General features: G+C 51.1%; 1 protein-coding gene across 3 annotated transcripts; it reads left to right on the top strand.

Annotated features, from left to right (window-relative positions):
* The first annotated feature begins 8413 nt into the window (after positions 1-8413).
* On the top strand, positions 8414-183566 carry SDC3 (syndecan 3). Of its 3 annotated transcripts, none has more exons than XM_054011694.1 (5): positions 8414-8741; positions 170256-170373; positions 171957-172513; positions 181259-181535; positions 181819-183566. In XM_054011694.1, exons 1-5 carry the CDS (start codon positions 8424-8426, stop codon positions 181983-181985), a joined length of 1437 nt encoding a protein of 478 aa, XP_053867669.1. In that variant the 5' UTR covers positions 8414-8423; the 3' UTR covers positions 181986-183566. The 3 variants fall into 3 exon arrangements, with proteins under 3 accessions (XP_053867669.1, XP_053867670.1, XP_053867671.1); XM_054011695.1 differs by lacking the exon at positions 8414-8741 and adding an exon at positions 70607-70698; XM_054011696.1 differs by lacking the exon at positions 8414-8741 and adding an exon at positions 161982-162084.
* Positions 183567-286199: the final 102633 nt, after the last annotated feature.

Here is a 286199-nt window from a genome sequence, read left to right on the forward strand (position 1 = left end):
CGCTACACCCTTTATTGTGGCTGACAGTGAAGCTACAACTCAGGATCTAAAAACACAGTCCCTAGGACTTGAGCGTCTGCTGGTGGTAGTCGTGGTAGTGCCGCTTTTTTCTCCTTAAGACCTCAGCCACCGCATGGCAACAGTTACACACCCGAGTCTGTCGTCTACCCCATAGAGGCCAGCAATGCATGAAACACACTGGGCCAGGTGCGGGGGTCAAAGGAACGTGCAGCACTTGCCTGCTCCCTCCGAAGACCAGCACTGATGCGGGATATGCACCTGCCAGGGCCGGCGGTGGAGTTGATGGAAACCTGGAATTCCCATTCTGTGGGACACGTTCACATTAAACACGACCAAAAAGTTCTGAATTGTAACAAGGCCACATTTCCCCGACAACGTTGTTTGGGGGGGAAAAAGGGTTTTGGGGCGATCAAAACGTTTTGTTTTGATTGTGACTTTTTGTACTTTATTTTTATATTCTATTTGAGAATATATTTTGGGTTTATATTTGATGTCTAATTTGTTATGGAATGAGTATCACAGCACGACGATTGACGATGAACCGAGTAGATTGCTAAACAAAAAGTGGTTTTAAAAGGAACGTTCAAAATGTTCCATTCCGATTATTTCCCCCCCAAAAGACACGTTGTCTATATCCCCAGGCGATGTTTCAGTTCCAACGAACCGACATCGTCCGAGGGACAGACATTCCACTAGACAATTTTTCACCCATCCCTGCGAGAAACACCTCGGGGTCCCGAGCCCCGGGCTCTCCAGGGGGCTGGTTCCTTTCACGGAGCACTAAGCAGAGCTGGGTGCCTTCCGCCAAGACAGGATCAGGGCTTCACCCCCCACCCCACTCGGCAGCATCTCCTATGGGCTAGCTGAGATGGCTCCTTGCCTTGTGACCTGGCTTTTCGACACCCCACTCTCGCCCCATTCATTGCTCAGAAGCCGGGCCCGCACTCAAGTTTTGTGGCTCGCCGTGTTGGGCCAGTGATTTTCTAGGCACCTGAAGGTCAGGAACTACCAGGCTCTGGCGCCAGGCTTGCAACGTCTAAGTGCCTCTGTGGATCCCACCCAAGAGTCTGTCCGTGCAAATATCCCTGATCTAGAATCAGCCAGGGGAAAACCATTGAGGAAACATCTCCAACCTCATTGCTTTCCATTGTGCACCACATCAACCTCTCTAGGGTCTGAAATGAAGATTATGAGCAGCTGCTTCTTCATCCACAAGATCTACCTAAACGAAGGGACCATTGGGCATAAGAAGAACGTGCTACAAAACCCACCCTGAGATTTGCAATACCTAGAATCACCAGGAGGGGGCGCCGAGCCACTTATTTTAGCCAATGGGGAAAAAAGCAAAAAGCCTGAAAGCATCGGTGGTGTGTGCGCATGTGGGGAGAGCGCAGTGTGTGCATCTCCTCTGTAGCAGGCTGCTGCTCTGAGAACAGCTCTGAGACCGCTGCATGCAGGGAGTGCTTAGAAAAATAAAGGTGCCGTATGCAGAAAACAAAGGTGTTGCGTTTTCAGAGCTCCTGGCATGCTGGGGCTAGGTCAGGCCCAGGGCCTTAAGCCCAGCCCCCCGGCTGTTTCCTCTTTAACTGGTCATTGGTATGTTTCACCCCTCTGCTGTTAAGGGACTTGATCCACACAGTGTGGATCCAGATCTGCCTGGACGCACAGCTTACGGACGTTGGAGCGGGGGTTCATGTCAGCCCCGGCTCCGGTTGGCCGCCCTCGGCGAGGTCTTTCTGAGAGCTGCCTCCTCCGCTCGAAGCGCTAACCCCCTTGGCCGATAAATTCACAGCGCGATCATTAGCCGTGCAGAGGTTTGCAAAATGAATGGGGGCGGGGGAGAGGGGAAATCATTTCCACAGCCCAGGGGAGAAGAGCAACACAACCTATTAAGGCTCCAGCTTTGAAAACTTCATTAATGCTTATTACCCAATGAGACACTTCAGTTCATACAAGCTTTGCAATACCTGGAACTCCTGTATTAAGCTCCCCACAGCCCCTGCAGCCCCTGCATCTACCTGAGCCCTTCGCCCGGGTTTTCTGAGCAGGAGACGGGCGACGCGACGTGTAGCTCGGTGAGGCTTTCCCTCGGTTAATTTATCTGGATTAACCACACACGCTCCTGTCTGTGCTAAAGGGTTTTAGGAAAAGCCCCTGCTGGAAATTGGATTGTTCAGCTTTATTTTATAAGAGGAAAAATCTTGGTCCTGCTTCCCCATTGCCCTGCACCTTGCCCGGGTCTATCCACCAGCCGCTCTGAGTGCAGTGTGATACAGCTCTTGTGATCTAGCAGTTTTCCACCCCACAATGGCCTGGGTGCAGATGACCAGCCACAGCTCAGGGCACTGGACCATTGCTCTCTTGGTCCATGGCCTTGACTGCAAAACTCTGTCCAGTGGAGCAATGACTTGAACATGACGTTGGTGCAAGTGCAGGATAAATGCACGCATCAGGCTGCTTCTCACGCCCGCGTGCGCTGCACGTTGGGATTTCTCGGCTCCTTCCCTTCCCTGGGAACTAGCGTTGTTTCAGGATTGTTCCATTACAACCAGAGGGCATGAGCAAGCCGTTACCTTCTCTCCAACAACGGGAGCCTGCAAAGGCTGTGAATATGGCAGGCCCGCTTGTGCTGCCGGACCTGGTAACACTGGCTAATGCCCAGAGATAGTCTAGTGACTCTGTACACACACTGCAGCACGGAGACGAGCCAGGACTGCTGGGTTCTAACTGCAGCACCGTTGCTGCTTGTACTGCGGTTGGGGGTAAATACACCTCTCTGGGGGGGGGGGGGGGGGTTGCATGGCTTAACCCTTGGATGGTTATAAAGTGCTTTGAGATCCTGCTCTCTTAGTGGGGCGGCTGGATGCCACAATGCCTAATTTTTAGCCTACTTGGGCCAACGGATGAGCTCTTGAGAAAATCTGGCCTCTTATTCTGTTGCCTTTGGAAAATTCCATCCCAAATGCTCTTATGTGAATGAAAAACCTTCTCCAGCTAAGATCTGCCTCATTCACACAGACTCCCTGAGAGGAAGAGAGAACCTTTTGCAGGGTAAAAGCAGCGAAGAGTCCTGTGGCATCTTATAGGCTAACAGACGTATTGGAGCATGAGCTTTCGTGGGTGAATACCCACTTCGGCTGCATGTCGGTGTGCATGTGGGGTCTATTCCAGCTCTGCCACTGAGTGGCTGTGTGACCTTGGACATGATACCTTGCCTCTCTGAGTCCCATTTTCCCCTTTAAAATGGGGCCAGTGCCCCCTGCTTTGAGATCCCCCAGCACTGCCAGCCCACAGGCTTCAACAATCAACAGCTATTACCAGAATTAAGCGTTTGGGATTCTCTTTCTTTGCCCTCTGCTGCCCGAGCCATCATGCTGGGTGGCTGTTCTCCCCACCCAGGGCTAGAATCTTCCTTGTAAAGAAGAAACGAAAGCAGGGAGTCCCATGCCAGGAGCTGGCGCTTTTCAGAAAGGACCCCAAAGATCCTAAGGCTAGAAATATAAGGGCAAGATATGGAGCCATGAGCTCCTGGAGGGGGAGCTTGGGATCGGAAACAAAGGCCAGGCGAGCCATCCTGCCCGCCCCCCAGAAGCAGTCGGATAGAAGAGGACAGAGCAAGATCAGCTTTTACACAGACCCGGAGAGAGGACACTGACCCGTGACCCCCAGGCCGAGCATGCTCAGTAATGTCCCGTCCAGAGCTCTTCTGGGGGCAATTCAACCCTTCCAAGTACATCCCTCCTGTCGCCCTCCTCCCCTGCACTGCTTCAGGGGTCAAAGAGCCCACATTTTATAGGGCTCCAGGCTCCGCCCCCTCCCTTCCCAGCATGCTTTGCTTAAAGGAGGTTGACATGCAGCCCTTTCTTTCCCCCGAGAACGTGAGCCTGTTCTGCACTTTGCCTTGGCCTATTTCTCCGTATCGGGAGCACAGAGCCAGGGGCTGCTTCCCGGAGTAGGGTGACCAGACAGACAGAATGAGTGTGGCGGGGGGTAATAGGTGCCCATATAAGAAAAAGCCCTGAATATCGGGACTGTCCCTATAAAATCGGGACATCTGGTCACGGAGAGAAGGGGAGCCCCAACTCCTCCCCGCTGGGCTTCAGCTCTGGGGCTCTCGTCCACAAACGGGGAGAACAAGCCGGGTTTGTTGAAAGCGCGGTCGCTCCTTCTGACTTCCTGGTGACTGCGCTCTGCCCCACGGCTAGGTAAGTGCGTGAGGGGGGGGGGGTAGAAGAGGGATCTGGGAGGCGTTGGAATGAATGAAACACTCTTGGGGTTTTGCTGCCCCCCAATGCCCCACTCCCTGGCTCAGTGTTCCCGGGGCTCCCTGCTCCCCATCTCTCCTGGGCTCTGCCCCCCAGCTCAGTGTTCTGGGAGGCCCCACCTCTTCTCTCCCCGCTTTGAGCACAGTTTGCCTCAGCATGGTGGAGGGCGTGTGGACTAGATGCCCTCCTGAGGTCCCGTCTGCCCGACATTCCCATCATTCTGTAACTCTCTCGTTCTCTAGGTTTCCGTTTTCATGGCGACGGTTCTCACACCTCAGTGCCCGACGCTCGGCTCCTACCTGGGACTGGCCAGATTTCCAGAGGTGCTGAGAACCTGCAGCTCCCATTGACTTCAGCAGGATCTGGGGGGTTTCAACACCTCCAGAAACCAAGCCAGTCTATCTCGATGCTCAGCTATAGAGTTAGGAGCCTAACTTCAAGCCTTAAGTTAATAGCTGGATAGACTTTTAGGGCCAGAAGGGCCCATTATAATGCTCTAGTCTGACCCCTGGCGTAGCATAGGCCGGAGCCTGCCTTGAGTCCATAGGTTCTCGCTGAGCTACAGCAGAGCTTCTAGAAAGACACCCTGGCTTGATTTAAAGATGTCACGTGATGGAGACTCCACCAAGTCCCGAGGGAAGCTGTTCCCGTGGTTTATTACTCTCACTGTTAAATTTGTGCCTTATCTCTAGTCGGAATTGTCTGGCATCCACTTACTAAGGTAAAGAGCCTTCAAGTTCTCACAGTCACATACCTGCTTCCCAGGTAGGTACTTATCAACGGATCCCCTCCCCATGTTTGGAGTTTATTTACCAAAGCTTTGCATTCAAATACCATTTTCTTTTTGATGGTAATGGAAGGATATTTTTAGGCTTTTCCCAGAAAGTGTGTGAAATCCATTAGAAGGAATTAGCTGTTTCTTTTACACATCTCATTTATATCCCTTGCTGCCAACTTACCACAGATTGTCACCTCCCTCCTGGACCCGTAGAAGGCAAATCAGTTTTTCTTCTCTTTAAACAGAGAACTATTGCAGGCCACCTGACAATGATAAGACTTGGCACTCATTATCCAAGGCGCTCCAACGGAGGAGTGAATGCGTTCTCACAGCTCTCACATCCATTTTAACAGAGGGGGAAAGAACGGGCCGAGACACCTTTGATCTTGTAGTTAAGACACTGAACTGCGACTTTGGAGAGTTGGGTTAAATTCCTAGCTCTTCCACGGCTGCCCTTCATGACCGGAGGCAAGTCATGTGATTGCTCTGTGCCTCAGTTTCCTCATCTATAAAACGGGGATAATAATACTTCTTTCCCCCCACTGTTTTTGTCTCTTGGGAATGGAGACTGTCACATACATGGAGTGAGTAATAACTTTCACACAGCGTTAATTTAGTATCCCACTGGAAACTTTTCTTTTAACTGGATTTAAAAAAGGAGGTGGAGGGAAATTCTGGTGGGAAGACTTCAGGCAGGAGGGAAAACGAACAGTTACAGCAGTTGAGCTTCTGTTGGTGGCAGATGTATGACTCCTGGTGGGTTTGTCTTATCTTTTAACTGAGAGCCCCTGGGTTTCCACTGCATCTGTTGTACCGCTGCCTTCCAGTCCAGGGACTGTCGGGACACACGTCTGAGACAAGGTGGGTGAGGTAATAGCTTTTATTGGCCCAACTTCTGTTGGTGAGAGAGACAAGCCTTTGGTCTCCACAGTGGGAAAAAGACCCGCTCTTAGCTGCAGTGTAGACGTACCTGTTGTGCGCAGAACCAATAGAGTCTGCATGGAAGCGAAGGGATCTGTAATGTAGGAAGAACCTTTCCCTGAACAGGGGTGTGAGCCCTTAGACACCACAGTGATGGGCCGTGGAGAAAGCCCTCAAGCCAATAGCCCGGGGCCAGAATTCCTTGGTTGTGCTGTTGGGGCAGAAGGCCCTACTGGTTAGCGCAGGGGCTTAGGAGCTGGGGTTTCTGGGTTCTAGTCCCAGTGGTGGCAGCGACTCAGTGCCTGACCTTGCAACACAGTCATGAGTGGTGAGCAGGGGCTTGAAGGCAGCAGCTGCATCTAGGGAGCTTGTATAAGGGAAACATCTGGCTAAGCGGGAGCCCCAGCCAAGCCCAGACAGCTGCTTGTAGAGGAAAACAGCTGAAGCACTTGCTGGACAGAGTGAGGAAGGTGCCTTGTGGGAAGCAGGATCTCCCCTGGCTACTGCCGAGTGTAGCAAGGAAAAAGACAGGGCCCCTTTTTCTTTTTATAGTGAATAAAAATGCCTGGAAACTTTTTTCTTTGTTTTTAAAGTTCTGGTGACCTGGTTTCTCCCAGAAGAGTCTCAGGAAGGCTGGAGAACCTGCAGGGGGCTCTGACCTTGCAGGTGTCGATGCGCGCTGCAGAGGGGAAGCTATTTTTATTTCGACCCATGAATGTTCTTTGCGTTCCCAGTTAACTCGGGAATACACTTGGGAGCAAGATCTTTGTTACAGATCACCTATTCAGGCGCACCCCGCCCAGTCTCTCCTCTTGCCAGACTGCCCACGAACCTCACTTGTGTGGCCTCCACTTACACGTGTGCTGGAGTCTGACGGCCACAAGCCCCCTGCTAACGAACACTCCCCTTTCCTCACCCGCACAATGACCCAGCCCTGCCCCCTGCTCTGCCGTTTGATTATCGGACAGAGTCCAGGCTCCAACACAACCCCGCCAGCCTAGTGGGCACTGCATACTGGGGCATGGCCTAATGATTCAAGGCCCAGACCCAGCTCTATGCCATTTACTGCGTGAAGCCCTGATCTTGCAGTGAGGTCTCTGTGGGTTGGACCCCTGCATCCATGTAGCTGGAGCAGGGCCCATGCGTCCTTCCTCCCAGGTAGGTACTTGCAGACCGTGTTCAGGTCACTGGTTGATAAGCCCTATTCATAGCATTAAAGGCCAGTCTATTCCAGACCAGAGAACTCCACGTCCTTCTCCTGCCCCATACTGAGGCTAGGTCTACACTACGGGGGGGTACGGGGGGTTGACCTAAGATACGCAACTTCAGCTACGTGAATAGCGTAGCTGAAGTTGTGTATTTTAGGTCGACTTACCTGGCTGTGAGGACGGCGGCGAGTCAACCGCTGCCGCACCACCGTCGACTCCGCTTCCACCTCTTGCCACGGTGGATTTCTGGAGTCGACAGCAGAGTCATCGGGGATCGATTTTATCGCGTCTAGTGAAGACGCGATAAGTCGATCCCCAATAGATCGATTGCTACCTGCCGATCCGGCGGGTAGTGAAGACGTGCCCTGAGCCCCGCGATTTGGGGTTGGCACAGCTTCCAGACAGGCAGCCTGGGCTTGACAATCGCAAGAGATAAAGAATCCAACACTTCCAGTGGGAATCGGTTCCGATGATTAATCACCCTCCCTCACTGTGTCTCCTTCTCATTGGAATTTGTCTGCCTTCAGCTCCCGGCCATTGGTTCTTCGCTAGATTAACGAGCCAAAGCGAGAGAGGGCCTTAAACCAGTGGTTCTCAACCAGGGGTCGGGGGCAGGTTTCAGGGGGTTTGCCAAGCAAGCCTGGCATTTGACTCGCTGGGGCCCAGGGCAGAAAGCCGAAGCCCCACTGCACGGGATGAAGCCCAGGGTCCTGAGTCCCACCACCTGGGCCTGAAGCAGAAGCCTGAGCAACTTAGCTTCACGGTGCCCCCTGTGGCGTGAGACCCGGGCCGGGCAATTGCCCTGTTTGCTACCCCCTAACGCCAGCCCCGGCTTCTATATGCAGGAAACCAGTTGTTGTGGCACAGGTGGGCGGTGGAGTTTTTATAGTGTGTGTGTGTGTGTGTGTGTGTGTGTGTGTGTGATGAATTGTGTGTTGCATTCTACACTTTATGCCCATTTTGTTTCCCCAGCCTGGACCCACGAGCTGTTCCCATCCGGCTCCAGGGGACTCAGGTTGCTGCTTCTCCTAACCCCCTAGAAACAACCCGGTGGCGGCGTGTAGACACAACCCCTGCCCCAGCCTGGCCGGGGAGAAGCCCGGGCCGAGGTGAAGCCTACGGTAGGGGGCATTGCAAGCCCTCCATCCGCCCCGGCTCTCCCCTCCCCTCCTGGCAGGGAGGGATGGAGGCGGATCAGGAGCGCACGCTTCCTGCCAAGGGACGGCTCTGATGCTCGCAGGCAAAGCCGGGGGCCGGCAGGCAGGAAGGAGACGCGCAGCCCGGCTGGACTCGGCGATCGCAGCCCCAGCCCCCGCCGGGAGCCAGTCCGGGCTTCGCCCCGCCGCTGCCGCATCGCTCCCGCCGCCGGCCCGGGCTCGGCAGCTGCCCCCCCCCCCGCCCCGGGGCTGCCTGGCTGCGCCGGGAACAAAGGGAAGTCGCCCCCCCGCCGCCCCTCCCAGCATGAAGCTGCCTTGGCTGGCGCCGGGGCCCCGGGCGCTCGGGCGGCTCCTGCCGCTGCTGCTGCTGCTGGCCGGCCAGGCTGCGCTGGTGAGTGACACCTGGTCCCGTGGGGGGGGGGCTTCCTATCCCCTCCCCCGGCCCCAGTGGGGGATCGACCCCCCCCCCCCCCCCCGCGCGAGAGGGGCCCCACCCACCCCGCCGGCACTGCCCTGCCCCCCCCGGCCCCCACCCCCTAGGGGATCATCACGGTCACACACACACCCCCCCCCGTCGCTGCTGCGGTTCCGATTGTTGCATGACAAGAAATGGGTCCTTCCCCCCCCGCCCCCCCCCCCGGGTCCCAGGGCCGCGCCGGGAAGTTGATGGTGAATGTTTGTGCCTTGGTTGGTCTCCCGCGGCAGTGCCCCCCCCCCCCGGCCCCCCAGGGGCTGCGGCCGTGCCGGGCGGGCTGCATTGTCAGGAACGAGTGGCTCCCCTGGTGCATCCCCCCCCCCCAGGGGAGCAGCACCGGCGTGTCTGCCAGGGAGCTGGGGGGGGGGGGGGCTGCCTTGGCTCGTCCCGCACGCGGGTTTGGGGGAGGCGGGGGGGGGCTGATGTATTCGGGGGCCATTGGAAGGTCACAGGGAAGCAGGGTTTAAAAATAGCCCTGTGGGGGAGGGGGGAGAGCCTGGTACTGCCCCCCCCCGGGGGGGGGGTGAAGAAAGTTGCTGGTTTTGCCCCACGCACCGGGTGGCTCCTCGCGGAGCTGCTGCGGGGATGAGGCGCCGGGCTCTGCTCTGTCCCGGGCACTGTCCCCGCCGCGCCGCGCCGCTCGGATTTCCACGCTGGGGGGTGAGACCGGTCCTAGCCGGGAGGAGACTCCGCATGTCACCGCCCCCGGGCGAGCTGCGGCGCAGCCCCCGCGAGAGCCGGTTCCCGTTCGCACCGCAGCCGGCTCCGGCGGGGATGCGTCCCGGGGCTCTCCCGCCGCCATCCCGCGGGAGGTGCCGGCGCTTGGGGCGGGCTCGGAGCAGCAGGTGGAGTCCGGGGGGAAGGGGGCAGCGGGGTGGGTTTTCCTGGCAGGAGTCGCTGCTTAGTGCCCGCTGTATAGCCCGACCTCCTGGCTCCCCCTTGGGGGGAAAGTCCAGTCCTCAGCCAGGCCTTGCTTTCCAGCCTGTGCCCAGTGTGAGGGAATGGGCCAACTCCCGAGCGCTAGGGTAGGGCTAGCACTGCCCTGGCATGGTGCTTTATTTGCCCCAAGGACACTCCTGTTGCAGGTTGAATTCTCCTCCCCCCATGGATCAAAGTGTTATTTCCACACCCTTTGCGTCCCGCTGCCTAAAAGCCACAGGCAAGGGGTGGGTGACAAACACAACCCAACAGCCTGGCACCCAACAAGCTCCAGGGAGACACACAGGCTGGCTTTGCCCTCTCCCTTTGGATGGAGACAAACCACAGGGACTGGCTTCTTGCTAGTAAATGACCCTGTCGGTCAAACAACAGCCACCTTTCACTACTTCTCCATGCAGAGTCTCTTGTGCATGAACAGATTCTTTTCATATATCTGAGGTTGGCAGGCAAAGATTCGTGCTCATTCGTTCCTCCGATCATTGCAAAGGCTGGCAAATAGGCGTACTTGGGGAGACGTTGGGAGTCACAGAACTAGTGCTACTTTGAATGAATGATCTGGACTAGCAGAGACGGCCACTCCTCATCTCCCCCCCGGCGGTTTTTAAATATGGCCCCTTTGTGTGGTATTTTCCTAGTGCCTGTGTGTATTTCGACAGAGTTTCTAGCAATGATTTTGTTTCTCAAAAGAGACGGATGCAAGTTTTCCCCCTAATGAGGCCAGTGCGCCTGATATTGAATATGCAATAGGGGGCATGATCTATTTGTATGAACCAACCTGGGCTATAAATACCACGCAACACTCCACCCTAAGAGCGGTAAAGATAGGCAGATTCTTATGCTGAGTATCAATAATCTATTAAGTTGACCAGCACATTTTGCTATTGATCTGTGGCAGACTTGGTTAAACGAACAGCTTTATTATTTCACTGTTTACACACTGGCTAAAATGTTAGTTTCGCTCCTGGAGCCCTGACTTCTTCTGTGTGTGGGTGATGGGAAGAGACAGCTCAGATGTGGGCTCAGCTCTCAGCGGAACCATGTTTGGGTGCTTGCATTTGACAGCAGGACCAAGCGGTAGATTATCCTTGGCCATCTCAGAGTGGATTTTGTCAGCACGATCCGAGCCTGGTTATAAAAGATCTCACAACCTTTCCCCTCATGCCCCCCTCCCTGGCTCAGCTCTGCCCCCCAGGATCGCAGGAGCTCCCCCGCACTCCCTCTCTGACTTTTGATGGTTAGTGATGTTTAGATCCAACTTCTTACATGTTGTTTAATCCACAGAAAGCTCATCACTAGCAGGAGACCGCAGACTCCAGGGGTTGTTTGCTCCATGTTTGATGCTGGTAGCTCTTAAACAAAACCTGTTTCACACCCCTCTGGTTACCCATCTTAAAGCGTGTCAGAATTCTGAACTCTTTGCAAGAGCTTGGAGCGTCTCTTGTGAAGAGACAGGGCTTGGCTGTTATGGGGGATTCTTTCTGGAGGCTGCTGGACACAGACAGACCCTGTGGTCCCCTCTGGCTCTCTAGCTCCCAGGCTGACTAGCACAGTCGAGTGGCACCATTCTGTGCTTGTAAGCCTGGCCCAAAGTGCCACTTGAGCACGTGTGTTGCCGCCATGGACCCAAGCACCCAAGTAGTGGGTGCTGTCTCCCTGCTGGATATGCCGACACTCCTCACCAGCTCTCTGCAGCCTCCCATGATACCTCTGCCATTCCTGCTGGGGCAGATCCCTGCTGCAGGGTGGATCCGTGCCAGAGGAGGTCAGGAACCAGCCAGTTGCTATGGAAGCAGCTCACCTGAGTGGGCATGCTGGGAAATTGGTAGATTTTTTTGGACGGTGAGGGAATTATGGGATAGCTCCCAGGGAATCATGGGACAGTGGGAGTCTGACCTCTCCTCTCACTCCGCCCTGCGGTCCCCCAGAGGGCTGGGTGTAGCTGTCCAGATTGTACCCTTACTTGGAGCAACGCTGGGAGCTGTGGGACATGTGCCCCCCAGGCCTGGCTGTTGACTCACAAGTGCAACCTGGGCACAACCACGTGTATGGGTGCACTGATTCCTGTTAGCTACAGTCTGCACCTTGTTAAGCACAGAAGTGGTGACAGAGGCTCCCTAAGTCCTGGCCTGGATTTCACAGTTATGGAAGAGAGTGCTGACTACACACCCGGTCTTCACCTTCCAGTGATATTTCCCTTTCCCCCCCTACCTGTACATTTCAGTGCCCGATTTCTCCTGTTTGGGCTTTGAGTGGAAGGACAAAATGGCCATTTGCTGACATCAACCAATTAAAATCGGAATCTTTCCGGCCTAATTACAGTAAATGCAAGAAAGGATGTTAATGCCAGTTAGTAAATGTGTTAATGGGCTATTAATAAACCCTCCAGGTTGATGGTGCTGGCAGGGAAATGGTTAATTGGGGATTGGGGGGAGTTTCTCTTCTTCCTTAAATTCCAGTTTTGTAAGAGACTATTTACTGTCTGCTGCCTGGAGCCAGTCAGTCCTCTTTGTCTGCCAGGAATGGTCTCTGGGCTCCCCCATCTCCGGCTCCCCGAGGGGACTGAGTCAGGGTTGCCGTTCTGGGGAGTCTGGTGAGCTTCGAAGCTCTCGTGTCACTGAGGAGGTTGAGGTGGGATGTGCTGTCTTGAATCAGCAGCGTTGCATTGAATCCAAATGTCGTCACCCTGTCGTGACACAGTGTTGGGAGGGGCCAGCGTCTCGCTGGCTCTGAGACAGATTTGGGGAGCTGACTGTGGCCCCGGAGCTCCGCTCTACGGGGTAATAGCAGGCCGGGTGCGTCCCCCATCCCAGCACAGCGTGTTCCCGCCGGATCCCCCAGCTAGCATGTGAGCGTCTGTTTGCATCTATTGTTTGCATGCGTTGGGAGCGTGGTAAGGAATGTCCGAGTGCAGCCACTCTGGGTTTGCTCCGTGGGGGGGCCGGTGGCAGTGGGGTCTGTCCAACAAAGCAGCAGTGTACTGGCTTCCAAACGCCTGCCACTCGTGGCTCCGGACTTTGGAACGACTCGTGTAGGCAGGGAGCAAAGATCGGGCCTGTCCGGGTGTTTGGGTGGGACGTCCCCCTTGGAGCCATCTCTGGGGGTTACAAACAGGTCCCCCTATAGCCCTCCCCAACCCAGCCCCTCCTTGGCACCGGAGCAGGGCTGGCTGGGAGAGGGCTGCTGTGAGTAGTGGCACCACGGGATGGGTTCTGTGTGGCGCCAGGGTGGGGCACAACAAAGGGGTCACTAATGCAAAGCTCCAGGCGAGGGAGCTCCCTCTCCAAATGGGAGGGGACCCGCAGCGCATGTGTCTATCATCAGGCTTAGCCTGCCAGAGCCTGGCACGCCCACCCCATAGGATCATAGAATCTCAGGGGTGGAAGGGACCTCAGGAGGTATCTAGTCCAACCCCCTGCTCAAAGCAGGACCAATGCCCAGGTCCCCTCCCCGGCCTAAACACTGACCCCTGAACTCCTGTGATCTCACCATGCTAGCCCGCAGGGGCTGGGGGCTGCAGCAAGAGGGCTGAGGCGAAACCCTGGCAGGGGTGGGAATGGGACCCAGAAGGGACAGGGTGTGAGGTGTCCGTTAATCTGTGTGTGAGGCGGGGCAAAGGATCCAGCAGTCTGGAGTGGGCAGGAGCTGGGGGATCATGGACACCTGTGACAGATGGGTGGGTTTATGATGCGTCCCTGGCTTTTTTTAGCCAATCCGGAGCTCTCTTACTTGTGCTGTGGCAGGTGCCGATGGGAATGACCGACGCTCCCTCCCCTGGGGACTGTGTAGTAAGGAGGGATGGTTCTCCCCTTCCCCCGCCGCCTGGCTGTGACTTGAACGCTCACGTTGGGCTTATCAGCATTTACTCCCCGTGTGAAAATATCTGCTGGCGGCTAATCCATCCCTGGCCGTGCTCGCTCTCCCCGGGCGTGCGGCTGGTGCCAAGCGGCGCTGGGAGCAGAGGGGGGCATGTCGGGTGAGATGCTCCTGTTCCCAGGCAGTTCGCCAGGCTCCCGTGGGCTGGGAATGTGGATGTTTCTGGGGTGTCAGATTTCTTGCACCACTGCATTGGGGTGATGAGAGGAGCCCCGGGATGTACCCATAGGCGTCCAAACGCCTCTCCCATGCCATCCAGGGCAGTGTGACGTTCCATAGGACGACCACCTGCACCCCTTGGGGGCTCTGATTTACCATCATTGCCCAGTGCCTCAGTTTCCCCCTTCTGTCCCCCAGGGCCGTGGCCTATTGCTGGATCTTGGTAGAGGGTTGCTGCTGCCCTGCTAGAGATCTAAAGGCGAATGGGCACCGCATTCTTGCCCAGGTGAGAAGATGCCAAATGCAGCATCTGGGCCGACAAGCCAAGACCTGGGCGGCGTGTGTGTCTGTCCATTTGTCTGGAGGGGACAAGGCTAGTGGCAACTGTGCTGGGGGGAGGCACGGGGTAGAGAGAAGACAGCGGACGAGATGAGGGCTGGGTGGTACTGGGGCAGCTGTGACTGTGAGGAATGGGGGGACGGGGATGCTCCCAGTACGTGGGTAGGGGAGTGTGCTGTAAGAAACTCTCCACTTTTCCTGCTGTGCTTTTAAATTACCTAAACCGAATCAATGAGGCTGGAAAGCCCCTTGCTGCTAGAGGGCCGTGCCGGGCGGGGAGTCCCTTGGCAGACTCAGACTCATGCCGAAATGGGGGAGAGCCTCTGCCAGGATTCTGTTAGCGATTCTCAGTCAAAGCCAGGGTCCATCCACCCAGGGTCTGTCTCCAGCATACTCCAGATACGGCAGGGGAAGGTGCAAGAACCCCACAGGAAGCAGATGTTCCTGCAGCGGGCACCTCCCGTATCAAATTAGTGGCCGCTTAGGTCTGAATTGTTGCTACATTGCAGGCCATGGGTACTTGGAACTTGAAGGCATTAGCTGGGGTGGAACTTGGATCCACCTCAAAAGCAGGTAAGGGCTCTGCTCTTGAGTTATAGGAGAATCACCACTAGCTGTTAGCAGTATGGGGCCTATGGTGCACAGTTGAGCAGTTCTGGTTTCAGCCAGTAGAGGGCAGTGGTACATGAACACACACATACAGAGTTTATTATATATGCACAGGAGGGTCTTGAATCCTACCTTGTTTCTTGGAATACCCCGCTTGGCACTGATGCCCACCCTGCACTTGCGCTTTGAATAGCAAAAGGGAAGCTGATTTGTGTCCTATTCTTCGCTACCTCTCAGGAGGCGGCAGCAGCCATCCTGACAGAGGGGCACCTGCAGGGCTGCGTGGCTCCAGGGGCTGTGTCTGCTACCTGCATTATATACACAGATGTGGCCAAGAGCATACCGAGTGATTGTTTCTGGGTGCCCAGCTTGAGACAGCTAAAAGGGGCCGGATAGTCAGAGAGACTGAGCACACGTCCTCGGAAAACAGGCTCATTTCAGAGGCTTCCGGTTGAACACCCAGAATCAGTCACTTATGAAAATCTTAGCGTCTAGGCCGGGCAACAATACAAACGGGTATTGAATCCGAGGGACGTATATTAGATCGAGTGATGAGCACTGCAGCAAGTGGTGTCTGGCTCACCCCAATGTCCGGTGCGACCCAAGGAGAGAGACGCGAGTCTGGTCCTGTGTTTGCTGCCGACCTGGCTCAGTTTCCCTGTCTGTGAAATGGGGCTGATAACGCGGGTTGAGGTTGCCGAGCGCGTTACTGCAGGGCGTGAGCGTTTCTCACCGCTGGGTGCTGCGGGCTGGTCCCTGATGTGGTGCTTTGTTTCCATTAACGGCACTGAACTCTGCAGTGAAAGCCCAGCCTGTAGCAGCAATGCCAAAATAATCATACCTGGCTCTTCTATAGTGCTTTTTGCCAGCATTTATCCTCACGGCACCCCGTGGGGGATGAAAACACTGTCATCCTCATTGCACAGATGGGAGCTAAGGCTTTTCAGTGGGAGTTAGGCGCCTAAATACCTTCGCGGGTCTGAGAGGCTAAGTGACTTGCCCAAGGTTCCAGAGGAAGTTTGTGGCACTGCAGGAAATTGAGCCCAGGTCCTTGGCTAGTGCCCTACCCACCAAGAGCCTGGGTGGCTTGTCTGGGGGAGGGGACTACGGCTGAGATACAGGTCTACAGTCCCCTCTAGGGCACCAGCTCAAACTCACCCGCCCAATGTCATGTTCTGTTGCCCCGGCAAATTGTATCTCCAGCCTGCGGCTGGGAATGCGGCCCCCTGCCCTGAGGGCTGTTGTTGCTTGCGGACAGGACAAGTGCCGAATGGGTTGTGGCGTCTGAGCCTTGTCCTGGCACAGAGGGGTGGGCAGGGACAGGGCCCGGTTGCTGGAAAGGATGAAACGTGCTGTGGTGCTGCCCGGGAACAGAGGGCTCCAGCGGGTGGCGTGGCTGCCTGGCCCCTCTCCCCACGGCTCCCAGGGTGGAAGGGCAGTCCTGGGACAGGGTGTGGCTAATCCGTGCGGAGAAGAGCTGATCGCTGGGGTTTAGAGGTGTGCCAACGACAGGGTTTAACAGGCGAGGAGGTTAGAATGGCTACGCCTGGTTGGGAGAGCTCGGGTGTCCTTAGCCAGGCGGGACTATCGCCCGGTCAGCGGCCACCGCGTGACTTGGGGCTGTGTGCGCAGCATGGATCTGGCTATGACAAATCAGGCAGGACATGGGCCGGCTCCTCCTGAGAGGCTGCGCTCACCGCAGGGGCTGGGAGACAGGTTGCCTCCTGGTCAGTGCTGCCGTCCGGCTCCGGTAGGGGTTGTTGCTGTCCAGCTGCGAGTGTCTGTTGGCATTTACTCTCGTCGCCCAGCCAGGGATCTCCACGCTCGTCTTGCTGCAGAGACCCTTCTCTAAGTGGCTTTCCCGGTGTTTCCTCCCCAAAATGGTCATTAAAGATCAAATGAAATAATAGCCGGGCTGCAGAGAACCGGAACCCCCCGGCAGATCCTTGTACGGCGCTCGGTCACTGGCTGGCAGGGTTATCGGGCCCTGTGGTCCGGCAGTGATGGAGAATGAATGCAGTAAGATTCTCCCAGCCCTGCCCCTCTTTAGCTTTTAAAAACCATTGATTTGTGTTTCATAGAGAGGTTTGCGGGTTAGCAGATGGGTAGAGGGAGGCATGCAGTGCCGAGGTGCGCTCTGCACGAGTCAGGATGCGGGCGCGCTGGGCAGCGCCGAGGTGCACTCTGCGCGGGTCGGATGCGGGCGCGCCGGGCAGCGCCGAGGTGCGCTCTGCACGAGTCAGGATGCGGGCGCGCCGGGCAGTGCCGAGGTGTGCTCTGCACGAGTCAGGATGTGGGCGCGCCGGGCAGTGCCGAGGTGCGCTCTGCACAAGTCAGGATGCGGGCGCGCCGGGCAGTGCCGAGGTGCGCTCTGCACGAGTCAGGATGCGGGCGCGCCGGGCAGCGCCGAGGTGCGCTCTGCGCGGGTCGGGATGCGGGCGTGCCGGGCAGCGCCGAGGTGCGCTCTGCACGAGTCAGGATGCGGGCGCGCTGGGCAATGCCGAGGTGCGCTCTGCACGAGTCAGGATGCGGGCGCGCCGGGCAGTGCCGAGGTGTGCTCTGCGCTGGTCGGGATGTGGGCGCGCCGGGCAGTGCCGAGGTGCGCTCTGCACGAGTCAGGATGTGGGCATGCCGGGCAGTGCTTGCTCTGGGTGGGGAGCCCTTGCCTGGATTGTTCCTTTCTCTCTAGTCTGTGACTCTTCATTCTCGTAAGCACTAAACTCATCCAGCTTAAACAGAGAATTTCGGAAGCTCGATATATGGTGGGGAGTGGCTGGGTTACAAAGTGCTTATTTATGTATTTTTAATGCCCTATGAACCATGGTAGCTAGACACCAGTGTCCCTGCCCCCACTTAGCAGAGGCAGCATGGGAGAAGCGGGGGAAATGTCCTTGCAATAAGAACGTTTGCAGCGGGGTTGGATTCCTGTAGCATTTATAAAGATTCAGGAATCTCCTAGGGGCTGGGTTGTTTTTTCTGATCTCTGTGGCATGCTGGCCAAGTTCTCTCTCTGGCCCCAATTCAGGGAAGGTGCTTAAATCTCATTGACTTTGTGCCGTGGGCAAATGACTTCCCTTCTCGGTTTTCCCTCCCCCGCTTTGTGTGCTGTATCTGTTGGGATTGTAAGCTCTTTGGGGGCAGGGACTCTTTCTCTCTATGGGTCAGTACAGCGCCTGGCACAACGGGGCCCTGATCCCACTTGGGGCCTCTGTGTGCTCCTGTGATGGAAATAATAATAAAGAAGACGTTAGACAGCCCTTATGAAATGAAAATCAGAATCTCTTTCCCCCTCTGGGCGGGTTCACTTGCCACCCTGAGTGCACTGGCCATTCCGGTAGAACAATGCCGTTCTCTCGAAATCATCCCCAGTGCTAAATCAATCATCCCAAGAAATGGATGTTCAGCAAAGGGCTGGATTGAGTTATTGGACTGCAGCCAGCTCCGTTCCCCCTAGACAGGGCTCTTCCTTTAGGGGCGGGGAGGGAAAGTGAATGCTCCCGAATCCACACGGGAGGTCTGTCCGCCTCTTCCCAGCCTTTGCCCCTAGCTCCGGAGTCCCAGTCTGCTGTAGCCTCCTTACTTCCGAGACTGGCTGTAACGATTACGTTCGTTGTCAGATGGGCCTTCGGTAAATTGAACTGGAAAGGTCACTGCTCGGCAGCGCGGCTCCCCCGGCTGGTGCTGCCACCCGTTTGCTCCCTCGGGCCATATCCAGTGAAAATGGTTATCTCCTTAATAGGTTTCAACTCCAGCATGTTGACTGTGCAGAAGCGAGTTTAATTAAGCCCTGCTCTGGGGCCATTACTGGTGGCCACAAGGCCTGGTGGGGGGAGTGTGTGGAACCAGTAGCCTCTTGTTTGAAAGGAGAGTCGGCTAGGATGCGTTGCCCAGCGGCTCAGCATCCCTGCCTCCATGGCTCCCTTCTCGCCGCACCCTCTGTCTTGTGCACGTTTCCAGGGAGAAGCCTCCGTCTAACACAAAGCAAATTCCTCCTTGCTGGGCTCCCCGCCTTCACCAGAGCTGAATGTGTTTCCCGGCTGTTTCCCATTCCGGCTAAGGGAGCTGTTGGTTTATTTCCATTTGGTTCTCCCAGCGGATTCGTTGTCCCTCCATGGTCCCTTGCGCTCCTTCGGAGAGGATGGTTTAATGTTGCCTGCTGGGTGTGTGTCTGTAGATGGAATCTGGTGTCCTTTCAAGCCTTCCTGGAGGATGCCCCGGTGAATAATCAAAAGCTTTGGCCCCTTGGCGAGGAACCGTATAGAATATCTTAACTGGCAGCATTTTCCCTTTAAACATGCAAAGCCAGGCTTTGACTCCAGGGACTCGAGAAGGTGTCTTGTCACAGAGGGTGTGAATTTGTGGGGGTTGCTGCGTGGATGGGTGAGCAGCATTTGGGGGTGACTCTGGAGAAGGACAAGAAAGGCTCAGCCTTAAACCTGGAGATGTCTCTGCCCATGTCTGGGTTTTAGTGCTGGGGAAAGGTGGAGACCGAAGTCCCTTCTTTATCCAGCAACCACCGTCAGGCTGGCTTCTCTTCCGGTGCGTGGAGGGGTCAGCTGTGGAAGGATGGGGGATGTTCAGCCACCGTGGTTTGTTCGCTACGCGGCCTCTCAGAGTCAATAAGGGGGCCAGTTAATGCCGACTGTGACGATGGATCTTGTGATGGAGGAGACCCCTGCATTAGGCATGAGGCTGAGAACAACCTGCCTCCTTTCATGTAGGCGATGATTTGAACTAGTGTCCTAGAGGCGAAAGTCTCCGCACCTCTCCCATCCCCCCATCCCCATAGCCATCCAGGGGCTGGTCTACGCCAGGTAAAAAACGGAGCTGCATCAAAGCGGGACACTTCTGTACTGACATAAGTACAGCGGGTCTACACCAGCACTTTTCACCAGGATGGACGGGAAAGTGTCTCTGCTCCGGGTTGGAATTTAGGAAGACGGAGAGACCCCAGAATAGCCAAGAGCCCAGTGGTTAAGGTACTTGCTTGGTGTGGGAGACCCAAGTTTAAGTTTCTTTTTTCCGAATCAGGTAGAGCAGGAACTAGAAGTTGGATCTCCCATATCCTAGGCAAGTGCCCAAATCGGTGTGCTATTTGGGGTGGGGAATTGTGTGTGTGTGTCTCTCTCTCTCGCTGCTTTATTTGTCACAAAAAATGTAGACAGTTCTCTGGTTTGTCCCCAGACGGACTGGGAAAAATGATTGAAATCACACAAATGTTCACAGGTCAGGAAAAGTGTTTCCCCCCCAGCTCTAGAAATGTGTCTCTCCATACAGTGTGAATTACACCCCCCGCAGTTATTTCAGTGGAAGTTTGCCTGTAGACCCGTCTGAAGCCCCCTGCTTCCAGCTGTAGACCTGCAGCATCGTCACCCCCTGTCGGATGCCGGGAGACAAAATGGGGTGTAACAAGCCCCCTGTTGCTCCTGCATTGAAAGCTATGATGAGTAATGCAGCATGAGACCCTTTGTAGGGATAGCACCAACACCGCAGTCCTTCCTGAAAAATGATGCTTTGGAGTTCGTTAATTTCCCTCCTCCACCACCTCTTTGCCTGGGTCCTGCATGGTGGGTAGATGAGATATCCTTTAACTACCTGAGTCCCTGCTCTGGCTCCGCTGATGATAAACCTCCGAGGGAATTTTAAATGATTATGTGAGATCTCAAACCAAGGTCCTGACCACTTTCAGGCATTAAATCTTCCCTGGCAGTCTTCCCAGCCGTGGGCCACATTCCAATATGAGTAATTACATTCTCTTTGCTGAAATTTCCCCTGCACTTTAAAATGGAAACATTTTATTCTTCACTTCCCTCTCCTGAAAATACCCATTACGTAATGTTGCTGTGTGCTGGTAAACAGCTGCCGTGTTCCATCCCAGAGAGGGCTGCATTCTTGTGATGCGCGAAGGGATTTATACACTTACAGCCGTGGTCTACAACCTTTTTACGCACAAGATCGCTTTTTGAATTTAAGTGCAACCCAGCATCTACCTCGTCCCATCCCCCAGGCCCCACCCCTCCTCTCTCTCCGTCGCTCGCTCTCCCCCACCCTCACTCACTTTCACTTGCCTGGGGTAGGGGGTTAGGGTGCAGGAGGGGGTGCAGGGTGCAAGCTCTGGGAGGGAGTTTGGGTGCAGTAGGGGGCTCTGGGCTGGGGCAGAGTATTGGGATGCAGGAGGGGGTATGGGGTGCTGGCTCTGGGAGGGGGGTCAGGGCTGGGGCAGGGGGTTCGGGGTGCAGGAGGGAGTATGGAGTGCTGGCTCTGGGAGGGGGCAGGGTTTGGGGTGCAGGCTCCCAGTCGGCGGTGCAGCGGGGCTAAGGCAGGCTCCCTGCCTGCCCCGGCCCCATGCGGCTCCCGGAAGGGGCCAACGTGCCCCTGTGGTTCCTGGTGGGGGGGCACGTGGCTCCACATGCTGCCCCTCTCTGCAGGCACCGCATCCTGCAGCTCCCATTGGCCACAGTTTCCTGTTCCCGGCCAATGGGACTGCGGGGGCGGTGCTTGCAGGCAGGAGCAGCGCAGGGAGACCCCTCCCCTGACTTCCTCCGGGGCTGCAGGAGTGTGTGTGTGTGTGTGTGTGTTGGCCGCTTCCAGGAGTGGCGTGGGGCCGGGGCAGGCAGGGAACCTGCCTTAGCCCCGCTGCGCCACCGGACTTTTAGCGGCCAGAGATCGCGATCGACTGGGAGAGTCTCCAGGATCGACCAGTCGATCGCGATCGATCAATTGGTGACCAGGGACCTACAGGATAAATTTCTGCTCTCACAAAGACCCGTGCCGTCTTCCTGACCGCAGAGGAGTTGCACTGGCATATTGGGGAACAGAAGTTTGGCCCCGGCCTGCAGAGTGCTGAACCAAAGGCACTGCAGTATGTCAAGTGCCATCACTACTCTTTATGACGTCTGTAAACGCCGCTAGTAATGAATAGTGGGAGACCCCGTTCGTGCCCTGGGCTTGGGAAGGAGCATTGCACAGGGCTGGGAGTCGGTAGTTCTGTGCGCCATGTGGTGCTCTGGCAGAGAGTGGAGTCTAATGGGTTGAGCGGGGGGGAATTAGGTGTTCGGGTTCCTGGGTTCTGTTCCTTACTCCCCCACTCACTTGCCATGTGGCCTTGTGTCCTCAGTTTCCCCATGTGTAACACGGGGATAACTCTTCCCTTGTAAAGGGCTGTGAGCTCCTGTGGTGGAAGGGGCTGTGTGAGGGACTGAGTGTCTGTCTAGTGATGACATTTCGTCTGGGGTACAATGAACGGCGCTTCTAGTCTTTCCTCTTTGTTTTCCCTGCCCAGAGCAGGGCTCAGAGTCGACACGATTCCCCTTCCAGATGCAGCCTCGGAGAGTCCCTTTGCCTTCCCCGAGTTCTCTCAGGACCGTACGCTCCGACTCTCCCTCCGGTGCAAATATCTACAGCCAAAACCAAATCAGTTGTGAATCTGGAAACTTGTCTGAGAAATCTGCCCTGAGGTTGTCTGTTGCTTCTAGCCAGTGGCCAGACACAGGCTGTCCCGGCTGTTCCTGAAGGAGCTGCAGTGAAATGGGGAGTTTCGCATTTTTGTCTTGGCCGGGGAGGTATTTGTCTAATGTTTCATGCCTTCCCGTTCTCGCCAAGCCCCGTCGGCGTCGCGTTGGACAGAGCTTGTTGATGGTGGGAACCCCATCGTCTCGGAGCCCGTGCAAAGGACTCGGCCCTTGGGTTGGGAGCAGGGGGCTGATTTCTGGTCTTGCAGCAGGTCAGTGCTGGAATGGAGCCCAGGAGTCCTCCCTCCCTGCTCTAACCTCTAGACTGGGGGGAGGGGGGGGACAAACGTTTTGGCCCGAGGGCCACATCGCGGTTGCAAAACTCTATGGAGGGCTGGGTAGGGAAGGTTGTGCTCTCCCAAAAAGCCTGGCCCCCTCCCCCATCTGCCCCTCCCACTTCCCGCCCCCTGACTGCCCCCCTCAGAACCCCGACCCATCCAACCCCCCTGCTCCCAGTCCCCTGACTGCTCTGACCCCTATCCACAACCCTGCCCCTTGACAGCCCCCCCAGGACTCCCACACTTATCCAACCCTCCCGTTCCCTGACCCCTGACTGCTCTGACCCCTATCCAATCCCTCCCCTTGACAGGTCCCCTGGGACCCCATGCCTATCCAACCCCCCCTGTTCCCCGTCCCCTGACCCCTATCCACACCCCTGCCCCCTGACAGGCCCTCCTGGGGACTCCCACACTTATCCAACCCCCCCCCATCCTCCATCCCCTGACTGCCCCCCAGAACCTCCACCCCATCCAACTGCCTCCTGTCCCCTGATTGCCCGCCGGGACCCCCTGCCCCTTATCCAACCCCCCTGGCCCCCTTACCAGGCCGCTCAGAGCAGCATGTCTGGCAGCCGCGCCGCCCGGCCAGAGCCAGACACGCTGCCATGCTGCTCGGCAGGAGCTCGCAGCCCCAATGCCCAGAGCGCGGCCCGCGCGGCTGCGGAGGAAGGGGGTCAGCGGGGGAGGGGCTGGGGGCTAGGCTCCCCGGCCGGGAGCTCAAGGGCTGGGCAGGACGGTCCCGCGGGCCGGATGTGGCTCACGGGCCGTAGTTTGCCCACCTCTGCTCTAAACCCCTCTCCCAGAACCAGGAACAGAACCTAGGAGGCCCGCTTCCCAGGCCGCCTCCTTTGTTCTTCGGGGCTTCCAAAACTGGAACCAGGAGCGGTGATTTGCCGACTCCAGTACAGAGCCGGAAGGGGCTGGGGATTCTGAGCCTTTCCTCCCCTCCCTGCCCACTCCTGACGTCCGACTTGTGCGGTGAGCGGGGACGGCGGTAAGGAGCAGCGTACCGGCCTAGAGCTTGCCGGGCCTTGCAAGAGACGGCAGTGCCGGGCGAGCCGTTCAGCATCACTGGGGAAACACTCTGGCTTCCATGAGCAGGGAGGTGATTTTGTGTGTGTGCGTGGGCTCGCCTGTGCCTCGGGTGCGTTGCATGGTGCTGGGTTTCTGCAAGGGAAATACAGCCCGTATTAAAGCCGACCTAGCGCTGCTGAGAGTTGCCATTCCAAGAACCGAAGCTCGCTGGTTAGCCGCAAAGCAGGTGCGGTAGGGGCAGCCTCAGGGCACGGTTCTGTCACCCCACCATGGTGCCCTGACTCGGTCCCAGGATGGGACTTTTCCCGTGAAAAGTTGGGAAACATCAAAAAAGTTTCCTGTGGGGACAAAAAGTCGAAAATCTGAAAAATGTTCACACATTGCGAATCTGGGAAAAAAATCATTTTTGGGGCAGGTCATCTGAAATCTTTGGTTTGGGTTTTGACCATTCTCCCTCCCCCTCCCTCCCAATTAGCTTCTATTTTGAAATGAAAAGTCATTTTGACCCAGAAAACTGGGATTTCTTCATTTCAACAATTTAAAAGCTTTTCCCCCCAAATCCAAAGCCTCTCTGAAAGCCCCCCCCCCCTTTGCCGGCCTTCCCCGTCCCCGTTCCAGTCTCAACAAATCGCCAGTTTCTGACTAAAACATTTCATCAGAAAATTCCCGACCAGCGCTGATGGGTCTCCGTGGGCTGGGCTGTCCCTCTGGGAAATGATGCCCCCACTTCCAGTGCTGCGAATGCCCTGAGCTCCTCGCCCCTGGGCTGGCGGAAGATGCGGCTGCACTTGCCTCTGGCTCGTGGGGTGGGAGATCCCGTCCCATGAGCAGGGGCTGACCCGCATGGTGCATCTCCAGCTCCCTGCTGCGGTAACTGGAACACCCGCTTGGCTGAGTGCTGGTCCCGTGGGAAAGGGGTGAGGTTTACCTTTCCAGCCGAGCCGGCTTCCATCTCCCCTTGTGCAGCCGCGCAGAGGGCCCCATTCCTGCCTGCGTGGGAAAGGGGGGTGCCAGGCCAAGGAAGGGGTGCGGAGCCCAGCTCACCCAGGGGATGGATCCTGCCATCCGAGTCTCTCGAGCCCTTTACAAACCCTAACAAAGCCTTGCAGGGTGCGTCGGTGAGGCAGTCAGCCAGTCCTGGGCCCCGCTGTGCGCTGTCCCCGAGGGCCTTGCGCCTCCCCATCTGCCCTCTGCACAGAACCCCCAGAGCAGGGGGAGTGCTAGGGGGATGGGGGGAGGCTCTGGTGCTGGGTCAGGGGCTGGGAAGGTGTGGGGCTGGGACAGTGCTGGGGGAGGGGCTGGGAAGGGGTGGAGCTGGGAAGGGGTGGGGCTGGGACAGTCCAGGGGGTGGGGCTGGGAAGGTGTGGGGCTGGGACAGTCCTGGGGGAGGAGCTGGGACAGTGCTGGAGGTGGGGCTGGGAAGCTGTGGGGTTAGGAGAGTCCTGGGGGTGGGGCTGGGAAAGTGTGGGGCTGGGACAGTCCTGGGGGAGGGGCTGGGAAGGTGTGGGGCTGGGACAGTGCTGGGGGGAGGGGCTGGGAAGGGGTGGGGCTGGGACAGTCCTGGGGGGTGGAGCTGGGAAGGGGTGGGGCTGGGACAGTCCTGGGGGGTGGAGCTGGGAAGGTGTGGGGCTGGGACAGTGCTGGGGGAGGGGCTGGGAAGCTGTGGGGCTAGGAGAGTCCTGGGGGTGGGGATGGGAAAGTGTGGGGCTGGGACAGTGCTGGGGGAGGGGCTGGGAAGCTGTGGGGCTAGGAGAGTCCTGGGGGTGGGGATGGGAAAGTGTGGGGCTGGGACAGTGCTGGGGGAGGGGCTGGGAAGCTGTGGGGCTAGGAGAGTCCTGGAGGTGGGGCTGGGAAGCTGTGGGGCTGGGACAGTGCTGGGGGAGGGGCTGGGAAGCTGTGGGGCTAGGAGAGTCCTGGAGGTGGGGCTGGGAAGGTGTGGGCCTGGGACAGTGCTGGGGGAGGGGCTGGGAAGCTGTGGGGCTAGGAGAGTCCTGGGGGTGGGGATGGGAAAGTGTGGGGCTGGGACAGTCCTGGGGGTGGGGCTGGGTAGGTGTGGGGCTAGGAGAGTCCTGGGGGTGGGGATGGGAAAGTGTGGGGCTGGGACAGTCCTGGGGGTGAAGCTGGGTAGGTGTGGGGCTAGGAGAGTCCTGGGGGTGGGGCTGGGAAAGTGTGGGGCTGGGACAGTCCTGGGGGTGGGGCTGGGTAGGTGTGGGGCTAGGAGAGTCCTGGAGATGGGACTGGGAAGCTGTGGGGCTGGGACACTTCTGCTCCTGAGTTATTTCCCAGCTGCCACAGGACTTCAGGGGCAAACCACCCCCTACAGCATCTGCTCCGGTGGCTCAGCTCAGATTAGAACCCAGGAGTCCCGAGTCCCAGCCTTCTGCTCTCACCATGAGGCCCCTTCCACACTCTTACCATCAGGCAGGCAAGGTAAATCCTCCTCCACCCCCTTGTTAGAATAACCCAGGCTAGGCCAGTCTGCCCAGGGGAGCTGCCTCCTTCCTTGCTTCCAGGGGAGACAAAGAGTTTCTGTTTAAGGCACAGATTCCCCAGTGCCTCTGCCCTGTTCTATCATGGGCTGAGGAGGGGGATGTCCCTGAGGTCCCCTGGCAAAGCTACTGGTGGTGGGGCCCTGGGGTGACCCACATGAGCCTGTCCAAACTCACGGAGCTGGGAGCTGCAGGGCTCAGCCTGGCTTGAGATCTGGGCTAGATGCTTTTTAAGGAGCCCTGAATTATACATGTCGTTCTGTGCATGGCTGCGAGGAAGCAGAAGGAGCAGGCTGGGGATGGCCCATGGGAAGATGTATTATTTAAGAGGCGGTAATATTTTTATATAGATCTCGGTAGACTTAGAGCCGAGACCCACCCCCTTCTCCTTCACACTTGGACAATTCCAGCATTTTAGCAAACCTCACCCCAAAGACAAATCTTTGCACTGAGAATGAGAAATTCTGGCCTCCCAAAGATCTCTGGCTTTTCCCAGAAAGTTATAAGCACCTGGGAAGAGGATCTTGGAATGAAAGAGTTACCCCAGCCCCATCCAAGGGTGTCCCTGTAATAGCCTAAGGACTGTGTGTGAGATTTAATAGACATTGGGCCTAGTTCTCCTCTTGGACTGGTTTTATACTGGTATAGATGCATTGCCTGCTATGGAGTCACTCCTGCTTGACAGGTCTCAGATCAGGATTGGGTTTGAAAGATGCCATCCAGATTGTAATCCAGATTGACTCTCATGGACCATACTACTTGTGTGGGCCAGTGGGTTGGAAACTGGATGAGTTGGGTTCTATTCCTGACTGTGACCTTGGGCCAATCACTTCCCCTCTCTTTGCCTCTGCCCTCCCCCACCCTTCATTTCATCTGTAAGCTTGGGGGGCAGGGACTCTTACTGGGTTTCTACAATGCTTAGCACCATCTTGGCTGGGGCCCTCTGGGCCCTACTGAAATGTAAAGAATTAGTCCCAACTCTGTGGGCAAGGCCACTGAGATGAAGCCCCTGCTCTTACGCTGAGTGCCTTCTCTAGACCTTAGCGTGCCTGGAGATCAGAGAAGGTCTTGGTTTGGTGGATCTTGTTCCAAAGACCCTTGCCACAGTAGCTTCTGAGGTAGACGAGTGCCCTGCACTCCTTTGGGATCCTGGTATGTATTTGAACCAAATCTGCCGACTACGCCTATCGCTGGTGGTGAGCCAAGTTGGCTGGTTGGGGGGTAGGGGTGGGGGGCGGCTGTGTGTGTGTTGGGGCAGAGGGATATGTTACTAAATTGGGATCTGCCCTGAAATGCCAGGAATCAACCCCCTGGGCCTGGCACTGCTCTTGCTGGGCGACAGTTCTCTTGATTCCGCTCTGGGTTCACCCTAGGGTAAGAGGTGATGGGAGGCAGGCTTGAGACCCTCACCAGGTCCCCTTCCCATGGCCCCCAGATGGGATTTCTCCCTCTGCACTGTCTGGCGCCCATTGCAGACTGGCCGAGACAGGGGCTTAAGTATCAACTTGTCACTTTAATTACTAAGAGCAGAGATTAGCTGTAACCTTTCCACAGGTCTCAGCTAGTTGCTTACATGTATCCGTTAGAGTTTGGCCTTAGGCTGAGGGAGAGAGACAAACCCAGAGAGAGCGAGAGTGCCGGCGTAATTCCCAGAGAGGCACTAGACCAGGGAAGGCCTGGGAGCGGAGGGGCAGTAGCTGCTGGCTGTACTCCCTCAAACTCCCCCAGCCCATCCTGCCCTGCCTCCTATAAGCTCTCCACAGTATCCATCTCAGTGCCGGCTTTGCCTGTGGGCCTACTTCAGCGCCTGCAAATAGTGACTCCTGAACACAACTGCCGGCTCCCGGCATCCTCTCCAGGACGGGCAGGTTCTCCCATGACAAGACCCGCAAGGCTGCTCAGCAACTTGTCTCTCGGCATGGAGTGCGCTGGTCACTGGGTCTTCTCATCCCAGAACCTGACCTCCCAGCTCAGCCCTCAGCTGGGTTGGCCTTGGCCATGCGTTGCTGACGATGGGTCTCTCCAAGTGGCTGGTGCTTGCTACAGGTTCTTTGGTGCCTCCAGGTGACGACAGGAATTAGGTGGCCCTCTGTGCATTGCCTCTTGACGCCCCAGGAGCCAGCTGGGAGCTGGAGCAGGACTGTCTGGCCAAAGCCGTGCACACGAAATCCACGGAGACGGGACTGTTACTGGGGCAGTGCTGGAGCGAGCAGCAGGCTTGCTGATGCGGCTGGAAAGCGCATTCATTGAGAGAGATGAAAGGAGACTCGGACCCCTCCTTTCTGGCGCTCCTGGCCAGTCTTGCTCAAGCTGACCTGGCTGTATTGTGCACTGCAGCTGCCTTTGCCCATCCTGGGGGGTCACCTTGACCTGCTTCGCACTTAACTTTTTGGGTACGTTGGAGCAATAACCGGTTCTAAACCCAGAGTCCACCACACGCCCACGAAACCAGGGCGGAGGGACAGGCTAGCAGAGACAGACTGGGGCTTGGCTCGGCAGTGAGGGGGAGAAAGGCAGCGGAAAATGGGTTTCCAGTCAGGTCTCCCTTTCAGTCGTTTCAAATTCATCTTGGACGCAGTCCAGATAGGGCTATTTGAAACGCTGCTGTAGGTGCGTGCGTGTGTGTGTGTGTGTGTGTGTGTGTGCATGTGCACGTGTGTGTGTGTGCTTGTGTGCACGTGTGTGTGTGTGCACAGGCTCCAGGAAGACAGAAACCCAGAGCACAGTCCTCCCCCCACATTGTGAGCTTTGTAGGATTGAGCTCGTCCCTTGCTGAGGTGGAGAGCTGCGGGAAGGTTCGTAGAGTTTCTCTTGGACCGGGGAGAGGGCCGTCCCTCGGCATCTGCATGGCTCCTTGCTGGGCAATAAGAGCAATCCATCTACTAAGAAGGAACTGGTGCTGCCGGCTGCCCTTTTGTGTAGCAAGTGTAGGGCCGTCCCTTGGGACAGTTCCCCAGAAGGGGTCACCCAACGCCAGCCAGCCAGGCGCGTTTTGGAGCATGGTTCCTTCGGTGCCCCGTGGCCAGTGTAGTACTAAGGGGATGGGCCTACTGGGGCTTTGGCAGAGGGGTTTCTCTGCTTCCCCTGCAGCTCTGGACTGCTCCAGGAAACACCCCTGGGGCTCTGGGAATTGCAATCAGGTTTCTCGTCTAGCAGGACGCCTGGGTTATTACGATGTCATTTGCTTGCTCAGGGAAGTGGAACTTGTTCAGCAGCCGGGGTTTGCTTTGTACGCCGAGCTCAGCGATTTGCCTCTTCCAAATGCCACATCAGTGCAGCTAGGATCCTCGGGCGCTGACCTTTCCGTGGGCGGTTACATTTCCTTCCGACACACGCAGAGAGCAGGGCGATGGGGCTCTCTTCCCCACACCTGCCGTGCGTGTCGGCAAGCACTGTAGGAGCCTCGGGCCCTGCAATCCACGGCACTCATCCAGTGGCCTGCACACAACATCAAGCGTATGCCCGAGATCTAAACCACACGATACCAAATGAGTCTGGTTGGCCTCAGCCCAAGTCCTAGTGGGATGAGATTCCACACCACAAACACACTGTCCTCACTGGCCCTCGCTGTTGGGTCAGAGCGACCAGCGACTGAATGGGCCATCGGGTCTGAACTCCCTTCTCGTCCCTTGGAGAGGGTCCCTGCAGGGTGGAGCTGAGCTGAGGTATGTGGAGGAGTCACCACTGGGAAGGCTGCACGGCTGCCGTCTATCCTGTGCCTATTATGCACGTAGGGGCGGGCAGTCCCCAGCGGGGTCAATCCAGCATGGCTCTGCCCTGGTGCTAAACTATTTGATCAGAAAACAGGGAGTAAAGGAAGACCGTGGTGGAAATAAGCACAATAGACTCATTGAGTCATTCACCAAGAGCGCCGGGGCCCTCTTAAATCCATCCGTGTCCACCCTCTCCCCTGCCCACGGCTCCTGGAGCATCTGCTCACAATGTGGATTAAGTGTAATTTAGTTTATCTGGCCGCTGATTCTTTCAAATCTACTCCATTTAGTTTAGGGCGTTAGACTTTTAATCTGGCTTTAAAATTTTAGCCAACGTCAATGTAAAAATGTGGTTTTTTGGGGGGCGGGGAATGGGTTGGAGTGGCAGCTGGCTCCTAATGTGATACTGAAAAACTTGTCTCTGTCTCCCTGGTGTCTGTATATTGGACTGTTCTAGCTACGGGGTGCGGGATATGGGAACGGATGGAAAGTCTGATCCTTCGCTTACCGCAGGCAAAGCTCAGATTGATTTCAGTGGGGCAGGATCAGAGCTAAGACCCTTGGACCAGGCTACACTGGTGCTCTGTGTGGTTTCGAAGTGTCACATGAGCTCCTGGTTTTCCCATATTAGAGATACTATTGTAATGTAATACAGTCCGGCAGCTTGGGAAACTACAGCTGTCCTGCCCGGTGGATCCCACTGAACAGGGGCGGCTCTATGTATTTTGCCGCCCCAAGCATGGCAGTCAGGCGGCTTTCGGCGGCGCGCCTGAGGGCGGGCCGCTGGTAACGCAGATTCGGCGGCACGCCTGAGGGAGGTCCGCCGGTCCCATGGTTTCAGCGTACCTGCCGCCGAATTGCCACCGAAGCCGTGATACCTGCGGATCTTCCGCAGGCATACCACCGAAGGCTCCCTGACTGCCGCCCCCACAGCGACCGGCAGGCCACCCCCCGCGGCTTACCGCCCCAGGCACGCGCTTGGTGCGCTGGTGCCTGGAACCGCCCCTGCAACTGAATAGCATTGACTCTTATTTAAAACAAATGAGTTCCCATTTACCCCCATTTACCCCCTATTTTCTGCAAGACTGGTGGGATTTTAAGGCCTCAGAACTCTGTTTGTTTGAGTTTACGAAATACAAAAGTGCATCCAAAAAACTATACTAAAAGAGTATCAAGTTTGCAAAGTGAAGCACTCACAGGCTAGGAAATGCCAGTATTAATGTTGCCTGTGCAACCCAACTTTGTGGGTATGGATGTCGTAAATTACACAACCACACAGTTGTTTTCTTGTAACCCCATCTTACGCAGTATCCTGGCTGGACGGGCAGCTGTTCAGTATTTCCTTATCCCATGCATTGTTCCCTGCACACTATCCAAAGCCTTCTCTGAAGACAGAATCATAGAATATCAAGGTTGGAAGGGACCTCAGGAGGTCATCTAGTCCAACCCCCTGCTTGAAGCAGGACCAATCCCCAGACAGATTTTTGCCCCAGATCCCTAAGTTGCCCCTCAAGGATTGAGCTCACAACCTGGGTTTAGCAGGCCAATGCTCAAACCACTGCGCTATCCCTCCCTCCACAGAATTATTAATTTCCTCCTGGGCTTTTCTACGGGGCTTTCATCGCAGTATCTCAGTGCTTTACAAACACGAAGGCATTTATCTTCCCACAACACCTCTGTGAGGAGGTTTTATTAAGCCCGTTCTGCACATGGGGAATTGAGACCCAGAGATTAAAGCAAAAAGTGTTAATTAGCCTTGCGTGCCCAATTTTGAGATGCGTCAGACCTGATTTTTCAGAGTATTTAGCATTTTATAGCACTTAATGTGTTCCGTGCAGAACTCCCAGTGGCAGTTGTGAGTACTCAGCGCTTCTGCAAATCGGACGTCACGTGGCTCCAGCTGGGTTCCCAGTAAATGAGGCACTGACAAGCCTCCTGGGAAGATGAGGGTTTAACTGACTTGCCGAACAGCAAATGGGAACTCTGTGGCAGAGGCAGGGATAGAATCCAATTCTCCGTGGCCGTATTCCGTTATCCAAACCATGAAACCCAAGGCAGGGGCCCTACAGACAACAACCTTCACTACCCAACCTTGAGTCATTCCTAGAGAACACTTTGTCCTGTTCACCGAACAAGCAGTGTTCTGTGGACAAATTTAGTGTGTGATCCTGTAGTTAGAGACCGTGTCCTAATACAGATGCATAAGATGGCTGCATGCAGGTGGTATTTTCCAACTTTTGGGTGCGTGACTTTGCAACTCTAATGTTCTTTTAATGGAATTTCCTAAATTAAAAAAAAAAACATTAAAATTGAAAAAACAAACAAACAAAAAATGTAATCAAGTGGAACTATGCTGACTCCTGACATGGGTCATCAGCGCGGTTGGGGTCTTTACAGACACAGCACAGTTCTCCGCTACGTGTAGCAGTAGAAGGCTGTTATCTCTTATACCATCCTTCCCCTAGAGTGACACCCTGTGCCAGTGGGTTTCACAGCTATCTGCTGGCAGCAGAGGAATGTAGGGGCTCGGAAATAAAGCGTTCTACACCTGCATCTGGAGGGGAGTGTTCTCTAGTTACAGACCTTCCTGCTCCGTCTGCCTGAACCCCACCCCCACGTTAGTTCAATTAGGGGCCTTAATTTCCTTGGTTTCCTTTGAAGATCTCAGCCTGGCACTCGAGTCCCTGACCCTTCTTTAGGGAAAGCTGGGGCGGGAGAGGCAGTGAAAACAGAGCGCTTTTGTGGAAACACATAGATCTTCCTCTGTTAATTAATTTGACATTTATATAGAGCCTCTCATGCAAAGATCCAGCGTGCTTTGGCAGCCCTCACAGGCAGGACAGCGTATGTAGGCAGGGTGCCCTTTGTATCAGCTAGTGATGCAGTGACGCTCCGCAGACGTCCAGGCTGGAAAGGAAGAACAGTTCTGTCCCCAGCTGCAAGTGCAAGAGAAAGAGCAACCGAACGGGAGCGGCCGAATGAAATCCTCGGGCTGACAGCTGGGCTCGCACCCGCCTCTAGCGCCGGGGGATCAGGGCGGCGATTGGGTTTTAATCTGAAATACAGCAGCATGACACCCCCCGCATGACAGCGCGGGATTGGGTCCGTGCTAAAGCAGAGGAAAATGCCCCTTTCACAGAGTCACTAACACCATGTCCTGTAGCAGGCAACTGCTTTCCTAGGGATCATTAGAACCATCGGGTGAGACGGGACCGCAAGAGTCACCTGGTCTAATCCCCCCCGCCACGAGGCAGGATTTGTTGTGTCTAAACCATCCAGCCTCCTTTTGAAAACCTCCCATGAAGGAGCAAGGTGCCTCCTCCCTGGTCTATCTAGCTGTGGTACTTAGATGACTCCATCACCATAGATCTGGGCACCTCACACACTATTTATCCTCACGCCCCCCTGTGAGATGGGGCAGGCTATTATCTCCACTTTACTGCAGGGGACACTGAGGCACAAGGTCACACAGGGAGTCTATAACAGAACAAGGACTTGAACCGAGGTCCCCTACATCCCAGGTTAGTGTCCCAGACCCTGGACCATCCTGTCTGTCTTGTGTTCATTAACTGGCCACACCTGCTCCGCCCCAGGCCCTGAAGTTGAGGGTCAGGAGCCCAGCAAGGTTCCCTCTCCAAGGCAGTGTTGTATGACGCAAGATCTTTCTCCCCGGCAGACTAGGCGGGATGCTACTTGATCTGTTTGTGCACGTGTATCGCCGCCATCCCCAGTGTCTGAGCGAAGCATTTAAAGCCAACAACAACAGCCACCATCTCTCTCTTTCCTCCTTCCCAGCCTGTCGGAGAAATAGCTCCGTTCGTTTACAGGGGCAGTTTTAGGGCCGCTGGGTCTTGTACGGTGCTGAAGCTATGTCAGGGCCCTAAAGCTTCCATCCTAGAGCGAATTGCAATGATCGAGCCCGGAGGTCGGGAATGTGTGGGTCGCTCGGGCCAGGTCTTTACCTAGTAGGGTGGGCAGGATCTGGGTAGGGGCCAGGTTTGGACACCAATAGCATGGAGGAACCTTAGGCTGCACCCAGCTTAATAATCAGAGAGCAGGTACCCTCGTTAGCATGTGTGTGTGGGGGGGTGTTTATACCGGAGGCTGGTTTTCACTTTTCACCAGCATCACCTGGCCCAGGTGCTGGTCTTAGCTCAGCATCGGGTCTCTAGATTCCTCTGCAGCGGCTGTGACCTCTGGCTCCCTTCCCCCTGCTGTACCCAGCCAGGAGTGGGGGGAGCCCATCCCGCCCCCACCTCCACCTCGCTTCAACTCCCCTCCAAAGTGCAGCTGGAAATAGCTTTACATTTTAAAGCCAGCCCATAAATATTTGACAGTCCCTGCATCCAGCTCATTAAAGGGATATTACCGTCTGATGGCTTTTTAGCTGGTGTCTGTCCTGCGGCTCTTAGCTCTATAACGAGATCTCGACAGGAAACCATCCCGGTTCCACGCCATAAAGATTAATCAAAACAAGCTGAACGGGGGCAGGGGGAGGGAGGCAGGGGCTTCTGCAACAATCATTTTTATTTTCCTGGTGTGCGGCTCCAAAGGCAGATAACTAGCAAGGAATGGCCAAGAGAGATGCGTGTCATGGGGAGAGCTAGCCCAAAGCTCCCGTTAGGGAGAGAGCCCAGGAGCATTGCCAACTCTGAGCGTTCAAGCATCATGATCGAGGCCCCAAGAAATCCTGAGGTTGGCTTAAAAATCATGAGGTCTTATTTATTCATTTGTCTTCTTCCTTCTGAGCCTTTGGCGGGGGGGTCACATTTTCCAGCTTTTCTCTGCTAGAGCCATTGTATTTAAATGGAAGCTGAGAGTCCCACATAATCACGTGGCTCCAGGAGCTGGGGCTTTAAGGAGAAACAACCAGGGAGCGGGAGTTCCGTGATACAATTGCAAATTCCGGCAACACTGGAGGAGGGGATGGTGTGCCGGCATGGCTGGACAGTTGCAAACCGAAAGGCTGGGAACAAGATCTCACTTTGCTCTGGAACTTGTTTCGTTACTTGTTTGCCCCGTAGTAGCATCCAGAGGCCCTAGGGGAGATCGGGGCCTCATGGCGCTAGAACAAAGGCATACGAAGCCCCTGCCTGAACAGTTCTTCGTGCATTAAGGCTGGCAGCACCTCGAGTGCTGGTTTGTGTGAAGTGATCCCCTGGCTGCGATGAAACTGGAGTGAGGATCCCCCAACTCCTGTCGCGTGGGAGCCCTCAGACAGGAAGGGCTACCAGCTCACTAGTCACGGCCAGTGGGGGCTGGAATTGAAGTGACGACCTAGAGGGGGAGGCCGCATTTCCCCTCTTAGCCTCCTGAGTCGTGGGAGTGGGACATAGGCAGAGTCCAGGTCGGGGAGTTGGTGAGTTGGGCAGGGCCGGCTGAGGCGTTAGCAGCGTGTGGATCCCCCTCTGTCTTCTGTCCGTCACTAGAGCAGCTCGCTCGTCGGAACGATGCTCCAATGAATCCAAGGCCTTGGCTCCAGCCCAGTGGAAAAACCCAGAGTTGCCAGGTATTTGTTGATGAAACAGGATTATTTTATACATCTCCAGCAAAGCTTTAATCTGCTGCTGGGAGTCTTATCAGAGCAAAAAGTTCCCTTTTTTGGAGTTTGGAGTGAGCTGCCCAAGACGGAGATGCTGAGCACGGGAAGGAGTGGGCAGCCTGGGCACTGGGGTCAGCGGCAAAGCCCACGCTAGGTTTGATCTGTACCTCTAGCCAATGATGAAGGCAGGTCTGGGGCTGAGGCCCTGGCCTGGGGACCAGGGCTCAATTCTTGGCTCTGCCACAGACTTCCCGGGTGGCCTTGCACAAGTCATTTAACTGCTCAGTGCCTCATCTGTAACATGGGGATAATGATGCTTCGTCCAGTGTCCCACCTCTTCATCTGCCTGGTCTGGTCACACTGGAAGCACTTGGGGGCAGGGATCCTCTCATTACGTACAGCACCTAGCCCAATGGGGGCCCTGGTCTGGGCAGAGGTCCGTAAGAGTGACTGTAATGCATGTACTAGGTCTACCTCTGCCTGAGGCCCAGTGAGTGGAAGGGGTCTGCCGCGCGGGGGCACAGTGCAGCCCCAGTGCTTATGGTATATTTGAGGGGGTCAGAGCAGGTTGGATAAAGTAAAACCGGACTGGGGTTTATTGCGCGGGGGACTGGCCGGCAGCTGCAGCAGACGGGGCCAAGGCCTGGGCTGGGCTCTGGTCTATCTGAACCGCAGTGACCCAGGCGAGGGAAGGGCTCGCTTGTGGCTCTGAGGTTTCGGTGACTCGCCCACCAGACCTCCCTGCGCACACGCACGGCTGAGTCATCGCTTCCCTGCCTGCCGGCCTGTCTGGCGGCCCGGGGAACAGGATTCCCCGCGCTCGTGACCCGGCCGTTGCGACACGAAAAGCGGCTGAGCAGCTGCTGGGCACGTTGCGCAGAGCAGAGGCCAGTGGTTCTCAGTCAGGGGCCCTGGGCTGCGAGCAGGTTTCAGGGGCCCACCAAAATAAACCAGAGAGCAGGGCTGGCGTTAGACTCCCTGGGGCTGATGCCAAAGCCTGAGCAACTTAGCTACGCAGGGCCCCGGGCAATTGTCTGCTTGCTACCTCCAAGCCTGGCCCTGGCTTTTATAGGCAGGAAAGCAGTTGCTGTGGCCCAGGCGGGCGGTGGAGTTTTTATAGCATGGGGGGGGGGGGGGGGGGCACTCAGAAAGACAAAGGTTGAGAACCCGTCTTAGGGGCTGGCTTCGCTGCAGGTAACGTGACTCCTCTCCGCTTGAGTCAAAGCAGCCAAAGGGAAAGGATACGTACGCTGCTGTGTCCCCATGGGCACCGCCCCACCCCGCGCAGGCGCTAGGACGTTGGGGGGCACATCCCCTGCGGCTTAGGCTGCAGTTAGCAGAGGAGCTCTTTGAATTCCTTCCCAGCGAGGGGGCGGAGAACGTGTCTGGCCTTCCTGGCACACGGGGGGATTGTGGGAAGGCTCTGGAGGCAAATGGCGCTAGCCAGCATCCACCGGCAGCATGATTGTGTCAGCAGCTGACTAGCTGGGCTCCCGAGCCAGTAGCCCCATGGGGCCAGAGAGAGAGGTAGGAGCCCAACCGCACTCAGGTGAAGGGGTTAGTTTGCAGATGGGACAGGTTAACTTTGCAATGACAGGCCCTGGGAGGGGTCCCCCTTGGTCCATGACATCTCCTGCCCTGCTTCTCTAGTCCTTCCCCACTGCCCCCAGGTAACGGCTTGCCAGTGACACAATTACCCTGCCTTCCATGCAGCTGCGTCCCTCTCCCCCTTTGGGCAGGGCCACTGAGACTAGGGGTCGCCGGTCACTGGAGTGGCTCGTTTGCTGGTTAGCGTCCCCTTCGTTTCTGTCTCTGCTGTGAAAGCTTCTGAGCCTCCAAGCCCAGCTCAAGCTACACTTTGGAATGCAAGGCCACCCCTGCCCTGGTCCTGGGGGTTTCAGGCTGGTCTGGCCCCTGTGCGCTGAGCCGTGGAATGGTGCATGGACCATTAGCTGTTCAGGACAGGCCTGGCGAGGGGCGTTCGCTTGGGCTGCCGTCAGCTAATTTGACCATGTTTATTTAAACATGCTCTGCAGCCCAGATCAGAGGAGTTTGTGGGCTTGTGGCTGGTGGAGGGGGGCGGAGGGGAGGCGAAGGAATTCTCTGGCATAATCAGGATTCTGTCTCTCCTTCCTTACACATCGTAAAAATAAACCCGCGGCGAGAGACGGTTTAGAACAATATTCCATTCAGAACGTGCGCCCGGGCCCCCATCCACCAGCCAGTTCCTGGGCATGGCTGGTGTTCTTGGAGGGGACTGGGCCCATTTTCATGCCGCAGGGAAAGGAGATGATTGAGGGTGGAAAGTATCAACCACGTTCCAGACGGAAAACGTGACGGGCTTTCTCCTCCATTTGCAGATCTCTTCCCTCCCGTCTCGCCTAGCAGGGCCCCCCAGCTTCAAAACCCAGGAGGGTGAGCTCTTGGGGCTTGGATCATCTTGTTCTGGGGCTGTGCAACGGGGCCCTGGCCCACGGCTGCGGCTCCTAGGTGCTACTGGAAACGATCCTCTGTGCGGGATGGGTTTGAAATCCAAGCGCTTGGCTCTCACAACGAGGGGCGCTGTGTAAATACTCCCATGCAGAGCAGCGGCCTCCTGTGCAGGGGACGTGTCTTGTTTGTCGCCCGCGGCTCCGGAGGTCCCTGGTTCATCCAAGCTCGTGGTTAGCTGGGCACCGGTATGTGCTGGTTGAAGGGACGTGAGGGGCAGGGTGGCTCAAGGAATTACTGTGCTCCGAGCAGAAATCAGCTGCTTCCTCTCCAGCTGTCTGGAGGTGTCCATCAAGAGGTGTGGTCAGAATGGGATGGGGGTGATTGTAGCTAAGCCAGGATCTTTGCGTGGCGGGGGGTGGCATGCCTATTGCAGATGTGGAGTCCCTGCAGTCCTGTCTGGCAGGTAAATGTTAGCCCCATTTTAGAGATGAGGCGACTGAGGCCTGGAGAGCGGCAGTGACTTGTCCAGAGGGAGCTGGTGTTAAGGCTGCAGCAGGAACTCACAGTTCCACTCTGCCATCCCTAACCTGGGGCTGCTAGAGCCTCTGGTGTCTTCACACATTCGCGGCGGTGGGGGCGGGCATGTGGTTCGAAGGGTTTCTTGCCAGCTCGGTTTCGGAGGCTGGTCCTGTGTCGGGTTTGTGCTGTTGGCTGATTGCCACCATCCAGGGGGCTGGAAGGTTTTGCTCCTGATAGGATGGGCAGTGAAGGCTTAGCCTGGCCTCGAGAACAGAATGCAGCCCACGGGCATCCCTGCTTCCTCCTGCCCCACTACACTGGCCTGAAAATGCTACTTCTAACCACCTAGAAACAGCACCTCCGGCTGGGAGACCATCCCACTGCCCTGTCCCCGACCCGAACCCTTGTGTTCCCGCTGGGGCCTTTCCCAGTACGCTGCCTCGCCACGATGGCAGAGCTCGCTTGGCCTCACCACTATCATCTCTTGGGGGACCCCTTCCCATCATGCACCTGTGACCTCCCCTACCTGCTCAGGCCGCCTACCACTGAAAGGGGACCTTGGGAGAGAGGCCCCAGCAGTGCCCTAAACCAGCCCCTATTCCCGTCTGCTTCTGGACCCCTCCCCGTTTCCTGTCCTAGCTCAGCAAACCCTCCCCCGTGCCCTTTATGGCCAGTTCCACCTGGGGAGCTCAAAGCCACCCAATCCCTTCAGGGCAATGGGCGTTTCACCACCAAATCGTTCCCCAGACGTGCTGAGTTCCTGGAGTTGGTTTACATATCTGATGACTCCTGGGATCTCCCCAACCCTGCAGCCCTGAGATCCTCTGCCCCCGACCTGGTCCATTTCATCAATTCCACAGAGTTTATGGCCAGAAGGTACCATTAGATCATAGTCTGCCTCCTGTCTAGCACAGGCCAGGCAGTGTCCCCCAGATACTCCTGTATTAAGCCTAGGAACTTGGATTAGATTAAACCCTTTCAGCCCTCGGGAGACACAGTGGCCGTGTGCCACAAGCAGAAAGCAGGAGAGACCAAGGTGCCAGCCGAGGCCCCTGCAGCTGCCGGGCATCGATTCAGTGAGATGTGTCCGGGTGAAGCCAGCAGGCGAGCCACCCCCCATGCTATAGAGGGAGGCAACTCCCTCCTCTCCCCCACGCAAGATTCCTCCCCATCTGATCTGGGGGGAAATTCCTTCTCGACCCCACATCTGGTGATCAGTGTGACCCCGAGCATGCGAGACAACTAAGAAAAAGGATTCTCAGGACCGCCTCAGAGCCCGGCCCACCCCATCTCAGCCCTTGATCTCCCTTGGATTCTTCGACCATGGGATGTTGTTCCAGGAAGAAGGATTGCTAGGAAGAGATGGAATCCACCTAATGAAGAGAGGGAGGCAGGCTGGCTAACCTAGTGAGGGGGGCTTTATACTAGGTTTGCCAGGGGATGGAGACCTAAGCGCAGAGGGAAGTGGAAGACCATAAGGAAACACAAGGAGGAGGGTGCAACAGGGGAGGCCTCCTGAGTCATACTGAGAAAGTAGGGCAATCGGCTAGTTATCTTAGGTGCCTGTACACAAACGCAAGAAGCCTGGGAAACAAGCAGGGAGAACTGGAAGTCCTGGCACAGTCAAGGAATTATGATGTGATTGGAATAACGGAGACTTGGTGGACTGGAGCACTGTCATGGATGATAAACTGTTCAGGAAGGACAGGCTGGGGAGAAAAGGTAGAGGAATTGCACTGTATGTAAGAGAGCGGTATGACTGCTCAGAGCTCCGGTATGAAACTGGAGAAAAGCCTGTTGAGAAACTTTTGGGTTAAGTTTAGAGGCGAGAGCAACAAGGATGGTGTCATGGTGGGCGTCTGCTATAGACCACCAGACCAGGAGGAGGAGGTAGACAAGGCTTTCTTTGGAAAACGAACAGAAGTTTCCAGATCACCGGCCCTGGTTCTCATGGGGGAGTTCAGTCACCCTGACATCTGCTGGGAGAGCAATACAGCAGTGCACAGACAATCCAGGAAGTTTTGGAGAGTGTTGGGGACAACTTCCTGGTACAAATGCTGGAGGAACCAACTAGGGGCCGTGTTCCTCTTGACCTGCTGCTCACAAACAGGAAAGATTTGTTAGGGGAAGTAGAAGTGGATGGCAACCTGGGCAGCAGTGACCATGAGATGGTCGAGTTCAGGATCCTGACAAAAGGAAGAAAGGAGAGCAGCAGAATATGGACCCTGGGCTTCAGAAAAGCAGACTTAGACTCCCTCCGGAAACTGATGGGCAGGATCCCCTGGGAGGCTAATATGAAGGGGAAAGGAGTCCAGGAGAGCTTACTGGGGGCGCAGGAACAAACCATCCCGATGTGCAGAAAGAATAGTAAATATGGCAGGCGACTAGCTTGGTTTAACAGTGAAATCTTCGGTGAGCTTAAACACAAAAAGGAAGCTTACAAGAAGTGGAAATTTGAACAGATGGCTAGGGAGGAATATAAAAATATTGCTCGAGCATGCAAGGGTGTAATCAGGAAGGCCAAGGCACAATTGGAATTGCTGTGAGCAAGGGATGTGATGGGTAACAAGAAGGTATGTTAGCAACTCGAAGGTGGTCAGGGAAAGTGTGGGACCCTTACTGAATGGGGGAGGTTGCCACTAGGTGACAGATGATGTGGAAAAAGCTGAAGTACTCAATGCTTTTTTTGCCTCAGTCTTCACAGACAAGCTGGACATGTACAAGTCAATGGGGCTGGATGTGCTGCGTCCAAGGGTGCTGAGGGAGTTGTCTGATATGATTGCAGAGCCATTGGCCATTATCTTTGAAAACTCATGGCGATCGGGGGAGGTCCTGGACGATTGGAAAAAGGCTAATGTAGTGCCCAGCTTTAAAAAAAGGGAAGAAGGAGAATCTGGGGAATACAGGCCAGACAGCCTCACCTCAGTCTCTGGAAAAATCATGGAACAGGTCCTCAAGGAATCAATTTTGAAGCACTTGGAGGAGAGGAAAGTGATTAGGAACAGTCAACATGGATTCACCAAGGGCAAGTCATGCCTGACCAACCTGATTGCCTTCTATGGTGAGATAACTGGCTCTGTGGATATTGGGAAAGTGTTGGACTTTAGCAAAGCTTTTGATTCGGTCTCTCACAGTATTCTTGCCAGCAAGTTAAAAAAGTATGGCTTGGATGAATGGACTATAAGGTGGATAGAAAGCTGGCTAGATTGTCGGGCTCAATGGGTAGTGATCAATGGCTCGATGTCTAGTTGGCAGCCAGTATCAAGCGGAGTACCCCAGGGGTCTGTTCTAGAGCCGGTTTTGTTCAACATGGGGCACATGACTTATGAGGAGAGGCTGAGGGAACTGGGCTTGTTTAGTCTGCAGAAGAGAAGAATGAGAGGGGATTTGATAGCAGCCTTCAACTACCTGAAGGGGGGTTCCAAAGAGGATGGAGCTCGGCTGTTCTCAGTGGTGGCAGATGACAGAACAAGGAGTAATGGTCTCAAGTTGCAGTGGGGGAGGTCTAGGTTGGATATTAGGAAAAAAAATTTCACTAGGAGGGCGGTGAAGCACTGGAATAGGTTACCTAGGGAGGTGGTGGAATCTCCATCCTTAGAGATTTTTAAGGTCTGGCTTGACAAAGTCCTGGCTGGGATGATTTACTTGGGAATTGGTCCTGCTTTGAGTAGGGGGTTGGACTAGATGACCTCCTGAGGTCCCTTCCAACCCTGAGATTCTATGATTCAAAGCACCGGGAGCCATTCACAGCGGGTGGTGTGGGCTCCTGGACGTCAGTCGGCACAGCACCGCCATTGAAGGCTTTCTTTGCTATGTCACCGGAGCTCCCTTTGAAGTTGCCCTCAGTTTTTTCCTTCCTGCCCTCAGTGTGGCTGAGGTCACGGGGCTCGGCCGGCAAGCGCAGGCCAGGCACACATGCAGGAAGGGCCGGGGAAGCGGAGGGAGGGACAGGAAGGGAAGGGGGGCAGGAGGTGTGGATGACATAGCCCAGGACTTTTACCGTCTCTGCTTCAAATACCAGCGAGCCGACAGGGCCCGGCCACGGCACTGTAAATTTCTTCCGTTGGGAGATGAAAGGCCCTCAGTTTTGCTAGGGGAGGGGTGAAGCAGTGCTGGGGGCTGTTTGCTGACCTCTGCGGCTGTTGTGCTCGGTTAGGGTGAACCCAGTCCGTGCGGGCTGTGGCCTGGGGCTCCATGTGCCACCAGTCCCACAATGTTGGGCTCGGGGGGAGGCTGGGGTGGAATGAGTTTGTCAGGCCTCAGGCCATTTTCTACTGGCCTGTGGGAAATCGTCCCCATCGTAGCTGGTGATGACTAACCCTCTCATGCACTGTCTCAGCTGGGAAACCAAGAACTGGCCAGACCCGGGAGACTGAGCTCCTCTCTCGGCCCACACTGCCACTGCCTATGCTGGAGCTGCTCTGAGTATGGAGAGGCAGTGTTGCCTAGTCAGTGAATAGAGCACTGGAGGGGACACTGGAGACCTGGGTTATGTTCCTAGCCCTGCCACTGGCCTGCTGGGTGACCTTGGACAAGTCACTTCACCGCTCTGTGCCTCAGTTTCCCCATCTGTAAAACGGGGATAATAATTATGACCCCCCCCCCCCCGTAAAGTGCTTTGTGATCCATTGATGGAAAAGTGCTACATCAAAGATTAATGAATAATTATTATAGGTCTCTGGGGTTGTCAGTCCAGCCCCTTTTAAAATCCCTCAGTGCAGCCTGTGCCATAGAGGATGCAGCATCGTGGAACTTGCTTGGGGCGCAGCTGGGCCCCTCCCTCTGGTGCTGGCTCCGAGGGGCCTGTCCATGGCTTGCCACTGACTCCTGGCACCAGGACACTCGAGTTGTTCCAGGGTATTTGCTAGAAGCGTTGCAGGGCCAGCAGGGAACCTTCCTGCCATAGGGAGGGTTGGGGCAGAGCTGGGCCCGGCCCTAACATCCGGATGCAGGAAACGCAGCCCCCAGGAGACACCAGCCTAAACGCTCCCTCCCATGTGCTCGCCCTGGGTTCTCTCTCTGTAATTACCTTGGCAGCACTCCAGCGAGCTCAAACTGCCCCCACCCTGTCTGCCATCTGGGCTGAGTCTTTCTGGCTATTCCCACCCCCTCCCCTTCCTCCCTCTGTGCAGCTCAAGGTGCAGAAGGGGTCCGTGGCCCCAGGACACTGCACCAGCAGGGCACTGCGCCCTCTGGAGTGAGGAGCCCCGTCTGGCCCTAGCTCTGTACCAGGGCTGCAGGAATCCCCGTCCCCGCCCCTGATTTCTGCTGCACCCAGGCGTCCCCTCTGATCCAGGGCAGGAAGTCACCTAAACTCTGCGCCCCGACCAGCCGGAAGCCTGGCGCAGCCATGCACCCACCCGCGGGGCTGCCTCGAGGAAAATCGATCCCTCAGCAGGACCATGGCTATCTTCCAATGGCGCTGGCGAGCGCTAATTGAGGCCTCATTACTGATGACTGGTCGCTGATAGCAGCCAACTGCCCCACTGAGTTCCCTGCTGCTGCGCTGTCCTGGGCGGCTGCTCGGAATCCGTCTGCAGCACCTGCTGACTGATTTCCCCAGGTGTTCCCGTTTCAAAGCAGGTGGCACTTCCATGGCACCCAGCCTTGGAGGAGTGCGCAGCTCTTCAGTAATAGCACGTAGCACTTGTGCAAAGCACTTTCCAGACATTAACCGGGCCACGCAGAGCCCACCCGCGCTGCTAGGTCGGTCGTTATCCCCATTTCCTGATCGGGAAACCGAGGCACAGAGAGGTTAAAATCAAATGGAGTCAGTGGCAGCGCTTGGAATAGAACCCAGGAGTCCTGACACCCAGTCCCGTGCTCGCCTGCCTCTGAGCATGGCATGCTGGGGGTTGTAGTTCATCGGTGGTCTTATCTGCAGGTGTTTCCTTTCTGGCCTGCTATTGAAACAAAATTGGAATTTCACTAAGGATCTTGGCTGCTTGAAACGAGATCGGGTGACCTTTGCTCTGGCTTTCGTTCCACCCCTTGAGCTCCTGCCACACAGAGATTGCTCTCAGGCTTCACTCCCATGGTATGCAGCGTGTACCATACGTCTAGCCCTGGCTGGCGAGATCGGGCTGTCATGGAGCATAGCAGCACCATGGCAATGCAATGAATATGGATGACCCTATACCTACCCACTAGATATTGCTCCCCATTGGGTGGAAAGAGTGAATTCTCTGCCAGGGGCAAGTGAGGGCAAGTGTGGGTCTGTTTGGGCCGGATATCAAACACCTAACACATCCCAGGCAGCTGAAGGTGTGAACAGAGCGTGGTTGGAGCAAGAGACAAAGGAAACAGACAGGTGTGACCAGATGGTACTTAAGGCAGGTGCTGGGAACAATGGAGAGGGACAGGGACAGAGAGGGAGCACGGATCTCCATTTAGAGAGGACGGTGCCCATGTTCCCCTAAGGACTCTTGGAGGCTAATCAATGGTACAGTGTTTTGAGAAGGCTACTGGGTGTCGCTGCAAATGCTGCCCTGCGCAGGGAAAGTCTCTCCCAGGAATCTGACTTCAGCTGGACTCGCTGCAGGAGCCACAGAGAGAAACAGCTGTTGGCGCTTGGAGGCCCAGTTTTGGAGCTGTTGAGGCTGTGGGCCTGCCCTTGTGAAACAGCCTGGATCTCTGGGGTCCGGGTTACTCCCAGAAGCCTGGGTAAAGCCGGGACATAGCCCAGGCTCTGTGGATTCATGACACGTGGTCAGAGGGAGATTTGGCTGGAGGGGTCCATCTTGCCTGGGGATACACGTGCTGGAGGAACAGGTGCTAAGATGTTTCGTTCATCCCCCTAGGAGCTCTGAGTCCACGAGAGGCCGGTGGGGTGAGCTCAATATCTCTGCTGCCCCGGGGAAATCCCAGCAGAGTGTGTGCGTTTGTGTGACCGAGAGCGAGACAGAACCCCTGTTACCGGCGTAATTTGGCACCCGGGCCCAGGGCTCCTGACAAGCACAATAACAGGCTGTTCTCGGCACCCGGCCTCCTTAATTGGTTGTTTCTGTTTGTGACGGAGCTGAAAGGAGCTGAGCCTGCCCGTTTATCTGAAGATAATTGGTTTGGGTGCTGCTCGGAAAGCAGCAATTAGGAGCCTGGGAGAGGGCTGCATGCGGGCTGGTGGCATAATCATTCCCCGTCTGGCTCGGTGAGCCTGGCTGCACACCAGCCATTCTTCCCGAAGAGTTCCCACCATTGCAAACGCCCGTGCAGGCGGGAGAGTCAGCGCAGACGGGCCGCAGGTGTTTCAGCCGCTGGGCTTTCCCCCTGCTCTGAGCAGGCCCAGTTGCTGTGGGGGAGCAAGTAGGGTTACCATACGTCCGGATTTTCCCGGACATGTCCGGCTTTTGGGGACTCAAATCCCCGTCCGGGGGGAAATCCCCAAAAGCCGGGCATGTCCGGGAAAATCGGGAGGGCTCGGTGGTGCTCGGCCGGGCCGGCGGTGCGGGGCCGGGGGCATGGTGCCGGGCCGGGAACCAGGGTCACAGTGCCGGGCCGGGCGCGGGGCCGGAGGGAGAGCCGGGGGCGCGGTGCCGGGCCGGGAGCCGGTCAGCCGGGCCGGCGGGGAGCCGGTCAGCCAGGCCGGCGGGGAGCCGGGCCGGCGGGGAGCCCGGTCAGCCGGGCCGGCGGGGAGCCGGGCTGGCGGGGAGCCGGGCCGGCGGGGAGCCCGGTCAGCCGGGCCGGCGGGGAGCCGGGCCGGCGGGGAGCCCGGTCAGCCGGGCCGGCGGGGAGCCGGGCCGGCGGGGAGCCGGTCAGCCGGGCCGGCGGGGAGCCGGGCCGGCGGGGAGCCGGTCAGCTGGGCCGGCGGGGAGCCCGGTCAGCCGGGCCGGCGGGGAGCCGGGCCGGCGGGGAGCCGGTCAGCCGGGCTGGCGGGGAGCCGGGCCGGCGGGGAGCCGGTCAGCCGGGCCGGCGGGGAGCCCGGTCAGCCGGGGAGCCGGGCCCGCAGGGAGCCGGGGAGCTGGGGGGTGCGCCGGGCCGCCGGGGGCCGGCAGTGCTGGGCGGGCCGGGGGTGGTCGGCCGGGGGCCGGGGCCGGCACCCCAGGGCCCGAGCCGACCCAGGCTGGAGCCGCTGGGGGGCCAGCCTGGGCCGCGCCTCCTCCCCCCCACATCCCCCTTACCTGCTTCAGGCTTCCCGCGAATTAAATGTTCGCGGGAAGCAGGGGAGGGGGCGGAGACTTTGGGGAGGGGGCGGGGTTGGGGCGGGGTGTGTGGGCGGGGCTGGGGGCGGGGCCGGGGGCCGTGGAGTGTCCTCCATTTGGAGGCACAGAATATGGTAACCCTAGGAGCAAGCAACCCAAGCTCTCCCACCAGTGGGGCTGCAGCGCCTGCATCCGGGCTGGGAGATTTTAGGGGGAAAAAGCTGGGGTGGTTACAGCCGGAGGGAGCTAGAAGATGGGAAAACAAATGTTCCCCACGGGTAGCTGTGATTTCTGCCTTACTGCTGGATGTGCAGGAGAGCTGGCTGTCTGCAATGGAAAACTCGGTCCCCCTTTGCCACAGCAAGGCAGCCGTGGGCAGGTTAGACGGCAACGTGGGAAATATATTCACACTTGCCTCAGATGGGGTTGGTCATTCCTATTATGTATATCATGGTAGTCCCGAAAGGCCCCAGCTGAGATCAGGGCCCCATTGCCACAGCACCTAATGAGAGGCAGCCCCTACCCCAAAGAGCTTCCAGGGTAAGTAGACAAAGGGTCGGAGAGAGGAAGTATCATTATCTCCACTGTCCAGCTGGGTAACTGAGGCACCGGGAGGTTAAGTGACTTGCCCAGTGTGGCAAAGGAAGTCTGTGGCAGAGCTGGGACTTGAACTTTGGCTAATGCCTGGGCTCACCGTGCAGTGCAGAGGAATATTTGCATTGCCGTATTAAGCTGTGGTACCGCGTCTTTGCCGCGCAGGTACAAGGGGAGGCTGCCCAGAGCAGGGCGCCATGTGAGACTTGAAGGGGTGAGGATGCTAGGTGTGTGTGCGTGAGGCACGGGGGGCTTTGAACGCAGGGCAGCTGTGTGGGAGACACACTGAAAAGGGGCTGGGTAAGGTTCTCCTTGCCAGCTGCTAGGAGAAAGAGCTGGCTCGGTGCACCCGACCCCCGTTCCCAGCCCCCTCCTCACGGTGCATTCTGTTTACCCTTCATTTCCACGCCTCTTGTCCTTCCCTTGGTCTCCCTCAGTCCCCCCTTTTGAATTACACTTGTTGCCATGGGAACGGTGTCATTGATGCAAGAGATGCTCGGTGACATTCCCAGGTGCCGTGCGGAGCCGGCATCTCTAATCGCTTGAATGCTGCACCCTGGGGTGTGAGACGGGGGAGCTTGTGCCACAGATGAGGTCATGTGTGGGTGGGGGTGGTTCTGTCCCTCCAGGCCGCAAACGACCCCCCCCCCCCGAGTCAGTGGGAGGGCACTTACGTGGGAATTGGGGTTGGGGAGGGTTGTCCCCCCCAGTGCACGGTTCAGTGCATTCATCATGCACTTCGTGAACTCCGCAGCCCCACGCCCCAGTTCCCCACCATTATCCTGCAGAGAGCACGGCCAGTGCCACACGGCCATGACAGCTCTAGGCCCCCTCTTGTTTCCTCCCCACCCCCCCACCGCCCTATTCCCATCCCTTTGCTGCTTTTCCTTTTTGGGAGGCAGCAGGCTCCATTCCTGTATTTGCAGCCCCCTGGCTCTCAGTGGACAAGCTGTCATGCCAAGTCACTGGAGGAATCCCTTCCTCGTATCCCGACTGAGCCACGGGGCCCATCAAAAAATGGACTTTGTGTCAGGGACTAAAAATAAAGTTGGGCTGTATTTTTCCTGGGAGGTGGGTGGGACTGAGTCTTGCCCATGTATACATTGTGTGTGTGGTTCTTGCGTGTGTGTATTGTACATTTTATGTGTGAGGCATGTGTGCATTTTTTGCATATCTTGCGCATGTGTGTATTGTGTATTTTGTGTGCCTTGGGTGTGTGGTTTATGGGTATCTAGCATGTGTGTCGCATGTGGGGCTCTCTCGCATGTGTGTATTGTGTATTTTGTGTGCCTTGGGTGTGTGGTTTCTGAGTATCTAGCATGTGGGTCTCTCTCGCATGTATGTGTTGTGTATTTTGTGTGCCTTGGGTGTGTGGTTTATGGGTATCTAGCATGTGTGTCGCATGTGGGTCTCTCTCGCGTGTTGTGTATTTTGCATTGTGTGTGTCTTGCGTGTGTGTGTTGTGTGGCTGTGTTTAACATCACGTCCCCCGCCCCAAACTCTTACAATGTTTCACGCTGCCTTGCGAGCCCTGTTCTTCGTTTGGGGACCCATCCCTGAACATCCTTGGCACTGCCCATGGGCCGGGAGCTCGCTTTGCCATCGCCTGTTTGCCTGGAGATGGCAGAGTGCCAGGCTAGAGTGTGCTTTGGAGAAATAATTATGAATCATTGCCTTCCGCGCTGTAATCTGGTTAATTCAATTTGTTCTCCACTACTTTCCCACTCGACTTCAATTTGGATCTGACTTGCCTTCCTCCAAGAACACGTTTTCCTTGAATGACTCTGGGCTTTTCTCTCTCCTTTCCCCGCATATTGGGTTATCTGTGAATTAGTGATGAAAGATGAGCTGCCCCTCGCCCTGCGCTGGTGTGGCACTCGTGTGCTAGGGCCGAGCCGGGAGATCGGCCAGCTCCAGGTTACACCACTTAACGAGATTAGGCCGAGGGTGCCTTTGAGCCCGGTTAGGGCACGTAGCCTTTAACCTCAGCATCGATTGCTTCCCAGGGACTGCGTGGAAGACAGTGGGCGAGACACTCCTCAGCATCTCCTTTAAATCGCTGGCCCGAAGCCCACGGAGATGCTATGTCTCCTACACCGGGCGTTCCCGCCTGGGCCACAACAACTTTATCTGCATACCAAGTGGATTAAAAGCCAGGGCCGGCATTAGGGGGTAGCAGGCAGGGCAATTGCCTGGGGCCCCACGGCACAGGGGCCCCGCAAAGCTCAGTTGCTCGAACTTCGGCTTCCACCCAGTGCAGTGGGGCTTGGGCTTCAGCTTCAACCCCAGACCCCTGTGAGTCCAACCCCGGCCCTGCTCTCTTCCTGGTTGAGAACCCTTCCCTACACCCTAAAGACTTCCAACCAGATGCCTCCAGCTCTTAAAGGTACAGCGCTTTATAAGCCCAGGGAATACTCAGTAGGGATAACACTGTCGCAGGAGATGGGCAAACAGCCTGTACCAAATCCCGCGTTCCTGATGGCTGGGCCGTTTCCTTGGGAGGGGGTGTTTCTAGTCCAATCAGTGCGCATGGAAGAGGGAGATTCTGGCTTTTCCCCCTGCTAGACTAATCACTGGCGGCTGTCGGAATCGACAATCGTGAAATCCACAAGCGAAGCCCAAGGTTGTCATGCCAACCGCTTTGCTCTGGATCCGAATGACAGTCATCGTTGCAGGCCTCGCCCTTTACACGCACGGATCCAGCTTCCCAGGTGGCGAGATGGGTGGTATCAGGTTAGCTCCGGGGGGAAATGAGGCACAGAGAGATGGAATGTTTACAGAAGTTAGGCTTGTGGCAAGGGCACTGGACTGGAACTCGGGAGAGCTGGACTCAGTTCGTGGCTCTGCCACAGACACCCTGGATGACCTTGGGCGCGTCACTTAATCTCCGTGCCTCAGTTTCCCCTCTGTACACTAGGGATCCTCCTTCCTTTCTCCTGCTCTTGACATGTCCATTTAGACTGGAAACTCTGTCGAGGCAGGGAGTGACTCTTCGGCCCCGGGTTTAGTCAGGGCTTCTAGATGCTATTGTCAAATAAATAAGGAAATAATTGATTTCTCCCAGCGTCCTGAGGGGCAACCGCTGTCCAAGATCAGGACTCAGAGCTCTTGGATCTCAGTCCACTGCCCCTTCCTCAACCTGCATTAACCCTTTCCTGGGGGCCTGTTTCGGGGCCCAGCTTCCACGTTAACCCACAAAGGAGAAGTTTGTCAGCCCTGCCCACCCCCGCCTTTGTTCCCCTGTGGGGTCACGGTGACCACCAGTCTTGATTTAAACGCGGTCAGCGATGGAGACTCTCCCACGAGCCTCGGTAACTTGTCACACAAGGGCCAATCGCCTGCACGGAATGGACATAACCAGGGGTAGCAGGCGCCCCGCTCTGCAAACCAGGCTCCGGGACCCTCGTCAGCCCCAATGCAGGCAGGTGCAGCTCTCGTTGAATCCAGCCTTGCGTGTGTCTGTCTGTCCGTCTTCGTGTCTGTCGCAGGATCTGCCCCTTCCCCGGGGAGCAGCTCTACCATTCGAAGCAGGAATCGAAGTGGTGCTGGGCTGGCCCGGCAGGACGTCCCCTCCCTCCGTGCCCGGCTTGTGCCAGCTGGGTCCCTCCCTCTGGCTGAGCTGGTCGGCGCTGGGCTGAGCCGCTCCCATCTGGACCTCTCCGAGTGCTGAGTTCAGCTGTTCCAGCTGCAAGTTGCCGGCTGCTGGCTGGGCTGGGCTGAGCTCCCGGCTGGGAGAAGAGTCAATCGGAGCGACACGCGGCTGGGAGCCGAGGTCCACCAGGGGATCCAGGACTGCTGGGTTCTATTCCTGGTGCAGTCTGACCTCGGGGAAGCCCCTTCTCTCAGCGCCCGGTGTGTAGAAAGGGGCTGATCCCCCATCCGGGCCGCTCTGTTAACTTCTCAGGAGGCGTGTGGAGACCTTTGGATGAAAGGTGCCATGGGCGTGCCCAGTAGCCAGCGTGCCTCATGACCGTGTCCCCGGGCATCCATCTGCTGCCGCGGCGGCTAGCCGGCCCAGGCCCAGGGGATGAGGCCAATCAAAGCGGTGCTTTTAGAAAAGGAGCCAGGCCTTCTTGCTCGCAAAGGCCTGTGTGTGGCAGGCCGGGCAGTGCAGATGTGCTCTGTGGGGAGGGGACACCCCTTTACTTCCTGCTCCAAGGTCTTTCCAAGTGAAAAGCAAAGGCCGGAGGAGGAGGAATAAATCTCTCTCCCCCCCCCCCAGCAATGTGGAGTTTAGGCACGTGGGGAGGGAGTCGCATTAACAGAATTCATGCTGCCCGGCATCAGCGGGAATGGGATTAAGCTGGCAGAGCTGGCATTTACAGCAGCTAATTGAATAAAAGGAATTTTTCCTCATTTGTTCCATATAGTGATGGGGTGAAGGGGCTGGCTGCTCGGTGCCCTCCGAATGCCCTTCCTGGGCGCTCGCCCGCCCTGGGGGAGTTTAGGTAGGTGTCTTCGTGACTGCTAGGTGGGCTAGCTCCCATGCGTTCTGGGCCACTGAATGAAATGGCCACCTGTACTCTCCCATTGGCTTGCACTGCTGCATGGGCCCTGGTTGGTGCAAGCTACATCAGGGCATTGTGACCGGGCGATCTGTGGGCAGGGGTGGCTGCGTGCGGTGGTCTGGGGGAGGTGCAGGGCTCTATGCAACCCCGCATTTGTGCCTCTTCCTGTGTGTCTGTGGGCTGGGCACCTGCGCCAGTTACAGCCCATCTCCTTAGCCGCTCGAACGCTTCACAGCAGCAATAACGTGGTCACAGGCATGATCCCCTCCAAGAGCCTGCCTGGTCCCTGATGCCCCTGGGGCGGAGACTGATTCCTGGGAAGGGCAGAGAAGTGCCAGACTCTGCTCTCGGCATCCATCCGGCTCCCTGGCTGCGTCTCACTCTGGTTATGGCTGTGTCTGCATTATTACTGGCCACACGCTGCCGCGCAGCCCCCTCCGCCCGTTAGCTGCCATCAGCCTGTCTGCGCTCTGGGGGGCGAGCTGTGGCTGAGAGGCGGAGGGAGCGTTGGCTGCCCTGGTGCAGCCTAACGCCAAGGGGATGGGATGCCCTTAAAGGGACAGTCAGGACACTTCGCCTGCGCCAGGAGCCATGTAATCTCCCATCTCTCCCGGCTTGGCCTCAGTTCCCTTTTGCGGCCAGCCACAAGGATGCCGGGAGTCAGAACTAGGTTCTAATCCTGGCCCTGTCACCGGTTCCTATGGGCCCTTTAGTGAGTGTCTCAGTGCTTCAGTCCCCTTCACAGGGGTAGTGCTACTGTAGAGAGCTGGTGTGTGTGTCTGCTCCTACTCCTACTATTTGATGGAATGAGGACTCTGTGTGTCTTAAGCCCTATACTGCTAACAGCCAATGGTGATTTCCCGTTAGATCAAATGGCAGGGGACTGTGCCCCAGGAAAAGTTAGCATCCTCACTGTCATTGTGAAGTTCCGAGTAGCCACCGCATGTAGCGCAGGAACAGCTGTGAATCCCTCCACTGGCCGCAGATGAATTACCACCCTGGCCCAAAAGGGGCTGTGGGGGCTGAATTCATTAACATCTTTTAAGGCCCAGGCATTCCGCAGGTCCCCGATGGAAGTTGCTAGGACAGGGCAGAATGTGGCTATGGTAGAGTTTGGGGATAGTTTGCAAATAAACAGCGTGTGTTTGTGCCAGCAACATCCCCAACCCCAAAATAGCCCTGTGAGAAATGGATCCGTTGCTCCTTAAAAATAACACGGATAAGAAAAACCCCACCTCCCTGAACTCTGTCTGCAGGAACCTCGCTTCAAACGCTCTCAAATTAGAGAGGAAATTGAAATGATAACTTCTGTGGAGGGAAAGCAGCAGGTGTGGAGCGGATGCGACCGAATCAAGCAATAATAGCCTCTCTGTTGTGCATGCCTCATTCGTCAGTGCCCCAGTCCTTCTCCGCTGAGTGCTTATTTAGCGCCTTTGGGTACACAAGGGCATGTGTGTGTGTTTGTTCTCACTCCGGGCTAGGAGTGCCTTCCTAACCAGAGAAGCCACTCTGCCAAATTGACATTGTGGGCTTCCTTATTTAGCTCTAACACAGATTTGGGGAAAAGTGTCTTTCTCCATTTACAAATCCCAAGGGAACTTTTCTAGCTGCCAGTGATTCCAACCCAGCCTGGGATCTGAAAACCCATCTGGGTCCATTCTGTCTGTACGAGGAGTGACAATGCCGGAGGAGAAAGTACGTTCTCAGTGTTAGAGCAGGGGACTGGGAGACAGGACTCCGGACTCCTGGGTTCCGTGTCTGACTACACCACTTGCTCACTGCATGACTTCTCCGTGGCTCAGTCTGTAAAACGGGGAAGTTGAAACCAAGCTCCCAGCGATGTAGAGAGGATTAATTTAGGGGTGTGTGTATAAAGTGCTTTGAGATCCTCAGGCAAAAGGATCGCTCTGTGTGTAAAATAATCTTCATTTTGTGGTTGGAATTTAACTGACCTGCCCGCTGGGACGTGAATCAGAATCGAATCCAGTTTCCATAGCTGTATGGACTCCACAGGGCTTACAGGGATAAATGTTTGTGCCAGTCAAATCAGCAGCTCCAGGATTCGAAGACACGGATGTGTTGAGTAAGGAGGAGCTGTTGTAACAGCTATTTTCCTGGCCATACCTGCACCGAAGCTCTCCTTTGGGGCAGGGCTGGCTCTGGCTTTTTTGCCGCCCCAGGCAAAAAAGCCTCCAGCCGCCCTCTCCCCCCCCACCAGCGCGGCAGGGGAGGGCGGCCGGGGCCCCGGGGGGAGGGCGGAGTGCCCAACCGGGGCTCTGCTCTCCCCAGCGGCCAGAGCCGGAGCGCCGCACCGCGCCGCCCCCCTCCAGGTGCTGCCCCAAGCACAAGCTTGGTGGGCTGGTGCCTGGAGCTGGCCCTGTTTGGGGGCACGGTGGGTTCCACACACCCCGCAGCCCAAGAACTCCCTGCGAGATGCAGGTAGAAGCCCCAGCAGAGCCGGGAGCAGCTCGGCGGCTGTACAATCAGTCGCTGAGGCCGGGGGAGGACATCTGGAGCACTGTCACAGGCAGCCCCACTAACTGGTCCTCGGGCCATACACCATTGGGCTCGAACCCCGCAGCTCAAAGGGGCTGCTGAATCCACGTACACTGTAAGTGCTGTGTGTTACTGTGGGTGAGGAGCCGGGAGCACAGGATCGGGGGGGAACCACTTGTTTTCATCAGGCAGGGGCTGAATGAGGGGTACCCGGGGGTGAGGCTGGGAGGTGGGCTCTGCCTTCTCCGTGGAACAGGCTGCTGGTGTGAAGCAGCAGGGGCTACAGGTGGCCACCCGCTGGAGATTTCAATGCCCCGCTCCCCCCACAAGTGACTCTCACACCGCATCTCGGAGCGTCCTTCCATGCCTCCCCCCCATACACCCTGAACCCCAAGGGCTGGGAAATGGCTGCATGCTGTGTCCACGCAACTAGCTTCCCAGGCAAATGGGCATTCCCCCCTCCCACCCCGATCCCTGCCTTCACTCCCATCTTTCGGAAGTATTTTGTTCTGAGAATCTGATGGATTATAATAAATGTGTGCTGTAAAGCGGACAGGCTGTCAGCTATTAGTCTAATGCCAAGCTCCCAGATCCTCCGCTCTCTGCTCCTCTGCTGGGGGAGGGGTACAGTTCGTCATTTGTAACAATGCAGGGGGGGGGGGGTGTCTCACATGGAGGCTGATGCGAGTTTTCTGCTGGTGGATCTGGAGACAAGGGGTTATTTATGCGCAGTGTATTTCCCCCGGAAAATCCTGTGGAGCCTGATTCAGAGTGGAGGTGCATGTGCGTGCGTGCGTGCGTGTGTGTGTTTGTGTGTGTAAGGTTGTCGTCTATTTCCCCCAGGGAAGTTCAGTTCAGATGCCTGTCTGCTTTTGGTGAGGTTTCTGCTTTTTCTGCAAGGTTTCCAGACAGAGAAATGAGGCAGGAGGTCAGGATATAGTCCCAGTGTCTGAGTGAATCATTGGGGTATTACCCAATTTCCTCCCGGCCCCTGACCTCTGAGATCCCTGATCTTTGCTCTGAATTCCTACAGCTCCTAATCTCAGCATTTTGCTCTCTGATAAGCCTTTCTCATTACCTCTCATTCCAGAGCAGAAGAACGTTGAAGGGGATTTCTGTAACGTTTCCTTGGTATGAATCTTATCCCTTTAAAAAATGCTCCTGGGGTTCAAATATTTGTAGCTACATAATGGGCCAAATTCCCCCTTTGTGTCACGCCGGTTACACCAGTGGCATCACCCCAGGAATGGCCGTTGTGTGTGAGGCCAAACTGCGGCGGGGTGCTACTGAGAACCCACTCACTAAAAGATGTCTCCATCCCATGTGCTAATTTCTCTGCTCTAAGCAAGTGGTGGTTGCTGGCTGTCTCTGTCCCAATATAGAGTCCCTCCACCCCACCCTTTGATTATCATGCATGGAGCGGCATCTGACCCTAATCCGGTTCCCCCTGCCTGGTGTGTCTGGCTAGGCAGGTACCACAGGCAACAGGAACGAGTTAGGTTTTCAGAAGCTGCCTGCAACTATAAATATCTTGGAGAGCAGCAAAATCTCCCAAGGGTTTGGCACTAAATATAGTTCTCTGCTGCATGAAGTCATTGCCATGGAGAACTGTTGGTTGGGGTCTCGCTGCTCCCTGCCTCCCTGTTAAAGACAGGGTGGAGGAGGAAAAGAGGGCAGAGCGGGAGAGGCGTGCAGGAAAACCGTCGCGCACAGCAGGATGTGCAAAGGAGAAGACTCTCAGGTAGCCAGTGGTACGGCTGTGCGAAGGGCCGGGGGTGTGGGGAGGGATCTAGCGCGATGAAGGTGGAGACTCTGTGCTAAGCCCAGAAGAGCAAAGGTGGTTTTACCTCTTCACCAATGGAATTCTGGGCTGCTCTCGGGGCAGAGACGTTCCCCAGAGTAAATTAGAGCAGCCCCTCCCACGGCGCCACCCAGAATCTCTGTAGCAGGAGGCATTATGGAGAACCCCTGCCCCGGGCCTGTCGCACCAGGACTTGTGATTGGCAGCTCTCTACTGTTCCCGCCCACTGCTCCTGCAACATCCCTTGCCATGCAAGTCCTGGCCTGCTCCAAATGGCTCTGTGAATGCACCGAGGTTCTGACATGCCGCCCCCTGCTATTCCGGTCCTGGGGAACACACACGCATGTGGATCTGACAGTGCACTTGAAACCTGACCCCCCCCGCCAGTGAAACTCCATTCCGACCTGCACCTTCCTCCCCAGCCATTCAAGTCTGTGACCCCACATGATACATCTTGATCCTGACCTGCAACGCCCCTTGCTATTCTGGGTTGGAACCCTCCTTGCTTAGCCCTGCTCAGTCATGACCTGTTATTCCGTCCAGGGCTTTTCCTTCTGGGTTTGCCACTATCAGTAAATTTACTGACTGTGAGTTTTTTTAAAAAGAGACATAAAAAATTTATAGCCATTGAAATTTGGCCGAGAAATTTATATCTCTGTAAAAATAGGAACGGTAAAAAAAGGAACAGTTAGAAAAATACGTTTTTTTTCCTTTTATTCTGGTGTAAATTCCCAGCCCCTCTGAGCACTCGCCATATTCTTTTTTTATTTTTTAATTCTAGAATGATTGAAAACAGTGGATTCTGTTTCTAAAAACAAACCCGCTGGGACCAGAAGCAGCAGCTATTACAAATCCCCCAAATTGCTTTCGAAACTTAATTTTGTGGATTGCGTGAGCACTTTCAAAATGTAATCTGGGTTTAAAATTACAGGGCACCGGAAAGGGTCATTGCAAAACCAAAAAAAGACTAGGATCAGCGAGCCAAAATGAAGCTGGCTAGTACCTGCTGAGTGGGAAGGGATTAGCATGTCTTGTCTGACTCTGAATAAGAAGTGCGTGCGTGTTTGACATTCATATAGTATCTCAGACAGGGAGAAAACACACACACACACACACACACACACACACACACACACACACACACACACACACACACACACACACACACACACACACACACACACACACACACACACACACACACACACACACACACACACACACACACACACACACACACACACAGAGTTTTCAGACTGCCCTAGCTGGATATTTGTGTTTTCGCTGCAGCGTTGGTGGTCCCTACTCCATGATTACTTTACTCCAAATTCTTTAAGGATCAGAGCTTGTTGCCTCGTTAAATGACTCCAATTTGCTGCCCCAGCTCAAATCGGCTTAGGGCTCTCTCTTATGATACAGGTCACTGCAACAGCACCAAGGCCTCGTTGCGTAACACAGAGCTGGCCGGGTATGCAGCAGCTTGACTGAGGGAGGATTGCATTGTGGGTAGTTATTTGTATTGCGGATGGCAGCTCCGAGGGACCCAGGACTGTGTTGTGCCAGGTGCTGTACAAAGAGAACAAAGAGATTGTCCCTGTCCCGATGATCTTACAATCTAAGTGTAAGACAGGAGATAGTGGATGGAGACAGACAGAGAGACGGATGGGGGAACCCAAGAAGACAATGAGACAGTACTAGTCAGCAGTGTTCCCTCTAATTTTTCCCACCCATGTGCGGAATGACTCATCACCATCGGATCGGTGCACATAACAAAATTCATGTGGTGGGGGTGGGGCCAAGGAGTTCAGAGTGTGGGAGGGGGCTCAGGGCTGGGGCAGAGGTTTGGGGTGGGGCTCTGGCTGGGGGTTTGGACTGTGGGGTGGAGCTGGGGATGAAGGGCTCAGGGCTGGGGCAGAGAGGTGGGTGCATGGGGTGAGGGCTCCGGCTGGGGGTTCAGGCTCTGGGGTGGGGCTGGGGATGAGGGGCTCAGGGCTGGGGCAGAGGTTTGGGTGCAGGGGGTGTGGGCTCCAGTTTGGGTTCTGGGATGGGGATGAGGGGTTTGGGGTGTAGGAGGGTGCTCTGGGGCTATGGCAGGGAGAGAGGGATCCCTGCAGCGCTCTCTCCCCGCAGCAGCACCTGGGATGGCGGGAGGGGGGAAGGGAGGCATCTCTCCCTGCCACTGGGGCTGGGGCTGCAGGATAGGTGCCCCTCCCCCAGCCGCGGCAGGTCTGGGCTGCAGGCTCACTTGGGGTCGGGGAGGGCGCCCCTCCCCTGGCAGGTTGGGGGCCAGGTTAGGTGGGGGCTGGAGGAGGGGTGCCCCTCCCATGGCAGGTTGGGGGCTGGGCTAGGAGGTGGTCAGGGGAGGGGTGCCCCTCCCCTGGCAGGTTGGGGGCTGGGCTAGGTGGGGGTTGGAGGAGGGGTACCCCTTCCATGGCAGGTTGGGGGCCGGGCTAGGTGGGGGTTGGAGGAGGGGTACCCCTCCCATGGCAGGTTGGGGGCTGGGCTAGGTGGGGGTTGGAGGAGGGGTACCCCTCCCATGGCAGGTTGGGGGCCGGGTTAGGTGGGGGTCAGGGGAGGGGCGCGCAGCTTACAGGGAACATATCTGGCCAGCACGATAGGCAGGTCTCAGAGCAGCAGCAGCGCAGCTGCGGTCACGTTTTGGGTGGGCATCGCAGCAAAGGAGAGTTTGCGGGAGGAGAAGGAGGTGGATTTGCAGATATTCACGGGCGAGAACACAAAGGTGTTTGTGGGAAGTTTTCAGAAGTGGGCCATGGACACAGGTCTGATTGGCAGAGGGGAGGCGGGTGTTGACAGCTGGATGGTGAATGAGAGATGGGTGGGGATAGCAACAGAGGCAGTGATTCCAGCCAGTGGTTTCTGAAGACTCCAGGAGGAGCGATGCACGCCAGTGGCGACGAAGTCTTTTGCAGATTGTCCATGCGGCTGCGTTCCTGCACTTTTGTTCAGCAGCCAGCGGGACAACAGACGTCCCCTTGATGCAAGGCTCAGGACCAGCTATGCTTAGCACCTTATGGTCCAGTAAGTCTAGATGTATAAAAGGTCACATAAGTCATGCATAGCGTGATCTTCTGACAGCACATAGGACGGAGAGCTTGGTTCACTGGCTGTTTGTTACTTAAACGTCACTTGGAGCCAAAAGAGGAACCTTAAAGGGAAGGAAACTGATGAGCAGAGTTGTGTGACACAGGGAAAACCTTTTCGTGATGTGTGCAGTTCTTGCTTTAGGGAGATTTTGCATCTGTAAAATTTTTCCTTATTGTGCAGTATTATGTCAAAGCAAAGGGGTGGTAGGGGACGTGTGGAATGCCGTGTTCAGGTTACGGTGAAAATTGATCTTGGTCTAAATGAAATGTAGAAAATGTCCCCTTGAAAAATAGGGCCATTTATGAAGGCAAAGTGGCCTGCTTTGACCTGAAGATGTGTGTGATTTAAACCCAATAAATGAAAACACTCTCAGCTTCTTGCAGCTGCTTTTGTCAAATTGGGCCATTTTCACAAAATCACAGTGAAAAGAAGCCAAAGGCTCTGAGGTTAATCCAGTGTTTGCTTGTGACTATTTCAGTCTTGCAAAGCCCAGGCATTTAAAAATCATCAGTCAGGCCTCCCCAAACCGTGAAACTTTAAGAAATGATAAAATTTGGGTTCCTTTTTGTTGGTTTCTGAGCTTTTTGGGGTCACATTTTCAAGCTTTTCCCTGTAACCTGGAGGACTAGAAACTTTTTTTTTTAACATGAAAGCCGAGATAATCGTGTAACACCCTTTATTCCGGCAGATGAGGCTTTAAGAAACCCCCCAGCATTGTGAGACTTGCCATAAAATCATAAAAATTGGCACCATCTGCTATTTTGCATGGAAACCCAGGACTCTTTTCAAAGGGGGAAGGGCTGGGTGTATGGTACATCAAACAGACCACTTTGGATTTCAGTGAGGAATTTGAAAATCAAGCTCCCAGAATCCAGCCCTTCCCTGAAATGGTTACAAGTGACATTATCTGTACTAGTTACCAAGAGACTTAATTTAAAAAAACCCCAGTCACTTCTATAGTCTTTCCAAGGAAAACTAGTCACTGCGCGACATCCTCCACTCCTCACTCAAGCGGGCCAGTAGCTGTTAGTGGAATGATCTGGGTGAGAAAGGGAGAGCGGGATGTTGTGCAGTTCGCCAGCTGCAGCAGCAAGCCAGATGTGGTGTTTATTAAGCTGTCGTAATTTGGTGCCACCCACGTGCTGTGGATTTTGCCCCCTATAGAAATCTGGCTCCTCCTCAAACTGCAAAACCATGTAGCAAAGGAAGAAAAGACTTGACTTTCTTTCTAATGGTGCTAACAGGGGGCTTTGAAATGCAGCCGTTCGGATGCAGTGGCAGGACTCCCTGACTCAGCCAGCCCCAAAGGACTGTGATTTAGGAGGGAGTTTGCAGGCAGACAAGACGCCCAAGAGCTTTGGAGTAAATCTAAACATCTGAATCGCTGTTTGTCTCGGTCAAATTATGGCTCTGGTGAAGCCGACCGGCCCAGGGGAGGATGGTCACTGCTGAGCAGTGCTGCCTGGTGACGTAATGCCTGCATGAGCCGCAGGAGAGGCAGGCCTTGCTCAGGGCTCTGCTCCTACCCCAGATCCTCCCCTCGCTCTGGGGCAGTTAGTGGTGCTGCTGGCAGAAGGAGCAGGCGCAGCCCCTTGTGCGCTGAAGTGCTAGGAGCCGAGTTCAGGATGCATGAGGGAGGCTTTGCCCTGTGTGAATGCACCCCCCCCCCCCGAATCTTAGCTCCCAGGTCGCCCTGGGATCTGCCACTGTCCTTACCCCAAAGCCTGGCCATGCCTCTGATTTAAAGCGGGGTTTCGGTAGCATCTCATCCCTTTGCAAAAGTTGTCGGGGGCGGGGGGAGTGTTATTTAAAGCTCCTTAGTGAGGGGCATAAATCAGCACCTGCCTTGAATACAAGGCACTGCCTGGGTATCCGCACAGCAGGGGCGAAACTTCCCACCATGCACCGGGGTCAGTGGGAGGATTCACTAGGTCTGGTCTCTCTAACAGCCGGGTCAGGCAGCAGGAAGGGATGCCCAGCAGGTCGCTATGGAAATATCCAGGGCCACATGAGGCCTTTGGCATCAGCCGGCTGGGGTGTGGGAAGGTCGGGGGGCGAGGGGTATCTTCCAGGGACTCGGATGGAGCTGGCGGGATGTGTGGGTGGGAGATAGGATCAGGGAGTGGCTGCACCGTTTAGTCTCTGCTCCGCAGTCACTGACAGAGCACCCGGCCGTCTCCTTTGATCACGGGCAGCATCTGGCAGTGTGGAGTCGCTGGGCCCGTCACCGCGTGCCGGGGAGATATGGCTCCCACGCGGCACCCATTAGGGCTGTGTTCTTTTGTGCCCGAATAATGCTGAGACCACTGCAGTCACTACAGCACGGGTCTGGCCCCGGGGGAGGCCCAGGCTGTGCGCTCGAGTGAGGCTGCAGGGAAAGGCTGCAGTCAGCCACTGCTCTGTACCGCAGCCTTGTTCCTCAAGGACGCGGGGACGGGAGTGTCTCCCAACTGCCCTCTCCATCCCCCATCCTCTCGCAGGCGCCACACGTCAGGCCTCGCTGCCTGCCAGGAGCAATCGGGCTCCACACGAGCTGCCTCCGTGCCAAGTTCTTCCTGCAGAGCTCGGTCCTTTTCCCTCCCCACTGCTCTCCGGGTCCAGATGTGCATGAACCACTCTCGCTTCTCCCTGCCCTCTCCTCCTTCCCTCCCCCTGTCACACACACACACACACACACACGCACACACACACACACACACACAGCTACTCCCGTACCTTTGCACTACGCTGTTCATTTCTTCTGTAAATATCATTTGTGCACCTCTTACTGATTTCCCATCCGATGGCTGGCGGCTGCCTGTGTGAAATGAGCTGTCTCAGTGTGGTTCCCAGCGGGGGAAGGGGCTCTCAGTGTAGGGCCAGGGGTTCTCTTGGCGGTGTAGTTAATCCACCACTGCGGGAGGCGGTAGCTGTGTCAATGGGAGTCAACGGAGCGCTGTCTACACCAGGGGTCAGGCCGATGTGACTGCATTGCTCACAGGGGCGGATGTAGTTACACCGATGTCAGTTTGTTGTGTAGACCTGGCCTAAGGTGAACTCACACCACTGGAGGCCACGTCTGCACTATAACCTTTCACCGGTAGAACTACGTCGCTCAGGGATGTGAAAAACCCACACCCTGAGCAATGCAGTTACACCGACCTTACAGCGCTATGGCAGCTGGAGGGCTTCTCCCGTCGCCATAGTGACCGCCTCTCGGGGAACTGGATTAACTGCACTGATGGGAGAAGCTCTCTTGTCGACGTAGGAGTGTCTTCACTGAATCGCTACCGTGGTGCAGCGTTTTAGGTGTAGACTTGCCTGGAGTGCCAGGCCAGCACCCTAACAACAAGCCAACCCTTCTCTCTCTGCTTCGACCAGTTGTCAAATTCATCATGTGCGATTTCGCTTTGGTCTTTTAAGGCTTCAAAGTAGCAAATCTAAACCAGCTGGGGAAGGGGGTGACTGTCGTGAAACTCCTTTCAGCTGAGGCAGGAGATGTGTGCTCACAAATCAGAGCGTGGAAGAGGACAGCTGTTTCACTATTGGCCGTGGAGTTTTTGCACTGGTTGGAAGGTCTGACAGCCCTGGAGACAGAAGGTCTCTAGCCACAGGACAGGGATGGCCTGGCAATTGGTCAGTGATCACACAGTACTGAAGGTGCTTGCAAGAGTTCTGCTTACTTCTGTATCTGGTTCCCTTCCCTTCTAAGCGGCTGGCTTCACACAAAAAAGAACTTCACAATACTGTACCCCACCCAGGCCTGCTTCCTGGGATGCTCAGCCCTTAAAGAAACAGTCCCCATTACCACATCAGTGAGCCCCATGTCTGTGTTGGAGAGACCACCTCTAGGATGGAGAGGGGAAAGCATTCTCTGTGACTAAGGCTAAGATTTTACCTTGGATATTTTTATTAAAAGTCATGGACAGGACACGGGCAATAAACAATAAATCATGGAAGCCGGAGCCCCACCATGTGGGGCTGAAGCCCACAGCCTCTGCCCCACTGTGGGGGACAGACTCCTGGAGTCCCACTGCCCGGGGCTGAATTCTTGGAGTTTTCAGGAAGTCGCGGAGGTCTCATAAAATCACAGAATCCGTGACCTCCTTGAGAGAGTCGTAGCCTTATCTGGGACCATTCAGTCCCGGGGCTCTCTGCTTAGGCTGCCAACAAGGCGGCCAGTAAGAGAAATTGCGTTGTCCTGTGTGAGCATGGGGGTGGTGTGGGATGTGGACATGACTGACCTGGCCTGGCGTCTTTGTGATGAGGACCAGGCTCTGCGAGGAACTGGATTGACACCTACTGATTCTTTGCGCGCAGGCCACCAGCCAGGGATTAGGATCTATAAGGGGATGGATTCAGACCAGTGCCCTAGAGACGGAGGCCCCCACGGCTCCAGCTTGAAGCCCCTGAGGCCTCAGGCTCCTCTAATAACTGCCCAGAACTGGAATAAAGTGACAGGGGAGCCGTGTGCTTGCGAAGGTGGATTTACTCCTTGTCCCCGGAGAGGTGAGGGCCAAGGGGGCTGGAGGTGTCATCCCTCCCCGGGGGGTAGGGAAGAAGGGCCCAGCTCCCTTGGAGCTCTGGGAAGGAGGCTGAGAACATGCACCAGCCAAGCCTGTTGCTGGCGCACGGTTTACCCAGCTGCATGGAAGCTGAGCTCCATTGACGAGGCAGCCGAGTTCTCCCTGCGCGGCCACTCCAGCCGCCATGAAAGGAGGCTTCTGCTGTGAGTGGCATTTAAGTTAAGTGATAAGGTGTCTCAGGAGAACAGGAAATTAAGCCTGTCTGTTTTCTACCTACTCTGGTGACTCCACACCTGACAATGGGGAGATGGTTGTCAATTGCAGATTGCAGCCCCCTGGCTGCATGGAATTCGGTTTCAAGAGGCAAGGAAAATGTCTTTGAGCTGGTTTGATTTGGTTTGGTTAAACGTCCTGATCTCGGTATGCTCTCTGCCCTGCCAAACCTGGGAGCTGCAAATGATTTCTCTCCCTCACCCTGCACAAGATTTTGTTCCCCTTTAAGCCAAGAGCTCCCACCACCCCCGGAGAAAGCATTCGGGGACGGTTGTGGGTGGTAGAGTATTTTCCAGACCGAGAGCCAAATTAATTTGGAACTAGATGCTTCGGGCTCGATTCCCAACAGAGCTCAGCACCCACCCTGCTGAGAAGCTCTGAAAACCCAGCGCCTTGTTTTAGTGCCTGAATTGGAGTCCAGCTCTTGACTTGGAGAATGCCTAGACTGCAGTCCCAGGGCGTGATCGCAGCCCCCTAGCATGGAGCAGTGACGCTGGGGCAACACGAACAATTCCCCAGGGGCAACACAGCAGTGACGCTGGGGCAACACGAACCATTCCAGCGCCCTCGCCAGCGAGATGAGAGCTAGCTCAGGTACATTGGCTGGCACTGTAGTCACACCCAGGGGTTGCAGGCTAGACATAGCCATAGAGTTGCAAGGAAATTGCAGCTCCCATGGAAGTCTGTGGCGCTCCAGTGCCTCTGAAAATCAGGCCCAACGTTTGTACATGTTCACAGTCTTGCTAACCTCCTTGCTCCTGTGGTGCCAGCCCCAGAGCAGCAGCTTAGCAGGGGCGGAAGGATGGCGTGGGACTCTGGAAACCTGGCCTCAGTTTCTGCCGTGCCACAGCCTCGCTTGGCAAAATCACTTAATGGTTTAGAGTTCTCTCTCTGTCCGATGGGGATAATAGCAGTGGCCTGGCTCCCCGGAGGGCTGTGAGGATAAATGCATTGGATTGTGAGGGGCTCAGATACCATAATGGAGGCTACGTATGTACAAAACAAATGTTGTGTTTACACTATTTGCCAGTCCTCTCCCTCCTATGTAGTGGAAACCATTGGACAGTCACTGGGGGCTTTCCAGTCACTGGTCCCTGGGCCAAAAGGGGGGTCAGGAAATCACTGCACACTCTGCCAACTCAAAGTTCCTCTGGAGTTTCAGCTGGAGAAGTTACTTGCCGCTGACAATTGCAAACTAGTATATAACGATCAACCTGTGAGACTCACTGCTGCAGGAGTCTTTTGGGACAACGTTTATAGCTGGGTTTTGAGAACAGCCTGGATAACGTTCATGACCATTAATAAATACACTCCTGCTAAGATGAGGGTAACAGGGAGTAAGCTCCTTGCTGAAGGGGTCAGGAAGACGTTTTTCCCCAGCTAGAACGGTACAGTTGGCCAGGTGCATTAATCCCCCCCCTTCTTTCTCTGAAGCTTTAGATGTTGGGACTGGAGCCCACATACTTGCTAGGCTATTTGTCCCTCTGGTATGGCAATACCTGTGTCCAGACCCAGAGGCAGCTACATTTCAATCCAGGTGAACCTGTTCATTATAAAAACTTTGCACGGTTCTAATCAGCCATCCTGATCTTTATTTCTAGCTCACTGTGTGGCTTACGGGGATAGGGTCAGATGGTCCAGTGAGTAGGGCACCAGACAGAGTCAGGAGATCTGGGATCTAGTTTCAGTTCTGCCACTGACCTGCTGTGTGACTGTGCGCAATTTGCTTCACCTCCTTGTGCCTCAGTTTCCTCATAGAGAGAGTGATGTGGCATCGATCCTTGAGGGGGCCACTTAGGGAGCTGGGGCAAAATCAGTACTTGGTCCTGCTAGTGAAGGCAGGGGGCTGGACTCGATGATCTTTCAAGGTCCCTTCCAGGTCTAGGAGATAGGATATCCTTTATAAATGTTTGTCCAGTTATTATCAACTGTAATATAAAATAAACAAATGAAATTAAAAAAAAATGTTTCCATCGACTTGAAACAATTTTGTTTATTTTGTTTTGGGGGAAATTTCAAACTTTTATGTTTGGCTCCAATTCCAAAGAAAACCAAATTTGGAAATTGGGGGCTTTCTGTGAAATGGTGAAATATTACAGTTATACAACAAGATCGATTCCGAGGCCAGAAGGAACCATTGTGACCACCTAGTCTGACCACAGGTCATAGGACTCCCCCAAAATCATTTCTAGACCAGAGTTTTTAGACAAAGGAGGAGAGTAGAAAAGAATAGTCCAGAGAAAAGAGCGGCCAGTCCCATCTGCAATATCCTCATCTTGTAGGGTGACCAGACAGCAAACGTGAAAAATCGGGACGGGGGTGGGGGGTAATAGGAGCCTATATAAGAAAAAGACCCAAAAATCAGGACTGTCCCTATAAAATCGGGACATCTGGTCACCCTATCATCTTGTCTCAATGGGGCAACGGATCCACCACCGTTTGTCTTTCCAGGACTTAAAATGCAGGGTGGAAATCTTAGACATTCCCCTGGAGGTGGAACTTCTTCCCCCAGGGGCTGCAGATACTTTAAATCCTTGCCAATGCAGGAACCCAGAGCTACCAAACTCCTCCCTGCTCAGGTGCCTGGTCAGAGCTGGCTAGTGCAATGCAAACAATAGCTTGTGAAATGAATATTGGCCTTTCTCCCTCACCGGGGTTTCCAGCGCCATTTCTAATACAGACAGTGGAGTGAATGCTGCACAAACGCCTGCAAGTGAGATGATGCTACTTGGCAATGATTACATTTTTTTTTAATGGAAAAAACTGTATGTGTACAGAAGCAAGTTGGCTCCTTTGGTTGTTAAAGGCAGTTGTTAAAGAATCACTGGGATGTTACATCACCCGTGCAAAAAAACTGCTATAAATGAGAAATAGCGTGCGTGTGCGCACACATTGATACGGTGCTGTTTACCTTCTGAATGGCTCCCAAACATTTATTGCCTCTAGAACATCCCCGTCCGTGTGGTAGTGAGCTAGCGTTCCCTTCTTACAGGTGGGGAAACTGAGGCACACCGTGGTTACGGGCCTGCTTTTCAGCCGTGCTGCTCAGCAGTTGCAGCTCCTATTGACTCTACTGAGAGTTCTTGGTCCTTTGCACTTCCAAGAAGCGGGTCCGGAGTTTGTCTGAGGCCACAGAGCAAGTCAGCGTCTGTCCCGGGAGCAGAACTCGGGTGGAGCAGGCTCTCTGTCCCGTGCTTGAATGAATCGATCGACAGAGACACAGTGTATAGACTCATCAACTCGCTGCAATGGCCGTGTCGCTGCTGTATGGAAAGTTTGGGGTGCCCAGGTTGCTGCTATGTGTGAACGCCCCGACTGTGCCGCTTTGAAAGCAGAGTGCTGGCTGCCGCTGGGCTCCCGGCTTCCCTTGATCTGAGAGGGGTGGCCCAGACTGGCTCTATGCTAGTCAGAGCTCTCTGGATTGCCTAGTCTGGGCCTGATCCTAGACTCATTGAAGCTGCTGGCCGTTTGGCCTTTTATTGGGGCAGGATCTGGCCCATTTTAAGCCTGTCACCCAGTGGAGGAACGCAGATCCTGGAAGTCGGCTGTCTTTCCCTGCTTTGTTTCGCTGTCTCCCCCATGCAGGTGGCTCCAAGGGTGCGTCTACGCAGGGAAATTAACCACAATAGCTATTTTCTGGCTTAGCTTAGTCAAGTTAAAGCTTAACTTCCAAATGAAATCCGAAAACGGCACTCTTACTCTGGATTAAATTTGTCTACACGGGGAGCTATTCTGGAGTAGCTACAGCACTGTAAGGCCACACTCTACATGACAATTTCCCCATGTAGATAAAATCACCTTCTCTGATCCTGGATCCCACACCAGTGATCACACGCAGCGTTCCAACAGAAGTCACCTACAGGGCAGCACGTGCTCATTCGTGAACTGCCTAGGCAGCCGTACAGACCCAGCCGGTCGGGTCCCTCCTCTCTACACTCCCCAAACGGTCAGCGAATGCGCCCCTTGCAGCTCCACAGTTAAGCAGGCTGGGGAAAGTAGGTCGTGTGGGCAGGCTTTGTCCTACATATGTAAATCACGTCTATTTATGGTCACTGGCGTGACAGCAGGATCTGGTCTCTCTCCCTCGTTCCGTCTTTGGGTGCAAGTGGTTTGTTCTGAGGCCATCTCAGGCTGGGTGTGCGCCATGCTTTGCAGTGCAGTGCCTTCGCTGTTCCTGTTTGCTAGCACTCAGTAATGAATGTCAGAGGATCAGCAATCCGCTGTGCTGTGTGGTGTGAAATAAACACGGCACTGGGGTTGTGTTACATCCGCATCACTTGTCAAGTAAAGCTAGAAGAGCCAAGGGAGTCACTAGTGACCAGCTACCAGGGAAGCATCATTTGTGCTAGGGCCTGGGAGTCAGGACTCCTGGGTTCTATTTATGGTTGTGCTATTTGCTCTCAGCATGATCTCGGGCAGCTCACTACAGAGTAGAGCCAGGCACATTTTTTTGACTGAAACTTTTTTGGGGGGGTGAAAAAATGCAAATTCAAGTGGAGCGAAACATTTTGCACATGTATGTCAATTGGGCAAATTGTGTCGGTCAAAAAAACCCCAAACCCAAACCGCCCTGAATAATGTCTGAAAAAGTCTCAACAGTTTGTTGTGACATTTTAGAAATGAAATATGCTGACTTTGGGTTTTGATATTTACCTTTTCATTTTATTGGTTTTTAAAAAGGGAAAATAAAAAGCTCAATGTTGAAACAAGAAATTTAGTTGGACCTGAAACTATTCTTTTCGAATTTGCAATTTGCTGATAATTTTGAAAAGTCTCATTTTCCTGTCGACCCCAAACCAAATCCTTTTTAGATTTTTTTTTCTTTTTCAAAATTGCCCCCAAACCAAAAAATACATTATTTGCACAGCTCTAATTACAGGGGAACGGAAGGGCTCTGGGCTCTTGATTCGCTATATAACCCAGGTGCCCTCTTATCTCACAACGGATGCCACCGTTGGAGTGGAATGCTGGGGAGAGGTTACAAGACCTGGGCTTCCACTTCCTGAGTTGAATGGGACCTTCTACCAACTTATTTAGATACTTACCATATATACTCGCTCATTAGCCCGTTCGTTTATAAGCCGACCCCCCAAGATGGTTAGGTAAAAATAGCAAAAAACTATATGACCCTTTCATAAGCCGACCCTATATTTCAGGGGTTGGCAAACTTTGGCTCCCGGCCGTCAGGGTAAGCCGCTGGTTCGTTGGGACATTTTGTTTACTTGGAGCGTCTGCAGGCATGGAGCCCCTCAGCTCCCTGTGGCCGCGGTTTGCCGTTCCCAGCCAATGGGAGCTGCGGGAAGTGGCGTACCACTTCCCGCAGCAGCCACAGGGAGCCGAGGGGCTCCGTGCCTGCAGACGTTCCAGGTAAACAAAACGACAATGTATTAGATATTCAATTCAATGATTCCATAGAGTTTAAAATCATCAAATTTTGGTGTAGACCCGTTTACAAGCCGACCCCCTGTGCTCTCTGATACGTCACTTTTTTACCAAAAATATTCGGCTTATGAACGAGTATATACGGTATATGGCCTCCATCGCCTCACATCCTAACAGAGCAGCGTCTTGGTATCTCAAATAGCAATTAGAATCGCAGTCTCTCTCCTGCCCAGTTAGCAGCTGAGAGCCCGTTCAGTGTATAGTCTCCAACTAAGAATGCAGGAAGCCTTAGAACAGACTTCCCTCTGCTTCTCATACTAGCAGTGTGGGGCAGGCTACCTTTATAGCCCGGTGGTAAATTTGTGACCACTTAGGACAGAGGGCTTCTCCACCGCAACACAGAGGAGCAATTCTGGTTCCACAGAGCTCTTAGCAGCCGCAGAGCCAGAGTCAGTTCCCCCATTTGTTGGTGTGGGTCTTTCTCCTGGCAACAGGGAAGAGAAAACCCTTAAAAAAAAATGGTTGTAAAAGCAAGAAACTTGGCAGGGGGACTCGGCGGCAGATGCGTTATCTGAATTCATTCTTGGAAATTGACTAGATTTTCAAGTTGACGGTGCCCCTTTAAATCAGAGCAGGATTACTCAACAGACCTAATTCATATTGGAGTCCCTCGGAAAATAACAGAAGGCTCCAGGCTGCTAACACGTTTGAATTTGGCAAGCGCAGCATCTTAATCAACATCCATTAAAATTTTCATGACAGCTTTGGGGGGGAGGAAAAAAACTTCTTCCAGCCAACGATACGTGAGCTTCAAACGGAGTGTCTGACTGTTAGGGACAGGGGTTTGCAGAGCTCCAGCCTTGGCTAATTACTTGTAATTAAGCCCCAACAGGAGCAGAGAAAGGCCCAGCCAGCAAGGGGCTCCCCCCTTCCACACCCTCCCCAGCACATTTGGGGAATCTGCGATGGTGAAGGGAAAATCTGTATTAATCTGCAGCAGCAGAGCAGTGCCCGGGAGCCACTAACATATTCCTGATTAATCATTATTAGGAGGTTTATTATCCATAGCTCAGTGCGAGAACAGATTGGGAGGGGCCTCAAATAATTGAACTGCAACAGTTTTAGGAGTAGATATTAGGAGTAGACCGTTACTGCAGCTTTCCTTGCCAAAGCAAGTGGAAGCTTTTCCCTTTTAATGCTTGTTAAATATGCTGCGAATTAAGCCTCCCTCTCTGTCTCACTCATTCTGATTAATTCCCATAATTGTGTACATTTCTTCCCCCTTTTTGTCACACAATATGGCAATGCACCATACATGGATTCTGTAGTGTGAGCACATTTTAATGAAACTCCCCATACACCTGTTGTGAAAGGGGTAAATTTGGGATGCTATAATGGTCACACCTGCACAGATTCACATGCACCTGGAACACCTGCCAAGTCTATGTTTGCACCCGCATGTAGGCGGGAAGTTGTGGCTGCAGTGGGCATGGTGTTGCAACCACAGCAGAAAACGTTGCTCTGTAATTCCACAGGAACAGCACTATTCATGGGAGAGCACGGGGCAGGCACTGGACTAGGAGACTGGGGTTCAGGTCCTGTGTCTGCCACGAAGTCATTATGGAATCTTGGGTGAGTCACTTTCTGTTTCCCGTCTGTAAAATGAGGAGATTGCTCCTTCCTTTGTCTTGTCTAGTTAAAAGCAGCGACTGACTGCTGCTCGCTACGCGTTTGTACAGCGCCTAGCGCAATAGGGCCCCGATATCAGCTTGGCTTTCTAGGTACGACCATAAAATGACTAATAATAATGCTCTCAAAAAGCTGCTGTGCGGGAGAGAGTGGTTGTGCTGTGGGGATCTGTAGGGGGAAATCAGGCAGTGGTGTTGGGCTTTGTGTATCATGCGGATGCCAGGGCCATGGAAATGGGCCTTTGGGTCGCTTTAGACACTTCAACTGACCCTGATGAGACTTCTTCATAATATTTTATGTTTCGTTGTTTATCATTTTAATTACAGTCTTGTTTTGTGGTGCTTTTTACTATACAGGGCTTAAGGGCACTTGGTGATGTACTGTATGAGTGAAAGCACCTTGTGGAAGCTAGACACTCAAAGCCATTTCGCATACGTGCACTGGCTTTTGTTATTGCAGGGTGGCTCAGGCGGGCGGGGGCTGCACAGACTGGTTTGCTCGGGAGCACTGACGGTGATTTCCTCCCCCGGTAAAGGATCACAAGGTCTTTTCCAGAAGAGCTTTTAAAATGAATTATGGAGTAATATGTTTGTAGGTTGGGAGTAGCCGCCTTGTCCCAAACTTTAAAGCTCTGTTGTTATCAAAGCACCGGTGTTTCTTGCAGATAAGAGGAATAATGGAGTGGGCAGAGGGTTTCCAGTAGGAAAAAGCCTTCTCAAAGGGCTGTGAGAGCACAGGCATCCTGAACTGGCTCTGCTCCTTCTCCTTGGAGTCAGACCCCTCTGAATTTAAAGGTTCCCAGCTAGATTCCTTTTAGAAACCCACTGAGACCAAACTGTTGCTCTCCAAACCGAGGGTATCTCTGCGCTGCCGGAAAAGGTGTGCTCTTAAAGCGGGTTAAGATAGCAGTGAAGATACGGCAACTCGATTTTTAACTCGGGTCCGCAGCTTGTGTCCACCCCAGGCTGCCCTACAGGCAAACCTGAGTTAAAAGCCTGGGTCTTCACTACTGTTTGAACCTGAGCTAAGAGCAGGTCTTTTTTTGCAGTGTCGACATACCGTTAGCGACCTTCCTAATTGCCACCACCTCAGTTAACCCAGCAGAAAAAAACGGATTTTCCGTTGAGAACTATCTCTAGTCTGAGTTAAAGGGGCAGAAAGTTCTCACCATCCTTTGGTGGCCCCAAGGTGGAATGACTTGGTTAGTGTGAGCCCAGTTTCCATCTCAAATGACCGCCGTAATGACCAGCACCGTTTGGAGACCGCCCCAGCAGAGAGGTTGGTGACTGAGCTCCATGGGCTTTAAATGCCCCTTTCCCTTTAATTTCCAAGGCTTCAGGAAGGCTCCGTGTGCTGGGTAATGCATTTCCTTCTCTCCTGACTCTCAGCAGGGACCTTCCTTCCAAATCCTTTCCTCCTAAGGTGTCTGAGATGTCCCAGGCTTCCTCTCCTCTCTCGCCAACTGTCACTCTTCACAGCTCACTGCTACAAGCCCATATGCCAAGTGCCACTACCCGGGGACCTTCCCAGAATGCCTTGTGTCCAGTCTCTTCGCACCTTCCGCGTTTGTTATGCTTTCCATCACTGAATTCTGGCTGGAGGCGGAGGGACGGCTGCAGCCTTTGTCCCTGCGAGGGCTGCGTGGCTGAGACTTCAGTCTGTCCAACTGAGGGGGATGGTGTGTGTCAGAACCGGATTGGAGCATTCAGATCCGGCACTGAAGGAACCAGTCCCAGGGCTGGGAGGAGAGGCACAAGGGCAGGTGTCTCTGCTGGTCTCTTTGCAGCTGTTTTATGTGCAGCTCCCGTCCCTGGGTTTTCTGTGGAATTTGTTGGGGGTGGTTGGAGGTATTAGAGAGACAAGAGGGAGATGCAGTTAGGGAGAAATGATGGGGCAGCGGGTGTCAGAGATGTGGTTTTGGGGAGCCCAGTTCTCCCTTCTAGTGCCTTGACCACGGAACAAGGGAGACTCGGCGCTCTGACATGTAGTGCCAGCCGTGTCCCAGTGCCGGCCCAGAGCAGGGTGGGCGGGAGATGGAGCATGGGGTACATGGCTCACTCAGTCTGCGTGTGTAATACAGAAAAGGTGGTGTGACAGGAGCAGATCCTGTCATGTCTGCTGTTGCCCTGCAGTGTTGTAAGAGATGAAGTGTGTGTGTGGGGGTGGGGGAGGAGGGCAGGCAAGGTAAAGCTGTCAAAGGCACCAGCTCACTTGTGGGAACACAGCAGCTGCCGGTGCTAATCAGAGGCCAAATGGGGGTGGGGGAAGGGCGCAAAAGGAGGAGGAGTGTCTCCCAAACTCCACCCACAAACCAGGCTCCACCAACCAAAAGCAGGCCTCCCAGTAGATTGTTCAGCTCTTCATAAGACAGCCTTTTCTCTCTTTTCTTCCACGCTTCGATCAGCAGTGATGTAGCTAACACTTGGGGCCTTGTTGTCATTAGGCTTCATAGTGAACACTCTATGAAAATGAGTGAGGGCAGGTCACGCCCCTCACAACCTTTGTTTCAGTCTGTCTGCAGACTCAGGGAGACATCAGTGGACCGGATAACCCTTGACTCAGGGTTTGAAGGTTTTCGTCACAACCGCAAGGGCTAAAAACCTTTGTTTTTAAATTGAAATTAAAGTTTAAATTCTGGAGCAAGAAGATGTAGCCACAATGGTGGAAAGCATTGGTTTGCCAAGCCAGCCTTGTTTGACCCTCGGTACCACTGTGGGACCCATGGTGTCTAAGGGCTAGATAAGTGCATAATGCAACTGCAAACGGTATATGTGGTATGAATAGGCATGCAGTAGATTGGAACTTGGGTCCTTTTGGTTGTTATTAATGACTTGTATTACACTAGTGCCCTGACCAAGATCGACGCCGATTGTGCTCGGCGCTGTACAAACACACAGTGAGAACCCGGCCCTGCCTCCCAGAGCATGCGTTTGACCCAGCGTGGAATCTATTCATGAGGCAAATCCCTGCAGTGGATGAGATCCTGGGACTGGCTGTGACCATGTGTACCCACGGCAGCGCTAGCCCAGAGGTGACAGGCAGGCCCAGCTGCAGCAGAGCGGACGCTGTGTGCTGCACTGTTAGACACAGCGGGGACGGCCGTACAATCTCCCATCCGAGTCTGGTGAGGCTTCCTCTGACCTCCCTCTGTGGCTAGAGGTTACATGTGTGACACTCTTTAGACCTGTCGCTGATGCCTTCAGCTGCCGGACGCTGATGCAGCAAGGATCTCTTGCGTAGTTTGAGCTGACAACTAGCGTGACGGGTGCTGTGTTCCCAGGAGCTGCAAGTGACTCACTGCCTCTTTCTTCGCACTTTCGCACTTGCAGGCTGCAGCCCAGTGGATTTGTGGGGGATTGATTTACACTTGCCTGGTTTGCAGTAATTTTCGGGGATGTCTGTTTTTCCCTGGAGTCCATAGAGGGGGGTGGGGAAAGGGGGAAGGATTACGGAGTGGGGCAGCTCTGTGCTACACTATGCCCACATTATACCCTCCATCTCACCCCCCTGCCAGCTGGGCAGTGAGCAAGCCCCGGCCGTCGCCTTCCTTTTGATAACCTCGCGCCCTGGGTGAGCCCCCTGGATGCTTTCTCACGCCAATCCTGCTGTTGGGAAGAGCTGGTTTAGGAGCCACAGGGCTCCTCTCCTTAGCATCCCCCCACTTCCTTCACTCCTCACCCCACTTCCCACCCCCATTCAGAAGCTGCCTTTCAGCAGCCGGTCGCCTCCTTGCCGAGATGGCAAGCAGCCAGCTTGTCCATTGTTGGAACAAATTCTTCGAGTGGGGGAGTCCAAGGCTCCAGACAACTGCATCCGGCCCTCCTTCGCTGGCCAGGCGGTTCCCTCTGACCATTCTCTCTGCTTCCCGGGATGCTCTGGAGTTTGGCAGTTTGGCAAAGCCCTTGGGATAGAAAGAGAGGCTTTACTGCTGCCAATGAAGCAGGGTTGTAGCCAGGATGCTGGGAGGGGATTAGGGGATTCAGTGCTGGTGAATGGTGCTGCAGACCCAATTCCTCTGTCTATGGAGTGGGCATTGACTCCCCTACAGTGGCCCCCACCATGTCTTTCAGAGACCCCCTTGAGGGGAGCCAGGGAATTCAGTCTGGGCTCCGCTTCCCTACCATGACTGCCAATAAAGGGGCCCACTGCAGCTGGACTGAGACCCACTAACTCATCTCCTGTAGAAAGCCACTGCCCAGCCCTCACTACCTACATCGTCTGTGCCGGGGGATGACAGCAGTAACCTGGATGAGGGGAAGGCCGAGAGCCAAACCTGGACCCGCCGTAAATGCATTCGCACCCTCCAGAGTTCAAAAGTCACGAGGCAGGCCCTGAAAATCATGAGATTTAAAAAATAATAATTTGGGCCCTTTTTCTTTCCTTTCTGGCTCCTGACTCTGTAGGTCACACTTGTCCCGCTTTTTTTCCCTCTGCAGCCAAGAGGGGTAGAAAGGTCTCCTGCAGTATCTTGAGTCTGGGAACTTGCAGAAAAACATCAACTATCGTTAGAGTTGCAATCAAATCACTAGAGTTGGCAACACTTGTGTAAACGGGTCCCACCCTATTCACTCCGCTGCAGCTGTGCCTGTTTACCGCAAACCTCAGTCTTCAGCTTTCAGGATTATTATTGAATGATTCCTAGATTCCAGGGCCAGAAGAGACCATTGTGATCATCTAACCCGCCTTCCTGTATAACACAGGCCAGAGAACTGCCCCCAAATAATTCCTGGAGCCGAGCTTTTAGAAAAACATCCCATCTTGATTTAAAAATTGTCAGTGATGGAGATTCCACCATGACCCTTTCGTAAATTGTTCCAGTGGTTCATTACTCAGTGTACAAAAATTAGGCCTTGTTTCCTGTCTGGATTTGTCTAGCTTCTGCTGCCAGCCACTGGGTAATGTTAGACCTTCCTCTGCTAGATTGAAGAGCCCATTATTACATATTTGTTCCCCATGTCGGTATTTACAGACTGTGGGCAAGTCACCCCTTAACCTTCTCTGTGTTAAGCTAAATAGATGGAGCTCCTTGAGTCTATCACCGAAAGGCAGGTTTTCTAATCCTTTAATCATTCTCATGGCTCTTCTCTGAACCCTCTCCAGTTTATCAACATCCTTCTTGAATTGTGGGCGCTAGAGCGGGACACGGTACTCCAGCAGTGGTTGTCCCAGTGCCGAATACAGCAGTAAAATCACCTCTCTGCTCCTAGCTGAGATTCCCCTGTTCATGCATCCCAGGATTGCATTAGCCTTTTTGGCCACAGTGTCACCCTGGGAGCTCACATTCAGCTAATTATCCAGAGTGACTCCCAAATCTTTTTCAGAGTCACTGCTTCCCAGGGTAGAGTCCATCGTCATGTAAGTGTGGCCTGCATTCTTTGTTCTTAGATGTACACATTTCATAGAATCTCAGGGTTGGAAGGGACCTCAGGAGGTCATCTAGTCCAACCCCCTGCTCAAAGCAGGACCAATCCCCAGAAAGATTTTTACCCCAGATCCCTAAGTGGCCCCCTCAAGGATTGAACTCACAACCCTGGGTTTAGCAGGCCAATGCTCAAACCACTGAGCTATCCCTCCCCATACATGGAGCTGTATGAAAATGCATATTGTTGACCTGCGCCCAGCTCACCAAGAGATCCAGATTGCTCTAAATCAGTGACCTGTCCTCTTCATTATTTACCACTTCCCCTCACTGCATGATGTAGCAGCTCCCATGTCAAGGTCTCCAAGCTCTTTATACCCATTCCCTCTCCCCCCTCGCCCCCCAGGAGTCAAGTTAACGATCATTACCCTGTTTCATAGATGGGGAAACTAAGCCCAAAGAGGTTTAGTGATGGAAAATCTGCATCACAGCGGGTAATCCCAGAGGGCCCGTCTCCCCGTCCTGTACAGCAGCGGCTCTCAACCTTTCCAGACGACTGCACCCCTTTCAGGAGTCTGATTTGTCTGGCCTACCCCCAAGTTTCACCTCCCTTAAAAACGACTTGCTTACAAAAATCAGACATAACTGAAAAATTGGTGACGTTCTCATTTTTATCATATAATAAATATCATAAAATAAATCAATTGGAATACAAATACTGTACTTCCATTGCAGCGTAGAGCACACAGAGCAGCATAAACAAGTCATTGTCTGTATGAACTTGTAGTTTGTACTGACTCCGCTAGTGCTTTCTACGTCGCCTGTTGTAAAACTAGGCCAATCTCTAGATGAGTTGATGGACCCCCTGGAAGAGCTCTGCACACCCCCGGGGGCACACGGATCCCCGGCTGAGAACCACTGCTGAACAGTATGTTAGCAGCAGAACCACCCGTTGGTTACCCATTTTGGCCTTCAACACCCTACTTCCTGTTTCTCCCACCCTGGCACCCTAAACTGATCAGAAAGCACCTCCTTTGCAGAATACCTGGAACACATCGAGGAGGCAGAATGACCCAAACCCTCCCTGTGGATGAAATAACAATTTGGTCAATAACTGGCTGAGAATTCAGCATCCCCGTTGAGTTAAGGCATGGTCAGGAAGCGCTCAACACAAGGCATATCTATGAAAGATCTCTCTCGAGCTAGCCGGAGGGGGTGGATGGGAAGGGGGGCTGCTTTAGCTGGGAAAGGGTTAAGAGCCCTGACACCCATGCATAACAGCCTCTGCTCAGGGGAGCCTGCCGACCTGTACTGAACCAAATTCACGCTCTGTCAGATTGCCAGGGGCCACTTAGCTGGGACTGATGGAGAGGTGACCGCTGGAGTGAAAGCCTATTAATAGTCACAATAAGAGGTTGTGGGGTTTTCATACCATTTCGTTCTCTGGGATCAGTTTAATTACAGTCATTTAAAAGCAATCAAAAGGTGGCAAGAGGAATATTGAAACTGTAATAGCTGGGAACTGATGGCTCGTGTGATTGGGGCGGGGGTGGAATTAGAAAGCCAATGTTATTTTCTTTTTTCACCCGTGTCACAGAAAGCTGGCTAACTAGCAAAGAGCTCCTTTTTTGTTTTTAATGAAGTGGATAGGGCCAGATCCTCCACTGCAGTAAACGAGCTTAGTTCTCGTCATTTCAATGGGAGCTGGCGTGGGTCACACCGACTGAGAATCTGTCCCGCTGAGGTAGGAGGCAGAACGTGCTTTCGATGCGCGGAGCCAACCGAAGGTGCATTCGGCTGCCTGGAGTCCTGGTCAGAAATGGCTGCAGGGTGGGGGGGCCTGCGGAACGAGATCTAAAAGCCAGGTGCCCTTGTTTTTGTATCAGGAGGGGAAAGGAAGTCGTTAAGGAAAGAACGGGGAGAGGTGGAGCCGCTCTTGTGTTAGAGGAGAACAATGCACCAGGGCTTTCCCCGAGTCACGGGCTGCCGGAGATTATTCTGTTCCCAGCCACTTCCTGAAGGAAAGGTACGAAAGGAACAGGGTGGAAAAGCGCTTTGCAAAACTCTCTCACCTCGTGTGATGCAGGCACCAGTTTAATTGGTTCCAGCTAATATAGTTGGTCCAATTTGCACCCAGGGCCGGCTCCAGGTACCAGCTTAACAAGCAGGTGCTTGAGGCGGCCAAGGGAGAGGGGCGGCACCTGCGGCAATTCGGGGGCGGCAGGCCCCTCACTCCCTCTAGGAGCGAAGGACCTGCCGCCGAACTGCCGCCGCCGATCGTGGCTTTTTTTTTTTTTGCTTGGGGCAGCAGAAATGCTGGAGCCAGCCCTGTTTGCAGCTACCCAGTAGCTTCTTCGATCTGCTTATGTACAGCCCACATCACCACACTACGTTGTTAATAGAGCCGATCCTCAAGCCTGCCCCTTGGTGGGAGATAACAGCCTCCTCCTTTTCCAGATGGTGAATTGAAGGAGGGTAGATTAAGTGACTTGTCCAAGGTCATACCGTGAGCCTGTAGCAGAGCTGGGAACTGAGCCCCACGCTCCTGAGTCTGCTTAGCCTCCGAACCATGAGATTATCCTGCCTCAGCACGGTGGGAAAAGGCCCATTCCTTGACTAAAGTTACGAACCAAGGGTGTAGTTACGCGGCAATCAGCTCTGTGATCTGCAGTCAGATCCAGGCTAGCTCAGGTATGTCTAGACGTGCTGAAGTCACACCTCTGACTGCAGCAGAGACACGCTCTGAGTTAGACCAGGCTGACTGTGGATACAAACTGTGTTTGGATCCAACTCCGTCCGTGACTGATGGTGGTGTAGTCCGGGCCTCAGGGGCTGGCCATGCTTGCCTGGAGCTGGGAAAGGGTTTCCCTTAGTGTTTGTGAGGCATCCCATAGCCGGTGTCGGCAGAAATGATGTTTTCCTCCTCTTGCCGTGGGGTGGCACGGGGGGAATTTTTAAGCCCTGAGTCAGTTTGCACATGATGGGGAAGACGAGGAGTCATGCAGGTGGAAGGCAGAACATTAAGCAAGTCCAGGTTTAAGATTGGCAGGCTCCAGCTTAGTGAAGACACGTTATCCCGGGGCAGAGAGCTCTCGAAGGGCTTGTCTTCACTGCAGAGTTAGCCTGGGCTCGTGCTAGGATGTTTCCTTAACCCTTGTCCCATCCGTAAACAAAACCGCCTCTCCCAAATGTGGTGCTTTACACCTGAACTCAGCTAGGCCAGACCCTGGGCTTTGCTGACTCTCAGGCTGGTCAGCCTCCACTTTGCAGTGAGGACACAAACGCTGATACTCCTTCAGTGCCTTCCCCCAGTTTCACCTACATGAAGGACAGACCATTCTCGCACCGGGAAAGAATCTTAGTTTATTGCAATGCTAAGAACCATGGGACTTGCCCCCAGAAACCCGAACGACACACACGGGGGAGTGCAGCATCAGTGAGGACACAGTCACTCGGGCAGGGCTTTGCCGTGTGGCTGCTCAGGCCTGGGCTAGGCTAACCCGGGCGTTCAGAGCTAGGTGCTGATCCCCCAGGCGCACTGACTGTACAGCAACAGAGCTGCTGATGGCTCTAATCTCACATTTTTATGAAAGCCTAAATGTCCATCACTCTCAGAAATCCAGCGTCCTGAGACACGAAAAGTTGAGGACCCTCTTTTTGGAGGAATATGGAAAAGCCATCGGCGCCCTCACCAGAATAAAGCAGCCTCGTGCCCAGGCTGTCTGTGAAGGCTGCGGGGGATATAAAGGTGACTCCCAGGCCTGAACCATGAAGAACTCTGATGATGTAGGATCCCAACCTGTATACATGAATCATTTCCCTCACCACTGCAATGCAGCCACTTCTGGGGTAGGATGTGGCAGCTGTTTAGGACACAGCAATGCCACTCACCGATGCAAGATAATCAGTGGAGAAGCCTCCTGCACCCATCTGAAGCTGCAGGAGGAGTTTTATGGACTCAGAAAAGAATATGTACAGCACCTAGGACAATGGTATCTTAGTCCATGACGGGGTGCCCATGCAGTCCAAATGATTAATATTCATGATGTGCTCCAGCTGTGAAGAGTGTGGGAAAACGTAGAGACGGCCTTCACTGGCACCTTTATTTTAATGTCATAGCACTTAGCTAGAGAAAGTCGGACACCTCACCTAGCCTGCAGCCGTCTGCAGGACTGATCGGTACAGTCCGTTCCCCGGCGCTTGCCCCAAGAAGTTTTAAATGCCCCGTGCGAAGGAGCGTCGCCCCTGCCCTGTTTTTCCTGGTTTATTGTTACCCAATGTAAATAATACCCGGCTGCAATGACCATCACGGCAAAGCCACCACTGGGGAGTTAAACTTGGCACATTGAGAACTAAAAGCTCGAGCCGCTCTACCTCGGAGAAGTAAATCCCATAGCTGGGAACTGTGGCAGAGCTGTATCTTCGGTGGGCCAGGCACAGATGGGGACATGTAACACAGTGAAAAGTGGGGGACATTTGTCTCTTGCGAATCCATCTGCTCCTTGTTCTAGGGCTAAATACAGAAAACATGGACCACATGAGCACAATTGGCACTAGCTATGGTTTGCGGTGCACGGCATGAGTCACCACTGGCTGTTTATAGGAGGGGAAGGGAGCCTGTCATTCCTTTAACACGGATCAGTCAATCCTTGGCTATGCAAGGTCTCCTTCCTTGGGGATCTCTGGCACCAGGGGAAAAAGCTTTTAGATGTCCTTGTTTTCGGTAATTTTACAGGACGCTGGCCAGGTGTTTAATCATAGCTAAGGTGGCCTGTATTTTTCCCCACTCTGCATACTGCATTGTAATTATTAGCTGGAGTACAGAGGCCTCTTGCTGGTGCAGGAACGTCACTGTGGTCGTAATTAGGGAAGGTAAAACTGGGGGTGGGGGGTTAATACATAAATGTGGAGAAATGTGCAAATGAATGGAATCAATGAGTGGGGGTCTGCTTTGCTCTCCACCTATGTTCTGGTCAATGGTCTCAAGTTGCAGTGGGGGAGGTCTAAGTTGGATATTAGGAAAAACTATTTCACTAGGAGGGTGGTGAAGCACTGGAATGGGTTACCTAGGGAGGTGGTGGAATCTCCGTCCTTAGAGGTTTTTAAGGCCCGGCTTGACAAAGCCCTGGCTGGGATGATTTAGTTGGGAATTGGTCCTGCTTTGAGCAGGGGGTTGGACTATATGACCTCCTGAGGTCCCTTCCAACCCTGATATTCTATGATTCTATGATGTCGTAAGCCACGGGTGTCTCTCAAGCTCTTCTGTGTCATGACTCCCTTTTCCAACCCTCCCATCAATGGCACCTCGTCCTGTTCGTTCTGCAGAGTGGCCACAGAACCCCTGTAATAAGCTAAGCAAGGTCAGGCTCAGATGACCTGCTAAGGATCACTCAGGGTATGTCTACGCTGCAATGAAAAACCTGCGGCTGGCTACAGGGGATACTGGAACAAGGACCGAGGGTAAAAATGTACAGGGGACATCGGTTCTTGTGCCTCAGGTATAAACCAACCCCCTGCTGGGTGGGCAAGGCAGAGACCTCTTCCGTCATTCTGTTGTTGGGTCATTGTCCGGCATGGGGATGGAGTTAACCCTTCCTATACTGGTGGGCTTTCTCCCCAGTCCGTGCATCAAAGAGCACACTCCAGCCACTGGATTTCAGTCCTTTTTTCTTCAGGGCACCTGTTGTATTTCTTTAAATTAAAGCTAGTTAACACAAGTTTAACATCTCTGCTGTGTCCTTTCCCCCTGACCCAGGGTCTTCTGCGGAACCTACCTATTCCCTGCAGTTCTTATGCTTCACGGGCCATCTGTCTGGGAGCTAGGGTGAGCCTTTCTGCTCCCTTCTCCTTCCTAGCCTCCTCCCTGCAGGAGCACCCTTCCCGGCCACCCGCCTGGGAGTCTGATGTCCACTGGGTTCTCTCCCCTGACTCGGGACCTTCCTGCTCCCTGCAGCTCTCACTAGCAGCTGAGTTACTCATTGGCTCCTGTGATAGCCTGGTGATCTTCAAGCTATCGCCTGATCCCTGGTCTCATGCCATCAGCTGGGAGGCAGATGATTTGTCCCACGTGGGGGTATCACAGCGTCTGCTGGTCCCCGCTCGGCGGCGCCTCCTCATGGCTCATCTGGGGAATTAGCTCGCCGCTGTCCGTGCCCCGTCTGGCCGCCGCTCCATTGCCCCCGGCACTCGCTCTGCAGCTGTCCTCTCACTCATCAGGCGCTGCAGGGCCTCTCCCTCGTGGCTCAGCCCTCCGGCCAAGTCACCGTCGTCCTCCCCTTCCTGGCTATTATCAGCGTCACCTTCCTCAAAGTCTCAGGCAGCCTCCAGCTCCGCTGTGCTGACTGCGCCTCCCCCACAGTGGCTGGGAGGGGAACCCGGGCCCGCCTTCCAATCCAGGGACCCTCGAGCCAGCAGCTCAGACCTTAATGCTCCTTCCCCGACAGCTTCCTACGCTGCCTTCTGCTCTCCCTCTCGACTGCAGGCTCAGCCCTGCTCTGGCCTCAGCTCCTAGGCTTTGCAGAAGTCCCACCCGTTCCTGCCTAGGTGAGCTTGGTTCTCCATCGGTCTTAGGTCCCCAGTGGGTGCAGCCTAAGGTTAATCGGTCTCTCTTGCCCCTTTAGCCCCATCCGTGCTGGTGTCGGCTGGACGCCCCATCACTGGGGGCTCACCCCAACTCCTGTAAAGGGCCCTCTCACCCTGCAGCACCCTCCCTTTGAAGGAGCTGGTGTCAGCGCTATCTGAGACCAGATACCGGGCTAGATGGGCCCCTTCTCACTGCAGTTCTGATGCTAAGTAACCACTCACTCCAACCTTGAGGGCCAGGGTACGGGTCTGATCCAAATCCCACTGAAGTCAGTGGAAAAAAGTCACTTGGATCTCCGTGACCTCTGGATCTGTTTGAGCCCATAGAGCTGCCCGGGCTAGCAGGAAACAGCTGGAAGAGGGGAAAGAAGGAGGCTGTCAGGCTGGGTGAGTCCTTTAGAGGACAAATCCTCTCGCGCACGGGCTAAACTTCTGCCTACCTGCTTGGCCCACTCTTCGCCGGCTCCCCTCTCCGGGAGCTGATGCTCCGGCTGTTTGTTGAAAGTGACAGTAAGCCGCAGCTTTAATTCCCTTTAATCCTTACAGGCAGGCTCGCGCTGCAAATTGGAAAACGCCGGCCCCTTCCACCTAGGTGCTGGCGAGCCGTCAGCCGGACAGGAGGTTAAATGCCTGCAGCACCTCTCCGGCAGGCCGGCGCTGGGATCAATAGCAATTGGATGGGGGATGGGACAGTGAATAAATGGGCCCTGGGAAGAATTGGCTTAAGCCAAGGAGGAAGGAGGAGGAGGGTGGGGATAGAAGGGGATAAATGCCCATTCAAGTGTCTTGGCAAATATAATTAAAGTCTGGGGCCTTCTCCGGACCCCGGGAGCTTTGATGCTTGAAAATGGCAACGGATGCCTCATCCCCCGCCATCGCTATTGAGCGTTAATAACTCCGAGCTCAGGATGTTTAGTGGGCTCCGTACTCACGGGGCCGTGTAGTGACAAGCTCTGGGTTCAGTTCCTGGCTCTGCCACATACTCCGCGTTTGACCCTTGCCAAGTCACTTAGGATGAGAGTCATGGTGTGGAGGCACAGCTCAGGGGGAGGCTCCTGGAGGTGCTCTGCGTTACGTCAGCCCCCTCAAGGCCGTCAGAGGCTTGTGGCACAAGCCACAATGGCCGTAGTGGGATGTTCTGTGTCCCCATCGCTTGTACAGCACAGGCCTGGGTCAGGAATTCGCCCCGGCCCCTATATACCAGCACAGTATTATAGGGGGCCAGAGCAAGGGACAGAATCGCAGGTACTGCCTCCTTGGGCCTCTCCCCTGCCTTGTGCTAGTTGCTCCTGGGAGAAACTCCCCATCCTGCGGTGAGCCCCAAAGGCTGGACGTAACCACAGGTGGGTTTGGATTGAATTCTGAGCCTGCAGCGCGCAGGGTGTAGGGGGACGAGGCAGGCCACAGAGGCCGTGCAATGGGTCCCTGATCTTGTCAGGGGTCTTCGGGTGCCCCAGTGTTAGCAGTGACTGATCATAAACCCCCAGAGGGGTGGTTGTGTCGGCCCCCGCTCCCTTCCAGAGCTGCTTTTCCATAGGAGCTTTTGACAAAAATGTAGAAAAAACCAATTCTTTTTTGTTGAACTTTTCCCTGGGAAAGTTTGAATTTTTGGTGAAAACTCAAAAAAATGGCATAAAGTGCTCCAACAGGCGAAGCAGGTACATCGGTCTCAAGGTGTTTTATACAGTAGAGCTGTTCCCATAAGGGAAGGGGAATAAGCGACGGCACCTTTAATATCAGTGTAACCGTGTCCACCCTCAGGGATGTGCTGGTGTAGCTACAGTGGTATAAAATCACCACCCTGACCACCAGGCCTGTACCAATGCAAACACTGTGTGCAGGCCAGAGCTTCGGGTTTTATGCTGCTGCCCATCACCATGGGATCTGAGCACCTTCCGTGTATCATCAGTAACAACAGCAAAGTCCCGAGTTGGCTTCATTGACTCTCTAGCACTTCTCCCTTTTCGAGTTTAAAAAAAAAAGATCAACTCTGCTTGGTGTGCAGTTTGGGGTTTTTGTTTCGATTTTATTAATATTTGGGTTTGGGGGTGGCAGTGTCATGGTGGACAGGCCTGTTCAAAGAGGGAGGTTTTGCAGCGTTTCCCAAAGACAGCCAGACTCTGGATTTGCCGGATCCCCTCGGGAAGTTGGTTCCACAGCTGCCCCCCCCAAACAGGCTGTGCCTTGGGCTACACCATAGGCGCCAACTTTCTCCGCCGCTGGTGGGTCCTTGCACCCCCCCGGCCATGCCCCAACTCCACCCCTTCCCCACCTCTGCCCCGCCTCCATTTGGCTTTGCACACTTTGCCAATCCCTTGCTGTCACTCTGGGATCAGTGTGTCACTTTTTTGCTTGCTGGTCACCCCCCTTGACGTGAGCTCAGGCTGACTTCCAGGGCCTGTCTCCCACTCGCTGCATGCAGATCTATTCCGATGGGTGGATCCAATCTCCAAGCTGCTCCCTGCCTCCAGCATCAGCCGCGCACAGCTCACCCAGGGCGGGGATTGTTCTAATCCCCAGGCGCTGATTCCCAAATGATTTCTGAGCCCGCTAGTGCTGATTACCATACAGCGTGCTGTGCAGTCGCTTGGCGCGCTCCAGCTGATGACCCTAAAATGCCTTGAGAAGGGCGGTCAGTATCATTCCTCCCAAACAGGGAGGTGAAGAGACTCGCTCAAGGTTACTTGGCGAGTTAGTGGCAGAGCTGAGAATAGACTTTAGGAGTCCTGCATCGCTGGTTCCTTCTCTGTCCACTACTAGACTGTACTTCCACCAGCTGGAACTCCAGGGGAACTCAGGTAGGCACCGATAGTTCCCCACACCGAAATAGGCCAAGGACATCCCGACTCTTGCCAGGAGATTTCAATGACCCCAAGCAGCTAGGACCTTAGGTTTATATTTGATCTGCAACGGCACGTTCAGCAACATAGTGCTTCCTGGCACTAGCTTGGGTTTCATTTATGGGGCTTTAGCATGTTGAAGCATTGGACTTTGGAGAAATCCACCCTGCAAATGTAAATGGGGAGGGAGCAATGGGGTAGATTAATGCTCATCCCTTCGGATAAAATACAAGCTCGGGAAGCAGCCAAGCTGTTGCCCCGGGAGCTCTCAGTGCTCCATAACCATGATTCACCACCTCACAGACATTTATGGCCTCTATCAGCATGTCTGACTAAATCTGCACCTGGGGAGAGCCGGGGAGGCGTGGTTGGGTGAGCCACAAGCACCAGCCGGGGCATTGGGCTGGAAAGGCCTGGGAAGGGCTGGCATGTTGGAAGAAGTGTTGAGTACATGAGCAGCACGGGGGATCTTTTCACTGCCCTAGCAAAAGGAAGGAAGAGACCCTGATATACTCAGATGTTCTCTCCCATTCTTTATCCATCTAGGAACACAGAAGCCTGTTGTTATTAGCATTATGGTAACACTTAGGGGACCACCAACCATGAGCAGGTCCCCATTGTGCTAGAGGCTACAGAATGAGAGAGAGTCCCTGCCCCAAACAGCTTACAATTAAAACAGACAGCACAGAGAATAAGTAATCTGCAGAATGGGGACGAGAATCTAGCTCTCCTCATTGCTAATGTAGTGCCCACTCCACTAGACCACACTGCTGTCCCAGGCTTGTTGGGGATGGCTTTGTGTCATAAGCGTCAGGTGTGAAATACAGACTTTCCAGAGCGGAGAGTCCCTGCTGTGTGAGTCTCCTGGCACAGAAGATATATAGAGTCTCCTACTAATAACTATGTGCAGATCTTTCTGCTCTTTGTGGACTGTAAAGAGACCAGATGGCATTTTTATGAGAGTCAAGGTTTTCCTTAGACCAAAATTTCCCTCTCTTTCCAAGTGTGCTTCTTAGCTGCTGACCTCCACCCCAGAGTTACTGCACTTTGGTGGTGCTGGGTGAAGCCTGTTAAAGTGGGATCCTTCGGCATTAAACTTCTACATAACTGCAATGTAGCAATTACATAGTTAAGACTACAGTAGGAGTTTTTTCCTTCTGACCTCTATTTTTGACCCCTTTCTAAACTTTTATTACAAACAAGAAGAAAAAAAAAGAAAAAAACAACCTTTGGCCTAAAATTTCTTCAGCTTGGTCAAAGGCCAGGAGTGAATCTTTTAGGAGTGTTTGAAGTCAGTCGTCCCAGCATTTTCAGAGTTGGAAAGTTCAGGAAAAATGAACCCACTTCTGACCTGCATTAGATCAGAGGCCTTTGGATAGTGTCTCGGAAGCCAGCCTGCTTCTAAGAGCACAGTTATATAAAATGTTACTGCATCTTATTAATTATCTGTTAATCAGACTATCTTTTTAGTCACCCACTTAGAGGACAGCTGTCCGGCTAACGTCAGTTTCATGGGCTAGAATTGTGTGTATGAAAGCAGAATCAGAAAAATAGCCACCCTTTACATTTTCAAAGTACTGCTGACATTAACTAGATAATCCTCAGTACTGCCTATGAGGTGGAGAATCAATATTAGCCCCATTTTACAGATGGGGAAATGGAGGCATAAAAATTGACAGCCACATTTCCAAAAGGGGTTTCTGTTTCTGGGTGGCTTGGTTTATTGAGCACCCACCTTGAGACACATGATTCCTGATTTCCAGAAGAGCTGAGCACCCATAACTCTTGTTGTTTTCAGCAGGAGTTGTGGGAGCAAGGCACCTCTGAGAACAGGGCTCTCGGTATCTCAAACTGTATGACCCACAGTTGAGTCCAGTTCAATCTACTGTGAATTCACTGGCATGACAAGTCATACATGCATTGCCAATGGAGTAAAAACTCCATCACTCACAATTAGAGGCCACTTGTGAAAATTTGGCCAAAGTGGCCAATGGCTACCCAGTGAATCACAGCTGGGCTCTAGCTTCGAGCTCAATCCTTTAGCTCTCTTTAATTTTCTCTCCCCTATAGATGCACAACATATATGAAAGTATATAGGTGTGAGTGCACATATCTACATATGTATGGAAAACAACTGGTTAAAAATAGGATGTCTTAATATGAGGCATGGACAGAAAGAATCTTCTCTGAGGTAAAACAACAGAAGCAAAAGCACCTGGAATCCAAATTCAGCATGGTCAACCCCAAGCAGTCAAAAATTCAGCCTGCAAAATCATGAGATCAGTTTAAAGATTATGAGATTTATAAAAATAACCAAAATTTGGGTTCTTTTTATTTGCCTTCTGGGTTCTGAGCCTTTAGAAGACACTCACGTCATGTTTTCAAGCTTTTTCCCTGCAATCATAAAGGCCATAAAGTTGTCATTTAAAAAAAAAATGAAAGCGGACATTCTCATATAATCACCTGACTCCAGGAGGTGGAGCTTCAGGAAAAAAACAAATAGTATCATGAGAGTTGACCACACGTCATGGTATTCTCCTTTGCGTTAGTGCTTTGTGAACCTCGGGAGGTTCAGAGACTGGTTTCAGGCCTGTGAAGTGAAGATTCTCCATCACTTGCGATTTTTAAATCAAGATTGGATGGTTTTCTAAAAGATCTGCCCTAGAAACTATTTAGGAAAGTTCCTTGGTCTGTGTTATGCAGAGGGTCAGCGTAGATGATCACAGTGATTCGTTCTGGCCTTAAAATCTATGAAAGCCTGGCAGCTTGGAACCTCGTCAGTCTGTCGTCAAACTAGGCTGGGGAATTGCTCAAGAACCAGCCAGCTCTCTGTTTTTTTGGTGTCCCCTGCACCTGAGCAAGCCAGAAAGATCAGAAGTGGCTGTGACGGGTTCCTGCCGGGGTGCCACCTTGAACTGGGGTACCACCGAGCCCTCTGACCCACCAGCCTGGGCTCACACTGTCCTGCTGTGACAAGCTACAAAGCCCCCCAGCCTGCACTTTCACCAGCATTCACACAGGTAGGGACACGCCCAGCTGCAGTTTCATGCAGGCTCCCTAACCACCAGCTTCCCAGCCTGGGACCCCAGAGCACCGCCGTCCTGCCCTGGTCAAATCTGGCCGGGTTTAACACCCGGTCCGCCGCTCCCTCAATGTGAAGAGAACAATACACACTTGTGGTAACCTAGCAGAGATTTTCCTCAAGCACTCCAGTCAAAGCTCACTGCTTTAGATAAAACAAAACAAGTGTATTAATCACAAAAGATAGATTTAAGTGATTATAAGTGATAGCAAACAGATCAAAGCAGATTACCTAGCAAATAAACAAAAACTCAAACTAAGCTTAATATACTAAATAGATACGGTGGGAATCTGCTATTCATAAGAATGGCCCTACTGGGTCAGACCAAGGATCCATCTAGCCCAGTATACTGTCTTCCGACAGTGGCCAGTGCCAGGTGCCCCAGAGGGAATGAACAGAACAGGTGATCATCAAGTGATCCAACCCGTGTCACTCATTCCCAGCTTCTGGCAAACAGAGGCTAGGGACACCATCCCTGCCCATCCTGGCTAATAGCCTTTGATGGACCTATCCTCCATGAATTTATCTGATTCTTTTTTGCACCCTGTTATAGTCTTGGCCTTCACAACATCCTCTGGCGAGGAGTTCCACAGGTTGACTGTGCCTTGTGTGAAGAAATACTTCCTTTTATTTGTTTAAAACCTGCTGCTTATTAATTTCATTTGGTGACCCCTAGTTCTTGTGTTCTGAGAATTAGAAAACAACACTTCCTTATCTACTTTCTCTACACCAGTCATGATTGTATAGACCTCAATCATATCTCCCCTTAGCCATCTCTTTTCCAAGCTGAAAAGTCCCAGTCTTATTAATCTCTCCTCATACGGCAGCCGTTCCATACCCCTAATCATTTTTGTTGCCCTTTTCGGAACCTTTTCCAATTCCAATATATCTTTTTTGAGATGGGGCGACCAGATCTGCACACAGTATTCAAGATGTGGGCGTACCATGGATTTATATAGAGGCATCATGATATTTTCTGTCCTATTATCTATCCCTTTCTTAATTATTCCCAGCATTCTGTTTGCTTTTTTGACAGCCCCTGCACATTGAGTGGATGTTTTCAGAGAACTATTCACAATGACTCCAAGATCTCTTTCTTGAGTGGTCACAGCTAATTTAGACCCCATCATCTTATATGTATAGTTGGGATTATGGTTTCCAATGTGCATTACCTCGCATTTATCAACATTCATTTAGTTTCTCTGCAATGGCCTTATCATCCTTGAGTGGCCCCACTGGTTGTTTAGCAGGCCTCCTGCTTCTGACGTACTTTAAAAAAAAATTGCTATTACTTTTTGAGTCTTTGGCTAACTGTTCCTCAAATTCTTTTTTGGCCTTCCTAATTGTATTTTTACACTTCATTTGCCAGTGTTTATGCTCCTTTCTATTTCCTCCTAGGATTTAACTTCCACTTTTGAAAGGACGTCTTTTTGCCTCTCACTGCTTCTTTTACTTTGTTGTTTAGTCACAGTGGCTCTTTTTTGGTTCTCTTACCATGTTTTTTAATTTGGGGTGTACATTTAAGAGATTTCACTTTTGGCGCTTTACCCTTTAATTTCTGTTTCACTAACCTCTTCATTTTTGTGTAGTTCCCCTCTCTGAAATTAAATGCTACATTGTTGGGCCACTGTGGTGTTTTTCCTGCCACAGGGATGTTAAATTTAATTATATTATGGTCACTGTTACCGAGCGGTTCAGCTCTATTCACCTCTTGGACCTGATCTTGTGCTCCACTTAGGACTAAATCAAGAATTGCCTCACCTCTCTTCCAGGACTAGCTGATCCAAGCAGCAGTCATTTAAGGTGTCAAGAAACTTTATCTCTGCATCCCGTCCTGAGGTGACATGTACCCAGTCAATATGGGGATAGTTGAAATCCCCCATTGTTATTGAGTTTTTTTATTTTAATAGCCTCTCTAATCTCCCTGAGCATTTCACAATCACTATCATCATCCTGGTCAGGTGGTTGGTAATATATCCCTACCCTATATTCTTCTTATTAGAGCATGGAATTTCTATCCATAGAGGTGGTACATTTATGGTTTTTACTTCATTTGATTCTTTGCCTTCTTTCACATATAATACCACTCCCGCGCCAGCAGGACCTGTTCTGTCCTTCCGATATATTTTGTACCCTGGTATTACTGTAAGCTTCTCCTACGGCCGATTGTTTTTCCTAATGACCCATTACCCTGAATAGGCCCTTCCCCACCAGCTATCTAGACTTAAAGTATCTTGTTTGGTGGGTGTTACGCAGGTGTAACTACATTTGTAATACAGATACATAGTTGATATTCATAACTTCAGATACAAAAATGATACATGCATACAAATAGACGAATCATATTCAGCAAATCATAACTTTTCCAATGACATCCTACATGACCCACCTTGCATCATATGCATCATAATTATGCCATAATCATATCATCATAATATCACTATGAAGAAGATGGGGGGCAGTGTGACAGTGGCATTCTCCATCTCCCCACCCCCTCGAATTTCAAGCAGGAAAAAAAAGAAGGGGAAAAAAAAATAAAGATGGACCTGAACTGCAGTACCCTGAATTGGAACCCCTGAACTTTATTTAGGGTAGAGGGACGGGGTGGTTTGAAATGTGGGGCAGAATTTTGCAGCTGGTGCCTTTGTAACTGGCCAACATCCCTCTCCACCCCCAGATCTAAATCTACCCCGGATTTTGGATCTGGGTGTTGATTTTATACATCTCCCCTCTGATACAAGGGGCTGCATGAAAACCATGGGTTGGAGCTTATGGTGCTCCGGATCTGGATTTTGTGGCTTGGGACCGTCTCATAATGTTAACTGAACTTTCCCCTACTTAAGGCTGAAGTGACAATGGCAGGAGGGTGAGGTCAGAGGTTCTGATTTTTATCCTAGTGGCTTTGCCGCGGCCTGTCTGGCAGGGGCTTTTCCATTGCTCAGGGTACCCTGGCAAAGTTACAGCTGAAAAATGAAGATACATCAAATATTACATTCCCGAGCAGGGATATTTACTGTTACCAGTCCCCAGAGATGCAGAATGCAACTTATTAAGACCTCTGTGAATAACAGAGTTTTTAAACAGCTCTCAAGGAGCATCTGTGCGTTACCCCAGTCTGCTTGGTGTATACACACAGCAAGCACACACTGACATTCCGAGCATTGGCAAAGTGCCTGGGAGCATTTTAAACTCCCAGGCAGCTGACCCACTTCCCTTCATGCTGAAAAACTCCCAAGGTTTTGTGTCTTACTCGTGTTTCTGCAGTGAAGGCTTGAGGGCAAACATGTCTATGACTCGTGTGAAGGGTTGCGACGGGGCAGCATGTGTTTTACATGTTGGACATACAGATAATGTAGAAAACACATGTGCTTTCCAGAGCATTAGGTCTGGGCCAGTTTGCAGCAATGCAGTATCTGGGGACCAAGTCATCCCCATTGACTTCCGTGGAGTGGTGGCGGGATGAATAATATGGCCTGTAATAGCAACACCTAGAGCTGTAGGTCTCAAAGCACTTTACAAAGGAGGTCAATATTATTATCCCCATTTTACAGATAGGAAAACCGAGGCACAGAGAGGGCTATGACTTGGCCAAGGTTACCCAGCACACCAGTGGCAGGGATAGAACCCCAGTTTCTCACCAGCACACTATATACTGGGCCCCATATTTATATTAGGTAGATAGCCCTAGCTAGATACTACATGGATCAATTCCTGCTAGCGTTGACAAAACTCCCTTTGACTTCACTGGGAGCATGATTTAAGCCTGGATAGGAACAAGAGTTGCCACACTGGATCAGGACCCTGATCCATCCAGCCCAGTATCCTGTCTTTGAGTGTAGCCAGCGCCACATGCTTCAGAGGAAGGTGCAAAAAAAAAAATCCCATGGTGGAAAATTATGGGATAACCTGCCCATAGGGGAAACTTCCTTCTACCCCCAAGCAGTTAGGGGTTGGCTTATGGTCCTGAAGTACGTGGCTTTATAGCCCTGTTTTTTTAGCCTCCCTGTTTTTTCACCTAGCTGTGCATTCTTATCAACATCTCCTCATTTTATGAATACTTCTAACCCCCTGGCCTCAGCAGTCCCTGGTGGCAATGAGTCCCACAGGTTAATTATTTGCTGTGTTTAAAAATTAATCCTTTGATCTACATACATCTGTCTCTGCATTTATAAAATGGGCAGGATAAAGGGAGGATTCAGATCAAAGAGGATCACAAACTCTGGGACTGTTCTGCATAACCAAGTGGGTCAGGAAAACGTGGTAACATGCCTCACCCGAGGATGTACAAAGGTGGCATTGTGCTTCCTGGTGATTAAAGAGGCCGGGGCTCATGACCCATGAGGCCTCTGCCAGGATGTGTCTGCACACCTTCACGTCACTGCATAGCTGAGTCTCTCTAGCCAGCGTAATGGCTGTTTTTCTTCCTGTGCGTACATTTGTGTGTGTGTGTGTGTGTGTGTGAGAGTGTGAGTGTGTGTATGCCAGGTGCCAAAATTACAGTGTGCTGCACACACAACCCAGGTGATAAGTCATGGTCTGAGCACAGGGAACTCCTGAACCGGAAGATGTGGCTCCGTGCCTCAGTTTCTCCACCGGTAAAATGGAGACAATGATCCTCACCCGCCTTGACAAGCTGCTTTCTGATCTACACATGTGAACGCTTGATCATTCATCCTCAAGCTCTGTAATCTCCTTGGAGGGAAGGAGCTCCGGGGGTGCAAAGTTTTTTCTTATTCTTGCAAGTTTTCAATCTAGCTGCTGCTGCTGCTAGTATTTATTTGCATTACAACGGTGCCGAGAGTGTCCCCAGCTGCAATTGGGGCCCTGTGGCGGTTGACAGACAATCCCTGCCCTGAAGATCTTACAATTGAAATAGACAAGATGGACAAAGGTGGGCGAAAGGGAAATTCTTATCCTCATTTTGCAGGGGGGATCTGAGGCACCGAGTAGAGGCATGGAACCGAACCTGGACCTGGCTACAAGCCCAGCACAGCAGGGGCACTCGCTGGCAGGTGCAGGGCACACCGCCGTCAGGGCATGCATCCGCCTCTGCCTTGACCCCTTGGGCAGGAGGCGGCGGCATTGACTCGGGTTCGGGGGCAAACGTCGGGGTTGGGTTTGGGTCAGGCCTGAAAATGAGTCGCAAGCAGACCTCTAGCGCAGAGGGAGCAGGGGCCGGTTTACCTCTCAGCCCCCAAGTGGTGCAGTGGGACTAGCTGGGTGCTGGACGCTTCTAAAAATCTGGCCCATCTTTCTGTGCCTAAAAGGCAGCAAAGCACGTTGAAAATTTCGCTCCTCCTGGGGTTCCCGAGCCCTTGAACAATGTGCCCCTAAAGTACTTGGTGGAATCATTCTCCCTATTTCACAGCAAGGAGCTAAGCATTGTTATCCCCATTTTACACACCGGGAAACTGAGGCACAGAGAGGCATGTGACTCGCCCAGCAGGCCAGTCTGAGCCACATCTTCTGAGTCCTCGTTCAGCATCTTGACCACAAGAGCACCCTTCTTATCGTTGCTAACCCCAGTGCAATTGTTAGTCCTTTTATCTATGTGCCAATCATCTCAATCTGGAATCCTACAGACTTATTTTGCTGTGTAAAAGAAGTATTACACATCTGCACCAGAATGGTGAAATGTTAGCACTTAATCCTCCCCAGGTAAATCCTCCGTTTATTACGCACCCATAAAATCCATCAAATGCCAAGACACAGAAGATTTTATCCTCTCCTGCCCCCGCCACCCACCCGCCCAGTACAATCTGCTGGACGCTGTGTGGCTATGAGGGCTGAGTATAATCGCTTCAGCTATCACATCATTAATCTCTTTCCTATCCCCTGCCTAACTGACCACATAGCCGGCGAAGCAAGCGCAAGGAGGTTTTATGCACAGCGGCCTGTCTGTTCTTATTATATTTAAGAAGAGCAATCCGCCAGGGTAGGATTTTTATACAGAGAGCATTGTATGTAAAGAGAGGCAGTGTGACCTAATGGATAGGGCACTGGTCTGGGACTCAGGAGCCCTGGGTTCTGGCCCCAGCTCTTGCCTGCTGAGTGACCTGAGGCAAGTCACTTTAATGGCTCTGTGCCTCAGTTTCCCCATTTGTAAAATGGTGATAAAGATATTGGCCTCTTTATGACGTGCTTTGAGATCTATGGATCATTAAATATGGCAGGGGCAAGTTCTGTCCCTAGTGACACCAAAACTCCCAGCCGAATGCAGGTAGGAGGCTGACAGGTGGGCGGCTGTCAGTCGTGTTAGGGAGTGCGCAGGGGCTGGGCTGATGGGGGCACAGTGACCTGAGCTGGCTGGCTGGGTGGGGAGCTCCCTGCCGCACCTCCCTGCTTTTCCAGCTGGCGTGGGCAAGCCGCACAGTGAAACGCCGCGCAGAGAGCCCTGCAGCCACACACAGAGCCCTGCGCGGGGAAGGTGCTGGCGCTGCTGCTGTCCAGCCTTGTAGCCAGTGCAGGAGGGGGACGAATGTCACCTCCGGAGTGGCTCAGCACGTCTGCCGTGTGACTCTCTACATCTGAATATCTCGCAAGTCCTCCCCCTGGAATCCCACTGCTAGCCCACCCCGCCACTCGGCCACGTTCAACGCCTCCTCAAGGGGCTCTGGGAGGGGCACCAGCCCTGACTCCTCTCTGTCCCCCTCCAGCCCAGATCTCTAGGTTACCCTGGGCGGCTGCTTTGGCCCTTCAGATGCCTTTGGGGGCCGTGTTGTTGCCAGCTCTGATTGTTCCCTCCACACCCACCCAGGAAGGGCCTGCTGGGGCTTTGAGGGATGTCTACACTGCGGCTCACCCAGGCTGAGGGGTATGGGCAAAGGGGTTGTTTAATTGCGATGTAGTCTGAAAGGACCTCCTAGGGGCCTGGGCTCCCGCCCGAGCCTGAACCTCTTAGCTAGAGCCCTTAGCCCAGGTCAGCTGGCCCAGGCTAGCTGGGGGTGTCCGATTGCCATGTAAACAGACCCTTCCAGCCCTGACTGAATCCGCTCAAGCTGTTTCTGGCTCCGTGTTTCCTAGAGCCCAGTTTGGCAACCTCTGCTCCAGGGTGGATCCCGGCATGCCAGCTGCAACTGTCCTGTGACCTCCCACTCCAGATTCCTGAGCTGGGCTTAGGAACAACCAGAAGTGCTGAGCTGAACTGGCCTGGCTTGTACCTGAAGGCTCCCTGCTCAGATGTTCCCTGCCTACGTTGATTAGCCCAGGGCTGCTCAGACAGCACCAACTGTTCCTGGCTGGCAAAGCGCTGGAGTCGCTCTTCTTTCCTTTCTCGGCTCCGGCTGTCTAGGAATCTGCTTGTTAACCACGTTCTGCCAGTAACAAAAGTATATGCTTCTGCATGGGAGGATCACAAAGTCCTGAATTAACTAAAACTCCTGCCCTCAGGGTATCTGTTGCGCTACCCAAATTTAAACAGAGGCACAGAGAGAGCCACCGACTTGCGTAACCTCACGGGAAGAGTCACAGCTGGGAACAGAATCCAGGAGTCACAAATTCCCTGCTCTAACCACTGAACCACACTCCCCTTGCAGAGCTGTGAATAGAACCCGGGCGTCTTGGCTACTAGACTTGTGCTCTGGCCACTAAGCCACACTTCCCCCATAGCCAGGACTGCAGCAATGAAAGCCTCCGATTGTGAGGTTCTGCGTCTCTCCTTTGATCTGCTTGATTTTTCCTGGAAGGGGAGAAGGAAGAGCAAACCTTTTCCTTGACACCCACCAAACTTCTCTCTCTCCCCTGGCATGCCCCAGCCTCTGCTCTTAGGGGCCTTTTTTGCTTTTAACTCACCTTCGTAAGAGCCATCAGCACATCCGTGCCTTTGAGGGACTCTGAGCCCTCCAGGCAGCTTGTAAGTAATATTCATTAACAAGCTTGCGAGGAGGAAAGCCGCTCTCCAATCGGTATTTATAAAACGCCGGGGCTAGATTGACATAGAGGGTGTCAGATGTGTGGTGCGCAAGGGGCCCGGCCGTGCTAAAATCTCCATTCATAATGATATAATTAAGCTCAGCCTCCTTAATTGGATTGATACCTGCAGTATTGTTTAATGCCGTCACGTTCTGGCTTGGCAGCTGTAATGTAGGTCAGTTTCAAGTGACACATTGCCCCCAGCAGCAGCATGGGCCAGCCCATGTGTGTGATCCTTCCCCAATGCGGATTAAGCCGCCCCTTTCAGTTCTGGGCAGTGGCCTAGATTTCCCCTGGCCACCCCCACCTGAGAGCTAATTCCCGGACGTCTGACTGCTTCCAGCAGCGGTAGGAGGTGACTAGCCCTGGATTTGGGCTGAGCCATGTGCTGTGCCTGAAATGGGATGGGATCGTGACCTGCAGATCAGCATAAGCAATTGGGACAGCCAGGCCGATTTAGAAGATGGTTTCTGTTGGTTTTTTTAAATGTTAATGTATTTATTTAGGGCTCAGAGAGTTGGGTGATTGCTCCCATTGTGTCACTTCTCTGCTGAGCAGGAGCACATGGTGGGTTCTCTTTGTAGGAGAAAGAATTGCAACCGAATTTGGGTATTTCCTTAGGGTAAAGGTTTATTTACACTGTGCGCGCCAGTCCTGGCACAGAGGCGGTCACAAACAGCATGCAGACAATCCCCTCTTTCATGGCTCTCAGCCCAAACACCCAAGTCTGATTGCCAGGAAGCCCAGGAATTGGCTCTAATTAGAGAGACAAGGGCAGACAGCTAACTCTCTCCTGCTGTTTGCAACAGCTCCCCACCAAAATCCTGCAACAAAAAATGAACAACAATGCAGCATTTCTTCGAAGACTGAACAGTGTTCACCCACTAAGAAAAAGTACTTGTATGTCTCCACTGCAGTCACTGGGTGCAAATGCAGCTGATGTAGACACAGCTAGCTTTGATCGAGCCAGGTACCACAGCACTGAGCTTCAAGGCAGGCTAAGTACTCAAGTAATTACCAAGAGTCCCAGGCAGGCTTGTACAGCCACCGTTGAAGCCCCTGGCTTCACTGCATCAGGTCCTGAGCTAGCTAGATTAAAGCTTGCTTGGGTATGTCTACATGAGGTGCAATCACCCCGTATCTGTAACAGCTCCACCCGGGCATGCCTGCCAGAAGATATCATCTGTAGGAGGAGCTAGAAGTAACACCTAGACTTAGCCTTGGAAGAATTCAATTTGCATTTTTTGGATCATTGGGATGAATATCATCTATTTTTAAGCAATTTTTAAGATTTTTATGATTTTAAATTTTCACAGTTGTGAAAAATTATGGATTTTAAGCATCTTTTTCTGCATTTATTGATTTAAATGTTCAGAGTTGCGGGACGTTATAGAGGGGGGTTCAGGCAATGAAGCGGGTTCAAACAATAATTCTTTATGTCCCCGTAGACACTGCGATTAAAAAATGAAAGTTTATAACTGTTAAAATGCAAATTGTCAACATCACATGTCAAAATATACAAAGTAGGTCTCTCCTGAAATCAAACGCTAATTGTTTCTCCAGCAACATTTTTCTTAGTTTGTTTATCTGTAGCTTCAGTTATTATTGGTGGAAGTATTTTTATGTCAGTTTGTGTGTGTTTGGTGAAATCAACGTTTATCGACATTTACGGGTAAAAATCTATCCCTTCCAAGCCTACCTGTAGTTAAGGTTGAATCTGTTATAAGCTTATATTGCCTATAACTTTAGCAAACTTTTAACTGTTTTGGCTGAAATTTTCAATGTTTTGTGTCTGTCCCGGGCTTAACTCCGCCCCCTTCTGCATATGTATTATAATACAGTATCTACAGGATCTCATATTCTTTGTTCTACAGGATCTGCCTCATTCTGTGCATGGCATGGATAGTGAATGAGGCAGGAGGTTGCAAGAAGAGAAAGGATGAGCTGTTGTGTTTAAATCACTGGCCTGGGACCCAGGAGATCTGGGCACTGCCACAGGCTTCCTAGGTGATGTTGGACAAGTGTGTACCATAATTCGTATTCACAAAGGGACCAAATTAGGATTGCACATTCGGAGCACTTGACTTTGCAGCCTTAATGTTCCTTTAATGGAGGGTTTTCTGTATGTACTGTAATCTCTCTCTCTCTCCGAGTGTCGGGTGTCCTCATACTATGTGTATAATACAGTCACCCACCACAAACGTTCTGTGCATCTTCGTTTGGGTTATGAAACGTGGTTGCTGCATCCCCACCCCTTTTGTCTCCTTCTTTCACAAGCACTTTGTAGGGTTGTGTTCCACTAGCAGGAAGCGAATTTGACGCTGATCACGAGCGTGTGAGGAATGGAACTGATCCCATTCCCCGGGGGCTGGGCACCTGGTGTGCTGAGTCTGCTGTTTATTGCACCAAACGCTGTCACGTACCTGGTGCCTTGTCCTCCCCTTGCACGCGTTCGATCGTAAGCGCTTTAGGGCAGGGCCCCTCTCTTTTCGTGACGTGTCTGTACAGTGCTTCGCACATGGGGCCTTGATCCCAGCTTGGGGATGGCAATACAAATAATCCAATAGGAACAATATCATGAATTTAGCTGCAAATCCTGCCTGCCTCCATGCCTATCCCTCAACAGCAAATCTGCCCCAGGTCTGCTGCAAGAGGTTTCCCCACGCCCGTGGAGGAGGGGGTGGGAATTGCTCCTTAAGGAGCAGACCATTGAGTGTCTCTTTTCCACTTACCATCCACCCATGAGATCCTCTGAGTGTCGCTTGAGTCTTTGCTGCCCCGTTCTCTTCCCCAGAGGCCCTGCAGTTCCTTGCATCTGGTGTCAAGCTGGGAAATGGAACAGAGGAAACCGACTCTAGTGCTTCTCCGGGGAATTGGCCGGGGCGCAGTGAGCTCTCCTTGTGAAATGAAAAAGGTGATTGTCTGTGTGACCTGCATGGAGCCCCTGGGAGACTGGCAGGTGCCACCAAACCCTTTGCATTTCCCAAAGGAAACGGAGACATTGAATGCCAGGGTGCTGTCACAAATTGGTGGCAGGTGAGGAGCTGAACAGCCACGCCTATCCCATGCACCACAGCCACTCAGGGCTTCATGTGGCTACGAGGATCGAATTCAAAACCTGTTCCTATGACACCCCCCCTCCCCCACTGCTTCTTAAGCTAATGCATCTAGGAATTATTTCAGGGAAGTTTTTTGGCCTGTGCTATACAGGAAGTCAGACTAGATGATCACATTGATCCCTTCTGGCTTTGGAATCTATGAATCCCCCTCAGCTGGTGGCAGTATAGGGCCTTTGACACACAGTTGAATAGCTCGGATTCCATCCAGCAGAGGGCATTGGTCTGTTCATCACAGCTCTGTGTCAACCCAGGCCTGATCTCATGGATTGTATCGTGGGCTCAAGATTTGTGCTGTGTCAAGACCACACATCAAGAAACTGACATGCTCTTTCTTTGGGCCCCGATATGAACTTCACTCCTCCCAGTGTCTTACACAGCGTTGGCTCTGTCCGACTTTTCTGCTGCGGCAATTTGCTCCCATCAGAAGTGCTGCATTATAAATGAAACCTTCTAGGAACCCGTTGGAACACGTAAGGCAATAGTTCCACCCTGCCGAGAGTTGCCTGTTCAATTCGTTTTTTGATTTTGATCAGTAGTCCCACATTCCTAGAGCATTGCCGGAGAGATCCCCAGGCATCTCTGGGAGGCAGGGCGGGAAATAGCTCCCTCCAGGGTGAAGAATGACAGGCTCTGTCATTCCGGCCTTGGCGGGAGTCCCTGCACGTGTGAGGTGCTTGGGGTAAGTGTACGGGGTGCCTGCAACCTGCATGGCACATCCTGGGCACCTTTGTTCTTGGGAGCCAGTCGAGTTATGAGCTATAGGGAGGTGGGTTTTCCAAAGAGGGTTTCCATGGAGCTGAAGGGAGCAGCTGTACGGGAGCACTGTTTTGGTATGACAAAATCTGTGTGTGTGTGTGTGTGTGCGAGTGTGTGTACATGCAAACCGTGTACACCCTCAGCCAGACCCTCAGCCAGGTGCTAATCGGCCTAGCTCCATGGAGGTATGCTAAGTTACAACAGCAGAAGATCCAACCCTTGATGTGTGTTTGTGTCTTGGTGTGTGTGTGTGTATCTGGTTGTACAGGATGGAAGTGTTTACATGGTATCTGTATGGTATGTCTAGTCTATGTATGTGTTTGGTATGCACACTGTGTATGTGTGTGTGTGTGTGTGTCAGTGTGTGCATGGCACGTCTGTATCCGGTTGTGCAGTGTGGGTGTATCTGTGTACCTAGTACCTGTATTTTGTGTATGTTGGTGTGTGCATGGTGCGGCTGTTTTGAGTTGTGCTATGTCTGTGTACATAATACCTGTGCTGTGTGTATGTCAGTGTGTGCATGGTGTGGAGGTCTGTGTGTTTGTGTGGGTCGGTGTATCTGCCTGTATTTGTATGAAGACAGCCTCTAAGCTGCTGCGTGAAGCGTTCCAATATCCAGAATTGCCCTGCGCCGCCCCTCAGCGCCCTCTCTCCCCGGGCTCCTCAGTGCCTGTGGAACCGCCCTGGACTAATCATCCCGCGTCCAGCCTGCAGAGACATCGGCGTGATTCATCTCCCACCAAATCCCCCTTGAAACCTTCAACTCATCAGTTCCGGGAGGAGCCCTCCTGTGGGACCCATTGAGCGCAGGGGCACTGGGAGCTGGGGAAGGGATGTTAATACATTGGGCGGGGGGGGAGCCCAAAAGGTCACTTGCCCAGCCAAGCGAGAGGGGGAGCTTTCGGTGAATGCCCAGGAGGGCTCTGGGCAGCCACATAAATTTTCCTGCTCGGTGACAGCAGATGATACAAGTGTGCGGCCAGAACAGATGCTGCCGAGATGCCGGCATGTTGCTTGGTGTTTTGGGGAACATCGAGGCATCCTCCCTCCCTCCCTCCTTCCCTCCCAGTGTCTTCCAGCATTGATTGGGGAATAACGATGCTTCACAACTACACTCCATTCCCCTTCTGGATCGCCAGCCCCTCGAGGATCCCACAGCACTGGGCCATCCTTGGCAGTGCTGCTTTTCTTGGGTTGTCTGCCCCCAAAGTCAGGAGCCAGACTAGGACCCAGGAGTCCTCATAGGGCTGGCCCTTGGAGGAGGGAAGGGACAGGACTGGGCTAGGATGACACAGCCCCGGGGTTCTCTCTGGCTCTGCCTGACTGGGCACAGCCTGGGATGCCCAGGGTGTCTCCCCAAGTCCTGGCCGGGGCAGAGGCTGCTGACGACAGGACGGTGCTGTCTGGGGATAAGCATTTCCTTGTACAACCGGCGCATTCGAAGCCGCGTCTGTTCATCTCCTGGTCTCAGGGATTCAGGACCGACATGCTTCTCTGTCGTGCTGGGTTTGTTTAGCCGCTCCCTACAAACAGGAGAGAGCAGATCGGCCGCTCTCTGTCTACTGCCAAGGTGGTGTTCGCTCTCCCACTGCCAGCCCCCAGCCGAAGGGGGTGTTCGCTCTGAGCAGACAGCCGGGGCTTTTCTCTGCACACGCCTCTGCTCCTCCAGGGCCTGCTAAACTGTGCTGGAGAGTTCGGTGTGAGACAGAGGGCAGGACACCTGGGTTCGGTGTGCAGCCCTGCCGCTGATTCACTGTCATTTCCTCTCCTCGTCCCTCAGTTTCCCCGTCTGCACAATGGGGGTAACTCTCTGACCCTCCCAGGCAAAGCAGCATGGAGAGCCCCAGGCGGAAAGTGCTCTATAAATGCGGAATATTAACGTTTGTTGCCAGCGTTTGCTGCTTCCAGACAGGCCACAGAGTGAGATCTGCCCGTCTTGAGCTAGTTGGACACTTCCACTGCTTAGCCTGGGCAGAACGGGAAGGGCAGAGGCCCGGGAGTTGCGAACAAAGGCACTTGAGTGGCTAGTGCACAAGAAATTTGTAGAGCTTCCAAAGAGCGTGTTCTGCACACTGGGGCCAATTCATCTCTGGGTGGAGTTCATTTGACTTCAGCGATATTGTACCGAGGAAGAATCTGACCCGCTCTCTGCCGTGTGGCTGAATGTATGTTTGGAGGCATTGTTGTGAAAGCTCCGTTCATTGATACCCACCTGCATGGCTCTGGGGATGGGGAGCCAGAGCCGTCTGGCGGGCTGTGCCACAGGGTGAGAAGGGACCGCAAGGGTCATCTAGTCTAACCCCCTGCCAAGACGCAGGATTTGTTGTGTCCTAACCTCCAGGACAGACGGCTTCAGCCTCCTTTTGTAAACCTCTGGTGAAGGAGCTTCCATGACCTCCCCTGGCAATTGCTGGGTTGCATTTGTGTGCAGATACAGGCAAGGGGATTGCAAGCGAGTTGGGAGAGTTTGGGCGTGGGGCTGGGTCACCAGGCCAGGCTGATGGGGGCATCTGGGCGTCGGTGTTGCAAACCAGGCCAGGAATAGCGGAAGGTATGTGGAGCTAACTGGAAACGCGGCCAGTGTGAGTGGGAAGGAGCAAGTGTGTGCATCTGGGCAGGCTGTGCGTGAGTGTGTGTGTGTGTGTATGTATGCACATGAGTGCTTGCAGATGTGTGTGAGTGAGACAGTGTGTCCTCTGTGAGTGTGTGTGTGTGTGTGTGAACACGATAGTAAGTATGTGAGTGTCACTGTGTTTTTTGAGGGTGTACATGACAATATGTGTTTGTGAGCACATGACACTGTGTGTGTACATGATTGTGTGATTTTGTGTGTGTGGACATGTGTATGAGCATGACTGTGTCTGTAGTTTTGTGTGTGGACACGTGTGTGGACACGACTGTGTGTGTGTTGTCTGTCGTTACCATGCGGCTGAGATGTCCTTCATGCCGTGTTGCTCTGCCTGACGCTCCAGACATGGGTCCATAACTGCCCTGGTGGAAGCCGAGCCGGCCCCCTGCCACTGCACGGCAGCTTCTCAGGGAGCCGCTCTCCTGTCCCAGGCTGACTTGAACGCAGGCAGCTCCGCCCGGCTCAGCTCTGGGAGGCCAAGGACAAGCATCGCCCCTCGGGAGCATGCAGCAAAGCTTGGGCAGAGGAACGTGCCGGACTGTGCAGCGAATTCCCCTGCGTGCAGCGTGCCCTGGCTGCACGCAAGCTGCCGTGGGCAAGGCTGGGGTATCCACGCACACAGCTCCTGCAGACTTTCTTCTTCTAGCTGATGGCGGGGAATGTCTGTGAGCCCCACAAACTCCATGGTGCAGTGCACTGGCCCTACTGCAAACACACGGCCGTTCCCTAGCTCCTTCCCCCAGGCGCTCCAGCATGGCGCAGGCAATTAAACCCACAGCCCTGTGCTATGTGTGGGGAAACTGAGGCACAGCGGGGGGACTCAGTTTGCCCAAGGTCACACAGCAGGCCTGCGATGAGGGTCTCCCAGCACCCAGAAGGGAGTGACTGCGCTCCTGACTGTGCCCAGTTTCTGAGCGTGCCCAGGGGGATGCAGCTGTTCCAGCAGCCGGAGCAGGCTCTGAGTGCCGGGGAAGATGAACCGGCTGCTGAGTCTCCTCATCTCACCTGCCTGCGGGGCCCCGCGCTCGGTGCGACAGGGGGCCGATGAACGAGAGAACCCAAGAGCCCTTGTCCTGGTCTGAGCCCCAGACACAGACAGGGAGGGTCACCCATGTTGGCTCCATAAAGGGGGGTCCTCTTCTTGCTTGCTCTCTACCTAACTTGTGACCTCCCCCTCCTCAGTATATCGGGGGATAGTTTGGGCTCCCCCAGGTTCCATGGGCCTTTCTGCAGCCCCCTGACTGCAAGCCATTGATTGTCTCTGTTGGCACCGCGAGGTAGCTCCTGCCTGATCTCCCAGCAACCCACTGATTTGCAGGCAACTCCTGGCCCTGGGAAACAGGCTTGGACTGGGGTGGACGGGGTGGAGGGATTTGAGACTGCCCTCCAGAGAACCCTACTGCTCCGTGCCATCCTGCCGCTGCCGCTCTTACACCTGGCTGCGCTGTGCCCTCCACGCCTCACCATGCTGCCAGGCTGTTCCTGGGCCTACAGCACTGGGTGGGCTGCCAGGGCTCCATTCCCAGCTCCGCCGTGACCCATAAGACCTTGGGCAAGTCATGCCCCCTCCGTGCCTCAGTTTCCCCATCGGCATTAATGTTTCTGGGGTGCTTTGAGATCCTCAGATTCAAGGTGCTGGACAAGCCCGGGATCCTGATTAGTGCTGTTAATTATGAATGTGCTCCCGGCCCCTTAGCACAATCCCACAGCCAACCTCTGACAGCTGGCGCCTGGGGGATGGGCTCATCCTGGGCTCACCCTGCTCTGCACCCCGGCCAGTGCTGTTCACTCCCGGCTGCCCACCTGCGGGTCAGCTGCCCTTGGAGAGCCCTGAGGTGGCTCTGCCGATTACGCACTGAGCAGATTATTACCAGGGTCTAGACGGTATTTGTGCAGGAGCCTAGGCCTGGTTCTTTAATTCAGGGCTGCCTGGCTCCTTCAGGATCTCAACCCCAGGCCGAAAAGTCTCTGGGTAGAGCGGGTGTTGGTCGGAAATGAAAATAGCATTTTTGCCCCCTCCCTTTCTCCGGGTGTCTGCAGAATTCCCTGGTAGACCCAGGCGGTTCGTCCGGTGCTGGGGGGAATGTAACGACTGCAGGTTCAGCGTGGGTTTCAGCCGCTGGAGCTCCTGCGTTCCTTCTTCTCTGCTAGCTGTTCGTGGCAGCGCGCTGGCCCCTGGGCCCGCGCCGACCCGCCAGCCGCACAATACAATTTGGAGGCTCTTTCGAGGGTGAAATTAATGTAAATCCTCGCTGGCACCAGACTGACCCTTCGTCTCCGCGCTTTGCATGTTCCAGGGCTGGCTGTGTTCTCCCATCTCAGAGCGCCGTGCGGCTCGTCTGGAGACAGCTGGGGTGGAGTTTTCCCCTCGCCGTTTCTCACAGCGCTGCAGCTGTGCCAAAGAACCCCAGGCTCGCTGGAGAACATGGGCCCACAGTGCCCCCCCTTTCCTAGCAGAAAGACCGGGCCCCGTTCTAACCCAGCAGGGACTTACACATCTCTTATTACCATGCTGAGCACTTGACAGCCTTTAATATCATCAGCTTGCCGGCACTCAGTGTTATCCCTCTTTTACAGATGGGGAACCGAAGCAGAGAAAGGCTAAGTGATTTGCCCAAGGTCACACAAGAAGTTTGTAGCAAGATAGGGAATTGAACCACTAGCCCCTTCTTCTTTGCCCCCAGTCCCTCTAGCGGGCCGGCCCTGGTTGTACTTTAGTATGGGCCGGCGCTTCCACTAGGCAACCCTAGGCAGTTGCCTAGGGCAGCAAGATTTGGGGGGCGGCATTTTGCCGTCCTCAGCGGAAATTCGGTGGTAGGGGGTCCTTCCACTCCGGGTCTTCGGCGGAAATTTGGCGGCGGGGGGTCCTTCCGCTCTGGCACCCGCCGCCGAAGTGCCCTGAAGACGCCGCCGAATGCTCAGAGGAGGAGCGCTGCCGCCTAGGGCAGCAAAAACCCTGGCGCCACTCCTGCCTGGAGAGATCAGAAAAATTCAAATTCATCGAGTGGAGCAGAGCTGGGTTCCAGCCCCTGGCTCTTCCACCCACTGGGTGACCATGGACAAGTCGCTGACTCATTCTGTGCCTCAGTTTCCCCCCTCTGCAAGAGAGGGGACATTTACCCTCTTTCCTATAGTGCTTTGAGATCTGTGGGTGACAAGCACAATCCAGGAGCTATGTGGTGGTCTTTCTAGAGAGGCAGGCCCCGGGTCTGCGCTTCTGCTGCGAATTCTACCTCTCTTCTGTGGATAAAGAGAGGATTCCGGTCTGCAGGGCTGTCAGTCTAGTACCTTGTTTCAGCCGCCATTAAGCTCACATTCAAAAATAAAAAAGATAAGTATGAAATCCAAACAGCAGCAACTCCAGCCTACCTCCTCTGCGAGGTCCCTGCTGTTCCGCTTCAGCTGTTTATTCCTTGATGAAATTAAATACCTGCTGTGATTATGTTAATATCGCATGCAGCCCCCAGGAAAAGGGTAAACAGCAATTGGCGAGTTCCCAGGGTGTCTGTCTGTGGTTAACTCTCACCGCGATTCGGGCCAGCCCTGGGCATGGCCAGAGGGCACAGGGGTCTTTAACGCAAGACAGAAATGAGCCTGGTTTATTAGCCGCAGAGCTAATGTGAAATATGGGTGGGTGGCTTTCCTGCTGCAGCTGTGGAATGTGCCAGGCAGGCAGTGCGGCAAGGACGGGCTGTTGAGTAACTTCCCTCATGACCACAGAGATCGGGGCCCTAGTTTGCCAACGCAGCACCTCCAGCTGCATGGTGCCCGCCCCGCGTCCGCTGAGTCAGCACTGAGCACCCCTGTGGAATCGTCCGCACCCGTTCTTGCAACCCAGGGTCCCTGTGTTTGGGCACGGGGGCGCTTCGAGGGGCGAGCGCCACCTTCACCTTGGGACTGCTGCTCTGCGGTGCCCATCCAAACACAGAACGGACTGGGCTCCGCTTTGGTTGAGCTCCTAGGGAAAGCGCTTGGCACTGTGCGTCTTCGAAGCGCTTTGCGAACCAGCCTCATGCCCCTCCTATGCAACGTGAGTATCGAACGGCCCAGAGTTTGCACAGATCCATTTGAAAATTGAGCCCCCAGCGCAGAAGGTAAAGTAGGCCAGGGCTGCATTGCTGGGACCTGGATCCCAAATCCTCCACCCCTCGGGGGTTCTAATCTGGGCCCCTAGCAGCGACAGTGGGATACCGGCGGGTCCAATACAGGAGATGCCACCTCTTCACAGACAATCCGTCAGCTGCTCAGAGATCCTGGTTGGCGGCACTATCCCGGAGTCTTTCCAATAACCGGGGCCCATGGCAGGCCTCTCTGTCTGCCCCTGAGTGTGGCGCTTCCATGCAACTCTGAATTCCAAAGCTCCCAGAGCTGGAGCTGACAATTAGGAGACGTTGCCTTGAGGACACTGGGTATTTTTGCTTTTCCCAGAGTAGCTGAAACATTGCTGTCTGGTTTGTTTTAAGGGCTGTAAAATTACAGCTGCAAAGGCAGGATGTAAATGGCTTGTTTAGTTACATTTTATTAAGGGACTTCGTTCTGGGGCAGGCAACAATCAGAATTGCTCTGGGTAAATACTTGTAGAGAACTTTCCAGTATTATTTTCCCACTCTGTTCCTTACCACTCCTTTCCCCTCCCCCACAAACCTCTTCTTTTCTCATACTCACGTGTTCACACACACACAGAAGAGGCAAATCTTGTGCCGTTCTGGTCACCCCCATCTCAAAAAAGATCTGTTAGAAATGGAAAAGGTACCGAGAAGGGCAACAAAAATGATGAGGGGGATGGAACAGCTTCCATATGAGCGGAGGTTAAAAAGACTGGGACTGTTCAGCTTGGAAAAGAGACGACTAAGGGGGGATATGACAGAGGTCTATAAAATCATGACTGGTGTGGAGAAAGTGAATAAGGAAGTGTTATTTACCCCTTCACATAACACAAGAACCAGGGGTCACTCAATGAAATTAACAGGCAGCAGGTTTAAAACAAACAAGGAAGTATTTCTTCACACCACCCACGGTCAACCTGTGGAACTCATTGCCAGGGGATGTTGTGAAGGCCAAAAGTATAACTGGGTACAAAAAAGAATTAGATAAGTTCATGGAGGATGGGTCCATCAATGGCTATTAACCAGTATGGTCAGGGATGCAACTCCATGCTCTAGGTGTCCCTAAACCTCCGACTGTCAGAAGCTGGGACTGAACGCCAGGGGATGGATCAGTCGATAACAGCCCTGTTCTGTTCATTCCCTCTGAAGCACTTAGCATTGGCCACTATCAGAAGACAGGATACTGGGCTACATGGACCATTCATTCGTCTGACCCATTATGGCCGTCTTATGCAAAAATGTTTGTGATAATTCCTGATGAATGGGGCAGATTCTGCTAAAATTAGGAGGGGATATTGGATTTTTTTCTCATGCCAAGTTTTATTTGTTTATAACTTTTTCAAGAGACCCTTTCATTTTGCTAGTGAAGTGAACCCTGTGGGTACCCGATGCTTTCTCTGCAAATCTGAGTGACCGGTAACCAGATATGGGAGTGCCTCCCGCCAAAAATATGACCTTGCCCTCTTATCTCTCAGGCAGATTATAGAGAGTACTTCATCTTTCTTTGTCTCTCACAACGTTTACTTTATTGGTACCATGAGGTGTACAACTGTTGCCATTGCTAATGTACCAATCACCTGGGAATAGATTCGCCAGTGCTTCTGGTCCTAAACCCTCACACGATGATCTTCTATGCTGTTAAACAGCTGCTGCGTTCCACCCCAGAGGTGGCTGCGTTCCACCCCAGAGGTGGCTGCTTTTCAAGTAATCCTTGTAGCTGGTAAAAGTGCTTTGTGAGCCCTTTGTTTAGAGCCATGTTGTTTAGATATAATCTTTCTGGGGACAGGCCAGCAGAGGGTACAGAGGCTGTTTCTGTGCCTGGTGTATGCGAGGCGCAATCTGCTCCGTCAGCCCACTGTTTGCATGTGGCAGGCACGAATTCCGTGCCTTCCTTCTGTTACGGTGAAGTTTCCTGCTTCTGACTCGGCAGCTCTAGGCAATTTTTATCTGCACTTCTGGCCTTTCTTCCTTTTATCGCAAACAACATACGCCGCACGCCAGCGCAGTTTGCAGAAGCCCAGAGACGCGGGTGCCAGTGAGAACGCTGAGTGGGGTTGTCCAGCCCAGTCAAACCTTAGATCGGTTACGTTTCCAGATGAGTAACCGCGGCCGATAAAGTTCAGGGCAGATAAATATAGACTAATGAGGCTCTGAGCAAGGAAGAAAAAGAGGAAATGCCTTTTATAAATAGTGATGCTCTGGCAGCATTCCGACTGGGCTGGGAGACTGGCGCTGCACCCAACGAATTCCCCCCGCTTCCCCCCACATTCACAGTCACATTCGTCACAGCCCAGCTCTTCCAACGTCTCGAGCTGCCTGCCCGCCATTGATTGCGGCGGGAGTTGGGTGTCTGGGTCTCTGCCTACGTACTAGGCCTTAGCCAGAATGGATCTTGTCGGTGCACCGGGGCGGAAGACTGAGGACGTGCAAAAAAGGATTCCCAGGATCATGGTCTCTGGGATTCACGGGCTAGTGGGCCAGGCATTGGGCCAGCCCGCAGCAGACCCGCATTCCGTTCCTGGCTCTGCTACTGACCTACTATAGGCAAGTGAGAATCTCCCTTGGCCTGTTTAGATTGGATGCTCTTGGGGGCAGGCACTGTGTGTCTGGGCTGCGGGCTCCTGATCTCAGTTGGGCCTCCTGGTGCTGCTGCTCCCCTCGTGAATACTTTGTGCCGTGAGGGAAGGCAGAGGAAATTGTGTTCGTCTCTGTGGAAAGAAAGCGCTGCCGTGCGTACAGTCTGGGAGGCCCCATAGCTTGTTTTTCATGGTTCCTTCGCAGACCTAGCACCTTGCTGCTATCTTTCTAACCAGCCAGCTCTCTATTTTTAAAGTGCTAATGGCTCTGGCATCCAGATGCCAACCAAATAACACTCAGCATTTGCATGTCTTGAAAGTGCTGCTCCGTTACTGACTAATTAACTCTCACAACGGTCCTATGAGGGGTGTCTTCTGCATTGAACAGAGCAGGAAACCAAGAGGCAAAAGGACTTGTCCAAGACAACAGGCAAATCAGTGGCAGAACTCAGGCCCTCCGGTGTCTTTGGCTCCCCCACACCCCCAGAGCTGACGAGATGCACTGGCCTGGGCTTGCGAACCCCATCCTCCCAATGCAGGAAGTAATGCTGGTGATGTTGATGGCATTCTTCCCTCTGAATCAGTGGGGGATCCATACCTAAACATGGTGTTGGGGGGCAGCGTCCTGCCTGGGGGCCCATTTTTTGGCTAGGGTGTAACATGGAGTCCCTGGGCACTTGTGGCTATTAGAGATCCCATGGCCAATGTAGTGACCAGATTCCAAACTGGGTAATTACGTTCTGCCTCCTGCAATCCGCCCTGCAATGCCCGCTGGAGCTGGGCGTTCTTCACTTTCCAGCCTCACCGGCATGGCACAGTGTGCAAGCTAGCTGGCCCTTTCAGTGAAGCAGTTCTCGGATGGTTAAGCAGGTGCCCCCAGGTGGGACCTAATCAGGGTGGGGCAGCCCCTGAGGGAGAGGCTAAAAGGAGAGCTGCAAAAGGGTGACCTGGAGGGAAGAAGCTGCAGAAAGGGAGCTTCTGCAGGGGGCTGGCAGAGGCACCATGGGGAAAGAGAGCTGCAGGAGGGGAATAGCCAGTGTCAGGGTTACCCTGGGGTGGGGCTGGGAAGTGGCTTGAACCCTTCTGGAATGAAGATAGGAGGTGGTGGAGGGGGGCAGGTGAGAAGTCTGGGGTGACCCTGGCATGGGAGGATGCTAGTTCGCTTGAGGCCCAGGGAGGGCCGGGGCCCAGGCACAGTGAGAGGAGGGCCTGGAGTGGCTGGTGTGGAGAAGAGGCGGTTCACTGGGACTGTTGGGTTGGGACATTAAGGATTGCTCTAAGACTCAGGGTGAAATTATTTAGACTATTAACAAACAAACCTGTAACGAGGGTGCTTTCCATATTAAGGTATCGGAGTAACTGCTTGAGAACTGCAAGGAGAGGGTTTAGTTATGGCTGTGGCCTGTCAGACCATACTAGGCCAGGGATCCCGGAGACAGCAACCTCTGTGATACAAGGTAACTGTGTTCAACAGTTGCCCTGTTCCACCCAAGAGGTGGCTGCATTTCAGGGGTGGGCAAAGTGATCTCTAGATACCTCATTCTCCACTGGGGGTGCATGAAACTTCCTTCATGATGATAAGGGACTTTCTGATCCTCTGCTGTAGAAGTATGAAGGGCTGATGCTGGCAGAGGGATTTAGTAATGAGGGGCTGGAAAAAGGCTAATGTAGTGCCCATCTTTAAAAAAGGGAAGAAGGAGAATCCGGAGAACTACAGGCCAGTCAGCCTCACCTCAGTCCCTGGAAAAATCATGGAGCAGGTCCTCAAGGAATCAATTCTGATGCACTTAGAGGAGAGGAAAGTGATCAGGAACAGTCAGCATGGATTCACCAAGGGCAAGTCATGCCTGACTAACCTAATTGCCTTCTATGATGAGATAACTGGCTCTGTGGATGAGAGGAAAGCAGTGGACGTATCATTCCTTGACTTTAGCAAAGCTTTTGATACGGTCTCCCACAGTATTCTTGCCAGCAAGTTAAAGAAGTATGGGCTGGATGAATGGATTATAAGGTGGATAGAAAGCTGGCTAGATCATCGGGCTCAACGGGTAGTGATCAATGGCTCCATGTCTAGTTGGCAGCCGGTTTCAAGTGGAGTGCCCCAAGGGTCGGTCCTGGAGCCGATTTTGTTCAATATCTTCATTAATGATCTGGAGGATGGTGTGGACTGCACTCTCAGCAAGTCTGCAGATGACACTAAACTGGGAGGAGTGGTAGATACACTGGAGGGTAGGGATTGGATACAGAGGGACCTAGACAAATTAGAGGATTGGGCCAAAAGAAACCTGATGAGGTTCAACAAGGACAAGTGCAGAGTCCTGCGCTTAGGACAGAAGAATCCCATGAACTGCTACAGACTAGGGACCGAGTGGCCAGGCAGCAGTTCTGCAGAAAAGCAGTCTGGTGGCTGTCTGGGCTGACGCTGTGCTGTGGGTCGGCAGAGGCCTTCACTCGCCAGGGCTGTAATGCGAATGGGAGTCAGGACTGCATGGATCTATTCCTGGCTCTGCCAATGACTCGCGGTGCAGCCTTGGGCATGTCCCTTGCTGCGAGGCTGATATTTACAGGGCCGCCCGGGGGGTTTTGGATGGGGAGGAGACATATTTTGTGTCCCCCGCCCTCCCCAAACCAGACAATTCTCTGCCTCATGTGCATCCTGGAATCCCACATAAAAGGAAGCTCTCCATTCACTTGCACTGGTCAGTTTCCTCATTGCTCACCAGGTTGGAGCGGTTTCGTTGAAATCGATCAGTGATGTCGAATGCAGGGAGCTGATGGCAGTGAAATTCCAAACTAAGACCAGGTCTTTGCTAGCAAAGGTTGGCCGGGATTCCTATACCATTGTTGCTACAGTGGCAAACTCCGCCTAGCAGCGACACAGTTTACAGTGACGAAGAAAGTACTTTTGCCGGTAGAGCTTATATCGGTTCGGCAAGCAAAATGAGCTACTCTGGCAGAAGTACTTCAGTGCTGTGATAAGTGACGCTCGGTCTTTTGCTGGTATAGAAATGTTGCAAAACACAACAAACAGCCCCCTCTCCATCGCACCCTTAACTGACATCACTACACTAGCCTAAGAAACCCAGGGTCTGCCCCTGCCTGCTAAAGAAAGCTGTCGCACCCCATTATCACCCCAGCTAACTATAAACCCCTCCCCATTTACTGAGCGCCTGTCTGTGTGTGTCAGACTTTAGATTGCCTGCTCTTAGGGGCAGGGACTGTCACACTTTCTCTGATGTGCTGCCAGATGCCTTTGCTGGTGCTTTAATGAATAAATAATAGATGATCAATCCAAGCTGCGAGAGGGAGGGGATGGATCATTTCTGTTCATACCCAGTGTCCCGCCCAGCTGGGAACAACGGCACCAGTGTCTCAGTCCGGATCAGTCAAACGATCCTCAGCATCTTTTCTTTCCCTTTTCGGCATTGGAGACCTATAGAAAAGCTGCCTGTTGGAGCCCGGCAGAGAGGGGATCCAGTTTCCTCAGCTGGGCTCATTGTCATTTGATGCACGGAAGTGGCCTTTTCTCTGGCTGCCTCTTGTGTCCTGGAGTTGCCTTGATGCAGGGTCCGCGGAGAAGAATGTTTTGGTTGTTTCATGGATGTGTAAATTTCGGCTTGTCCGTGTTTGCAGATTAAGGGGCCCGGGCTCGGTGCCATTTCCTGGAAACTTGCCTGCCATTGAGCTCCTCCAGCCCTTTCTGGAAAAAGGTCTCAAATTATGCCAGGTCTGTGACCCATTTAATGTGCGAGGGAAGCCTGACGTGGGCTCCTGCCTCGTGCCAGCGAAGTGGTGTTAGCTCAGTGCCGTTTTGCTAGGTGAAGCTCGTCTTCCAAGCTGGGTGATTGGCTGCGGGAGGTGGGCGTGGAGGGAAAGTCTTCACAGCTGAGGCCTGGAGAATAAATGTTTTCTCTGTTTTTTGTAGATGGCCTTGGGACACTTGGGTGGCTTGGGGCTGGGGGAGTGTAACTGGAAAGCCAACCCCTCTGACTTGGGGGATTTGAATTACACAGGATCTAAAGTGTTAGCGGAAAAACACAGCTCTAGAAAAGGGGCCGGGAGTCTGGGGCCAGCAGGGCTGTCGGCATCTAAACCTTCAGTAAGAAACCAAATAAACGTCTGGCCGCCATGGCTTGTGAACGTGACTTGAGGCTGCAGAGGGATTGCTCCCGTGCCTTTGGTGCTGCTCTTGCTGTTGCAGGATTTTCTGCTGCTCCTCAGAGCAATGGTGAAAGCTACAAGGCTCACGTCCGTTTTGCTCCACTGCTTCTTGAAGCAGGTGTTAACTGCGTCAGAAGAGGCGGACACTGGAGCTTATTCAAGACTGTGCAAAGGGGAGATGAAGTGAAGGGATTCAGCAAAAGAGTATCACTGCCCTCTGATGTGCCAATCTGGATGCAGCCATTTGCATAAGCAATCTGACTAGTTAACATTGCTCCAAACCCCGGTGTTGCCGACCACCTGACCGACACAAGGCACCAGCTCTTTGTACGGTGTTTTATAGGCAATCGTGAGCCAGGATTTCCTTTATCTGTGAACCAATTTAGACGTTCTCAAAGGCTGAGGGAGACAATCGGCCCTCCCTTGATGCGTTAGATTTGCTGGCGGCATGAAACAGACAAGAGTGTATCGTTCTCGGTAGCTAATTTGTCCCTGTGTCCTATAGCGACGGCAGTGCAAGGAGTGCACGGGCAAATCAGCAGTTGTAATTCGTAAGAGAATCTGTTTGTCTCCCTGACGCGTGCCCTGTTTTGCTCCGCACATTGGGCCGGATGGTGTGACTGGATGGAGCTCCGTTGATGTCAATGAGCTGGGCCAGCAGAGGGTCTGGCCCACGGCGTGCACAGAGCGGGAACCCCATTCATTGCACACTCGCACTGGGTTGGGGAACGGGAACGTCAGCCAGCGAAGTATCAACAACTTGTTTAGCCACTTGGAAGAAGCCTACCTGAGGTAATGAAGCCTGTGAAGAGAGGCCCCTCTGCCGCAGAGCCATGGAAGGCCTTCGTGCTGCATTGGTGTGTGGGCGTGAAGCCCGGCTCTTCCCGAAGATAGTGGAGGCAGATTTCCTCCCCTCCTCGCTCTGTGCCTGGAGGGAGAGGTTCTCTCCAGATTCGAAAGGCCTTTCATCCCACATCCAACGTTCAGGGCAGCAGTGCTGACTCTGCTTCTGGGCATCCCTGTGAAGAGAATCTACTCTCCCTGCAAACTCCCACTTCCCAGAGCAGCCCTACTTAGCTTCTCTCTGGACCCGCCTCCCCAGCGGTAGGAATCTCCGTCCCCACCCATTGCATGCGCAGGCAGGAAGCCGCAGCACTCCATTTGCTTTGGCCCAGGCTGGCAGCTGACGTGTTCCTTGCCAAGGTTTCATCCCGGCACGTCTCCCCGGCAGGGGATGCTCTGCCCCAGCCCGTACTCAGTTGCTGACTGAGCAGAAGGCAGTTGCAGGCCGTCTCTTCTTTACGGTGGAAGCCTTGGCTGTGAATGCCTTGGAAACCAGATGAGGCAAAACACTGCAGAATATTCTCTCTAGCAGGGGTTCTCAACCTTTCCTTTCTGAGGCCCCCTAGCGTGCTATAAAAACCACGGCTCAACGGTATCACAGCAAGTGATATAAAAGCTAAGGCTGGCATTAAGGGGTGGGAAGCCAGACAGTTGCCCGGGAGGCCACGCCACAACTCAGTTGCTCAGGCTTCAGCTCCAGCCCCAGGTGCTGGAGCTCAGGGTCCCGGGCTACAGCCCTGCACGGTGGGGGTTCCGCTTTCTGCCCTGGGCCCTAGTGAGTCTAACGCCAGCCATGCTTGGTGGTCCCCCAGAAACCAGCTTCCAGCCCCCCTCCCGCCCCAAGCGGCCCCAGACCTCTGGTTGAGAACCACTGCTCTGTAGAACAACTGCCTTGGACCTGGCATGGGGAGTGGATTAGGCTTCCTTTGTACTATTACAACCTCCTGCCCAGGGTTGGAAGCATGGACCTCTTCCATTTGAGTGGAAGGAGTGGCTCCACAGGGAGAAGAGACTTGACCAAGGTTATCCAGCAGGCCAGTGGCAGAGCCAGACATAGACTCCAGGGTTCCTGAGTCTCAGTGCTCTATGCCCGGCCACACTACCTATGTTCTCCTCTGCTCAGGATGACCCCAGTGCGCTTACTTTATTCTTCCACGCATTACGCTCCCCATTCCCTCTCTTTGGTGTTTACTCCCTTTATGTACCTGTGATTAACAAGCATCAGAGAAATCTTTGCAGTATGGTCAACCCCAGAGGATCACAAATCATGATTCAGGCCCCACCAACATCATGAGATTGAAAAAATTGAGGTCTTTCTGAGCCTTTATGATGCACTCGAGTCACATTTTCAAACTTTTCTCTGCAACCATGAGGGCAAAAAACTTATTTGTCCTTTTTAATGAATGCTGAGATTTTCATATAATCACATGCCTCCAGGAGATGGGGATTTTCCTAAAGGCCCCATCATTGCAAGACTCCCAATAAAATCACGAGTTAGCGACAAAACAAATCACAGCCACTGTACAATGCATGTGGTAAAGAATCTCTGTGGGCTCATCAGCCATTGGTCTAGTCTCTTATCTGTTGATTGAGTGTCTGAGCACATTTCTAATCACCCAGGCAAGGTGTCAATTTAACTTCCTTGCGTCCTGAAGTGGCTACATCCTGCCCTGGGGAGACTGACAAATTAGTCCCTGTGTGCGCACGTTGCCCCAGGCCAGGCCCTTTCTCAGTAGCTTGTGGAGTGTTTGTCACAGGAAGGGGGTTTTGTGTCTGATTTAGGATGAAATATCACATCCTTGCTCCCTGCCAATTTCTCCCTGTCTGCCGCCTCCCCTCCAGCCCCGCAGTGGAAATAGCCTGGCTCCTTTCCTCCTGTCCCACCTGGTGCTGCAGAGAGCATCTCCAAGGGCTGGCTGTGCAGAGGTTTGCCAGTGCGGTTGCAAAGTGTGAACCGGGATCCTCAGCGGGTGTGTTTTGTCCTTCTCACACATGCACCTGAGGGACCAAACTCAGCCCCTGAATCTGGATTCTCCAGCATGTGTGTGTCTCACTGAATTACAGATTTCTTTCTTCCAACGTCTCTGCTTGTTCCCAAGCCAATTAAAAGCAAATAAGCAGAATGGAAAAAACCCTCCGCTCCCAGGTTGAGCCCTTGTGAGTCTCAGCTCCTCATGGGTGTGAATTTTTACAGTTGAGTTATAAATACATCCCCCCCCCAACCCCGAAATGAGTGCAGGTTTATATACAGAAGCCATTGACTGTCTTTAACCCTTCGGTAGGGACGGGCACTGTTGTAATTGCACATCTCCACCCCTACGCCATGTGTATGTGGCTGGGTAGTGCAGCCGTGTGTAGGGAGGATGAGGAATGTGTGCTGGGTTGAGTTGTATTCACTGGGTTGAGGGCTGTGTCTGGCCCTGGTTGCGTGGGCCGGTTGTATTGCAGGCTGTAGTCAGGGCGGGTGAGTGGGGGGGCTGTACTCGGTACCTGTTGGGTGACGCTGGTTGCGTGGGGCGGTTGTATTGCAGGCTGTAGTCAAAGCGGGTGAGCGGGGGGCTGTACTCGGTACCTATTGGGCGACGCTGGTTGCGTGGGGCGGTTGTATTGCAGGCTGTAGTCAGGGCGGGTGAGCGGGGGGCTGTACTCGGTACCTGTTGGGTGACGCTGGTTGTGCAGTGGGGTGTACTCGGTGTCCGTTGTGCTGTGCTCAGTGGGCACGGGGTGGCGTGGGTTGGGTGGTGCTCGGTGCTGGAGCAGGGAGGATCCCAGAGTGGTTCTGGGGGGTGAATCTAAGCAGTCCCCATTCAGCGCCAGGCAGGGTACTCAGCAACATGCCATGTCACTCCGAGAGATGCTGCTGCCCACTGCCCACAGCCATCAGTCTGTGTGGTGAGCAAAGTCTGGGGATTTCCCCATTGCCCTGCACTGTGTGCGCCGCTGACCCAGTGCACCGTGGGGGTAAAACGCTCCCCACCCAGAGGCTTCACACCCTCTGTGGACTGGTGTCAATGGCACTCCAGGCTCAGGGGAATGGCCCCTCGTTTCCAGAGCAGCTAGTGAGGCACCGACTTGCCCCTAGCCGGTGCTAGTGATGTGTAGGGCTGTGCGCCTTACCCCTCCCACCCCACTGTGGGGTAGGTCAGCAGCATTATCCCCATTGCACAGACACTGCCCGGGGAAACTGAGGCAGAAACATGGCTAAGGGCTGAGCTTCTGACCCGCTGCCCTGGGCTCATTAACCCCTTCTTCAGTAAGGGAGTGAGCGGGTGTAGCCCGTCTCCAGGCAGCCCCTGGACGGGCGTCACTGATGGGCCTGCTGTGACAGGCGGCTGTCAATTTTACTGGCTGATCTTACCCGTCTCCATCTCCATGTTACCGCCCTGCGCCAGAGCAGGGAATGTTTCTCCTTCCCTCACCCGACTCCCCTCCTGTGCACAGAGCCCCAGGAGGCGGGTGGCACCACTAGGCATGGCGCTGGTAGCCTTCGTGCGTAAGACTCTGCATGCACCAGGAGCGTCACAGTGCCAAGGAGATTCTGCTCCTGTCCCCTGGAGCCAGCTGGGAGGAGAGGAGAAGACCCTGGGAGCTGGGCTGGCTAAGGCGGTTGGAACTGAGACCCGGAACTCTTCCTCCTCCCCGATGCTGGTTTTGGAGAAGAGAGGGCCCCAGGAAGCCCTGGTCAAGAGGAAAAGATGGCACCACACATGAGCTCCCATCTGCGCTGGCCCCGGGAGTTTACCCCCTTCTCCCACCCCAGGACAACATTGGCCTAGCAAAAGGTCACCTCTTGTCCCCTTAAACTCCAAGGACCCTCCCAGCGCCCTGGGTGTTGGGGATTTGCCATCGGCAGGCTCCTTGGTGCCTTTGATCCGCGGGCCAAAGACAGGGAAGGGGGGTGCGTGAGCTGCAGAGACAGCCTGCATCGTGCAGCCAGCCCGAGCCACTCCTGTCCCTCAGCTGTGATCAAAGGTGCGACTCCCCTTCCCCAAACAAGCCAAATTAAACCCTGTTCCTGGGCCCGGTGGCAGCTGGGCCCCAGGTGGTCTCTGCAGAGGGCTCGTTTGCCTCACCTGGACTGTGGTTTCCATAGCGACCGCTGTCTGTGGTGCTCTATGGGAACAGATGAAGCTTTTTATTCTTTGCTGCCATTGGTCCCATGTGGCACCGTGAGCTCTTCCTCGGTTCCACACCTGGAGCTCCCCCAGGCTCCCCAGCATGGCTCTTCCTTCGCCTTCCCGGCACAGCCATCCCCCGGGAGGGGAGCGGAGGGGTGGATTTTGCATCAGCAATAACCTTTTGCTCCCCCGGGTTAGAGAGATTCCCCCGGTGCTGTCCCTGGGAGTCCTGCCACCAGGCTGGCTGTCTTCGGTGTGTCAACGGCCCCCTTGCCCGGTGACCATCCCAGAGCCACGATGCTACCTACCATCTTTGCCAAAAGTCACCGACTGGCGGGGGGCTGTGCTTGGGCCTTCTGCCTTAAAGGGGCACAGACCATCTATTCTCCTCCCCACAGGGTTCCCTTACACAAACACAGCCACCATCTATTCTAGAGCCGCCCCCGCCCCCATTTTACTCCCCCCCTGGGACAAACAGCAGCACCCGGACTAAACCAGAGAGCGACACAGATTAGCTATCGCAGACTGCGCCAAACACCACTGAACTCTGCACACGATCGGATCCAGACTCTGAGTCGGGCCCATCTCTGCCACGGATCGGAAGTGGCGCTGGCCTGTCCCCGTTGGGTGACGTGTAAAAAGGAAATGCACCATTAATGCTTGTAAATCTAATGGACTTGCCAAGCTCTTTCAGCTTTCATAATCCAGGGTGGCTTTGCTTAGGATGTCGTCTTTTAAATCTGATTTTTTTTCTTGACAGTGGGCCCTTTATTCACTGAGTTATTTGGATTTCTACTAACTGTACTAAGGAAACTCCTAGCCAATGCTCGGGGCACCCTACGTACACTTGAAAATGCCCAGAACGACTAATCAAAGCTGCTGCGTTCCCCATATCAGATCAGCCCAGCAGGGTCCTAAAGACAATATGAATCAATCTCCCTGCAGCCCTACCCAATGCTCATCCCCGTACAGACAGGGGAGGGAAGGGTGTTTAATGTGTCTGTGTATGGGTCACTGTTTAGAACAGGGGTGGGCAAACGTTTTGGGCCACATCTGGGTGGGGAAATTGTATGCAGGGCCGGGGCAGGGGGTTGGGGTGCGGGAGGGAGTGTGGGGCGTGGGAGGGGGTGCGGTCTGCAGGAAGGGGCTCAGGGCAAGGGATTGGGGCAGAGGAGGGGTGCGGGGTGTATGAGGGGGCTCAGGGCAGGGGGTTGGGGTGTAGGAGGGGTGCGGGGTGCAGCAGGGGGTTGGGGTGCACTGGGGTGCAGGGTGCAGCAGGGAGCTCAGGGTAAGGGGTTGGGGTATAGGAGGAGTGCAGGGTGTGTGAGGGGGCTTAGGGCAGGGGGTTGGGGTGCAGGAGGGGTTCAGGCTCCAGGGTGGTAGCGATGCGCATTGGGGCCAGGGCAGACTCCCTGAATGCTTGCCTGCTCCAGGAAGCACTGCAGCCCCTGGGGGGTGGAGGACTCTGCATGTGCTGCCCTTGCTGCACTCCCAGGTACCTCCCCCGAAGCTCCCATTGGCCGCGGGTCCCCATTCCCCGCCAATGGGAGCTGCGGGGAGGGGGAGGGGGGCGGTGCCTGGAAGCATGGGCAATGCACAGAGCCCTCTGACCCCCCGCCCGGGGGCCACTTCTGAGAGCAGCACGGGGCCCGCGGCACCATGTGGGGCAATCCCGTGGGCCGGATCCAAAGCCCTGAGGGCCGGATCTGGCCCGCGGGCCATAGTTTGCCCACCTCTGGTTTAGAATGACATCTTAGGCTCTGAGGCTGTAATGAATTCTTGGCTGCCTAGGGCTCTGAGCTACCTGCTCTAAAACACACGCCCCGTGTGCTGAAGGATTCCTAGTTTCTAAGGCCAGGCGGGACACTGTGATCCTCTTGTCGGACCACCTGTATCACACAGGTCAGAGGATTGCCCCAAAATGATTCCTACAGCAGGTCCTATGGAAAAACCATCAGTCTTGATTTAGAAATTGTCAGTGAGTGATGGAGAATCCACCTTCACCCTTGATAAATTGTTCCAATGGCTAATTACACTCACTGTCAAAAATGTATGCCTTATTTCCAGTCTGAATGTCTCTAGCTTCAACTTCCAGCCACTGGATTGTGTCAGACCTTTCTCTGCTAGACTTGGCCTTTATTACGTATTTGTTCCCCTTGTAGGTACCTAAAGACTGAAATCAAGTCACCCCTTAGCCTTCCCTTTGTTAAGATAAATAGATTGAGCTCCTTCAGTCTATCACTGTAAGGCAGGTTTTCTAATCATTCTCACGGCTCTTCTCTGAACCCTTTCCAATTCATCACCATCTTTCTTGAGTTGTGGACACCAGATCTAGACGCAGTATTCCAGCAGCGGTCGCACCAATGCCAAATACAGAGGTAAAATAACCTCTATGCTCCTACTCCAGATTCCCCTGTTTACGCTGCCCAGAATTTCATTAGGAAAATCTCTGTTAACTGTATAGGGCATCTGACACAGTCGAGCAGTGGTGATTCCATCCAGTAGATGGCAGTGGTGCATACACACCCAGTTTCTCTATCACCCAGTGCTTCTCCAGCTGTTTCTCAGTTCCTCCTCTCTCCTCTTGATCTTTCTACCCTCCCAGTCCTGTTGCTGTGTGGACCTCGCATGATTCATTGGCCTGCTGTGTGAGAACTGCTCCACTAGCCAGTACATTCATTACAATATTTATTCTCTCTCCGTGTCTTCCATAGGAAATGCACTCAGAATGAGATCTGTGTCTGCCAGCTGCATTGTCATCCCTAGGAGTAAAGATTCTGGAATAGTTGGCAATGTAGTGGTGGCTGTACCTGTCATTTCCAAATCATGGTGCTGGGCGTGACTGCCACTGGCTGGCTTCATAAAGCAGGCAGGGTAGTGGGGTTACCAGTCATGGACTTCATCCTGGACACCTCTGAAAACGTTTGGCTCTTCTGGGCCCAGGCTAGCGAGTGCTTTGACAACTGGAGCTGGGTGAATAACAGATTTTTTTTTTGGTTCGCTGGCAGTGCTGAAAAATTAGGGGAGGGGAATCACTTTAGGTGGACCTGAAAATGATTTTTTTCCCCCTGGATTTTTGGTGAACCAAAGTCAACCGTGTCTCGCTCAGCTCTGTGTTCATGGCAGCAGATCTCAGTACCGTGGCAATGTGTCGCCTCTGGGTTTTTTTGCACCTCCCTGACCCTCTCCCATATAGAAGCTTGGCTACTTGCCTCACTGACCCCAACTGCTCCCGCAGTGTCTGGCAAAGCAAACGGAAAAAGCTCAAGATCAAAGATGGCCCCAGAGGCCCTGGAACATCCAGCTGACCGGAAGGGCAATGTCACACTCCTGTGGAGTTCCTGAGAGCTCTCCATCTCGGGGAGCAAGAGACGGAGAAGGGGCAGGGGGACGCCGGCCTGGGCTCTGAAGTCAGTGTTTCCAAGCAGCTACATTCCTCAGTACAGAGGAAGGGAGCCTGCTCTGCTAATCTCTGTCTGGCTGAAGAAGGCTCACGAGGGGTGGAGCAGGAGGTCAGAGAACTCTCTATGCAGCGAGAGGACTTCATTAGGTGCCTAAAGCCATATGCTGCAATTAGTGCACCTGTTCCTGGAGTTTTGTTTGCTTTCTGAAGCTAAGCAGGCTTAGATCAGGTCAGACCTGGGATGGGGGACCCCTTAGAGATAACCTAGTCTACTGCAGGAAGTGGGATCGGGGATTCCACAGGGGGCATTCTTCTCGGTGTTGGTTCTGTGCCAATGCCCCAGCCTGGTGCTTGTGGCCCATCTTTCAGATGAGACTAAGCTAATGCTGTGACTACGTGGGGGTTATTAAGGATCGCAAGGCACTTTCCTCAAGAACTGGGGACAGTGGGGGGAGGAGGAAGAAGGTGTGTGAACCTCAGGGTCCAATTTCCAATCTTGGATAATTATGTTCCACTTCCTTAAATTACTGATTGATTGATGATTGATTTGTTTTACAGTAGGCTCCTGAGGCCTCAGCTAAGCTCGGGGCCCATAGTGCCAGGTGGTGCAAAACCCCACACTAGCCTGCCCCATCCCAAAGAGTTTAGTCTTCCCCCTCTCGCTTCAGTTAGCTCTGTGATGTATCCCTTACTGTCTGGAACTGCTGTGTCGTGTGTGTTCTGCATGGCTAAAAGCTCCACCCCAGAGGTGGCTGCATTTCAGTGGTGGGTTAAGCAGGTCTTGTATGTGTCATTTGTCCAGTACTTTGGGATAAACTGCAGAATCTTTTTCGAAGAGCAGGCGGGTAAATGCAGATACATGGCCTGGGCTGAGGAAACGAACATCCTTATAATTGAGCGTATCTGTCTTAGGCTTGGTCAGCGCTTTAAAAGTTATGGTGCCATGGCTCCATCGGGCAGTGGGGGGAAAAGCCCACACCCCAATCAACATAGTTATGCCCCCAGTGTAGAAGCAGCTAGGTCAGTGGGAGAGTGGTTCTGCCAACAGAGCGAACCTCCTTTGGGGAGAAGCTGTTCCTACACTGACGAATCTCTTGTCCGTGGGCACTGCAGCTAGGCTGGCATAGGGTCCCTAATGTAGACATACCCTTAGGCATTTCTATGACCTCAATACCATAGTATGGGAGCACCCCACAGTCTTACCTGTATTTATCCTTGTAGCGCAGAGCAGGGCTCTGAGCCCCAGGTGCAGATGTAGACAGACCCGAACTAGCTGCGTTCTAACCAGCTGGCGTAGGAATAGCAGTGCAGACATTCCCAGTGGGGTTGAACTGCCCCTGCTGCAATGGTGTTGCTGGAGCTGGCTAGACCAGAGCTAGCTCCAGTGTGTCTCCACGTGCGGCTCGGACACCTCTGAGGGCAGTGAAGACATGCTCGCCCGGGGTGTCGCAAAGGCGTCTGTGGCTAGAGCAGGGCACAGAACCCACGTCTCCAACTAACGCTGCGGCCGCTGGGCCACGTGTCTGGTGTGCAGGGCTCCTGGAGTTGTGCTGAGCACGACCCCCCTTCAGTCACGTGCAATCTTTATCCTCTACCTTCCCTCCGGCGTTGCTCGCTGAATGGCGGGCTGCTAGGCAGAATGAGTGCCTCCCGGCTCGGACGTTCTTGCTGTCTGCCTAGGTGTTGGTACCGTCCTGGTCACTGTGGGATTGAACCGCTTCTCCCAGGCTTCCCTGGGGGAGCTGGCAGGGTCTGTGGCATCCCTGTGAGTTACCACTGCCTGCATAGGCTGAGTTGCTTAACTCCATAAACAGACCGGGCAGCCAAGGGGATTTCCAACAGAGTCCTGTTGCAACGTCCTTCCCTTTCCCTCACTGGTGTCTTGGGCGCGAGTACTTGTCCACTGTTCATTTCGTGCTGTCTGAGTGACTCTTTGCCGCGTGGCCTTTCCAGACCTGAGAATGCAGTACTCCGGCTCTGCACCGTCAGGGGTTTTACGAGACACTTCGAAGCCAAGTTTGTGTTTCTGAACCGTGTCGGGCCCAGCCAGCACCCTCCTGGGCCAAAGGTCTTTTCTAAACTGCCGTCTGTCATGTAGCACGCATGTGGGCATTAGACAGTACTCGCCAGGCTCCAGAGGCTTGTCTGGAGCCCCTGCTGCTCCCAGGCCAGGGATGTTACAGGAGCATGCTGCAATGCTGCGGCTGAGTGCTTGTGCGCTTGTCTCCTTTGAGTCACTCTAACAGCTTGATACTCACAGCCGGAGGACCTCCCCTTGGGCCGAAGGCCTGTGTTTTTGGTGCCCACCTTTATGGCTTCAGTTCCCGCTGCTGTCCGTGTGTGTGTGTGTTTGGCCGGGGATCCGATTTGTTGGTCCTGGCATGCAGGGCGGAATGTCAGCGGGAATCTGCTGGCTGTACCTCGCCCTGGGTCCCGTGACCGCTGCGTGCAGGGTGGTAGGTGCAGGGGGAAGCTCTGTGGAGGAGTGCGGGAGCAAAGGTGACAGGTCGCGGAGCCCTGGAGAAGGTTAAAGCCCCAGGGGAAGCAGGGGCTGTGCAGCTGTTGCTGAGCAAAGAAGGATAAAGTTCAGAGGATGCAACTGTGGAACCACATCAGTGCTGCCCCAGTCCTAAGGAGGGGGCTCCTCCCTTCCCTGCCCCCCACTCTAGCCAGTCTGCCCATGTGTCTGTCTGGGAGGGGGGTGCTGTCTGTCGGTAACCCTTGGCACTGGGCCTCTGTGCCCGTCAAGGGCCTTTCTCAGCCCTGGTTGGGAGCTCAGTGGTCTCCTGGAGGGAGGTTTTACAGGGGGCGTGGCCTGTCGGTTGCCCTGGGGGAGCTGAGCTAGGCCAGGGGAAGGGGCCGTTGTTGATGGTGGGTATCCAGCCCGGGTAAGCGGGAACCTTGGGGCCGATGCCAGGGGCCCCCCTGAGCTCCGGGAGAGCAGCATGCAAACAGAGCCCCCTGGGCCATAACAGGGACGTTCACGTGGAGCCTCCCCTCATATCACGGGACTCAGTCACCAGGGTCTGTGACGAGATAACGCCCGGCACCCGCAGAGCACCTCTTCCCTCACCCCTTTCACGGGGCATTCCCAAGAGGGTTCTCTGGCATCAGCCCCAGGGTAGAGATGGGCAAGCTGTGGCACAGAGGAGGGGAGTGACTTGCTGTTGGGAGCAAGGACCCAGGAGTCCTGCTCCCCACTCCTAGGCTGAGGGAGACGACGTGCAGCTGGGACATGCTGCCGGGTTTGCAGCGGCGCCAAACCGATGCTGTGTGCTTCCTCTCCCCCGCGAACCTCGCTGCGTTCCCAGGACTGGAGCTGCAGAGGCAGGCGCCTAGGATCTGGGCGTAGCCACTCAGGAAGGCAGGATAACCCTTCGCCTGCCCTCGATTGAATCGGTCCATCGATGGCTATTAGCCACAACAGACAGGGAGGCCACCCCGTGCTCGGGTGTCCCTAAACCTCTCACAGCCAGAAGCGGGGAGTGGACGACAGGAAATGGAGCACTTGATAAATTGCCCTGTTCTGGCACCGGCCACTGTCGGAAGCCAGGATACTGGGCGAGATGGACCCTTGATCTGACCCACTCTGGCCATTGTCGTGTTCTCCTGTCGCTTCGCTGCCGCTCCCAGGGGCAGAGTTCAGCTGCTTCCTCCATGTCTGACGCCAGGAGTTAGCGATGGACACGGGCGCCCGAGCTGGCTGGGCGCACAGCACTGGCTCCTCCTGGCTCATCAGCAGCCAAGACTCGTTAGAGTAATCACTGCACACCTTCCAAGAAGGGCTTTCCCATGTGAGCAATTGCTGCAGCTGCTTCGCGGGTGACATATGATGGGGGAGAGGCGGGATGGCAGGGCAGCAAGGCCGGCTCCAGGCACCAGCACAGCAAGCCGGTGCTTGGGGCGGCCAACGGAAAGGGGCGGCACGTCCAGCTTTTCGGCGGCGAGTCCCTCAGTCACTCTCGGCGGGAAGGACCAGCCACCGAATTGCCGCCGAAGAATGAAGCTTTTTTTTTCCCCCACCGCTTGGGGCGGCAAAAATGCTGGAGTTGGCCCTGCAGGGGAGGCACCCAGGGACGCTCTGTCCACTTTCCAAGCACAGTCTGTCATCGTAGCATTAACCCGGGGGTGCAGCGTCAGTGCAGGCGATGCAAAAAAAGAACCAGGCCTTTCTCTGAGCTCGGCTTGCAGGCATTTCCCTGGTTCCAGTGCAGGCTGTTATTGGCCCGCGCTGATCCCTCCTGAGCTACAGACTGGCTGGTGATGGCGCCGGCCTCCGACACCTCCCTGTCATGTGTGCCGTCCCTCCTCTTGTCCAGGGGAAGAACAGGTCCAGCCTGGCCACTGGGGGGAAGGGGTCCGTGAAAGACCCCCTCACATCTGAGCCCTGAATTGGACCCTCAGCCAGGACGTTTGCATTGGAAACGGGGGAGCGGGATGATGTCTGTGGTATCGGACCCGAGGGGCGGGCTGGGGAAGAACCGCTGCTCTGTGACTCGGCGCCATAGGAGTTAGAAAGTGCTTCGGTCTGACAGCCCCATGTTCGTGGAGGATGGGTAGCGGAGAAGAGCAGAGGGCAAGGAAAGGCGGCTCCTCCTTGGGTGCTCTTCAAAACAAGCTGTCTGCTCCTGCTGGAAGGGCCAAGTCCGGCTCGCTGGCCCAGCTGTGCTAGCCGCAGCGCTGGGGCTGGCTGCGATTTCTCTTGCTTTCTGCTCATGAATTTAGTGCATGTGGCAGGGAGAGATTCCAGCCCTGGACTCCACACGGCCCTGTCAATCCCCCTCAAGCCTGAGCAACCGCACCCCTGACATGCCAGCTGTGACCTGCGCCCAGCTCTGCCAGTGCCCCTCAGTCCTCAACCACAGCCTCCTGCTACCCCATCCTGGGCTCCCCCCGCCCACCAGCTCTCCTCATGCCCTTCAGTCCTGGCCTGCAGCCCCCGCTATTCCTGTCCTGGGCTCCCCCTTTCCACCAGCTCTCCTCATGCCCTTCAGTCCTGGCCTGCAGCCCCCACTATTCCTGTCCTGGGCTCCCTGGCATTGGAGGATCTCAAAACACTTTAGAAACGGATCCCTAGCCCCAGGTCCCAGATGGAGAAACCAGGGTACAGGGAGGAGAAGTGACTTGCCCAAGGTCACCCAGGGACTCGGTGTCTAGTGTGGATAGAGCTGATCCTTTAGCTGCAGTAACGTCCAGTGATCTAAATGGGAACATACAGAGCTAAGAGCCCTGACCCTACATCTCTGGTGGACATAGGGGTGTTATCCCAGCTCTTACGCATAGGGAAATGAAGCCACAGAGTGGTTATGTGATTTGCCCAAGCTCACACAGCAGAACCCAGGAGTCCCGAAGTCCAGTCTTGTGCTCCTACCACTAGGCATGCTTCCCATCCAAGAGCCGTGTATGGAACCAGACTTCCAGCCTGAGGCTGTGCCCACTGGACCAGCCTCCCTGCTTGCCGCTGGCTCCCTGCACATTGTGCATGCGAGTGTCTGAGCCCGACCGTGGCTGAGTACAAGTCTGACCGGAGCGTCCTTGCTTCTGCTTTGCCAAGGAAAGGAACAAAAATCCCTGAAAGGAATAGCTCAAGGGGACTCCTCTCAGCCTGGGAACTATCCCGCTGCTCGCTCAGGATCACCTCTTCATGGGAAAGCCTGTCCTGACCAGCCCTGCATGTTTTATTGCCTACCTCGAGGCCGAGTATAAATCCCTGTGTGAAACGTCAATGTCTCTGCTATAGAGACACCAGGCAGCTCTGCAAAAATGCGCCGCTGTAGTCACAGCCTCGACAGGGGAATGTGCTGGGACTGGACAAGTAGCCTGGGCCCGCTCGAAGCAGGCAGCCCGGGGGAGAGAGCTGCTGATGCTGAAGAGACTGCAGGGTCCTGGCCGTGCAGCTGGCATGTGCCTGCCCCGGAGAGCTCGCAGCCTGATTCTACAAGGCAGGCAATGGCAGCGTCACCCTAACTGTGCAGGTGGGGACCTGGAGAGATTAAGCAACTTGCCCCCAGGGACCCTGGTGACATGGACTCGCCCAGAGGAGAACTGGGTTCAGTCCTTGGCTAGCCCTGTATCCCCGAGGCTGGCTGCAATAGCCCCCTCTCTGCAGTGACTGAGTCGGTGCAGGTTCGCTATGGAAGCACATGGTCATGTGACTTTCTTCTTTTCCTGGCGCACCCCGGGCCGCGGTGAAGATGATCACAGAGAAGGACGCAGCTGCCTGCTCTCCTTGCGTTGCCTTTGTGGCCCTCTGTACAGCATGGGAACGAATCGCATTGGATCCCTTCCTGGCTCTGGATTTTCTCCCTTCCCACTTGCCTCTGGAGAACGCTAATGCACTTCCTCCCGGCCTCACCTTCCGACGGGAAGAGCCGCTCTCGGCATCGATGGCTACTTTGTTGTGCGATGGCACATTTTCCAGGGGCATTTGGCTTTCGGTGCCACGGCTCGGTCCTCGCGGGTTTCAGATCTGTTAAGGAGGAGGCAGTTCAGGGTGGCTAATACCCTAAGAAGCTAGTGTAAATACATTCCCCCCCCACCCCTCCTCAGATGGCGAATGTATCAACATTAACCACAGTCCCAACTAAATTCCTGTGCAGAGAATCACCTCGCTAAACTTCTCACCATGCAGTTTCAGTTGGCTAAATGACTTCTTTTCACTTCCTGTCCTAATCTGCTGCTGGATGTTATACAGCTGGCTGTGCTCTGCTCCAGAGATGGCTGCATTTCAGCCTGGCACTTGTAGTGGGTTTGTTCCTAGCTCAACTATAAGCCTGAATTATAGCATTGGGCAAGTCACTTGGTTTCTCTGGCCCTCAGCTCCCCATGTGTAATATGGGGATTATAACGCTTCGTTCCTCCCCCTTTGTCTGTCTTGGGGCAGGGACGGTCTCTCACTATGGATCTGGCTTCACTAGTGACTCCTCTCCAGTGAGCATAGCTTGAGTGGGAGCAGCCACACGGTGAAATAACACTAGACCTGCTGTGTCCACTGGCATTGCCCCCCGCCCCAGCCCCGTGTGTGACACTCTGACTTCTGGGGGGACATCCCGAGGTTCTTAGTGCTGCAGGATTGTTCCCCGATTAACTGGGGGGAACTTGTCTGTCCTTTTTGGGCATGTGGGGGAGAGGCAGGGGAGGCATTGGAGGACTAGCAGCTCGCAAGTGGCGCTGGCCTGCATCTACACAAGGGTGGTCGTGTTAACTGCTGACGAGTTGAGCTAACTGGAGCTGTAGCTTGTACCTGCGTGGGCCGGCCAGTGAGTTAAAAGCACCTCCAGCCTTGAGTGAAGGGGGTTTGTGTGTGTCGACGGGCCCTGAATTGTAATGTAGGATAACTTTTCCGTGAAGACAAATCCTTAATCCACGTACAGCGCCTAGCACGAGGGGATCCCAATTGGAGCCTCTAGGTGTCACTGGAATACAAAGAACAATACAGTCGAGCAGAGTAGAAGGCTTCTGAATTCCTGAACTGAGCCCATTTTGGCATCACAATTGCCATACTAGATCATGGAGCAAAAAGGAACCATGTTTAAACTAGTATGGTGCGGCCAGGTATATTATATGGCTTCTTATGGCGTCTATGGACAGTCCCCCCAGTCCCTGTCCATCCCCCAGCATCATATTAAAGAACCATGTTCAAGCCAATGTAGGAGAGCCTGGAACGCCTGATTTCCAGTCTGGCCTATTAAAGCCCAGGGCCATCTTTCCATAGTAATAGAAGAACTCCTGCCAGGCAGGGGTTGTTTCCACTATTAAAACTGAGAAGCGGGGAGAGGCAGACAGCGTGTGATTTATAAAGGCTGCCGCTTAGCCAGGTCCCACTGTAACGAGCGTATCGGGGATGCGTTTACCAGATACAGCAACAATCCCACTGCATGTAAAAAATTTTTTTAAAAAAGTCCTTTGTTTCTGGCTGCATGGAGCGCGGATTCTCCACTGCGAACCCAGAGCCATGAAATACTCCTTTGTGAGAGGTGAGAAAAGCCCAAGACAGTTTTGCACATTAAGATGCGATAGGATTACACTGTAGAAGTGAATTAGATCAATTCTGTAATGACTGAAGTTCCCACTAGCATCCTGTTTCTCCTCCCCCCGCCGCCGCAGAGCTGTGAGCCATTCACAGCTGTGCAAATGAAGCCGGTGGACCAAATTCTGTTCTCAGCCTGCCAACTACTAATCTTCAACCCATGAGAGCAGGGTGTCTAAACTGCCGATAAAATCTGCTCTCCTGCTTCGCCTTTGAGAAACACAATCCTTTATGGACAATAAATCTGCAGGTTAGCATGGGTGGGTGGGTGTGCCTGGGTGTAGGAGTGTTAGATTTTAATCCACTGTGTTTCATGTACCGCTAGCTAGGTAATAACATGGGAGGACTCCTGGCTTATAAAACTAAACTGGCTCTTTATGAAGCACTAATGGAGCTGGCCCTTTAGCTCCTGCCTTTGGTCCCAGGTTCGATTCCCGCTGCTGCTCTGTCCTGTTGATTCATTAAACTAGCCCCCGTGGTAGATCAGCAATGAAAAATGTTAAGGAAAAGCACCTTGTACCTAAGAGCTCACATAAATGGCTGAAGGGTCACTCTTGTAGCTACCCGAATAAGAACACAACCGCTTGGTGTATATACCTACATAGCTCTCCACTCTGTGAGTGGGAACCTTGGTCTGCTTCATTATCTCGTAACAAATCCCCGGCCAGCTTGGGGTTTGCAGTTGTTGTTGTTGCTACACACTATGCCCCCTGGGAGCTTGAGGTTAACATCAAGGATAAAACTCATGCTCTTCTGGTTCGAAAGCATGTGTATCTGCCTCTTGAGCTAAAGGAGAATCACCTTTAGCTGTTAGTAGTATAGGGTTTATGAGGCACAGTTGAGCAATTCCATCCTGTAGAGGAGAACTGTGCACCTAACATATACTAACAAACTAGTTAGTTATTTCATTCCAATATATACTGAGAGATTGTATATTCACACTCATCCTGGAATTTTTATGGTGTACAAGTGGTTCGGATTTTGGTTTGGCATGTTCTGCATCAAAAGCAGTGGTCTTATTTGGGAACGGCTCTGCAACAGACAGATTCCTCAGTTCCCGCTACAACAGCGGGGGGTGGGGGAACGGAGCTGATTGTTGGCTTTATTTTAATGTTGTCTTAATCTATGTAACCAGTGGAGCAAAAAAGATTCACCACGGGCCAGGTCCCCAGCTGGAGTAAAGCAGCCCAGTTTGGTGGAATGACACTGATTTATACCAGCTGAGGATCTGGCATCAGGGATTCCAAGGCTGCTGACTTCATTGTTGGGAGAATATAGAAGCAAATCTCCTTAGGATCGCTTTGCAGACATGAATAGAAATGGTCTTGCTTTGAAGGTTTCAGTTAGCGATGGGCCTGAATTAGCTCCCCCGCCCCCCCCGATCTGAGCCCTCCCCCCACAAATCTGAATCCGAACAGTGGGGCTCAGGCCCGACTCTAGTGTTTTGTTTTTTGGTCTTTGCTTTTGAAGCGTCAGTGTGTAAATTCCAGCTGGGGAAAAACGAAAGGACTAACGATCTGTGGCCAAACTCTGACTCCTGGTCTCAGATCAGCCCAAGAGCCCCATGCCGTGCCAATGTCTAGCTAGGTGGGGGCTGCCCTGGATCCACATCTGAGTCCTATTATGCAAGCAAATAGCCTTGTGCCAGGGACAGGCCCGCGATCTTAAACGTCACAAGTCAAGCAGGGTTGGGAATCGTCAGAACGTGGGTGGGAGAGACGGACAAATGTAGGGCACTTCAGGAAGCTGTAATGGCAGGTCAGCAGAGGGCACTGTTCTATCAACGTAAGCAATGAATTCATTCCTGAGCGTGTAGGTAGGGCAGTACTGTCTTCCAAATGAGATACAAAATAGAGGTTCCTGATGCCATGTTGCCATTAATAGGTGCTTCTCAGGAAACTCTGCAGGACAAATCTCAGTTCAGGCTCTCTGCATCTGTGGGTGGTTTTTCACTCAAACTTTTGAGGCAGAGCAGTGTGGGCTGAGCACAGAATTGGGACCGAGAAACGCCTGAGTTCTAATCCCACTTGTTCACATGATCTTGGGCTATTCAGGGTAAGATTTCTGGCTCATTTGGCCTCTCTGCCCAATAGGAATAATACTTACCTCAGAGCGGCGTTTGCAAATCATTTGGAAGTCATCTTCCTGGGTGGTGGTGCTGCACACGGTTTAACAGCTCGCCTGTTCCACCCTGGAGATGGCCGCATTTCAGTACCACCTGAAGTAGTATGTGTATGTAGAGGATGTGTGTGTGTGTGCGTGCGCGTACGCACCCAAATTTAGATCTGGTGTCAATTGGCTTCCACTGCTTTCTCCACTAGTCTGAGGTCTTAATCTAGCCCGGAGCCTGGAGAAGGTCTCTGGAATGAAAGTCTTGGGTTGGTGCTGTTACAGAAATGGCTTGGCTGTGGGGGACCACTCCCTGCGGCCGGGGGATTTTGCTGCGGGATGACTCTAGCCTTTAGCTAGAGTTGTGTGCTCCTGGGCCTTCAGTGCAGAGCTGTGGAGGTACCCAATGCACCTGGTTCTTGGGTTGATGATCCTTGACTTCTGTAGCTTGGTCCTTGTGTCATTAAAACCTCCAACCCCTTTTTGTTTCCCAGTGGCCCTGCTGGATCTGTCTGGGGAGGGAGCGTAAAGCGACCCCAGGGCATTGGGCGCAGGTCCACCTACCTGCTGGCTGCGAACAAGCCTCCCTCGGGGTCTGGGGCTGCAGGAGCCTGGCTTGGACGGCATGCCGAGGGGGGCCAGCAAAGGATGAGCTGGGGGAACTCGCCGCAGGAGCGGGGGGGTGAGGGAGGGAGGTTTTTCCAAGGCCTGGCTGTGTTGCCAAGGCGACGCACACTGCACGGTCCCACGGGAATGCCTAAGTCGGGAGTGAGTGGTAAATCTTTGGAGCAGAAACGAAATTGGCCTGGACAGGTGGAGCGAGGGAGCGTGAGGGAAAGGGAGAGAGAAGGAGTGACCGTGTGAAAGGCAGAAGAGAAATGGAAAGGGAGAACCGGAGTAGGAGAGGAGTTTATGAATGAAAGAAGTGGATGAAGTCAGGGGAAGAGCAAGAGAAGGGAGGGGAGCAGAACGGAGAAGTGAGGGGGAGGAGGGAGAGCATGGACACCGTGTATGTGGCAGAGGAAGCAAGGGGGAACAGGTGCATGACACGGTTAGGGCCAGTGGAGAGAGAAGGGAATCAAAGGGGGTCCCCCAGGGCCAGTGCAAGGAAGTTTCGTGCCCTGGGCGAAACTTCCACCTTGCGCCCCCCTCCCCAGCTAACCCCGCCCCCACGCGGCAGCTAACCCAGCCCCCCACCCAGGAAGCCCGCCATCCTCCCCCCCGCCTGGGGTGCCCCCCCACCCGCAGCAGCTACACCCCCTCTGTAGCTAACCCCACCTGGGGAGACCCCCCCCCCACGGAAGCTAACCCCGCCCGGGAAGCCCGCCTCCACAGCAGCTAACCCTGCCTGGAGAGACTCCCCCTCTCCCCCCACCCCCCGCAGAAGCTAACCACACCCGGGGGGAGACCCCCCCCGCGGCAGCTAACCCCGCCTGGGGACACTACCCTCCCCCCCCCGCAGAAGCTAACCCCACCTGGGGAGACACCCCCCCCCCCCGCGGCAGCTAACCCCGCCTGGGGACACTCCCCTCCCCCCCCGCGGAAGCTAACCCCACCCGGGGAGACACCCCCCCCCCGCGGCAGCTAACTCCGCCTGGGGACACTACCCTCCCCCCCCCCCCCGCAGAAGCTAACCCCACCCCGGGAGCCCGCCCCAGTGCACCTTGGCTCCGCCTCCTCCACTGAGCACGCAGGCGCTGCTCTAATTCTCCTCCCCTCGCAGGCTTGCGGTGCCGATTGGAGGAGACTTAGAGCAGGGGCTGTGTGCTCAGTGGAGGTGATCTGGGGCGGGGACCAGTTCCCCTGTGCGCCCCCCCCCCCGTTACTGCGGGCGGCCCTCCCCACGCCCTCCTCCCCAGCTCACCTCCACTCCACCTCCTCGCCTGAGCGGGCTTTTAGGCGCCCCCAACCATTAGGCGTCCTAGGCGGCCACCTAATATGCCTAAATGGTTGCACCGGCCCTGGGGTCCCCAGTGAGTTTAGACTCAAATAAGCTGGTTTTGGTTTCTGCTTTTACTGGTGACTCATTGTGTGACCACGGCTAAATCCATCCAATCCCCACCATTGTCAAGACCTTTGAAGTCTTTGGATACAAAGCTCTAAAAGTTGAGCGTTCTCACGTCATAGAGTCACAGCAAGAATGTGTTGATTGATTAATTGTGATTTACTTGTGAATCCTCTGCAATCAGAACAACGAGGAGTCCGGTGGCACCTTAAAGATTAACAGATTTATTTGGACATAAACTTTCATGGGTAAAAAACCTCACTTCTTCAGATGTATGGAGTGAAAATTACAGATATGGGCATAAATATACTGATACATGAAGAGAAGGGAATTACCTTACAAGTGGAGAACCAGTGTTAACAAGGCCAATTCAGTCAGGGTGGATGTGGTCCACTCTCAATAATTGATGAGGAGGTGTCAATACCAAGAAAGGGAAAATTGCTTTTGTAGTGAGCCAGCCACTCCCAGTCCCTATTCAAGTGCAAATTGATGGTGTTAAGTTTTCAAATAAATTGTAGCTCTGCAGTTTCTCTTTGAAGTCTGTTTCTGAAGTTTTTTTGTTGAAGGATGGCTACTTTTAAATCTGTTATAGAAGGTGGAGGGAGACTGAAGTGTTCTCCTACTGGCTTTTGTATGTTACCATTCCTGATGTCTGATTTGTGTCCATTTATTCTTTTATGTAGAAACTGTCTGGTTTGGCCAATGTACATGGCAGAGGGGCATTGCTGGCACATGATGGCACATATCACATTAGTAGATGTGCAGGTGAATGAGCCCCTGATGGTGTGGCTGATGTGGTTGGCTCTTTTGATGGTGTCGCAAGAGTAGATATGGGGACAGAGTAGGCAACAGGGTTTGTTACAGGGATTGGTTCCTTGGTTAGTGTTTCTGTGGTGTGGTGTGTAGTTGCTGGTGAGTATTTGCTTCAGGTTGGGGGGCTGTCTGTAAGCGAGGACTGGCCTGCCTCCCAAAGTCTGTGAGAGTGAGGGATCGTTTTCCAGGATAGGTTGTAGATCGTTGATGATGTTCTGGAGAGGTTTTAGCTGGGAGGTGTACATGATGGCCAGTGCTGTTCTGTTATTTTCCTTGTTGGGCCTGTCCTGCAGTAGGTGACTTCTGGGTACTTGTCTCGCTCTGTCAATCTGTTTCCTCACTTCCCCAGGTGGGTATTGTAGTTTTAAGAATGCCTGATAAAGATCTTGTAGGTGTTTGTCTCTGTCTGAGGGATTGGAGAAAATGTGGTTGTATCTTAGGGCCTGGCTGTAGACAATGGATCGTGTGATTTGTCCTGGATGGAAGCTAGAGGCATATAGGTAAGTATAGCGGTCAGTAGGTTTCCAGTATAGGGTGGTGTTGATGTGACCATCACTTATTTGCACTGTAGTGTCCAGGAAGTGGATCTCTTGTGTGGACTGGTCCAGGCAGAGGTTGATGGTGGTGGAAATTGTTGAAATCCAGGTGGAATTCTTCAAGGGCCTCCTTCCCATGGGTCCATATGATGATGTCATCAATGTAGCGCAAGTAGAGGAGGGGCGCGAGAGGATGAAAGCTGAGGAAGCGTTTTTCTAAGTCAGCCATAAAACTGTTGGCATACTGTGGGGCCATGCGGCTACCCATAGCAGTGCCGCTGACTTGAAGTTGTCCCCAAATCTTAAATGGTTGCGGGTGAGGACAAAGTCACAAAGCTCAGCCATCAGGTGTGCTGTGGCCTCATCAGGGATACTGTTCCTGACAGCTTGTAGTCCATCTTTGTGTGGAATATTGGTGTAAAGAGCTTCTACGTCCATAGTGGCCAGGATGGTGTTTTCAGGAAGAACACCAATGCATTGTAGTTTCCTCAGGAAGTCGGTGGTGTCTCAAAGATAGCTGGGAGTGCTGGTAGCGTAGGCTCTGAGGAGAGAGTCCAAACAGCCAGATAATCCTGCTGTAAGAGCGCCAATACCTGAGATGATGGGGCGTCCAGGATTTCCAGGTTTATGGATCTTGGGTAGCAGATAGAATACCCCTAGTCGGGGCTCTAGGGGTGTGTCTGTGTAGATTTGTTCCTGTGCTGTAGCAGGGAGTTTCTTGAGCAGTAGTTTCTTTTGGTACTCCTTAATGGGATCGGAGGATAGTGGCCTGTAGAATGTGGTGTTGGAGAGTTGCCTGGCAGGTAGTATATCCAGAATGATAAAGGGCTTGGCTGGGCTGTATCATAGAAATCAGTGCGAGGTTTCTGAAAAGGGGCTCTGGTTTTACATTTTGGTAAAGTCGGGGTCTCCAAAAGCTGGCGGGAAACTCTACCCAGCTTCTGTTTGTTGTGCCAACCTCACTGTCGACAAAGCAGTTGAGCTAATCAATTATCCCCAGATAAACAAACCATGGTGGGCGGAAGAGAAGGTGTTTGGAAAACTGCGTCAATGCAGTAAAAGGGGAAAAAGAAAGAGATGCAACTCCCCAGGGAGGCCTGGCTCTTGGGGTTAGCCTCCATTCCAGCTCCGGAGCTGAGAATAAATCTCTGAGCCAGTCTGAAGCAATTTGTGCCAATGATCAGGACCACAGTGCCGTGCTCATTTGTAACTTTTTATTTTGTGTTTTATATACAGCAGTAGGTTATTCTCATTCTTTTTCCTATTCCCCTGGGGTAGCAAACCAAGCAGCATTGCAGAGAAGGTGTTATCAACAATATGTGGCAGTTGGCTTGTTATTTCTCATTGCAGCCTTCTTTTGTGATCGTTATTGTGCAGCAGGGTAAATGCTGGTGCTAATCCATTGAAGAATCTGGATAAAAAATGATGACGGTGACAGGCAATCCCAGGCGATAGCCTCTTCTCTTCCTGCCACGCTTTATTTGGATAGGATGCAGAATGAATCACTGCACGTACAGTGGAATTAATCTGTTTCACCTGTATCTATATGGGCACATGGTGAGCTAGGGAATTGTCTCCCCCGTTTTACAAAGGGGAAATTGAGGCACAGGGTAGACCACGTGATTTTACCCAATGTCACACACCAAATCTGTGGCTGAATCAGATATTGATCACAGCTCTCGAGTGCAAGTTCTGTCCATTATCTGCTAGAACAGTGGTTCTCAACCAGGGGTCTGGGACCCCCCTGGGGGGGCCGTGAACAGATTTCAGGGGGTCCACCCAGCAGGGCTGTCATTAGACTCACTGGAGCCCAGGACAGAAAGCTGAAGCCCCACCACTGCATGGGGCTGAAGCCCAGGGCCCTGAGCGGGGCAACCTGGGGCCGAAGCTGAAGCCTGAGTAATGTAGCTTCATGGGGGCCCCTGTGGCGTGGGGCTCCAGACAATTGCCTGGCTTGCTGCCCCTAACGCTGGCCCTGGCTTTATATGCAGAAAAACAGTTGTTGTGACACAGGCGGGCTGTGGAGTTCTTCTTCACACAGCGCACAGTCAACCTGTGGAACTCCTTGCCGGAGGAGGTTATGAAGGCTAGGACTATAACAGGGTTTAAAAGAGAACTAGATAAATTCATGGAGGTTAAGTCCATTAATGGCTATTAGCCAGGCTGGGTAAGGAATGGTGTCTCTAGCCTCTGTTTGTCAGAGGGTGGAGATGGATAGCAGGAGAGAGATCACTCAATCATTGCCTGTTAGGTTCACTCCCTCTGGGGCACCTGGCATTGGCCACTGTCGGTAGACAGGATACTGGGCTGGATGGACCTTTGGTCTGACCCAGGATGGCTGTTCTTATGTTCTTATAGCATGTTGGGGGGGTGGAGGGGCTCAGAAAGAAAAAGGTTGAGAACCCCTTTTCTAGGGGGTACATCAACTCCTCTAGATATTAGCCTCGTTTTTACAACAGGCTACATAAAAAGCACTAGCAAAGTCAATTCAAGCTAAAATTTCATACATCTTGTTTATACTGCTCTGTATACTATACATTGTACAATATTTATATTCCAATTGATTCATAATTATAGGGTAAAAATGAGAATAAGCAATTGTTCAGTCACAGTGTGCTGGGACACTTTTGTATGTTTATGTTTGATTTTGTAAGCAAGCAGTTTTTAAGTGAGGTGTAACTCGGGGGTAAGCCAGACAATCAGCCTCCTGAAAGGGGTGCAGTAGTCTGGAAAGGTTGAGAGCCACCGTGCTAGACTACCCTTCTTATTCTTGCCTTAACTGAGTTGTGTGTGAATCTGACTGTATATATTCGGGCAGATGTGGAAGTCCGTGGGCGTGTTTGCACTCTGTGTGTGCGCATGTGCACTGGTGTATTTGTCTGTTTGTATGACACCCTTACACAGTGTGTCTCTCTTCCTCACTTGTGGCTGACCCACACAGAGGATAAGAGCCTACTATTGCTGCTGTTTAACAGTCACTCCTTTGCAACAAGTGGTTCATCACCGGGGCAAATCCCAAAAGGATGTGGGTACCTTGCAGATGGAGCACCACCCAGATCGATCTCTGACAAGGTGCTTAAAATGAATATCCAGCCAGACCACCTTCTTGCCATCGCTGGTGATTTTATTGTGCCGCTGACGTGTTTGGCACCCACGTAATCGCCGGCCATGCTTGGTACACGTGCTTTGGAGTTTGTTGGGCTTCCATTCTAATAATGTGTCCAGCTCCCTGGAGACAGGTAGTGCTTCATGTGGGCTCTGTGACCCGACACCAACACTCACAAGCAGAGCTAGACCTGAACTGCATTTTTCGTTTCGAGGGAAATGTTGCTGGTTGAAACTTTCCAATTGAAATGGATTGGGGGGAAAAAAGGAATTGGAAGTTTCACGTGAAATGAAACTCCCCCCTTTCCCCCTCCCGCCCCAAGAAAACTTTGGTGGGGTCAATCAAAACGATTCGGTTCGATAAAACCAAAACTTTCTGGTCTGATTTTCACCTTTTTTATTTTTAATGTTTTTTATGCAAAATATATTTTAAAAAAAAGTTATTTGGAAATGGAAATCTACGTGCTTTTTTTCAACTTTTTTTTTGGTTCAAAATAAAATGTCATCCACAATTTTCCTAAAACATTTTGATGAAATGACGCTTTTAACAAAACAAAGGTTGTCAAACTTTCCAGCCAGCTCTGCCTGCAAGATACCCTGGGACCATTTCCTTAACCCTTCATAAAACCCCAGATCTGATGGTTAACATTATGTTTAGGTAGGGTGACCAGATGTCCCTATTTTATAGGGACAGTCCTGATTTTTGGGTCTTTTTCTTATATAGGCTCCTATTACCCCCCCACCCCCGTCCCAATTTTTCACACTTGCGGTCTGGTCATCCTACGTTTAGAGAGTTTAAGAAAGCATACGAGTGTGTGCACACACTGAACTGCTTATAGAATAAAGAAGAACAGGAGTACTTGTGGCACCTTAGAGACTAACAAATTTATTAGAGCATAAGCTTTTCGTGGACTGTAGTCCACGAAAGCTTATGCTCTAATAAATTTGTTAGTCTCTAAGGTGCCACAAGTACTCCTGTTCTTCTTTTTGCGGATACAGACTAACACGGCTGTTACTCTGAAACTTGCTTATAGAATGTTTCTGGGAGGATTAACAGCTAGGCACTAAAAACAAGCCTGGGATAATTGCTATTACTCAGTAAATGTTAATTATTTTACTTGCATAAAACAACTGGCCTATTAAGCCAAAATGAATTCAGGTTTAGAAGCCTTGTTGTTCGTGTGATTGATTATGCTTTTTCAGTGCGGTCCAAAAAAAGAACTAGATCCTGCTAGCACTGGCATGAGCTAGATACGACTCCAATCCTGCGCAAGACCCTTCCCCCATCCCGCTCGGCCAGTGCACCTCATTCCTGTCCAACTTCCCTCACTCCTGGCCCACCAACCTCCAGCTCTGCCAATGCACCTAAGTCTTGACCAGAAACCCCTCCTGCAACTGCAGTTCTTCCCCGACAACTTTGTCCATATTCCCCCATTCCTGGGCAGCCTCTCGGCACCCTCCTCTTCCAGTCCTGCTCCCCCAGCCTCCAGCTCTGCCACTCCCCATGCCCATCACCTCTGACCTGCAGCAGCTCCCAAGAGGAGGCCAGCCGATCAGTGACTTGCTGTCCAGGGTTTGCTGGGCTACCCCGTCCCAGCCAGCATGTGTTCTCATTCTAGGGTGACCAGATGTCCCGATTTTATAGGGACAGTCCCGATTTTTGGATCTTTTTCTTCTATAGGCTCCTATTCCCCCCACCCCCTGTCCCGATTTTTCACATTTGCTGTCTGGTCACCCTACCTCATTCTTATCCTTCATCGTTTGTTTAGCGTGCTCATTGCACAAAGTCACACCCCATCTTCTTATATATAGAAATATAGTTAGAGCGGGGGGCTGGGAGTTTGGACTCCTGGCTTATGTTTCCTGGCACTAGCACTTTAGGGAGATTTTGGTCAAGTCACTTTGCCTCTCTGTGCCTCAGTTTCCCCATCTTTCCACCTTAATGCCTGGCCCTATCAGGAAATGGGTCGCCATATGTCCTATGCTTTTCCAGGGATACCTGGGCAGGAAGATCCTAAAAGAAAAAGAAAAAAAAGGAGTGGAGTGTTAGGATATAGATATTCAGGCCTGTCTGCAAAGGCCTATACTTTAAGAATTTAGGTGTATTCTTATCACGTAGCTAGTTATAGAGGTATAAAAGAGAGAATCAAAATCACTGTCTGTCTGTGAAAGGGCCGTCTCTCACTGTGACAGTCTGAGGCCTGGTTCTTAGACTAAGGCCTTCGGCTAAGCAGCAGAGGCCAGCCATAAACTGGGAAGTGAACCGTCACATCCTCACATTCCAAACTAGTCCCATGGAAATAAGGTGCTATTGTGCCAGCAATGCCCCTCTGCCATGTACATTGGCCAAACCGGACAGTCTCTACGCAAAAGAATTAATGGACACAAATCTGACATCAGGAATCAAAATACTCAAAAACCAGTGGGAGAACACTTTAACCTGTCTGGTCATTCAGTGACAGACCTGCGGGTGGCTATATTACAACAGAAAAACTTCAAAAACAGACTCCAAAGAGAGACTGCAGAGCTAGAATTGATATGCAAACTAGACACAATCAACTCCGGTTTGAATAAGGACTGGGAATGGCTGAGCCATTACAAACGTTGACTATCTCCCCTTGTAAGTACTCTCACACTTCTTATCACACTGTCTGTACTCGGCTAGCTTGATTATCACTTCAAAAGTTTTTTTTTTTTTTTTCTCTTAATTAATTGGCCTCTCAGAGTTAGTAAGACAACTCCCACCTGTTTATGCTCTCTGTATGTGTGTATATATATCTCCTCAATATATGTTCCATTCTATATGCATCCGAAGAAGTGGGCTGTAGTCCACGAAAGCTTATGCTCTAATAAATTTGTTAGTCTCTAAGGTGCCACAAGTACTCCTGTTCTTCTTTTTATTGGGCTGTTAGGAATACAATCCTGTCCTGATATTCCTATCACCTCCAGAGAAAGGGAAGAGCCTAGAAGATGCAAAAGGAAACTTAGTTTGATAGCCTCCTGTCTGGCAAGACCTCCCTTATCAATAGCTGGGATGTGAAATCCTCATTTCAGTATTGTTCTATCACTGTAGTCTTCACTTCCCTATTGTTTGTCTGTATAATCTCTGTCTGGTTCTGTAATTGTTTCTGTCTGCTGTATAATTAATTTTGTTGGGTGTAAACCAATTAAGGTGGTGGAATATAATTGGTTAAATAACCATGTTACAATGCGTCCGGATTGGTTAGTTAAATTTCAGTAAAATGATTGGAAGTAAGGGGCGGGAATGGGAACAGGGAATGGGGGTGGGGGAATTGGAATCATGTTTTGCTAAGGGGGGAATGGGAACAGGAACAGGGACGGCTCTGTGGTGTCAGAGCTGGGAAGGGGGACACTGAGGAAGGTAACTGGAATCATGCTTGCTGGAAGTTCACCCCAATAAACATTGAATTGTTTGCGCCTTTGGACTTCGGGTCTTGTTGCTCTCTGTTCATGCGAGAAGGCCCAGGGAAGTGAGAGAGTGAAGGAATAAGCCCCCCTATCACTGACTTGCCTCTGTAAAGTCTTTTAAGGTGCACAATGCCATGCCAGTACAATGTATTGCATATGTAGCTTTCTAATATATTGTGCTTATGGGTATTACTTTTGCCTAGTTGCATTGGAGCCCTGGTCTGTGTTGGGTTCCCCTAGGTGCTCCCACGCTAATAATAATTAATATAATTTGTACTGTCTTAGCACCTCCCGAGTGTGTTCAGGATTGCCTCATTGGGCCGGGCACTGTCTGAACCCAGAGCGAGAGCCAGCGCCTGCCCCAAAGACGTGCAGTTTAAACAGAGGCGATAGTGAAAGGAAAGCTTATTTCACAGATGGGCAACTGAGCCATCCAGCAATCACCTGATTCATCCCGAGGTCTGAATGGGGGCTGGTGGCAGGGGTAGGAAACCAACCCAGATCTCCTGAGATCCAGGCCAGTGCTTTAACCACTGGACTGCCCTGCCTTTCCTCGATGGCTGTCTGTTTATAGTGCCCGTCACCGTAGCACCTGGGTGCAAACTATTGACGCTAGTCACTTATCTGTCTGGGGGGTGGGGGGAGGCACACGGAGACCCTTGCGTGATGGGGAGGAGGCCAAGGGAGGCACACAGCCTCTGTGGGGGGCAGGGAGGGAGTCCCTGAGATAGAGGGGGATGTACACAGAGTCTGTGGGAAGACTGATCCTCTGGGGTGTGCAGTGAACTTGGCCTGCAGAAGCAGTGAAGTGGCTGGTAAATTGCATCCCGCCTCTGCGGCCGCTTTGCTTCTGGGCTTTCCATCTCGCTGGGCTCCAGGGTCTGGCAGGCGTCTCCGTGCTCTGTGCCGATGAGGAGAACCTGAGAGCTCCTGGCCATTCTGCTTTCCTGTCAGCTCAGCCCGTTGGCTGGAAATCTCCCCCTTACTGGCCACACGTCGCTGGGGAACGGGACACTTGCTGTTGTTTAGTTGTAGCTGAAGACACTCGGGGAGGGCAACTTCCCGCCGCAGCTGGAAACAGGATTTCCATGTAAACCTGATGATGCCGAAGGCTCCCAAAGCCCTTTGTAAATTAGGGCTCCGATCCCAGGCTGCCCCCCCCACCCCCACCCCGGCATCACATACAGGGGTTACAGTCTGGTTCAATGCCACTCAGCACCCCCTCTGTACCCATTGTCCCAGCACCGCTGGTTTGGTGTATCGAGTTGTTGAGTCTCAGTGCAGTTGCTAGTGAGACACGTGTCCACTTCCTAAAGCCCATCATTCAACTCTCCAGCTGCCCTGCCCAGAGAGCCCCCCACCCCTGCTAACGAAGTCACTTGCTCCAGCTAGGGGAGCTCCAGAAACAAAGCTGGGCTGCCCGATGCCCTCGCGTGGGGATGCCCACAATGCCCATCCAGCTCTGGGCAGAATCCAACATGCCATTGTGACCAACCACAGCCGCCCCCTCCGGCTCTTGGGAGATGGATCGGCAGCGTGTGCCCATGCCAACCTTCTCCTGGCTGCTGGCTTTGTTGAGCCTGGATTATAAATAGCTTTGCTGGGAGCTGGGGGAAGAGGAGATGTTTAAAGCCACATTGTAAACAAGCTCTCTGCTCCCAGGGAAGGGCTGGGAGGGCGGAGTGACTGGAGATGCTCAAAGGAGATTGTCGCTCTGGGGGGGTCTTTCTGCCATGGCCTGAATGAATGCCAAGGAAGCAGTTCTGCCCACTGTCTCGCTGCAGCTTCGCCAGGCAACTGGGAAACTCGTGCCCGCCCCTCCTGCTGCCCCCACCTGCCCATTCCAGCCCTGCCTACGGCTCCCATATGCCAGTGCCCTCTCCTCCTGCTCTGGCCACCTCCCCCTCTGGTGCATTAGCTCCAATTCCACCGCCCAGGCCAGCTCCTCCATACTGGCTTATCATGCCCCCTCCCCTGGGCTAGGTCCATCTCCCCCACTCAGGCCGTTCCTCTCTATTGTACGGCATGGGGGCTCCCTTGCCATAGCATGTCACTGTCCTGAGTTAGCTCGGTGCTCGCCGCCCAAGGCCTGGTTCACTGACGTTCTCACACGAGTCCAGCTCAGTCCATCCCTCTCGGCGTGTCAGGCTCCCCCTCCGGCACTAGCCCTCTGTCCCCCTCTCCTCCCCACTCCCCTTCTCCCACACTATTAACCATTGAGTCCCGTGTCGGCAGCAGCTCCCCTCCACCAGTTGTCCGTGGCCTGGAAGATTGTGATAACTCCTGAGTTGATTTGAAAATCCAGATTGTCCTAGGGTTACCATACGTCCGGATTTTCCCGGACATGTCCGGCTTTTGGGGGCTCAAATCCCCGTCCGGGGGGAAATCCCCAAAAGCCGGGCATGTCCGGGAAAATCGGGAGGGCTGGGTGGTGCTCGGCCGGGGCCGGCGGTGCGGGGCCGGGAACCAGGGGCGCAGGGCCGGGAACCAGGGGCGCGGGGCCGGGCCGGGGTCCGGGCTGGGAGCCGGGGAGCCGGGCCGGCGGGGAGCCGGGGAGCCGGGCCGGCGGGGAGCCGGGGAGCCGGGCCCGCGGGGAGCCGGGGAGCCGGTCAGCCGGGCCGGCGGGGAGCCGGTCAGCCGGGCCCGCGGGGAGCCGGGGGGTGCGCCGGGCCGCCGGGGGCCGGCAGTGCTGGGCGGGCCGGGGGTGGTCGGCCGGGGCCGGCACCCCAGGGCCCGAGCCGACCCAGGCTGGAGCCGCCGGGGGCCAGCCTGGGCCGCGCCTCCTCCCCCCAGACCCCCCTTACCTGCTTCAGGCTTCCCGCGACTCAAATGTTCGCGGGAAGCAGGGGAGGGGGCGGAGACTTTGGGGAGGGGGCGGGGTTGGGGTATGGGCGGGGCTGGGGGCGGGGCCGTGGGCCGTGGAGTGTCCTCCATTTGGAGGCACAGAATATGGTAACCCTAGATTGTCCAGAGCAGGTTGTGTGTCCCCAGCTGGGCCAAACACCCCTTGGTTCTTGGACCGGAGACACTTGAAGGGAAAGCCAGAGCGTGGGAGGTGGGGTCGGGGAGTCAATGCTGGAGACCGACCGCTTCAAAGTCAGACCCGGAGCATGTCTCAGCCTGGTGCGAGGGGGGGTCTCCCGCTAAGTAGAGCACATGATAAGTAGCTCGTGACCACTCCCGGTCATTAGCAATCCCATGGCAGTTTCACAAGAGGAAGGGTATAGTGACTTGATGCCAGTCCTGATTATTATGTTCCCGCTCTACTTTTCAGTTGCATGTGAGATTCCTCACTTCCTGTCCTGAACAGTTGTGAAGTGCTGCTGTGTGCTGTTAAATAAATGCAGGGTTCCACTCCAGAGACGGCTGCATCTGAGGCACACATAGTGTGGTACCTCCATGTATGGAGCATGTAAACCACAATTGTGTCCTTCAGGATGAAAGACTTAAAGGACCCAAACTTGGGCAAAGTTCATCCTTGGGGTATCTCCATGGATGTCAGTGACTGGCACTCAGATACCACGGAGATGAGCACCTAACTCGAGCAGTAACGGGATTTAGGCCCTAATGTTCTTGTTTTTTCGGATATTTGATTTTGACTTTAGCTGAATTTTCATTGCCATTCTCGAGCCCAAACTCTTGCCCTGCCTGCTGAACCTCTTGTGGGTTTGTCTCCTGGTTCTCGGGGTACCTAATGAGATATTAACTAGCTGCCCATTGCTGAAGATAGGACTCTAGGAAAAGACACACTGCCTGCGGGGCTGCTGCCATGAAGAGGAAAGTCAAACCTGAGCATGTAATGTGACGAATCATTCCCCAGGCTAGACAATCTCTCTGTAGCCAGGTTGTCCAGTGGTTAGGGCACTTCCACGGGACTTGGGAGAGCTGAAATCAAGTCGCTCAGTCTGTGCCTCGGTTTCCCAATGTGGATAATAGTTGGCCCTACCTCACAGGCGTGTTATCGGGATAAATAAATTAAAGACTGGCCAGTGCCCAGATACAATAATGATGGGCACGATAGAAGTACCATAGATAGATAGGTATAAAATACTGCAAGTTTCTGTCTCGATGGGATTAGGACAGAAGTAGCTCTAAACTGGAACCCCATATCCTAACCTCCCTCAGTTTGGGGGAAATTTTGGCTCTAGATCCAAACTTTGCAACTTAGGACCATCTAACCCAGGGGTAGGCAACCTATGGCACGTGTGCCGAAGGCGGCACATGAGCTGATATTCAGTGGCACTCACACTGCCCGGATCCTGGCCACCGGTCCGGGGGCCTCTGCATTTTAATTTAATTTTAAATGAACCTTCTTAAACATTTTAAAAACCTTGTTTACTTTACATACAACAATAGTTTAGTTATATATTATAGACTTATGAAAGAGACCTTCTAAAAACATTAAAATGTATGACTGGCACGCGGAACCTTAAATTAGAGTGAATAAATGAAGACTCGGCACCGCACTTCTGAAAGGTTGCCGACCCCTGATCTAACCAATGAAAAGGGGGTTAAACTGAGTCCCTGACATTAGTCAATCAGTCAATATCTCCTTGCACTTTCCACAAGAATCACAGGGGTTAACCCCAGGACCCTGGTCTCCGTCTACCTAGTGTAATTCGGCCCCTGGCATTTCATCCTGCAGTTCTAACAGGCTACAGGATTCAGTCTTATGCTGTTGGAGAGTGTTGCTGTGCTCTGTCAGGCAGCTCCACCCCAGAGGTTGCTGCATTTTAGCACTAGTTTAAACTGATCTCGAAAGGCGCTGTAGAAGCCTTCCGTTTGAAAGCCGTGAAGTGGTGATCATTATGTTGCAGTTAATGGTTTGTAATTCTCTTTGCAAAATATAGTGACCAGAACTGGGTTAGTCACTCTGGATTTACTTTGGAGAAACTGGGAATAGAGCTGGGCTCCATGTTTGTGCCCAACAAGATTTAACAGCCGTCATCCCCCACAAGTTTAAATCCCAGGCTTGTTTTGAACATCTGTCCTGTCTCATCTAACCCTGAGTTACAGGTCATTGTCCTAATTCCTGCTGTCCGGAGCTTCCCTAAGTCTCGTTCCCACATGGTGTTTACATTCCGGCAGCGCAGCGGGATGGCTGGAGAGGACCCATTCCTTCGGCACAGCTGCAGGGGGGAGAGGGTCCAGCTGCGATCACTGCCTTGCAGCCAGTTGCTTGTTTGCATAGTGGTTATCGGGGTGCCCCAATATGCTGTATGCTGGCGCTGGGTGCTGGCAGTCTGATCTGAATGCAGGGACGGGCCGTGGGAGGGAGGCTCTGCTCCAGAAACAGTCCCACGTGGTGTACAGAAGGTTCCTGTCTGCTCAGCCGTCCCAGGCTTTTTAGCGGGATTTTAAACCACCTCAAGCACCGTCCAGTGAGAAAAACACCCCCTTGGCACCACGCTAAAATTAACTTAACTGCAGTACAAATTTGGCTTGTTCCCTCTGGTGGCCCCTTTGCCCTGCTCCACCCTGCTATGGCCTCTCTAGAGCTTGCTTTCTGTGACTAGAGTGGGGACCACGTGGGATCAGTTTGACCGACCAGTTGAGAGAAAATAAGAACCGCTCCAAATTCCAAATCCAGATGCCTCAGGGACTCCGCACAGGTATTTTTCCTCTGTTGCTCATTTTTTCCACTGCCTCAATTCTGATTGGAAGAGTCAAAATCTCATATGGAGTTTTTCCCCCTGGTATTTCCATTCCTGGCCGGAAGCAGGAATGACTGAGGAAGCTGGTTCCCAGCATCGCCAGCTCCGGTGTGCAGACCCAAGTGGTTTGGAAGCCTCAGATAAGCAGCATCTGTATGGGGTGTGTGTGTGTGGTTTCCAAACCAGACCCCTAGAGCTTTCCCGTTCTCACGCCCCAGCGCAAGGCCACAATGTTTGGGTTGCAAATAAACGGCCGAGGGATCGTCGTTCATTTAAAGGGACCCAGTTCCTTTTCATGTGATTTGTTGGGGGGAAACGTAATCAGGAAACATTTTAGCAAAAACTTGACAAACCTTAAATCTTGGAGCCAACTTTGCTCTGTTATTGGGGTAAGATCCACACCTCTGCTGGCTGAGGGGACAAACCCTGAGTAGTTCCCTGCTGGGTGCTGCAGAAGGGAAAATTCACCACCCCCTCCCCCCCCCGCTGGCATCATTTCTCCCCTTCCTCTGGGTCCTGGAGGGAGCTGCGGGGGACAGAGAGCCAATGTGAGGGCACAGGGCCGGTGCAGGGCTTGTGCGGATCCTGTGGGAGGGAGTTTGTGGGTTGTGGGGCAAATTCCCCTGCTTGTTCTTTGCAGTGCAAACCCCTAAGGAATGTTGACAGTGAAACTCCCCTCTGGCGTTTCCAGTTCTTCAGGCACGTTGTTCCCATGTCAGAGAGAATCTCCGGGGCTGATCAATAATTTAGCCATCAGTAACTCTCATTAAATTAGGGAGTGGGAATGGGGAATCCCATGGCTGACCCCCATTGATAGATCCCCTGGTGTTTCTGTTCTTTGCTTGTTATTAAAGGGCCGACCATCTATTTGATGCTCCTTGTAGATTTCGCCCTTCGCCCTGCACACATGCTGGGGGCTGCTGGGAAATCACCGATGCCTTGCTGTTAGTTTCTAAGTGAGGAAGTTTCAGAATGATGGGTGCATGCGGAGCACCCTGCCAGCACCCCGGTATATGCTGACACTGCCCCGGCTGCAGCTGATCCAGGAAATGAACAGCGGCCTTTCCAGTGCTTAATTCGTAATGAAAGAGGTGCCGGGGCTCAAGCAATGTTTTTCCATTCAGAACTGATGCAGCAAACCCAGAGGTGCCAGGACTATGAACTGCCCAAGCGTAGAGGTGCCTGGCACAAATTAAGCACTGGGCCTTTCCAGGAAAAGGGAGCCATCCTCGCCCAATTGGCAAGAGCTCCTAGAGCCACATCTTCAAACTGGGGGTTGATGGTCCGATTGTGGTCAGTTCCTCTGTCTCTTTGCACATGCGCAGTTAGACCCGTGGCTGTTTGCGTCTGCACACTTGAGGCTCCGCGTTTCACGAGTATCGGCATATTTAGTGGGAAATTGATGCCCGTGTAGCACCAGGCTTCTGCGCGACATAAGCAGCACCCGAGCTTCGTGCAGACCCTCCGCACAGCTCTCAATTTCACCTGCAGAATCTTCTGCATTTTCTTTTCTTAAAGGCCGTTAGCATGGGGGGTTGTGGCAAGGTTTGGTCTGTAGCTGGCGGTCACTAGGGAACGCTGCTTGTCTGGCGTCACTTGCTTATTGCAGAGAGTTCCTATGTAACGTAAATAATCCTAAATGTAATATCCACAGGAACGAGCGTGTGTGCGCGGGCGTGTGTGTGCGCGGGCGTCGTATGTAACTCAAATGCAAAAAAGCGTCTCACAATGTCAGACCCTGTTGCTTTTTATCCAGGAGTCACCCTGAAAGCTGATTTCAATAGCAGCCCGGTTTCTCCTTCTGAGGAACAAAAATGAACTAAAAGGAGCATCTCTCCCCCTATCCCCCAAGCAGAGACTGGGGCAAAGTCCAGGTCGGAACCAGCTCTTTGGGTCCCCTGTGCACCTTTATGGGTCCCCTGGAAATGGAGCCATGGGGAGTCCTGTAACCATTATAGCTCTGCCAGGTACCTATTGTATCTAATCCTTTTTTAAAACAACTCACTAAGCCGTTTGCCATGATAAACCAGCAGCAGAGAGTTCCATGGGTTGGTTGGATGCCATGTGAGAGATTCCATTGGGATCTTTTGCAACCTTTTAGGTTTCCTCCAGTGCTCCCTGGACCTTTTTAAGATGGGACCCAACAAACAGGGGCTCCTGTGCAGGCTGTGATATCATTATTGTCGGACGCTGGTGACTACTGCAGTAGTTTTTAATATTGGGGGTGGCTGGCAGATGCTAATATACCTGTTCTTTTTATTGTCCTTACTCTTTTCCAACCCAAACCATCCCATCCCCAACAACAGCAGCTAGGGGTCCCAACAAAGATCAGGGAGTGACGCTTCTCGGGGGGCCCAGGGCTCGGAGGCACCTTGCCCTTAGTGGGTGGACGTCTTGTCTGTGCCTGCTATGGGTCAGCTCCCCGAGTCCACTGGCCATGGGCAACACAAGCACTGCCCCTCTCGGCCTATGGAGGGCTCTGGTGTCTCTCTGCGGGTTAGCGATAGGCACGCTCCAACCCTTGAGCACTCCAAGGATACGTCTGGGGTAAAAGACCTGTGGCACGGCCAAGGCTGGCATGGGTCAGCTGACTCGGGTTCAGGCTGCGAGGCTAAAAATCGCTGTGTAGACATTCAGGCTCAGGTGGGGACCCGAGCTTTGAGACCCTCCACCCTCACAGAGTCCCACAGCTCAGGCTCCAGCCAAGCCCAAATATCTACACGGCGACTTTTCAGCCTCAGAGCGAAGGCCAGCCATGGGGGTTGTATCCCTGTGTAGATGTACCCACAGGGTCTCCCTGGAGTGTCCAGCCCCTGATCCACTGGGCGCTCGCGGTATTCATGATCCGCTGCTCCCCCAGGAACAGGACACCCCGGCGTACCAGCTCCACCTCAGAGCAGCGCTCCGCTTAACTCCCAGCACTTTGATATTCTTATAGTGAAATCAAGTCTAAGTTTATTTAACAGAGCACAAGAGGGATAACAAGTGGACGTTTTGGAAACAAATGGTCACATATAAAATCAAATCAGAGCATGCATTCTAGAGCCTAGACTTACAGTGCTGCAGCTTAAGTGAAGACACTCCTATGCTGATAGGAACATAAGAACGGGTCAGACCCAAGGTCCATCTAGCCCAGTATCCTGTCTTCCAACAGTGGCCAGTGCCAGGTGCCCCAGAGGGAATGAACAGAACAGGGAATCATCAGGTGATCCATCCCCGGTCACCCATTCCAGTTTCTGGCAAACAGAGGCTAGGGACACCATCCCTGCTCATCCTGGCTAACAGCCATTGATGGACCTATCCTCCATGAATTTGAACCCTGTTATAGTCTTGGGCTTCACAACATCCTCTGGCAAAGAGTTCCACAGGTTGACTGTGCGTTGTGTGAAGAAATACTTCCTTTCATTTGTTTTAAGCCTGCTGCCTATTCATTTCATTTAGTGGACCCTAGTTCTTGTGTTCTGAGAAGGAGTAAATAACACTTCCTTATTTACTTTCTCCACACCAGTCATGATTTTATAGACCTCTGTCATATCCTCCTTAGTTGTTTCTTTTCTAAGCTGAAAAGTCCCAGTCTTATTAATCTCTCCTCATACGGCAGACATTCCATACCCCTAAGCATTTTCGTTGCCCTTTTCCGAACCTTTTCCAATTCCAATATATCTTTTTTGAGATGGGGCAACCACATCTGCACACAGTATTCAAGGTGTGGGCGTACCATCGATTTATGTAGAGGCAATATGATATTTTCTGTCTTATCATCTATCCCTTTCCTAATGATTCCCAACATTCTGTTCACTTTTTTGACTGCCGCTGCACACTGATGGGAGAGCTTCTGCCATCTGCGTAGTTAATCCACCTACCTGAGAGGCAGTAGCTATGTTGAAAGGAGACGCCCTTCTGCAGACATAGCATCGTCTAGGGGCTAGGAGCGGGGTTAAGGTCGGTATAACTACATTGCTCAGAGGGATGGACTTTTCACACGGAGTTCTACCTACATAGGTCTGTAGTGTAGACCTGGCCTTAATTAACAAGATACTCTGCTGTCTAATAAAATATTGCAGCACTTTACAGCCAGCCTAGGTGTGACCCTTGTTTCATGAGACAAGCACATTGTCAGTTTGCCTTCTAGGCAACGGATTCAGTGTCTCTCTTTGCATTCCAAGTTATACCAGAACGATCTTTATTCATAAACAGGGCACCCCCCTGCTGTTTGCTTTTTCCTGTAGCTTTCCTCACTTGTAGATTTCGCAGTCTCTCAATTCACACCTGGCTCAGCATGCAAATAGGGCTGCGTGAGGTAGACAATACACAAATGGCCAGACAGGGAGACAAGTTACCTCCTGCCTGCAAGGAACATCTCCGAGGTCTGTCACCTCCTGGTGACCTGCCTTCACTCTAAGACCTTAAGAACATCTTTTTTCAGTATAGATACAGAAATCCTTAAATATTATCCGTAGATACATTTTGCAATAATTATGATGACCAGTCAGCAACTGGCTCTCCGAAGAGACCTCACATGCCCTCTTTGGTCAGCTATTATGTAGCTATCTGACCCAGGCATCCCTGTACCACCCCATGCATCCCTTATGCCTCTGCCAGTTAGAACCAAGGGGGCTCTGGGTCACATAGGGCCCCATTGTGCTGGGCATCACACTAAGTCCCAGCCCCGGAGTCCTTTACAGTTTAAATAGGAGGGTAAAGGAAGTATAGCCACCTCGTCTTTAGCAATGGAGAGCTGAGGCCCAGATCCCTGGAAGTATCTAGGCACTGGAATCAATGAACCATTGCTACCAATGGGAATTAGGGACCTAAATACCTTGGAGCTCTGGGCCAGAGAGACGAAGGTTATGTCGATGCTTCAAGTGAAGGTGTGATTGTAGCCCAGGTAGGTACAACTTGACCAGCTTTAATCTAGCTGCAAGTACTACTGGGAGTAAAGCTGTAGTAGCACTGGGTAGCAAGGCAATGCAAGCTTGCCAGGGCCTGGTTGCTAGCCCATGCGGCCATTGTGGCTTGTATGAGGTAGCACCTACCAGCCCACGCGCACTCCCGACATATCCCAGCTGACCGACCCAAAGTCACCCAGGGACTGTGATGGAGGCAGGAATTGAACCTGGATCTCCGGAACCCCAGGTCAGGGGCTTAACCAAAGAGACGCCACCCCTCCCTTCCTGATTGGCGCCCGAGGGAGACGGATCTGTTTTGATTCAGCAGCCTGCTCGGATTCCAACGCTGTTTTCTGCTCATTGGTACCTGCGGCTGGGCTGGGCTGGGCTGGAACATTAGCAGAGCTGGCTGACGAGGTTGTCTTGGCAAAAGAGAAACAGAACATGAAACTGCTGGAGGAAACCTCTTGACATCAAAGTGATGCACTCTCTCTTTTCCGGAGCATAGCGGGGAGTTACACATCTCCGTCTTTAGGATGAAGGAGGTAGTTACCATAGTTACTGTTGTCATGTCAATGGCTACTGGAATAGGGCCTAATAGCATTCAGGCAAGATTCACCACCGCATCTACCTGTGTTTAAAGACTGAGTGGTTGATTTGTAAGTCTCTCTTCTCCCCTAGCTTACAACACTGTATTAAATCGACACGCTCAGCAGCTAAGATCTCTTTGCAACAGCAGTAAATTTCATTTCGAACCCAACCTTCAGGGGTGGGAATTGGCCAGTTTCTTTCTTTGAATGCGCTGAGAAACTCTGAGGGGAAACATTTATTATAAAGGATGGCGAATGTCCGAGAAATAGCTCTGAGATGACCCAGGCCAATAACACGCCAAAAAATATACAACCTCCAATCCTTCCATCCTCTTTAGAGAGTAGCTAATGTCTGGACCCAATCCTCAGCTGGTGTCAGTCAGCACAGTGCCATAGAAATCAGCGCAGCTATGCCAACTGACGAGCTGACCCTCCGTGCTTTGCTGCACATAACTGTCCCTTTCATCACACTGGCTGGGGGCAAGGGTATGTGTGTATAAATAGAATAAAAAGGTTGTGCGTATAGAAAAGCCCTATCGAATTTATCAGGGTCTCTTTGAAATTAACCAGGGTTCCGTAGAACTTACACTAAATACCTGTAGGGTTTTATAGAGAAGAAATTACTTCCTATGGAGGTTTGGTGGTTGTTGTTCTTTAACCAACCTATAGGATTCTAGAGCAAGGCTAGAACTCTGTTAAATTCTGTAGGATGTGTCAAAAATCCTATAATCTATTCAATTCTATATGGCTCTTCCCTATGGGGAGGTGGAAGTGTGTGAGGTGGAGGTGGTATGGGTATCTGTGTGCTGCGGGAGGAGGGTGGGACCATGGGTGTGGGAGGTGAGGGAACAGGTGGAACAGTGGGAATGGGGAGGACTCTGTATGAAGGAGGGTGTGACTGGGATGATTGTATGGGAGTAGTGGAGTGTGGGTATATGGTGTGTCGGGTGTGTGCATGAATAGGGGTGTGTGGGGAGTGGGTGTAAGGGGTACAGTGGTTGTGCAGAGACCCATGGTCCCTGAACATGTGCTTTCGCTGGGCTGTTAGCTCAGTCCCTGGAGTCTTTTCTCAATCCCGGCCTCCTCGACAGGGAGGAGTCATTGTCTAGTGGTTAGAGCAGGACTCAGGACTCCTGGGGTCTCTGCTGCTCTGCCAGGGATTCACTATTTGATCATGAGAAAGTTGCTTACTTTTCTGTGCCTCAGTCTCCTCATCTGTAAAATGGGGGTGATCGTTCTGGCCTTCCAGGGGCAGGGCGCTTGTGAGGTTTAACTCATGCCTGTGTGCTCACGTGGCAGACAAAGGAGAGGGATGCGGTGCCAGGGCCGCCCAGAGGATTCAGGGGGTCTGGGGTCTTCGGCGGCGGGGGACGGAGGGACCCCCGCCGCAGGTCTTCGGTGCACTTCGGCGGCGGGTCCCGAGGCGGAAGGACCCCCCCGCTGCCGAATTGCCGCCGAAGTCCTGGAGCGGAAGAAGCTCCGGGGGCCCGGGCCCCGTGAGAGTTTTCCGGGGCCCCTGGAGCGAGTGAAGGACCCTGCTCCAGGGGCCCCGAAAAACTGTCGTGGGGGCCCCTGCGGGGCCTGGGGCAAATTGCTCCACTTGCCCCCCCCCGGGCGGTCCTGTGCAGCGCTGTCATTCTCAGAGCCCGGCTGTGTGGGGCGTGAGCTGAGGGGCTAACCTGAGCCGTCGCTAGCTTCCCAGCGCTCCTGGCTGAGGATTTGGGCGCTCTGTGTTGCTGTTGGATTGATGGCCTTGGCTGTAGTTCCTGGTCCTCCCACCCAAGGTCCAGAGGGGAGACACAGCTGTGATTGGCATCTGCTTTTTGGGGGCGGGGGTCTTTCCAAGCTCCATTAAGAACCGGAGGACAGGGGGGTTCTTTGAGGTCACCAGTGTGGGATCTTTATTGTCGGCTTGTGATATTGTATTTAAAGCCATCAAACCTGCACCCAGATCGCTTAGCTCGGGGTGGGGTTTGTCTCCATCTCTTGCTAACAAACATGATCGCTGCCGAGAGGCTGAAAACCAAGGCGATGAAGTCACGGGCTGTGGGATGATCCCTGGCATTGGGATTAGACCCAAGCCCAGGTATGGCACAAGGCCGAGCAATAGAGCTGCCAGTGGGATCACTGAATAGTGGTTGCATTCGGCGCTGGGCTGCCTGTGACCACCTCACCAAGCGCTGGGATGCTCTCAGCTTGCTTAAGCTAAACAGCAACCGGCTGGTCTGTATTTGGATGGGAGACTCCCAGGGCTGGTGCTGATTATTCACTGCTGGGCCAGGGGTGCAGTGCAGTGCTGTGCTCGTCCTTCAGCAGCGGGGAGTGTTTAAAGCCGCTGGAGCCCTTTTCTCCAGGGGTAGGTGGTTAATCCTGCTGACTTGGGCAAATCCCAGCTTGGCTGATCATGACTTTCCCCCTTTCCAAAAGCTCCCTGTGCAATTGCACGCTAAGCCAGGGTGCAGCTAGGGGGGTGAACGAACAAGCCGCTTATTTTCCTCAAGGTATTCCAGCTCCCGTATGGAGACCAGCTCGCACCTTATTTTGGCCCCATGAATGGCTCCCGGAGACACAAACACCCCAAGCCCCGGAGCTCAAACACGGAGAAATTCTGGCGTGTGAAGGATCTACTGGTGCCAGCATACCCAGCGCCAGGCTCTCTGGTGAAACACGCACTTAGACATACTCCTGGAAAGGAACCGATCCCAGCTGGTGTTGGCCACTGCCGCAGATCCTCTGAGGATCCCCCCATGCATTTTACAAGGAATTATTATTCCCATCCTTGCCCACGGTCACGCAGCCAGACAGCGGCAGAGTCACGTCTAGGACCCTGCCTTCCTGGTTTAGAGCACAGCCACTGGACTGCGGGAGCTGGGACGCTCCGGCTAGCACAGCCGACTTGGGGGAGCTGTGTTCAGAGCCGGCAGGCCACTGCTCTGTCTTCTGCTGCTGGCCTCTCCATTCACAAAGGAGGACCGTGTAGGTCGAGGCCGGGATCCCAGCTACCGTGTGCTTCAAGCCTTCGATAAAGCCCAGCTAACCTCCTGGGAGCCCTTGCCTCCTGCGACCGTATTGGCCCCAGCTTCAGTTTGTCTAACGAAGCCCTTGTCTGATGCGGGGAAGGCAGCTCGGTGCGAGTTCCATCGGGAGCTGAGCTGCCCTGGCCTGCCAGGGCTCCTACAGCTCTGTTGGCGGCAGGGCCTGCAAGGTTGCTGCGCTCCAGCTCGATTGACGGTGGAGGTGACACGGGGGTGCACCAAAACATCAGCTCTAGGCATCGCCATCTGCACTGTCTGCCCATCCACTTTCCTGGCACGTGTGCTGGGTAACCAACGGGTGAGACGTGGGCATGTCTGAGGAGCTGGATTCATACAACTGAGGGGCTCATCTCTCTGTGAGAGCCTGGCTTGCCACGTGTGGTTCTGTCCCCCGCTGGGGGCTGGCTACAGCAACTATAACAGGCCGCGACCTAACGTGGCCGAGTTACTTTCTCTCCAGTGAAGAGGGGTCGTGATACTGAGGCTGAATGTCCAGGTCTGATTCCTCCTCTGCATGCAAGCGGCCCTAAGTTTGTCACCTACACAGAGAGCGAGTGACCGAGCTGGGAAGAGATCCCAGGAGTCCTGACTCCCAGTCCCCTGTTCTAACCACTAGATCACACTACCTTCCAGAACCAGGAGAAGAACCCAGGAGTCCTGCCTGCCACGGTTGCAGCTACCAGCCCGCGCCCTTTCACTCCGCGGTTGTGGCTGGCACACAAGTTGCTTGGCCATGTGTATTATAACCACGCAGCCCCAATGTGCGGCACAGACAGGACATTTGTGATCAGAAAAGCATCGTAGCCTGGGCGTGGACTTCCCCCAGCTCTGAATATGTCGCTCAATCTGATCCCTCCCTCCCATGGCGAGACTGGGAAGTTCGGGGCATCCTCGGTCACTTCTTTGCTGAGACTTCTCAAGCTGTGGATGTTTTCACTGGCCTACCTAGTGGGAACAGACCTGGCTGGAGCGGAGCTCGGGCGAGCTGAGCAGTGGGAGGACAGGGGTTTCTTCAAGATCAGTCTTAACTGAGCTACCAGAGAGGTCACTTTCCTTGGCTGGTGATGCAGGTGGAGTGGGGTCGCTTGGCTTTCCAGGCCTCTCGTGGCTCCCTTTGGTTGGGAAGCAATCTGCAGATTGGGGTGTGTTTAGTTCAGCCACCCTGGCCCTGCCCCTGTCTACTCTGGGAGCAGGTCCAGATGCACATGGCCCTCCTTTAGTGACTTATGCGGTTGGCCCCATGTGTGACCACCCACGTGCCCCTTCCTGGGGCCAGCTCTGTAAGGAGGGGGGGATTGTGGGTGAGGCCCAGAATTGGGAGGCAGGTTTCTATTCCTGGCTCTGCCAGGGACCTGCGGGGTGACACTGGACAAGCTGCTGCCCTTCTCCGTGACATTTCCCCTCCTGCACAACGGGGGTGATAACACGGACAGGCCGCAGAGGCTGAGGGGAGGTTGAATCCATGGGCAGGTGTCAAGCGCTTTGAGATTCTTGGACGGATGTTGCTGCAGAGGGACAAAGTATTGTTGAGGAGCCAGCTCAGGGACCCCACTGGCCGTCCCTCATCTGCATTAAACTAGAGCTGGCGCCCGCAGGAGAATCTCTTATCCACGTCCCCCTCTGCTTCCCGGGTGCTTTTGAACCTGCACCCTGGTTTTCGGTTCTGCAAAGCCCCAGCGTTGCCCTCTCATGCCTCTGTCAGACTCGCCTGCGGGCGTGTTGCTGGTTCCCTCCCTTCCCCCTCAGCTGAGGTCGGTTCCCTCCAGGCTCGGAACGGTGCCGGTGAATCGTCTTTTGCTGGATGAGCCAGTTGTGCACTAAGTGGCATCGCCAGACCCTTAGGAAGCACATAGGAATTAGGGGAGAGGGGTAGCTCAGTGGTTTGAGCATTGGCCTGCTAAACCCAGGGTTGTGAGTTCAATCCTTGAGGGGGCCACTTAGGGAGCTGGGGAAAAAATCAGTCTGGAGATAGGTCCTGCTTTGAGCAGAGGGTTGGACTAGATGAGCTCCTGAGGTCCCTTCCAAGCCGATATTCTATGGTCCTATGTTGTAGGAGCAACCTCTGGAGGCTAGAGGAGAGAGAGAACTCTCCCCTGTCTCTGGTCAGTCTTGTTTCCTGGTCTCTGAGCAGTGGAAGCATTGCACAGCTCTGTCACACTACAGTGCCCGGCTTGCTCAGGTGCTGAGCTGACGGGCACTTGGCAAAGGCTGGGGCCATTGGCAGCTTCTGCCTCCACCCCGATTTGCGATGGGCTGGCTTAGTCCTGTGTCGTTTCTGGTATATGAGCCACAGCCGGATCCTGGCTGGGGGAGAGGAGCTAACAGAGCCCCAGGTAGTCGGGGAAAGGACTCGAAGCTGGCCTTTGCCACCTCACAGCTTTCATCTGCTTGGCTGGCGCTGAACATGGAAGGTACGTCCCTGTATAGCATGCAGCTGCCCCGCGGCATCAGAGGCCCCCAGATCCAATGCGTCTGCCGGGGCTGCAGCACATTTCCGGTAGGCCCGAGCCAACCACACGTGCGGGGTTTGTGCGTGTGCCATGCCGGTGCCCTGGTGCCGGAGCCGTGCTCCTAGGGAGAGATGTGCTTGTGCGACATCCAACATATTGTTCCCAGGGCCTCGCTGCGGGCCAGCTGGTCCCTGCTTACCCACGGGGGTAGACATCTGTCACCCGTTGCTAGGAGATTCCTGTTTCATGGGGCGGGACCCCAGCCCACAGTAGAGTCCATTAAGGAGCGAACGTGATGTAAGAAAATCTCTGCTCCGCCGCAAACTAGCAACTAAAGACAGGACAAGGCACTTCTTTGAAATAGATCCTGGCTTAGCTACAGCGGTAACGTGGTGGAGAGAGTGGATTCCCACCCCCACAAAGCACACAGCCATCGAAACCCCGGGACCCACTGAAGGGATTGACCTATTATTTGTTTAACAGAAGCACGTAGAGCCCCCGACCCAAATCCGAGCCCCATTGTGCAAGGTGCTGCCTGGACACACAGCAGGAGACAGTCCCCGCTCTAAGGCAGGGGTTCTCCACCTTTTCTCTCTGAGGTCCCCCAACATGCTATAAAAACTCCATGGCCCACTTGTGCCAGAACAACTGTTTTTCTGCATATAAAAGCCAGGGCCAGCATTCGGGGTAGCAAGGTGTGCAATTGCCCAGGGCCCTACGCCACAGGGGCCCCTGAAAGCTTAATTGCTCAGGCTTCGGCATCAGCCACATGGCAGGGCTCGGGGTCCTGGGCTTCAGCCCCATAGGGCAGGGTGTCTTCTTTCTGCCCTGGGCCCCAGCAAGTCTAATGCTGGCCCTGCTTGGCGGATTCCCCTGGGCCCCGGACCCCTGGTTGAGAACCACTGCCCTAAAGAGTTTGCAGTCTAAACAGACTAGGCAGGCAAAGGCAAACTGATTTGCCCAAGGTCGCACAGTAGATCAGTGGCAGAGCCAAGAGTAGACCCGAGGTCTCCTGAGACCTGATCAGCTGGAACGAACAGTTGGTTGAATGCAGACATTCTCTGGGTGCTAGCTGAAGCCCCGAGGAGCCGAATGAGTGAAATGAATTGGTTGCTCTGGCTAACGGAACTCCTGGCACCGCTTAGATGAATAACTAAGAGCCTGTTCCTGGTCCCATTGAAGTCCACGGCAAACCCCCTCCTGAGTGCGTGGGTGCGGGACCGAGCCCTGGCAGAACAATAGCATCCATCTGTGCGAGTGAGCACGTGTAGCACGCCTGCGCAGCGTTCTAGGGCACCCTGATCGGCTTGGCGCTTTCCCAGCCGGAGGGTGCAAAAAGGGAAAGGTCACGGTGGGGGTTAGTGTTTTCACAAGCATTTGCACCCAAGTTCAGGCAGATCTTGGCTGACACTAAGGAGGTTAAAAGGGACCTCACGCTGCTTCTAGAAATCCAGTCTCCCTAGTCATCCCCTTGCAGCAACAACCATGGCTTGTTTATTATCATAACTAACGCAATTTGCTGTCAGTCCAGAGCAGTGAACAGTAAATCCCGACTCCCGGGTTCTAGTCCCGACCCTGCTACTAACCTGCTATGCAGCCTTGGGCAAGTTGCTTCATCTTTCCCTTTCTGTCCAATAGGGCTCATGAAACTCACCTGCCTTTTCGGAAGCTTTAAAGTGACCAGACAGCAAGTGTGAAAAATCGGGACGGGGGTGGGGGGAATAGGAGCCCATGCAAAAAAAAGCCCCAAATATCGGGACTGTCCCTGTGCAAAGTGCTTTGAGATCCTCTGGTAGAAACGGCCACTGAATATGAGAGGGTGCAATGCGATGGCTCCTAACTGAAGAGTTCCTCTGTGCTCCGCTTTGCCCCATCGGTCGCCTCATGCGCGGAGTGAGGCCATGGCGTGTCGCGAAGTGCGGGCCCTCACGTGCCAGGAAGCGGGGAAGCTCAGAGCCACTCCCGGTGTCTGGTTTGCCGTGGCGCTGGTGCAGGACAGCCCGCTCTGTAACCAGGACCAGCGATCAGAGCAGGCAGCCCAGTACCGTGGGGGGTGGGCTTTCATGGCATGCTGGGCGGGAGATAATGAACCAGCGAGTCAGCCTGCTATGAATTTCACAGCTGCGTCCAGGAACAGAGCCAAGCTATGGATCTGTTTCCTAAATTGCCTTGCCAGTGTCCAGGCTGCCAGTCCAGATCTCTTCAGCCCTGGCTTTCCCCTGGAGCGGGCCTCTGCGGCCATGCCAGTGGCCTGCTCCCGCTGGTGCCGGGGCGGGAAATGCCAGGGAGCCGATGCAGGCTGACACGCTTGGCTGTCGATCCTGGCTGGGTTAGCTAAGTGGTTTCGCTGGAAGGGCTGGTCATTCCGCCGCCCCTTGCAGATGGCTCTTGTGGGGTATTTCTTGTTAGCTACAGACACCGAGAGACCAAAGCGCTATCCCTGGGAGATCAGTGCTGTCTCCTGGGACCCATGGGCTGGGGAAGTGACTTTGGGGGGGATTTGTGTCTTGCCAAGTGGTCTGCACAGTGAGCCACGGGGACTCCCTGCCTTCCCCTGGCACATGGGGGGCTGTCCCATACCACGCACACCAGTGCAGCTGCTCACAGGCTTCGTTATAGGGCCGGCCACATCTTAACACAGAGAGTGTCTCCTTGACGCCTCCCCACCTCTCGCCTGGCCCCCAGTTCCCTGATCCCCTCTCCACCTGGCCTCCTGCCCCTGCCTCCCCCAGCCTCCCACCTTCCCTCCTTTCCATAGTCACATACCTCTGGGGCAGCGACAGCAAGCGCTGACATGGCAAGTAACAGGCGGGACGTGCCTGACGTATTTTTAGCTTCCTTGACTGCGGCGTAGAAGCTGGAAAGAGGAAGGAAACCGTGCCGTGAGGTCAGCTGGCTCCGCGCCCCCCATTGTCCACTGCCCACAAGTGCAGAACATCTGCTCTCGAGCTTTGTCCAGGCTGGTTTCCAGGGTCTCCCCGCCGCCTGCCTGCTAGTCGCTATCACCGCTCTAACCTGCGATGAAACAGCCTCCGAGGCAGTGTGGGTGAGAGCCCCTGACTGGCCGGCTGGGATACTGATCCCCCGACATCTGACTCTGGCGTCATGGGCGTTTGCCTGAAAGGGTTGGGAGAGCGAGGGGGTGTTTTGGCATCAAACCCTCCCGACCCCCCGGGCTCTCGGGGGATGTTTTATTCATGGTGAGTTGGCGCTTGCACCTGTTGGAAACTCCCATGGGAGAGGGGCTGGGGGGGAGCTGCTGACTGTTTCTCGCTCCCTCTCCCAGGGAAGCTGGCAGTGTTTGCAGAACGCAGGCCGTGAGGATGCAAAGTGGAGAGAGGATTGAGAACAGAGAAGGGAATTTGGTTTCTTGAACGGATTCTTTTTGTGGCACAGAGATGCTGGGGAGGGGAGTCTAGTTCCAGACAAGCACAGAGCAAGGGAGGGGGTCTCTTGCTCCGTCCTTTGGTGTCATGCTGTGTGCACCTGGAGTGTGTCAGGATTCACACTTGTGTGTGTGTGGGGGGGGGGGGAGGTAATGAAAACGCTTTGTCCTTCCATCCAAAGATCTCAAAGCACCCTGAAACATCAATGAACTGAGTCCTGCAACCAACAAGCCCCCCCTCCCTGAGCTCCATCCCTATTATCCCGTCACAGCTGGGGAAACTGAGGCACCGATCGTCAGAGGTGCTGAGCACCCACTGCCCATTGACTTCGGCTGAAGCGGTGGGTGGGTGTGTCTTCCGGAAATCAGGCCCTAAGGGATTTGCCCCAGCTCACGTAGCAAATCAGTGGGAGAGCCCAGGAGTCCTGACTCGTGTTCCCATGAGCAGCACTGCCTCCCTGGTAGGGACTGAGGCTTCAAATGTCGCTGGCCTGCCTTCCAGCCGCTGTGCGTGGGCTGTCAATCTCTTTGGGACAGGCGAACGGGCTCCTCCCATACCGAGAACCCCTGTTCAGCTGCTGTCTAGCCCTATAGGCACCTAAATTCCTACTGTCCTCAGGAAACTACACTAGTTCTCTAGAACTGCAGAGAGGGTAAATGACTTGTTACTGCACCCAGTTGTGTCTGTTTTCCTTTAGTCCACGGGGTAGATGTTCCATGGACCATGTGCTGGGTAATAACATGGGAGGAATCCACGCTTGGAAAACAAAATTGGCTATTTATTAGGAGAGCTAATTACAGAGATGTTGCAACTGCAGCCAGCATTCCAGCCATGTGCACACAGACTGACTCCCTGGTGCGTCTTCCGTCTGGCAACCCATGCTCCTCCTTCATAAGACCCATACAGGTTGTGAGAGCAGAGACCTGAGTTGTTAGATCTGCAGCTCCTGGGTTCTTAGTCCTGGCTCTGGTGTGATTCATCTCAGAATTGTGTCTGCATGCCTGGATTCATTATAGGCCTGTTCACAGTGCAACCTTTTTGCCTTGTACAAAGTTGAGCATATATATAATAAAGAACAATAATTCAGAAACCAGTGCCTCCTGCTGCAAACAGTCTCCCAGTTGTTAAAATGTTGGTGTCCACCCTTCACAACCAGTGTCTCAGCAGCCATGCAGATTCCTAGACCAAGCAGTGTTGCTGTCAATCACTGGGAAATAAGCTGCCGTTGGTAAAGCACCTGGGTGTGCATTGTTCTTAATTCTTTCCTAGAGACTTTGGGCATCTGAGAAGGGGTTGTCACTAGGGAAATACGGGTTGTTCTGGAGTCTGTCCAAGCCTGCCATTGATCCTAAAAGCAACACGCTGTGAGGTTTGAAAGCGGCCATCATCCTTGTCCGTAGTTTTCTTGCTTGTCACAGCCTCTGCACTTCCAAGTTCCTCTGCAGGCCGGAAGCGAGACAATCTCAAACAGGCTGTTTCTGTAGCATTTTCTGCCCTAGGCACAGGGGGCAGCTCTGGACATCTCACAAGAGAGGCTGTTTCAAACCCCGCGTTGCAGAATCCAGAGGAGAGTTTGGCTGTACGGCTGGGAGGAAGGCAGGTGTGATGGCTAACAGGCTTGGCAGAATGTGATTTTTATTTTGGTATGCTTTTGACGGATAACATCAATGTTTATTTTTAAGCTTTTTTAAAATTACTTGTATTGATTTTAAATTTTCATGGTTGCAGAAAATTCTGCCGGAGTGGCCAGGCGATATTTAATGACAGACGAGATTCAAAGAGTTTGAGCTTTATAACTGTTAAAACACAAATACGCAACATCGCATGTCAAAATATACAATGTAAATATCCTTAAATCAAACAGAGTGTGTTCTCAGGAAGTATTTGTCTTACGTTGCCTAGCTGGGCATTTTGATAACGATGGATGGAAATATTTGCTCCTCACTTTGTGGCTGCACGGTGAAATTAACGTTTACTGACATTTACTGATAAAAGTCTCAACCTTCCAAGCCACATTTGGAAGAGGGAGCCATGACCGTGGGTTCGATTCCCAGCTTTGCCCCACGACACACACCTGTCAGGGATGGCCTAGGACCGGGGCTCTCAACCTTTCCAGACGACTGCACCCCTTTCAGGAGGCTGATTTGTCTGGCTTACCCCCAAGTTTCACCTCCCTTAAAAACTGCTTGCTTACAAAAAACAGACAGAAAAATACAAAAGTGTCCCAGCACATCATTACTGAACAATTGCTGACTTTCTCTTTTTTACCATATGATTATAAAATAAATCAACTGGAATATAAATATTGTACTTACATTGCAGTGTAGAGTATATGGAGCAGTATATACAAGTCACTGTATGAAATTTTAGTTTGTACTGACTTCGCTCGTGCTTTTTATGTAGCCTGCTGTAAAACTAGGCAAATCTCTAGATGAGTTGATGGACCCATGGAAGAGCGCCGTGTATCCCCAGGGGTATGTGTATCCCTGATTGAGAACCACTGGTCTAGGTTTACTTAATCCTGCCTCTGTGTGTGCGGGGGTTGAACTAGATGACCTCTTGAGGTCCCTTCCAGCCCTACATTTCTATGATTCTATGCAATCATGTCACTGCTCGGTGCCTCAGTTTCCCCAGCTGTGAATTGGGGATAATGCCTACCTCACAAGGGTGCTCTAAAGAACAGCTGTAAGCACACTGAGGTCCTCAGAGGAAGGGGACGACGATGTTCTTTGGAAGGTAGTTTTTTGGCGGTTGGCAGTGATGTTTCTAGGTGCTGATGTCACTCAAGAGGCCCACGAGGCGCCCTTGCGTTGCAACGCTGCAGCAGAACGCGGCAATGTCTTGATTCTATGGCCAAGTCTCCTTGTATCCACTGCGTCGTTCGGCACCAGTGCAGGTCTAACAGGAGTTCATCCCCTTGGACGTTCCTAGTGAGGCGGTGACCTCATGTGCCCCTTAGGAAACCCTCCCTGAGAACAGCAGCAACAAATCCCACCGGTTGCAGAGCCGTCTTTCATTGACTATTCCTGGCTGGTCTTTTAGCCCAGTATGCAACGGCTCAGGAATTCCCGGAATGAGCTCTCCTTGTTTTGCTTTCCCATTCCAAGCACAAGTAGCCCGTGAGTTAATGGCTGGAGTGGCCTGGTCTGGTTCCAGTGAGCAAGGAATGAGTTTGACAAAGGGCCTGCCCATCTGGCTCTCGTTACTGGGAGGTTGGAAGGTCAAATAGATGGAATGTGACCTTATATGGAACTCTGGAGTCTCTAATAACTAAACCACCAGGATCTTCCGCTAACCGGCCACGCCTGGGGGACAGTCACCCCTGTGCAGAGGGCCGGCACAAAGCAACTCTCGTAATTTTCTTGCGAGTCTCACCATAATTGGTGTAAAAAAGCTCCTGCTCCAGGAGGCATGTGATTAGGTGAGTATCTCAGTGTTCATTTTAAGAAAAAAAAGTAAGGGTCTGGCTGTCAGGCTTGCAGAGAGGTGTCTGAACATGTGACCTGAGTGCACCCTGGAGACTGAGTGCACCCAGAAGCATAAAAAGAAGCCCAAAGGTATTATTTTAAAAACCCAACAAATCTCATGATCTTTAAGCCAAGCTCGTGAATTTTTGGAGCCCGATTCATGTTCTGTCAATGCTTGTGGTGAATAGTGCTGGCTCCATTGAATGCTGCAAAGAGGGAACTGGTGTCTGGGCCTTGGTCTCAGCCTCTGTGTGGGGGTGAATCTCACCCATCGACTTTTGAAGAGACTACCAGGGAAGCCTGGGAAATCTGCCTTGTGAAACTAAAGGTACCGGGAGCCGCAGCTTGGCTTGGGGCTTTTCACCTCTCCAGGGCATTTCCAGAGCAGCTTCCATCCCATGATGGCAATGTGTTTCCCCAACATTAATGAAGACTTACAACACACCGCGAAACAGGTTCTCTTGTAACACCCGGCTAGTGAGTGTATGCGCCACTGTCCTCTACTGGGTGGAAGTAGAACTTTTCCGCTATGTGCCATAAGCCCTGTACTGCTACAAGCTGATGAGGATTCTTATTTAGTCCAACCATCAGGGGCCTGGACTTATAGAGCAGGCGGACTGAATTTTATCTGCAATCCCTGTGGAGTTTTAAGTGGCCGTAGCATGCAAAGAAACTCCTTGAGAGCTATCAGTGTATTACAATATTATTATATGCACGATGCAAAGGGGGAAACTGAGGCACGGAGAAGCTAAGTGGCTTGCCCAAGTCCACACGGCATGTCAATGTGCGGTGAGGTACAGAGCCCAGCAGTTCCGACACCCCACCCCCTGCTCTCAACACTAGCCAGACAATCCCAGGAGCCAGTCCCATTTCCCAGCCCTATCAATGGGAGCCATTCAGAGAGGCACTGCGGGAGCCAGAGTTTTAACAAGACTGACGTACTACGCGGGCGTCAGTCAGCTTTAATGTACTGGAAGGTCAAGGTACAGGAGAGTTTCTAGCTCCCGTACAAAGACCCTTGACCCGGTTGGGAGAAACTGGCATCGTAATTGGACAGCCCATTCCCTTGCAGAGATCATTAACAATCCCCCCCAGTAAAACGTTCCAGACAGAGACTTTTGATTACACCCGTCATGCAGCGGACAGTGCTCTGCCCCAACAGGATGGACAGCGAACCCTCTCGCCTGGAGCTAGACTTGGCACCGTGACGGACCCCCTTCCAGGTACAGCCAGCGCCAGGAAGGGAGACAGGGGCTTGTCAGTCAATGAGCCCATTGTGGGCAAACCCCGCTGGCTGGGTCTCTGCTATGGCTGTTGGAAACCCAAATAAACTTTCCGCGTATGATTCTCGTGCGTCGGCCCCCAAGCGCAGAGGGAGAGTCTTTGCATGGGGGGGCCTGGGGCTTAGATCTTTACTCGGAGGCTTTGACTCCGAATGGCACCCAATGAGAGAGAGAGAGAGAGGAGAGCCCATGGTAGGTGTGCAGGGGATGTATTTGTCTGCGGGAATCCCACGTGCTGGGACAGCTGTGCTCCAGGTTTCCGTCAATCTGGAAGTTTTCTTGATGTGCTGGATGTAATTGCAGAGCCCGATCCTGCTTTCAGCTCCCCTGGTCTCCGGCAGGCATGGAGGGTACTCGGCATCCAGAGGGATCGAGCCCTTCTTTTGGACAGGGGCTTCCAGAGTCAGGGAATTAAATAATGCAAGTTATGGCCAAAATGTAACAAATGCGGGAGAGAGCAAGGGCAGGTCGACACTTCAAACGCCGCATGGGCGCAGCTGCACGGCTGTAGCGCTTAGGTGAAGATGCTGCTGTGCTGAGGGGAAGGCTCGTGGTGTATTTAATCCACCTCCAGGAGAGGCAGTAGCTCTGTTGATGGGGGAAGCTCTCCCACCAACATAGCGCTGTCTACCCCGGGGGGTTAAGATTGGTATAACTACGTTGCTTAGGAGTGTGAGTTTTTTACACCCGAGCGACAGTTTTACTGACCTAGGTCTGTAGTGTAGACCTGGCCAGAGAGAGACACTAACAGCTGCAGGCAAGGGAGAAAGAAGAAGTTTTAGCTGAGCTGGGCCAGGGAAAAAGATCCAAGGAGGCTGTGCCAAGGTGCAGGTGTGCGGAAGAGAAGGCTGTTGCACCAGCCATGGTGAGATTGCAGGGAGACGCACAGGGGAGGCTGGGGCCAGATAAGCAGGTGCAGTGAGAGGAGCAGAGGGAGATTCGGTGAGAGACGGAGACCAGGTAAAAATGTACCGGCAATTGCTGACCTGGTTGCTAAGACTGCATGTGGAAATGGGGCGTTTACCTGGGCAAGTAGCTATGTAGCTGTCTGACTGCAGGGGGCGATGCCTGGTGTGCTCATGCGCTTACTGCAGTCGTGCCGGCTAGGCGTGCAATTGCACAAACGCTTTTGCACAAGGCCCTGCGCTCTGAAAATCCAACTCTATAAGACAATAACATGGACCCTCCCATAAGCTGTACGGCACTCTTCTGATCCTAGATGCCCTTTAAGGGTATTGTTTTGTGGCAGACCCTTATTCTAAGCCCTACCTGTGATTGCGTCATTACCAATAAATCTGTGGCCGAGCCTGTTGGCTGATGGCAAGCGGAGACTCAAAGCATAAAACTTAGAGATGGGGAAGACCGATTAGGACATCGTCTTACCTACCTTGTCAACTGCACCCAGCACAGGCCTCCATCAAAGTGATGGATTCCTCCTCTGATTGAGTCAGTCCGAGGGAAGAGGCTCCCTCCACTGGAAGGGGATGGATCGAAAGGCCTAGGAGCGCTACTGGGACCCTTCAATAGATGGAAGAAAAGAAAAGCCTGTAATATACATCTGTGGGGTCTAGGATTCCCTAACACGTGCTGCACTCTGACCGCTGACATTGAGCTCTCCCGGCCACCTCGGAAGGGGCATTATTTTATGGACTAGCCAGGCTCTCTATCTGAGATCCCTAGGTGCTATAAACCTCCCACCAAGCCCTCACTTCTCTCCCACCTGCGCCTGCTCCCCTGCTATCGCCTCTCCCACTCTACATCCTGTCACTTCCTTGTCCCAAGGAGCTCCCCCCCCCCCTCCTCGCACTGTGCCTTCACAGGGAAATTGACCAGCTTTGGTGAGTTTCACTTAGCACCTTCCGTTCGCCTATGCTAGCAGCAAAGAGAGAGGTGTCTGGGCTGGCCAGCTTCACTGGGCGTTTGTACACACCGGGGGGACCTTGATCTTGGTTGGCGCCTCTGCTGTGATGTTCGTAATAATCACTGAGTTTCCCTTTGTAAGTTAATACATTACAAAGCACATCTGCCTCCCCCCTCTCCCCCTCAAAACTTCACATTCATTTTGCCTGTCCGGTTCTAGAGGGAGCTGTACTATTCACTCTGCAGAGTGAAGTTCATTGGATAATACTGAGTTCCTCTTTGAAAATAGCGCAGTAGGAGGAATTTCAAAACTCTGGGACTGTGGATTATTTGTGGAGCAAGGACTGTGTCTTCCTCTGCGTTTGGAACGTGCCTGGCACATTTTAGACACTACTGAGATAAATAATGGATGATAATAATAATGCAGAACATTAATAGCTCCAGAGACAGAGGCTCTAGGCCCAAACAGAGACCTTGGGTCACATTTTCAAAAGCGCTTAAGTGACTTAGGAGCCCAAGCCCCATTTTCAGAAGTGACTTAGGCACTTAAGAGCTTAAATCCCATTGACTTTCAAGAAGAGTTAGGATCCTAAGTGTCAATTTTGAAGATGGGGCTTATGATCCTAAATCACATAGGTACTTTGGGAAATTTTACCCCTTGTTACAAGGCCTCCCAGTGACATATGGGCAGCAGCCTGCAGCTCCTAACAGTCTCCGAGGGGGTTGCGTGCATCCAGAACATGGGCCGTAGGTGAGTGGCAGTGTGGCCCAATGGGTAGGGCACTGGACATGGTCCCACGAGCTTAGGGTGACCAGACGTCCCAATAAAATCGGGAGTGTCCTGATTTTGAGGAGTTTGTCCCACGTCCCGACCAGAATACGGTCAGGACGCCATTTGTCCCGATATTTTGTTTCCTGGTCTTTGGCAACAATTCAGCGGAGAGTCCTTCAGTCGCGGACGGTCTTCGGCGGTATTTCGGCGGCGGGTGCTTCTGTCTTTGGCGGTAAGGTTTATTACCCGCCGCCGAAATACCGCCGAAGACCGTCCGCGACTGAAGGGCTCTCCGCCGAATTGCCGTCGAACTCCCGGACGGGTGAGTGTAAAAAAAAATGCCTCCCCTGCGGCGGTCCCAATATTTTCCCCTTAACATCTGGTCACCCTACCTGTGCTCTATTTCCAGCTCATTCTGCTCCTCCTCCCACCCTTTGTCTATTGCAGTGTATTGCTCTTCAGCATGGGGACTGTTTCTAACTCTGTGTACGTGCAGCGCCTGACACAACGGGGTGCTGATCTGAGGCGGGGCTGTTGTGTGACAATATAATGCTGCTCCTAGTAAGTTCCCTACATGACTCTCTCTCCTCTGCTTGATTCCAGGCACAGCGCTGGCGTAACGAAAACTACGAGAGGCCCGTGGACCTGGAAGGGTCAGGGGATGACGACCCCTTTGCGGATGATGAAAGTGATGACCTCTACTCGGGGTCTGGCTCGGGATGTAAGTATAGAGTAAAGGCCCCTAGGGGAGGGGATCAGATAAGAGCTCCCTGGCTGAATCCTGGGAGCTCTGCCGTTGCCTTCAGTGCTCGGCCTATGAGGTGACTAGAGCATCAAGAGTGTCCTTCGTTCGGCTCCAGAGAAGAGAGTAAATTACAGCTCACCCATCCCCATGGGCACGTGTCCTTTCCCAGCCCCCAGGGCGAGGTTCCCCTGCTGACAGCAGCTCTTGGGAGTTCTGTGCCTGGCCTTCGCAAACGGGCCCTGCGGCGTTGGCAGGGTGCTGGCACGTGTCAGTGTTACATGGGGCTCATTGCCTTTGGGAGGCGTCAGGGTGTCTGGAGTGGCTCACGGCCGTGGGTACCAGCTGCAGGGCCGGCTGTTAGAAACCACGGCACAAACCCCAGACTGGCTGTGAGCTCCCAAGTGTCAAGTGTGAACTCCTCATGCCCTATAACAGCCTGACCCTGGAGTCACAGACTGTCCCCTTGGGCACTCTGATCTATCTTGCCATGCAAGCAAGCCTGCCTTTGTGATAGATGGTCCCTTACCCCCAAAATCACAATATTCAGCTTACTCCCCATCCCAAAGGGCCAGGCACTTACCACAGGTCAATTGCACCTCAGATCTCAAACCAAAGACAAGGTTTGTAGCCAATTCTATGAGAAACTAGCGAAAGGTTTATTGACTAACAGAAAGAAATGGAGTTATTTACAAGGTTAAAACAGGGAAACATTCACACACAAATCAGGTTCTAAAAGCTAATCAAAGCTTGTCTAATAAGCAAGCTCTGTTTGTCCCTTAGGGCTAACCCAGGCCAAGCCTGGGGATCTTTTGCTTTTGCTTAGACATTCTTGCCCCTCAGAGTCCAAGCAGCATAAGATGCCGTTCCTTCCCATCAGGGATTTTTATTCCCTTCCCCCAGAGTCCACGCTGATGGGACGAGCCCACTCGCACGCCTCATCTCCATGGGGTGGGGTGAGCCATCAGCCAAGTCTTTTCTCCTCTGGCTCATTTGGTTCCCATGGGCCTTCTTGTGGGCAAGACCTGACACCTTCTCTGTAAACTAGTATTTCACACTCGGTAACACTTCTCTCCCGGCTGAGGGGTTTCTGGTTTCAGGGCAAACATTTTTATAGTTCTAAAGCAAACACTTAAATATTACCTTAGAGCCTGGGATACCGATCTGATCAGTGAGATTAATGCAGGTAGCAACTTCTAAGCATTTCTTAAAGTCCAAACACTAGGCACATCTCTAAAAGCTAATCCCTGTTTTAGCAATACTAACACACAGGTGGGCCGAACTGGTGGCCCGCTCTGCATTTGGCAGTGTTCAGTGAGGCCTACGGGCCTTGGCACAAGCTGGCACCTGGTCTGCCCGCGTCACAGTGTGCACCCTTCTCCTCTCTATACCTGGCACACAGATCCCCTTAACTACTGCTGTAGGGCAGTCAGCCCCAAGCCATGGGCATGCTGGACACCCCGATCCCAGTTCTGGGGCTTGTGACTTCTCGGGGAAATCCCTGGGTGCTTCTCTGCCCGGGCAGCAGCACGTTCACAGCCTCGCTTTTGCCTCCATTGTAGATTTTGAGCAGGAGTCTGGGATCGAGACGGCGGTGAGGCTCCGCACGGACACGGTCCCCACCACCCCAGCCGTGCTGCCCGTCACATCCGTGCAGCCCGTGGCAACTCCCTTTGAAATGCTGCCTGCAGAGGAAACCACCCCTGAGCAGGCGACCAGCGTCCTGTACATCCCCAGGGTGACAGAGGCACCGGCGATTCCCAGCTGGAAAGCAACTACCCCCAGTGCCACGGCCAGTGACACCCCGCCACCCGCAACGGCAGCTGCTGCCGCCAGCCCCACCGCTCCCACGGCCAAGCCAACAACCGTCCGGAGGATCCTGCCTCCCTTCGTCACGACGACGGCCACAACGCGGGCCACCACCCTGGAAATGCCGACCGCAGCTGTGACGGAAGCCAGCACGGTCACGGAGGCTGCCACGTCCCGGCTCGTCACCCCCAGCACTGCCAGGCCCAGAGCCGGCCCAAAGTCGAGCACCTCCAGGACCGTGGTCGTCACAGAGAAAAGCACGGTCTTGCTGCCGCCGGCTGTTACCTTGGCCCCCACAGACGCACCCCAGGTACGGGACAAGGGCATATCTACCCCGGGTCACTGAAGGGGTGAAACCCTCTGCCCCGCCTCCAGGCTTGAGAGCCCAGGTTCTGGCCTGAGCTGCAGCGTCATAGCAGTGTCCTCACAGCTCTGAGCACTGCGCAAGCGAGAGGGTAGGGGAGGGTGAAAGCTCGGGTCTACATAGGAATGGAGGAACGGCCAGACTGGGTCAGACCAAAGGTCCATCTAGCCCAGTATTCTGTCTTCCGACAGTGGCCAGTGCCAGGTGTCCCAGAGGGAATGAACAGAACAGGGAATCATCAAGTGATCCGTCCCCTGTCGCCCATTCCCAGCATCTGGCAAACAGAGGCTAGGGACACCATTCCTGCCCATCCTGGCTAACAGCCATTGATGGACCTATCCTCCATGAATTCTTTTTTTCTGAGTCATTTCCTGCCAGACAGAGGAGGGCACATCAGAGGGAGCTCCAAGAAGAGCAGCAAAAACAACTTGGGAGGTGTAAGAATCAGAATGTAGGATGGGAAAGACCCCTGAGTGGAGATAGGCTAAGCAACGGCCTCGGAGGGGATGGGGGAGCGTAGCGCTCCGTGGGTATCTGGTTGTGCAGGAAAGGAGGAGAGGGGAGAAGGGGTTAGGACAGCACAGGAGGGTACAGCTGGCCAATGGGGTGGGACCGTGCAGCACAGATCGGTAAGCGGGTGACTTCCTGAGACAGATCCGCTGCATAGTGTCCTCACTGCTCGAGTCCTTTGAATCACACCCCTAGTTAGACTGGTCCAATTTTCAAGTGTAGATTCCATCCGTGCTCTGTGCTAGTGACATGCTGGAAGGCGGCACGTGGCCCTTTGCTGGACATAATGCCCGAAGCCATGTCTCTTTCAGCCAGCAGGGTGGTCAAGACAAGGGGTTCTAGCCCAGAGCTCTGATCACAAATCCAAGGGGACCTTGTGGGGAAATGCGGGGGTGGGGGCCTGGTCTACACACACTGTTTGCACTGGTATAACTCTGTTGGGTAGGGGATGATTACTGACATAGCTACATTGGTACAACCCAAGTATGGCCACAGGTTTGTTAGTACCTTAGTACCTTAGTACCTTACGGAGGTACAGCTTCTGGTTGTCAGAGGTTTAGGGACACCCAGAGGAGTGGTGATCATCTTGGCTATTGATGGACCTGTCCTCCAGGAACTTATCTAATTCTTTTTCATATCCACTTATACTTTTGGCCTTCACAACATCCCCTGGCAATGAGTTCCACAGGCTGATTGTGCGTTGTGTGAGGAAGTACTTCCTTATGTTTGTTTTAAACCTGCTGCCTATTAACTTCTTTGGGTCATTGTGTTGTGTGAAGGGGTAAATTAACACTTCCTTATTCACTTTCTCCACACCAGTCAGGATTTTATAGACCTCAGTCATATCCCCCCACCCCATAGCTGTCTCCTTTGGAACCTGAACAGTCTTTTTAACCTCTCCTCATATGGAAGCTGTTCCATACTCCAAAATCAGCTTTGTGGCCCTTCTCTGTACTTTTTCCAATTCTAATTAGGGCTGTCAAGCGATTAAAAAAATTAATCGTGATTAATCATGTGATTAAAAAAAGTTAAACAATAAGAGAATACCATTTATTTAAATATTTTTGGATATTTCCCATATTTTCAAATACACTGATTTCAATTACAACACTGAATACAATGTGTAGAGTGCTCACTTTATATTTATTTTTTATTGCAAATATTTGCACTGTAAAAAAACAAAGAAACAGTATTTTTCAATTCACCTAATACAAGTATTGTAATGCGATCTCTTTGTCATGAAAGTGCAACTTACCAATGTAGAATTATGTAAGAAAAAACCTGCATTAAAAAATAAAACAATGTAAAACTTAAGAGTCTACAAGTCCACTCAGTCCTACTTCAGCCAATCGTTCAGACAAGCAAGTTTGGTTACAATTTGCAGGAGATAATGCTGCCTGCTTCTTGTATACGTAACCTGAAAGTGAGACCAGACGATCGCATTCACTGTTGTAGCTGGCGTCACAAGATATTTACGTGCCGGATGCACTAAAGATTCATATGTCCCTTCGTGCTTCAAGCACCATTCCAGAGGACATGCATCCATGCTGATGACGGGTTCTGCTCGATAACAGTCCAAAGCAGTGCGGACCGATGCATGTTCATTTTCATCCTCTGAGTCAGATGCCACCAACAGAAGGTTGATTTTCTTTTTTGGTGGTTCGGGTTCTGTAGTTTCTGCAGCTGAGAGTTGCTCTTTTAAGACTTCTGAAAGCATGCGCCACACCTCGTCCCTCTCAGATTTTGGACAGCCTTCACATTCTTAAATCTTGGGTCAAGTGCTGTAGCTATCTTTAGAAATCTCACATTGGTACCTTCTTTGCGTTTTGTCAAATGTGCTGTGAAAGTGTTCTTAAAATGAATAAGTACATAAAAGGTTGTTACAAGGAGGAGGGAGAAATTTTTTTCTTCTTAACCACTGAGGCTAGGACAAGAAGCAATGGACTTAAATTGCAGCAAGGGAGGTTTAGGTTGCACGTCAGGAAAAGCTTCCTAACTGTCAGAGTGGTTAAGCAGTGGAATAAATTGTCTAGGGAGGTTATGGAATCTCCATCTTTGGAGATTTTTAAGAGCAGGTTAGACAAATACCTGTCAAGGATGGTCTAGATAATTCTTAGTCCTGCCAGGAGTGCAGGGGACTGGACTGGATGACCTCTAGAGGTCCCTTCCAGTCCTATGATTGTATGATTCTATGTACTGGGTCATCATCTGACACTGCTAGAACATGAAGCATATGGCAGATTGCAGGTAAAACAGAGCAGGGGACATACAATTCTCCCCCAAGGAGTTCAGTCACAAATTTAATTAACACATTATTTTTTTAACGAGCATCATCAGCATGGAAGCACGTCCTCTAGAATGGTGGCCGAAGCATGAAAGGGCATGTGAATGTTTAGCATATCTGGCACGTAAATACCTTGCAATGCCGGCTACAAAAGTGCCATGAGAACACCTGTTCTCATTTTCAGGTGACATTGTAAATAAGAAGCAGGCAGCAGTATCTCCCGTAAATGTAAACAAACTTGTTTGTCTGAGTGATTGGCTCAACAAGAAGTAGGACTGAGTGGACTTGTAGGCTCTAAAGTTTTACATTGTTTTGTTTTTGAGTGCAGTTATGTAACAAAAAAAAATCTACATTTGTAAGTTACACTTTCACAATAAAGAGATTGCACTACAGTACTTGTATGCGGTGAATTGAAAAATACTATTTCTTTTCTTTATCTTTTTATAGTGCAAGTATTTGTAATAAAAATAATAATATCAAGTGAACACTGTACACTTTGTATTCTGTGTTGTAATTAAAATCAATACATTTGAAAATGTAGAAAAACATCCAAAAATATTTAATAAATTTCAATTGGTATTCTATTATTTAACAGTGCGATTAATTGCGATTAATTTTTTTAATTGCTTTAATTTTTTTGAGTTAATTGCGTGAGTTAACTGTGATTAATCAATGGCCCTAATTCTAATATACCTTTTTTGAGATGGGGCGACCAGAACTGCATGCAGTGTTCAAGATGTGGGCGTACCATGCATTTGTATAGAGGCATTATGATTTTTACTGTCTTATTATCTATCCCTTTCCTAATGGTTCCTAACCTTCTGTTTGCTTTTTTGACTGCCGCTGCACATTGAGTGGATGTTTTCAGAGAACTATCCACAATGACTCCAAGATCTCTTTCTTGAGTGGTCACAGCTAATTTAGACCCCATCATTTTGTATGTATAGTTGGGATTATGTTTTCCAATATGAATTACTTTGCATTTATCAACATTGAATTTCATCTGCTATTTTGTTGCCCAGTCACCCAGTTTTGGGAGATCCTTTTGTAGCTCTTCGCAGTCTGCTTTGGACTTAACTATCTTGAGTAACTGGACAAAACACAGTGCTATTTCCTGATGTATCAGTGTCCATTGGACAAACTCTCCAGAGTGGTAGCCTTATATTATTACTTATGTTCTGGTAGCCCCTAAAGGCCCCAGCTGAGATCAGGGCCCCATCCCGCTAGGCACTGTCCAGACACACTGAGGGATATCTACACTGCAGCCGGGAGCTAGCCATAAACTGCCCATGAACGTCAGATAGGGACCTCCCCAGATGCTCAGACGTGTGATATACGGGAAATACAGCCGCAAACGAGCTCTGTACTTGAACTCAGGTTTTACTGCCGCCCATAAACAGCCGAGGGAAACCACGACAGTGCTGCAGCAAGTGTGAATGGGGGCCCCAATAAATGGCTCCACACCTCGATGCAGCGCGTATGGAGCGCGACCTGCGGAGCTCACAGCCCCAGCAGGACGCTGAGGCGTGACTGCAGCCCCTGGCTCAAAGCTAGCCCCAGCAGCGATAGCAGTGAAGAGGCAGCAGCTTGGGACGCGGCCCCTTGACTATGTACCCGAGGCCCTGGGCAGGAGGGGCTAGCCCAGGTAGCCAGCCATGCTGCACTGCGGTGGCTTCGCAGCTGTTGTTACTTGAGCTAGCTGGATCAAACCTAGCTCAGGTATGTCTACACCTAGTGCAGTCACACTCCCCATGGCAGTGTAGACACACTCTTAGTGAGGGCTGCTCTCTGTCCCAAAGAGCTTACAATCTAACAAGACAAAGAGTGGGAGGGTGACCAGAGGCACCAAGAAATGATGTGACTTGCCCCCAGGTCTCCTGGGCTCCTAGCCACATGCCCTGTCTGCTAGACGATGCTGCTCCCCATGCAAAGGGATGGAAAAATCCATGTCCCTGCACAGCTCTGGCATGGGTCTCATGTGGTTTGCAGGTGGCGATGGATGCATGCGTTTCCCTGCATCTTTTACAAGTTCCTCAAGCCGTCTCCTGCTCCCTCCCTGGCCAGTCAGAGCCCCACCGCTCTGCAGTTATGCATTTGTGTAACATTTCCTGCCCCTTGGGTCACGCAAGCAGTGGGTTTAATCCACTGATCTCTCGGATCCAAAGGCCTGAAGCATCTGTTTGAAGGAAGCAGTGACTGAGACGCGGAGTTACTTGTCTAAATGAGTTCCCCTTTCTCTGTGTCGCTCCGGGCTCCCTCCGGCCGTCAGTTAATCTGTCACAAAAGGAGGCAGACGCACTCCCCGGGAGCCAGCGAGCCCAGGGGCTTGTTTTAAAGGCAGCGGAGCAAAGGAGAGGACCCACTGCTCCTGCCGGCCTCGTCTAGCCGGAGAAGCAGCTGCGCTGCCCGGCAGGCCCGGAGACTGTTTTGCTTTCCATCTGCAGGCCAACCTACCCGCCGGCTCCCCACGGGCCCGATCCCCGCAGGCCAACCTACCCGCCGGCTCCCCGCGGGCCCGATCCCCGCGGGCCAACCTACCCGCTGGCCCCCTGCGGGCCCGATCCCCGCGGGCCAACCTACCCGCCGGCTCCCCGCGGGCCCGATCCCCGCGGGCCAACCTACCCGCCGGCTCCCCGCGGGCCCGATCCCCGCGGGCCAACCTACCCGCCGGCCCCCCGCGGGCCCGATCCCCGCGGGCCAACCTACCCGCCGGCCCCCCGCGGGCCCGATCCCCGCGGGCCAACCTACCCGCCGGCTCTCCGCGGGCCCGATCCCCGCGGGCCAACCTACCCGCTGGCTCTGGCAGGTCCTGATAGTGAACACAGGGATCGCGGTGACTGGGGAGCCAGGCATTGCTCCTGAGGCTGGGGAGGGGAGGGGGACTGGCTCTGTAGCAGCTCAGCTAATGTAACTTCATCAGGATCAGGCCCGCAGGGGGCCGGCGGGTAGGTTGGCCCGCGGGGATCGGGCCCGCGGGGAGCCGGCGGGTAGGTTGGCCTGCGGGGATCAGGCCCGCGGGGAGCCGGTGGGTAGGTTGGCCTGCGGGGATCAGGCCCGCGGGGAGCCGGTGGATAGGTTGGCCTGCGGGGATCAGGCCCGCGGGGAGCCGGTGGGTAGGTTAGCCCGCGGGGATCGGGCCCGCAGGGGGCCGGCGGATAGGCTGGCCCGCAGGGATCAGGCCTGCGGGGATCAGGCCCGCGGGGAGCCGGTGGGTAGGTTGGCCTGCGGGGATCAGGCCCGCGGGGAGCTGGTGGGTAGGTTAGCCCGCGGGGATCGGGCCCGCAGGGGGCCGGCGGATAGGCTGGCCCGCAGGGATTGGGCCTGCAGGGAGCCGGCGGGTAGGTTGGCTCACGGGGAGCCGGCGGGTAGGTTAGCCCGTGGGGATTGGGCCCGCAGGGGGCCGGCGGGTAGGTTGGCCCGCGGGGAGCTGGCGGGTAGGTTAGCCTGCAGAGATCGGGCCCGCAGGGGGCCGGCGGGTAGGTTGGCCCGTGGGGATCGGACCCGCAGAGGGCCGGCGGGTAGGTTGGCCTGCGGGGATCGGGCCCACAGGGGGCCGGCGGGTAGGTTGGCCTGCGGGGATCGGGCCCACAGGGAGCCGGCAGGTAGGTTGGCCTGCAGATGGAAAGCAAAACAGGCCCAGATGCACAGTCTGGCTCCAGCTGGGAACTGCCCTGTAGCTGAGGGATGTTGGGGTCAGGTGTGCGACAGGGTGTTGGAGCCACAACGCCATCCCCAGGGTGTTGGAGCCACAATGCCATCCCCAGCAAAATGGAGCTTGTGACTCCAGCTCATCTGCCAGTAGCTCCGGGGCCAGGCTCTAAGAGTGGCTGAAGGGAGACAGGGAAGAGGCCCCTTGGCTCCCCTCGGGCAGAGCACAGGATTGGACCCAGGCTGGGGAGCTCTCCGGTGCCCTCAAACTCTTGAATTTTGTTGTGACAGACGCTAGCCCGTGAGGACAGACCCTCCTGATGATGACTGTTCGTTGGGCTCACTCAGCCCCGCAGTTCTCAGGACCCTGCCCCCAGCACAAGGGCAGAATCAGGGGCACTTACTGACCCCACCAGGGAAAACCACCAGGAGTGGATCCAAAACCACACCTGCCTCTCTGCCTTTGGAGTCTATCTCTGCAGGCTCTGGAGCGTGTGAAGTCCAAGGGCCAAGCCCACTGCTGGAGCTGAGCAAATCATGGACTTCTCAGTTCAGTGGCCTAAACCAAAAAATCATTTTGCGTAGAACGAAACATTTTGTTCCATTTCATTCGATTTGAAATTTACGTTTATTTTATTTTTTGTTTTTTCCATTTCCTCTGTGGGTGTTCCCCCCCCCCTTCCCCTTTTGTTGTCATTGGTTTGTTTTTAAATAGAACTAGCTCAATTTTGAAACAAACCGTTTTCTCATGCACCAGCTGTGGCAGGCAGCAGAGACGACGCAGTTTGCCCCAGGCCCTGCGCCATGCACGCGGAGGGGAGGAGGTGACCCGAGTAATAAATAGAGCCAGTCTAAATTATTAAACTGCAACATTTTCCCACTAGAAAATGCAGTTTTATCAAAAATGGGGGGGAAAAGCAAGAAAATGGCATTTTCAACAACATTTTTGGATGGGAAATTCCAGACAGAAACACAACTTTTTGTTACCTTTAGTCGCAAATTGAAAATTTTGCTTTGGTGTTTGAAAAATGTTCAAAATGTTGAAATTTCGATTTTGGGATTTTCCCCGACTCATGGCTAGAGGTATTCCCCACCCCTCCCCTTTTTAGACACTGCAGCTTTTCAAACGTCTCCAGTTTTGAATGAGTTTCAGCGCAGGAGCGTTTCCGCATTTTTTCCCCTTTTGCCACTCAGTTGCTCTTGCAAGTTGGAGAAGTTGTGAAAAATTACAGGGGGCAACAAGAAATAAAATCAGAAACCCAAGACATAAATCATTGTGTTGTACTCAATGGCAACAAGGAAAAAATTGGAGTGTTTCAGAAAAATATTTTGTGAAAAATGGCTGATTTCAAACCCCGTGAAATGGAAACAATTTCGGATCTTTTTGCACCAAATTGTCTTTCCGTTTTTCGATCTGCTCTCGGCCAGAAAGTCGAGCGATGATAAATGCTAGTGCTCCGGAGAAGCTGGGATCCAAGATTTCAGTTTGGTCCATTATGAAGACGAGCTGTTTGCAAGGTTCAGGTCCAGATCTACGCTGGGATTCTGAGCAGCCTTAAAATGCTTGGGGGTATGGAGGAGGGGAGGGGAGGAGGCGAGGTTTGGGTCAGGCTAATCTGGTTTTTAAGGCTGGGTGCTTATTGGTGTAAGCCAAGATAGAATCATAGAACTGGAGGGACCTCAAGTCCAGTCCTCTGCACTCAAGGCAGGACTAAGTATTATCTAGACCATCCCTGACAGATGTTAGAATCATAAAATATCAAGGTTGGAAGGGACATCAGGAGGTCATCTAGTCCAACCCCCTGCTCAAAGCAGGACCAATCCCCAGGCAGATTTTTGCCCCAGCTCCCTAAGTGGCCCCCTCAAGGATTGAACTCACAACCCTGGGTTTCAGCAGGCCAATGCGCAAACCACTGAGCTATCCCTTCCCCAACCTAGTCTTAAAAATCCCCAAAGATGGGGATGTCTAATGCTCCTTGTGATCTGGCGGGACATTTCAAGGAAGCTGTAAGATGAGCTGGACTGACCCCAGCCCGCCCGACTCACCTGCCCCCAGGTGGTGCCACACTGCAATAGTTGCCTTGGGTCCCAAAGTCTCTCTCGCTGCATCGGACGGGGGCGGGAATGGAGCTGCGGAGATCTGGCAGGGGAAAGGCAGAGTGAAGCTCAAAGCTGTTCCTCCTCACGGTTTGTCCTCCAAGCCTTTGGATGACTGACTCTCTCCTCCTCCGTCTCGTTCCCTTCCTCAGACCGAGCCGCTGGACGTGACCGTGTCCACGGCCCTCGACAACGAGCTGGAGGTTCCTGTCAGTGGAGGGCCCAGCGGGGACTTCGAAATCCGTGAGGAGGAAGACACGACTCTGACGGAGCTCAATAACGAAGTGATCGCCGCGGTTACCCCGGCAGCAGGGCCGGGGCTGGGGAAGAATGCAGAGCCCGGCCTCATAGACAATACGATAGACTCTGGGAACTCGGCTGCCCAGCTCCCCCAGAAAAACATCCTGGAGAGGAAAGAAGTGCTAATAGGTGAGGCCTGATGCTCTGGTGCTGACGGGGAGTTCGAAACCTCTGCAAAAGGCCCTAGAGACCCCTCACCACCCTGAACTCCACGCAGTTGACTGGGAGGCGGGTAGGGGCAGAAAGGGAGGTAGGCAAATAAAAAGGCCCCCAATTTATTATTGTTAAATCTCCTGGGGGAGGGGGGTTCATTGGTGATTTTTGGATGCCTGCAGTCAGCAGTGCTGTTGGTGGCCAGGAGACCCCGTTGTCCTGCTCACTGACCGGCTCTTTCCTTTGCTCTCCATTGCAGCTGTCATCGTGGGCGGCGTGGTCGGGGCGCTCTTTGCTGCCTTTCTGGTCATGCTGCTCATCTACCGGATGAAGAAGAAGGACGAAGGGAGCTACACACTGGAGGAGCCAAAGCAGGCGAACGTCACATACCAAAAGCCCGACAAGCAGGAGGAGTTCTATGCATAAAAAGAGCCCAGAGTGCCTCTCTCTCCGTTTCACTCGATTTCTGGTTCAACCTCCCTCTGCCCCCACCCTCCCCCATCCAATCTCTCTCTCGCGCTCTCTTTCTGATGGGACTGTGAGTTGAACAAACAAACAAACACTATAATAAAAAGAAAAAAAAAACATCTTCAGTTTAAACATATACAAATAAAGTGTCACCGATTTAACACGAATACCGTAACCTTTCTCCAGCGGACACAGCGTTTGCAGGGGACAGCAAGTGTGAGGAGCGAACGGGCAGCCAACTTTCAGTGCCTATGCGAACACTCCTCAGACGAGAGCATGCTTGGGTGGTCATTTTCCTGATGATGGTTGGAGTTTCCTGGGTTTACCAAACAACACGACTGACTCTGAGATCTGAACACCTGTTACCAGAATTGGGGTAGGGGTGGGAATTTGGGGAGAGGGAGGGGTTTCTTTCTTTTTGTGGGGTTGCGGGTTTGGTTTCTTACTGGGAATCGCTGCTCCATGGCTCTATTTGGAAAGAGGATGCGACTGTCAAATACAATGTCAAGCCTTGAAAAAGCACAATGAGATGAAACAGCGAATGCTGCGGTTTGCTCTCGGAATGAAAAATGGCCAGTGGGCTGGAGAGGAGCTTTTAGATCACCTCCTCAGAGAGTTCACATAGCTGCAGGGAGCCCCATTTTACAGTTGTGTGGGGTTCCCTTCCTCACACCGCTTCACTTCATTGCATTGCTGTGCACAGCCAGAGACCTTAAGTGTATAGGAACCATGTTTTGTGGGCTGGCAAGGGGCTTGGTTGAAAGGGACCTTGCTTTTGCTGGGTTTTCACTGTGACGAATAAAACTCAGCTAGCGCAGTATTCCCGCTCTTTGCAAACAACCAGCGCTGATGGTTTTAAGGGAAACAGGATAATGGGGGCAGGGGCGATTGACAAGAACAACAACAAAAGGCTATAAGAGGTCTTCTGTGTTCCTTTGAATGTGATAATATTTCACAGACCTCATCAAGCCGCGCTTTGCAGCCGTTCTCCTCAGATGTTGTTTGGTGATAGCTCATGTCAAATTGCAGATACCGCAGGAAATTAAAAAAATAAAGGCGACAACGGTAGGTATTCAAGGGTCACTGTCAGGTCAGCTTAGCTCCATGATGTATCATTTATTAAATCCAAGATTGATATGTTTCCATTATTTCTTTTAGTTTTTATTTTTAAAACTCCAGTCTAAACTTTACAGCTAGGACCCGATTGACTTCCAATGGGCTTTGGGTCAGCTTTGCATGGGAGCCCAAAAGGGAAACCAACTAGAAGCAACCGTCAAACTGACTAATGTGTTTTGAATCATCTGAGGTGCGTTGAAGCTGGAAAGGACATAAGTGGCACGAGGGACTGGGCCCTTAGGGTGGAACATTCAGTGAGAAATTTGAATTGGCCGGCTTTAATAATCAAAAGGGCTGTTCATGATACAGTTAAGGAAACTGGGTTTTTAAAAAGATGATTTGGATCTGGACCATGTTCCTTTGGGGCCCTGACTTTGCTATTGTATTTAATTAAAAATAATAATAAAAAAAGCAGCCAACATCCTTATGTCACCTATAGTCACCTTCTAGTCTGACTCTTTGAACCCTTCCAACGGCTGACTCGTGAGTGGAGGTTTATCGGTCTACTAGTGGCTATGGGCTAATGTGAGCATTTGCCTCAGGCAGTATAGACACAGGCATTTACCTTCTGATGTGCTTGGGTCAATCCCCACAAATAACCAACTCGAAGCTGTTGTGACCCATGGAACACTCTCGTGGATCCGTGCGGGCATACGTAATTGGGAACAGGATATGCTCTGCGAGGGACCTTGGGGACTTGTCTTAGTGGGCTGCGCCGGGGACAATCTGCTCTTGGAGCCAGAAAAAGTTTCAGCATATCCCAGAGAACAAAGCGACTCTGGCATGTGGATGGGAGAGAAGAATTGTGGCCAAAGCAAACATCTGGTGATACCAACTGGTATCTGGTGAAAGGCACAAGAATGACACCCCGGGCTTGGTTCTGATGTCACACCAGTGTAACTCCACTGATGTCAGCAGAGTTATTCCTGATTGATCCCGGTGTAACTGACAGCAGAATGAGGCTGTCAGTCATATGAAAAGGCCCCTCCAGGGTTGCCAGGAGGTGATTGCCAAATGTTTCAAGGTTTGGTGCAAATCTGGATGGAGGTTTTTTCCCCCCACCAGCTTTAGGCTGAGATTTTTCAAAAGGGACTTTGATTTTGAGTGTCTTTATTTCTAGGTACTGTATTGAGACCTTAAAGGGGGCTAATTCTCCGGGGTGGATTCTGAAAATCAAGCCCCTTATAGGTGTCTCAATTTGGGCACCCCAAAGACTGAGGCAAACAAAAGTCATTAGTCTCCTTTGAAAGACAAGGTCCTAATCTTTTGAGAATATATTAAAACCTCCAAGCTTTATCTTTTAAATTTTGCTTTTCTCAGCTTCCTCATTAATCTGCTCCATTCTATTTTTTCCCTTAATAGTCTGAAGTACTGTAATACAACTTTTTTTTTAATCCACGTTAGACCTCTCAGCTGGTATTAAGTTGTAATCCTGATACTTAAATCTTTTACAGGTTCGGAAGGGAGTAACGATCTCAAAATGTGAGTGTTAGAGCAGGCTGAAAAATCCTTCTTTGCTTTCTCTTAAAAGAATTTAAAGTACAAAAAGACAAAAATATTGTTAATTAAAACACTGATCAGAGTTGACCAATGTCTTAATTTATTGTCCAGTAGCTGCTGCTACCACTCGCTTTCTGTGTCTCTCTTGGACTGGAAAGAAGATGTGATCTCAAGGAGATTTTTATCTTGGTTTGTAGCACACCTTTTCTTTTTAAAAAATTTTTAAAATCAGTCACCAATAGGCCCTTCCAACCGTCTCAGCTATCCAGAAGTGAAAGGGTAGATGTAAGAATCAACAGCTAGGAATAATCATTCCAGATGTGTTTGATGTCTTCTCTTCTGTGCATGGGCTGGGGGACTGGAAGTAGCTATACCATGAATGTGACTTCCTGTATCTTCATTTGTTGGAGGAAATCATCCAAGAGCTGTCAATAATCAGATGCTGCAAGGATTTGATCCACGGCCCATCAGAATCATAGGAAAGACTCCTCTTGATTTCAGTGGGGTTAGGATTGTGGGACCCAATTGGAAGTCAATGGGAGCTGGAGGATTAACTCCGTTGGGTGCTTTTGAAAATCCTGCTATCAACACATGAAGAAATATGAGTTTCCCCAGGGGGTTTGGTGGGACTCCGGGTGTGAGCCTTGACCAAAGGGCGGGGAGGGTGAAAAGCAGGTGGTTTTCCCCAGCTGTTGATCCGGTAATGAAACAGGAAAGGCATTATGAAAATCAACTGGCGGTAGGTACCATGTAAGGCAGCATCTTACCACACCCTGGGCTTGTGTGGCTAGGGGACCTGGTGCAAATCTTTGGTTACCTTCTCTGCTTCCCTTTCCTACCTGCTTCAAATGCTGATTGGTTTATAGGGCCTAATTCGGTGAGGTGCTGAGTGCCCTCAGCTCCAATGGGCTCGTAGTCAAGAAAGAAACCCCAAAATGGGATTTCAGTGATTCCACATCTGAAGTTCTGGCTCTGCGCCTGCTGCCTCTTATCTCATGACCTGCAGTACAGAGCATGTCTTGATGATCACCTGGAAAGCTTCAGCAAGCCCAGGACGCAGCTGTCCTCCAGCCCCAGGGGTTCTGAATTCACAAGAGCGTTTCTGACCCTGCAGTCATTCCCCCTTCGAACCCGGGCGGTTACAGTCTGTCGCCCTGTTTTAACTGAACTTCTGACCCGTGGAACTTTCTTCTTCCAGGTGTCAATCAAAGGCTGGACGCTGCTGATGCATGGTGGAAGGTGCAGGTATTTGTCCTGGCTTGTGGCTTAACACCAGCTAGCCAATGGAAAGTCAGTTGGATGTAGCTTGTTTCCCAGCAGCAGCAGGATTGGCTTTTAGGGATCCCTTTTTGGGTAGCCCACATGCTAAGGTGATGGACGGTCTTTAATCGCTGAAATCAGAGCTTAGCTGACAAGGCTCTGGCCACAGAGGACTCCCTATCCCCGGCTGTATTGGCTCGGCAAGGAGGTATTTGTTCAGCTGAGGTCTTGTTCTCAAAGCCTGTATCAATAGCTCCCGTCACCTTCACCCAGAGCTGTAGGCATTTAGCACCTCGGAAGATCATGTGGCCCTAACGCAAGACACAGAAGGAGGTAATCGATTAAGTTGGAAAGTAACTTTTCCCCATAGTCCCGTTCGAACCCTAAGGCCACTCTTCCAATTCTGTCCTTTTCTGCTGCCTGGCTTTGCGAGAGGTTTTCTGGGTGGTGAGCAGAGCAGAACCTGAGGGGATGCCATGACTGCAGGCAGACGCCCTGATGTAGAGAAGGGCTCAAATCAAACCGCTGGATTCCCCCCTGAGCTTTGCAGGGGTTCCGATTCTGGATCCGCTTTGATGACTGACCCCTTGGACTTCCCCGAACCAGGGGTCCGCGCGCACAGGAATTTCGGAGCATTCGGGATCCGAATCTGCAGCTGCAGTGGTGGAAACCAGGGCTCAGGTGTGCTGAAAGCCTGGCCCAAATGTCAGAGCCCTCTCTACACAAGGGCTAGCACAGCGACAGCTGGAACATTGCTGAAACCGGGTCCAATGTTTCCTAGCCTCGCTGGCCTCAGTGGTCCCGAATCTGATTTCAGTGGTACTGGTGCTCTGCAGTGAAGTCACTTCAGATTTATACCAGTGTAAACACAAGCAGAATCTGGACCAGAGTCAATAATGGGCCCTGCCACAGGCTGCAGAGTTTCCTTGTACATTGACAGTTCCGTAGGCTGTTCTTCTGTTAGAATGACAAAGGTCCATCTATCGTAACCTGCCTTGCTCAGTTTGAGCCTTTAGCTTTTGGTATAATTCAACGGTAGCTAATCTCTAGCCCAGAATCTGATTCCCCCGCCCTCACAGAGGCTTTGTTCCATTTAAAGTGGTTAGTTAAAAATGAAAAGGGATTTTTTTCCTCCTTCTATTATTATAAATGTTCCTAGTCTGCAGCGTTCTCTGGGCTTCCAGGCTTTGAAAAGCTTTTTATTCTATTTATTAGAATAACCGAGTCTTGTTAGGCACATGACCAGCTGCTCTGCAGTCCTGAGCAAATACAAATCCAGTCCAGTGTTTGGAGGGAAAAGCTAGCCGGCTGCAGGTCTGAACTCTTAGAAGAATATATGTATGTATGTAATTTATATATGTATATACATATATACTCATGTGTACACACAGAGAGAGCTTTCATTCAAGCCAGCTACGTAAACTGAGAGGGGGGACACTATTGGCTGGCTTTGTAGATTTAAGAGTGCTAAATTCTGCAGAGACTTTGGAGCCGCTCTTCAGCCATGGGAGTCAGTTGACATCAGAAGAGAATCTAGCCCCTTTTTCCTTTCTTGACCCTTTCTCAGCAAGGGCCCGAGCCAAAGCCTGGTGACGCGAACGCACAGCCTCCCATTGACTTTGGTGGGTTTTGTACAAGGGGCTTAGAGGCAACTCAACACATCGTGCCCAGTTATAGTGTCAGGCCATTCAGAACCATTTTCCAGGGGATTGCATCGGCCGACTTTCCCTTTCCTCCACCTCTTTGTCCAGTGCAGACACAGAGGAAGATCGATCAGGTAAACCTACACAGAGCGTTCAGTTATTCCCTTCTGACCCCAAGTGTCTTATGCCTCCAGATCAGTGGACATCCTAAATAGCTACAGAAAAACTCAGTCTGGAGTGGCACCTTTTTGGAAAGTTTAAGATCCTGCCACCAGATCTTGCTCAATGCATTTCCAAAGCCCCTCAAGGGTACCAGTGACTTTCTGAGCAGTGACTTTCTGTTTTGGCTCCCAGAGGTCTAAGTCATAAACGTACAGTTGACAATCAAACCAGCCAAAACAAATAATAATAATATATATATCTCCACATTGTTTGGTAAATCTGCTTTTCAAAATCACTTATGAAGCAATGTACTTATCTAACACTAACGTTCAACACCATGTCTCCGGGATAAAATGCCACCCATTGGTTACTCTGTAAATAAACACAAAGCCGACTTGTATACATTTAAAAACAAAACCATTGATATACATTCAAAACAAAAAACCCAATCCCCCCATCTCTTTCCAGAAGATTTAAATAATAAATCTTCACTTTCCTTTTTGGGGCTGATTCAAAAGCCCAACTAGGAGAATGAAAAGTCTTTGGCAGCAGTTGAAATTATAGTGTTTTACTATTCAACAACTGGGGAGGAAAAAAAATGCATGTAAATATTTTTAATAGGAAACATATCGTAAACAGAACTTTTTTTTGTATGTACATAACTCTCCTAGAGTTTAGTACTGAAATTGCTTCATAGTGTCTGTTAAAAACGAAAATAAAATAAATAAAAATGTTTGTTAATTGTTTTTGTTCTGACTCAATGGCCAAAACTTTAAAAATAATAATAATAATAATAATAATAATAAAAAAGACTACAAAATAATCTTTGCCAATGGATCTAGCACTGTAATGGTACTGTCTATTTTTTTTAATGATTTCTGTGCTGTGCCCATTTATAAAAGGAAAAATAAAGTCATTTAAACATGGATCGCTGGGAGCTTTGTGTTCTGTGGCTTGTTTCCGGTCCCTGGGTGTTTGTTGCGCCAACGTGTGAGGAGGGCTAAATAAAAAGATAGACCTTGTTATCTGGGCTGCTCCAGTTAGATAGCATCAGGCGAGAGGCTGTGTTTAATTAATGGTCTCCATAGCAACACTTCAGCCACCTTAGAGTGACAGCAGCTCCCCTCTACATGGTCTAGCCGAGTGCAACCCAATTAAGTTTTGTGCTCAGCACATCACAAGTCCCTGCTCATCTTGCCACAAAAGAGACCATAATACCTGGGCATGGGAGCTGAGTCTAGGAAGGGCTGCGTGGTGGAAGGCTGCTAATAATACATTTATAATTACATATAGGGATCCCTTCACACACCACCGGAATGCTGCCACCACTGGGGTGGAACGTGACAGCTGTTTAATGGTTCACAGTAACCCTAACAATAGTTACAAAACAGGAAGTGAAGATGACTGCACCCCGCTGAAAGTGCAGGAAGAATTTAATGTAATCACCAGCGTTGGAATTTGGCTAGGTCTCCTGGGTGGGGGGAAAGGGGGAGATGGTCTTCATAGTGCCTTTTTTTTTGAAGACCATGAATGGTCAGCACTTTCGATTTGTGATTCAGCCAGAAGACGATGCCTTCAGCAGCGCACGGTCACCTAGCACCACCGAGTCAAAGAAACCCCCTGCTAAAAGGCCAGTCCCACTTCCTGCAGTACCCTGGGATTTCCTTGACACTCTGCCATCAGAGACGGAGCAGGACCAACCCTCGGAGTTTGTCAGAACTGATGGGACCTCAACCCAGGGTGGTATCTCTGCAGCTATGCTCAATGCACTGTGCTAAGCAGATTTCTGCTTTCTAACAACCAGGTGAGAGGACACCAGAGAATAGAAATGACCATCCAGTAACGATTGAGCTCCTGTCTAAGTATCCAGAGAGCCTAATGGCAGCGCTCACGGGGGATGCGATGGGTGTGGTGATGTGCTGAATGCCGCAAGGAACTACCTATACAGGCAAAAGCGCATGGATGATGAAATCATGTATAATTTACACAAAAGCGTCTTTAACAAGGCAGGCGCTTTGCTTGTCATTTGCAATGCCTCTTGGATAATTGATCTTTGCGGTGCCCATCAGCGAGCCTTGCATCTAACACCAACCGCGTGTTAGGAGCTTTTCAGGCAGTAATAAGCTAAAGTGTCCCTCCCAAAGAATTACAGCAGCAGGTCCCTGTCCTAGCCAACCCACTAGGATGTTCCTGCCACAGATGGAGGATGGGTGAGGTGATGCAGTGCAGTTACTAACTGATTTGAATTCAGGACCCGAACGTGTGACTTTCCTAGCTAATAAGCCCAAGTGTTCACTGGCAGATAATGCTGGTGAACGATTTGGCAGCAAATGCACTGTCTGCTTCCCAAAGGAGACATCTGGCCACATCCCACTGGTTTGTTACCAAGGCTCCCATGTTATAGACTTCAGAATTCCCAGCAATCAGCTGTGTTCATGGCAAAACGAGGCTGAGGTGATGCTGATTGTTGATGACCCCAGGTGTCCAGACCTGGCTGCCAGAGGAGGAAGCCAGTCGTTTAAGTGGCAATGTTGCTAACGTGATGTTGCAGTGCTGTGGTGGAGTCTAGTGAATCATTCTTTCACTGCTGGTTTATATTAGGGACGTCAAACCCTTTCCCCTCTATTATAACCAACTTTCCCACGCTGGCTCAGAAATGTGGCCCATTCAGTCCGATAGCTCCCTTACTGCTATTTGGGGACAGAACATTACTGCATCAAGGCCACTATTCAGCCTCTAGCAGTGGCCGTTGCATGATATTCTCGAGGCCGGCGTGCCCCCACTGTTCCAGATATATGGGGTGGGGAGTGGGCCGGCACGGAGTCTTTCCTGACTACGGCAACGGCTTATGCCGCATGTCATGAGATCTCGTTATCCATATCAGCACATCAGAAAATTACTCTTCTTCTATGAGTGCTTGCTCCCGTCCGTTCCATTTTAGGTGCTCGCGCGCTCACATGTGCGGTCGTCGGAGATTTTTGCCTTAGCGGTATCTGTACAGTCGGCTGTGGTGCCCTCTGGAGTGGCGCGTTCATGCGTCGGTATATCAGGTGCCACCGGTCCATGTCCTCTCAGTTCCTTCTTATCGCCCGTGGTGGTTAGTCGGAGCGCCTGTTCCTTGCTTGGAAAGGGCTAGCGTCAGGGAGCTCAAAGTGGTTCGTCTGGTCTGACAGGCTTTCTTGCCCCGCCTGATGGGCAAGGTGGTGCAGGTCCTGAAAGACAATACTGCCGCAATGTATGACATCAACAGGCAGGGCAGAGGCAAGTCGTCGGCCCTTTGCCAAGAAGCTCTCTGCCTTTGGGACTTCTGTGTGTGGCAGGCCATTCATCTGTTAGCCGCACATCTGCCCGGGACCGGGAACGTGTTAGCAGATCGCCTCAGCAGGACCTTCTCATCTCGCCACGAGTGGTCACTCCATTCAGAGGCAGCTAATACGAACTTCCAAAAGTGGGGAACTCCCAAGGTGGACTTGTTCATGTCCCATCAGAACAGGAAATGCCACATGTCCTGTTCACTCCAGGGGCTTCCTGTCAGATGCTTTCTTGCTCCCATGGTCAGGTGTCCTGATTTACGCCTTCCTGCTGGTGCTGTTGATCCACAGAGTCCTCGTGAAGATCAAACAGCACCGGGCGAAAGTTATCTTGATAGCCCCCGTGTGGCCTCGACAGAACCGGTTCAGCACCCTGCTGGACCTTTTGGTAGCCACCTGTCTGCGGCTTCCTCTCTGGCCAGACCTGCTGTCCCAGGACCACACCAGTCTCCTGCACACGAACCTGGAGGCGTTGCGCTTGTCAGCATGGCCACTGCATGGCTGAATGCAGAAGAACAGGAATGCTCGGCCCGGGTGCAACAGGGCTTGCTGGGTATCAGAAAGCCCTCCACCAGAGCGACCTACCTGGCCAAGTGGAAAAGGTTCACGTGCTGGGTCTCAGAATGACATATCCGGACCGAACAGGCCTTGCTGCAGGTGATCCTGGATTATCTTCTGTACCTCAAACTCCAAGGATTGTTCCTGTCGTCAGTCAGGGTCCACCTAGCAGTGATTTCAGCCTTCCACCCTCCGTTCCAAGGCAGGTCAGTCTTCGCTCTTGATACGATGGCCCGGTTTTTGAAAGGTCTGGAGCATCTCTACCCTTACGTCCTGGATCCGGTCCCTCCCTGGGACTTGAATCTCATGCTGTCACAACTCATGGGGCCTTCCTTCGAGCCTCTGGTTTCCTGCTCTCCTCTTCTTCTCTCCTGGAAGGTTTCGTTCCTGGTTGCGGTAACGTCTGCCCACAGGGTGTCTGCGATCAGGGAGCTTACTTCAGAGCCGCCCTGTATGGTATTTTACAAGGATAAGGTCCAGCTGCAGCTGCACCCAGCATTCCTGCCCAAGGTAGTTTCCCAGTTTCATACTGGCCAGGACATATACTTACCTGTCTTTTTCCCAAAGCCTCATAAATCGGAAGAGAAACGCAGGTTGCATGCCCTGGACGTCAGGAGGGTGCTGGCCTTCTACATCGACAGGACAAAGCCGTTTTGCAAGTCAACGCAGCTGTTCATTGCGGTAGCAGACAGAGTGAAAGGTGGCTCAGTGTCTGAGCAGAGGATTTCATCCTGGATCATGGCCTGCATCCACCACTGCTATGAGCTGGCAAAAATGCCTCTGCTGGCAAGCGTGATGGCACACTCGACTAAAGCGCAAGTGTCATCGGCGGCCTTCCTGGCACAGGTGCCGATCCAAGAGATCTGTAGGGCCACTACCTGGTCGTCTGTCCACACGTTCGCGTCTCATTATGCATTTACAAGCTCGAGACGCTGCTGGCTTTGGCAGAGCAGTGCTGCAAGCCGCAGGACCCTGAACTCCGAGCCCACCTCCATTGACACTGCTTGTGAGTCACCTAGAATGGAACGGACATGAGCAAGCGCTCGAAGACGAAAAAACGGTCAGAACTGTTGTTCTTCAAGATGTGTTGCTCACGTCCATTCCATTACCTGCGTTCCTGCCCCTGTGTTGGAGTTGCCGGCAAGAAGGAACTGAGAGGGCATGGGCCGGCGGCGCCTGATATACCGACGCATGAGCGCGGCACTCTAGAGGGCGCCACAGCCGACCGCGCAGATACCGCTAAGGCAAAAATCTCCGACGACCGCACACGTGGGCACATGCGCATCTAGAACGGAATGGACGTGAGCAACCCATCTCGAAGAACAACAGTTACCGTTTTATCCCTTTGAAACAATCTCCAGGTCTGTCCACACTGCAATCAGAGGTAAGACTGCAGCACATGTAGACATACCTGAGCTCACTTTGATCTGGGCACACTCGCCCAGAGCCCTGGATACATACTTGAGCAAACTAGCCCATGCTGCAGCATCACGACTGTATCACTATGTAGCATCACTACTAGCTACTGCTAGCTAGACCGAAGCTAGCTCCGGTATGCTGCAATCCCCCTCTGACTGCAGGGTAGATCGCCACGTCCTGCTGGGGCTGAGAGCTCCAGGGGTCATGCTCCATCCATGGTGTATAAAGGGGTGAATCCATTTATTGAGGCCACCCTTCAGTTTTCCAAACTGCTCTGAACAAACATACTGCCGGGCTAATGACTTCATGATGCAGGCAGTCAGACTACCCAGAGGCTTGGCAGCGGCAGCTGGGCTGCTGCCATTAACCGCTAAGTGAACAACTGCTTACGCGTAGGTGTGGGGAGTTTGGGCTGAAGGCTTGAAACCAGCTCTAATTATTCCCTCTCCCAATGGCTTAGTGATTTTCCCATCAGCAGTTCTGTGAATGAGCTGGTCCAGCATCAGAGCTGGAGTAAGACCTCCCTGCAGAAAGCAATACAGTGTACTGAAATGTCCGCCTGCTTAAGGAACGGGCTGCAGAATAATACGGAAAAGATGCTAACGCCATGGCTTTCTGTTCGGTGTTTGTACAGCACCTAGCACAATGGCGTGCTGGTCCATGACTGGCACTCCCAGCTGCTGCAGTAATATAAATAATAACACTAATAGTAAATTAATATCTCATCTGAAGTACTGTGACTTTTTCTGGTCACCCCGGGTAAAATTCGCTAAAGTATTTAAAGTCAAAGGCACTCAGGTGCTTCTGAGACTGTTCCCTCAGACCACAAAGGCTTTACAGAGCAGAAGTCAAACAAGTTCAGAGCCTGGTGGCTAGACTGGTCAGGGGCCTAGAAAAACTTCCACAGGAAAAGAGATTGAAAAGTCTGACTGTTTATCTTGGAGAGGAGACTAATCTGAGGGGAGATGATAATGATATAGAAAAGCCATGACTCGTCGAAGGGAGATAGATCAGGTGCTGCTCTTCACTGCTCCTCCTATAATAAAAGTCAGTGAAACTGAATGTGGCAAACTCAAATCTGATCAAAGGAATAAGAATTTGTGCATGGTTAACCTGTGGAACTCACTGCCACAGGATATCATGGCAGCTAAGAGCTTAATAGGATTCCAAAAGAAGATTAGGCCTTTACATGAATAACAAGAACATCCACAGTTATAATAACAAGGCTGAAAGACAAATCAGCAAACAACAAACTCCCGAGAGGTGCGGAAGGATCTAAATCGTCCTGCTTCAGGTCATAAGCCAACGTCTTTCTAATGAGGGCCAGGAAGCAACTTTCCCTGTGGGCAAGTTATTGCATAACCTCCTACTACAGGGCTTGCTGCAGCTTCATTCTAGAGCAGCTGGGACTGGCTCCTGTCAGACAAGGCACTCGACTAGACGAGCCACTGGTGGAATCCAAGCTGGCAGTTCCTAAATTAGGGCAGAATGACTAAGTGTTGAAAGGGCAGGCACTGCGCACCTTTAACAGTGCCCCGGTGTCCCCCCCGCCACTCCCACTGAAGGCAATGGAGTTTTGCCAGTGACTTCAAAGGGAACAGCACTGGGCCCAATGTTTTTAACTACTTGAGCCTCAGAAATGAATCCAGTCAGAGATTCATCTTGGGCCTGCTTTGCAGAGGTGCTGGGCCCACAATTCCAGCCAAGGTCAATGGGTGCTGCAGGTGCCCAGCACCTCTGGCAGTCAGACCCCAGGGGCCTGCTTCTCCATTGCCCTGCACTAAATGTTGCCATTTAGACCCGTGTAAAGATAGGGTGAAATGCTGCCAGATCACACCGGTGGTGTTTTGCAGTCATGTCGCGCTGGCATAAATGAAGACACAAAGTGCAGGATAATGGCCAAGCAGGTCCCATATAATTTTCACGGTCCCTGACTCCTATGACCGATAGAGCAGACGTCTATCTGTATTGGATTTAGTCGCGTCTGCACAACCCTGCAGAGGGCCAGGGACAGATGCATTAGAACTTTATGAGCTGTTTCATTTTAATGCATTGATTTTTATGTTTGGGCCGGTGGGGGGGTGAGGTGAGTGAAATGAATTAAATTGGGGGCTGGGTATAACGGGCAGGTGGCTGCTGGGTAAAGGAGCAGATGAGAGGCAACGTTCTTTGGCTCTTATGTCTGTGTTTGAAAAAAAAAATCAAATACTAAAACAACCTAGTGTTTCCTTTGCTCGCTATTTATACTCTTTAGCACGTACAGGAATCCACTGGTTGTATAACTGTGATGACCTTGGTGGGGAGCAAGGGTCTCACACAGATGATTATGCATGAAATATACAAGAGCATCCTTACCTCGGCCTGGTCTTTGCATGTTCCCTGCATTACATCTTGGATAAAACCAAAGATCTTTTAATCTGTGGATCTCAAAGCACTTTAATAAGGCTGATCCTTAGTCTCCATATTTTACAGATAGGGAAATCAAGGCAGAAAGGTGACCTGATTTGCCCCACTTGAGCCAAGCTCAAGGGGAAGGGGCAGCAGGGGGCATGGTTCAGGCACGTGGTTCGTGCGTCCTCAGCTTGGGGTGTTTAATAATGGATTGTTTTAGCACTGGTCTTACACCGCTGCACACTGAAATCAGCTACCTGTTGAACAGGTATAGCACGAGTAATGGCAGGGCAAGTAACCATGCACACACACACAGTATCCCCAGCACGCACAGCAGGGTATGGTACAGTAGGACTGGTCAGAAAATGTGGTCCCCCCGCCCCTGGAAAATTACAACTCTTAGGAGAAAAACCAAAAAGAGAAATATTTCAATTTGGAAATGCTGTAACAGTGCATCATGGGAGGTGTAGGCCCAGTTCCTCATGGTCCCATTTGCCTGTGCAGGCTGGCCTCCTTCACTGAACTACTTCTCCCATGATGCATCATGGTCTCCCTTCAATTATACGGAAATCTGCAAATTAGCTCATTAAACAATTCGCCATATCACAGTTTTATGCAACTTAGTTACAAATATACAAATTAACCTATTTACATTTGCATAATCAGACTGGAAATAAAGCATACATTTTTTAGCAGTGAGGGTAAAAATACATTGGAATAAGTTACCAAGCATTGTGGTGGCTTCTCCTTCACTGACCATTTTTAAATGAAGATGGGTTGTTTTTTTTAAAAGCTCTGCTCTGGGGATTGTTTGGGGGAAGTTCTCTTTTACAGTGTTTTACAGGAGGTCAGATTTGCTGAGCACAATGGTTCCCTGCTGGCCTTGGTATCTACGAATCCATAAAGTGTCACGTACAGAGTGGAACAAAACTTGGAAGCGCTGATGTTGTTGGATTATTTTTTTGCCCATCACTCAGCCTGGCCAGTGAAACTAGACTGATATATTTCTAATCCATTTCATTTGCAGGGTCTCATGCACTCGCATATTGTGAGGCACTATTTGGGTTGTAAACCATGCAAGGAGAATGGTGTTTCTTGAACAATAATAATACCCAGCACTTAATGCTGCATCTTGTCAAAAGAGGATCTCAAAGCTTGTATATGTATCATTAGTCCTATATGACAGGTGGGGAAACTGAGGCAGAGAGAGGACCGCTGAGATCAGAACCCCATTCTTTTTAGTCCCAGTGCCATGTGCTAACCACTAGATAATGCTCCTTATTTTTGATTTTCTGGACAAATGCACGGTGGCCTTCAGAATGTAAAACAACCCCTAAACATTTCTGTGGATGTTAAGCTTTGTAAAAGTTTGTTTCTACCACACCTGAATTTGTGGCTTAAAGCAAGCCGTGCCCTTTAATGGTCACTTTGAACCACATTCATTGTTGGGATCCTACATCAATAGAGCAGTGAGATGGTTTGAAGTGAAAGTGAGCTAAATAAATAAATGCAATCCTTAGCTGAAAAGCTGCAAGTGTCTTTTTCAAACTTTCCAGGAAGCCACTGCCAGGAGGAAAAAGAAAAAAGCAGTTTCTACTTTGAATGATTATAATTTGAGAGACTGCAGAGCCCCTGAACAGCCTATGTTGGTTTCCCTGCCTTATTATTTTGGACAGCAAAAGTTCCCAGATGTAGCCCTGAGCGCCAGGGGCTGTGCTGAGAACTTCCAGCTGTCGGTACAGACTTCATAGTACTTCAGTGGTTAAGGACTGTTGGCTCTAAAGAAGCCCCAAATGAGCTGCTGAAGAGGGTGTGGAATGTTTTATTCAGGAGCCGTACCGCAAACACTTCCTGAATGCCCTTATTACCGCATAAAATATCACAACTCCTCTGTACTCGGGTTGGGCAAAGCCGTGGGATGAAATAGGAACTGATCTGAAAATCTGCCTGTAACACCAACTTAAGCCTTTTATTAAGATAAAAAGTATAAAGTAACAACAGGTAAAAACAAAAGTAAATACAGAAATTGCCATCTCAGATCAGACCATTGGTGCAGTTAGTTCAATAGCCTGTTTCTGACAATGGGCGGCACCAAATGCAACAGAGGTAGGTGCAAGGGACCCTGCAGTGTGCAGTTTTGGGCTCACCTGTCCCCAAGGAAAGATTTCTCCTAACCGCAAATAGCTAGAGGTTGGTTCATGCCCTGTAGCATGAGAGTTAATATCGCTCCCAAAACTCTAGGTTTTTTTTTTTTTTTAATATTTACTACTTTAGCTTTGGATGTTTTCCATGTAAATGTCCTGTCACTTTGGAATCCTTCTTAATGATACCTTGTGGCAATGCATTCTACAGTTTAATGATGTGGGGGCGCCCTAGGCAACCGCCTAGTTTGCCTTAATGGTAGCACCGGCCCTGGGGGAAGTATATTTCCTTTTATCTGGTTAAAATTTACTGTCTTTCAATTTCCCCTGGTATCAAATGACAGGGCGAAGATCAGTGCTCCAAAAACACAGGCCTCCTAACACTTGAGTTAAAGCACAAACTCCATCAGCCAACATGGGTAGCTCTCTGCAGACCTCCAGCCGGTAGAGGGCTTGACAAACACAAATACCCACAAACAGTGCTGCTTCTGTCCAGTGGAGTTCACCGACTCATGAGCAAATCTGATACTGTCCTTAAAGATATTTGTCGCTCTGCTACCCTGTGTCAAATTTCAGCCAAACACCTTCCCCAGCCCCCCCGCCTGCCTTCCTGCTGCAAATTTAAAGAAACATTCCAATATCCTCACACTTGCTCCCTCCCATAGCTGTATATGGCACAGCGTCTCCCCTGTCCTGTAAGATAATGCAATCTGTGCGCTTGGCTTGCACAGAAGACCTACTACACCTATCTTAGTATTTGTGTTTACTGAATGTTTTTCACAGACTCTTCCCTCCTCCCCAACTCACATACTCGGAGGCAACTTACGTGGGAAGATCTTGTCTCCTTTCGGTATTTTTGCCACCCAGGAGCTGCAGTCCTATGAGATAGAGCAGACCTCAGTGCCAAGCAAAAACGTCAATGCTTAATAATAATAATTATAATAAATTACTACACATACTAATAATTAACACTCTTGAATAAGTTCTGCCTCCTAACGAGCTCCCTTGAAACCTTTTAAAACACAAATCCCAATAAACGCAAACATTGGCACTCCCACGCGAAGATCAGCACCCGCTCCAAGCCCCTGCTCCTGCTGGATTGGCGACATCGGACTGATTTCTATAGCAACAGGCTGTGGTGTCTTAGACACAAGACTCTGACTTCCCGGCAGGAGCAGAGGGAGCCGCTGACCTGTGAAGCAGAGCGCACTCGTATGCACTAATACCTTCAACAAAAGCAAGAGGAACACACTGCAAAATACCACCAGAGTGAATTCCTTGCTGGTTTGCACATTCTCTTATTCCACATTTGCACCATTGCAACCTGTGGCCACCTCAGACCCATCACCAAAGCTTGTGCAGCTCAAATATGTTTATTCCCAGGCTAGGTGAGTAGAGAGCTCAAAATGTCACGGAATTTCTGGTCGCTGGAGACTCCTGTTGCTAAACTCTCTGGGCATGTCTACACTGCAGTCAGACGTGTGATTGCCGCAGGGGCTGCCTTATCTACGCTGTGAAGACATGGCATGGGCTTCAGTGCTGGCTGCACCCGCCTGCCAGGGCCTTGCGTACGTACTTGCACTGCTAGCCCATGCTGAAGCCTGTGCTGTGTCTTCACTGCTATTTGTAGCTCTGCCAGCTAGATTAATCACACCTCCAGTTGCTGCGCAGACATAACCCTCTGTGGCTGGGCAACGGAAAAGTGACCATGGCCATGCTGGTGAAGCCCAGGCATTGGCACGAGTGATTTCAGGGTTGGAGACGATGGAGGAGGAGAGTTTCTCTGCCATGGAGCACTCTTGGATGATAGTTAGAGCACTGTAGCATACAGGCGGGTGTAGATCATGTGCATGACTATCCTCCACTAGCTAAGGGACCACTTCACCTGGAATGGTCCCTTAGAATATGTGCAGGGGTGAAAGTAACGTAAAGGACTTACCGGTACACCGGCGTCCTGAGCGGGGGCGTGGCCTCAACCGGAAGAGGCGGGGCCTCAACCAGAAGTAGTGGGGCCTTTAAATCAAGATTTAGAGCTCTGGCGGTGGCTGGGAGCCCCGGGGCCTTTAAATCTCCCCCAGAGCTCACAGCTGCAGAGGTGGCTGGGAGCCCCGGGGCTAAGGGGCAATTGAAAGGGCCCGGGGCTCTGGCCGCCGCTACCACAGCGGAGCTCCGGGCCCTTTAAATTGCCAACGGAGCCCTGCTACCGCTACCCCGGGGCTCAGACAGCGGGGCTCGGGCGGCGCTTCAAAGGCGCTTACCTTCACCTCTGAATATGTGTGAATTACTTAAACAATCTGTCCCACCTTTGCATTTTGCGGGTGTGTGTGTGTGTGTGTGTATGTGTGTGTAAGCACCTCTGGCTTCTTCTGTGTATGCGTGAGCCACTCCTCTCTACCGGACCAACCCAAACCTGTGGTTAGCATGCCCTCTAGGTCTGCAACAAGCCTCTAAACCCTAATTATTTTGCCTGCCACCGGTGGTTCGCCTTTTTCTCAAGTGTTAGAGGCCTGTTTTCACTGTTGCCAAGGCAACCCACTGGTCAGCTTCTGTTATGCCTCCCCCTCTGTGCTGATCCCCTGAGGACGAGAGGCTATTCCAGCTCTGACCTGGGGAGCCTGGTTCCTTAGCTCTAGCTGCAGTGACTCGGTCTGGCTCTGTAGCTCCCTGGTGCTGGCTGAGATGGCGGCTGTCAGACCGGGTCACATCATTGGATTGTGAGGCTTGTGATGTTTCTCATGATGCTCACAATTGCCAGTCTGAGGAGCATGCAGGGAGGGAGGAGATGGGGTGGGGTAGGAAGAATCATAGAATAGAATCATAGAATCATAGAAAATGAGGGTTGGAAGAGACCTCAGGAGGTCATCTAGTCCAATCCCTGCTCAAAGCAGGACCAACCCCCACTAAATCATCCCAGCCAGGGCTTTGTCAAGCTGGCCTTGAAAACCTCTAAGGATGAAGATTCCACCACCTCCCTAGGTAACTCTCTCCAATTTGTCCACATCCCTTCTGTAGTGGAGGAACCAAAACTGGATGCAATACTCCAGGTGTGGCCTCACCAGTGCCGAATAGAAGGGATAATCACTTCCCTCGATCTGCTGGCAATGCTTCTACTTATATAGCCCAATATGCCATTGGCCTTCTTGGCAATGAAGGCACACTGCTGACTCATATCCAGCTTCTCATCCACTGTAATCCCCAGGTCCTTTTCTACAGAATTGCTGCTTAGCCAGTCGGTCCCCAGTCTGTAGCAGTGCCTGGGATTCTTCCTACTCAAGTGCAAGACTCTGCACTTGTCCTTGTTGAACCTCATCAGATTTCTTTTGGCCCAATCCTCCAATTTGTCTAGGTCACTCTGGACCCTGTCCCTACCCCCCAGCTTAGTGTCATCTGTGAACTTGCTGAGGGTGCAATTCATCCCATTATCCAGATCATTAATAAAGATGTTGAACAAAACCAGCCCCAGGACCGACCCCTGGGGCACTCCGCTTGATACTTACTGCCAACTAGACATTGAGCCGTTGATCACTACCCGTTGAGCCCGACAATCTAGCCAGCTTTCTATCCAGCTTATAGTCCATTCATCCAATCCATATTTTTTTAACTTGCCGGCAAGAATACTGTGGGAGATCGTATCAAATGCTTTGCTAAAGTCAAGATATATGACGTCCACTGCTTTCCCCATATCCACAGAGCCAGTTATCTCATCACAGAAGGCAATCAGGTTAGTCAGGCAAGTTTAGCCCTTGGTGAATCCATGTTGACTGTTCCTGATCACCTTCCTCTCCTCCAAGTGCTTCAAAATGAATTCCTTGAGGACCTGCTCCATGATTTTGCTGGGGACTTTAGTTAGGCTGACCGGTCTGTAGTTCCCCAGGTTCTCTTTCTTCCCTTTTTGAAATATGGGCACTATATTTGCCTTTTTCCAATCGTCTGGGACCTCCTCCGACCACCACGAATTTTCAGAGATAATGACCAATGGCTCTGTAATCACATCAGCCAACTCCCTCAGCCCCTTGGAATCCATTAGATCTGGACGCATGGACTTGTGCATGTCCAGCTTTTCTAAATAGCCCTTAACCTTTTCTTTCACCACTGAGGGCTGCTCACCTCCTCCCCATACTGTGTTGCCCAGTACCGTAGTCTGGGAGCTGACCTTGTTCGTGAAGACTGAGGCAAAAAAAGCATTGAGTACTTCAGCTTTTTCCGCATCATCTGTCACTATGTTGCCTCCCCCATTCAGTAAGGGTCCCACACTTTCCCTCACCTTTTTCTTGTTGCTAACATATCTGTAGAAACCCTTCTTGTTGCCCTTCACATCCCTTGCTAGCTGCAATTCCAGTTGTGCCTTGGCCTTTCTGATTACATCCCTGCATGCTCGAGCAATATTGTTATACTCCTCCCTAGTCATCTGTCCAAATTTCCACTTCTTGTAAGCTTCCTTTTTGAGTTTAAGCTCACGAAGATTTCACCGTTAAGACAAGCTGGTCGCCTGCCATATTTGCTATTCTTTCTGCACATCGGGATGGTTTGTTCCTGCAACCTCAATAAGGATTCTTTAAAATACAGCCATCCCTCCTGGACCCCTTTCCCCCTCATATTAGCCTCCCAGGGGATCCTGCCCATCAGTTCCCTAAGGGAGTCTAAGTCTGCTTTTCTGAAGATCCATATTCTGCTGCTCTCCTTTCTTCCTTTTGTCAGGATCCTGAACTCAACCATCTCATGGTCACTGCTGCCCAGGTTGCCATCTACTTCTATTTCCCCTACCAATTCTTTCCTGTTTGTGAGCAGCAGGTCAAGAGGAGCACGGCCCCTAGTTGGTTCCTCCAGCACTTGCACCAGGCAATTGTCCCCAACACACTCCAAAAGAGAGAGACAGGACAGTGACGGACACAAAGAGGACTAGAAGGGCAGCTTCTTGCCCCAGCGGTTAAGAGAGGGCAAGGGGAGCCTCCCTCTGATCAGCCAATGAGAAGGCTGCATTTTTGCATATGAGTTTAGGCTTGAATTTTGACTCTGAGGCTGTGACGGTTCTTGGGGTACCCAGGACTGTGAGGCACCATATTATCCCACTGCCATCAGGGTGAGGGAGTCTTGCTTGTGAGTAGCTGGGTGTCAGCTCTTTGGCCCCTCCAGCCTGTCACCCCCTCACGCACTCTCCTCTGGGCCATGCCAGCCCTTGCTGTGCCTTGCAGGTTAACAATAGGTGCACCCAGTCCTGGAGTTCCTTTGTAGCATTCCCCAGTGATAGCCAGCCCCTGACACTCACAGAAATACCAGCTCTGCTGTCTCCAAAGAAACAGCACCCACCAGTGGATACGATTCAGCTCAAGGCCAGCACTTTGCTTAACACCCCGGCGCTGAGATATATTTATCGTGAAATCACGAACAAATTCATTACCAAAGATGATAATAATAGAATGATAATTCAAGTGACAGTGAGTGAGAATGTTGGAAATACAGGGTTACATGTAAAACAAAGTCATAACAACTTTCTCGAGACTAAACTTAACTACCAAGATAACCTCCTGTCCAAAAAAAGTTTCTCTCACCCAAAATCCTTTGCAGATTTTTCAGCCCAGGTTAGTTGAGATCCTGTTTTCATGAATGTGAACCCGCTCTCTGTTCACTTCCTAGGTGTAGGACGAGGGGCTGTCTTCTTTGTCTCCTAGATATTCCCCCAGGGATCATTGGCTTTGCACACAGCCAGGATGAACACCTGTGGCTTGTTGTTCTGTGTGCTGCTTTGCTGCTCACTTCACATCTCTTTGTTAACGTTTGATCTCGTGTGCAAACACCATCCATAATGTTAGGTGACAATGCTTACTTACAGCCTGACAGAGAGAGATGCATTTCTTCCTTCCTTCCTTTGCTGGTGACTAATACCTTTATACAGGATCTAAGAACAGATTTCTGGTATATATACATTTCACAGTGCTAAGGATAAGATTTTGTCATGGCGGTCACGGATTCCATGATTTTCGGAGACTTCTGTGACATTTTTGGTCCGGCCCCCATGTTATTTTTGGTAAAAGTCATAGGCAGGTCACGAGCTTCAGTGAATTTTGTTTTTTATTGCCCGCAACCTGGCTGTGACTTATTAAAAATAACCGTGATAAAAATCTTAACCTTAACACTGACCAGTGTGACGCCGGCTTTCACATGAGACCTCACACGACGTTCGCTGGGGAACTAGAATATACACACCAGTACAGGCGATTCCTGTAACCCCCGGCCAGTTGGCATCGAGGAGTTCTTAGGTCACAGAGGCTCCTACACACTCCAAGGGCAGCATCTTCCCATCAGGGTCAGCTGGAGAGTTAAAAACAAATTAATAAAGCAAAAACCAGAAAGTAAGTTCATACCCACCCAGCCCCAGCAAATTATTATGATTTTTGAAAAAAAATCCTATGATTTTTAAGCCAATCTCATGATTTTGGGGGCTTGACTCATGAACTGTGAAGGCGTGGAGTCAATGATGCTGTGTTTTTGGGTACAGCGTTCTGGTCCCCAAGTCTCCTGTCTGTGGCTTTACCTGGTGGTGTTCCTGAGTGAATTATCCCTGTGGCATCAGGATGTTTTGCTTTGGGGGGTTTGACAGACATTTTAGGAGGAGAGGAGTTTGTGAGAAATGAAGGGGGAGGGATAGATCCCTTTTTTGGATGCCAGCCAGCCAGTTAGCTATAAAGTCCCTCTTGGTGGCTGTTCTCTGCTTGCTTTACCTGTAAAGGGTTAACAAAGTTCCCCAGGTAAAGGAAAGGGAGTAGGCACCTGATCAAAAGAGCCAATGGGAAGGCTAGAACTTTTTAAAATGGGGAAAAAAAACCCTTCCCCTTTGTCTCTGTTGTTTTCTCCGGGAAAGAGGGGAACAGGGAGCAGTTATGCTGAGAGAAGCCAGATATGAAAATCAACAGATCATATCTAGAACTACTTTTAACAACCCAAATATGTAAGTAAATCGTGCATGTTTAGAAAAACGCGATTAGGTTTATTTCTGTTTATTTCTTATGGCTCCTCTGTGCTAACCCCAGATGCTTTTGTTTGCTTGTAACCTTTAAGCTGAACCCCCAAGAAAGCTATTTTGGGTGCTTAATTTTTGGAATTGCTCTTTTAAAATCTAGCAAAAGCCTAAGTTTCAGAGGTATTTTTTTTTCTTTTTTGTTTTTAATAAAATTTACCTTTTTTAAGAACAGGTTTGGATTTTTGGTGTCCTAAGAGCACATGTTGTTTAATTAGCTGGGGGGGAAACAGCTAATTTCCTTTGTTTTCTTTCTCAGCTCTTTCCCAGAGTGGGGGTGAAAGGGCTTGAGGGTACCCCACAGGGAGGAATTCTCAAGTGCACCTTCCTGGTTCCAAGGGTTTTGCATTTGGGTGGTGGCAGCATCTACCCAGCATAGGTCAGAGAAAAGCTGTAACTTTGGGAGTTTAATACAAGTCTGGAGTGGCCAGTATTAATTTTTTAAAATCCTTGCGGGCCCCACATTCTGCACTCGACGGGCCAGAGTGAGGAATCAGCCTGGACACGGTGGCAGAGCCGTGGGATCATTTTGAACCAGAAACACAGACCTCGGGATTTTAAAAGGGCTCTACCACCCCCACTTCATTTATCACCAGTTGAAAGGGGTGAGGGAAGGCAGCCCAGGAGGAACAGGCGAGAGGGTCTTCACCAACACACCGGGGATCTCCAGAGTTAAAAACATGAGCCGCTACAGCTTAATAACCCATGCTCCATTGGTGAGGTGTGCAACGGCTGGTATCCCCTGTGGAGTGGCACAAGGCTAACCTGTAATGCACTTACCACTGGGTTACAGTAGCACATTGTGGGGATGTCTGCACTGCAGCTGGGACCAAGCCCCCCAGCCCAGGTAGACAGACATGCGTTAGTGGGGCTCATGCTAGTGCGCTAAAAATAGTGTGTAGACGGGCCAGCCATGAGCTCAAGCCCACCCTACACCCTGGGTATGAGCCTGGGTTGCTAGCCCAAGCCGTGCTGGGGCCACACAGCTGTTTTTAGTGCCAGAGCATGAACCCCACTAGCCTAGCTGGGCTGGGGGCTCGTTCCCAGCTGCCGTGGCGACACACCCCGTGATGCGCTGGAGAGAGACAAGGGCAAGATGCGTATGATGAAGTTTTCCAGACATGGCGCAGGCTCTAGAAACCTGCTGTCATGAAACCCAGTCACTGTGGTGTTCTGCAGAGGGGGAGGGAAGTCCGAAGCCCAGGTATTAAGGTGGGTAGAGGGGGGATAATAAGACACCGCTCCCTAAAAGCTCCACTGAAGTGAGTTTAATTTAGTCTTGTCTTGCTAAATCTGTGCGGGGGAGACCGGTAGTGGCTCCGAACAAGGTGTGAGGTGTTGTCAGATGCTACCGGTGTGGTGCTCTGCTTTCTCCTGTTGATATCACTCGGCTGCGTGCGTGTGTTCCCTCTGTGTGCTGCCCCAGCTCTGCGCAGATAGCTGACCCAGCAAACCCGACGAGAACCCCCATAACCACAGAGTCTAGTAAGGTACGAAGGCACCTCGGCCAGGTATATTGCGACCCTGACACAATTTCAGTTCCCCGTAGATTACTTAGTCTACCGGGCATACTGCTAGAAAGTGCCGCTTGGCAATGGATTCAGCTCAGTCAGTGGCGGGACTTTCCACTGCCCCCTCGGCCGGACAAAGATATCCACTCAGGGATGCCTTCTTATCCACAGATACAAACAAGTTACACATCACTCCTGACGTATGGAGGTACAACCCCTCTACGCAGCAAGGTACAACCCCTCTACGTAGTAAGGTGCCGCCTCTCACATTGTACATGTTGGTTCGATCAAAACAACTCTATCCATCATTTTACCCTTTTGCCCCTGTCATTGGGATGGGTTGGCCTGTTCCATGTTATCTGTGGAATGTTCCGGTATAGTGTGTTCTGTACTTTAACTTTGCTAGGTGAATATATATTTATGCAACATCAGACCTTTTCCTGCCAGCTTCTGTGAGCAGGGCCTGCCTCTGGCTCACAGCTTAACTTTGCTTTATGTTAGCAAAGTCTTGACCATTACTTTAGTTCAGGCCTCAGGCCTCATACTGGGCCTCTGATACCAAGGTTTATATCTCAGGGCCTCCAGGATGTAGTATTGGTACCCAGACACTGAACAAGATTGTTTTGAATAACATGTGCCTCAGTTAGGATGCAGTGTCACTGACCCAAATTATGACTGGTACCAACAGGCAATTTGTTTACCCAATTTGTAGTTACTATGTAACTTTTTGTTTGTTTACCACTTTGTTTTTTCCTTGCCCTCATGTTGTTTGCTGCCATTTGTTTGTTCATTTTTACCTGTGTGTTGGTTAAACAGTTTAGCAAGGTTATGCACATTGTAAGTGTTGTACAGCAATAATACAATACAGCAATAAGACAACAGTACAACAATAATACAGTAGTACAGCAATAATACAGTTGTTTTTAGATAGTATCCAAGTTGAAATGAAATGATGGCTTATTTTGGTCCACCTAGTGGTTTTTAGCTGATTGTTAACTTAATTGTCCATATATGGTAGATAGAGGTGTGTTTGACCAGTCTCTTATTTATAAAGTGCTTCATTTTTCTTTTCTTGATGCTTGGGGGTTTCTTCGCTGTATACTGATATCATCTGGTATTTTTGTGGCGTGATGTCTTTTGGGGTCTTTAGTCTGTGGGATGCAACTTAAACAACTTTTGTTAGTTAACAGAGTAAAGTTTTTTTGTTTTGTTTTTGTTTTCTGTAACCCAAACTTAATACACAGTTTAACTTAGTTTGTTTACAATGTAATAAGAACAAGGTAATAGGGACCGAGCCTTTTATAACACAAGCCATACTTTTGCAATTGTTGTATAGACATTCATTGTCATTTGAAGTGCATTACTAATATTTTTATACGAAATGTAATGCTTAACGGATAAAATAAATGCTCACAATCTTCCATGAGAAGGTGTATTGCTTTCCCTTGCTGAACAATTTGTTTCAGCAAAGGAGTTAACAGAATTTTTACCAAGCTTTCTAGAGTTAATTTGCTTGCGATACCAATTTCACTTTTGTTAACTGTTTAGAAACACTACTTTAACAACCACTGCTTCCCATTAACATAACATAACAAAAGAAAAGCATAAAAAATTAAACCAACTATAAAATTAAACTAAAATAAATTTTAAATACAGTACTTTGAGGGTATACTTTCATGATGCTTTATGTTTGGGAGCCAAAGGTGGAAACCTGTTCAAATTGTTTGGTTAGCTTTATGCATAAATTGTTGTTTTAAAACATTTTGGTTATGACATTCTTATAACTATATTTAAAAGTGCAAACGAGTTTATAAAAAGCCCCAAAAAAGAAATTAACATTTTGTTAATATTATCTTTACCTTAATATTGAAGGTTTCCCCTTACATTTTTTCTTTGAATAACAAATAAAAAAAAAAAAATCTTAAAAATCACAACAAAATGTGATTGATTAGAGAATATTTTTTGTTTGCAATTGCATTATTTGTTGAGGCAGAAATATATGGAAATATATGTACATATATTTGTCTAATAATACTATGATTATACCCCAACCATGATCTTAAAATAGTGTGGTACCACATATACATAAATTTTTAAAAGGGTATAAAATTGACTTTTGTTGCAACAAAATAAAAATAATAAAAAATAGTCACGTAACACACGACATACAACACACATGACATACAGGACAAACTTACAATTAACAACAAATGGCGCCAGAATTCTATTCATAACTATACAAAGTAAGACAAACAAAAATAAAAAATAAAAAGGGTTATACTTGAATAAACAAATTATTACCTTATTTAAAACTTGTTACATAAATTGTTAAAAATATATTAATATTTGCCAAATGTATTGTATTAATTTGGTAACAAGGAATTTTGCATTACTTGTATATTTAACATTATTTTAAAACTCTGCTATATGGAAATAAGAAAAGCCCATGTTTCAAATATTAGTGAGTGGTTAGGATTAGAAGCAGAGTGTGCATTTCTGTTGCTTGGCAACCCTATCTTCAAGAAAGTTAGGAATAATTCCAGCTGTTGCATTCCTGAAGGGTTAAAATACTTAATTTACTGGATTTATTTAAAGTAAAGTTTTTACCTTGTTTTCTTTTTGTTTCTTGTTTTATTCTGTTATCAATTGCTTTATCTTTTGGAGGTTTCTGTAAAAACTATAACTTTTAAAACAAAGAGAGAGAGCAGAATTGAGGAGAGGTGGGAGAAAAGGGGGGGGGGGTGAAGAACAACCTAGGAAGGTAGCGAGACCTGAGCCAAGACAGATTAACTCTATCAAGATATTTGAAAGTACAGGCAGCAGCAGCAAATTTAGCAAACTAAGAAAGCATATAAAGGACAAAACTTAACCAGTATGTAAAAATATTTGAGAAAGAAGGTTCTATTTTCAGATATGAGCACAGAGTGTGGTTCCGTGGGTCAAAGCAGTTGGGAACCTGCACAGTTAGGACCTGCACCCCTGTTTTTTATCCTGGCTTTGAGAGGAGAAGGGGGTAGTTACCTGCTCTTGTAAAACCTGAATTTGTTCCCCCAATGTCTGTTGCTTTTGTGTGCATGCCAGATGGATGGCGGGAGTGCCCTTTTTTGCTGCAGTTAACTGGTTTGGGGCAACTCCATGTGTTAATGCATCAATTTTAGGTGTTAACCCACTTAATTTTGGTTTTTTACTTTGAAATTCTTTTTTATTTACTTCCCTGCGATCGAGTCGCAGCTCCTGTCTCCTAATGTGCTCTGTGAACTGTTCCATATTTTCCGTCATTTGATTTACCAATTCTGTGAAAGTATTATGTGCTACTCTTTCCTTCTGTGCACTTACTTGTCCCGTTCTGACAGGCACCAGTCTAGGTCTCAGTGTAAGTTTAACTGGAACCTGGCTTTTATCATAAGGTGGTGGTTGCAATGCAGTGGACCCTGTTTCATCTTTTAATTTTACTAGGACCACCTTTTTCCACTTCTGTCCCCATTCTTCAGGCACAGGGGAGCTACCTGAAGCCTGCTGTTTACCACCAATATTTATAACAGGGGACGGCACTTTTTGCTTCTGCAGGTTTTCTACAGCTGTGTCCAATGTTTTATTTTCCTGCTTCACTTGCTCGAGCATATCATGAGTTTGGACCACCTGTTGCCCTGCTAACAGAGCTTGGACTTTCCAGTGCTCGACTGCCCGGGTCCCCTGTTTTTTCTATGACTTGTTTGGCCAGCATGACAGCATGCTGTCTGAGCCGTCTCACTGCCAGAGACATGAGTTGCAAAATTCTTGTTTTTTTTACTCTTATTACTGTTTCTCAGAGCCTCGGTTTCTACCATCGCTCTGCATATGCCAGTTCATGTTTCCCCACTCTCTTTTTTAAATTCATATGGACCTCCCTTACTGGCAATCCAGCGGGTCCAAGACTTATCAAACTCCGTGGGGATCATAAGGGAGGGGATCGGGGGGTTCCCTAGCTCGAAGTTTTCTGCCATGTTAGATTGCGATTCTTACAGCGGACAGCTCGCTTACTCACCAGATCAGCGGTCGGGGTCACCCGTGTTGTCAGATACTACCAGTGTGGTGCTCTGCTTTCTCCTGTTGATATCACTCGGCTGCGTGCGTGTGTTCCCTCTGTGTGCTGCCCCAGCTCTGCACAGATAGCTGACACAGCAAACCCGACAAGAACCCCCATAACCACAGAGTCTAGTAAGGTACGAAGGCACCTCGGCCAGGTTTATTGCAACCCTGACACAATTTCAGTTTCCCGTAGATTACTTAGTCTACCGGGCATACTGCTAGAAAGTGCCGCTCGGCAATGGACTCAGCTCAGTCAGTGGCGGGACTTTCCACTGCCCCCTCGGCTGGACAAAGATATCCCCTCAGGGATGCCTTCTTATCCACAGATACAAACAAGTTACACATCACTCCTGACGTATTGAGGTGCAACCCCTCTACACAGCAAGGTACAACCCCTCTAAGTAGTAAGGTGCCGCCTCTCACCTTGTACATGTTGGTTCGATCAAAACAACTCTATCCATCATTTTACCCTTTTGCCCCCGTCATTGGGATGGGTCGGCCTGTTCCATGTTATCTGTGGAATGTTCCAGTATAGTGTGTTCTGTACTTTAACTTTGCTAGGTGAATATATATTTATGCAACATCAGCCCCTTTCCTGCCAGCTTCTGTGAGCAGGGCCTGCCTCTGGCTCACAGCTTAACTTTGTTTTATGTTAGCAAAGTCCTGACCATTACTTTAGTTTAGGCCTCAGGCTTCATACTGGGCCTCTGATACCAAGGTTTATATCTCAGGGCCTCCTCTTACTACATGAGGTTGGCAGTGGAGGTGGCTATGAGGATGGTGGGTCATGGACGAGAAGCTGGATTTGAGTCAGTAGTGTGCCCTTGTTGCCAAAAAGGCTAACGGCATTTTGGGCTGTATAAGTAGGAGCATTGCCAGCAGATCGAGGGACGTGATCGTTCCCCTCTATTCGACATTGGTGAGGCCTCATCTGGAGTACTGGGTCCAGTTTTGGGACCCACACTACAAGAAGGATGTGGAAAAATTGGAAAGAGTCCAGCGGAGGGCAACAAAAATGATTAGGGGGCTGGAGCACATGACTTTTGAGGAGAGGCTGAGGGAACTGGGATTGTTTAGTCTGCAGAAGAGAAGAATGAGGGGGGATTTGATAGCTGCTTTCAACTATCTGAAAGGGGGTTCCAAAGAGGATGGAGCTCGACTGTTCTCAGTGGTACCAGATGACAGACCAAGGAGTACAGGTCTCAAGTTGCAGTGGGGGAGGTCTAGGTTGGATATTAGGAAACACCATTTCACTAGGAGGGTTGTGAAGCACTGGAATGGGTTACCTAGGGAGGTGTTGGAATCTCCTTCCTTAGAGGTTTTTAAGGCCCGGCTTGACAAAGCCCTGGCTGGGATGATTTAGTTGGGGTTGGTCCTGCTGTGAGCAGGGGGTTAGACTAGATGCCTCCTGAGGTCCCTTCCAACCCTGATATGCTATGATTCTATGATTGCCTGAGATCATTAAAGAATCCTAAAAGAGAAGGCGCGCCGCGCTCTGAGCACTGCACTCAGCTCGAATACTGTGTCACGTCAGCGACCCTGCCTGGTTCTTGTGCTCTAGCACAATGGCTGTGCTCCAGCTTCAGGAGAATTTTTACCACCTGAAATGAAACGGTTCAGAGTGAAATTGAAGAAGAAGGGCTGGAGGAATAAGCAAGACAAGAGTTCACTAGGGGGCTGGGCTATATTTTCAGGTGTTGGTAAGAGGAAGGGAGGCCTTCTGGTAAGGTCCTGGGACGGGCCTCTGTGTAGGCCACCTGCATAGAACAGTGATGTGCCCCACAATGCTGTGTGGTGCAGAAGGATGGGTGACAAGGAGACGGCAGGTTCACTGCCTACAGGCATTCGAGAGGAGATGTCTTCACGCCATAATAGGTGTGACACAAAGAGACAGACAGTTCGAAACGAAAGCATTAAGCCAGAAGTCTAAGTCTGGGATGTGGCTGATAGAATCCAGGAATTCACTGGCTTGGACTCCGACAGCGGATGAATGAAGGGGATCTGGTAAAGACAGCATCGCAGGCGAGGGGGGTAGGAAAGACGCTCTGAGGAAAGCTAAGGAAGCCCTGGATGGATTGCATCAAAGAAGATGGTAAGCAAGTGCACCATCGTGCCACCTCAGACAGACAAAGCTGGCAGATGCTCGCACTATGATGTGACCGTTGATGGGACAAGGGGAAGAAGGGTATCAGGAGACTGGGGTCCAGTTCCCAGCCATGCTATAGGTTCCTTACTTAATCTCTTTGTGCCTCAGTTCCCATCTATAAAATGGAAATAATAGGTCTTCCTTTTGTCTACACGCTGGCTATGCAGAGCGTGTGCTGTCTATCTTACTGGGCTGGCTTAGTGCCGAGCACAATGCAGGCCTAGGGTAAAAGCTTCACAAGCACCTAAATGACTCGGGTATTTTCCAGAAGTGACTGAGGGTCTGTCTACACAATAACTAAACACCCATGGCTCCAGTGTCTACACTGCGTTCGGAGGGCCTGAGTCCCAGATTTACTAGCCCATATCCCAGATTTACTAGCGTCTTCTCAAAATGTGGCTGCTCTAGCCCTTTGTTCATGGTGCAATGTTAGAAAATTTGACTGTCCACCATGGGCGGTGGGTGAACAGGCTGTAGGGCAAGGCTAGCTCCCAGTCCTTCCCCTTCTGCCTGAGGCCCCTCCCCACCCCCTCCCTTTTCGCCCCCTTCCCCACTTGAGCCCAGAGCACCACCACTGTGGCCACTGGTGCCCTTGCCCCAGCCCCGGGCACCTGAGCGCCTGCAGCCCTGGAGTGCTGGGCAGGTGCCCCCCCCCCGATCACCCCACCCGTGACCCCAGCCCTGGAGTGCACCAGTCCCAGCTTCTCCGAATCCCAGCGGCAGGCCATCCCACCCATCAGCCCCTGCCTGGGCCACGAAAGAGCGGGAAGGGAACTCTGGAAGCAGGCACAAGGCACTTCTGGGGGTGGAGCATGGGCGGGACCACGCCAGGCTGTTTGGGGAGGTTCAGCCTCTTCTGGCCTATGATACCCACCGCCCATGCTGTCCACCAAACTTGACTGTCCAGAGGACAAAGAAAGTCCACCCATGGGATTGTGGGATACTTTTGGTGGAGTCCCAGAGCTCGAGTCCATGGGGGCTGTCTCTACAGCAGCTAGTGCCTGGGCAGTGACAGGGCAAAGTCCCTGGCGGCATACCCCAAAGCTGAGATGAAGGGACCACCTTTGACCACAATGGAATTCACTACCTGGCCTCTCTGCTGGGACTGCCATAGGAGATCAGTTACACGGGTGATTTTTATAACCACCTGGAACTGGATTGAGACTCACCAAACCATTTCACGTGGGCCACCAAAAAGAATCCCTATCAATGTGAGCTAGATTCAAGCCAGTGACTTCTGCTGGTCTCCCGATCCTGAGTCACGTGGTCCCCACGGAGAGCTGCTCTTTAATCAGGCATTGCTAACATGTAATGAAAGAGCTGGCCGGGGCAGGCAGCCCTGAAGTTAAAAAAAGGAAGCTACAATGAAGTTAAAATGAGAACCAGCCTGTGAGTCTCTTGCTCTAAATTACCCTCTTCTCCAAGCAGCCAAAAACCTCAGTGGATCACCTCCCTCTAAATTATCCATTTCTCTGCCAGCCAGAAACCTATCTGCATCTCCTCCTCCTAAATTAGCCTCGTCTCTGGCCAGTCAAAAACCGCAGTGCATCACCTCCTACTAAATTACCTTCTGCTCTGCCAGCCAGGATAAATTCCTTCAATCACATTTTAATCCCTAGCTCCTGGCTATTTTCAAGTGAAATGTCCAGTGATTGGGCTGGGAAGAGATTTCTTGGCTATCCAGATTTGTGCTTGAGTCATTAGGCTGGGTGAGGCGGGAGGGAGGGGGAGAACCAAAAACGGGCAGGAGCCCAAAGAGAATCTTTCAGATGGGAGATTCCTGCCCAGAGCTGCTTCTTTAAAGCATCTTCAAATGCGCTGGTAGCTCTCGCAGTCTGGTTATTCCTATGAAAAAAGCCTCTGTTACTCATGTGATTTTTTTTTTTTTTTTTTTTTTTTTTTTAGAGAGTTCGGATTGGTTTTGCCTGAAACAATTCAGAGAACTTGGCACACACTTGTAACATATTTTGCTCAACCCAAATCTGTATTTTTCATCACCAAAAGGGTTTGGATGAGAGATTTTGCCCAGCTCAATAAGATCGGTTGTGTTGAGATTTAAAGGGCCCAGTAGTTAGAGCCGCAGAGAAGCCTTGCAATGTAGCATATGTCTACACAGCCTGTGACCGTGAGACTCAGAGGCAGACGGGCTCGCTGGGCTCACAATACCAGGGTAAAATGGCTGTGTAGAAGTGGTGGCTTGGCTGGAGCTCAGGCTCTGAAGCCCACTGCCCCGTTGACCTGGGCTCTTGGACTCTCTGCCACTTGCTGTGGAGACGTACCCTCATCAGCCTCCCGAGACCACCTGGGTGCGAGTCCATCCATGCCCTGCCCAAGGAGGTGGCATGGGAATGAATTTGGTGCTCAGGAAAGTTACAGGGGTTCATCCTGCAGTACTTGAGCGAGGTGGAATGCAGGAGAGTGATGTGCAACCTGCCTCCCCCAAGTCTGCCAAGCAACCTTGCTACGATGTGCACCACCACGTGCCATCTCTGTCCTGGATGGTCTTGTGGCCAAGGCATTGGACAAGGACTTGGTGGGTTCCTTACCTAGCTCTGTTACTGACTTCCTGTGTGACCTTGGGCAGGTCCTTTAATCTCTTGGGGCTCCAGTGATCCATCTGTAAATGAGGAGGAGGATGCTCCCCTTCTCCACAGAGGGGTTGTGAAGAGAATTCAATTAACTAACGTTTGTGAGATGCTCTGATAATGTAGCAACGTGGACCGTAAAAGGAGACAGACAAGCACAACTCCGCCAATGCCTATTGATCTGCTCTGGCTACACCCCCTCCAGTGTTCCCATCCTGGGCACCCCTAGTGCCCTACCAAAGCATCTCCACTGAGACCTGCAAGTGTGCGTGACTCAGGGAGAGACTGCTTAACCAAAGCCAAAATGCATGGTAGTTCTGTGACAAGTTGGTCAAATGGGACTGGGCTGAGAAACCACCACAGTCATTTTTCACTTGCCAACGTCTCCACGTAGGTCTCTTTGTCATGGATTTTCAGTGACAGCTCACAGTGCATTTTAAACAGAGAGATCCCTTGCAGACCTGACCTGAAGCCTTGTATGCAATGATGAAGAAAAACTGTCTGCCATCAACCTACAACCTCTTAGTTGCAGGAGGCTTCCAATCTTGGGCAAGTGGAAGCATATTCAGTTACTAAAGATGTTGCTTGTTTTGCCCCTGGTCTATGAATATAACTGGCTGTTTCTTTTGTTATCCAAGCAGCAGCAAATCAGTATTTCTGCTCTGTCTTCATTACCCGCTCGGTAATTTTTTATTGTGAAATGTTCTGGGAGACAAGACGGAGGATGCTAACAGCTTTCCTTCCCCTCTCTGAAATACCCTCTGCTTCTGAGCTGGCAGATGGCAGGCGAGTCCCCTGGTTTTAAAGGGGAGGGATTAGGCCCTACATTTGAGTTTTGTGTATGTGATTTGGCCTGATTGTGACTGTGACTTTTGGTTTGTGGTTTGTGCTGTTTTTTTTTTATCAATGAACATGAGCAGACAGAGAACCAGCCCCTCGGCTAGCCAATAGCTTGGTGGTTTGGCTGTTCACCTGTGATAAGGAAGATCTAGGTACAAGATCCTGATTTGGAGCAGGGACTTGAACCTGAGTTTCCCACGTCCCAGCTGAATACCCTAATCACAGGACAACTGGCTATTCTGGGGTCTCGCTCATAGTTTATTTTATTTTATTTTATTTTATTTATTTTTTTGTGAAAAATTTCAAAAGGTCTCATTTTTGTTCCAATCCAGAAATAAACCAAATCCTGAAAAGTCAAAATATGTTGTAAGAGGGAATTCTTGTTTCCTGGCTAGCCCTAATTTCTGACGGTGTGGAAGCACGAAGGAACCCTCGTCCTTGACTCCACTGGGCTAGGTGCTAGACAAACACAGAACAAAAGCGTCCCAAACAGTTAATGTGCATACGTCGGTTACTTGCAGAGGTCTGAGTTTTGCATGAGCCGAGACCCACAAAGCCAGCTTTTCTATTCTGAAAGATTGATAATCAATGGCAGTTTTGAAAAGAATTCCAAAAATAATAGCAAAATTCTCTCTGTCGAATTGCCCGAGAAAAATGGGAAAGGTGGAAGAAACACCAACATGCTGTCTGGAAGTCTTTCGCGTTCTTCAAAGCAGCATTTTTCAACCCAATGTTTTGTTTGAAAAGTTTCATCTGGCTCCACTCTTGGCTGAGACAGCAGCTTGTGCTGCAATGCAGGGCTGAGTTGTCAGACCTGAGAGAGCTGAAAGTGACCGGAGATTTGAGGTACATTGACAGAGCTACTGGAGGGGTGTGTTTTGGGGGGAGGGTGCTCAGAACAGCTGGGAGGGGCTGCAGAGAAGGCTCATTGTCAGAGGCTTGCAGGAGACACTTGGGAATCATTTAGTCTCTCTACGTTGGGCAATAGACACTGCCTAGCCCAATGGGGCCCTGATCCTTAATTGGGGTTCCTAAGTGCTATTAGAATATATACAATAATAATTACACTAAACCCTTATTTTCCTTAGTGACAAGTCCCCATCAAGCCTCATTTTTTAAAAAAAATCCCAGTTTTGCCACAATTCTTAATGCTCTAGCAGAGCGAACCGGCTATTTATATACATCTCCTCCACATCTAATAACCACAAGCATAACTAACAGGAAGTGCTTGGAGCCCCTCTCAATTAGTCTGACGTTAGCGGGCTCCACTGCCGTTAGTTAATTGATAGATTTTAATGCAATTGAGTTTCAGAGGCAATGAGTGAGGAATTCATCTGCCTCCACGTGAAGCAGAACAAGCTCTGCCCACAATTCTCTTGGGGCAGGAGAATCTGACGCGAGAGCAATTGATGGCTGAATTGAAAGGAACCAGGCTTCCAAGCGTGGGTTGAACTACTTAAATCCCCATGCAGCTTCTGTTGGAGACAGAATGCTTCTTCGCATCCTGCCCTGTGCTGCTGAGTTCTGTTCTCAGGCACCATCCGCTCTGAAAGTGGCTGCATTCCGTGATGGGAGAAGTCGTTCTTGTAGGGGATACAAGACGCCGGGTATGTGTGAAGCACTCTGGGATATAAGCTGCGATATCTGAGATACCCATTCGCATTATTGGGAGGCAGGGTGGTGTAGAAGCTAGGGAGTCGGGAGGCTGCGGGGGGTCTATTCTCAGCTCTGCCACTAACCTGCTGTGTAACCTTGGGTGACCAGACAGCAAGTATGAAAAATTGGGCCAGGGAGTGGGGGGTAATAGGTGCCTCTGTAAGAAAAAACTCCAAAAATTGGGACTGTCCCTATAAAATCGGGACATCTGGTCACCCTAACCAGAACTAATCACCCTGCTCTTGTGAAAAGTGCCTGGGGATTCTTCATGACCACAAGTGATCAGAACCATTGTTTTGATAGCTGTCAAGATAGCACAGCACCTCCCAGCTGAAGAGTTGGGTTCCAGATTGACATAGTGGGAAGTGCTACATAGGCATTTGGTGCCCCACCAGCACTTCCTAGGATGTTCTTTAGAGATTTCCCTTCCCAGATTCAAAGCTTCTGAACATCTGAAGCTTGACGAGCTCTTTGCTGGAGGTGGTATGATTGCAAAAGAACTCTGTGCTGGGAACACGTGAGGCTTATTTGTCTTGGATTTATACTGACATCTCAAGAACCCGACTTCTGGAAAAAAAACCCCTCCAACGTCTGAGTTTGCAGAGCAAGAGGTAAGATGATAAAAATGTGTGAAATGAAACCCTGGGGAAATGACCCAAGATTTAACCCTTCACCACCACTGAGTTGCCAAAACTTGCAGAGGCAAGTTATTGAAACAGCAAATAGATGGTGAGGTGTGCTGTCCACATTCAATATTCTTAGTGGACCATTCAAAGTAAAAAGCTGGGTATATATATAAAGGAATTAAGAAGCAGGAAGTGGCTGTCTTGATCATCTGAGACTACAGGAGTAAAGTAACAGTTTGCACTTATTGTATTGTATATAATAATACTACCCAGCACTTGATGATCAGTAGATCTCCAAGAGCTTTATAAAGGTCAGTATCACTAGCCCCATTAAGAACAGGAGTACTTGTAGCACCTTAGAGACTAACAAATTTATTAGAGCATAAGCTTTCGTGGACTACAGCCCACTTCTTCTATATGCATCCGAAGAAGTGGGCTGTAGTCCACGAAAGCTTATGCTCTAATAAATTTGTTAGCCTCTAAGGTGCCACAAGTACTCCTGTTCTTTTTGCGGATACAGACTAACACGGCTGCTACTCTAAAACTAGCCCCATTGTACAAGTGGGGAAACTGAGGAACAAAGTGGTGCTGAGACTTGCCTAAGGTCACCCAGTAGGCCAGTGGCACAGCCAGCAATTGAATACAGCTCTCCTGAGTCCCAGGCCAGCGCTCTAACCAGTAGGCCACAATACAGCACCACGTAGGTAGCCATCTCAAAGTGTTTTACATGAATTAAGCCCTGTTGCTCCTCCCCCCATCCCCACCCTGGTGAGTTTGGGATGTATTAATATCCCTATAGTAGAGTCACAAATTCCGAGGCCAGAAGGGACCATTGGGATCATCTAGTCTGACCCCCTGTACAACACAGATCAGGGCACTTCCCCAGAATAATTCCTAGAGCAGACCTAGTGGATAATAGCGAGCACAGAGAGGTTAACTGGTTTGCCCACAGTCACACAGAAAGATGGGAACAGAACTCATGAGCCTTGACTTCTCCCTCCGGCTCTAACTACTAGCAACATCGCCATCTCTCCTTATCGCTAGATTAAAAGGACACTCACAGCTCAGTTGCAGCCCAGATTTTTGCTTTTAGGGACTCTACGCTCAGCCACACTGATTCCATGAAACTAGAGCAGTTGAGACCTTTTTTATATCCTAGTCTTTTAATGAAAACTGGAAAAGATTTGGCACTCATTTTTTTTCAAATTTTCCCTGCCCAAGATGATCTGAGCAGCACTCTAGTTGGTGAGAAAATACTTTCATTAGCAAACAGGTATGAAAAAAACCCCAAAACCTGGGAACATTTTTGGCAAAAAAGCATTGACGTTTTCCAAACAGGTCTGCTGTAAATTGAACCCAGAATCCAATTGAAACATGATAGAAACATTCGCTGGAAGCCATTGCAACCCCAGCACTGCAGCATTTTGCACATCTCTCGTGAACAAGAGTCCGGGAGCAACAAAAGCTATCCGAGAGGAAGGATGATCTAGTGGTTCTGGCAGCAGTTTGGGATTCAAGCAACCGTGGCTCAAGTCCTTAATCTACCGGACCTCCCGTGTGTGATCTTGAATAAATCACTTAGTCTGTCTGCCACAGGTCCCACATCCAGAATGGGGACAATAGAATTCACATACCTTACGGGGTGTTGTGGGAATACCTACATTAAAGATAGTGAGGTGCTCAGAGACTCTGGTGTTAAGGGCCATGTAAGTACTTAGATAGATAGAAAGGAAGGATTGGATGCAATCATGGAAATTTCCCCCCAGTAACACAGCAGTTCCAGGGAGGCCAGCAGATAAGTTTCTTTCTATGTCTTGCCTCTTGCAAGCAGCTTCCGTCTCTCTGACTGATCTACCAACCTTTGATCTGGTTTTGCACAAGCACCATTGTTACTGGAAAGAAACCAGCATGTTTTTAGCAGCACATGTTGGCCTTTCAAGAAAGCTGCTTTGATCTATGCTCTTCATAAACACTCCTGGCCTGATGAGCGTCAGAAAGACAGTCATGAGATTCCTTTTGTAATTTGGGTAAAGCTATGAAACGGTATATTGGCAAAGCCGCCTGCATCTGCTATCCCGATAGAAACGTCCGCAGAGAAACTCTCGGTACTAAGTAGCCTGCCAGCTGGCAGCCATCCAGTCTGGAGCACTGCTACCGAAGGCAGGGGAGGAAAGAGACGTCACTCTGTGAAGGCAACTGTCAGAGGGTCTGGAATTAAAATTTGCACCATACTGGGCTGTCCAGGCTGACCACGCTAGAGACAAAAAGGTCCCGGGTGCCGAACTTCAGCCCTGGGGTTAATTTCTTCCAGACAGCGATGTAGGGAGGCGGTGGCTCTCTCTTTACACCTCGGGCCAGAAGGTTGGCGTGGTCACATTATCCAAGCCCTGTGCTCTGCTGTGCCTCATGGCCTCCATTTACCCTGAGCAGAGGGAGGAGACGGCTCCGGCCTAGCGAGTCTGCTGTTCTAGCTGGCCTTTGGCTCAGGATAAAAGACAATAACCGAGATGAAGGAGAGCGAATGAGAGGGGAGTGGAACCCGTCAGTGCTGAGCCAACACTTCTCCTCCTGGCTCACAGATTACAGGGGGTTCCCCTTTCACCTATGGGCTAGTTGCCCAGATCCCACTGAATGCCATTGGGAGTTAGCTGCCTAACTCTCTCTGGTCTCTTTGAAAATCCCAGCCTTGCTTTTTATTGGGCCAGGCTGATCCTCCCACTAAGTTTCACATCTGCCTGTTTGAAGCTTTGTGAGATCAAATGCGTCTATTCTAGCTGGAGACTCCCCTTTCAGATACTGCTTTCAGTAGCAACTGATGCGTAGCAGTGTAAAGCTTTCTCCTGCTCTCTTTCCTTCATGCCTTACCCTCCCTTTAACCCCCACTTCACACACATCCTGCTTGCTTGATGCCATTCCAAAGACTTTCTTTACTTTGAGAGGCCGTGCATCTTCTTGTCCTTCAATGACACCAAGTTACTCTGGACATAGCGGTTTATGAACCATCCCGTACCATGGTGCTCAGTTATTCTGTGATTGATCGGGGCATTCTGAAACACGGATGTCTTGTGAAATTGAAAGGAATTGAATCGGCAGACATTTTGTAAGGTGTTTGTGAATTTTCTACCATCTTGGGTGACATTTACAAACCAAAGACACCCCACCAATCTGCCCTCACTGAACCCGATGACAAAGTCTTATGGGAGCAAGACCAAGCCCCATCTGAGCATGGTTGGTGTTAACACTAGAGCTTACCCCCAGACAATGCAGGCTGCATTTAGTCTCTTTCTCTCATTGACAATCTGGAGCCTGTCTGGATTGGATTTGATTTGTTGTGCATCAGTTCTTGGTTTGGTAGAAAACGTGGCAATTAAATGTTTGCTCACATTAAGCTGGACTCCTGGAGTGAACCGAACGCATTGCTATCCTGGCAAAATAAGCATCAACCCCATGGGGACCTAGTAGTGAGCCAGTAGATTATGTTAATAAGATATACTGAGATGGAGTTCAGGAAGTAATCGATTAATTCTGAAGGAGACTCTGAGGGGACATAAGCTCTTGTCACTGTGTTAATTCACAGTATTAGACAGACACTGCAATTTAGTTAACACGGCAGCAGTGGGACCATGGGATCATGACCAATGCGTCCCAGGGATGGGACATTAAGGACCCAGCTTAGTCCTTTGCTCCATAGTACATGAGTTGGCAGTGCTGCAGAGAAAATGTGTGTGGAAAGAGGACCATGTCATAACACTGCACTTGAGTGGCTCCCTCAAACCAACCCAGAAGTAACACTGAGCATCTGGGCCAAGATCCCTGAGAAGAACATCAAAGGTGTTTAGGCACCTGACACCTATTGAAACCAACAGAAATAAAGAATGAAATACCTGCGAGAACCTGGGCTGCAATTCCTATTGAAATCAAGGGGAGTTAGGCAACTAAATACCTTTGAAGATCTAGGGCCTGGTCTTGCTTTCTTTAGCTAAAATATTGGGTTTGTTTCACGATGGAGGAGGGGACAAATGGGCAACAAACTAGAGGCCAAAAAAGATGTCTGAATCTTTATTTAAAAATCTCTGTTAGATACAGTTTTAAATCATACATCAGTGTATTGAACTTGGAGATGAGCCCCAAGCCATGAAGTTCTCCTCCAAATTTCCTCACAGTCTAGGTCCAGGGTTTTGGTTTGGTCCATTCTCTAAGCCTAAATTAACATGGAAACATTAAAGATTGACTAAACCCCAGTATGATCAGCACATTCCTCCTCAGGGTTAAACAAAGAACTAGATAAATTCATGGAGGACAGGTCCATCAATGGCTATTAGCCAGGCTGGGCAGGGATGGTGTCCCTAGCCTCTGTTTGCCAGAAGCTGGGAATGGGTGACAGGGGATGGATCACTTCATAGAATCCTAGAATCTCAGGGTTGGAAGGGACCTCAGGAGGTCATCTAGTCCAACCCCCTGATCAAAGCAGGACCAATCCCCAACTAAACCATCCCAGCCAGGGCTTTGTCAAGCCTGACCTTAAAAACCTCTAAGGATGGAGATTCCACCACCTGCCTAGGTAACCCATTCCAGTGCTTCACCACCCTCCTAGTGAAATAGTTTTCCCTTGCTGCAGTTTAAGCCCATTGCTTCTTGCTCTATCCTTAGAGGCTAAGGTGAACAAGTTTTCTCCCTCCTCCTTATGACACCCTTTTAGATACCTGAAAACTGCTATCATGTCCCCTCTCTATTCCTCTATTAAAGGAATAGAGCCTTTAACATCACACCGATCGTGGGCCATGCACAAGATGAGATGGGGTGACCACATCTGCACTCGGTATTCAAGATGTGGGTGTACCATGGATTTATATAGAGGCAATATGATATTTTCTGTCTTATTATCTATCCCTTTCTTAATGATTCCCAACATTCTGTTCGCCTTTTTGACCGCCGCTGCACATTGAGTGGATGTTTTCAGAGAACTACCCACAATGACTCCAAGATCTTTTTCTTGAGTGGTAACAGCTAATTTAGACCCCATCATTTTGTATGTATAGTTGGGATTATGTTTTCCAATGTGCATTACTTTGCATTTATCAACATTGCATTTTATCTGCCATTTTGTTTCCCAGTCACCCAGTTTTGAGAGATCCTTTTGAAGCTCTTTGCAGGCTGCCTGGGGCTTAACTATCTTGAGTAGTTTTGTATCATCTGCAAATTTTGCCACCTCAAAATTGAAGTCCATTCAAATTACGAAAGAGAACTTGTTTAACTACTTTCCCCCCAAAATGCTTCGTATGTCTTATTTTATAGAAAACGTGCCCTGTCTAATTATCAACATCTCTGGGAATTTTCCTGTCTCTCTCTCACTCCAATGAGTGCCTGCCTTACGGGCCGGAACCAAAGCCCCTTAGAGTCAATGGGAGTCTTTGTGACTGCGGGTCCAGCTTTGCATCTTCCAGCTAGATCATAGTCTGAGATGACATCCTGTCTGATTAAGAGACCTTCGGATACTAGGAAACTATAAATTGCAGGTGGAGAGAAAAAGATGCCAATGGGTGCAACCAAATCATTTTAGCAGGGGCTTGATAGTGGCTGATAATAAAACAATAACCACAACAAATCTTTGAAAAGAGTTAAAAAGGGAACATTTTACACCCTTGCCTCTTTCAGACTCCTGGGGAGATTTACTTCAAACATTCCTGAAAAAATTCTATCTTGGAGGAAGACCTGGTGTATAAAATGTCAGCTGGATCACTCAGCATTTTAGTCAGATTATGAGTGGGGTTGAACTTCAAGTTTATAATGGAAAACGAATGGCCTCCTTCACTAAGGAGAGGCAATGCATTTCTCTGGAATACGCTACACTCACAGTGGTTGCCATTAAATAGTCATCATTTGCCAGTGGTCACCACATAGTGGTTTAAGAGATTGCCATGGTTTCACCAGCTATATACTCAGGGTATGTCTACACTACGGGATTAATCCGAATTTATATAATTCGAATTTTGGAAACAGATTGTATAAAGTCGAATGTATGCGGCCACACTAAGCACATTAATTCGGCGGTGTGCGTCCATGTACCAGGGCTAGCGTCGATTTCCGGAGCGTTGCACTGTGGGTAGCTATCCCATAGTTCCTGCAGTCTCTTCTGCCCATTGGAATTCTGGGTTGAGATCCCAATGCCTGATGGGGCCAAAAACATTGTCGTGGGTGGTTCTGGGTACATCCTCTCCTCTCTCCAGGGAAGCAACGGCAGACAACCGTTTCGCGTCTTTTTCCTGGGTGAACAGTGCAGACGCCATACCACGGCAAGCATGGAGCCCGCTCAGCTCAAGACAGCAGTCATGAACATTGTAAACACCTCGCGCGTTATCGTGCAGTTTATGCTGAACCAGAACCTGCAAAATCAGGCGGCGAGGAGTAGGCTACAGCAGCACGGCAGCGAGAGTGATGAGGATATGGACATGGAATTCTATCAAACCACGGGCCCCGGTGCTTTGGAGATCATGTTGTTAATGGGGCAGGTTCTATCCATGGAACGCCGATTCTGGGCCCGGGAAACAAGCACAGACTGGTGGGACCGCATAGTGTTGCAGGTGTGGGACGATTCCCAGTGGCTGTGAAACTTTCGCATGTGTAAGGACACTTTCATGGAACTTTGTGACTTGCTTTCCCCTGCCCTGAAGCACCAGATACCAAGATGAGAGCAGCCCTCACAGTTGAGAAGTGAGTGGCGATAGCCCTGTGAACGCTTGCAATGCCGGACAGCTACCGGTCAGTCGGGAATCAATTTGGCGTGGGCAAATCTACTGTGGGGGCTGCTGTGATGCAAGTAGCCAAAGCAATCACTGAGCTGCTGCTACGAAAGGTAGTGACTCTGGGAAATGTGCAGGTCATAGTGGATGGCTTTGCTGCAATGGGATTTCCTAACTGTGGTGGGGTGATAGACGGAACCCATATCCCTATCTTGGCACTGGAGCACCAGGGTACCCAGTACGTAAACTGCAAGGGGTACTTTTCAATGGTGCTGCAAGCACTTGTGGATCACAAGGGACGTTTCACCAACATCAACGTGGGCTGGCCAGGAAGGGTTCGTGATGCTCGCGTCTTCAGGAACACTACTCTGTTTAAAGGGCTGCAGCAAGGGACTTACTTTCCGGACCAGAAAATAACCGTTGGGGATGTTGAAATGCCCATAGTTATCCTTGGGGACCCAGCCTACCCCTTAATGCCATGGCTCATGAAGCCATACACAGGCAGCCTGGACAGTAGTCAGGAGCTGTTCAACTACAGGCTGAGCAAGTGCAGAATGGTGGTAGAATGTGCATTTGGACATTTAAAAGGTCGCTGGCGCTCATTACTGACTCGCTCAGACCTCAGCCAAACCAATATCCCCATTGTTATTGCTGCTTGCTGTGTGCTCCACAATCTCTGTGAGAGTAAGGGGGAGACCTTTATGGCGGGGTGGGAGGCTGAGGCAAATCGCCTGGCTGCTGATTATGTGCAGCCAGACACCAGGGCGATTAGAAGATCACACCAGGAAGCACTGCGCATCAGAGAAGCTTTGAAAACCAGTTTCATGACTGGCCAGGCTATGGTGTGAAAGTTCTGTTTGTTGAAAACCCGCCTCCTTGATTGACTCATTCCCTGTAGGCAAACCACCCTCCCCCCTTAAATCACAGCTTGCTTTTAAAGGAAATAAAGTCACTATCGTTTAAAAATCATGTATTCTTTATTAATTGATTATAAACATAGGGAGAGAACCGATAAGGTAGCCCAGGTGGGGTTTGGGAGGAGGATAGGAGGGAAGTAAAAGGCCACTGAAAAAATTCAATATAATGACAGCCTCTTGGTTGGGCTGTCCACTGGGGTGGACTGGGAGGGTGCACGGAGCCTCCACCAGATGCCGGAGCATGTCCGTTTGATCACGCAGCAGCCCCAGCGTTGCAGCCTGCCACCTCTCATCTCGAGTGTCCCTCATGACCTCACATTCACTGGCATCTTTCCTGTACTTAGATACTGTGTCCTTCCACTCATTCAAATGTGCTCTTTCATTTCGGGTGCATTCCATTATTTCTGAGAACATCTCATCTCGCGTCCTCTTTCTCCGCCGCCTTATCTGAGATAGCCTTTGGGATGGAGGAGGGAGGCTTGAAAAATTTGCAGCTGCTGGAGGGATGGAAAAAAGGAGAGAAGTTTTTAAAAAGATACATTTTATAGAACAATGCTTATACTCTTTCACGGTGAACAACACTATTCACATTACATAGCACATGTGATTTCAGTACAAGGTTGCATTTTCCATCTTCATATTGAGTGCCTGTGGCTTTGGTGTTAGAGATCACAGACGCAGGTCCGGGCAACAGAATTCGGCTTGCATGTGGCCATGGTAAGCCATTGTCTTTTGGCTTCTGTGCCCTCCTTTCCCACATACCAAGCAAAGCCCGTTGACTGCTGCGGTTTTCCTGTTAACCTTCAGCAGCAGAAAACAAACTAGCCCCCCCCGCCCCGTCCAATTCTCTGGGATGATCGCTTTATCCCTCATCCCACCGCGTGGTTGGTAGCAGAGAAGATCCCTGCAGAAACCAAACTAACCCCTCCCCACCTGCCATGAATTATCAGGGATGATTGCTGTACCCCTCCGCCCACCGTGTGGCTGGTATCAGGGAAGATCCCTGCTAGCCAAAGGCAAAAAGCTCAGCGCCAATTCTCTCCCGCCCCCCTCGCGTGCGCTTGGCTAACTGCAGGGAAGGATTTCTTTTCAGCCACAGGCAAACAGCCCAGTAGGAATGGCCCGCTCTGTCCCCTTAGTTAAATTCCCGTATTTCAACCAGGTTACCATGAGCGATATCACTCTCCTGAGGATTACACAGCGAGATAAAGAACAGATGTTGCTTGAATGCCAGCAAACACCGGGACCATACGCCGCCAGGCTTTGTCATGCAATAATACCAGATTACTTGCTACTAGCATGGCGTGGTCAAGTGTCCTACCATGGAGGATGGAATAAGGCTGCACTGCCCAGAAACCTTCTGCAAAGGCTTTTGGGGTACCTCCAGGAGAGTTTCATGGAGATGTCCCTGGAGGATTTCCGCTCCATCCCCAGACACGTTAACAGACTTTTTTCCAGTAGCTGTACTGGCCGCGAATGCATCCCAAGTTCTCAGGGCAAATTAATCATTTAAAAACGCTTGCTTTTAAACCATGTTTTATATTTTAAAAGGTAAACTCACCTGAGGTCCCTTCCATGGGGTCATGGTCTTGGGTACTGGCTTGGGAGGGTACTTCAGTCAGGCTGAGAAAAAGATCCTGGCTGTTGGGGAGAACGGAGTGCTGTGTGCTGTCCGCAAGCTCGTCCTCGTCGTCCTCCTCCTCCTCCTCCTCCACTTCCCCTCGGGTGTGGCTGATGAGATTACCCCCGCCTCGGAATCCACGGTCAGAGGTGGGGTAGTGGTGGCGGCCCCCCCTAGAACTGCATGCAGCTCAGCGTAGAAGCGGCATGTCTGCGGCTCTGACCCGGAGCGACCGTTTGCCTCCTTTGTTTTCTGATAGGCTTGTCTGAGCTCCTTGACTTTCACGTGGCACTGCTGAGACTCCCTATTGTGGCCTCTCTCCATGCCCTTGGAGATTTTTTCAGAAGTTTTGGCATTTCATCTTTTCGAACGAAGTTCTGCTAGCACTGAATCCTCTCTCCATATAGCGATCAGATCCAGTACCTCCCGTACGGTCCATGCTGGTGCTCTTTTTCAATTATCGGCCTGCATGGTTACCCGTGCTGATGAGCTCTCTGTGGTCACCTGTGCTCTCCTATGCTAGGCAAACAGGAAATGAAATTCAAATGTTCGCGGGGCTTTTCCTGTCTACCTGGCCAGTGCATCCGAGTTCAGATTGCTGTCCAGAGCGGTCACAATGGTGCACTGTGGGATAGCTCCCGGAGGTCAATATCATCGAATTGCGGCCACACTAACCCTAATTCGAAATGACAATATTGATTTTGGCGCTACTCCGCTCGTCGGGGAGGAGTACAGAAATCGATTTTAAGAGCCCTTTATTTCGAAATAAATGGCTTCGTTGTGTGGACGGGTGCAGGGTTAATTCAATTTAATGCTGCTAAATTCGAATTAAACTCATAGTGTAGACCAGGCCTTAGACATGATGGAGGCTGGCTTTTCAGAGGGGCCTTCATGAAAGTCAACTGGAATCCTGGAGGCTCAGTCCCTGTTAAAATCAGGCCCAGGTTATATTTATTCCAAGAGAAGCCGATATTTCCCTCAGGTGGAATCCAAGGGCTGACCCTGTGTATTGGATTCTGGATTAAGCCTCACAGGTGTGCGTGTGAGGCTGGTAAGGAGCATACCAGGAAGGGGTGAATATTACGCATAGACGCTGCCAGGTCTCACCTCCCTTCCTTCAATCCCTCCTCAAGTCACTTCCTCTGAATTCATAAACAAGAAAAACCCATGAAAATGCCAGCCTGAACTGTCCCTGCTCCCCACCACACCCCTTTCTCCCAGCAGCATCAGGGTGAGGGGAGGCGAATTTACATAATAGCATGCTGGCAGGGCTGTTTTGCATAAAGTCAGGCTGGATGAGCCAATGGCGGGGCCAGGCTGAAGTCATGCCCTCTCCAGGAGCTGGCATAAGAGGGGGCTGATCCGGAGTGGGCACAGTCGAAGGACTTGGGTAGCGAGTGGGTGGGGTAGCACTGTCTCCCGTGTTATCCAGAGCGGTGAGGGCTCAGAGGGCCAATTGAGGCTGAGCGAAGGAAGGAAGGGGAACAAGGAGCTGCTGAGGGTGGGGCTTTGCAGGGGGGAGCCCTTGAATCAGATGGGGCTGAGTGCCAGAGGTGGCGCAAGTGGGTTAGAGCAGGGGAGTATTAGACTAACAAAGTGGGGGCCTGGGTATAACCAGAGGCCAGACACATTCCCTCCTGCGCTACTCTGGGAATCAAAACTCCCAGTCCCTCTGCTCCACCCTCTAGATCAGGGATCGGCAACCTTTGGCACGTGGCTCACCAGGGTAAACACCCTGACGGGCCGGGCTGGTTTGTTTACCTGCCGCGTCCGCAGGTTCGGCCGATCGCAGCTCCCACTGATTGCCTCTTCAGGCCAATGGGGGCTGCGGGAAGCAGCACGGGACGAGGGATGTGCTGGCCCCCCTTCCTGCAGCCCCTATTGGCTTGGAGCGGCGAACCGCGGCCAGCAGGAGCTGCGATCGGCCGAACCTGTGGACGTGGCAGGTAAACAAACCGGCCTGGCCTGCCAGGGTGCTTACCCTGGCGAGCTGCGTGCCAAAGGTTGCCGATCCCTACTCTAGACAGACTCTCCAAGATCTGGATCTAGAACCCAGATATCCTGCCTCCCAGTCCCCTGGTCTCACTGTTTATAGCACATTCCCACCTTGACACAGTGACCCAGATGGAGCTCCAGAACGGAACCGAGTAATTTCCAGCCATCTTTTCCATTTGGGCTGACTGAAGACACAGGAATTTAGCTGAGGCAGATGGGGTTAACCAGCCCCACAAAGAGCTCTTCTGTTGTGAGATCAAAAGGCCCTTTGCAGCCCCCTATTAGGAGTGGCCCTGCACTCTATGGATGACTCCATTGTATTTACTCTCACAATGAAAGTATTGTGAAGAAGGGAAGATATATAGCACATTGTTGGTGAGAGAACGTGTCTGAGACCAGGGTTGTTTGACACATCTGGGATCTTTAAAAGATGGGTAACACAACGGAGAAAACGTCTTCATTTAAAGTCACCAGCTGCACAAAAATACGTGGGTGTGACCAATATTTTCTTGTGGGTGCACGAATGTGTTTTCTCAGGGCTTTGTCCTTCAAATACAGCTCAGCTCTTCCCCTGTAGTATTGCAAGTAACCGGATAGTGTCTGTGTGCACCTCTGGCCCCTACTAGATGAGATCAGAACTGTATGATTTGGTGTCATTGCCCTCCTACTGCTAAGAGCTCATTGAAATTCTTTTGGAGCAGGAAGATCTCAATTCTCTCCACGTTGTCACTGGGATGCGTTGGGTTCACTTGAGGAGCAGCGTAGTGACCACCAGGAGCTTCAAGATGTCTACATGATTTGTTACGGTGTTGCCATCACAGTTGGAGGAGTAAACGTGGGTAGCAACTAGCCAAGAGCATGGGGCACACAAATTCTCGCCGTCAGCAAAATCATACAAACTAAAAACAATGGTCAGTTTTGCCCTTATTTCTTACATGCTTTCCATCTCCTGAAAGATGGGTTTTTTAAGCTTGCTTCTTAGCTAATGCACCAGATCCATTTTTTTTATAGCACCCAAAGTGGTTTTTCCTATGAATTCCTATTTTCCTATTTATTCCTATGAATTCTTCTAGGGAAAAAATGCAAAAAAATTCAAGTCTTGTCTCCTACTTTGTGTCACCATTGTATTTCTGGCATCCTGGCACAAACATTACAAAAGGAAAATGGACGATGCTAACCAAACCGGTCAAATTCATCTGTGGCGAAGATTTTATTATTGTTAGAAATGATCACAATTTTTTCCATCAAAACAATTTTTTGTTGGAAAATTGTTTTTTTCAATGAAATAGGCTTTTGCATGGGGAAAAAAAAATCTGTTCCCCCCCACACAACATTGAGGTTTTCACTGAAAAAAAAAAAAAGAAAATAAAAAGAATAAAGAAATAAAAAATAAAAAGAATTGCTCTCAATTTTTTGACAAAAAACTGGGAAAAAATGTCATGAGGAAAATAATTTCTTATCCAGCTATTAATTATATTATAATAATTTTTATTGATGGTCATGTCTACAGGCCCCTGCCTTACAATATGTATCATTTCAGGCCTTGATTGAACAAGCACCCAAATACATGCTTAATTTCAAGTGCATACATAAATCTCATTGAAAGAAATGAGATTGAAGCATATTGTAAACCTGGGCTGCACTAGAGACCTACGCCGGTTATAACGACATCGCTCAGGGGTGTGAAAAATCCACACCCCTGAGCAACAAGGTTATACTCACCTAACCCCTGTGTAGACAGCGCTATGTCTGCGGGGGCTGTTCTGCTCACATAGCTACTGCCTCTTGGGGAGGTGGATTAACTCCACCGATGGGAGAGTTCTTTCCCCTTGGTTTAGAGCATCTTTGTTAAAGTGTTAGAGCAGCATTGGTAAGTGTAGACAAGCCCAAAGTGCTTTCCTGCATTGTGACCTAAACAAGCAAGACACAGACTGGGTTGAAGGAGGAATTTTGATCATATGTTGGGAGAGGGCTCAGTGACAGCTCCTCTCTTTGAATCATCACGTCATTGCCGAAGGCTCCTTCTCTTCTGGTATATTCCATTGCTAGCTCTAGGTACCTCCTTAATCTATCAGCTGTGACCCAGGAGCAGAGTGAAATGCTGGAGGCAAAGGGAGTCCAGATTCTATTAGCTGCTAGCAGCAGACAGACTCTCAGACACCGATGTCATTTAAAGGAGAGCTGTGAGTTATAGCATACGAGGTGGCAGGCAGGAAATCCTCTTCCACTGAACAAATCTGGCGCCTTTCCAGATACCATGTCATCACTTTTGTGGACATTAAAAAAACTGACCTTCAGCTGCCTTTGCTTGCAGCTAGTTTAAATTACTTATGACTTTTTTTTCTTCTTCCAGATCCTGTTTTCTTAAATTACTTACTGAAAAGCCCAAGTCAATCTACATATTAAACATTCTGGGGATAGGACTCCAAACCAACATGTGCATGACAGTACCAGGAAAGAAATCTCACTCCCGATCTGCCTACAACCCTCTCCCCGTCTCCTTTCTCTTTAGTTTACGACCATAAAACTCTGAAGATGTAATCTAGACATTATCTGCCTTTTCAGACAATGTTTAACAATAATTTTATTGTCGTCTTTATCTCCAAAACAGTTTCTTTAAATTCACATGCTTCCTTCCCCTACGTAGCAAATAACTTTCTGTACATTTCTTCCTTTTGCTTAGTTTTCATGTCCTGGTTTATTACTGTATATTTTCTCCCCTTTGTCACATGCTTATATTTCTAATATTCTGTTTGGGTTTTATACTGCTTATCTATAATTAATTAATACATATGTATATATTGCACCCTGTATAACAATCTCAAAATGTCTTCCAAAAGTGACACCTGAATTCTATTCCTGCCTTTCATTCTGACTCCCTAGAAACACAAGAATTGCCATGTTAGATCACAACAGTGGTCTATCTAGTCCAGTATCACGCAGTAGGCAGTTATGGGATAACCTGCCCCCAGCAAAAGATCCTTCCTGACCCCTATTAGTTAGTGGCTGGTTTAAGCCCTGAAGCATAACATTTGATATCCGTTGTTTTGTTTGATCTTTGCTATTAACTATGGATATTTGTGTACTCCATGTGCATGTCCAATCCTTTTTTTTTTTTTTTTTGTATCTTAGTAAACTCTTGGCCTCATTGCAATCTTGTGGCAATTCATTTCACAGGCTAATTGTTTTTATGTGGAAAAAGTACTTCCATTTATCAATTTGAAATGTGCTGCCTTTCAATTTCTTAGAATGTCCTCTTTGTTTGCATAGTATGAGAGATGCTGAAGTAGCAGAATGCCAGCACCCCATCTACCTTCTGTAGATAATTCCTTATTTTGTACACCTTTATCAAGTCCCATCAGAGGGAAAAGATGATCTAGTGGTTTGGGCACTAGCCTGGGTTTCATGAAACCAAGGTTCAGTTCTCTGATCTGCTACAGCCTCCGTGTGACCTTGGTCAAGTCACTTAGCCCCTCTGTGCCCCATTTTCTCATCTGTAAATGGGGATGATAGCATTTCCCTTCCTCACAGGGGTGTTGAGAGTAAATACATCAAATAATGTGAGGTGCTCAGATACTGCAGTCAGGGGGCCATGCAAGTACTTAAGTAGGTCATGTCCCCTCTCATTCATGTGCCTTTTGGTCCTTTCTCTCACACACACCCCTCTGTGATGTCTCCTGTGTGCCCATAGGCCATAGTCATTTGAAAGGTCACCGTAGTTTCTGTCTCTTTCATTTTTTGCCCCCGCTGAACCCAAGAAGTCAGGACATCAAACTGCTTTTTTTTAACTTCAACAAAAATTCAGTTCACTGGGAGAGGTCACTGATTGGGCGCGATCTGGGTCGCATGGTAAACTACGTGCAAGCCAACAATATGCGTTTTAACACAACTCTGTGTAAATGTGTACATCTGGAAACAAAGCATGTCGGCCATACTCACAGGGTGGGGGACTCTCTCCTGGGAAACGGTGACTCTGAAAAAGATTTGGGCTCATGGTGGATAATCAGCTGGCCATGAGCTCCCAGGGTGATGCTGTGGCCAAAAGATCTAATGTGATCTGGGATGCATAAACAGGGGAACCTCGAATAGGAGCAGAGAGGTTATTTTACCTCTGTATTTGGCACTGGTGCGACCACTGCTGGAATCCTGTGTCCAGTCCTGGAGCCCACAATTCAAGAAGGATGTTGGTAAATTGGAGAGGGGTCAGAGAAGAGCCATGAAAATATTAAAGGATTAAAAACCTGCCTTATAGTGATAGACTCAAGGAGCTTAACCTATTTAGCTTAACAAAGGGAAGGTTAACAGGTGACTTGGTTACAGTCTATAAATACCTATGTGGGGAACAAATATTTAATAATGGGCTCGTCAATCTAGCGGAGAAAGAACTAACGTGACCCAAGGGCTGGAAGTTGAAGCTAGACAAATTCAGACTGGAAATAAGATGTAGATTTTTAACAGTGAGAGTAACTCACCATTGGAACAATTTACTGAGGGTCGTGGTAGATGCTCCATCACTGGCCATTTTTAAATGAAGCTCGGATGTTTGTCTCCAAGCTCCGCTCTGGGAATTATTCTGGTCCAGGTCTCTGGCCTGTGCTGCATAGGAGGTCAGACCAGATGATCACAGTGACCCCTTCTGGCTTTAGACTCTATGAGGTCTGCACTGATTCTTATTTTCTTTTCCTCCTCCTTTCTCTCTCTCATAGAATCATAGAATCCCAGGGTTGGAAGGGACCTCAGGAGGTCATCTAGTTCAACCCCCTCCTCAAAGCAGGACCAATTCCCAACTAAATCATCCCAGCCAGGGCTTTGTCAAGCCGGGCCTTAAAAACCTCTTTAAGGATGGAGATTCCACCACCTCCCTAGGGAGCCCATTCCAGTGCTTCACCACCCTCCTGGTGAAACGGTTTTTCCTAATATCCAAGCTAAACCTCCCCCACTGCAACATGAGACCATTTCTCCTTGTTCTATCATCTGGTACCACTGAGATCAGTCTAGAGCCATCCTCTTTGGAACCCCCCTTCAGGTAGTTGAAAGCAGCTATCAAATCCCCCCTCACTCTTCTCTTCTGCAGACTAAACAATCCCAGTTCCTTCTCCAACAAATCCTTCATCATTAGTATACACCCTCAAATATATATTCCTACCACCCTCCTCCCAGGGACATAACCTGCTTCCAATAAAACTTCTCTCATGAAGCTGGCTCTGGCTCTGACTTTTGTGATGAAATGCGTTGAGTTCAATGCCCTACGAAGGAAGTGATTTAGCAGATAAAGTCTCTTGTTCAAAGGGTGATGTGTCTATTCCAGTCTGATCTGTATCGGGCTCCCACTTGTCATGTGCAGTATGTGGCTCAGCCGGCCATGAAATATCACTTTTGCAAATAATATTTGTTTCATTCCCGCCCCCTTCCCCAAAGTCTGTGCTGGATCAGCCCTAGGATGTATGAGGTCCTCTTCAAAATGACATGTGAAGGCAACTTTCTGGTTGCCTCATCTCAAAAAGGATAGAGTGGAACTGCAAAAGGTTTTGAGAAGGGCAACAAAGATGATCAAGGGCATGGAACAGTTTCCATACGAGGAGAGACTAAAAAGATTAGGCCTGTGACAGAGATCTGTAAAATCACAAAGAGTGTGGAAAAAAGTGAATAGAGAAGTGTTATTTTCCCTTTCCCTAAATACAAAAACTAGAATTCCCCCTGATTAAATTAGTAGGCATCAGATTTAATACAAACAAGAGGAAATGGTTTTTCAGACAACACACAATTAACCTGTGGAACTCCTTGCCATGGGATGTTGTGAAGGCCAAAAATATAACTGGGTTCAAAAAAAGAACTAGATAAGTTCATGGTGGCTAGGTCACTGGCTATTAGCCAAGATGGGCAGGGATGCAACCCTGTTCTTGGAGTGACCCTAAACCTCCAACTGCCAGACACTGCGAGAGGAAGACAGGGGTGGATCACTCCAACAGCCCAGTGCTGTACAATCCCCCTGGATCACTGGCACTGGCCACTGGATACTGGGCTCGATGGACCATTGGTCTGACCCAGAATGGCTGTTCTTGTGTCCCTCTTCCCTGCCAGTCCTACTCTTTCCTGTTATAATGGGGTGTGAGAGAGGGAGATGGGGGTTTGTCGGCTAGTGGCTGCCCCGGTGATAGACTATGGGCCGTGTTACAAAGCTCTAGGAAGAGCTCTCGCTCAGTACATGTGACAGATTTTGGTGCTGAAGAAGCAGGGTGTTGTCCCAGTGCCCTCTGCACCTGAGATTCATAACCAGGTTGCTTGCTAGCATGATTTTGCTATGGTGTGACATCCCTCCACCCTGCCCCCCCAGGCTCGACGACGACAGTACCAGCTTGTGTGAGAATTCTGAATAAATCCTGCTCTCAACCTAAGCTGTGTGTGCGTTTGAGGGGCCTCTGCCCAGTGGTGGGCACAGATGGGGTTCCAGACAAGAGACTGGGTCACACAGGAGTGGGCACATGCTGGCAGCTGGGTCTCCCACCTGACACAGAGGTTGGCAGGATTCCGACAAGAACCTGCACTGTTTTGTGTCCTTTCCAGGGATTAGTGGAGCAATTAATCAGCAGTAAAAGGCAGCAGTCAGTGGTGGAGCTAGAGCTAGGAACTTGAACAGTGTTGGGTTTATACAGAGCCCATAATAACATCCACAGCTCTGCTAATGCCACCATTTGCTAAAGTGTGGTGTTCGCGAGCTGTATGCAACCACATCCTCCTTGACATGTTCGTCTCTTCTTCAGCATGTAAAATACTCACAGCCTTTGGCCGAGACATTCTGAGGCTCCTCCACCCAGAACATCCCTTCAACATGGAGTCTGTTTTATCAATGACTCGTGGCAATGCACAGCGTCCGTCTCATTAAACCAAGGCAACAGCGCTTGCCTCTGGGTTGATGGCCCAGAGAAGAATCCTTCACAGGTGGATGGGTGGAGTGGGGCTACATGGGTAGTGGGGGTGGGGAGCATGGGGGTGTCTCTCCACTTGGCCATTATTAAGTGATGGGAGTAGAATGGACAGAGCTGGAGTGAAGATTATCTCTAGGAACGGAAGTAGGGCTGTCAAGCGATTAAAAAAAATTAATCGCGATTAATCGCACGATTAATCACGCTATTAATAATAGAATACCATTTATTTAAATATTTGTGGATGTTTTCCACATTTTCAAATATATTGATTTCAATTTCAAACAGAATACAAAGTGTACAGTGCTCACTTTATATTTATTTTTTGTTATACATATTTGCATTGTAAAAATAAAAGAAATAGTATTTTTCAATTCACTTCATACAAGTACTGTAGTGCAATCTCTTTATCATGAAAGTTGAACTTACAAATGTAGAATTATGCACAAAAATAACTACATTCAAAAATAAAACAATGTCAAACTTTAGAGCCTACAAGTCCACTCAGTCCTACTTCTTGTTCAGCCAATTGCTCAGACAAAAAAGTTTGCTTACATATGCAGAAGACAATGCTGCCCGCTTCTTGTTTACAATGTCACCTGAAAGGGAGAACAGGCATTCTCATGGCAGTTTTGTAGCTGGTGTTGCAAGATATTTACATGCCAGATGCGCTAAAAATTCATATGTCTCTTCATGCTTCAACCACCATTCCAGAGGACATGCGCCCATGCTGCTCAATAACGATCCAAAGCAGTGCAGACTGATGCATGTTCATTTTCATCATCTGAGTCAGATGCCACCAGCAGAAGGTTGATTTTCTTTTTTTGGTGGTTTGGGTTCTGTAGTTTCTGCATTGGAGTGTTGCTCTTTTAAGACTTCTGAAAGCATGCTCCACACCTCGTGCCTCTCAGATTTTGGAAGGAACTTCAGATTCTTAAACCTGGGGTTAAGTGCTGTAGCTATGTTTAGAAATCTCACATTAGTACCTTCTGTGTATTTTGTCAGATCTGTAGTGAAAGTGTTCTTAAAATGAACAACATGCTGGGTCATCATCCGAGACTGCTATAACATGAAATCTATGGGAGAATGTGGGTAAAACACAGAGCAGGAGACATGCAATTCTCCCCCAAGGAGAATTTAATTAACGCATTTTTTTTAACAAGTGTCATCAGCATGGAAGCATGTCCTCTGGAATGGTGGCCAAAGCGTGAAGGGGATATGAATGTTTAGCTCATCTGGCACGTAAATACCTTGCAATGACAGCTGCAAAAGTGCCATCCGAACGTCTGTTCTCACTTTCAGGTGACATTGTAAATAATAAGCAGGCAGCAGTATCTCCCGTAAATGCAAACAAATTTGTTTGTCTTAATGTTTGTCAGAAAAAGAAGTAGGACTGAGTGGACTTGTAGGCTCTAAAGTTTTATGGACGCTCCCCGACTCATGTAAGCATTCTATTCCGGAATGCCTTGCGTAACTCAAATTTTGCATAAGTCGGAAACGTATACCGGCAATTACGCAAAAACAAACAAACAACCCTCCTATTTCTAGCGGATTTGCGTAAGTTGGGTTTGCGTAATCTGGGGGACGTCTGTACATTGTTTTGTTTTTGAGTGCAGTTATGTAACAAAAAAAATCTACATTTTTTACTTACACTTTCATGATAAAGAGATTGTACTACTGTACTTGTATGAAGTGACGAACAATACTATTTCTTTTATCATTTTTACAGTGCAAATATTTGTAATAAAAATAATATAAAGTGGGCACTGTGCACTTTGTATTCTGTGTTGCAACTGAAATCAATATATTTGAAAATGTAGAGAAACATCCAAAATATGTAATAAATTTCAATTGGTATTCTATTGCTTAACAGTGTGATTAAAACTGCAATTATTTTTTTTAATTGCAATTAATTGTTTTGAGTTAATTGTGTGCGTTAATGGCGATTAATCCACAGCCCTTATAGGAAGGATGGTCTAATGGTTTGGGCACTAGCCTAGGAGGGCAAGGCACAGGCACTTGTGGGGCACGATTCTGATCTACTTATCTACGTTCATCACCATGTTGTCTGAGCTACTTCCCACCAGTATGCTTAAGCCCGGCCCTGGAGAGACCATCTCTGGGAATGGAAGGAGAGTTTGGTCTCTCTGGCCATTTGTTCCTTAACCAACTCATCTCACGCTGACCACTGAAGAGTTACCCATTGTCAACAACATTCAACGCTCGTGTGGGCTGGATTAAATGAAAGACTCATATGAAAGATTTAATATCCCATCCTTGGAACTATCCAGTCTCTATTGCCCGGAAGCAATTGCTGGAGAAAAGGCATATGACCCAACGTGACTCTCTCTCTTCTGAGACTGTAGCCATTCCCCTCCCTGAGGAAAAAAAAAAAAGTGGGGGGTGCCTTACTCTCTGGGGCCAGTCCCATGTGACCCCAATCCCTGCGGTCACAGAGATCTCTTGGTCATGGGGGCAGATGGCCTGGCCTGGCTGAGATTTGAGAAGCATCACATTCTTGGTTATATCACAAGTATTAGCTATTTCTTTGATTAAGGACCATATCTGGAAGCAGAAATTGTACCTGAAGGGCTATTCCATCAAGAAGATGCATTAATGCACCAGAGCAATTTTTTTTTTTTTTTTTTTTGCAAGACCAGCACAAGCTATTCATTGTCCTTTAGCCCGGCTTGTTGTAATTTAACCGGAGTCCATATTTTAATGTGTTTCAGAAACACTGACCAGCAATATTAACCCTGCTCTTTTAATGACTGGCTAAAGGAGGCATATTTTTAAATTATTTATTTAAAAAAAAAAAAAGGCTTGGAAGGAAAAACTAGTTATCATAGATTCAGGTGAGCTGAAACTAGATCAATCTCATCCCCTCTGTCTCTTGAGGCATGGAGTCAAATATCAGAGGCGTAGCCGGATAGTCATGGAGTTAGTTTGCTACTCTGGGAAAGTATGTCTTTAAAAAAAAGGTTAGGGAGAAATGTAACTTTCATCTTCATGTACAATTCCTGGAGTTTCACAGATGTTAAGGTCAGAAAGGACCACTGGGATCATCTTGTCTGACCTCCTACATAGCACAAGCCAGAGACCTGCGTCCGTGGCTGCTGCACCCAGGCCATAGGCTGTGGTTGAACCAGAGAACAGCTTGTAGAAAACATGCCATCTGGATTTAAAGCCTCCCAACTGATAACAAATTGAGCCGGGTAAGATTTTTCAGACAAAACTTCCCACTCCCCCAAAACATGCCTATTTGGGTCGACTGAAACAAGAAAATAAAAAAGACAAATTGGAAAAAGCAGACATGGTTCATGTTGACATTTTCAAAATGAAACGCGTTGCTTTTTCAATCTGAAACTTTTTCATTTTGAATTTTATAACCATTTTATTCAAAAAAGAGGAAGGGGCTAAAAATCCTCAAAACCAAAATGGAACATTTCATTTGGGGTTGAATGAAATGTTGCCTTTGACTCCAAACAAAACATCTCCCGATTTTTCAGTTTGGCCACCGCACAGCCCTACTCGTCAATCATCCCTTGGTAAGCTGGTGCAATGGTTAACCATACCCACTGTTAAATATTTGTGCCTTCTTTCCAGTTTGAATTTATCTGGCTTTAATGTCCAGCCATCAGATCTTGTTCTGTCTTTGTCTGCTAGATTAACAATGTGTGAGCTCAGTTTTCTAGTTGGGGCGGCAATGTCAGGCCTAGACACTCTGATCAGTACAGGGGGCCTATGCACTGATTTTTTTTCAGACACTAAGAGCAAAACATGCTGTCTCTTAAATAACTTTTATTTTAGATTCTGGGTTACTGCGAAAAGAATGAATCAAAGTAAAGTCTGAATAAATGAGCGCAGTGTGTGTATTTCGCTGGAACAGACTGAAGAACAAAGTGGCTGCTGGGTTTTACAGAGATTTTAGGAATTTAAAGGCACAGTGCACAGAAAACAAAACACATCACAGTTCATAATAGCTGCCTAGATCGCAGTAGGAGGTGAGTGATTGGAGTAGGAATCATGGAATTTGCTATGTCAGATCAGATTATTGGTATTTCCATTTGAAAACTGGATACCACTATTAGCCAATTCCTGGTACTTCAGAGAAGCGTGATAGCTTCCCATAATGCTCCTGTGCAGTTGTATAATGCAGAATGTATACAAGTTGTACCTCACCCAAGTGACAATAAATATAAGGAGTAAGGTATGAGATTTGGTTATCCCAATCTTAGCCCAGCCAGTTACAGACGAGGTTACTGGTCAGATATTTATCCAGCTGAGCTGTGAGACCCAGTCTTGACCATGGCCATGCAGGACGGACAATACGCCAAGCTGGCCAGGGGTGTGTATACTGCTTTTTTTAATTTGGGGGCTCTAAAGTTAAAAAACAGTAGCTGTTGAATATCACGTCAGTGAGTAATTTTGTACTACGAGTAAATTTGTCCATTTTTAATAAAGTGCGTGAAGTGAACTTCTTTTCCAAATTCAGTGTTTCCTTTATTTATTAATGCAACCCCTCCATTTTTGTTGAGGTGGGGGGAGGAGAGGAAAGTCTGCTCTCTCCATGCTCCCAGTTGACTACACCCCTGGTTCCCTTGTAGCAACTCCTGAACTGTCCCAAAAAGGAAGGTGACTGTTCTAAGACTTGTACTCTACTGATCGGGACAGAAGGACCCGGGCAAAAAGGAAGACCTGGATAGGATGACAAATGGTTCTTGCATTTAATAAGCAGGTTATTCTTATTTAAAGTGCTGGTGTGCTCATGGTCTCTGGGGAGTTGCGTTGTATGTAAGAGAGGAGTATGACTGCTCAGAGCTCCGGTATGAAACTGCAGAAAACCCTGAGAGTCTCTGGATAAAGTTGAGAAGTGTGAGCAACAAGGGTGATGTCATGGTGGGAGTCTGCTATAGACCACCAGACCAGGGGGATGAGGTGGACGAGGCTTTCTTCCAGCAACTAACAAAAGTTGCTAGATCGCAGGCCCTGGTTCTCATGGGAGACTTTAATCACCCTGATATCTGCTGGGAGAGCAATACAGCAGTGCACAGACAATCCAGGAAGTTTTTGGAAAGTGTAGGGGACAATTTCCTGGTGCAAGTGCTGGAGGAACCAACTAGGGGCAGAGCTTTTCTTGACCTGCTGCTCACAAACAGGGAAGAATTAGTAGGGGAAGCAAAAGTGGATGGAAACCTGGGAGGCAGTGACCATGAGATGGTCGAGTTCAGGATCCTGACACAAGGAAGAAAGGAGAGCAGCAGAATACGGACCCTGGACTTCAGAAAAGCAGACTTTGACTCCCTCGGGGAACTGATGGGCAGGATCCCCTGGGAGAATAACATGAGGGGGAAAGGAGTCTAGGAGAGCTGGCTGTATTTTAAAGAATCCTAAGAACAACATCCTTATTGTTGCAGGAACAAACCATCCCGATGTGTAGAAAGAATAGTAAATATGGCAGGCGACCAGCTTCGCTTAACAGTGAAATCCTTGCTGACCTTAAATGCAAAAAAGAAGCTTACAAGAAGTGGAAGATTGGACAAATGACCAGGGAGGAGTATAAAAATATTGCTCAGGCATGCAGGAGTGAAATCATGAAGGCCAAATCACACTTGGAGTTGCAGCTAGCAAGAGATGTTAAGAGTAACAAGAAGGGTTTCTTCAGGTATGTTAGCAACAAGAAGAAAATCAAGGAAAGTGTGGGCCCCTTACTGAATGAGGTAGGCAACCTAGTGACAGAGGATGTGGAAAAAGATAATGTACTCAATGCTTTTTTTGCCTCTGTCTTCACAAACAAGGTCAGCTCCCAGACTGGGCAGCACAGTATGGGGAGGAGGTGACCAGCCCTCTGCGGAGAAAGAAGTGGTTCGGGACTATTTAGAAAAACTGGGTGAGCACAAATCCATGGGGCCGGATGCGCTGCATCCAAGGGTGCTAAAGGAGTTGGCGGATGTGATTGCGGAGCCATCATCTTTGAAAAACTCATGGCGATCGGGGGAGGTCCCGGATGACTGGAAAAAGGCTAATGTAGTGCCCATCTTTAAAAAAGGGAAGAAGGAGGATCCGCGGAACTACAGGCCAGTCAGCCTCACCTCAGTACCTGGAAAAATCATGGAGCAAGTCCTCAAGGAATCAATTCTGAAACACTTAGAGGAGAGGAAAGAGATCAGGAACAGTCAGCATAGATTCACCAAGGGCAAGTCATGCCTGACTAACCTAATTGCCTTCTATGATGAGGTAACTGGCTCTGTGGATGAGGGGAAAGCAGTGGATGTGTTATTCCTTGACTTTGGAAAAGCTTTTGATACGGTCTCCCACAGTATTCTTGCCACCAAGTTAAAGAAGTATGGGCTGGATGAATGGACTGTAAGGTGGATAGAAAGCTGGCTAGATCATCGGGCTCAACGGGTAGTGATCAGTGGCTCCATGTCTAGTTGGCAGCCGGTTTCAAGCGGAGTGCCCTAAGGGTCGGTCCTGGGGCTGGTTTTGTTTAATATCTTTATTAATGATCTGGAGGATGGTGTGGACTGCACTCTCAGCAAGTTTGCAGATGACACTAAACTGGGAGGAGTGGTAGATACACTGGAGGGTAGGGATCAGATACAGAGGTACCTAGACAAATTACAGGATTGGGCCAAAAAAAACCTGATGAGGTTCAACAAGGACAAGTGCAGAGTCCTGCACTTAGGATGGAAGAATCCTATGCACTGCTACAGACTAGGGGCCGAATGGCTAGGTAGCAGTTCTGCAGAAAAGGACCTAGGGGTCACAGTGGACGAGAAGCTGGATATGAGTCAACAGTGAGCTCTTGTTGCCAAGAAGGCTAATGGCATTTTGAGCTGTATAAGTAGGGGCATTGCCAGCAGATCAAGGAACGTGATTGTTCCCCTTTATTCAACATTGGTGAGGCCTCATCTGGAGTACTGGGTCCAGTTTTGGGCCCCACACTACAAGAAGGATGTGGAAAAATTGGAAAGAGTCCAGCGGAGGGCAACAAAAATGATTAGGGGTCTGGAGCACATGACTTATGAGGAGAGGCTGAGGGAATTGGGATTGTTTAGTCTCCAGAAGAGAAGAATGAGGGGGGATTTGATAGCTGCTTTGAACTATCTGAAGGGGGATTCCAAAGAGGATTGAGCTCAGCTGTTCTCAGTGGTGGCAGATGACAGAACAAGGAGCAATGGTCTCAAGTTGCAGTGGGGGAGGTCTAGGTTGGATATTAGGAAACACTATTTCACTAGGAGGGTGGTGAAGCACTGGAATGGGTTACCCAGGGAGGTGTTGGAATCTCCTTCCTTAGAGGTTTTTAAGGCCCGGCTTGACAAAGCGCTGGCTGGGATGATTTAGTTGGGAATTGGTCCTGCTTTGAGCAGGGGGTTGGACTAGATGACCTCCTGATGTCCCTTCCAACCCTGAGATTCTATGATTCTATGAGTGGGATACATACTCCCCTGCATTGCAAATGGTTGTAACCCATCACACAGGCCTAGGAGGCACTGCAATTGAGTGGACGGGAGGGTCTGGGCTAGGAATCAGGAGAGCTGGGCCTGTCATTGCCTCGCTGATTGATTTTGGGAAATCCTCTCTCTGTGCCTGTTTCCCCTTCTACCCTTTGTCTGTCTTGTCTCTCTAGACAGTACGCGCTTCTGGGCAGGGATGGCCTCTGTGTTCGTACAGCACCCAGTGCAGTGGGGCCCTGACCTTGCTTGGGGACATCTAGGTGCTACTGTTATAATAACAATAATACATTATAAGGATGCAGAGACCTTCAGAAGTGGCAGGTGAATTTAGTGAGAGAAAAGGGAAGCAGACTGAGCGTGAATCCAGAGTAGGTGGAGGAGGTCACATAGGGTTTCCAATTTTGGTTGGACATATTCCTGGAGGTTCCTAGATGTATTGCTGGAGGTTTTATCACATGAAACACCTGAAACACCTGGCTGTATTCATGGATCACAGGATGGATATAATCTGGGGGGAGGGATAGCTCAGTGGTTTGAGCATTGGCCTGCTAAACCCAGGGTTGTGAGTTCAATCCTTGAGGGGGCCATTTAGGAATCTGGGGGAAAAAATCTGTCTGGGGATGGGTCCTGCTTTGAGCAGGGGGTTGGACTAGATGTCCTCCTGAGGTCTCTTCCAACCCTGATATTCTATCATTCTATGAACCTGCCAATGTTGATGCGGTTCACAAACCCCTCACTTAAGGCAGGGGAAAGGGTGGCAAAATACTGGGCCAGGAAACCTCTGTTCCTCACACAATGCCAAGCATGCTCATAGGGAAAGGAGCAGTATAAAAAGAGGTCCAGCATCCCAGGCCGGGGAGGAAAGAAGTCACTTCCCGGAGGAGCACTACCCTGAGGCAGGAGGAGATGAAGCTCTTGTGGAGGAGGTCTGGGCTGTGAGTCTTTCTGCCCTGCTTCTTTGAGACATCAGGCCCGATGCAAGGAAAATCAAGTGCGGGGTCATGTGAGTCGGGGGGTTTGGAGCAAAGGACTAGACTCAACAGCAGCCATGCCCCAAACTGACACATTGGGTGGGGTAGCCAGTAGCCCAGGGGAAACAAGAGGTGGGCCAAGCCTAGGCCAGTCTGTGTTGTCACATTTTCAGGGCCTTGGGCCGGGACCTGGTGGAGCAGGACGGCCTGTGTCCCCCTATCCATCCCGGATTCCTCCACGCCGAGCCCTGGGACAGGCAATACCAGGGGTTTATTGCCAAGGAAGCTGGCCCAGCTGAACCCTGCTTGGGGGTCCTGGACACCTTGGATGAAAAGAGATGTAGGGGCAGCAGGCCCTGGTCACTACGCCTGCTGACCAGACTGACAAACCCCGTTACAGGCCATGAAAAAGGTTAATGCGATCCTAGGCTCAGGGGAGGTATTTCCAGTAGAGACAGGGAAGTGCTAGTACCGTTATACAAGGCACTGGTGAGCCCTCATCTGGAATACTGTCTACAGTTCTGGGCTCCCATGTTTAAGAGAGATTAATTCAAACTGGAACAGGTGCAGAGAAGGGCTACTAGGATGATCAGAGGAATGGAAAACCTACCTTACGAGAGGAGACTTTAGAAGCTTGGTTTGTTTAGCCGAGCCAAAGGAAGGATGAGGGGAGATATGACGACTCTCTATAAATACATCAGAGAGATAAACACCAGGGAGGGGGGGAAGTTATTTAACTTAAGGTCCTATGTTGGCACAAGAACAAATAGATATGAACTAGCATAGGCGTCAACTTTCCCCGGCGCCGGTGGGTGCTCATGCTCGCCCGGCCCAGCCCTGACTCCACCCTTTCCCTGCCCCTGCCCCACCCCCATCCCAAACCCTTCCCCAAAGTCCCTGCCCCGGCCCCACCTCTTCCCCGAGCGGGTCACGTTCCCCTTCCTCCCCCTTCCCTCCCAGCTGTTTCACGGCGCAAGCGCAGCCAGGGAAAAATAGCGGGCACGTGGTGCGCCCAGGGGAGGAGGCAGAGGCAGAGCAGAGGCGGAGGTGAACTGGGATGGTGGGGTGGGGCGGGGAGCCGCCGGTGGGTGCTAAGCACCCACCAATTTTTCCCCATGGGTGCTCCAGCCCCGGAGCACCCACGGTGTTGGTGCCTATGTGAACTAGTGATCAATAAGTTTAGTCTTGAAATTATATGAAGATTGCTAACCATTGGAGGAGTGAAGTCTTCGAACACCTTTCCAATGGGAGTAGTGGGGGGGAAAAACCCTAACTTGTTTTAAGATTGAGCTTGATAAATTTGCAGAGTTGATGTTATAATGAGATTGCCTACAATGGCAAATGACCAGTCTGCACTGGCTATTAGCAAATATTTCCAGTGGCCCCTGATGGGACACTACATGGTGTGGGCTCTGAGTTACTACAGTGAATTCTTTCCCTGGGGTCTGGATGGTGGGTCTCACCCACATGCTCAGGATCCAACTGATTTGGGGTTGTGAAGGAATTTCCCACCGGGTCAGATTGGCGGAGACCTTGGGGGGTTATTACCTTCCTCTGCAGTGCAGGGCACGGGTCACTTGTTTTTTGAACTAAAGGAAACGGTGGATTCTCTGTAACATGAAGTCTTTAAATCAAGATTTGAAGGGAAATTTGGGAAATCCTCGGTAGTGAGAGATGTCTGAGAGGTGTGATCTTCCGTCTTAGGAGATGGATTTATCTCTGCCTGCTTTGTCACAGCAAATTGCAAACCTGATGAGGTGCCGATCCAAGTTTCCAACCCCTGGTGCTCAAGTAGGCAAAGCAAATCAGCTCACCTCTGCTCCAAAATATTCATAATTCTGTAGTGTCAGCATTAATAAGGGTGAGAATCTGTGAAACCAGCTCCTGTGACATCTATATCTATGTAATGGAGAGAGGTAATACACTCACCACATATCATAAATCCAACCTGGGAATCCGCGTCAACCTCTGAATGCGCGGTGAATGCAAATATGCAGATTATGTGTCTGTATGGTAATAAAAGTGCTAAAATGTCGATGTATCAACACATCACTCTTAATTTACATTGCTGGCATTATTTGGGACGAGGGTGCTATTGAGGTGAGATTGGGGATGTCTGCCTGGATTTATGGAACAGCTACTGAGGTGGGAATCTTATCTGGTTGTTGTGGACTGAACAATCAACACCAGCTTTGTCTGAAACTGGTGCATCCAAATGCAGAGAAACGTTGGGGTCTTGGCATTACTGAGCGCTCAGAATACGTCTCTCAAACTACCTGAATTCTACAGGGGAATTCAGTCCTTCTCTTTATGCAGCCTGGGTGGGACCAGACCTGGAATACTGCATTGCTTTCTGGGCATTGGGTATCACACCGATATTGACAGACTGGAGAGTACTAAGAGGGGAACAAAAAAAATTCAAGGGCTGGGGAGAGGGGGAAAAAAGCTCAAAATTGTGCCAGAAATTCTCTCTCTATGGCTCCCAGCATCACTGCACGTCACAATCTTTAATGTATTTACCCTCACACACCCCTGTGAGGTTCGCTCTTGGGACTGAGAGGGACCAGACATCAATCCAGGCTCTCCAAATCTTTCTGAACAAGTCTCTCATATTTCAAACTTGTAAGTAAACAGCTAGGCAAGGCGTGTTAGTTTTTATCTTTGTTTTCTCAACTTGTAAATGTACCTTTTTGCTAGAGTGTTTATCTCTGTTTGCTGTAACTTTGAACCTAAGGCTAGAGGGGATTCCTCTGGGCTCTTTAAGTTTGATTACCCTGTAAAGTTATTTTCCATCCTGATTTTACAGAGATGATTTTTACCTTTTTCTTTAATGAAAAGCCTTCTTTTTAAGAACCTGATTGATTTTTCCTTGTTTTTAAGATCCAAGGGGGTTGGATCTTGATCCACCAGGAGTTGGTGGGAGAAAGGAGGGGGATCCCCTTTGCCCAGACGGGGACCAGAGGCACAGACAGGCTGAGTCACTTGTCCGTGATCACAGAGAAAGTCTGTAGGTGAGGAAGGAACTGAACCCATGTGTTCCACAACCCAGCCTAGCATCCTCATCGCTGAGCCATCCAGCCTCTGATGTCTTCTTCTTCCCTCTGTGGCCCATCGGCACTGCTATAACATTGAACGGGGCTGTCAGCTGGGGGAGAATTCTCCCGGCTCTGGCATTTTGTCTCACAGACAGGCTTCCCCACAAAAGTTCCTTGGGGGAGGAAGGGTTTAGGGGCAAAAGTAAGGGAATGAGGAGTCCCTGTAGCAGGCACTTGTGTCCCATAGGCATCTTTGAGCAGGACAGGGAGAAGAAGGCTGTAAAATCGAGCAGTTCCTGGATGAAATCAGTGGAGTCACACCAGCATAAAAGCTGGAGTGTCACGGTCATGAGTCAGGCCCGTGGCCGGTAATTCTGCATGGTGCCATCAGGGTCACGAATGGTTCTGCGTAAATCAGTAGAGGGTGAGACTGGAAAGATGAAATGCAGCTCGGAAATTGCACTGGGAAACCCCTCCCTGCGCCTGGTTACACAGCGTGTGACTCACTGTAACTCTGTCACTTAGGGGTTCGATTGCTGAGACGGTGATAGCGGTACAAGCCCTAGTGTTTGCACCTGGACCTGAGTTACTGCAGCCCCACCAGTGCGCGTTGTATCACTGTAACGATAGCAGTAGGGATAAAACGGTACAGTTTTTGTGTGTAGACAAGACCTTGACTGTTCGAGAGTGGAGGGTGGGGAAAGTGACCCTGATGAGAAGGTATTGCTCTGGCAGGGGGCGGGAGGGCTCACAGTTCCCCTTTCAGTGATCTGGGAGAGCTGAGAAAGGCTTAACCGTTGCTGACCTGCTTGTTCAATATTAGTGTACAAGCCGGCCATTTTTTTCCTGTCATGGTTATCGGGCAAGCTGCACCTTAGCCCCTGTTCTCCCCCTGGAGTGCACCCCTCAGTCAGGGCCGGCTCTAGGCACCAGCAAAACAAGCTGGTGCTTGGGGCGGCACATTTTTAGGGGCGGCGCGGCACGGCCGGTGCCAGAATGCTGCCCCTGCCGCCCCTAAAAATGTGCCCCGGCCGCCCTAGCTCACCTCTGCTGCTGCCGCCGCTTGCGCACCGCTGCTCGCCCTCCCTCCCAGGCTCTCAAACCTGGGAGGGAGGGGGAGATCCTGAGCGGCCGCGGCGCGCGAAACAGCTGATTCGTGCACCACTGCTCCCCCTCCCTCCCAGGCTTGAGAGCCTGGGGGGAGGAGGCAGGGCTGGGGATTTGGGGAAGGGGCGGAGCTGAGGCGGGGTCGGGGGGTGGGGTAAGAAAAAAATGGGGGGGGGGGGCGGCCAAAATTGATTTTGCTTGGGGCGGCAAAAATCCTAGAGCCGGCCCTGCCCTCAGTTGAGAGGCCTGGCTTCCTGCACCCCTCTCTGGCAGTCCATCTTCTCTTAGACTAGTTCTACGGGCTGCAGCACATCCCCTACCTCCCCTCCCTTTCCCTCCCATTTCCTGAACTGTATTAACCCTGTATTGGTCCTGCCATGCGGGCAGGGGACTGGACTCGATGACCTCTCGAGGTCCCTTCCAGTCCTATAATCTATGAATCTATGAAAACCCAACAGGCCCAACTGAGTTTGGTACCTACGAGCCTTTTCCTCCGGCCAATTGCTGACTCCACAACAGAGTCTTCAAAACAAAGCGTTGTTTATTCGTTCACCCAAAGGCACAAACCACACAGAGCAAAGGGTGAAAACAACAGGACCCATACACCTATTTCCCCTTGCCTATGATGCCTTAAACTTCCCTTGCAAGGATTTGTAAGTTCCCTTCAGTCCAGCTCAATTCGGCCTCTGGCTGGGAGAGGCAGACTCCCCTGTTAGCAGTATGTTCTCTCGGTCTCTGTGCATCCCAGTCAGTTGGGGTGGCTCCCAACCCCTCTCCTCGCCCTTCTTCTTTAGACCCGTACTTTTAAGATTGCAGGGTTCCCTTTGATCCTGGGTTTTTGGTCTGGGAAGAATACCCTTGGCTGGACTAGCTGGAAACAGGGAAAAAGTATTTCCCCAATTAATGGTTTCTCCATTGTTTCCTCAAGGGCTCGCTGTGATGCTGGTAAACCAAGTGTGTCAGCCCTGGCCAAGGCTGTAGGCGTTAGCTAAGACCTGACAAACTCATCACTGGAAAACAAACCAGCTCACCGGTACGTTAGTGTTCTTCAAAATAGGCATTGGTCTTATAAGACTGTATTCAGTGTTTAGCCTCTATAAAATGCTTGTAAGTTGCTGCGTGTTGTGATGAAGTGGGGGATGTTCTTGTTTCTTCCTTGTTTTTCCAATGGTTTGCATGCAGAGGGGGTGGGACTCAGTTTCCCTGGGTGTTACTGGTTTAACGAGGTGAGGGGAGAGGGAGTTTGTTGTTACAGAGGACCGGAGAGGGAACTTGGGACCCCAGCCGGTGGCCTGGAGGATGGATACCTCAACGACTGGTGACCTGGTGACCTGGAGGCCCAGCTCAGGAGTTGCAGCCGGTTCTGGCCAGTGGGAGGACAATGGGCTGTAAAGAGAGGACCCCAGTGACTGGACCAGGTGGTTCTAGCCAGAGGACAGAAGAGAGGAGAGGAGGCCCAGATGACCCTGTTTACGACCTTGTTTACCTCGAGAGAAGACAATGGACAGTGGCGGGGCTTGGGGCCGGTGATCTCAGATGCCCAGCTGGGAAGCAGGGGGGCTCTGGGCTGTAGAGGTGGAGCCGGCAAAGCCCACCTGGATGCAGAGAGACTGGGATGTGCTGGGCTGAGGGAGGCCAGGCCTGAGGCCCTGAGAGTTTCCTGTCCTGTGTTCAACGCTCAATAAACCCTCCTGTTTTACGCTGGCTGAGAGTCACTTCGGTCTAGAGAACAGGGTTGCATCATCCCCTTCGGGGGGTTGGAGGCCCCGGGGTCCAGAGCGAGGTGACTCCCTGAGGGCTCAGAGAGGTGCGGCTCCAGGAGGTGGAGGGGCCTGACCCCGGGAGAGAGTGGACCCCCGAGAAGGGCTGTCTCACTGAAAGGGGCACCCCCCCACGGACCGCACGGGGCCAAGAGTGGGCACGATCTGTGAGTCCGTGACACGTGTATTAATCTCACTTGTAATGTCTGTATTGTAATGTCTGTAAAGGCTATGAGGAAATATGTAAATTTTGCTTCATAACCTTGAAAATGTTTGCTCTGAACTTGTGAACCCAGGCACGGAAATCATCCCTCCCACCCATTCAGGAGGCCTACCAAGATTAAAAGGGCCACTAAGGATCATCACAATTCAAAGGATTGGTGAAGGGCCCTATCACACATTGGAAATGCTCTGTGCAAGGGCTGGAAGGCTAAATGCAAAAGATAAAACAGGGTCACAAGAATATTTTCCATTTCTTTGCCATTTGAACTCTCACAGGGCCAGAGATGCTAAACTAAGGCAGAGATCCCCATGGGTTACCCCGGTCTGCCCTGAAAGACATTGTGAACTGACAGATTACTACATCTCCGTCATCTTTAGGAACCATAGATTGTAACTCATTTGTGTGTATATACTTGTGTTCTTTAACTTGTAAATAACTCTCATTTCTTTTTCCTAGTTCATACACCGTTAATTATTTTATTAGAGGATTGACTACAGGAGTTGTCTTTGGTGTGAGATCTGAGATACAAATTGATCTGAGGTATGTGACTGGTCCCTTGGGACTGGAAGTAACTTTAATATTTTGTGATTTTTGGTGTAAGTGGCTGGGTGACAAGATAGACAGGCGAGCCAAGGGACTGACTGTCTGTGACTTCATGGTAAGACTGTTCTCGTGATCCAGGAGTTCACATTTGTTACTGGTTTGGTGAAATCTGATTATAGAAACACACCACACAGGATGTCTGCCCTGTCCTCGCTTACAGACAGCCCCCCAACCTGAAGCAAATACTCACCAGCAACCACACACCACACAACAAAAACACTAACCCAGGAACCTATCCTTGCAACAAAGCCCAATACCAACTCTGTCCACATATTTATTCAAATGACACCATCATAGGACCTAATCACATCAGCCATACCATCAGGGGCTCGTTCACCTGCACATCTACCAATGTGATATGTGCCATCATGTGCCAGCAATGCCCCTTTGCCATGTACATTGGCCAAACCGGACACGCTCTACACAAAAGAATAAAAGGACACAAATCTGACATCAGGAATCATAACATTCAAAAACCAGTAGGAGAACACTTCAACCTCCCTGGTCACTCAATGACAGACTTAAAGGTAGCAATTTTGCAACAGAAAAAATTAAAAAACAGACTCCAACCAGAAACTGCTGAGCTTGAATTAATATGCAAACTAGATACCATCAATTTAGGCTTGAATAGAGACTGGGAGTGGCTGGGTCATCACACAAATTGAATCTATTTCCCCATGTTAAGTATCCTCACACCTTCTTGTCAACTGTCTGGAATGGGCCATCTTGATGATCACTACAAAAGTTTTTTTCTCCTGCTGATAATTGCTCATCTTAGTTAATTAGCCTCTTACAGTTGGTTTGGCGACTTCCACCTTTTCATGTTCTCTGTATGTATGTATATTTCTTACTATATGTTCCATTCTATGCATCCGATGAAGTGGGCTGTAGTCCACGAAAGCTTATGCTCTTATAAATTGGTTAGTCTCTAAGGTGCCACAAGTACTCCTGTTCTTTTTGCGGATACTGACTAACACGACTGCTACTCTGAAACCTGCCCTGTTTTTGACAGTCTGCCCTGAGGTTGGCACTCAGGGTCGTGAGCCACTCCAGCCAGCGTGACACTTTCCATATATGTAACCACGCGCCACAGCTCTGCCATTGTTTCATTTCCTGTCGGTTCCTCCTTCACAGTCTCCTCTGATTTAAGTCTCTGCATTCAGGGTAATATCACACAGGTAACCAGAGGGACATCTGATATTTATCTACTACTCATCACCCCCTCATTCTCCCCTCATTCCATGAGATCTCTTCGTCTCCCGTATGCCTGGTGGTTCATGGTTGCACAGGATGTTTGTTTGTTCACGTAAATAGCCCATGACAAATAAAGACCAAAGAATCCAGCACAGTTGAGCCCAGAGGGCCTAGTCCTGCTCTGGGCCGTGTGGGTGCACAGGGAGAAGAGGTCTTTGGAAACTTTCTGACTCTCTGGCCCCCAGTTGAGCAGCAGGGCAGGATCGCTACCGAGGGCTAGGCTGTGGGTGGGAAACTGGCTTGATGCTGGCTTGAGCAGCCTCACGAGGGCATGGCCTACTGGCTATATGTGGCCATGTCTGCAGCACATGTTCTATGATCTGCAGCACAGGCTAACCAAGATTGCAGGTCCTTCCAACTCCAGAGTTCCCACGACAGGTCTATCCTCTATCCTGTTTGTCCCCTTCTGAGCTGTCTGGTTCTCTTTTAAGCTGCTCCTCCTCCAGCAGGAACAGGCTCTGCAGGTGCAGCGTGCCAGAGCCACCTATGGCCAGAACTGCTCCTTAACCCTTTCTACCCCAGGGTGGGGTTTACATGCCCCATCACAGGTATGTCTGCACAGGAGCTGGGAGCATATTTCCAAGCGTGGGTAGACAGACACGTGCTGACTCTGCTCAAGCTAACATGCTAAAAAGAGCAGCACGGTTGCGACGGCATGGGCAGCGGCTCAGGCTAGCTGTCCAAGTATGTAGCCAGGGTCTTGGATGAGATTGCGGTCTGGCAGACAGCCCATGTCACCGCAGCCATCCGGCTATTTTTAGCATGCTAGTTTGAGCAGAGCTAGCGCGTGTACATCTACCTGCACTGGGAAGCATTGTGCCAGCTGCTGTGTAAACATACCCTAAAGGACAGTCTCTGGCAAGTAGACAGCTGTAAGGAAGGTCCAGTGGAAAAACTAGCAAGTGATCAGGTAACTAATGACTGTCTCGTGCTAAATATGCACAGTGGGGCTGATTTCAAGTTGCCCAGGCAACCTTAAATGTGGCATTTCCTACCCGCAAAGGCTTGGAACAGGTTCGACGGGGCCCCGACAGGGATGACTAAAAAACAAAACCACGTACAAAAAACACATGGGGCTTGTACTCACCAGGCCGCGCTCCTAGTCTTTGGCAGTGGGTCCTTCACTCACTCTGGGTCTTCGGCGGCACTGAAGGACCCGCTGCCAAAGTGCTGCCAAAGACCCGGAGCGCCTCCAGGTGAGTAATAATTAAAAAGGCGCCTCTAGCCAGGAAAGGGATTCTCTGCAACTTGCCCCCCACTCTGGGCGGCCCTGCCACTGGGTGCGGGGCCCTCTTGGGCGCGGGGCCCGATTCGGGGGAATTGGTGGAATTGGCCTAAAGCCGGCCCTGCCAGTGGTACATTGACACAAGTGAGTCCAGAAAGAGACATGGAGCGAGCAACCCAAGGAGGAGGCGACAGACCGGTTGAGATAAATCCCATGAAGGCAGAATGAGTTTGTCAGGTCTGAGACTGGAGTTGCTTGTAAAGATCTATCCCCTGCCTTCCCAGTGGTACCGGGCTTGCTTCACCCCCAGTGTCACAGGGAGATGAAATCAAATCTCTCTACTGTAGCCTGGCTCCTTTTAGTCCAGGGCTGATTCACCGAGAAGGTGGCAGTGTTTTCACCAGACTCCTTTAGGTGCTTTCTGATGTAATCAGTCTCTCTCCTTGTGCCCCAGGTCACACCCCTTCCCGGTCTGACTCCGCTCTTGCTGGCTGCATGTCTGATAAGGCTGGAAGAGAGCAGCTAGCATAACTTTCCAGCGGGTGGATTTTCTGGGGGTGGGTGACACGAGCAGAGCTGGGCAAATGAGGGATTTTTTGGCTTGCTGGCAGTTTGGAAAAATAAAAAAACTAGTGCCGGTCAAATGGCATTTTTTGAACATTTTCTCTGAACTGATTTTCGCTGAAGTTGATTTCGTGTGGTGTGCACAGGTGCCAGTGTAGAAATGAATCAAAACGTTCCAGCGTTCCCAAAATGGAATGTTTCGAGTTGAGACGTTTCAGTAGTGTCGCACTGAACCATGTAGAGTTGACCTGAACAATTTTGTTTGGATGTCCAGGCGTTTTGACCAAAGCAAAGGATTCACTTTCCTTATAAGTTTTAGCCCATACTTAGGGCACTCGCCTACAATGTGGAGACCCAGGTTCAATTTCTTTCTCTGCCTGGGGAGCAGAAAAGATTGGACCTTGGCTTTTCTCTGCTGCAGGAGAGAGCCCAAACCACTGCGCTACGTGAGAGCTTAACATGTGGGGTCTCAGTCTCTCCTCTTGATGTTGCTCCACTTTTTAGAAATAATTAGATGGTCATTGGAGCAAGGACTTGAACCTGGGCTGCCTACATCCTACCTACCGGGCTGCAGCACTGTTCTCATGCTCTCGCCCTGGCCTGATGACTAGCCATTGTCCTGCCTACGGGCAATTCATGATTACAATGAATAGCCACTGAGCTGAGAAATGAGTAAGAACGATTCTATAGCTTGGTTGTTAGGGACTCATGCTGGAGATCCACGTTCAAGTCCCTGCACCAATGACTATTTATAAAAAGTGGAACAACTTCAAGAGGAGAGACTGAGAGAGGCCTGTTCCAGAATACCCCCTAGCCTAGGGCATTCTCCTGCAATATGCGAGACCGAAGTACCAATCATTCCTCCTCATCAGGCGAAGTGGGAAATCAAACCTGAATCTCCCGCACCCCAGGCGAACACTAACCACTGGGCTAAAGCATAAAGTGGAAGCCCGACTTCTGGCTGTTTTGTGAATCCTTTGCTTTGCTTTCATCAAAATGCCTGAACACCGACAAGACGTCGAAAAGAAGTGTTTCGTTTGGCCATTGCTGAAACACTTTGACTTTTTTTTGTGTTCCGTTTCAAACCATTTGCTGAACTCAGCGTGAATGCGTGAAGTTTTGGTCGACCTCAAACTGCATTGCTCAGCGGATAAACCATGTGTCCAAAAAATGTTGCCCATTGGTTTAAGACAACAGAAGGGAGCATAAACGAGAAGTGGACTTGGTCTATTGAGGTGTCTATTGAACACTAAAAACAAACAATACAGGCGTCTCAGCTGTTCCCCATTAAAATGTGTGTATTTGTAATGCTGAGCCCCAGATCCCTTCTGCTCATGACCTGGGATCTCAGATGTTTAATTTGTTTATGCTTAAAAGCATTTCAAGTCACCTTTAAAATAAGAACCCAGCTCGCTCGCTCTCCCCGTCCCCCTTCTTGAGGGGTTAGACATATTTTAAATTACCTCCATCAGTCCCCTGCTGCGGCTTCGCCAGCTCTGTGATCTGGGTAGCTGCGTGCATGCATTATTGGCCAGTTGATAGTCTGGCTGATATGATAGCATTACTAAGTACCCTCGGCATGCTTAATGCTGCAATTGTTATTCCGGTGGGCATCCACAGAAACTTCTCGCAGTTGGATGAGTCTAGCCTTTTACCTCTGCTCCATTAATAAACAGCTTCATTATCCTGAAAGCGCTAATGGCCCACAACGTGCCTAGCTCCTGGAGTCACTTGATCCTCCCCAACCAAAGGGGAATGGCAGGGGAGCTTTCTTTAATACATAGATCTCGTCTAATGATAATAATAATAACACTTTGAACATTTAGGGCTCCTTCTATCAAAGGATCTTAAGATGCTTTAGTATTATTTTCATTACAATAGCACCTAGAATCACCCCTGGCTTTATTAACAACAACCAAAAAAAGTAACAAAAAGATTAGCTAAGACTGTTCCTCTAGGTTCGGCTACCCCTACACTCCTCCTGACTGCTCAGTCCACACCCTAGATCCTCTCGTAAGATAGCCTTCTCCCCGCATCCCACCTCCCCTGTTTCCAGGTGGGATAATAAGTGACCTGCCTTGGTGAGTCACTTAATCTCCTGACAAAGGGAAGTGTTTGTGTTGCAGCATAATGATGGGAGGGTGTTTGAGGGCTAACCCTGGCTCTGTCCATGACTTGCTGTTTGACCTTGAGCAAATCACATTCGTGTTTATTCTTGCTGTTATTGGGTCTGAAGTATGCTACACACATCCAAATTGGAAAAGAGCTTTCAGCCCATCCCTTTGGTTTGGGGACGCTGCTTCTCCTCTGAGTGCATCCCATCAGGATCGCAGAATCCCACTTTGCAGACACAGTGGCTAGCTGTCTCCGCTGAGGTGTCTACAGACCCTGACCAAGGGTTTGGTGTGCAGGCAAAATCCACCCCAGGTTCTGTGGTTGGAGTTTTGTTTTATTTATCCCCTTCTCTGTGGGTGGCACCTGGCATCTTGGAAAAGGAAGGGTGGATGGCTGCATGTGAACTACCCCCGAAACCTCTGGGATTGGGTTAATGGCTTACATGGGAACACAGGGATAACTGTCAGACTGGATCATGCCCAAGGTCCGTTTAATCCAGTCTCCTGTCTCTGACAGCGGCCAGATGCTTCAGCGGAAGGTGCAAGAAACCCCTGGTAGGTAGATGTGGGGTGTACTGCCCCACCTGAAAGTCTTACCCTAATAGTTACAGAGTGGGTTTAAGGCTCGAAGCACGAGGCTTCCAACACTCTCTTTGGTTAGCATTAACTCTTACAAACTGGATATTTGCATTGTTATAAACGGTTTCCGTAGCACTAAGGGAGGCAGGCAGAGTGGTAGGACAGAGATATTTGCTGAACTTGCAGAAAGGCCAGGTTAGGTGCTGAAAGCCCAGTGTTTATAGGTAGCAGCTTGGCCAGCAGGTTGCATCACTGACCTCCAGGTGTCACAGCCTACTAGGTCCCTCCTGAAACTTCACCTTCCTTCTCCAGTCCCATGAGTCAGACTACACACACGTCCCAGACCGTCAGTTAATTATTATTGTGTATTATAATAGCTCCCAATAAAGGGCCAGGCTCCTTCTAAACACATCTCTGCCCCAGAGATGTTACAAATTCAGTACATCCTGAGCCTGACAATTGGGGTTGAGTGAGGGAAATGTGGGCAAGACTTACAGTTGCACTTCCCATGAACGTTGCTGCCAACATAACCCAGAATACGTCCACAGGAAGTGAACATGGGAGAGGCACGAACCCACTGGAAGCAAACTCCTGTTTTTACCGGGGTGACTGTTTGAGGCAAAGGTTTTGCTGGGAAGTGACGGGGGCCAGGCAGGCTCGCGTTCCTCCCTCGCCTGCCTCGCGGCTGCAACAGCTCGGTCGTTGGGGGTGGATTCATCACGCAGCCTGAGCATTTCCTGTTGGTTTATTCATTCCCTGGCTTGTTTTGTCAACTGAGCAGCTCTTGTTACCCCCAAAAGCAGCTTGGGGAATGATGTATGGGCCTGACATCAAGATTAAACATCCCATTTACTGCCCTGCTCGGCCTCCTGAGTGCAGGCAGCAGAAGGATACAGAACGGTAACAAAACACAGGGAAAGCCGAGACTTGTATCTCTAGTTTCTGTCTCTGGGAGTCGGGCAGGGAGAACAAAGGGAAGGGAAGGGATGGAGTCGGAAAAGAAACAGAAAGGAGGGAAAGCAGGAGAAGAGGAGAGACTTGAAGGGCCACAGTCCTCTGCGTTAATTTAAACGAGCACATTGTTAGGGCAGCATTAACAGTACAAAGTCCCTGTTAAAACTGCAGTGGCTTAGCTGAGGACTAGACAAATGGGAGTCTTTTCTTCTGCTCATTTGTGCTTAAGGCTGCCTGAAGTGCTTGCTCCTGACACATTTCCCCCCCCTAGGAGCCGCAGCTGCTCTGAGGTGAGCAAGAGCTAGAGACTTGCAAGGTGGGCCTGATGCGAAATGGGCCCGCGTGGCAGATACCCTGGGCATTTCTTCTGCAGCAGATGGGAGGAAAACGGAGCCATCTTAGAAAGATGGGGCTGTCAGGATGGAGGTGGGGTGGGGGCTGGTCTGTGCCAGAAATCGCTGTGTGAGGGGCTCTGGCCCGTGTTATGCAGCAGGTCAGATTAAATGATCCACACGGTCCCTTTTGGCCTTAAAACTGATCAGTCTATAACCTGTGCCACAGAAGAGAAGGAGAGAGAGGATCTCATTCATCCAGATGCAAGACAGTGGAGGACACAGCACGGCTTTCCCACCCGTTGGCAACTGTGCCTGCACTGGCTATTTTTAAACCCTGGAGCCTCGTGGCTAGTATGAGGCCTGGACCTTAGGAGAGCTGGATTCTAGTCCTGGCTCTGCTGCTGGGTGACTTGAGGCAAGTCACTTCCCTCCCTGGACCTCATTGTCCCCTCCCTAACTGTCCCCTGTAAAATGGGCACAATAATTCTGCCCTTTTTAGAGCGCTTTGCAATCTACTGAGGAAAAGTGCTACACAAGAGCTAGGTACGGTTATGAATAAAAGGAGCTCCTCTCGCTTTCTGGACCTGGCTGGCAATGAAGTTCAAATAGCTAAAAAGCAAGATGTAGAAAGGTCAAAGTAATAGGGGGCAGTTTGCCACCTAGCTCTCATTGCTAATAAAATCTCGTTAGCTCCTTCCTGTCTTTTAGGGTTGGTCTAGCTTAGATGAGGGAAATTTGCCCTAGTATAGCTATAGTGATGTAGGCATACCAGTGCAAACCCCTCGTATAAATCCGCTGCACTGGTGTAAAATCAGGTTTACACTGGGACAGCTTACAAGGATAAATTGCACTGATTACAAGCCCCATCTTACACCACTGAAGCACATCGATTTTCAGTGGGAATTAGGTACCTGCAAAGTTAGACAAGGCCAATCCTGCATCTTGACCAGATGACCCTCGTGGTCCCTGCCAGCCCTAGGGTTCTGTGATTCTATGCATTTCAGTTCTTTGCTGAGTTGGGGCCATTGGAGACATGTGGTTCTGGGTCACCGGTTGGACGCTTTGTAAATCGTTACCATCAGTGAGAGATGAGTTGGTGATTTCAGGCTAGTGGCTGGTGATTGGTGTCCACATCACAAATGGTGCTAGTTGGAGCCCTTGCTGTCGTTCTCAGAAAAGACGGGGCCACAGAGACCGAGCCGGAAGAGGAAGGATGGTCTAGAGGACAGAGCAGCAGCCAGAGACCTCAGTACAAGTCCCTGCTCCCCCACAGCCTTCCTGTGTGACTGTGGTTCTCAACCAGGGGTATGTGTACTCAGAGCTCTTCCAGGGGGTCCATCAACTCATCTAGAGATTGGCCTAGTTTTACATAAAAAGCACTAGCGGAGTCAGTACAAACTACAAGTTCATACAGACAATGACTTGTTTATGCTGCTCTGTGTGCTATACAACTGACGTGTAAGAACAGTGTTTATATTCCAACTGATAGATATTATAATTATATGGTAAAAATGAGAAAGTCAGCAATTTGTCAGTAATAATGTGCTGTGATACTTTTGTATTTTTATGCCTGATTTTTGTAAGCAAGTCATTTTTAAGTGAGGTGAAACTCGGGGGTAGGCCAGACAAATCACACTCCTGAAAGGGCTGCAGTTGTCTGGAAAGGCTGAGCGCCCCTGCCTTAGGCTCTCTGGGCTTCGGTTCCCCATCTGTACAATGGGGATAACAGCTTTGCCCTCCCTGCCAGGGGTATTGTGAGGATCAATACATTGCAGATTGTGAGGTGCTCAGATACTGTGGTTGTGGGGGGCATATAAGTACCTTATACAGAGACTGAACCACCTTTACTGACCTGCGACTACATGAAGCTGCCTGCTGTGCCGGAGCTGTGGTCAGGTAAATAAAGATCTGAGCTGCTGAGGGGTCCTATAAATAGACTTTGGCTGGAGCAGTTCTTAAATCCTGCATAAGGATCCTTGAACTCTGGCTGTTTCCCGCATCAGGTGGCTAACCCAGTGGCCCCGACTTGGCTTATTCCGCCTCCTTTTCAACTTAATCGTGGGTGTGGCTTGGGTAGAGCTTGTGAATTTTTCATGGCTGGGGAAATGTCACAATGAAATGATCAGGACTAAACATGCACGATGTATCAGCAACAAAAAAAGGTCAACCCCCAACCGTAAATATTTCAAGCCTCGTAAAATATTCATCCCCAGCCATGAATATGTAGGAGGTGGGATTGGCAGGAACCCTCTTCTCCCCACCCCACTCCATGAGGCACACCTCTCCTAGATCTGCTTCCTAATCATCAGTGTCAGGGTGTCCTGCCCCAGAGGGTTTTTCAAACCCTCCTTCCTGGTTGTGTGATTTCTGTCCTGCAGGAAAGGGAAAGACTGGGGAGGCTATTGCAGCTTGCTCCAAAAACTCCTGCCTTAAATTACCCATGTAAGAAATCTCTGTCATTTGGGGGCTGGATGGCTCTGGAGGCTGACAGATGGGCTGCAGAGCCCCTCCTTTAATGGAAGTGTAGCAGCTAGAGATAGGGCCGGTCTCCTCGAGTCCAGAGTGAGTCCCCACTACGCTGCCCAGTGTAGCTTGAAGTCTCCAGGGATAGCGCTTCTGCTACTTCCTTTGGGGGGTATGCGGTGGTACGAGAGCGAGCCTAGCCCAACATTTCCCTTCTTTCATCCCATTCCTTCCCCCAGCACCATTTCACCACCAGCTCCCTGGGTGGGGATTGAACCCAGCACCTCTGGATCTAAACGGACAAGGCGGCATTGCCTAATTTACTAGCCAAGGGGCTAGCAGGTGCACCAACCATTAGCTGGGCCCCAGCCAGCCTATAGGGGATGTGGTACCACACAGTAGGTATGGGTTACTACATGCTGAATAACCAGTGGGACCTGTGACACCCGCCAGTGAGTATGTGAAATTGACACACGGAGTGTCACTCAGAGCCAAGGTACCGGGACAGTGGCAAGTAAAGACAACGATAGATCTTATTCCAAACAGGGCAGGCAGTGCTGATACACCTGGCTCTGCAGAGCCTCCACTGGCATTTGTCGAGCTGAATAAAAACGAAGGCCCCAATTCTTATTCCTCTAAACACAATAAAAATAATGTAACCTCCTCCCCCAAGAACCAAACAATACAATTGGAAACAAAGTTACATAATGAGAAGTTTCTAACCCCGACTTCCCTGCCCCTGAAATTCCATTCAGTGAGAAATTTCAAAACTATTTGGATTTGTTCCAGATGGGAATGAAAACAGCTGTTGAAATGTTGACATTTACTGCAAAATGGAAATGCCTAACCTCTGGTCTACACTAGAACATTAGATTGACCTAGCTACGTCGCTCAGGGGTGTGAACGTAACGGTGTAGTTAAGCTGATCTAAATCCCTGTGTAGACAGCATTAGGTTGACAAAAGGATTCTTCTGTCGACCTAGCTACCACCTCTTGGGGCACGTCTTCACTACCCGCCGGATTGGCGGGTAGCAATCGATCTATTGGGGATCGACTTATCGTGTCTAGTGAAGACGCGATAAAATCGATCCCTGATTGCTCTGCCGTCGACTCCGGAAATCCACCGCAGCGAGAGGCGTAAGTGGAGTCGACGGCGGTGCGGCAGCGGTGGACTTGCCGCCGTCCTCACAACCAGGTAAGTCGACCTAAAATACGCAACTTCAGCTACGCTATTCACGTAGCTGAAGTTGCGTATCTTAGGTCGACCCCCTGCTGTAGTGTAGACCTAGCCTTGGGGAGGTGGGTTACCTACGCCGATGGGTGAACCCCTCCTGTCCGCATAGGTAGTGTTTACAATGAAGCGCAACAGTGCTGCCTCTGTACGTTCAAGTGTTCACAAGTCATAAGAACATAAGAATGGCCATACCGGGTCAGACCAAAGGTCCATCTAGCCCAGTCTACCGACAGTGGCCAATGCCAGGTGCCCCAGAGTGAGTGGACCTAACAGGCATTGATCAAGTGATCTATCTCCTGCCATCCATCTCCATCCTCTGACAAACAGAGGCTAGGGACACCATTCCTTACCCAGTCTGGCTAATAGCCATTAATGGACTTCACCACCTGTCTAGACGCGATAAATCGATCCCGGATCGATCCCGGAAATGCTCGCCTTCGACGCCGGTACTCCTACTCCGTGAGAGGAGTACGCGGAGTCGACGGGGGAGCCTGCCTGCCGCGTCTGGACCCGCAGTAAGTTTGAACTAAGGTACTTCGACTTCAGCTACGTTATTCACGTAGCTGAAGTTGCGTATCTTAGTTCGAAATGGGGGGTTAGTGTGGACCAGGCCTAAGTTACTAGTTCCGCAACTTCACATTTGAGTTCTTTCAGAACTCTTGGGTGAATGCCATCTGGTTCCGCTGATTTGTTAATGTTAAGTTTATCAATTAAGTCCAAAACATCCTCTAGTGACGCTTCAATCTGTGACAGTTCCTCAGATTTGTTAGTCTCTAAGATGCCACAAGTACTCCTGTTCTTTTTGCTGATACAGACTAACGCGGCTGCTACTCTGAAACCTGAATTCCTCAGATTTGTCGTCTACAAAAGCTGGCTCAGGTTTGGAAATCTCCTTAACATCCTCAGCCGTGAAGACTGAAGCAAAGAATCCATTTAGTTTCTCTGCAATGACTTTATCGTCTTTAAGCGCTCCTTTTGTATCTCTAATAAATGCTCAAATGCTCTAATAAACTTGTTAGTCTCTAAGGTGCCACAAGTACTCCTGTTCTTTTGTATCTCGATCATCAAGGGGCCCCACTGGTTGTTTAGCAGCTTCCTGCTTCTGATGTACTTAAAAACATTTTGTTATTACCTTTGGAGTTTTTGGCTAGTCATTCTTCAAACTCCTCTTTGGCTTTTCTTATTACATTCTTGCACTTAATTTGGCAGTGTTTATGCTCCTTTCTATTTGCCTCACTAGGATTTCCCTTCCACTTTTTAAAGGAAGTCTTTTTATCTCTCACTGCTTCTTTTACATGGTTGTTAAGCCACAGTGGCTCTTTTTTAGTTCTTTTACTGTGTTTCTTAATTTGGGGTATACATTGAAGTTGGGCCTCTATTATGGTGTCTTTAAAAAGCGCCCATGCAGCTTGCAGGGATTTCACTTTAGTCACTGTACTTTTTAAATAAGAATAAGATGGATACAGACAGACAGACAGATTATTTAGTCTGCAGAAGAGAAGAATGTGGGGGGATTTGATAGCTGCTTTCAACTACCTGAAAGGGGGTTCCAAAGAGGATGGATCTAGACCAGGGGTTGGCAACCTTTCACAAGTGGTGTGCCGAGTCTTCATTTATTCACTCTAATTTGAGGTTTCGCATGCCAGTAATACATTTAAACGTTTTTAGAAGGTCTCTTTCTATAAGTCTATAATATATAACTAAACTATTGTTGTATGTAAAGTAAATAAGGTTTTTAAAATGTTTAAGAAGCTTCATTTAAAATTAAATTAAAATGCAGAGGCCCTGGACTGGTGGCCAGGATCCGGGCAGTGTGAGTGCCACTGAATATCAGCTCATGTGCCGCCTTTGGCACACGTGCCATAGGTTGCCCACCCCTGACCTAGACTGTTCAGTGGTAGCAGATGACAGATCAAGGAGCAATGGTCTCAAGTTGCAGTGGGGGAGGTCTAGGTTGGATATTAGGAAACACTATTTCACTAGGAGGGCGGTGAAGCACTGGAATGGGTTACCTAGGGAGGTGTTGGAATCTCCTTCCTTGGAGGTTTTTAAGGCCCGGCTTGACAAAGCCCTGGCTGGGATGATTTAGTTGGGGACTGGTCCTGCTTTGAGCAGGGGGTTGGACTAGATGAGCTCCTGAGGTCCCTTCCAACCCTGAGATTCTGTGAGACAAGGTATTATTTTAATAAGCAGCAGTTTTATATCATAACATGCTCCTCCCCCCTCTCAGAATTATAATCAAATATCAATAGACACCACTACATTTGTTTCTACTGGACCACTGTTTCAATAACTAACATTCATTCTCCAGGGATTCATAGAGACTCCCTGTCTATATGTCTCCATTTATTGAAATAAAACTTGGTTAATAATCAATAGCCAATTGAACAAGTCGCATTCCCTGGTTCAACTCGAACTCATTTCCGCCGTGCTATAAACTGCTATATAAACCAGGCAGTTCGGCCTTGGGGGAATTCTGGTTCCTCTTAATTAGAAAGAAGATAAAGACTTGTAAAATCACAGAAGACCTTAGAAAACTCTCATTAGAATCCCTCCAAGCCTGTTCTCAGGTTTTTCCTGATCTCTTAGGAAAGTAATTTTGAAGAAGCATCTTGGTCTCAGGAAACCAACCCAGGACACTAAGCTCTTTGAGTCAGGGGCTATCTTCAGTTTTTGCCTTGTACAGCACCAGGCACATTGTCAGCACTTAACAAGTACTAAATAATGTAAAGCAGGGAGTAGGGAATTCCTGAGCTCTGCTCCCTGCTCTGCTGCAGACTTGCTGGGTGTCCTTTGGAAAGTCACTTTGCCTCTCTGTGTCTCACTTTCCTCAGCTCAAGGAAGATGCTTAGAGGTAAGCCAGTAATTGAGATTTTTGGTTTGGTGGCCAAGTCAAAAATTCCCCCCCCCCCCCCCCCCCCAAAAAAAAATTAATTTCAGGTCGACCCAAAATGGACACTTTTTCATTTTCCTCACAGAAATGAAGAAAAAATGGAGTTTTGGGTCCAACTACATGTTTTGTTCGACCCAAAAGAAAATTGTTTTAGCTTTTTTAATTTCATTTTGGTTTTAGTTTTTTTAACCTTTTTAAAAATAAATCTCACTAAATTTCTAATCAAAACATCATTTCAAAAAGAAAAATCCAAACGTTTCATTTTAAAATTAACAAAACAATTCACCTTTTTTTTTTGGCTGAAACTATTTGCTGCATTCAACCTGAATTCACAGGTAGCTTTTGTCAACCTCAAATTGCATTTTTTGGGTGATTAAACGAGCCATCTGAAATATTTTGCCCCGCTCTAATGCTGATATTAAAACTACTTCACAAGGGGGCTTGGGAGGATTGACTGGTTAATGTTTGCACAGTTTTTCAAACAAGCACTTAATAATAATGTTCAATAATACTTAGTGTTATCAGAATTTTATATAATAAAAGCAGCATGTGTATGTACGTAGATAGCGAGTTTATACGAAGAGTGCCATCTACTGGTATGTAAGTGTAGGGTGCATTGTTTGTACGACTGTATCAATAAAGTTGTTGTTATGCACTGCAAATGGTTTGCAGCTCTTCACACTTAGCACTTATAAAGATAAGTAAAACTTATTAGCGCTTTCTACTTGATCTCGTTAAGAAATTACCCATTGCATGAATAACCAACAAACTTCACTCAGCTCAATAAATAACTTGCAGTTGCAATTCCTTTTGGCACAAAGCTGGAGAAAACCCATTTGATTTGCTTTTTCAAATGGTTGCAGAACCAGTATGGGTCAGTAAATAGGCTCTCAACTTGGCCTCAGGACACCTGAGGTCTTTTCCTCCCTCTGTCGCTAGCCTTGTTGTTTCCTTGAGTTTGTTGCTTCACTTCTTACCCTTTGTCTATTTAGATTGTAAGCTCTTTGGAGAAGGGTCTGTCTTGCTGTCTGGATGTACAGCGCCTACCGCAATCAGAGGCGGCTCCAGGCACTAGCGCTCCAAGCGCGTGCCTGGGGCGGCAAGCCACAGGGGGTGCCCTGCCGGTCCCTGCGAAGGCGGCAGTCAAGCAGCCTTCGGCGGCATGCCTGCGGGAGGTCCGCCTGTTCCGCGGATTCAGCGGCAATTCGGCAGCGGGTACGCTGAAACTGTGGGACTGGCGGACCTCCCGCAGGCATGCCGCCGAAGGCAGCCTGCCTGCCATGCTTGGGGCGGCAAAAAAGCTAGACCCACCCCTGACCACAATGGGATCTCTAGGTGCTACAGGAATATAAACATATATATAATATGTGTGAGGTGAGCACCTTATGCTGGTGTCAGTGAGAGGTGAATCAGACCCGTATATGGGGAAGAAATAACCTAAAACATACCTAATCATTCAGTCTGACAGTGAGAGATGACGACTGTGAAGGAAAGCACGTCCTGGAAAGATCAAGGGGCTGACCATCCCATCAAAAATAATGCAAATCTATACAGGTCCAGGCCCCGTTGAATTTCCTGATGATTTATCTGTAGACACATCAAAATTAGACTCCAAGGCTGTGTTAGCCACTGGGTGGCAATGATCTACAGGAGTCTGGTTCTATTCCCATTGAAGTCAAGAGCAGAATGTCAGTATGCAGGTTTGAATTTGGCCAAGACACAGTGCAGTTGCCCCTAACTACCAATCAAAAGTGCTCTGGGATCTTTAAAGTGCGGTTCTACTCTATGTCGTGGCTCTGTAAAAATGGCATCCTGGGGTCCATATTTATCTCTCTATAGCTCCAGCTCAAATAGCCACAGTTTACAAGGAAAAAGTTTGTTTTTTTCCCCTTCGCTGCCACCATTGCAAATGCCCCCCGCGGTCAGAGAATCAAGCTGTGTTTCTTCCATCTCCTCCATGCCCGTGTTGAAACCTGGGCCATGCCATTGACGTGAGTCACTTTGCACAGGTGTGACTGATTGGAACGTCGTTCTCACGTCTGTCGATGACACACAGGAAGGAACCAAATCTCATCGTGCCAGCTGGCTCTGCAGGGCTCAGAGGAGTCAAACGGCAATAAAAGCTTTATTTTAGTGACTAAGGCCTAAAGGTGAGAGTGTGCCAGGGAGCAGAGCTGTTGAGTGAGGTGCTATTTTTATAGTCACTTTTCTGAGCACTTTAGTGGTCAGGACCTTGGTTCTATACCTCACCAGTTAAAAGACGGCTCTAGCAGCAGGAGTGTCCCCTAAATCCCGTGCTGGGCACTGACTCAGAGAGAAGACAGACGCCATTTCCTGTAGCACTCCGGATTATCCGTGGAGGTCTGTCAGCCAAGCTCTCCCCACGCCCACACAGGCTTGGGTTGCACAGTGTGGTGTTGAAGGTTTGTTTCCTAAGGGGTTGTTTACATCACCCCAATTTGGTTTCCTTCTTCAGTGCAGGCTGGCGGCTGAAGCACTTCCACGGAGTAGCTACAGCCTCAGTGCAAGATTCTCCTCCACCTGGAGACATGCTTCAGCTGTGACCCACCTCGAAGACTGCTAAGACAGGTCAGTCTCCATGGTCCATAGATCACCGAAGATCTCTGCACCGTAGCAAGAGCCAATCACCGCTAGCACTGGTGGTTTCTGTGAGGTGGACAGATGTGCAAAAAGATGCTGCTCCCCCAATCTCCTTAAGTCATGTGGCTGAACAGCTGTCAGGTAGTAATGGCTTTTGGCCACTACTAGCCTGGGCTGGATGGGAATTGGGCTCCATACGGTCATCCCCTTAACCGTCCAGCCCCCAGCTAAGCCATTCCTGACGTGGCATGTGGCCAAAAGCCAGCCCACCTGAGCGCTGGGATGTGCCAGAATTGCTGATTTAAGTATTGCAGGCCTGTACAATAGTTTCCATATTAAAACAAGGACCAATGGATTTTAAATATGTATCATCTGACAGAGAGCTGTCCTGAAGTGAAGAACATGGCTGCCGAGTATGCGCAGGGTTTTTCTGTTACTGAATTAATCGGCACCGGAGAAGCTGCAGACACAATTATTTGTCTGCATTTCAGAAAACACCCACAGCTCGACTGCTTGGCGTGTCTTGCTCAGGCTGTAGATGGGCCAGCCCCGGCATCGGCGTTTCTGCTGTCCAGCCACACACTTTGGGCTTTCTCTTGCTCTGGTTCAACTGGAAGCATGAGCTGTCCTTTTTTGGCAAGGGAGGGATAGGGTGGGGCTGGAAGGGTTTTCTAACCAGCGGCAAGAGCTAAGAGTCAGCAGGTGGAACTGACGCAAACACACAAGAGCAGGTGTCAAGGCGGATTCCCCACTCTGGCACTTCGAGTGCAGAAGGTGGGGGCCTGCAAGGACTCTAAAAATTAATACTGGCCACTCCAGGCTTGTATTAAACTCCCAAGGGTTATATTTCTCTGACCTCGGATGGGTAGATGCTGCCACCACCCAAGTGCAGAACCCCTTTGGGATCCCAGGAAAGCGCACTTGGGAATTCCTTCCTGTGGGGTACCCTCAATCCCTTTCACCCCCTCTCTGGGGAAGAGGTAAGAAAGAAGAAAAGAAAAAAAAATCAGCTGTTGCCACCAGCTAATTAAACAACATGTGCACAAACCTCTTAAGACTTAAGACACAAAAATCCAATTCTGTTCTTAAAAAAGGTAAATTTTATTAATTAAAAAAAGAAAGAAAATACATCTGGGAACTCAGGCTATTGCTAGATTTTAAAAGAGCAACGACAAGGATTAAGCACCAAGAATAGCTTTCTTGAGATCCAGCTTAAAGGTTACAAGCAAAACAAAAGCACCTGGGGTTAGCACAGAGGAATCCACAAACCATAAAGAAATAACAGGGATAAACCTAATCGCGTCTTCCTAGACGTTTCCTGATCTACTTACAAATCTGGAGTTTCAAATGAGTAGTTTCTAGGTATGATACTGATGATTTTTTCATACCTGGCCCAAGCTTCTTACAGCATAACTTTGCCCTGTCCGCCTCTCCTCGGGAGAACAACCACAGACAGACAAGAGGGGAGTCTTTTCTCCATTTTAAAAAGTTCTAGCCTTCCCATTGGCTCTTTTGGCCAGGTGCCCACTCACTTCCTTTTACTTATGCATCGCAGCGAGACTTTTTAACCCTTTCCAGGTAGAGCAATTAGTGAACAGCTACTAAGAGGGGTTTTATAGCCACTGGCTGGCCGGGTGTCCATCAAAGGGAGCTCCCCTGGCCCTTCATTTATCACAGCAGGTCAAGGCCTTGATGCATCTGATTGAAACCAAGGCAAGTGATGCCGCACTCCTGCTGCTGTTTCTGTGCCTGAGTCAACAGAAAAGACTCCACTGGCTTTCATGTGCTTTGGATCAGCCCTTCTACTAGTAACACAGGAACTGCCAGACTGGATCAGCCCAGGAGCCCATCTACTTGTGTCTGACGCCGGCCAGCACCTGGTACCATGGAGGAAGGCGCAACAAACTCCCTGGTGCTCCTGGAAGGGGCAGAAGGTTGATCTGTGGACCCTGCAGGTGAAACTCCATGAAAGCAAATTGGATCCCAGCACAGGTCACAGCCACGTTCCATAGCAGGCTATCTAGCCGGCCTGCTGGCTGAAGCCTTGTGGGAATCTGAGGTCTGTGTGGGCAAAGGCCATACACCTCTTTATGGACAATGGGATTTCAGAAGCTCGGCACATGAGCATGAATCCTAGGCCTCAGTGGTCTTCCATTATTTGCGCTAGTGAAGATAACTGCTGCTTGGAACCAGAGCAAATCAGGGTTTACTCTGCTCACGCTTGGGCTTTGCACGGGGGCAGCTCTGTTGGTGTTTGGCCCTGATGGCTGAATTTGGGGCAAATCCCCACCAGACAAGGTTTGCCAGGGAGATGCAGCGAGGGGCGTACGTCTAAGAAAGGTGCCGAGGGGGTATTCTGGATGCTGGAGCCCATTGGGTCTCAGCATGGGCTGAAAGGGATTGTTTGGAGTCTTTTTTGTCCTTACATTTTCCCCCACTGGATTAATCCAAACCCTCTGCTCAGAATTTCATTGTGTGCCTTAACAATACGGGTGCATTTTCCCTTGCTAGTGTAACTGGCTACAAGTTTCAGAGTAGCAGCCGTGTTAGTCTGTATCCGCAAAAAGAACAGGAGTACTTGTGGCACCTTAGAGACTAACAAATTTATTAGAGCATAAGCTTTCGTGGACTACAGCCCACTTCTTCGGATGCATATAGAGTGGAATAAATATTGGGGAGATATATATACACACATACAGAGAGCATGAACAGGTGGGAGTTGTCTTACCAACTCTGAGAGGCCAATTAAGTAAGAGAAAAAAAACTTTTGAAGTGATAATCAAGCTAGCCCAGTACAGACAGTTTGATAAGAAGTGTGAGAATACTTACAAGGGGAGATAGATTCAATGTTTGTAATGGCTCAGCCATTCCCAGTCCTTATTCAATCCTGAGTTGATTGTGTCTCGTTTGCATATCAATTCCAGCTCAGCAGTCTCTCGTTGGAGTCTGTTTTTGAAGTTTTTCTGTTGTAAGATAGCCACCCAAAGGTCTGACATTGAATGACCAGACAGGTTAAAGTGTTCTCCCACTGGGTTTTTGAGTATTATGATTCCTGATGTCAGATTTGTGTCCATTAATTCTTTTGCGGAGAGACTGTCCGGTTTGGCCAATGTACATGGCAGAGGGGCATTGCTGGCACATGATGGCATATATCACATTGGTAGATATGCAGGTGAACGAGCCCCTGATGGTATGGCTGATATGATTAGGTCCTATGATGATGTCACTTGAATAGATATGTGGACAGAGTTGGCATCGGGCTTTGTTACAAGGATAGGTTCCTGGGTCAGTGGTTTTGTTCAGTGATGTGTGGTTGCTGGTGAGTATTTGCTTTAGGTTGGGGGGTTGTCTGTAAGCGAGGACAGGTCTGTCTCCCAAGATCTGTGAGAGTGAGGGATCATCTTTCAGGATAGGTTGTAGATCTCTGATGATGCACTGGAGAGGTTTTAGTTGGGGGCTGAAGGTGACAGCTAGTGGTTTTCTGTTATTTTCTTTGTTGGGCCTGTCTTGTAGGAGGTGACTTCTGGGTACTCGTCTGGCTCTGTCAATCTGTTTTTTCACTTCAGCGGGTGGGTATTGTAGTTTTAAGAATGCTTGATAGAGATCTTGTAGGTGCTTGTCTCTGTCTGAGGGATTGGAGCAAATGTGGTTATATCTTAGAGCTTGGCTGTAGACAATGGATCGTGTGGTGTGTCCTGGATGGAAGCTGGAGGCATGTAGGTAAGTGTAGCGGTCAGTAGGTTTCCGGTATAGGGTGGTATTTATATAGCTTAACTGGCTACAGTTAAGCTTTGGATGAGGTGCTTGGTTAATGATTCCCAGGAGACCCAATTTGCGGATTACAGGAGATTTCATTTCCCCAACCAGCATGTCCATTGTTTCCCTCATTTAGCTCCTGAACGCTTGTGTTGTCTCCAGCCCTACAATATGGGATCAAATGTCTCCTCCCCTTGCTGGATAATAGCCCTTTGTATTCCGTCTGAGGATCTCCAATTGCTTTGCACATATCAGTGCGAAACCTCAGGACAGCTCAGGGAAATGGGTGAGTACTATTGTCCCCATTTTGAGGGTGGTAAACCGAGGCACGGCGGGGTCATCGTGGCCACAATCGTCATCCCTAGCTCCCACAGAGTAGTCATAAAATGGGTGCAAATGCAGTCGAAATGAGTTTGTTTCCGAGTTCCAGTGAATCTTTGCTGAGAACGTGCGTTGCCTGCCTACTTCTAGTCCTCATGGGTGAAAGAGCCAGCTACCCAAATGCCTGCATTTACATTCCTTTCCTGCAGCCCCTGGGTGGTACTTGGATCCCATCCAGATTCAAATTAACACCAACCCAGCCTGGATCCACAGCTGTTAGGATCAGCTACAAACCCTGAGCAGCCGGAGAACTAGGGAGCCTGAGAAGGTTCCCTAGTTTTGGTGGCATAGCTGAACTGAATCACAGCTCCAGCCCTCAGAGATTTGCCCAGCGCTTGGGTACCAGTCTCCCAAGCGTGCGCTTTCTCCCATCCTTGGCTGCAGATATGTTTGCTTTCTCAGAAATAAGAGTGCAGCCTTAGCATCCCGTCACCGGCAGGAACTCAGCCAAATGTTGCCCCCCTCCTCGCTGCTTCTTGCATTCCCAGCTTTTTCGAATAAGACCCAGCTGCCCCTTGTCAACTTGTCCAAACACCCAGCGGCTGTGCAACGCTTGCTGAGCATCTGCGATCCATTAAACCAAGGAAAGGGTTAGTGGGGTGGAGGAGAGAGAGAAAATCTGCCAGGCCTCCCTGACACATAAAATCTAATGATCAGGTAATAATCAGAAGGTCAGCCTATGGACAGGCTCTAAAAACAACCACTGACACTGCCCTTATGATCCACATAACCGTTCTGCTTGGGGTTAGTTGTGAAAATCAACAGCCCTTCCCTAATGTAAATAGCAAGAGAGAAACGATCGCCACTGGGCAAGAAGGAAACAAATGTCCAGATTCCAGTGCTAGGACCCTACGGGCAGCTGTTTCTATTTTTATATTGTTCCCTTTCAATCACACCATAGGCTGTGGGGTTGGAGGTGGTTCCTGAAGCGTAGGGAAGGTTTCCAGTACTGCTGGATCTTTAGCTGTTCAAGCATCAGAGAAAAGGCATCTATAAATAAATAAAGCAGGAGGCTAGGAGCCAGGTTTCCTGGGTTCTATTCCTGGTTTGTCCCTAAGTAGGGCTGGGTCCAAATTTTCTATCAGAACCTCTTACAGTGGCAAACTGGATTTCTGATGGAGTGAAAATTTTCGTGGAAAGTCTCCTTTCCTCAAAAAAAAATTCCAATTTTTGTCAGAAAACTGAATGTCGTTAGATGAAATTTCTGATAAAAAGTTAAAATTTTCTGCTGAAAATGTTGATGAAAACAAACTTCTTTTGTTTTTGTTGAAATTTTCTGTCGGATTTGCGGGGGGTTTTCTGGCTACCTCTGCCACGGAGTGACTGGGTGACCTTGGTCAAACCTCTTACACTTGATGTCTCAGTTTCGCCCCCTGTAAAATAAGAATAATCAGATCTCTCACCCTCCTCACAGGGATTCAAGAAGCTTAATTCATTTGTGTGCACAAAGCCAGCTCATGGGTTAGTCACCAAGAGAAATTGGGCTACATTTGTCAGTTCAGTTTTTCACTGTGAATAAGTCACCCAGTTCTAATCCTCTCTCTCTGTTGTGGCCCAATCCAATGCCCTGCACCCGTTGGTTTCAACAGACATTGGACCTTAATGCTCCAATAAAGGATCTAAATTTTTAACAAGACAACAAATTAATTTATTTTTGATATGTTAGCGGCTAGACCTTGTACTGCACATTATTGGGGGCGGGGGGAGTGAACCCCTCCTCATATGGAATTGTGGTAGAGTAAAATATGGACTGTCCTTTGAATGGAAAAACTTTCACCTCAAGTACATACACAAGAGAAACGTCAAAATGATGATAGATCTGTAGAAATGTGGTCACCCTTTCTAGCATACTCACCAGCCAGTAATCCAGAGGCTGTAGCCAGGGTCATAGAATCATAGAAGGGACCTCAAGAGGTCATCTAGTCCAACCCCCTGCTCAAAGCAGGACCAATTCCCAACTAAATCATCCCAGCCAGGGCTTTGTCAAGCCAGGCCTTAAAAACCTCCAAGGAAGGAGACTCCACCACCTCCCTAGGTAACGCATTCCAGTGCTTCACCACCCTCCTAGTGAAATAGTGTTTCCTAATATCCAACCTGGATCTTATATCCAACCTGGGTCTTTGACTAATAACCAGATCCTGAATAAGTAATGTAGAGTGTAGTAAGGTTAACAGTTTATTGTAACTTTGCCTTAATACAAAGTTGTAAAGAAAAGTCCCCGGCTGTGAGAGAACTCCTGCTGAACATTTCCAGTCCCTGCCTTGCCCTAACTCACCAGCAAGTGAAGCACTTTGTGATACCTGGAGTGTGGAAAGTGCTATAGAAATTCTTTCTCTGATGCTCTACAGGATGCAATTTTGTTTTCAATAGGAACATTGACAGCTCCAAACCGGCAGGGCAGTTGTAATAGAAAGCAGGTGCAGGGACCACACGGAGGTGTGGAGGGGTAGCAAAGGTTTTAAGGAGTTGTCTCGCTAATGGGAATCAGAAGTGAGTCTACTGAAGGCAATGGAGTTACACCGGGCTGAGTCCAGTGTGAAATCAGAATGGAACCTGTTCTTTTCAGTCCATCACTGACCCTCTGCCAACCTAGAATGGAAAATATCTGCCATGGCCTTTGTGAGTTGTGTCTGCGTTGCACTGTCTGGTGCCATGTACTCTGATCATTGAATTGGGGAGTCTTCAGGCCCCAGGCTTCAGCCCCAAGACCACATCCCCCTTCATGTCTGTTTACTCCTTCAATATGTCCAGCTCCACATGATTTCTGCTGGTCCCTGGGAACTCTGCAAGCTGATGCACAACAGTGAGTTAAAATAATGCAATAGCTCTGACTTAGGATATTTCACTTGAATGTTTCTAAGGCAAGTCGTAGTATGAGACTCCAGTTCAGAAAAGCACAGAAATCCAGTTCCGCTTCTTCTCTTCACAGCAAGGGACCAGCAGCCCTAGTGCCAACAATCCCAGGTTTTCAAAAATCATGAGATTTGCCAAAAACTTGTGAGATTTTAAAACAAGAATAAATGTGGGGTTCTTCTTATTAGCTTTCTACGTTTTGAGCCTTTGTGTACAGCCCACCAGATGTGATGGAGCCCAGCAGCTCGCTGGGTGCGTCCTCTGTCTTACTCCAAGCCCCACTGATGGAACCTTGTTACGCTTCAGCCCATTAAATAGGAGGGGACAACAATAATCCTTCTCAACGCACCGATGAGTATCCGTGAGTATCTCTAACTCAGAACCTAACTCTCCTGACTCCCAGCCCGGTGCTCCATCCATTGCCCCATGCTGCATCCCCGGTGTTGGATTGCATGGCGCTTTGTCCCAGTGTGAAGCCCATGCTCTCGTCTCTGTCTGCCCCTCTATCTTCCTCGGCTTTTATAGTGCTCCCTTCATCTAGATGCTGTATTTATGGGTCACAATTAGTTTTAACCATAAGGAAATCCTCTCCCTATAGCTGCAGTTTCTGGTCGTTTTGCGGATTTCGTTTCCCTTCTAATCTCTTCCTCGCAGGCTGCCTGTTAGCTCTTCTGCCCTGTCACTCTGTCAAGGTCTGGACCGGGATAATGGTCAGAATACAGCACGGTTTGGACTCATTCTCACCTCTCGCCATAATGAGTTCTGCATGTGGAAGCCCTCTGCCCTAATGACATTGCCTCTGGCTCCCAGATGTTTCGTCTCATCAGCATCCCTGAGCACAGGACATGAAGAGATGATCTCAGAGGCAGCCAGCCCCCCAGGCTGAAGGATAAGGCCTGGGTCTCGAACTGGCTCTGGAAGGGCACAAGGAGACAGGGAGCATGGGGGACACTCAGGTGATGTGCGCCTGCTGGTGTCTTAGACAACTCTCCACATGGTTGTCAGCTGGGCAAAGCCTGGGCGCTCCATTTGACATCCATGCAGCTGCGTTAGCTAACACCTGAAATCTGAAACACAGGTGAACCCCAGAGCAGCTGCTTGCACTGGAGTGAACTCTGACTCTGATTTTTCCTAGGGCAGGCTCAGTTACCCTGGAAATTCAAGCAGCGAACCCAATGAATTCACTTGCTGTGATGTTCATGGCATTCACACAGTGAAGTTGGGTAAAATACTCTTGCTGGAAGGTTTCAGAGTAGCAGCCGTGTTAGTCTGTATCCTCAAAAAGAACAGGAGTACTTGTGGCACCTTAGAGACTCTAAGGTGCCACAAGTACTCCTGTTCTTCTTGCTGGAAGGTTGCCATGTAGCACTGCTTTATTCCCCAGAATGCTAAACAAGAACGAGACAAAACAGGCTGCTCCCTAAGGTGGAGCGGCACCACTCCCACCACCTTGCTCCATCCTGGCTCTTTGCAGACTGCCTGTTGCTAGCCCCAGACCGCACGCTTCCCTGCAGAGCCCCTTACCCTGAAAGCAGGACCAGCGAAGGCCAGACAATTTAAAATGACAGCTCGTAATTTTAACGCAGTTGCCAGTGCACCACATTCTCCACCCCCCGTGTTTCAGTAAGAGCGTTTCACAGCCTAGACGGCAGCTGGCCGGCACATCCAGCTATTAGTATTGCCAGGCACTTCAGCTACAGTAGCATCCAAAATGTGCCAGGGACTTTCCAAATACAGAGGAGGACATGGCCCCTAACCCAAAAGGGAGAGGGAAGGGGTACAACAGTCAGCCCAGGGGAGGGCAGGCACATTGCGGATCAGGCACATGTCTGCTGGCAACTGGGTTTTTAAACTAAACGCACTGGGCCAGATCTCCAGACCTGCTAAAGCCTTGTTGTGCTGCCCGGGCTTTAAAGGGCAGCTGGGGACACATGGTTGGAGAGGACATGGCTGGACCTTGCTGTGCTCCGACGATGCCCACCAGCATAATGGCAACGAGGGGCTGTTATTGGCGAGTGCTGGTTAAAGCAGACCTAGGATTGAAGGGGTGGAAAGATGGGTGAGATCCACCTTTGTCCCCCACTCTTTCATCGGTTCAGGCATAGCTGGGCCTGATCCCGGGTTTGGTCCCTTCCTCCACCATTCACCCCCCCTCATTTTCTACACAACAACAACCCCCAGTGTCCTCACAGCCTTCCCAACATTCAGCTCCTCCACTCCAGGTAACTGAGAGTGAGCTCACAGGAGCGCTACATGCAATGAAGATTGTAAGCTCTTCGGGTTGTTCTGTGTTTGTACAGCGCCTAGCACCGTGGAGGCCTGGCCCACGACTGGGACGCCCAGGCATTATGGCAACACACATAATAAACAATAATAATACGAGAGCAGGGAACATGATTCAGCGCTCGCATCGTCCAGGCCTGCTCCAGCTGGAGACCGTGTTCTCCAAAGGCAGTTTTAGGGCTGTGCTTTTCACTGCCCTGTCCTCCGGCAGCCGGCCAGGACCCTTTCGAGCAGTGTGATGACCGCTAGGGAGCTGCTCCAGGAGGACGTTCTCTGCTGCTCCAGATGGGTGACGTCCACCAACTAGCGCCGTGCTTTAAGACTCAGCACTACTGTGGGGAAATTTACAAAAGCAAATTCCAACCCGTTCTGAGCCTGGCTGAATTGGTGTCAGTCAGGGGGAAGCCCTCGTGTTGAAAAGGCTCCGGCATCTTCTGCTCTTTTTACCACTGTGCTAGAAAAATGGCTGAAAACCAGGTTTGATTCCCCTGATGGTAAAAAGCCGGTCCTAGTGAGGGGACTTTTCATTACAGCTCCCAGTGGTTCTAACTCTTTTGTAAATTCCCCCAGTTCGGTCCAGGCTGAGGAGTGTATATTGAGGGGGAATCATTTGCATCGAGTTCCCAGAGCATATAGTCTGGGGGAGGGCTGAGTGGTAGGTATATGGCCCCGTTACCTTCATATCTGAGCACCTCCCCGTCTTTAATGCATCTGTCTTTCCAGCACTCCTGTGAGGTACAGCACTGCTATTACTCCCTTTTACAATGGGAAACCGAGGCACAGAGCAATTAAAGTGACACACCCAAGGAGCCTGTGACAGAGCAGGGAAATGAACCACAGTTTCCTGAGTCTGATGCTAGTGTCCTAACCATGGGTCCCATTCTTCCGCTCCAGTAACACCACTGGCTGGGCCAAGCTACCCCCGTTTGGATGCAGTAGTGAGGTGGCTCATGATGATTCCTGCTCTTGGTTAGGCAGGCAAGAATACATTACCTAATCCAGATATATTTCCTCCCTGAGGAATGGGAGAGCAAAAGAAGGAAAGAATGACACGTGACAGATGCTAGTCATGTCACTTAATGCTCTATTAGAAGGACCTCAGATGCCCCAATGATTGGCTGGTATAAAAACCAGAATAGAATAGAATAGAATAGAAAGTCTTCATTGATTCCAGTCCCAAAACCATAGCAGAGAGACCTTTCTGCGTGATCCTTGTAAATATCTATCTGCCTATCCTTTGTGACAGGGAAATATTTCTTCAGATATATATGTTTCCACTGAAAGAAAGTAAAAGGGACATTGCAGCATCTTCTCTAGGAACTTGCAGATGAATAATTCTGAACTCAAACTACAAGTGGCAAATAAATCATCCTTATAAACCAAGGCATTCCAGCAAGGCGGGAACTATCAATATTGCCACGGTTACTAATATACCCAGAGATCCCTAGGGGATCTGAAGGGAGAAACACACACTAGTTCCAATTTACATAACCTTATATTTTATTAAAAATGGTGTTGTCAAAAATGGGTGTCCCAGGCTAGATAATTGATGTATATTTATGATCGTCTTGGGGAAAAGTGACGTGATATTGATAGAGTGCCAGCTGCTTGCACTGAGTGGGAGATTTTCCTTACGAAGGAGCATCTGGAAAAAAAGCAAAAGGTCAATGCGCGCTGTACAATCTCTTGGGGCAGAGATGTCAGTTTCTCTTCTGAAGTGCTAAGTTGCTATAGTTCTTTCTTTGGAAGCAAAGCACATTCGCTCTTTGAGTCTGAGCTAGTCGGTGAGACCAGAGCAACGGCAGGGAAAGTTCAGGACTTTACTGTTACTCGTTTTATACGAGCACAACCCCCCCAAACAACACTCCCATGGCAGGCAACTTGGCCATGCTCCTGCAACTAGAGATGAGTCTCAGTTGCCATGAACTGAGAAGCAGTTTGGTTTTCAGGGTTTTGCTGAAAATCTGAGAAATGTCCATTTCAGCACGGGACCTTGTTCATTGAAAAATCTTTTTGACGAGCACTAAACTGTAGGTTGCGGCTAGGACTAGAACCTGAGGTCGCCTAATTCCTACTCCGGTCTGCCCCAGCTGCTCTGAATTTTTCGTGGGACCTGGGGCGACTCATTCAGTGTCTGTGCCTCAGTTTCCTTCCGTATAAAATAGGTACCTATCTCAGTGGGTGGGTCGTTTGGGTGGGTTAATTAACGTTTGATTAAAATGTGAGGAAGCAAGTGCAACAAAAGTAAATACTGCAGGATTATCCCAGAGAGAGATCTGAACCTTTTTATGCTGGAGAAAAGAGGAAGATTTATTAACAGTACTTTGCACTGTGGCAGCACCTTGCATCTGTAGAGCCCAGTCGTTAATTAAGCCTCATAGCAATCAAGGAATGGTCTCTTGTGCAAGTACAGCCCGCCAATCTACAGGGCCCCAGCATGTCCCTTTCAGTTTCTCCTGGCCTAGCCAACACCTTTCGACGAGCTGGCTGTTGTCAAGCACGCATGGATTTCTGAATGGCTGAGTGCAGGTGGCTACTTCCTGGCCTCTGCAGAGAGTATCATGGGCTCTCTGTGCATTGCACAGACAAAAATCAGATGCAGGATCGATATGTGTTTCTATTCCCTTAACCTCTACTGTGGCAAATTCACAGGCTATTCATTATGGGCTAGAATGAGGTTAGCAGGAGAGCTCATTAGCCGTTTATAGCCCTTTTCTCAGCAATAGCTGAAGTATTATGAAGGCCCGACCCCAGATAGTCAAAATTAACCACCGTCGCAGTAGCAGGGGCAGCAGCAAGGAGATGGTTTGAGGGGCTCCTGCTCTTTATGGAGTTGTCTCCTTCCATGGGGTAGTGTGGCAAGAACGGGCAAAGTGTTGGCGGAGGGAGGAGGCTCCTTGTATACTTGACTATCCCCACCATACCCACTGCAATATGCATGCTGGCAAAGCCCCCAGATAATGAAAAACGGGGAGAGATGGGACTCCTCAATTCTTTATACAGCACAGCCACTGCATGAGGAAGGATGATCGAGTGGTTACGGCATTAGCCGGGAGACGTGTGTTCCAGTCCTTGCTCCAGAATTCCTATGTGACAAGTCATTCAGCAGCTCTGTGCCTCAGTTTTCCCACCTGTAAAATGGGGATAATGATGCTTTCCTACCTTGCAGGGACAAATACATTAGAGATTGTGAGGTACTCAGATACTACAGTAATGTGGGACAGATGTATAGTTTGAAACTATGAAGCTTTTGTGTGTGTGTGAAGTTTTTACATTGCTGAGCACTCCCCCGACGTGCAGAGACAATGGCCATTTTGTTCGCAGAGCTGCTGCAGCCTCCTAAAGAGGAGACTCATCCACACAGTGCTCTCTCTTGGAGACATGACTTGTCTTCTTTCCTGCTCTTTTTACTTTAGCTAAAATGAACATTGTTTTAATCGATAAATGCAGAGTTTGCTACTTGTGCATGGAAACCCATCCCAAATTGTCATGCTATTCACAATGGGGTTTGTTACCTTGCCGGTCATGATACAAGGCCTAGATCCCACGCAGATGGAAGCTAGAGTAGGTGCATGACCTCAGGGAGACAGCTGGCTCAGACAGAAACCATCCCACCTGTCACCCAGAGACTCTGGCAAAACTGAGATGTCTGGGTCTGCATCTTCCACCTTTCGCGCGATAGCCTTAGCCACAAGACCATCCTTCCTCACATGCAACGCTGCAGTTTGCAGCTTACATTGATAGCAATATCTTTAGAGTAAATGCCTCTTACTTAGGGAGACGAAGCCTAAAACAAACAAAGGAAGAGTGAAATCAGGGATGTGAGATTTAAATGATAAGAGAGCAACTGAAATGAAGCTGAGTGCAAATAAAAGGTGGAATCAAAAGTCTTCTGGCGAAGGACAGCACGAAGCGATGTGTGCGGAATGGAGAGCATCACCGCATACTGATCAGCAGCGAGATTTCAAAGGTCTTGTAAGAGAAAATATCTCTAAAGCCTTCAGCTCTCCTGCATGAGGCGCAGAGGGTGGGTGGCATCGCACAGGAATAGAATACAGATCAAAGGAAGAATTGCCGTTGCTTTGAATAAAAGCTCCTTGCCTTGAGCGCAGAGCCAGGTGCGGGGGTCACAGAACGTCAGGAAGGGAGGTGCTATCGTATGAGTAAGACCCGGCCTCAATACATCTTGAAATGACTCCGGAATGCTGGACTGATTGTTCCCCTGGAAAAAGAGAGGAACACAAACTAGGAGGTCTTGAAGAAAAAGGTTAGGTAGGGTTGTTAAAAACAGCTACAAGTAACTAGACAGACTCCCAGGGGGAAGTGTGTGAATACGAGATGCTGGTTCTGCTTGGATTCTTTGAACCGATGGAGTTACTGCTGATCTACACCAATGAAAGTGAGAGGAGAGTCAGGCCCTGTGGGTTCAACTAAAGTATTTCAAATCTGGGATGTTGTTTGAGTCACATTTATGGGAGGCTTGGAGAGGTACCCCATGTTTGTATAGGACCTAGCATAATGGAGTTCTTGTTTGTGATCTGTATCCCCCGGTGCTCCTGCAATACAAATAAATAGTAATAGTGTCCCCAAGTTATTCTTTGCACCTTCCCTCTGAGGATCTGAAAGTCCTTCATTAATAGCTGCTTAGTCTTGCAGCGCCCCCAGGAGGTGAGGTTAGTCCATTACAGAGACTATGACTTGGCCAAGTTAATACAAGGAGCCTGTAGAAGAAGAACTGGGACCAGAACCCACATCCAATGCCTTAGCCATGTGACCACCTCCTTCCCCTCCTGACTGGATGCGGCTGGTAAGAAGTTAAAGAGACTCTTGCTTCTAGAGCATCAGCTCACGTCTGCCCTCGGGAGGCAAGTGGTAAAAGCTGTTCCCGGCTGGAGGGCGAAACAGGCTTCTGGTTTTGGTCACATTCCCAGTGTCTGCCACAGGCTACAAGAGCGCAGCTGTGTGCTGGCCAACGCCCGAACGTTTCGGATTATTCTTGTAAATCAGAAACTCGATGTAGAATTCCCAGCTTTCAGATGTTTGAGTATTTGGGAAGAAACAAGGGTGTTTTTTTTTTTTTGCCAAATATACAGACTGTTCATCTTCAGAACGTCTGGTAAGCATCCACACAGCCTTCCTACGCCCCTGTGTGGTAGGCAAGTCAGTGCTACTAGAGAGAGAGAACGTGATTCTGTGTGGAGGGCACTGGCCCAGGAGTTCTGAGCCCTGATCTCAGGGCTGACCTGCTGCGTGACCTCAGGCAAATAGCTTCTCCTCTTGCTCTGGCTTATTATTTATACTGCAGCAGCATCTAGGCACCCTAGTCACGGGCCAGGCCCACACAGTGCTAGGCGCTGAACAGACAGAGCCAAGAGATGCTCCCCGCACCAAAGACCTTACAATCGAAGCACAACAAGAGATGGCAGGTGGGGGAGCAATGGGACAATGTTGGTCCGCATGATCGGCCGTGGGCTAAGTGCACCAGCTGCCTCACCATTGTCAAGTCTCAGAGACTTTAAGGCCAGAAGGGACCATCATGATCATCTAGTCTGAACTCCTGCACATCGCAGGCCACAGAACCTCCCCCACTCCTGTAACAGACCCAGAACCTCTGGCTGAGTTACTGACATCCTTAAAACTTGGTATAAAGACTTCAAGTGACAGAGACTCTACCATTTATTCCAGTACAAACCAGCAAGTGACCCGTGTCCCACACCGCAGAGAAAGGCAAAAAACCCAGTTGCCAAACTGACCTGGCGGAAAATTCCCTCCCAGCCCCAAATGTGGCTTTCTGCTAGACCCTGAGCATGTGGGCAATCAATAAGGTTGGTCTCAAGACCGATCGTTGAGGAACTCCACTAGTAACCTCCATCCAGCCTGACAGTTCAACTTTCAGTATGACCCGTTGGAGTCTCGCCTTTAACCAGTTCCTTATCCACCTTTTGATTCTCATATTCATCCCCATCTTCTCCGCTTTAACTAATAATTTCCACGTGGAACATGCTTCATTCCAGGAACTCCTGTCGAGGTTCAGGAATTCAAGTCAGCAATTTGACATCTGTCCTTCTTCTTTATTCCCCTTTTTGGGGAAAGTTTAATAACAAAGTCTGTGCTTTTCATAAATCAATGGCGGAAGAGACAAAAATAATTTGTCATGTATTTATAATATGTTTTTATGTAGTGAACATTTCCAGACAGTGATAAATGCATTGTGCATTGGGCTGTCAGGTAATGACGGTTGTATTTTTGACAGCTTCAAGTGGAAAATATTCATCTTTCACTTGTATTTTTTTTTTTTATTCTGAAGCAATCACACTCACAGTTGGTTGAGAAGTAGGAAGGAACTACTGTAACTAGTTGAGAAGGAACGTTCCTGCAGAGGGAAGAACTTTTATAGTGAAGTCTGCAAGGAAAGAAAGCTCAGATGAAAGGCGTGACATAGAGGGAGAACAATACTTCTCCCCTATAAACAGTTTTCACAAATAGATTTCCAAGAACTTTTTGAGTTGTGTGACTAATATCAACCCTTTCCTACAGAGCAGAAGACTGAGGATCAGAAAGGTTAAGTGATTTGCCCAAGGCCATAGAGTAAGTCAGGTGCAGAGTTGAAAACAGAATCCACAGAGAAGATTTTCAAGAATGGCTAGTGACTTGGAGTGTCTAATTTTTTGAGTGCCCAACTTGTTGGATGTCCCAAAATATTAAAAGGCCTTAAAGGTTCCTGACTTCCTGAGGACATGTGCTCAGCTCAATCTGAAAATCAGAGCCCTTGAAGGTGTCTCCAGGTTGGGTCGCCAATAACGGAGGCAGCCAAAATCTCAAGTCACTTCTGAAAATCTTGCTTTTACAGGTAAAATTTTCAAAAGCACCTGTAGTCTAAGTTCCATTTTCGAAAGGGATTTAGGAACTTAGGAGCGTAAATCTCATTGAAAGTCAGTGGGATTTAGGGTCCTAAGACCCAGGTCCTGTGCTTGCTATGGGACTTAGGCCCTCCGTGCCTGTCACTTTTGAAAATGGGACTTATGTTCCTAAGTCATTGAGGTAAATTGAAAAATGTATCCGAAATCCCACTGTGGTGCTCTAGACACTGTCTTGCACTGCCTCTCTTTAGCCTTTCGATTAAAGATGATCAGGATTAGGGTTACTATTTCTAGAATAAATTTATTTTATGCTTTTTCAAATAACTTATTTAATAACTACATCTCAGTTGTTTGCCCAGCTACAAAGCTGGGCTGACGGTTGGACAAATGTTTTCATGAATAATATATTACATGAATTTTGCCATTTTTTTTTAAAAAGATCCAATTTAACATGTTTTAAATTCTCCACCCATTTGTCTTGCTTTATATTCTGTGCTGGCTGATCTGTCTGGGAATCCTCCCAGGACTCTATTTAATAAGAGCTTCGTCTCTGCAGCTGGAAAACTGTGGTGGTGTTTTTTTAGCTGGAAAGTTGCCTTGCAGAGTGGATTCCATGTTTAAAATGAATCGCAATGCCTAGTGCTTTTCATCAGCAGATCTTGAAATACCTTACAAAGGTCAGTATCATTCACCCCATTGTATAGATGGGTAAACTGAGGCACAGAGAGGTGGCGCGATTTGTCCCTGGTCACCCACCCAAGTCTCAAGGGTACCAATCCACTGTGCTAGCCGTTGCCCCACACTGCAGGCTGCTGGTGTGCAGAGATGGGGTTCCTCTGTCTTCACCACAGGGTACTTCAAAATATCATATTCCCTGGGTGGGCACTGGCAATGAGTGCCTAGCGCCAGGTTGGAATGTATTCACAATGCAGTAAGCGTCCCCTAGGCACGGCCCAGCATGCTCCTGGGAGACCAGAAAGGGAGTTTCTGTGGGAAAGAAAGAGGCCATTTCTTGGGGGAGTGCTGCCGATGGCAACAGGAGAGGAAGTGTCCACTGAGAGGACCTGGTTGTGAGTCCCCTGGCAGATACTTCCTGAGAGGAAGGGAGAATTGTGGGCAAAGGCTCGAGAAGGCCCCAAGCATCGACTCTAGACTGTGGGGGGGTTTTGAAGTAAAGACTCTTAAGTTTAACCGCTATGAGCATGCCCCAAACTGAGACACAGTGGTGGTAGGAAGGGGCCCAGGCACTTAGGCGGGTGCATGCCAGGACCTGGCAGAGAGGGAGAGCCCGGGTCCTCACCTCACCCCCAGAGCTACAATCACTGGTCCCAAAGAGGGCAGAGCAAGGGGTTACCATCAAAGAGGCCAGTGCAGCTAAGACCTCATCTAGAGGGCTGGGACACCTTGAACTAACAGAAAGGCAGGAGTCAAAGGCTCAAACCAATAGGCCTGCTGACCGAACAAGCCACCCAGTCGTTTCAGCTGGGCAGATAAGCCCTCCAAGTGTATGCAAAGCTTCTCCTGGGTCTGCAAAACTGAGCTGGGAAGCTCATCAGACAAGGGCCCCTCATGAGCTCTGACTCCAGCGCTCTCTGCTTCCCGTTGGGCTGGGAAGCCATGACCATGGGCTCCGGGTGGGAGACAGGCAGGGCTGGGGCAGCCGCAAAAATGGAAGATGGTGGTGAAACGTTCCCCAAAGATTTGGAAACCTCAGAAAGGCCCGTGTGGGTTTTCAGCCTTGGTTGGAGGTTGGTGGTTCTCGTTTGATCTAAGCCAGTTTGCCAATATCTGGGGCCAGATCCTGCCCCAAGTCTTCTCCTGGGGGTGGCGCTCTGGAACCCTGAGAGGAAAACCGCTACTCAGTGGTTCCTATGGACCAATCGAACCTCGCCACCTCACTTGGAGGTGTAATCAGTGACTCCGCCCTCCCAATAGCATGCATGGCAGTGGGGGCGTGGAGGCAGTGATGTAATAGGTGACAAATCTCCCCCAGCGTCTCAGCGTGGAGGGGTGGAAAGGCTTCTGCCTTGCTGCGGGGTAGTTGGGAAGATGCCGAATGGGCTGGAGGATGATCTGAAATGGACCTGGCAAAGGTGAGCCGATTATGGCTGAAGGGACAATAGGGTGGAAAGAGAAGCTCACGTTCCCCAGAGAGTTCCCCACCCACAACAGAGCTAGTTTGGTCTCCCTCCCCCCACATCCTGGGTTTTCCCTCCCCCAGAGCAGCGGCTTCACAGAGGTTAGCCAGGCTCCAGGGGAGCCAGATCTGCAGAAGGGCTGGTGAGGGGAGCAAGGAACTGCTCAGTGCAGGGGGGCCAACCTGGGGCTCCAGAGCCACATGCGGCTCTTCAGAAGTTACTATGCGGCTCCTTGTACAGGCACCAACTCCAGGGCTGGAGCTACAGGCTCCAACTTTCCAATGTGCGGGGGGTGCTCACTGTTCAGCCCCTGGCTCTGCCACAGGCCTGCCCCCACTCCACCCCCTCCTCGCCCCCAGAGCCTCCTGCACGCCACGAAACA

Source organism: Malaclemys terrapin, chromosome 22, assembly GCF_027887155.1.
Source record: "Malaclemys terrapin pileata isolate rMalTer1 chromosome 22, rMalTer1.hap1, whole genome shotgun sequence".
Taxonomy (NCBI): Eukaryota; Metazoa; Chordata; order Testudines; family Emydidae; genus Malaclemys; species Malaclemys terrapin.

Coding starts and splice junctions, on each gene's coding strand:
- SDC3 (XM_054011694.1), top strand. CDS start 8,424: ATGCTCGCAGGCAAAGCCGGGGGCCGGCAGGCAGGAAGGAGACGCGCA. Junction 8,742..170,255: donor TGGCCGGCCAGGCTGCGCTG/GTGAGTGACACC, acceptor GCTTGATTCCAG/GCACAGCGCTGGCGTAACGA. Junction 170,374..171,956: donor CTCGGGGTCTGGCTCGGGAT/GTAAGTATAGAG, acceptor CCTCCATTGTAG/ATTTTGAGCAGGAGTCTGGG.